The sequence below is a fragment of the Myxocyprinus asiaticus genome, chromosome 2 (assembly GCF_019703515.2).
Source record: "Myxocyprinus asiaticus isolate MX2 ecotype Aquarium Trade chromosome 2, UBuf_Myxa_2, whole genome shotgun sequence".
NCBI classification, from domain to species: Eukaryota; Metazoa; Chordata; class Actinopteri; order Cypriniformes; family Catostomidae; genus Myxocyprinus; species Myxocyprinus asiaticus.
In genome coordinates, this window is record NC_059345.1 from 39,914,367 (window position 1) to 40,165,547 (window position 251,181).

The window sequence follows — 251,181 nt, forward strand, 5'->3', positions numbered from 1 at the left end:
TATAGTAGATAACCATCATTTTGAGGTGTTTTTTTATGCAGAATGTATTAGTTACAGTATAAAAAGCTGCACTCTGGGAAGGAGAAAGACATCAGCTGTAAATGAAAGGTCAGAAGTGAATCAGCAGGGTCAGAGACAGGCAGAATAGAGAGTGTTAGCAACACTATCTCTGTATGAATGTGATTATGTGCAAATATGTGCACTACCCTGTGGGAATACATGTTTACAAACTGAAATAAAACTGACAGTGTTTAGATTGCAGCATAATATGATACTGCAATATTCCAAGTATCTTGCTTAGGGCATGTACAAAGCTGTCATCTCCCTGTCTGTTTCTCATTGTCTTTCTCATACATGTGTACACAATTTTTTCTTTTGTCTTTTATCACTCTTTTTTTTTCATAGCACTCCCCGCTGGTGCGTTCAAATATTCAAATGTCCATCCCTTTATTGAACAAAATTTTTAAGAGTGCTTGTCTTAAATATGGACCTTCCAGAATGATGTTTTACCCAAAAAAACCTCCCTGGTGATGACTAACACACTGACTCATCACTGTACACACATGGGGAACTGGCCAAAGGATGTATAAATCAGAGGAGAATGTTCTTTCCGTTTTACAGATTGATAGTCTGTTTTTAAACAAGTGATGCAATTTTATTCCTACCATTTGAAGATTATGATATTATACCATTTTTACATTATTATGCTACGTATACACCGTATAATATTAGAGTACAATATTATAAAGAGCAATACAGTATAATACAATACAATTACATAAAATGCCATTCACTAAAATGCTACAACAATCCATTTTATTGTATACAGCAATGCTGATAATATGTAGTATATCGTGCAGGTGTGATTCTACATCAACAGATACATCTCCTGAGGATTTGTTGATGGGATCTTTTGTGAGTGACTGATCTGATTAAAAAAAGATTATAAAGAGATGACAAGCTTTCCTAAAACTCTGGTAATGAAACTCAAGTCATATTACTTTAAAATCTAATACTGTCGTTCTAAACCTCTAATAATTTCCCTTGTACTCTCTCTCGTCTCTCTCTCTCTCTCTCTCTCTCTCTCTCTCTCTCTCTCTCTCTCTCTCTCTCTCTTTGCATATTCCTTATCGTTTCATGCTTGAATGTTCATTCATCAGATTTGCTCCGGCTGTTGTCATAGTATCGCTGGCTCTTCTTACACTCGACTGCTTTGTAGACTACGTAAGTACGTTACCATTTAGCAGCTACGATCACGACATTGTGAGTCAGGTATGGTCAGTGTGTCACATGCCTCTAGACGTCATGGAAACACTGATGATCACTGCAGTGTACATCTGTGAGATGTCTTAATGTCTGTTTCTATACTACACTCTGCCTCACTTTATCTTTGTCATTCTCTTTTACTTTGCTGGTCTTCTTTTGTTGTTGCAGGTGACTGTTCTGCAGCATCTCTGACATCATCAGTACAAACAAGAGCCCATGTTCTTTAATGTAAGATGAGTGTGGTTGTCATGGATACAGTAGCTGGATAGTCTGTCATGGATTTTGAACATGGCTCAGAATCACCTCAGAGACAACAGCACAACTATGAAGGTTTCATTAACTTTGACTTCGTCCTGTAATGTGACACTGCTTTTGCCAAAGGATTCAGCATCCACTCAAATGACAGTCTTTCACTAAATGGAAGCCATAAAACATAAAACAGAGATGATATTGCCTTTATATTAGTTGTTGGGAGTCATTATATAAGTCCTTTTGTACTATAAATCTTCACTTTCACCTTCACATTCTTCTTTTTTTGTTTTTTGGTGATTCACATTCTTCATGCCAATCATGGGCATGGAGGAGAATTTATATATATATATATATATATATAAGACTTAAATATTGATCTGTTTCTCACCCACACCTATCATATCGCTTCAGAAGATATAGATTAAACCACTGGAGACTTATGGATTACTTTTATGCTGACTTTATGTGCTTTTTTGAGCTTTAATTTTGGTACCCATTCACTAGCATTCTATGGACCTACAGAGCAGAGACAATCCTCTAAAAATCTTTGTTTGTGTTCTGCAGAAGAAAGAAAGTCATACACATGAGGGTGATTAAGTGATGAGAGAATTATCATTTTTTGGGTGAATTTCCCTGGAAAATTCTGCCATCATTTACTCACCCTCATGTTATTCCAATCAGGTATGATTTCTTTCCTCTGTGGAACACAAAAAGAGATGTTTGGCAGAATGTTCACCTCAGTGTCCATTCACTTGCATTGCATCTTTTTCCATACAATGATAGTGAATGGTGACTGGGGCTAACATTTCGGCTTAACATCTCCTTTTGTTTTCCAGAAAAAAAACAAAAAAACAAAGGCAGAAAGGTTTGGAACAATATGAGGGTAAGTAAATGATGACAGAATGCTCATATTTGGGTGAACTATCCCTTTAACAGGACTGAGTCAAGTGCTTTCATTTCTTCAATGTTACCTCTTTGCTTTTTTTAAACAATTAAGCAATGTCTTTATCCTCTTATATTTGCTTGTTAAAGTTTGTGAACCAAAACATGTTTTTCGATTGTTATGATCTTTGTCTGCCCTGGCTAGGTTAGAGGACATTTCCACCTATCTTTTTCAGTGATCCACTCACACCCACTGAAATACTGAAATGCATTGATGACTATCGGTCCTGCTTGTTTCAGCAAGAAAGACTGGGTTTCACAGGCCTGCTTTGTCAGAGAGCTCAGAGCTGTGATAGGCAGTACAGAATGATTGTTCTTGGAGGCCGCTTGCTGATTGTATGTCCTGACCTTCCTGTCTTCAGTACCCAGACTGAGTTATCCAGTTTCATTGAGTATATGGAAACTCCTTCACCTGTGGCTATGATGTTCCCTCACATACAGCAAAGAACAGAGAAAGAAAGAGTGACTGAAAGATTGTAGATCTGCACTGCTGTTATTTAAAACGCAAACTTGCAAAAGTAAATGTGAAGGATACATATATACATAAGACTCATATAAAAATAAAAAAATAAAAAAATAAAACATTTGTATGACTGAAAACAATTCTCAACTGGTTCTCAACTGGTTTTGCTTCAAAACCCATATGTTATATTGGACATCAAGTGGCCACACAATACTATCTGCTTAATATAGTCTGGGTCATATTTTTTCTTTTACTTTGTGTAGTTTTGTTCATGGTTTTTCAGGATGAGGGTATGACACACTATCTGTCCGTTTTGACGTCTGCCTTATTTGCTAGCTTTTACTAAGTTATGAATACGTTGAATTTTGTAGAGATTCATTGGACACATGACCTTTGACATCAACAACAATAGATATGTGAAGCGTTTTCTCCTCCCTTTAAAAGTTAAATAGCCCATTTATTTTTCCATCCTAACTGCACACAATAATATGGTTAGTTTCATTTCATTATTATCATTTGGCAGACCTACAACCCATTTTTGGGTGATCCACTAGTTGAGAACAAGTGGTTTAGAACACAACACAGATGCATGCAGTTGTACCTTACTTCGGTCTGGAGTTAGTGTCCAAGGAGAGCTTGATGTGTTGCAGCTATAATACTTTTGGGTGTCCACATTGCAGTCATCCTGAGAAGTTTTGGATACCTGCATTTGAGTCATGAGTTTCACCTGCTAATCGCTCTTTTATGCTGCCTTCATGTGCTATTGGAATTATCCTACTTCCAACTTCTGAAGTAGTAATTACGAGTATGTTGCATTCAAGTGCTTTGTTGTCGAAAAAAAAGATGTTCATTCATATATATTTCTTGAGGAACTTTTATTTTGACACCATAAAAAATATTACTCAGCTTGCTGACGATAATGGAATTTTGGTCAAATACAAGCTACTTTTACGGTGTGAAAATGTACAACATGCATCAAATGATTGCTGATATACATAAATGAATATGACCAAAAGGGCAAGCGCTAACAATTAGCTGTGTTTAGAAAAATGAATAAAACCTGTCATTCACTACAGAAACCATACTCTCCTCCACCATGTTTAAAGTTAAGGACTCCTCCCATCTTGGAAACTCGAGTATCCAAATTATCTCAGAGTTTCCCACTCATAATTATGACTTGAGGGGTCGTTCATGTGCAGCTTATGAACGATAGCACGTGAAGGCAGCATTAGTCCTCTCCACTGATGAGCCTTTTTATGGACAGTTGATTTTTATGTCTTGTTCATTCACATGACTGTGAGACTGTGCAATGCTCAGGGTGATGCTGACAGGTGCATAGAGTGCTGGCCCTCTCCCATAACAATGAAATCAAATCTCTCACAAACCCATACAGTAATGCTATAATCACATCCCACTCAGAATGTTATAGTCTGCAAGTATGGAGTAAAGGCTCAATGGTGATAATCTCTGCTCTGTTCTCTCTACGACTTGCACTGCAGTGTCACCCATGCCCTCTGGATAGCAGTACGAGTGAGTGTCAATGGCTGTGCATGATTAGTGGAGAATATAAACAATGGTGGGAGTGGAGATAATGAATGAATAAGATGAAGCTGTGGGAACGGAGAGCAGAGATGTCATTCGCTGATGCTAATGTCAACCCCTTTCATCAGCACATCTCCTTACAGCTCTGCAGACCAGCAAACAAGCACACACTCATAACCTTACACCCTCCTCCACATAAGCATTAGCAGGTCAGTGAGTGTACCTCTCAGTCATCTAATTGTTTAATTATGAGACCAAAAAGTCTGATTGGATTTTACATTGACTGTTAATCTTTTATTTCCTGTCCCAGGTATTTGCTGGTGTCCCTCAGTTGTATTACAGTTAATTCATCATGAACACTGTGCTTTTTACCTGATTGTAGCATTCCTTGATGGTCTAAATCTTGATAGAGCCTTTGTGATGCACATGTATCAAAGCAACCTCTTTCTAAAGGGGTCATGAAATGCTTTTTTTATTTGATAGTTTTATTTTCTTTCCTGAGGTCCACTGATAATGTTAGAAAAGTTTTTTGCACCAAAACAGTCATAATTTAGTAATATATGATCATTTTGCACCCTGTTTCTGGCCCTCTGTCTGAAATGCTCGGTTTTGGCGTAAGCACCTCCTTAAAACTTCAACGTAAATGGCCACTGTTAAGATTAGCTAACATCGTGCAGCCCGTCGAACAGAACCATTTTTGAAACTCAATCGGAAGAAAATGAATAAGAACCAAAACATTATAAAACTAAATGTCAGGGTTTACACATAAACACATCCAACACATTGCATCCGAATATATTTAATTGTTCATCTCCAGCACAACTGTTAACACTCACACCCTGTCTACATCGGATGCGAGAGTCGCGTCAAAAGCAATAGAACCAATTATAATTAATGATGCCTACCATGGTAGCTTCCGTAGCGGTGCATTGCATAAACAGTAAACAGATGTCCTATTCCATTTTGCAATGCATGCGGTGGCGCTACTACTGCCAACAACACAAAAACACGTTTTAGAAAGTTTGTGTCGACATGCCCAGTGTAAACATGTGTGACATATGAAATATTCATGAATGAAACGGTTTACTCATGTTTTTTTGCAACCGTGTCCAAGTGTTTTTAACTGCCCCATCCTTCAATAACAGTTCCTTTGCAAAGCTTAAATCATATTTTGACTGGTATGATATGAGCTGAACATACAATCCACTCTAAAATACGCTGAAGACACATCCACATCCAGTTTCCAGTATCATTCCATCATGCTTTCATACACCAACAACTAAAAATAGTGCAGGTGGTTGAAAGAACACGTCCATGATGCATTCTCCTCTTCAGATATGTAACTTGACACTGCGTCTTTTAAAAGCGGCCAAGATATGTATCAAGCTATCAAAGCCATTCGTCTAGTGCAGGGGTCGGCAACCTTTTTGACATGGATTTTTTATTGTCAGTGGCTGTGCCAAAAATATTTGCATGCCAAAAACATGCAAATGTATGTGATTTTCCCCTTGTGAAAATGTTTCTATTTTGCATTTTTCTAATTTAATTGTTTATTTTTCATTACAAATTATATTAAACAGTTTGAGTGAAAATTTTGGGCAAAACCCGATGATTATGATATAATCATGATCCTGCATGTGAATTTTCAGAGCATCTTAAGTGCTTTAATGAAAGAAAACCTGTCCTTTTGTGTTATGAGTTAACACAGTTAATGTCACAAATTTGCTTATTTGATGACTGATCACGAAATTGTGTGGAATCTTAAATATTTCTTATATTATGTCACTGTAATAATTTAATCACTAGCACGCAAGCAACAGCGAGAGAGGAGCAGGCTATATTATTTATATGACGTTTTTCGCACCTGCATTCCAATCTACATCTTGATGTAATCCTTCCTCATGATCACGCAGCGTGTTTTCATCAGATGAATGGGAGGCTAAACACTATTAAAGTGTGACGAGATTCGTCACGTAAATGTCCATAGTTTAAGGAGGGTGTACCTGTATGCTGGATTGGAAATCTCAAGGATTAATAGTGGTGTTTTTCTTATTACATCACGTGTTGCTCTGAAAGCAAAAAGAAACAAATGAAACACAGAATGTAGGCTGTCATCCACGCAGTCTGACCGAAGCAAAGCGGGCGCGTTTATTTGTGCGATTAACTAAAAGTGAAGCGCTACCTGCTCGTGATGTGCAAATGGATTGCATGCGCTGCACAAGTCCGTTGAGTATACTGCACATACTATATGTATGCTGTCATCCTGCAGTATACTGTCTCGTTACATTTTAACTTTATGTTTAGCCTCCCATTCAGCTCATAAAAACACGCTGCGTGATCATGAGGAAGGATTACATCAAGATGTAGATTGGAATACAGGTGCAGAATTTATATAAATAAAATAGTCTACTCTTCTCTCGCCATTGCTGGCATGCCAGTGATTACCCCTCCACGTGCCAATGCTGGCACGTGTGCCATAGGTTGTCGACCCCTGGTCTAGTGCATGTTTGTATAGAAAAACATTAAGATGTCCTGTGTAAGTCCACTTTGGATGAATCTCCAATGACAGGCCCATCTTTCTCCTCTTCACCTGTGTGACTGACTGAGCACCAGTGGTGGGCCAAAGGTGCAATGATGAAAAATAGGCATTGCATATGCAGATGTATTTGATCCTTGTGACATCACAAGTTCCACGAATTCCAAATGAGCCGTTTTTGCAGCTTGGTTTAAATAAATGCTCTTTTTCTATTAAGGAGAAAGTTTTCAGTTCTGAAACTTACAGTATGTTGTTATAGTACAATGGCCTATTATATGTCAAAAGATCAAGGGAAACTTCATTCCTCATGTTATGACCCCTTTAAGTATTTAATTTCAAGTCTAGAAGTCGTCTCAAACATAGTGCTCATTGGAATGGTACGTCATGGACCTTTGTACCTGTACATTAAGCATACATGCTGTATTTTGTGAAGACAATGTAAAACATTTCCATTCTGCTGTCAAACAACTGAATTTATCTTTCTTGTTTTACTTTCCTTACAGCACAGGTGTCTCTGTCACAGAGCTAAGCACTCAGTTGTAATTCCATAATCAGACACCCTGTGGAGGCATATGAGAGCAGGACAGAAACTTTAGGTCAACATGAAACTCCATTTGCAACCCCTTTTTACTCACATAAGCCGTGTCCCAAACGACACAATATACACTATGCACCTACAAAATACACTATGCACTCAGCCATGTAGTGCATGAATTTTCAAAGTGTAGTTTCATCCCAAATGGAACACTTAACAGTTTTAACTACACGGAAGCATTCGCCGTTTAACAGCTGATGGAAGTGACGTTTCAAGCGCACGTGATGTGTTGCTGCTAGCTTTAGCGTGTTAGCCAACCTCAGTTCAACACTTGGATCTTAAACAATGTACATATTCACACAGCTTGGGGTGATGGTAAAGCATTCAACTCACATTTGTATGGTGCTGTATCCACTGAAGCCTCGCTAGCTGTTACATTATTGACAACTGTTTTGTCAGACCAGCAGCACAGCTAGGTAACTCCACCCCTTCTGCTAACTACGGCAAGCCGCATGCACTGAGTGCATGAAGTGTCCAACATTCCACACTCCATTTTGACAGTTGAAAAAGTGCATCATCCGGGTACTTAAAGTACACTTCTTTTTGCTGCATTTTCAGTGTAAACATACTACTCGCACTACTTACACTTCAAAATGGCATAGAATAGTGCAGAAGTGTGCGGTTTGATGCACCTATAATATGATGTATTTCCGAGTTAAACAGGATATTCATTGAGAAGACACGAGTCGACACACACACACAGCTCCGTGTGTGTCTCTCTCTCTCTCTCTCTCTCTCTCTCTCTCTCTCTCTCTCTCTCGCATCCCTGGCTCCTCCTTTTATCTCTCTCCCACTGATTGGGCATCTCAGCACCGGGCGTGCAACCTCTCTACATGTTGTTCTGCTAATTCTCACAAGATTCGCATTTGCTTCTACTGAGGTTGAGGTACGGGTAGGTTTAGGAGTAGGGGTAGGGGTAGGGGTAGGTTAGGACTAGGGGTTAATGCTGCCTTCACGTGATATTTACGGAATTATCATAAATACGAGTTTCCCACTCTTAAGTTGCACATGAACGACCCCTCAGGTCTTAATTACGACAAGGAAACTCTGAGATCATTTTGATACTCGAGTTTCCGAGATGGGAGGAGTCGTAAACTTTCAACTTGGCAGAGGAGAGTGCGGTTTCTGTGGTGAATGACAGGTCTTATTAATTTTTCTAAACACAGCTAATTATTAACGCTTGCAGTTTTGGCCATATTCATTTATGTATGTTAGCAGCCATTTGATGCATTTTGTACATTTTTACAAATAGTTTGTATTTGACCAAAATTCCATTATTTTCAGCATGCTAACTGAGTAATTTGTATTATGTTGTTAAAATAAAACTCAAAATATGTATGAATGAACCTGATGGCGTCCATGTTTCCTGTTCTTTCCGACAATAAAGCTTGAACGTGACGTACTCATAATTACCACTTCAGAAGTGGGAAGTAGGATAATTCCGATAGCACATGAAGGCAGCATAAGCCCTAGGTATACTTCCATTTTTACAAGAACGCTCAGCGTTTGCGTACAGTCGAACGCAAGCCAATCAATGTAGTGTATACTCCATATAACTGAGCGCATACATAGGTGGCTGGTGCATGTGTGCTACGACTGCTAGACACCGGACTTTCTCTTCAGGAGTTTAGATGCATAAAGATGTCTTTAAATTCCTTAGATTGGTGTTAAACAAATGCAGGTATCTCCAGACCTCCTCACACACGAATTCCTGATGTACACATTCACTTTTGTTGTTTTTACATTCATCTCCTGATGTTATCGGCAATTACATCTTCTTCTGGCACTTCTTCGTGACAGCAATGGCTCAAAATGTAAGTGTTACCACCTTGTCGACCAACTAATTAGTTCAAATAACTCCAGGCGCATGCACATTCTGGAGTTAGGGTTAGGTTTAGGATTAGTGGTAAGGTTAACAATCTACTACTGATGTAATTAAATTCAGGTACTTTAAATGTAAGTACAATGTAACAACACATATGTACACAATAAGTACACTATATCAAATGCTTAAGCACATAGTAGTTAATTACACCTATTATAAAGTGGGTTTGCGCAAGATATATTCTGTATCAAACTTCAGATAATCATACAGGGAATTCAGCATTGAAATATGTTGTTGGCTATATTAAATGCATGGGGCAGTTTTACTGTTATTGTGATGGCTTCCCAACCAAATTCTAATTCTTGTAAAGTCAGTTTGTATGTGACGTTTGTGACAGTTATTGTACATAATATCTATCAAATACAGCGAGTATTACAGTATGGCTAAAAGCTTGATCAGAGAGGCGTGTGTGGGGATGAGGAGTTGGAATTTGCAGACCATGTGGAGACACAGGGCAGTAAGTAAAATGAAACCTCATGGCTGCATTGTTTTATGGCGTTTTTCCAGCATGTCACTTTCCACATGTTGTTTATGAGTTGTGTGTGTTTATATTACACAGAGGGAGGATGGAAGCACAGCTTCACATGACCATAAAACCATACGGACAGGAGAGCTGACCAGGTGTGAGGGTTACGACTACAACGTGAGAGAGAGAGAGAAAGAGAGAGAGAGAGAAAACTCTCAAGTGTTTACAGCCTGTTTGACGTCAGAGAGCAATTCTTAATCTGTAGAAAAGAGGATGCTGTTCATCAATTATTTTGTATTTATTTATTTATTTTTTGGAGGACTATCCCATTCATACTTTTATGTTGATTGGCTACCCATTGAAATGAGGTCTCAAAGTGGCAGGCTGCTTGGAGGTTACAGGGATCACACATTGAGGGATTCTTCCACTGAAAGCTCTGTCAGAATTAAGGTATAGAGTAAATTTCTCCTGAACAGTATTCAACCTGACTAAAACTGTATTCCTGCGTATGTTTAATATCAGCCAGCAGGCTGTGTCCAAAACCTAACCAGCATAGATGTACTGTACAGTATGCTTTACTGCAATGTCTATTTTTAATTTAATGACCTTTTAAAAAAAAAAAAAAAAAAGAAAATTATGATTACATTTCTAACTAAAAACAAGCATTGCAGTCATTATAAAGTTGTTGGGTTATGTCTACAGCTATTTAATTTGTTCTAAGTCACTAGATATGACATTATTGTGCCTTGGAAGCCTTTCTAAAACAATTTTCCTTAGGACGTACCTTCATACTGAAATGCCGTCAGATTATTGACTAGAATCTCTGATTGAAATGCTGACTCAGGGGCGTAGCAGTCATTTTAAAAGTGGTGGGGACACATTTGTCAGTAGGTGGCTCGCACAGACCCAACACTTACAATGCAGTATTAATATTTTACAGTATATATTAATATATAAGTATGATATAAGTATTATGTTAATATATAAGTATTATTTAATTGCATTTGTAGTATTTTAAAGATTCAAATATTGCAAATTAATTGCAAAATTTAGCTAAATTAGCTGCAAATATAAAGGGAATCTTGTGGAGCACTTGCTTCTGTTTCACACATGACAATAAAAGACTGAGCACAAGCTGGTCCTGAATAAATTATTTAATCAGTTACAATAATGACAATTGTGCATGTGCACAATTAAATTTTTTCTCTGTGCTTGTGTACAGTGGGATTTAAATGTATCCAAGTGGCTCGAGTGTTTTGACTATGTTCACCAAAATTCGTTCAGATCCATTTAATGATTCAGTGACCATTTCTGGTGATGCTAGAAGGTGGTGACAAATGAGTGTCTTGTGTGAACTGAGTTAGTCACTGAATCAACGATCTTAAAACAAATTTAACCCTTTAACATTTTTATGTTTACAGACCTACAAAGAGAATTAAGAAAAGGTTTTATGAATTATAAGAACAAAGCAAATCTATAATTTCCCTACAGTTTCTGAGCTGCTGATCATAACTTTTATCCAAAGGCAACAATAATAGTCTTATAATAATTATAATGACTTTCAATAACATCCACATGTTTTCATGTATAAAAATGAGTGTCTACATATTTGTTGACTTCAGTAAAATGTTCTAAGAACACAGCAGATCTATCTTTTTTCCTACAGCTTATCGACTGCACACCAACATAGAGGTAAAAAACAGGAGCCGATATTAAAAATAGCTTCACATATTTAACACAGATCTAGTAATCTGCTTAACTTGGCAAAAACAACCGATCAAACTTTTACCTCACAATCAAAATGTAAAAAGAATAATTTAAGGAAGACTCATGTGCTGATATAAACTCCACTACAATGTGTGCTTAAAAGAAGGATTGTCCTTTGTTTTTTCTGCAGTGCATTTCACGTAATGCTGCCAATCAAGAAAGATATGCCGATAATTAACTCTCGTTTGTGTGTATCCTCATCTCTAGATTATTAATTTAGATCAACATCAGTGCCGATAAAAAACATGGATAAATTAGGATTGTTGAAAGCAACTCTGTAGAAATGCCGCGTTGATTTGACTGTCTGACTGATGGTCTATTACATAAGGTTGTTTCATGAAACTCACCTGTTATTGGCTGGATGTTCGCTCAATCAGCAAAAAAGTAACAAAGCACAAAGAATACTGTATACAAATCCAACATTTGGACTCAGTATGGGTTTAGCTTGAAAAAGGACAAAATCACCTTTTTAAAGAGTGTTGCTACGCCCTTGTGCTGACTCATCATAAGCATCAGTAACATTAACAGCCGTTCTGGATGTATGGTCACAACATTTGATGACATACTACTCTTAAGTGTCTGTATTCATTACTTTCTCATCTGAATAACATTTGAAACAACTCAATAATTATTTGATTCTGTCACTATCACTTTATATGGTTTTACCTCTGTGTAGCTGGATGATACAGGCTCACAGATTTTTTTTTTCTTCTCAAATTCTTATGATCACCAACAATCCATAATATAGTGGTTAAGGCTCTGGATTGCAATTATAATGACACAGGTACAATCCCAGGTAGGAGAAACTGTAAACATACTAACAGAACCACCATTATGCCCTCCAGCAAGCCTCAACTGTACATAGATGGATTTGTAATTGCATTATGTTATGTCCTTTTAATTACTGTTGTACAGCACAGTGGTCAACCAGTGTTGTTTTTATTGTGTTTTATAAATAAATTGTATAAAATGATTAATTGATTGATCAACTTGGTACATGAGGACCATATGTAAAATCAACCTTAACAGCCATCTGTAATTCACAATAGTCTATCTCCAACTTCTCTTTTTTGTAACACAACTAAAAACTGATTGGAGTTATGGTTGCATAACACATAACAACACACACCATATATAGACTATGTAATCTGGAGAAGGTATTATGTGAATTGAAAAATTACACCTTTCACTTGAGATAGAAATTCCTCCACTAAAGAAAAGGCTTAAAAAAAGAAGAAAAAAAAAACAGAAAAAAAAAACAGGACACCTAGAAAGAAAGAGAAAGGGGGAGAAAAGACAGGAAAGAGTGCTGTAACAGTACCTGAGATAAAGTTACTGGTGAAAAAAGGTCTGCCAATGAGGAAAGAATTTCTCAGTATTAGGTTTCATTCCTATAAACTGTATGCACTCACGTGAACCTAGCACACTTGATGTGAAATGATTATGAATTATGATTCTTATTATTCCATAGACAAATGTAACTAATCTGAAAGAGGAAAGCAGGGAACCAAATGTGTGTGTGTGTGTGTGTGTGTGTGTGTGTGTGTGTGTGGGCAGGTTTGGGTGGTTTACGAGGAAATTATTTTAGGTTACAAACTGGTAATTACAAGGGTATTATGCTATAAATGTGGTTTATGAGGATATTTCTAGTGTCCCCATAATTCAAATCACTTAAAAAACATACTAAACGATAATTTTTTGAAAATGTATAAATGCAGAACTTTTTTTGTGATGGTTAGGTTTAGGGGATAGAATCTATAGTTCATACAGTATAAAAATCATTATGTCTATGGAGAGTCCTCATAATGATAGCCACACCAACATGTGGGTGTGTGTGTGTGTCTGTGTGTGTGTGTGTGTGTGTGTGTGTGTGTGTGTGTGTGTGTGTGTGTGTCATATCCCTTTACTGAACTGATGTATTGCAATCACATAACTGGAAAGTTGTCCAAAGAGGCAGAGAAAAGATGCTATTCAAGATAATTAAAAACAGGTCACTGTTTGGTTACTGGCAATGACAAACTTCATATTTGTATTTCTTGAAACTCTATTTTATATTTATTTTTAAAACACTGATAAACCATGTTAATTTTCATCACACCACTGATAGCTCCCAGCAAACAGATAACAAATAATACGAATGTTTTAGAGCTACTAAGCTAAAATCTACTACTAGCAATTTAATGAGCAAACTATCTAGCTAATTTCCCCCTAAATGACTTTAAATAGCTTTATCAAATGACTAAATCACATCATTTGTGATAGAAGCAAGAGATTGGCAAGCACTAGCTTTTAGTTGCGTGTGTAAGTTTACAAGCAAACGTTACCAAATCTGTACAGAAGAAGCGGTAAAACGGGATATCAATTAACAATAATTTTAACTCAGTTCTATTTCAAATTGCTACTCATTTACAGTGGCAGTCCATGATGGAATTTTCCAGGGAGGCAAATGGTTATAAATCAGTATTGAAAGATCAAACCAATAAAAGATTGCAGTGGGTCTAAATATCATGTTTTGTTATATGTGTTTGCTGGTAATTATGCTCCTGTACACAGATGAGCTCCTTTCTCGGACATCTTAAAACAGTCTTGATAGCTACTGTTGTGTTATAATCACTAACTGAATACTTGTCAATACAACAAATGAACAGAACATATGATGCAGCGCCAGTTACAGACTACGATCAATGCAAACATTTATAAATGAATGGAGAAGTAACATCTACTTCTAATACAGTACAGTATGTGTAGATGGACTCATTGCGTCGAATTTACATAGGATCCTGTCGTTCAGTCTTTCACATAATTTTAGATCTTCCAATAACTTTTATTCCATCGATATTTTGGCATATTTTAAACGTTTCTCTTCACCAGTCGCGTCAACCACAAGCAGGCTTGATGACGCATTAATGTAATACTAAAAGATAATTGGCTTGAACGGTTGCTTCTAATAATGATTGATTATAATGCGGAAGTAGGCAACTTTCATGTATTTTTGTATGCTGCATCATTTGAATATCCATTTTGATTGTTCAGCTTACTAATGACAGGAGGCTTCATGCCGTCAGCCTCCTCTGGCATTAATACCGTGATTCATACAGTAATTTAAACTTAATTGGTTACCTCAAATGAAAGAAAAAAAATGCCTATATTTCCATTAAAGGCATCTGAGTTGTGTATGTTAGTAGGTAAATTGATTAAAACAACTCTTAATTTTACCACATTTGTTGCTATGTTATTTTTTTATAAATTTCTGAGGAGGCTCAGCCTCCTCTACCTCCTCTGACGAGTCACCTCTGGTCATATACAGCCTCTACAAGTCAGTTAGTAACATTAATTATCATCTTTGCACATGAGGTTCTATTGTGGGGAAGGGGGAGGAGAGAGTATGGGCACAGCTGGGTGAAGGTATTTCCCAGAAAGGTATATGGTTCACTGTCTTGGTTTACAGGTTTGGGGAGTAACAGAATACATGTAACAGGATTACGTATTTAAAATACAAAATATAACTAAATGTATTCCACTACAGTTACAATTTAAATCATTGGTAATTAGAATACAGTTACATTCAAAAAGTATTTTGATTACTGAAGAGATTACTTTGCATTTTATTGTCATTTGTTTCATTTAATATTTAGTCCTTTCAGATGGAAAATATTTATACATATAAATGATGCGATCCAAACTGCATTTGAACAGAGGTGAAACACTTTCTTATGATGTGTTACATTCATATGAGCAGACAGAGAAGTAAGTTTGAAGTAAGTTTGGAGCAGAAGAAATAGAAATAAACCTTGTGTAAATTGTCAGCTTTACACTAAGCTAAAATGCTATTTCTAGCCATTTTACATGGCACGATCATATTTTTTTATCAAGAAAATTCATGTTGGATCATAATTTCTTTTTTTCTAGTAAGACCTTTGATATTAGGGCAAACATCGTATTCTTGATGATACATTTTGTATTGTTTTCTTGTAAAAATATCTAAAAATCCATAAAACAAGATCAATTTGATTGATCTTATTTTAGAAACAACACTGCATAAGATATTTGGGTTTTTCAGAGAATATATTTTTAACGTGTATTTTGTCTTACTGTACTGACAGAGTTTTAATAGTCAAAACAAGTGAAAAAATCTACCAGTGCTGAAGAAGTAATCCAAAGTATTTAGAATACGTTACTGACCTTGAGTAATCTAACGGAATATGTTACAAATTACATTTTACAGCATGTATTCTGTAATCTGTAGTGGAATACATTTTAAAAGTAACATTCCCAACCCTGTTGATTTATAAGGAATATTTTACTGGGGCACAGCAGAACACTGGGGCTCGTGCCCCAGTAAAAGGGGTTATGTAACACCCCTGGTGCAAACCACAAAAGTTTTTAAATTCAAGTTTAATTGGTGACTGGTTTATACTGTAAACCAACTATGTAGTTAGTTTCGACTAACCCTCTGTACTTTATAATGCAGGGCAAGGACACCTGACGGTGACAACAAACATCACACTGTCTCCAAGATCCAGTATCACCCTTTTAATACATTAGTATCAGATATACCTAACTTACTGTAGCCTTTAATAGATTTTTATTTTTTTATTTTAAATTTTTTTTTTTTTATAGTTGGTGATATTTTCAAGACAGCCTCATTATCAAAAGAGTCTAAACTGAGGCCCCCAAAACTGCATGGGACATGTACAGCAAACAGATTTGCTTTTAATAGTCAGTCAGCACCCAGATATTATCTCTGCTACAGTTCACATTTTAGATTGTTATTGATGACTTTTCTTACAACAGAGTCAAGATTTTCACATGTATTACTATAAAACAAAATCAAGTAAGCATTTATTCGAGTACATTTCGGCTCCATTTAAATCTCTCCATTTACTGTAAATCGTGTTTCATTAATGAGTATTTTAGGAGTTTTGTGATCATGAAACTTTTTATTATTAGCTTGAAATGGGCACAGGACACTGGATACAGGTTTGCGTATTGGACAGCCAAGGTTGTGCTGTTATGAATCCAGTCTTTCATGTGCGTCAACGTTCAACAGCGGTCACAAATCAATGCACTGTCTCTTTAAATGAAGAGAAAGGTGGGCGTAACTGGGTTGCGCTGAGAGCGAAAGTGGGGCGGGGATAACATGAATATGTATTAGACTTGTTTCCCCTTAGAGACTCATCGCAGATGAATGATACAGATTTGGAAGAACCACGCACGGCTCTTTCGCTTTAATCACTTCCAGTTGATCCGACACTTCCACAGTAAGTGTAAATGGAAAGAAACCCTCAGTGGATGAATGTGACTTCACAGTGCAAACGAGCGCGCGTCGCTTAAGCCACAAATATTACCGGTCGCGATTTTTCTTTCAATTGGATTTCAACAGTAAATTTTGCAACTTGTCTCAACGTTGAGATATTGTAATTATTTTTAAAGACTTTACTAATTCAAAGACGATATGGACACCATATTGGACAACTTCGCTTCGGACAAACTTTTTCCCAATTCCAACCTGTTGGACCTGGAGGATCTGAATGAGAGCGATTTCTTATCCAATGTGGTACGTCAAAGCTCTTAAGCATCTTCCATCATTTTGATCAACAACTATATTCAATATTCAGAACCTGTTTTTATTAGCTGGATGTCTTAATAATTGCAATAGTATTTTTCCTGTCTTCATATTTTGTCTTTTATATCATACTACCTCAAGGAGCTAAGAAATGTATTATTAGTTATGATTATTACATTATAGCCTATATTATTTTATATCCCATCGTTCGTTTCATCAACAATCATAGCTAACATTGCCAGACTGACCATGAAGTGTGACATCAGACAGGAACTTTTATTCAGGCTTCACTGTTTTGCATAATATTAAGTTTGTTTAATTCAATGCTTATTTCTCACACGTGTCTCAGTGTTTATTTCTCACACGTGTCTGGCATATTGTGCTGCAAATTAAACCTAAACAAGGTCAGGAGTTGTCAAGCTGTGAAGTTTGCCCAGCTGCACACAGATAGGGGCACTGGTAAAAAACCCCAGTTGTTTATCAAACCACGCCCACATAAACGCCTCCATCCTGTTGCACCAAGCCACGCCCATATATAGCTTTCAAACCACTCCCACAGATCGCTTCATCCTGTTTCTCGTGTCCGGCCACACAAGGTAAAGTTAGAGAGTATCCCTGTCTATAAAACTGAATAATGTCACTGGATACTTCAGATACACACACTGATATAAAATGTTTCACAACTGACAAGTTTACCTGGCACAGTAAAGTAATAGACTGAGAAAGCGAATTCAGTTTAGAACATATAGTAGCTATAACGTTATGTTTACATGCTAAAACCAAGAAGAATCAACTGATTTAGGTGATATTTATTTGTTATTAGCCGGAGGTTATGATATAATATCTTAATGTGAGCCAATATGCCTGTATGAGTTATCTGGGGTCAAACTGTAAAGCATCTTTATACCCACTCAAAGAAATATTACGAAAACAGTTAAAACATCAAAAGTTGGCCAAGAGTACAAGTTAGGTTTCTCTGCTATTGCAAGTAGATGAGTGCAAGAATTGTCTTCAACAAATAATCAACAGAAATGTTCAACAAAAAATTGAAACAGCATTTTGTAATGTGCAATGCTCTGTGATTATTTGCAGACTTGAATTAGGTCAGTAGGAAAGTAGAACTGTATAATAGGCCAGGTTTTAATTGTAGATGTGATTCAGTTAAGGCTAGCATAGTGTTCCATGTGCATGTCATCTATTAGGAGCCCAGGACAATTCTGCAGTTTCCACAGTGATTCAGTTACTCCTAAAATGTCTCGAGCTGACACACATTCACGCTGAGGCTCTTTAAATCCTTTGCGAGAGAGAGAGAGAGAGAGAGAGAGAGCACATGCAAATATTATGAGGACCAGGCAAGATACAGTTTTGACCTTTATTTTAACAGGGAAGGTGCAGCATCATCTTTTCTACAGTCTAAAGGGGGATGGGCAGACAGGCCAGGTATATGGCAGTGTCTCATAAGTCTAAATACTATGCTCTGAAACTCAATGTGGTATCTCTATAAGAAAATATATCATGTATTATCCCAGCCGTATGGCTGCACTGCCCTTTTTTTGCTTGTCATTTGAAATTATGACACACCTGTGGAGAGAAAAACAGACAGATAAATGAGTCAAGTCATTTTTATTTGTAAAGTGCTTTTCACAACACACATCATTTCAAAGCAGCTTTACAGAAAATTATGCTTTAACAGAAAAAGCTGTAATATAGTAATGTCTTCGAGTCATAATAGTGTGGTTTAATAAAAAAAAAAAAATTGCGCCTTAAAATAAATAATAAAAATAATTATATTTATATTTATATTTACACCCCCAGTGAGCAAGCTTAAGGTGACTGTGGCAAGGAACACAAAACTGTATAAGATAATGGCTAATGGAGAAAAATAACCTTGGGGGAAAGCAGGCTCACTGTGGAGGCCAGTTCCTCTCTGGCTAAACAGCATGAATATAATGCCAATATTAGTTATTTATGTGTAGTACAAGTCAGGGTCTATCTATTATATATGATATAAGATAGATAGATAGACAGACAGACAGACAGACAGATAGACAGATAGATAGATCATTTATAGTGACATCTGACTTCAATAACCTTCAAGCTAATATTTTTCTGGCTATGGATATCTAATGAATACATGTCTGTCTGCTTGTAATACTTGCTTTTGTGCCTGTCTATCTGTTTCTTTGCTGGTCTGTCTGTTGGTGAGGGTATTTAACAGGTAGTATTCCATCCAGATGTCCCTAACTGAGTAACAGCTGTGCTCCAGTTCGCCCTGTAAGGACCTGACTGAGGAGAGAGTGATGATGGAAAAAAGAGAGAGAGGCTTGTGAGTGAAGGAGGCTTATTCACAGCCCCTGATAGCTGTCTGTGTAGTATGTGCGCACAAGCGTATGCATGCCACTGTGCTCCTGTGTTGGTGTGTGAATGGAGGTCTGTGAAAGACCACTCCAGACCCTCCATGGTCCCCGCTTTACTGGCCCTTGAAGGCTCAGTGAATGACTGCCTTGTACCCTCAGAGAGGAAGCTGCTCACGCTTCTCCTGGGTTACACACACACACTCTGACCTCAGGGACAAATAATAGTGTGTATCTGTTCATTCACCCTGCCATTATATTTATAAACGTTGGTGGTTCACTCCACCACTATAGATCTGAGATATATTTATAACCCGGAATTCTTTCACACTGTGACTCTCTCTCTGTGCGCACTTCTGTGTGTTTAAATCCAGACTTTAGTATAATTGCATGGCTTGTGCTGAAGGGTGGAAATCAGTACACTCTACTGTGTGTTAAAGCTAAGATCACAGAGAGGATAACCACACCACAACAGTACTAAAAACTCAGGCTTCAATTATTGAAATGCTGTATTTCCATAGTACATTATATAGGAAATGCTGCTTTTGTTGTGTTTCTCTCTCTGTCTGTGGATTCATAGAGTTGTTTTTATACTGCTATTTTTTTTAATTTTTTAATTATGTTTTTTTTTTTTTGTCTGTAAACTGAGAATGGCTTTGGTGACAGAGAGAATGATTCACTGTGTTAATCTCATAAATAGGCTGCTGCAATCTGTCTTTTTCGGGCTCATAAAGAAAAGGCATTTGTTAATATAGAAAAAGTAATTGCTGACAAAAAGCCATTAACACATATCTTCTGGAGTATGTGAAAGACATTTGATCTCATCACACTCTAAAAGTGGTCATAACAATTGAAAATAAGTTACAGAAGTTTTAACTCCATAAAGAAAGGCTACCTAGAATGTCTATTCAGTGAAATTGAATCACAATTATTCATAGTATGTCATTCTTTTATGGATTATAGTGACATACTGACTCTTAGCGTAATCTTATCAGTGACGCAGAGTATGTCATTTCACTCAAATATCATCAGTAAATCTATGCAAAAAAATCAGTGTGGAAGTTTGTCAATGACGAAACAAACACATTTACCTGTCAGACATCATTAACCTGTTCTTTCACCTTCTAAACAGGAAAGATGAAGAGAAAACTGAATAGCAGGGGTGGACTAAAGCTTTTCCTCAGCCTTTGTTCTGACTAGAAGAAGATGACTCAGATTAAAGGCCGTAGGAGGACATTGCATGTCTAAACTCTGCTAAAGCAGAGGAGATGATAACTAAAGGTTTGGCAGGTTCCACCTGTCCTAAAGTCTCTTTTTGCTTTGCTGGTAGTTCTTGTAATTCTTGTAAACTCTAAACCTGAAGGGATTGGCAGCATGAACACCATACTGTATGTAATACCTGAATCAAAACATGATGTATTTAATGCATTTAGAAGATGGGTGGTTCTTGCAATCTTCAGTACTGATCTGAGATCAATAAGGCTATTTCTACTGTGATGTGTAAGATCTGACTGAATTCATGAATTATGGTCTTAGATTAGTGAATAGAGGCAACTTCTACCAAAAGTCTGGAAAGGGAGAGGGGGTTAGGGAGTTATTTCTTGACATTGTTGTTATTTGGAGTTGGGGGAAGGTGAGGAGCATCTGGAAGGGAGATGCAGAAGTAAGAGCAATACATTCCTCCAGAATTTTCTCTTAGGTGTATTGAATGCTTCTGATGGAACTTGTGCCCATAAAAAAGAAAGAAAAAAAGTGAGAAGGAAAAGGAGGAAGAAGTGTTAAAGAGAGGTTGCGTAATCTTCAGAATGATTCAGCCAACGAGAAAAATAATAGTGATACAGCTCTAACTGTCACTCTCGAAATTCTCGTCATTTGTCGGCTACAATTTAGATGACTGTTAAGAATGAAGAAATCATCAAGCACTCTCGGTGTGATACAGAATTGAGACCACAAAAGTTCAACTCATGATCTCTTAGTTAGCAGCTCCATAAATTATCCCACATCTCTGTAGGTCCTCACAATGCAAGTGAATGGGTAACAACATTTTGAAGATCCAAAAGCACATAAAGGCACCATAAAAGTAATCCATAATGCTCCAGTGGTTAAATCAATATCTTACGAAGCAACATCATAGGTGTGGATGAGAAACAGATCAATATTTAAGTATTTTTTTTACTATAAATTCTCCTCCATGCCCAGTAGGTGGCGATATGCACAAAGAATGAGAATCGCCAAAAACAAAAGAAGAAGAATGTATAAGTGAAAGTAAAAGTGGACATTTATAGTAAAAAGGACTTAAATATTGATCTGTTTCTTACCCACACTTATCATATAGCTTCTGAATATATGGCTTTATCCACTGTAGTTATATGGATTACTTTTATGCTGACTTTATGTGCTATTGGATCAAAATTTTTGCTACCCATTCACTTGCATTTTGAGGACCTACAGAGCTGAGACATTCTTCTAAAAATCTTTGTTTGTGTTCAGCAGAAGAAAGAAAGTCATAAACATCTGGAATGTCATGAGGGTGAGTAAATAATGAGAGAATTAACATTTTGGGGTGAACTGTTACTTGAAATGTGATGTGATTCTTTGCCTTACATTTCTTATCCGTTCTGCATGGCAGAACTTTGAAAAGAGTGATTCAGGTACGTTGAGTGGAAGTTGAACGAAAGGCCTTACTAAATGAGAAATAGGGAAGGGCTCTGTGGGCAGCGGTATTACGCAGCACTGCTTTACTCTGTAAAGGTTAAGTATGTCTGCTGTTGTCATAACTTTTGCTTTGGGTTTTACACCTGTTCACATGAGAACCAAAAATAGACAGAATAGAAAGTTCACTAAGTCTGCGGTTAGGTGTGTTCGTAAATATGTGAGCATGCTTTTAAGCAAATACAAAATAACTAAATCAGCAGTTAGCACATTGTGACCTCAGGGTGTGTTAACTTGGGTCCTGTCAAACCAGATCTTTTCCTTTTTCAAATTGCTAGATGTTTTGCATAGTATTGTAGCATTTGTAAAAATAAATTATAGACTAGCATGGGCTAAAGCAATTGTTAGTTGATAATAGTGGGCACTGACTGTTTTCACCCCAGCTTAAAGTACACACACCTGCCCTGTTATTGAAACATAATCTAATTGAAATAACCTCACAAACAATAAAATAGCCCTCTAGACACATGTTAGTGCTCAGTGATGTACCTGTGTTTTGGGGACAGTCAGAAAGGTGAAATTGAAGTGATTTCACATACTTAATGGGTCTGGCCAGAAATTAAGAGTTTAAAATACCTCAGATTTATTATTCTTCATTCCTGTAGGTTTTAGCATGAGTTGAGTGACATGTCAGAACTCCTCCTGTTCTCTAGGCTATCTCAGTATCTATCTCTGTCACCTTAGGGGAGAGCAGAACATTGGATATTTTAAAGTGTCAGCCCACCGCTCTGTTCAATGACCCTTTGAACTGTAGTAGGTTTAACCTCCATAGTGAGGACACATATTGGCACTTTTCCACTACACGTTATGGTTAGACTCGACTCGACTCTGCTCGCTTTACTTTTCTGAGCTTGCTTTTCCACTGCAGTTTAGTGCCGCCTCAACGTGGGTGGGATTATTGGCTGATCGTCATAGTTGCGCCGCTTCTACTGCCGTGACATCATCTTAAACACGACACAAACATTACTGACCATAAACAATAACACGACCGCTAGCTGTAAGCTACTAGCTCATCATGCTGAATAAAGCAGTTGTTGCATGGTGATTTTACACAAGTGTAACAGATAAATTGGCCTGGTTGTTTTAGAAGCAAGCTTTCCAGTAGCTGATCAACTAAATAAAGTGAAGCTTTCAAGCAGAATATAGAATTAACGTAAAAAAACGTACCATCCTCTATTGTGGACTCCAACAACGCCGAGTCCAGGGCACTCTCCCTCCCATTGCTCGCCGGTCTATTGCCATAGATAGTGTCCATTTGGTCGAACCACTTCCACTTTCTTCTGTTTGAACCACTCCAGCTGTTGTGGTCCTTGATGGTTCTGTAGTCACTTTTAAGTTTTTTTAACTTTCCCCTACACTGTTGGTAGGTCCGGTGGTAGCCGTGTGCGGCCAAAAGCTGAGACACTTCCTGAAAGACTTTTTCGTTTCGCGTTGTTTCATTTGTCGCTAACGAGAGGAACATCTGCACCTCGTTTATTGACCATGGCATGGTTTTGCGCACAGCCATTTCTTTTTACAATTCGAAAGTCGCGTGAACAAATTATATTGCTGTCGCTGTTGCTAACTTTAAAACTAGCTGGTTGATGTCCAGTGTCGCAAATCCAGTGACGCTGGTAGTGATGATTCTCTCTGACAAATCAGTGATCTGCAGGGTTTTGACGTCACATTTAGTATCGGCTCGGCTCGCTTGGAACCTCGACTGAGGTGGTACTAAAAAAAGCATCAGGTACCAGGTACTGTCCACAGTGGAAACCCCCAATAGACAGGGCCGTAGCTAGTGGTGTGAAAGGTGGTAATGATTCTATGGGTCCACAGGTCCAAAGGGGCCCATAACAAATTCTAAACTGTATTTTTTAATAGGAAATGGGCCCAGAGCAATATAGAGTCAGGGGGCCCAGAATACCTTGCACGGCCCTGCACAGAGAGTTCTGTTTCAGTTTATAGAAACAAACTGCAAACTACCATCATGATGGGAAGAACATTCCAAGATATCTAGTTTAGTATGACCCTCTCTTCATTTCATTGTGAACATTTCCAGCAGTGGTTGGGTAATGGTCAGGGCAATTTCTGTCTTATATCTAGCACATTCATCTTGCTTTTGGTCAAATGTGTTACAGCGACTCAGATGTTGGCCTGAATATCTGCCAAAAGCTTGATCAAACAGGAAAGTCTGAGCTGGAACACATTATTTTACAAAGAAAGACAAGAGTTTTGAGAAAATTCTTAACTGTATCTGCACTCTTGGGGTGTGCTGAGATGTGTGTTTTCACTCTTAACCTTAACAAAGAGCATGCATGACATGTCCTTAACATGTGATATACAAAAAGGGGACTTTGATGTTCCAACTTTTAAACTGAATTACCATGTTCTTAACCATCTTAACCTGTGAGCCCTGCAGAAACATATGTCTACTCACTCTTAACTCTGTCTCACCCCTTATCCTCTGAGTAAACATGTCAGGTGGGTGTCAGTGTTTGCAAGAACATGTCGTCTGCTTTCCTTTTACTCAAGGTCCCTAACTCAGAGATCTCCCATTGTTTTCCCATGCTCCCTCTCTAATGAGGTTCAAAGACCTGGATGATTATGTTAATTACATAATGACTTCCAGGAATATTTCAAATCTGGCGTATGGTAGAGATGTTAGTATTGAGAGTTAATGATGTTAATTATCACTCCAGTGGATAATATGTTTAATTCCTATCACAACTATGTCTGTTGCATTTGTTCCTTTCATGTGTAAAATTACATTTACCGAGAACTTTATTAAGAACACTATGGTGCTAATAAAGTGCCTGACGTGGTCTTCTGCTGTTGTAGCCCATCCGCCTCAAGGTTTGACACGTTGTGCATTCTGAGATGCTATTCTGCTCACTACAATTGTACAGAGGGGATATTTGAGTTCCCGTAGCCTTTCTGTCAGCTCGAACCAGTCTGGTATTCTCCGTTGACCTCTCTCATCAACAGTGTGTTTCCATCCGCAGAACTGCTGCTCACTGGATGTTTTTTGTTTTTGGCACCATTCTGAATAAACTCTAGAGACTGTTGTGTGTAAAATCCCAGGAGATCAGCAGTTACAGAAATACTCAAACCAGCCCATCTGGCACCAACAATCATGCCACAGTTGAAATCAAATTTGTTCCCCATTCTGATGGTTGATGTGAACATTAACTGAAGCTCCTGACCCATATCTGAATGCTTTTATGCATTGCACTGCTACCATACGATTGGCTGATTAGATAATCGCATGAATAAGTAGGTGTACAGGTTTTCCTAATGAAGTGCTCAGTGAGTGTATGTTTGATTACGTTCAAATTCAATGATTATTTTCATGATACGTTATACAGGAATGCATTATAAGAGAATCAACGTTTCTCTCGTCTCCTTTTCTTTCTTTCCCCCTCCCTTACTGTGGACAGATAGAGACAGACTAGACTCTGTATAGGATACTCTTCTGCTCAGGGATGCGTGTTTCCACAGGCTGTTTTGACTGACAAAATTACAGAGTGCAGAGCAATCTGAAACAGGGGGATGGGGAACACATCTGGGAGACCCCCAACCCCTCCCAAAGTGCAATATAGCATCAAATAGAGGGGAGTTAAGGGGATTCCTTGATCCCAAGGAAGGATTCCCTTTCAGTCACATACTGATCCACTTCCATATAAGTTAAAGTTGGCCTCACTGTCTTTTAGTTTCTTTTTCACCCAGTCATGAAAATACAGTTCAAACTTGTCTCTTTCTTGCTCTGTGCCACCCACTATTTCTCATCAAGAAGAGCTCGCCTGGTTTTGTGGCCCACAGCGGCTCCTGTCTAGAGGTGGGGCTGAAGCCCAAGTGCCTCCTGTGGTCATGGCCAAAACTTAAGAAAGATCTGGAACTAGAATTTAGAAACCAGCAACATAGGAAAGAGAGAGGGGGAAGGGAACTAAGAGTTGTATTTGGAAAGCTAGAATGGGACAGAGAGAAGGAGAAGAAGGTGGTAAGAGAATGACAAAGAAAGAAAGAAAGAAAGAAAGGAAGGAAAAAAGAGATAGGGTGGGAGAAAAGGAGAGAAGGAATAGTTGAGCACAGGTTTAGATGAGAGAGCAGGGTCTCTAATGTGAAATATAAAAAGCCTTTTCAGTACTTAATTCAGAAAGTTCCTAAAGGGCTCTGTGCTGTATACATAGACAACGACAGAGAATTTCCAATAGCAAAAAAAAAAAAAAAAAAATAGATACTCCTAGACAGAAAATAGATTAATTGAAGAACTAATTGAGACTTTCATTTAAGTCTCCTCCTCCTCCTGAAAAAAATAATCCATCAATCTCATGTGTGTCCTCAGAAGATATCTCAACAATGTCTCACATTGCACTCTCATTTTCCAAGTTACCAAAGTCTGCAATCAAAAAGATTTCAGCATTTAATTTAATTTAATTTAATTATATCCAGCTGATTTTATAGTTATACACTTAATTTATCAAGAAATGTCACATTTGTTTCTATTTTTATTTCTCCTATGGAATTTTAGAATAAATATCTGAGACAAAGTTGATACATAATTGAATTCTTGATTAAGTCTCCTGAGTGATTAAAGAGCAACCTCTGGATTGTCCTGATCTCCAGACTGGTGGCTCAGACCCTGGTGTCTGTCTGGTGGTAAGCATGCAAGTTACAGACTGCAGCTGTGAGCTTGACGGCATGCCTGTAATGCCTGTAAATCCCTCACCTGTGAACACCTGCAGAGGCCTGGCTCTCTCACCCACGCTTCTGGCTCATCACGCATGCTGAGCTGATCATAATGAGCGTTAGTTCATAACTTTCCTCCCTGACCCGTCTCAGATCTCTCATCGCTGCCAGCTGGAAGCTGAATCTAAGAATATTAATTGGCTTTAAAGTGCAGATGTGCTAGTTTGTAGAAAATATGGCTTAAAATGCATCCTCACTCTATACTCACACATGAAAGAAGCTGTCCCTCATATTTAGGGCAGGAAAGCCAGATTCAGTGCAGATGGGTTATTATTTCATGTTTGGAAGCTCAAGGGAAAGCTCCAAATATTTAGATATCTAAATACGATTTATCAAATCATGCTGTGGTTGAAACTGATTCATAATTCACATGAGGGAAACAAGATTTTAATTGCACTACACACTTACTAGTGTAAACACTAAATATCTGCAGAATTCAGCTTCAGTTCAAGAATGTCTACCCCTCTTTTTTCTCTCTGACTCAGTTTCGCCACTACCACTTGGAGAAATAATATCCTCGTTGTGACTTATTGTTCTCAGAAAAAACTCTCCTTCTCAGCAAGAGGCACATATTCCCAAACATTCTGGATTTGGTTGTATTTCCAATTCCACTGCTGCTGAATGACAAGCCGCTCCATGCACACCCTGTACTCCAGCGCCAATATGAGAAGCCCTCTCCTCATTTGCATACTGCACTCCGATTGGCTGGAGCGCAGCTGGAGGTCTGGAATAAGGGAATGGAATGCAATGAGTTGAGCAAGCATGCAGTTCACCAGCCTGTTCACCCAACCAGCATTACTTTTAAAAAAAAGATACAATGAAAAAATAGGGCTTTGCTCAGCCTGTGCACAGATGCATTATACTGCTGCAGCTGTGGTTTCTTTACAACCAGATAGGAGGAGCATAAAAGTGACAAACCGGAGATATTTTAAGTGACAGGTTTTGCAAGAAAAATGCCCTATTGCATTGTAAAAAAATAAGCTCAGAGAGTTTAAAGGAATAGTTTACCCAAAAATAAAAATTAAACATTTAATTTACTCACCCTCATGTTGTTCTGAACCTGTATTACTCCATGAGATGTTAGGCAGAATAAAGCCTCAGTCATCATTCACTTTCATTGTATGGGGGAAAAAAAGGATGCAATGGAAGTGAATGGAGGCTGTCAGTCCTTAACATTCTGTCTAACATGTGCCATGGAAGAAAGTTATACAGGGTGAGTAAATCTTTTTGGGTGAGCTATCCCTTTAACCATTTAAATAACATATACAGTATTTCCTTTTTCAAGTTACAAAAGGTGTATGAACGATTTCTGATTGCCCTTCTTTTCTTGGATATCTGAGCTCATTGAGAGCATAGCATAGGAGGAAATTCCTATGTTAGTGTGTGTGTGTTTGCTTCTTGTGTAATTGACTATTGAAATTGTACAGTTGGGGGATGGCTTCAAATGATTAAATGCAGAAATAAGACTCTCTCTTCCTTGTTCTGCTCAGTACAACTTAGATAAAATCATTCTGTGAATGATATTACACAAGATAGTTGCACGGCAACTAAAGGCACAGACAGATGTCACTGAAGAGGGCTGAAGAAGCCCCAGCTTCCTAGATAAGAGTGACACAAAAGATATGTGCTGTGTACTGTGCTTCTACTTCACATTTGAAGTGTATGGTTGACATACAGTATGAAGGGTGTAAGAGTTAAGAGTCTCTTAAATGTCCCTGAGAGGTCTGTTGTTGATAGGACTGTTCAAGCTCAATGTTTGTCAGTAAGGTTGCTTGAAGACCTGCCTCTTACCACTGATCTGTTTTGCCATGTTGGATGGCTTAATTGAGCCACTTTCAATAGATATTTGAGTGGGTTTCTCCAGTCTTACAGGAGCTCATGCATTTTGCCTTTATATATGAGGAAAATAAATATGGTTTAATAAATGTGCTTTTTATTAAAAACGAAGTGGAATTTCAGAACTCTTGCATCAGCATCCCAGCATTGCATCATTACCAATAGCCATGGATGATCAGACAGAGATGGCATAACAAACTCTTAACTGATACAAAACAGGAAAAAGCTTTATAGAGAGATAAAGCCATTAAGAAAAACACTCTGACTGTCTGCTCAGATAACAGAAGTATACATAGACCAGGCAGTTGAACACATTAATACAGGTTTTAACAGATAAGACCTTCATAAGGTCTTGTCGTAATAGGGATCAGTTGTGTTTGCTTTTTGCCTTAGGCTACTGTATCATCATTTTTTTTAGATGTGATTAATTGTTCACTACTACTAAAACTCATTATGTGAAATATCACCTTCAGTACGGATTAATCAGGTCCGTCAACATATCCGCCAGAAGCATTTCAGAGCAAGAACATTTAATGAACATCAAAGTTTCAGGGTGGGACTGTTTATATTTCACGCCCAACGGTGGCGATTAGTTTGGCCCTGACGGCATGAGTGCTGCGTCCTTTCACAAACCCCATCATCAGGGTGTTCCCAGGATGTCATTAAACAAACAATATGTATAACTGCCAGTTCAAGCTTTACCTCCTGCTCCTCTTTTGCTTTAGCTTCCATATGGTGAGCAGTGTTGGGGGAAGCTACTTTAGCTATTCATAATGTAGCTAAACTACATTAAAGCTATTTAAATAAGAAAATATTTTTATACACTGTATATATATATATATATATATATAAAACAATAAGATTAGATTATTAATTGATGATATTGAAATATATCTATGATATATCTTTAATTAAGGTGACAGCAAATGAAAAGTTTCAATTTATACTCGGTGTAAAAACACCGTTTTTTATAATACCGAGTTGAAATATATTGATAAACGTCATCAATTAACTATATATTTTGCTTAAAAAAAGACGACATACTTCAGGCAAAGTCCCTTTAAGGCTGCATAGGGGCTCAAGTGAATTAGTGAGTCATTTATGTGAACAGGTTCATTTACATGAACCGTCAGAATGAACCAACTCACTAATGTAAATCATTGGGATTTAAAATTAATGAATTCCCAAAGCTACCATTTACTGTAAGTGAATCATTTATTTAAACTGGTTCATTTACATAAACTGTCCAAAATATTCGATTCACTTAAATGATCTGGATTTACCAGCGCCACAAATGAGAGGACTTTAGGTAGCGGGTTTGTTTATTCATTCGGCTCTATTCTTGCTTTCACAATACAATGTGATAAATTTAGCATTTTGTGATGATAAACTGGCAATCGTTGACAAATGTAGCTTGTTACTGAATATAGCTGAGCTACTGTAATGCTACTGAAAAACGTAGTTAAGGTAGTAGCGTCACTGCTTTTAGTTAGTTATTCCCCAACACTGATGGTGAGCAAAAAGTTTAACCAGACATCACAATACATGAAGCCATGCATTTCTGAGCAACAGTGCTTCTTTCTTTCCAAATTTTCATTCTTTCTTTTCAAATCTTTATATTTAAGATTCTGTTTGGTAGACTGGGGAGAGCCAGAGTAAACATGCACAATGACCTGGCTTTCATGGTCTTTAATTCACAGAAGTAAGTCACACAATGGTCAGGGGTTTGTGTGGGAACTCACACAGGTGGAAAGAGTGTGAAAACCTGTGGCACAGCAATGGTTGATATGGTTTATGTGTGCACGTGTGATATGTGCATATTGTAGCAGCTTGTTCATATGCTCACTGCTTTACAGGTGTGCCATTCACACACTGTCCCCGCTCACCAGGATGTAAACATTATCAGGTCCTCACACACCTTCGTCACACCCCTCCTCAGCAAACACACATTCACACATAGCACCATGCAGACAGGTATGTGTGTGTACTCACATGCACATGCAATCTTACAAATAAATGCACTTATGCGTAAAAGAATGCATATCTGGCTTTGTTGATGTCTCTTTCTTTCTTCCACACATGCCTTGCGAGCTAAATGACAGGAGGAATTTTACCAGTGTTCCTTTAAAGAGCAGCTATATTTAAACCATATCTCCAAACAATATTTTGTCTGTGGGTTTAAAAAAGTGGTGTCATGAATTCATCCACCAAATGATTTACTTCTCTTTGCATAAAAGCATACAGTATGTTAATGTAGTTATAGAATGCTTTGGTTGTGTACTGGGTGCACATGCGCAGGAGAGGGTTGTTCAGTAAAAGCAAGTTCCTCGCATCAGGCCAGTCTTCTGTGTTTCTTTAAGATCTACATAAGATCGTAACAGTTAAAGCCTTTTAAAAATGTCTTGTGGTCTCTCCCTACAGCACTTCTCAGAGCAGATGGAGGACTTCTCCAATGACCTTTTCAACAGCTTTTTCGATGATCATCTGTTGGCGGAGAGGAACCCATTGTTGGATATGGATCTAGACCCTCCAACCCCTGACATCCATGCTGATCACAGCTACTCTCTCAACGGGGACTCTGCCCCACAGAGCCCCTCCATGCCCATCAAATCAGACGACGACGCAGGTTAGCAAACAGCATAGTGTTTTTTACTACTTTACCCATCCCTGTTTAGACACCACGGCTGGATCAAAATATCGATTTTGAAGAATCACAATATCGATTCTTAAAATCACAAGATCAATATTTTACTTTTACTTTAAAGTTGACTTCAGTTTTGGTTGTGTTGATTATAATTCCTGTTAAATAAATAGCAGTTGAACTGCATAGTTTGGGCCCTGTTGTTAATATTTGAAATTAATATTTTCATAATGTACAAAGGTAGAAGTTTCCCTGTATAAATGGTGACATTTTTTCAGATGTAAGCAAAATGGACATTATAACTTGAATGAAATTAAACTGTATCAAAATTGGAATCAAATCGAGAGCTTGTGAATCAGAAAGGAATAAAATCAGGAAATCCATATCGATACCTGCTAGACACCCCTCACTCTTTTCCATTCACACAGAAAATTGCCTACCTAATTGATCATATACTCAATTTCTTCAACATCAAGTAGAGATTTTAGCGGAGTCCTGCATTGTTCAAATGGTCAACTATCAACAGCTTTATTTTTCTATGAAGTCTCTCTCCTTCTTATCTCACCCATGCAGTACAGGGTTCCTTGATGCAGCTCTTGCCAAGAGCTCAGTCTACCAAAGGAAACTGGGAATTCCAGGAAGACAGCCAACACGCACACTCGCTCACTAATTCTGTCTCTCTCTCTTTCTCACACACACCATGTTTCATGCCAGGGAACTGTAGTCATCCATAAAATAAAATAAAAAAGGGATCTGGCTTCCAGCTTCAGATGGAGAATTGGTAGAGAAATGGGGGGGGGGGGGGCTGTCTCAGAGTGTTGCATCATCCTGAACTTGAGTTGACTATGTAAGGAATGTGTGTGCAGACTAAGAGTGAAGCTTCTTTCCAGTGAGGCTTTAAATCCACAAAGCCTTAAAGTAGTTTGAAGGGGCTCTAGGATTTCTTGAGCCTTTTAGCCAGAATGCTCTGAGCACCCAAATGCGTTGAGGATCCAAAATAAAGGCTAAAATCCTGCACCATTCTGCAATTTAATATAAGGAGTTTTTCTTAACATGATAATGTTACTGTTTTGTTCTGTGTACCTTTTAGTGAGAGGGTTAAGATGACCACAGTGAGTTCAGGTGTTGCAGCAGTGTGTTATGTCCCCTCTGACCATAAACCTGCCCCTGTCTGTGGTATAAAGACTGTGAGCAACTTTAGCAGGCAGTAAAAGTGAGCACTGGCTGATTCACTGCTTTGTGTCCTGTTGCTCTGCAGTAACTTTGAACCTGCTAATGAGCATCACACTTCCGTCTCTGCCGGCCAGGTGTCGCCCCACTATGATATACCTGCTGTCCCTCAGACATCAAAGTCTTAGAGTGCCCTATGGGCATGACCTAATGGAGATTAGCTTCTTTAGAGAATAAGGAGGGTCTTGGGAGATTTACATGTAGAATTAAAATAACTTTTGCCCAACTAATTAAGTAATAACAGCTCTAAACTACACTTTAGCTACCTCAAGGAGAACCACTGATACTGAAGGTCAGTATCATTGCTGCTGTCATTTGTTAAAGGATTCAAATATTTAGGACTAAATTTAGGACTAGTTCACACAAAAATGAAAAAGTATTGCCAATTTCAAAACAATGGCAGTTGATAGGGACTCACTTTAAACCTAAAAAAAGTGTCTCAATTGTCATATTGCAAGTTTTCTGAAGGCACAAAAAGGTTTTTTCAGGAAACAACACAAAATGTAAGTAATGGAGTATAATGCATGAGTTGCATGTGCTACTTTTATTACACTTTTGGGTGATTCTTTTTAGCTTAAAAGTGAGTAACTATTAAATGTCCCATTAAGTTTAGTTAGGAAACTCTACATGGCGCAGGCCGATGTTCAGGTTCAATTCCCGACACGCCTTTATATAAACCAATCAGGGAATTACACTGTAAAGGGGTTAAAAGGGAATGGAGGAGGCGAGAACCAGCTTAACAATATAAATAGTTTAATGATAAACTTAAACAAAAACACACAAACATAAACACATACAGTGCAGCTGCCCATAGTTCTCTCTCGAACTGCCATCTCCGGTCACCTTTATCCCTCACTCGCCTCATCAGGCTGATTGGGGTCCGGGCGTGTGTCATTCCGGCCTGGCCCCGCCCTCCTCCGCGCTACACTCCTCCCTGCATTGCCTCAGGCTGAGGAGCCCCAGGGAGCATCATCCCCGCCTTCTTCGACCTGGGAGGAGACAGAAAAAAAAAGAAGAAAAAAAAGGCGAGGGAAAGGCCAACACGGAGCGACAGCGAGAGAGAGAGAGGAGAGAGAGAAAAGAGAAACTCACTCACTGGTTATCTGATGCATCGTCGCGTTTTCCTTGATCACTCCTTCACCCTCTCAGGTGGATGACAGCCGCTTCTCCCTGGGCGGACCGGAGTCAAACCTCCGACCCCCAGCAGACAGAACGCCCCCTCTGTGTTTCTGCTAGCCCGTGGGGACACTCCTCCACCCCTGGCAGCGGCCCTAAAGCTCCAGGTGGTCAGGGAGTCGATTCCCTCCTCCCCTCGCAGATGGCGGTCTTCTCTTGACCCCTCCATGTTTCTGCCGGCTGGCAGGGTACTCCTCCGCCCCTGGCAGCGGCTCCATCGCTCCAGGCGGTCGGGGAGTCCAGTCCCTCCTCGCCTCGCGGACAGCAGCCGTTCCCCGCGTCTGGGTGGTCAGGCTACTCCGTCCCCCAGCGGATGGCAGTGTCGAGGACTCTACAACGGGCATCCCTCCTCCCTCCCGGGTTTTGGCACCAATGTAAAGGGGTTAAAAGGGAAAGGAGGAGGCAAGAACCGGCTTGACAATATAAATAAAGTTTAATGATAAACTTAAACAAAAACACACATACATAAACACATACAGGGCAGCTACCCATAGTTCTCTCTTGAACTGCCGTCTCCGGTCGCCTTTATCCCTCGCTCGCCTCATCAGGCTGATTGGGGTCTGGGCGTGCGTCATTCCGGCCTGGCCCCGCCCTCCTCCATGCTACATACACCCTTCTGTCAAAACGCATAAAAACAGTACTCTTCAATTCAAGTTCAGCAGTGCAGTCTTGCATACCTCTCACCCTCCTCCTCCCCAGCTGCACAGGTCTAAATCTGCTTTACGTAGAAAGAGTTAAGTGATTTTGTTCAGCAGCATGTCTCTCGTCTCAGATGCAGCAGGTTTCAACAGTAGAAGCATATTAACTAATGTCAAGCACTGCGTTAAGCAGATCTAGTCCGCCAAGACCAAACCTACTCAGTGTCATTAACTGAGTAGGTTAAATCTTTTATAAACTACTCTGAGAGTTGTCCTAACTGAACTGGCATTGGATTGGCGAACTGGACATCCGTATAAAATTACTCCTTTTGTGTTCCACAAAATAAAGAAAGTCATATGGGTTTGGAAGAAATAAGGGTAAAGAAATAATGACAGATTTTAAATTTTTGGATCAATTATTTCTTTAAAATGTTTATAATGGCTTGTGTTTCTTTTGTGTATAGACTTGTTATATTTCGACAAAAAGATTGAAAGGGAGAAACAGAGATGACTCCTTTGATATATCAGACCCTGTGAAAGAGTACATATAATTTGGTCTTATCAGGTTTGAGAAAGCTGTATAGTAGGCTGATCCCTTTTTTACAATAGAGAATGTGCGTAAGAGCATGTTTGTTTTATTGCATGCTGGTGAAGGAGAGACTCTTATGGTCTAATCTGCTGTATTGAGTTGATGGTTTGTGCCTTTACACAGAGGTTCCCCACTGGCAGAGAGCTTAAAAGTATCAAATCCAGCCCTCTCCTCCAAACAGCAGAACTCCTAAAAAGCTTTGCTCTTCTGCTGTAATCAGACTCCTGCTGATATCCTTCCACAACAGACCACTAACATGAAAAACCTACCATCCTCCTTTACAAGGCCACATAATGTTTTATCGATCCTGTGGTGGAGCCTGCAAATAAATGCTACGGAGGGCAACATGATAATGAGGGCTCCCTTTATACGCAATACTTTTCTCCTCTTTGAAGCGTCCAGGCATGTAAAGCTGTTCTCTAGCCACCCCAACTGCCCCCACCAATCTCTTACCTGGCTTTTGTGTTAACTGTATAAAGAGAAGCTGGTTTGCATTAACCTTCAGGTCATAAACTGAGTTTGTAGATCTCACTTGCATCATAACAGCATCTGTATGAAACTCACTTCATGGAGTCTGTAGTGTGAAGTTTGTCACTTTCAAGAAAGATTTGCTTGTTGATTAAAATGTGCCCCATCACAATCCTGCATGAAATGTTAAGACCCATTTGGGCCAGAAGGCTTTGATTCTGGTTTTGAAAACAGCACACAGATCCATACAATCTGCAATCTAAATCCATAACAATCCCATTAATTGCCATTAATTAATACATTTAATTATCTCACCTGTTCATTCGTATGACTCTGGCATATTTTTGTAATGTGTATTTTTGGAGATTTTAGTTGATTTTATCACCTCAAGTTCAAGCATTCCTATAATTTACTGAAGATACAGTGGCCCCAAAGACAAACTATTAAGACACTTAAAAATGCATGCATGTCATTGCATTAGATAAAACAAAGTGGCCTTTATTCTGCAGCAAGATATCTCAAGCACACTTTACAAAAAGAACATACATTCTACAAAAAGAAGTTTGTTAGGTTTGAAATGATAAATTAAAAGATAAACGGTTAAAAATGAAGACAAAAAGTATTTGGATACTTTCTGGCTGCCAAATGTTAGTTAGTTTGTCCATATTAATGTGATTAACTACACCTGTTTTTATTACACTAGAACACCTGTGTGAACTTCAGGGGAACTAAAAATGAGACCAGTTCAAAGTCATTGCCAAAATAGTTCAGAAAAATTAGGTCTAGCAGCATTTGTTTGCAGCTGTATTGTACCAAGTCCCACTACAAATAATAATAATTGAAAAATCATATATATTACACTCTCAGCCCTTTTCTTGTGTTTGCTGTTTGTTTAAGATTGTTATTTCTCTCCCCAGACTTGGAGGGGATGTGGTCGTTCAGTCAGAATCTCACAGCCATTCTAGTGAAACAGGAGCCAAGCCGGATGTCTGAGATCAGCCCAGATACAGCACCTCCTCTGGTCAACACCAGCACCTGCTCACAGCCCCTCACTCTTGCCCCCCCACCACAGAGGAACCACACAGGGGAGAAGGTGAGAGCAGATTACAGCAGCACCGCACACTTTTTCTGTGTGTACATTGGTTGATTCTTAGTGGTCCTCATACTACTAACAATATGGAGGTCATACATATGTTTTAGAGGAAAGCTCAGCGTTCATGGAAAACCTGGAAATATCAGTGTATTTTAAAATTGTGATTTCCAGGGCTGAAAAAGTCATGTAAATGAATAAAATCATACAAAGACAGGGTAAAGTTATGGAAACTTCTTTAGTGAATGTAAATGTTTCTAGTTATGCTCTATTCAAAAACGCTTTTTCATTGTTTTGATAATGCTCCTTGTGAGTGTTAAGCTTGTGTTAGAAATCTCAGAAAGTTTTTTAGGAGTCTTTTAGGAGACATTTACTCTTTATTAATAAAGCTGATGTATTTTTTTTAAATTCAAATTATTTCTCATATCCTAGATTAATATGCAGTCAACTACAAATAAGCTATTTCTATGTTGATTTAGCCTAAAAGTGTAACAATGTCACTGTGGCACTATCAAAACACTTCTCTGTTTGTTTGAGGGGTCCTGTCCAGCCCAACACAGCAACATTGTCTCAACCAATGATGTGAGATTGGGGCGGGACTGTCTGTCTGCACAATCAGTGGAAGATGGGGGGAGCTTTCTGTAATCTGTTTGAAAACAGTGATTATTCTTGCAATTCTTTTTGGCGATGGTAGTGCTAAAGAAATTGCACACTTCAGATTTAAAGGAATAGTTCACCCAAAAATTAAAGTTCCCTCATCATTTACTCACCCTCATGCCATCCCAGGTGTGTATGACTTTATTTCTTTTGGAGAACACAAACGAAGATTGATAGAAGAATATCTCAGCTCTGTAGGTCCATACAGTTGCACGTGTATGGTGACCACAATTTTGAAGCTCCAAAAAGCACATAAAGGCAGCATAAAAGTGATCCATAAGACTCCAATGGTTAAATCCATGTCTTTTGAAGTTATCTAATAGATTTTGGGTGAGCACAGAACGAAATATAACTCCTGTTTCACTGTGCATCTTGCTATTGCAGTTTCAAGGCATGATCATGATTTCAAGCTTGATTACACTTCCTAGTGCTTGAGATGGTGCTATAGGAATTGTGTAATCGAGCTTGAAAAAGAGACTGCTGATGTCAAGATTTATAGTAAAACAGGAGTTATATGTTTATCTTTTCTCATCCAAAACTGATTGGATCACTTCAGAAGACATGGATTAAACCACTGGAATCTTATGGATTACTTTTATGTTGCCTTTGTGTTTTTTGGAGCTTCAGCATTTTGGTCACCATTCACTTGCACTGTATAGACATACAGAGCTGAGAAATTCTTTTTAAAATTTTCATTCGTGTTCAGCAGAAGAAAGAAATTCATAAACATCTGGGATGGCATGAGGGTGAGTACTTGATGAGAGCATTTCCATTTTGGGGTGAACTAACCCTTGAAGTATAATTGGTTCAATCTATTAATTTCATGGATCGGTTCATAAAAATGAAATATCTGCCCCTGCAATCACTATAAAATAATTTTTAAAAATCTTTACTTTGTAATCACGATTTACAAAACAACTGGAAAAATTCTGTAAAAGCCATGGAAATGAGATGAAACCCTGAAAGCTTTGTTTTAAATCAACCAGGGAAATCTTGCTTCATTACTGTATATCCATTATGGAAATGCTATCCACAATACAGCTGTTTTGACAGAATATCAATGGATGCATGTGAAACTCAAACTGAAACTGGATGCACAATGAACCTTGCACACACTGTGGACCAGAGGGACCATTGTATTAGTATGACAATGAAACACACACACACACACACACACACACACACACACACAGACACATATGCTTCCTTTGCTCTTTTGCTCAACTGGCAGTTTGCTACACTTCTCTGCCCAGTGAGCATGTTCACAGTATGAGTGTGTGTGTGTGAAGAGTTGAACTCGCTGAAGCATGGGGATCAGCTCCAGCAGCATCAGTGTTGAGTTGAGAGTAGATTAGTTGTGTGTGGCTGCTGAGTTCTCTCGGATCTGGCAGCAAATCCACTTTGAGTATTAGAGCCATGGAAATGCTCTCCTCTCTCTGACTTCACTCTAAAACAGGCCAGATTTTCCGCCAGCTTCCATAAACTCTGCCCTCTCCAGGGAGCAGGTCTGCGGCAGCTGTTTGCTGTTTGAAGATACTTCTCACCAAAATAAGCAAGCACACAGAACAAGCACTTGAATGTTCTGTGCTCAAAATTAGCAACAGAGCTCTGTCAAGAAGGCTAGATGAAATAATATTCCGAATCGACATGCCCTTTATTTAAGAAGAGCAGCGAGACACACATGGCGTAAAGCTGTTCTGAAGTCCCACTGGGATCTGCCAGACTGTCAGTGCAGCTGCACTGGACAGCATCCTCACAGTCAGATCATGTGCAACAGGAAGAGCAGCTCTCACCAGATAAACATAAACCATATATAACATACCATTATGAACTGACACACCATAATAACTATAATTCATGGTCTGCATATATTACATAATCCTCAAGCAATACTTTGGAACCTCTTGAGGCCACCTCGGAACCTTAAAGGAGCCAGACAGTTAAGAGTCCAACTTAGTATTCCAACTACAACATTGTATGACCTGATTTTGCTATAGTTTAGTTTTAATGAAGCTTGACTAGCAGGGGAGGAAAGTACATTTTATTAGCTATTTGAAAGATGTGTGCATAGGCACTTTGGAAAGATTCTATTTTTATGGATCTGTTTTTTATTGTAATATTCAATATGAACACACACACACATACAGGCATAGGGAAACATTCATAATACAGCGACCCTTGATAAGTCACAGTGAAGGGTCTTGACCTTACAGCATTGTAAGCAACAACATATGGACTAACAACCTTTCAGCCAATGATGTACATCTACTTAAGCAATATCACATGATCAAAAGTGGCTGATATTCAGTACAACAGCATGATTGCAAGTGAAATACTGTTTTTATATAACAAGAGGTTTATATCGAGTAGCTTACATTTGAGAAAAAATATATCAATTTATTTTGTCTAGTTCTAACGAAAATAGTTCCAAACAAAACTAAAGCAAAATCAACTGTTGCACGTCGTCAAGCATAGCACATACTGATAGTCGGTTGGTATCACAGACAAATGGAGTTGAACAAATAGTAAAGCGTCCAAGTGCTTTTATACTAAATTTCAATTCTTTTAGAATGGAAAGAACGGACCTCACATTGTATAATATTGTTTAGTGCTACCATATACAGTATATGTGTTATTCAGATGGTAGTGTGAAGGCCTCTACCAGCTCAAGTTCATGGGGAATACATCCGCTGACTCTGAATAAGTGAAGTGTACAGCAGCCCCTCTGATCTGAGGCTCATGCCACCTCTCTCTGTGCATGATTGTTGGTCGCTGGCCAGACTGCGTGTGGTTAGCAGGCAGGTAGCCTTTGCTCTGTCAGTGTAAACAGTTTGAGTCTGCCTTCAGCTGTGTTTACTGTCTCAGACATCCAGCATGGAGCACATTTATTCCAGTTCCCTAAAACAGTTCAATACCATCACATATCATCAAATACTAAAGAGCAAAGCAGCCAAATTTCATCAAAGACTCTTGTATAAAGCCAAATATTGTCTCTGTGCTGCATATTCCTCCAGCCTGCATAGTGGATTCACATACAGGATGCTTCTTTCAAACATCCTCCAGTGTATAAGCATCTGTTGTGTGGTTTATGTTAATGGTTGTTTTGGTGTGTGTTTGTTTTTATTGTTTTAGGGCTCCAAAAGTCTGAGCACAAACTCTGTTCCTGCCATTAAAGCAGAACCCATAGAGGTGAACCAGTTCCTCAGTGTTCCTACAGGTAGGTGTGAAATCTCTCCTACCAAGTTAAAGGGATAGTTCACTCAAAATTGAAAATTCTCTCATCATTTACTCACCCTAATGCCATCCCACATGTGCATGACTTTCTTTCTTCTGCTGAACACAAATGAAGATTTTTAGAAGAATTCAACTCTGTAGGTCCATGCGCACAGTGCAAGTAAATGGGTACCAAAATTCTGAAGCTCCAGAAGCACACGAAGGCAGCATAAAAGTAATCCATAAGACTTAAGTTGTTAAATCCATGTCTTCAGAAGCGATATGATAGGTATGGGTGAGAAACAGATCAATATTTAAGTCCTTTTTTACTATACATCTGCACTTTCACTTTCACACTCTTCTTCTTTTGTTTTTGGCGATTTGTATTTTTCGTGCATATCGCCAACTACTGGGCAGGGAGAAGAATTTATCATAAAAAACATTAATTTTTGGGTGAACTATGCCTTTAAACTCAATCAACAGCATTTGTGGCATAATTTTGATTACCACAAAAAATAATTTTGACTCGTCCCTCCTTTCCTCAAAAATCTAAGTTACAGTGAGGCACTTACAATGGAAGTGAATGAGCCAATTTCTTGAGGATTTAAAGGCAGAAATGTGAAGCATAACATCTTATAAAAGCACTTCCATTAATTGTTCAGTTGACACTCGTGTATTATTTAAGACGTAAAGTTGTTTAAATCAACTTTTTGGCCAGGTTTACAGAGTTACTGTTCATCGTCATGGCAACAAATGTTTTAAATTGGATGTAATTCATAATGTCACGCATATTGTTTACATCTTGTGGCTATACTTTTGAAACAGTGAGTATTTTAACATTTACAGATTGGCCCCCATTCATTTCCATTGTAAGTGATTTACTGTCGATTGAGAATATTACTTTCAGTCTAAACGGTCACCTGTATGGAGTGATTTATTCAGTCGGAGTGCCACTAACACACAGTCAGCAATTTGCCAATCACATGTTGTATGCATAATAAAAATAAAAGCAGTTTTTCGGCGATGTGATGCAGCTGTTGGCTCACAGGGATACAGGTTTGAATCTGGCCTGAACCATGTCCCGATTCCATTTCATCTCTCTCTCTCTCTGTCTCTCTCTTTCAACTTTCATGTCATTCTCTACTCTCTTATAAATTTAATGCAAAAAATCCCATGACTAAAATTTTTACAGCATTTAGTCTCCACAATGGCTTGCAGTTCTTCCACCCCTGTTTAAAGATGTCAAAACTAAGCAAATTAGCTCTCTTTTATCCTGCTCTCCTGCTCTAAGGTCAGTTCAGTTCAGGGTTATAAATACTGTAATGGTGTGTTCCTTTTCCAGAGGAAATGAGGCTTAGTATGAGTATTTCTTTTTATAACTTTTGCATGCATTTGACAATCTCTGAGATCTCAACTTTAGTCCATTCTGAAAGGCCTAATGATGAAAACAATCTCTGAGAGTCGCTTTTTAATCCATGAGTTTCAGTATGAATATTCTTTAAATATCGCAGTAATTTTTTACATTATTTTTAGGAGCTGTTGTTTTTAGATTATTCTGACATGACAAGGATGTTTCTTTTGTTCTTAGCATGCAATTACCACATCCTACATGTTTATATACTGTATGCTTGTGCACTATAAAAAAAATGATTGATTAACATGTCTGAATAAACCTGAATACAATAGGTTACTCCAACTAAAGGGATCTCAAGGGTTAGATATTAGTAAATAAGTATAAATAGATATTTATTGTAACAATTGCAGGTTACACCTGTACCACTTTTTGTATGCACGTCTGAATTAGTGTTTTTTTTTGTGTGTGTGTGTGTGTGTGTTTTTGTGTCCACATTAGCGTTTGGTCGAAGGTCAGACCCATTGCTTGAGTCAGGTCTAAAGCTGACAGTTTAACTGAATCCAGTACTGTGTACCCACACATCGCTAGTATTTAATGCAAACAGTAATGTGTGAAGCTGGTGGTGTTAGCCAAATTTCTATAATCTGGGCTCGTAACGGTAAATTTGCAGGTTCAAGTTGGGGTAACAGAAGAATTGGAAAATCATTAAGATCAAAATCTTACTTTGATTTCATCATTGTGTTGCTGAGAAAGGCATGTAACCCAAAGTTGCTCCAGAGTAACTGGGTGGGTAAACAGTCCCCTCTGTTTACTGTACTTCACTTTGGATGAAAATGCATCTGCTGATGGCAAGAAACCTGTAACACCTGCAAGCCTGATGTGTGCATTGTCTGTCTGGCAGTATGACGTCCTCTCATCCTGCTCATCCAGAAAAAAAAAAAAACTGAATTAAAGTAGTGTTGTGTGTATGTTGGGTCCTGGCCAAACCAAACACATGATCAATTCCAAAACCCGCCAGGCTTAGCAGCTTTGTGCATGTGTGTGTTCAATGTCCAAAACCATACTCAAAGGATCAGGCCTTATTGGTGTTTCCTGATGACACGTGAATGGATGGAAAACAGAAGAGTGGTTGACTTTCTCTCACTCAGGAACTTCTCTGATTCTCACTTTAGCTTGGTGTCGCTTAAAGATTCATTGGCCATTTTAACACTGACTGTTTTGGTGAGTTTGTATGTGTCTGAGTATACCATTCACTAGTCTGGCATATGCCAGATATTCAGTTTATTGACAAGCAGGCATATTTTCAGGTATTGTGCTGTTTGGAATTAAAACTGATCATTAAGAGTTCAGCTGTTAATGCCAGTGGCAAACAAGAGTCACTGATGTTTCAGGTGCTTCAAGATTATTTCTTTCTACCCCAACAGAAGAGCACCTGCGGTTACCGCCCACTCCCCCCAGTAGCCATGGCAGTGACAGCGATGGATCCCAGAGCCCACATTCGCTGCCACCATTAAGCCCTGCACGCCTGCAGAGCCCACATTCACTGCCTCCCTCCAGTCCTGCCCGGCTACAGGCCCGCACCTCCGCAGCAATCTCCTCGTCCCCTCTCCTCACCGCCCCACATGTGAGCCACACACAATACATTACACATTATACATCAGTCATTTGTAAATGTGACGCAGAATGCTCATTATGTATAATATAAATGGAAATATCGTTACTTGGAATACAAATGCCTAAAACATGCAAACATCTACACATTTGTGTTTTTATGCAGAAGTTGCAGGGAACATCAGGCCCTTTGATGCTGACAGAGGAAGAGAAGAGAACTTTGATCGCTGAGGGATATCCCGTCCCCAGCAAACTACCCCTCACCAAAACTGAGGAGAAAGCCCTCAAACGAGTGCGTCGGAAAATCAAAAACAAGGTATTGCTCATGACAACACAGTAATAAAGGAACAGCGTACCCAAAAAATATATAGCTCACATAGAAAATTCGGTCATTATTTGTTCACTGTCATGTTGTTCCAAAGCCAAATTACTTTCTTTCTTCTGCAGAATACTAAAATAAAAACATTTAATGAATATCCCTGTCCATCTTCTCAGTACGATGGCAGTTGATAGTGACTCACTTTAAAGCTTATGAAGCACCCAGAAGAATCATAAAAGTATGTGTGCCTCATGCATCATATTCCAAGTCTTCTGAAGGGATACAATATGTTTTGGTGAAAAACAACATGAAATGTAGGTCAATTTTAGTGAAATCTTGACATCAGTTGCACGTTCATGAACTTGCAATGTATTTGTACAATGAGAATGCAAGTTCTCGCATAAACACTATCAACGGCCATTGAATTAAGTAGATGGACTGGGATATTCATTACATTTTTCCTTTTGTGCTCTGCATAAGACAGAAAGTAATATGGGTTTGAACCAAAGGTTGCGCTAGAAAAAATCTTTATCCATCTCTCTGACGGACTGAGTTGTAAAATTTCCACCATGATCTAATTTTATTCATCATACATTTTTATTTTATATGTACTAAGGCTACATTCAGTGGCATAGCATCCATTATAATGGCATATACTGTACATTATATGCAGTGGATAGGTCTATTTAAGAGATTTTTTGACTGTCAATCAGCCGCTTCGCATACATGCACAAGTTCATTGAACTATTTAGTGTGCCTGATATCAACATAAATTGTCATAGATAAGAAGCACACACATCTCTGAAGCTGAGTTACAGGTACTCCACTAAAATAACTGAATATTCTGCTCTAAACGTAATGTTTGCCCGTAGATTAAATGTAAGTATTATCAGCAATAACAAAGCACTTTCTTTTTGATATTGTGCTTTTTTGCACTTTATTACCATGCATTAACACACGGACGTAATGATTAATGTATGCAGTCATGAAATCTCAGTCTCTCTCCCTGAAATCCGAACACAACTGATCAAAAGAGACGCATATTACCTGGTGTTAATGGGGATGGTGCCTGTAAATACACATCTTAACACATCTTAATACCAGGGAATAAACAGGACACACAGACACAGCAGGAGTGTGTGTGAGAGAGTGAAGTCAAAACTGATGCACTAGGTTAAAATTATTCTCTTGTTCTTTTTAATCTGTCAGAATGATGGTCAGCATTTGGAATTATCTGTCAATGTTTAAAAAATCGGTAAATGATGGAGAACTTTTGGTTAACGCAACCCCTGGTTTGAACCACATGAGGTTGAGTAAATTATAACAAAATAACAATTTTTGGATGAACTATTCCTTTAATATCGAGTCATATCATCATATTCTCAATCTTCTCATGGACTAATTTTTTCATAGATCTCAGCACAGGAGAGTCGCAGGAAGAAGAAGGAATACGTGGAGTGTTTGGAGAAAAGGTAATTCCACTCTATTCATTTGCTCTGTACCTCTCCTACTCTTTCTCATCTTTTCTCTTTTCTTCTCTATTTCTTCAAGTGTTTGTCTAGCTTCCACTTGCATGGCTGTCTTCTGTCTGTCTCTCATCATTCTCACTTTCTGTTTGACCTCCTCTCCTTTAATTCTCTTTTCTCTCTCACCCCAGCACACAATCTTCCTGCAAAATACTCAATATCCTTCATGCTGTTTTATAGGATTTGTTGTGTGAATGTGGCCAATGGCTGTAGTCCATGCACTCATTGGGGTGTGAGGATGTATGTATGTGTGTGCATTTGCATGAGTCATTTTCCCTTCTGTGCTGCTGTTAGGATATCAGGGTTTGGATAGTGAGCTGGAGAGACTGGACTTACACTGGACACACTCATACACACTTTTTCCACAATCTTGCTGTCATTACTGTAAAGGAAGTCATGTGCATTTGATTTTATGATGTTAGATCAGAGCTCAAGGGTCATAAAGTTAACAAGGGAAACAAGTTTATTTATGTCTTTCAGTCTGTCATTGTGACAGTGTGGTAGAATAACACTCTCTTTCTGTCTCCTCTACAGAGTGGAGAACTATACTTCGGAGAACAATGAATTGTGGAAAAAAGTTGAGACACTCGAGAATGCCAACAGGTGAGATACCATATGTGTGCATGCGTTTAATAACAGTGAACATTTTATAGAGGGATTTTAAATGTAATTGTAACCGTGTTGCGGTAGGTGCATGCAGCAGCCTCTTCGTAGTCGGTCCAGATGCTCACAGGTCTTAACCTTCCCTTCCAATCATATAGAGCAGCACCTTTTCATTCACTCCTGGGTGGCCTAGTAAGAACATGGGCACTGTCAACAGGGTGCTTTCTGTTCCTACTGTTTGGAGAAACAGAAAGAGAGAACGCCCGAGGGGGGACTGGGTGTTATCAAAGTCAGCTCTTTTCTTGTGGGTTAAATGTAAAACCTTATTGAAGTGCTTCCTCTGTATATGAATAAACAGATTGCCTTGCCTTTACAGGCATTATCATTTGCTCAATAATTCAGCTTGTGTCAAAAGCCTCTAGACAGAGAGATTGCTCTTGTAACATCATTGACGTTTCTCTGTATTTTCTTTCCATGTCAAAAGTTGGGTTGTTTGTAATGCCATTCTGAAAAAATCACCGGTACAGTTAGACACTTACAATGGAAGTAAATGGGGCCAGTCTATATACATTCAAATACAAAAGTAGTTTCAAAAGTAGAGCCACAAGATGTAAATATTGTCTGTGTCTGAAACCAGGAAAATGCTGCCTCCGGAAGCTGTATACAGAGGCAGCAAGTGACCAAGGCACGTCCGAATCCAAATGTTCTCGTTACATTCGGTCTACTGAGATATCTTCATCCGATAGATTTTTAAGGCAGAAGTGATGTATCCTTCGCTGCCTATCTAATCCCAGAATCCTGTGCGTGCGGTTACACAGCGTTTGAACTAAAGAAAGAAAATGGCGGCCAAAGAGCTAGTTTGAAGTTGCTGGGTTTTTTTTTTCCTTCACTTCTTCCAACTTTTGATTCCATTTCTAGTGTGAAAGTAGTATTGTAGTTATTAAATATATACTTGGTTATCACCAAAACTCTCTTGATTTTGTTCTAGATTATTAGATCTTTGTGGTTTGGTTGGACTTAATGAATTCTGGTATCCTAGCAACGATGTGACGTAGTGCTGCCTGGGAAGCCTGTCCGAAAACAGTTTCCAGAGGTACCTTTGTACGCAAACGCTATCTGTTAAGTCATTGACTGATAGGTCAGCGAGGCAACATGGAAGATACCTTTGGTTTAGGATGCAGCCATTGTACCACTTTAACATGATTTAGTGTGATAAAATCAGGGATTTACTGGCATTACTACGTCACGACAACAGAGTTGTAATATTGGAAAACACTCATATTTATTAACATGAATAATATTCATGTTTTGTGGCTATACTTTTGAAACAGTGTCTTTTTTTTTGTTTTTTTTTTCAATTTGGAATGCCCAGTTCCCAGTGTGCTCTAAGTCCTCGTGGTGGTGTAGGATGAATCTCAGCTGCCTCCACGTCTGAGACAGTCAATCCGCACATCACGTGGCTTGTTGAGCACGTTACCGCGGATATATAGCATGTGTGGAGGCTTCACGCCATCCACTGTGGCATCCACGCACAACTCACCACGCACCCCACCGAGAGCGAACCACATTATAGCGATCACGAGGAAGTTACCCCATGTGACTCTACCCTCCCTAGCAACCGGGCCAATTTGGTTGCTTAGGAGACCCGGCTGGAGTCACTCAGCACGCCCTGGGATTCGAACTAGTGAACTCCAGGGGTGGTAGCCAGCATCTTTACCTCTGAGCTACCCAGGCCCCCAACAGTGTCTATTTTAATGTTTATGGACTAGCCACTTTCACTTCCATTGTAAGTGCCACGATTTTTGCTTTTTTATTTTTAAAATAAAATAGGGTTAGGGTTACATTCCTTTAAGCTAGCCTAGTGGAACACCAACATACCAGCATCCCATGCCAGAGACCAGTATACAAAATATATCATACCTTGGTGACAAGCAGTGCTGCTCCTTTCAACAGGGATCTCTTTCTCTTTCTGTTTCTCTATCATTTGGGGCTACTGTAGCTTTTTTGTAGCAATGCACAAGCCATCAGTGCTCTATGTGAGTGTGTTAGCAGGAGAGAGACAGGGGAGTCTCAGTATGTGTGTATAAGTGTTGAGTAATGTAATCTGAGTTTTTTAAAGGATTGGCTCAGGCCCCTTATTAACAACACTCTTTAACTACCACACAGCACGGTGCCTGCCTGCCCTTCATTACAGGATAAAGAGTGTGTGTGTGTTGGCTCTCTGCTGATTCTTGTTAGCATTGAACCCTCAGAGTCAGCTAGGAGAATTCAAAGAGACAGCAGGGGGAAGTTTGTGTTTGTGTGTTGTGTGGTGGGTGGGTTGTATATTAATCTGGAGAAACCCACTGGTTATATAATCAAAGTGAGAGGATTACTTCTATTTCAGTAGGACGGTAGAATATCTCTACTGCTAAGAGCATTCTTGTATAACTAGACTATTCAGCAGCACTCAATATGAGTAATTCTGCACTTTGTGTCTGTGAGAACTGATATACAAGTTTCTTTTGGGGTGGCCTAGTGATTAAAGTTCTGGGCTGATAACCAAAAGGTTGCACGATTGAACCCCGTAATGTTTGATCCATGACTTATCACCACTGTGCCTTTGGGTAAGTCATTTAACCCTAGGTTGGTGCAGGGGGATTGTCCATGTTATTAAGCGTGCTATAAGTCGCTTTGGATAAAAGTGTCTGCGAAATGACAGTTAATAACTGGTCTTGTTTATTGTTTTGCAACATGTTGCAATGGCTCTCTCTAGTGGTGGAAGTAGCTCTCACGCCTAATGGCATTCACATCAAAACAATTTGAAGCCTTCTTGTTGTGGCACAGTGGTCTCACCACAGACTCTGCTGTGGAAAAGAGTAGCCTAGTTATGACCAAATCAATGTCAATTACAAGCTGAATGTTACTCAAAGGTAAAATTCTACTAGTGGCTCTCTGTATTATGTGACTTTACATCTTAGTCTTAGCTCGTCCACTAGAGGGAGCTCTATGACCCTTTATATGATTACTAAATTCTGTCTCATTAGATGCATAGGCACAGTTAGTGGGAAATACTGGCATACTTTTTACTGTATACTGAATTGCACATTTTAAAGAATATAATATAGTATGTACTTAATGATAAACACTTCTAATAGACTATGCTATATTGTTGTCGTGACTTCACTATGTTCGTTGTATGTTTAATTTAGTGAGTGGCATCCAGTTATCATCTCTGAAATACATTTATTTGACATTTTGGCAGTCCAATTTAATAATGAGTCAAGAAGGAGATGTTCAAAATCACATTTGCTTTTGTTTCCAGTTCATGTGTCGCACTGAAAATGAAAGGCCAAAAGTCAAGTGCATTCATTGTGGAATACATTATCACATTAAAGGGATAGTTCACCCCCCAGAAAATTTAATCCTGTCATCATTTGCTCAACTTTATGTAGCTTCAAATGTATGACTAACGTTCTTCTGTTGAACACAAAAGGAGATTTTGGGCAGAATGTCAGCCTCAGTCACCATTCACTTTCATTGTATGCAACAACAACAGAAAAAAAGATGCAATAAAAGTGAATGGTGACTGCGGCTGACATTCTCTCTTGCATTTTCCTTTTGTAATCAATGGAAGAAATAAAATAATGTAGGTTTGGAACAACATAAGGGTGAATAAATGCTGACAAAGTTTTCGTTTTTTCATGTGAACTATCACTTAAACTAAAGACATTATATATAATTTTTCTTTTGCGATGTGTGTCACCTGTAGGTCTCTGCTCCAACAGTTGCAAAGACTGCAAGCTCTAGTGAGCGGGAAAGTGCCTCGATCCTGCAAGATCGCCTCCACGCAGACCGGAACCTGCCTCATGGTATGTACTGTTCATACATATACTGACACAGACACAAGAGTTCAGTCTCTCTCATGCATACACACTGGTTCCAGTACACACATACAAACAAACAAACAAACAAACATATTTCTTATGTTTATTCCCCCCCAAACAAACCAGAGTGCTGTGTTGTCTTAATAAAAATATTTAGTATTTTTTAGTCTGTTTAGCTTAGTCTGACATGCTTTTGCATGTAGATGCTGGTCAGTGCTGCTCTAACAGGTGTTGTAAAAGTAGGCTTGCAGTGGGGCGGAGTACTCACCGTGTGTGTGGTTCCTCCTCCTGGCCAGGTGGTGGTGCTGTGTTTTGTGTTGGTGCTGGGCTCGCTCACTCCCTGCCTGCCAGAGCTCTCCCTCTACTCTTCCTCCTTATCTTCATCATCCTCACACACGGTGAAGTCCGCACCGCTGCCCTCAGGTGACCTCTACACCACCAGTCAGGGTATGTTTAATCCCTGCCCCTAATATATGAAACAAACTCAAGCATTACTGTGTAGCGCACATGACATGTAAAGTATATTATTACATTTCTCTGCATATGAGCAAAGATGTTTTTATTTATAGGTTCAAATAAAGGCATTATAAAAATACAAAAAATTGTGTTACATGATGCTATTGACTTGAGGTGATATGATGACTTTTGGACATTCATTCATAGATTGCAGTTCAAAAAGTCCACTTGTGAAAATGCATCTATTTTGCATTTTTCAATCTAATACAGTTTTTTATTATTACAAATTACATTATCAGCATAGAAAATGGAGTAAGAAGTTAAAAACCTAACATGAATTTCAGAATTCCTAAGTATCTCTTTTCCTGTAATTACAGCATGCACTCAAACAGGCATGAGCTTTTCAATGGAAACAAAGAAACCTGACCTTTCATACAAAAGAGTTAACATGGTCAATGTCACATATTTGCTTATTGGATTAGTGACCTAGAAGTAGTGGTGAATCTTGAATATTTCTTATTCATCTTACATCATGTTTCTTTGTTTTAACTTTTCCAAAATCCTACAATTAGATTTTGAATCCCAGATTTTCAATGTTGACTCAGACAGAATGGCTCTTTATATATATATATATATATATATATATATTAGTTCTGGGTAATTTAACACGTTGATTTCTGTGATTTAATAGGTAACTGTTTAATGCTTAAAAAAAAATAAAAATGCAATAAATTCAGTATCTGTTTTTTTTTTTTTTTTTTTTTTTTTCACTTTCTGAAACTTCACTTATGTTTTTCCCCACTTCCTCTGGCTAAAATTGGAATATATACATTTCCAGGAAAAATACACTTGACTCGACTGCACATCCCAGCACAGAAACAGATTGTGTGGAGCAGTGCGTGCTTATTCATTGCTCGATATGCAGGTCCGGTGCATAATAAACACGGGAGCAAATTAACTGTACAGAGAATGGAGACTTCACCCGCAGGTGGTGAGCCAGGTGTGGGAGAGATACGGGCAAGTTGCTGTATCTCTTCGCATCACCCGAAAACGCTTACTTACTGTCATTGGAACTAGTATCAATAGCAAAACCGAGCGATAGAGACTGAACGTCAGCCAGAGAAAATAATAGTTTTGATATTTTAAACTTCAGCAAATTGAACTTAAGGATTCAATTTGTTTTATATCTGTATGTATAGTGTCTAATAATGTATTGGTAATATACTTTTAAGTCAATAAGTCTTGATAAAATTTAAAGTCCACTGGAAAATGGCAGATTTTGCCCAATGTCCACCAATTTTCTGGCATGTAAACATATAATTGTATCAAAGATTTATAACTGTAAATATGTGTCTTAATAAGTCTTTCCACAAAAAAAAAGACAAAAAAAAAAAAGAAAATTTTAACATGTACATATTTAAATGAATAAAAATGATGACTAACAGATTTCTTCTTAGTTCTTTGAGACAAAGAATGAAGTAAATATATTTATGATTATATTTTAATGTTTGTATTTGATGTGCCTTGTACCACGATTAATCACGGAATCACAGAAAACTACGATTAATTTGTAAAAAATAAATTCACAGCCTATATATATATATATATATATATATATTAGTAAAATATCTAGGCAGATAATAGCACTGCTTTTGATAGCACTTATTTTAGTTCACAAGAGAATGAAAGAGTGAGAGCCCATCTATCAACAGTAGTAAGTGGATCTGCACTGGTTATTAATGGAGCTCCTGGGCTGTCTGTGTCCATTCTCACCCTCAGATTACTTTCAGACATCTCAGAAAGTCTTAGATTGAAATCATTACTTCCCTTTGAGCTAATTTTACAATCCTCTTTCAACCTTACAGCATACACAGACACGCACTAACACACACAGAACCGTGTCTCATTCGGCTCTATCAAAGCAGTGCTTGAAAGGGGCTTCAAATGCCTCATCCATTTTCACAAGGGCCCTACATACTCGGTCCATGGCTGATAGCGACTGGGTTGCTGTAGTAACCATAGATCATGGAAACTTTAATACATGTTGGTCCAATTAAGAAAAAGAGTTGCTCTGTCTTTCTCCCTTAAACACACAGACACAGTCACATACTGTACACTCCTTCTGAGTCAGAAACACAGTTTTCTTCATCTCACAGCTCACAAGCTCAGAGACACATGAAGAATAAGCAAATTGATCTTGATGTAGTTTGACATTAGTAAATGGTTTAACTCTCTTCTCTGTATGCATATTTGTGTAGTCCGCTCCCGCAGCCTGCTCTTCTATGACGAGGATGCCCCAGTGGAGGACGGCCACGGGGGCGTGCTGAGTGTGGAGAGGATGGAGGGGGTGCCACGACATTATGTACAGAACCTAAAAGACCGTGAGCAGGACCATTCTGCTGTCGTGAACAGGTACTTGAGCCAAGCCCAACCAGAGCCCATAGGCTACAGTAACACGTCCGCGGCCCCCCTCCATCCCCCGGAACCAAACTACCACTCAAGGTGAGACACACACAGACAGCACTTCTTATTCGGTCAGATATGTTTAATCTGTGGCATGCTAATAATTTTGAACTGAATTTTTGTCTCTCAGAAAGTGGGATCCTGAGGCTGGAGCAGAATATTTCTGACCCCTCCACTGACCTTTGATGACCCTGCACTACTCGTTGACCCATATCGTTACAGATCCTGAGTCTTCTGACCCCATCATAAAGAACCAACAAGTTTCATGACCATGGTCGAACCCACCTGAAATACATTCCTATGACGTTCACCCACGGAACTGTGTAAACAGAGAACTGTGAGAAAACAAAACATATTTATCCATTTATCCATCATATATAAAATGGCTGCTGAAACGCCTTTTGACCAGCAAGCACTGAGTTTGAAAGACTAGAGAGGGAAAAAGTGGGCGGTTGTGGGCGCTGCTCTGATTACATGGATGTGAGCCTGCAGCTCTTCATTATGCGGGATGGGGGAAGGAAAGTTCATGAGTGTTTGTTTTGATTTTCCTAGAATGCCATGAGACTGTCCATTTAGAACATATCTTTACTTAAACCCCAAAGAGCTTATTTTCTTTTAATGACTCTCTTTTTAATCTCTGAATGTTTTCCAGCAGGTGTAATCACAGGTGCCTGGTGTACTTTACGGTTTTAAGCTTTCTTTAACAGGATTTTCTTCCTTTGCCATCTTGGCTTTTTTCTTAATAAGTTTAAACTGGATTGCACTTGTTTTGCACTTGGAAAACTAATTGATTTAAGTGCCTTCACATTCTTTTTCATGTAGTCATATTTATGAGACAGCATATTTCCTCTCTTACATCTATTTTTCTCTGCTTACTTTTATTGACAGCTGATTAAGGCTTTATGTTATTATTATTATTATTATTATTATTATTATTAACTTTTGAAAGGCAGAGGCTTTTGTACTGAATTAAAATTGTGTCCATAATATATTTCTAGTATTTGCAGCATCTAAAAATAGCATATTTATTTTATGCACAAAAAAAGTATGATAGTTGTTTTGTCTGTTTTTTTTTTTTTAAATGAAAGATGATGTAGTTTACATGATCTTGTTGTCATAACTGTTAAACAGTTTTTTTCTTCTTTTATCTTTATTTCTGTGTACAGAAAGTCTTGTATATAAAGAGAAAATGAACAGGGACCATCAAATCCTATACATGTCTAGCCATGTTCAATCAGATCTGAATAATTCTGTCAAAATGTATCTTTTCAATGAATCCAAAATATTGGCTATAATGAATTGAAGGAAAGCTTCAGAATATAGATTGAATGAAAACACCAACAAACGGTTATCACATATTGAAAAAGTAAACTTATTTGAAATGATTAATATTATTTAGAGCAAATACTTTTGTCTGATAATGGAATACATCTTTTTGATGTTTATTAAGACTGTCTATAATGTTTACCTGAGAGAACTGTTTGACCACTGTAAAATTCACCACATGAATACTGGAGTTGATTTTACAGTTTTGTATTTGTAATGTTTAAAAAAGAAAAGGAAAGGGAAAAAAATGATGTTGGTGTTTAGTAACAACTTAATCATGACTAAATATGTTCATTTTGTTCTAAATAATTTTTCTTGATGTCCTCTGTCACTTCAGTCCAATGTTTTTATTATTATTATTGTACAGCTTGAGATAACCACTGATAATCAAAATGTTTTAATACTTAAGTCAAGTTTTTTTTAGTTTTTTTATGAAACTTGTGGCTGTCATAAAGGAATCTGTGACAGTCAGTTTTATGAAGGTACCCTTTGGTATCTCTGCCATAACACAATGGAAAACTGTGTGATTGCTTAAAGAACTAAATACTGTCTTATGTTCAACGTGAAACTAAAATCAGTGCAGTTTTAAAGAGCTTTACATTTTGAATCACCCTTTATCGTGGCCTCTGCTACTGTGAGGATTTTGTTGAGATTTGAATGTCTCACCCATTGATATAGTCCTCATGTGTAATAATATTGAACTGCAAAAATGTTATGTGTTTATTTGAATGTTTCAAAGAGGCTAAATGGAAATCTTACGCCTTCATTGCACATACTGAGTATACAAATCTAGTCTTAAACCTGTATGACAGAGTGTATACTTCAAATGTAATTGTTGCCTTTTTGCCCTTTGTAAATATGATTAATGTTAAATGTTGACTGTAAATATGGAGGACGTATTTTTATATTTCCAATGCATTTTGGTATGCACCTTGCAGTTTGGGGGCATGTGGTTTTATTTTTATCTGTGTATGGATATTGCTCCTATGCTTTGTATCTATGCTCTGAGCTCCTCTTCTTTCTTGCTGTTTCTGTCTGTTCTAAAGTAGAGTTAGAATGAGGCAAAATAAAAATTTTTGCAGATGCAACCCACTGTCTCCGTGTTCTTTTTGTCACCTTGATGCATTAAACAATTTTAAATTATTATTATTATTATTTGACTCAAAATTATGGTGGGTGTGGAGGGTTTGACAGGGCCAGCAAAATCACCATCACTGATTTTGTCTGAAGCGTGCATTGTGTGTTCAAGTTAAGACCACTAGATGTCAGCACTCTACCTGTCCCGTACCACATGCAACAGGTCGTTATGTGATTATTATTCTTTTATTTCACTGGATAACATAGCAGCTGTTAAGGCATCATGGTTAGGCTTATTATTACGCTATGGTATTAAAAAATTACAACATATTTTGCTGCTTGACAGATGTCAATTTATACATCTTTAATATATATATATATATATATATATAGTGCATGAACACACTTCCGGTCAAAGGTTTTGAAACACTTACTCATTCTTTATTATAATTTTTTTCTTCACATTTTAGAATAATAGTAAAGTCATCAAAACTCTGGAATAACATAAAAGGAACTATGGGAATTATGTTGTGACTAAACAAAATCCAAAATAAATCAAAACTGTTATATTTTAGCATCTTCAAAGTACTCACCCTTTGCCTAGAATTTGCAGACATGTACTCTTGACATTTTCTCAAACAACTTCTTGAGGTATCACCCTGGGATGATTTTAAACAGTATTGAAGGAGTTCCCATCTCTGTTGGGCACTTATTGGCTGCTTTTCTTTATTATTTGGTCCAAGTTATCAATTTCAAAAACTTTATTTTAATTAAATGTTAGTTTTATAATGAAATAAATTAATATGGTGGCTTACAAAACTAATTTCAAACATTTAAGTATACGCCTTCAGATCAAAAAAATTTTAAGATCATAAGAAACATTTTAATCAAGTGTTTCAAAACTTTTGACCAGTAGTGTATATATATACACAGGTGCATCTCAATAAATTAGAATGTCGTGAAAAAGTTCATTTATTTCAGTAATTCAACTCAAATTGTGAAACTCGTGTATTAAATAAATTCAATGCACACAGACTGAAGTAGTTTAAGTCTTTGGTTCTTTTTATTGTGATGATTTTGGCTCACATTTAACAAAAACCCACCAATTCACTCTCTCAAAAAATTAGAATACATCATAAGACCAATAAAAAAACATTTTTAGTGAATTGTTGGCCTTCTGGAAAGTATGTTCATTTACTGTATATGTACTCAATACTTGGTAGGGGCTCCTTTTGCTTTAATTACTGCCTCAATTCGGCGTGGCATGGAGGTGATCAGTTTGTGGCACTGCTGAGGTGGTATGGAAGCCCAGGTTTCTTTGACAGTGGCCTTCAGCTCATCTGCATTTTTTGGTCTCTTGTTTCTCATTTTCCTCTTGACAATACCCCATAGATTCTCTATGGGGTTCAGGTCTGGTGAGTTTACTGGCCAGTCAAGCACACCAACACCATGGTCATTTAACCAACTTTTGGTGCTTTTGGCAGTGTGGGCAGGTGCCAAATCCTGCTGGAAAATGAAATCAGCATCTTTAAAAAGCTGGTCAGCAGAAGGAAGCATGAAGTGCTCCAAAATTTCTTGGTAAACGGGTGCAGTGACTTTGCTTTTCAAAAAACACAATGGACCAACACCAGCAGATGACATTGCACCCCAAATCATCACAGACTGTGGAAACTTAACACTGGACTTCAAGCAACTTGGGCTATGAGCTTCTCCACCCTTCCTCCAGACTCTAGGACCTTGGTTTCCAAATGAAATACAAAACTTGCTCTCATCTGAAAAGAGGACTTTGGACCACTGGGCAACAGTCCAGTTCTTCTCCTCCTTAGCCCAGGTAAGACGCCTCTGACGTTGTCTGTGGTTCAGAAGTGGCTTAACAAGAGAAATACAACAACTGTAGCCAAATTCCTTGACATGTCTGTGTGTGGTGGCTCTTGATGCCTTGACCCCAGCCTCAGTCCATTCCTTGTGAAGTTCACCCAAATTCTTGAATCGATTTTGCTTGACAATCATAAGGCTGCAGTTCTCTCAGTTGGTTGTGCATGTTTTTCTTCCACACTTTTTCCTTCCACTCAACTTTCTGTTAACATGCTTGGATACATCACTCTGTGAACAGCCAGCTTCTTTGGCAATGAATGTTTGTGGCTTACCCTCCTTGTGAAGGGTGTCAGTGATTGTCTTCTGGACAACTGTCAGATCAGCAGTCTTCCCCATGATTGTGTAGCCTAGTGAACCAAACTGAGAGACCATTTTGAAGGCTCAGGAAACCTTTGCAGGTGTTTTGAGTTGATTAGCTGATTGGCATGTCAAAATATTCTAATTTTATGAGATAGTGAATTGGTGGGTTTTTGTTAAATGTGAGCCAAAATCATCACAATTAAAAGAACCAAAGACTTAAACTACTTCAGTCTGTGTGCATTGAATTTATTTAATACACGAGTTTCACAATTTGAGTTGAATTACTGAAATAAATGAACTTTTCCACAACATTCTAATTTATTGAGATGCACCTGTATATATATATATATATATACACAGTTAGATTTGAATGATCTTTATTGCCAAGTTTGCTTACACATACAAGGAATTTGTCTTGGTGACAGGAGCTTCCAGTACACAACAATACAAAACAGCAACAAGACTTTTAAAAAATAATTAAAATTGAATAAAAAATAGATAAATATTGAAAAGAAAAAAGTATATATAGAATACACAATAGACAATATATATATATATATATATATATATATATATATATATATATATATATATATATATATACAGTTAGATTTTAAAATATAATTTTGATGTTATGTTTGAAAGGGAATTTACCAATTTCAGGGAATTACAAGCACACAATTACAAGTGCAATACTAATATGCTGTTCACTCAAAAAATGTTATTAGCCTTACTTAATTTAAATTTGTTCATTTAGATTGTCATTTTCATAATTTAGTTAAATTAGACCAAATCAATGTTCTATTGTAGTTTTTATCTCAACCTTATTAGGTTAGTTAAATTTCGCTTAATAATGTTTATTTTAATGCATTTTCTTATGTTAGTCCAACTTAATTTATTTGTATTAATCATTAGTGTATGTCACATAAACAAGTGTAAGGGCAGTGAAACTGTTCCACTGTCAATCTGATAGCAATAGCTTATGGAGCTAAGCAGCACTGAAATCAAACATCACTTGAATGTGAAAATCCATCCTCAACCTAACCACAAGCACCAATCTTTACCACAGTGGTAACCCCCAAAACAGCCTAACAGACTATCTTTTTTAAAAACCAATATAACAGAACATCAAATATGAACAAATCTCCTCCTATTCTCATATTCTCAGTCTCATCCCCTGCCCAGTTTCATCAATGCTACAAAATGTATTTATTTAGTCCCAGCTCAAATGGATTAAGTAAACTTATTTAATTGGAAAGAACGCAATTAGATCAAATTGTGACTAAATGTTTTAGAATGATGTTGCTGTAGTTCATTTTAATTAAGTAAATGAACAACCTGCAGAAATTCTTTTTTTGAGTGCAGTGTATTGTATAGTGTGTGTCTGAGTACATTAGACAAAACTGAACACATTTCAGTTCAAACTTGTACGTCAAGTAGATAATGAGATAATGAGTAGCAACAGCATGAGCCATTTGATGACAATATAGTGAGGTGTAGCAAAAAAAAAAAAATATATAAAAAATTTACATTTAGACATTAATTATAATGTTATTTTCAGAATAAGTGTTACATAAAACTGTTTTGAAGATGCAAAAGTAAACACTTGACCCGATAAGATTTAGAGTGTCCAGTTCTGTCAGGGATCTTGAATCATTAAACACAGTGTGGTATGAAAGTCCACAGTGTTTTGGCCTTATTAGAGAACTACACAATTCAAAATGTACAGCAATATTTCATTTCACATTGTACTGTATTAAAAATAAAAATCCAAATGATATTGCTTTCACCAACTTGTGCATTATTCTATTTCGCTTTGATTATTATGAGAAACAAATTCTTCCCCTCATGGTTCACACACTTTGGACATTTTGCTCTGTGATTTCTATAATGATTCCAATTGATGATTTTCGGCCTCATCCAGTAATCAGTGCTCTGACAGCAGACCTGCACACACAGTCTGACTTAATATCATTGACTAAAAATGGCAAAACCATACTTAACTCACTTTGTATGTGCAGTTAAACTGTGCTCTTTGGAGAAAGAAAAGGTATACTCTTTGTCTTGACAATAACATTTGCTAGATAAATGAAGTAATGTCCTTTCTTTGCTCATAAAACATGAGTTATTTTGTACTGCAGAAGAACATTATTTTAAGGAAAACAGTTCTCATAAAGGTTGTGAAAAGGTACAGCGAGAGAGAAAGAGAAAGAGAAAGAGAGAGGAGGAAAAGAACAAAGGATTACATGTTGTTGGCTGTCTTCCTTCCACACAAATATCCATAGTTCTCCACACCAGTGCGTAGGTTTGTGCGCACCTGTTATTGTTGCTCTATTTTTATTCCAGAAAAGCTGACTCTTTTACCTGTAATACTTTTTTAACTGATTGTAGCATGAAAACTGATAACTCATCTATACAGTTAATTAAGGCTTTACAATGATTTATTAAAATAACTGCATCTCCAGCAAGAAAAAATACATCCACAATATACTCAGTAGTGTCACTCAAGGTTGTACACTAGGTTACTGTTATTCCTATTATACAGTGCTTATCACTGAGTTTTACTTATATGACAATCAGAGGCTATTTCAGCCTGACTTCTTCGTTTTCTTAAGCTCTTGTTACGTGGGATGTATTCTGAAAGAATTGGTGTTGAGTTTTCAGTATAAATTTACTTTAATTGAGTTTAGTGTCATTGTGACAACTTAACCCATATACTGTGACAACATGCTATTGACCTACAGGTGTTTTACCTGAGCAACTTTGTTCAATAGATTTTTTTGAAGGCAAGACTTTAAGGTATGTGCCTAGACTGAAATGGACCTTCAAAACAACAACTGTTTATATTTTATTGGCATATTTGGAATGGTTTATGAAACTTAAAAATCACAAAGTCAGAATCTTTAAATCCAACCTAAGTCTTGTGTCTCTTAAAGGGATAGTTTACCCAAAACTGAAAATTCTTAAGATTACAGTGGTTAAATCTATGTCTTCAGAAGCAATATAATTGGTGTAGGTGAGAAACAGATCAAAATTTAAATCCTTTTTTACTATAAATCTCAGCTTTCTCTTTAAAGTGAAAGTGGGGATTTATAGTACAAAAAAAAAAAAAAAAAAGGAAAGAAATATTGGTCTGTTGAAGACATAGATTAAACCACTGGAGTCACATGGATTACATTTATGTTGCCGTTGTGTGATTTTTGGAGCTTCAGAGTTCTGGTCACCATTCACTTGCACTCTATGGACCTACAGAGCTGAAATATTCTTCTATAAATCTTTGTTTGTGTTCAGCAGAAGAAAAAAAGTCACGCAGTGTGAGTAAATGATGAGAGAATTTTCATTTTTGGGTGAACTTTCCCTATAAACGCAGAGCAACCGCATTCTTACTGTGTTTCATTCCATGTGTTTCTATGAAGGTGATTTATTTTACACAAGCTGTTAAATAAGTTCTTAATGGAAAATTACCTTCCTGGCATTGCAACCAGTGATCTGTGAAATCCTTAAAAGACTCTGTATTATTAACTAATATTAGAATACTGCATAACTGCTACCTAAAACAAAATAACATTACTTTTTGCTGTTGTATTGAATTGAGTTTTATATCACAAGGCTTTCAAATGCACACACACACACAAATAGAAAAAGAAAAAAACAATTTACAAAGATAAACATTTTTTTTCCACAAACAGAACTACATATACACACTTATACAAATATTATTGCTCTTATGTGCCCCAAAATGTAGACCTGCAACAAATGAAGAGTGTGACAGTGTTATTGACACAATGCTGTTTAACATTGACACTTGCAGAGTAAAAGTAACTGGATTGTTTCACCCCCAGCAGCCTGGTCCTTGTTTCCTTGTTTGTAGGTTTGCTGTGATGATCTGTGCCAGTCAGAGCCAGTGTAGGATTAGTGGTGTGACAAGAGAGAGAGAGAGAGAGAGAGAGAGAGAGAGAGAGAGAGAAAACAGTCTCTGTTTTGATTGGCTGATTCTGCAGCGGTAGTGAATATGGGAGGGGCTTCTGGGCATTCTTTCTTATGATTGCTTGATTCTACTGTAGTAGTACAGGGGGGCGGGGTCTCTTGCCACAGTCAGCTGTGTGTCTCGGTGGTCGTCCACAAATTCAGGAGAAACTGAAGGTAATGTAAAAAAATACCGCAAACTGCCCCTAAACAATCATTCCGCTTCGTGACCTCTCCGAAAGCACATATATCAACGTAACTGCTGCTGTACCTCTCAGAGTTACACTTTCTCACCGTTATTAACGGTCGTTTTGTAGTTGAACATGGCAGAGGCATCAGACTCGTCCGTTGACGCTTCGTCTCGCGCGGCGCATAGCTCCGCAGACTCACTGACCATGCTCGTGATGCCGCCGACCTTGGAGGACGTGGTGGAGGAGGAGGACGTGTTCCTGTGTGAAACCGGACACACCGGAGCAACTTTAAAGCAGCAGGAGTGTCCGGGGAACGGGACAGAGAGACTTGCAGTGACGAGAGAGGTACTGTCTACTGATATCCAGGCGGAGAGCAGCGACTTCTTACACCTCACGATCCGGAAGCAGGTGTCCTACAGGTAAATTCCACTCAAAATAAACAACTAGATTAGTAAAAATGAAGTAACGATAAACTTCTAACCCAATTCAACTCCCATCTGTGTGTTAATTGATCGGCCTGACCTTGACAATTGACTGTCACATTTGAATAATTTTTCCGGTTACAGTTGCAACTTGTTGCATGTCGACGTTTTCTAAAGACATATCTGCAAGCAAAAGTTCTCTCTCTCTCTCTCTCTCTCTCTCTATCTCTCTCTCTCTCTCTCTCTCTCCGTTTAACTTTATGCGATATCAAATGGCATACACATCAAAAGTGGGATGAAACAGCGCTATTCGCGGACCGCTCTCGAGAGGAATTTGAATTCGCCACAGAATTCTCTGGTGCAGTGACTTTTCACAGAGTTCACCTTTATCAGGAATTCATTATTATAATATAACTGTATTGACTGTAGTAATTTAGGCAGAAATATGTTCATAATAAATATTATATTACTACTATAGCTCTATTAAATTTAGAATAGGCTACATTAGGGAAGAGGAATTATTATTTTAAAAATGTTTTACTTATAGTTTTAAATGTGTTTAGGATACTGTTTTTCTTTACAAAAACGCCAAAGTTTGTTTTATAGAAATCATATTACATTTTACCATGATAGTAACGATCCATGCTTGATTTTACCTGAGGTTACCATGGTGCTGTTACAAATAAATACCACTGTTTAGACAAAGCTAATTTTCCTTCTGTGTAAAATCTGTTCTCTTTTAATGCAAAAAAATAAAAAATAAAAATAAATTATTGTTTATTGATATAGATTATTTCCTTATGCACTTTATTAGACAGTTAAAGTAGTCAGTTTTAATATTTCAAAATTGAATTAGCCTTATTCAGGGTTTATTACACTAACCAGCAGCAGATAAAGAGCTACTGCCAAAAAGAGACTTGACTTGGACTTCTGACCAAAGACTTGAGACTTGACTTGGACTTCTGACCAAAGACTTGAGACTTGACTTGGACTTCTGACCAAAGACTTGAGACTTGACTTGGACTTCTGACCAAAGACTTGAGACTTGACTTGGACTTCTGACCAAAGACTTGAGACTTGACTTGGACTTCTGAACAAAGACTTGAGACTTGACTTGGACTTCTGACCAAAGACTTGAGACTTGACTTGGACTTCTGACCAAAGACTTGAGACTTGACTTGGACTTCTGACCAAAGACTTGAGACTTGACTTGGACTTCTGACCAAAGACTTGAGACTTGACTTGGGCTTGGACCTCAGGGACTTGTGAACATGTCTGCCACATTCTTAAACTAACAACTCAGCCAAACCAAGTAGAATTAAGCCTTATTCAGCATGTTTATGTAATTCACCTGTATCTGTGGAATTTCCTCATTAAGTATGTATTAGGAGTGTGCACAAAATTGTAATATTGAAACAAGCGAGTGGTATGGTTTTGTTTTTGTTTGTACATATACCTTCTACTTGTGGCTCATTGTGCAGGTAGTTTGGTGGTGTAAGTCTATGAGAAACTGGTGACCAGTCATTGTTCAGCAGGCTGTGGTGATCTGTGGCTCACCGGTCATCAGGGTCAGCTTGTCATTACTGTAAATTGAATTATTATGGGTTCAGATGCCACAATCATCTTTCACATCATCAATGTCATTAGTGCAGCTGAAGGGGTCTTGAGTGAGTATAATCAGAGATTATTTAGCAGAGACGGGCCACTTCTATTAAAATGAATGAGAGAAATTGGAACGGTCAAACAAGAAGCTCTGAGCGCCCAATGGACAACAGATGTAGAAAATCTGCTTTTAGATACAATCATTACCTGTCAATCAACTCTAGAACGCACATGCGGATTAGCTATACAAGCCGGGGAAATTGCGTTTTTATTTTATTTATTTATTTATTTATTTATTTTTCACCCAATTTGGAATGCCCAATTCCCAGTGCGCTTTTAAGTCCTCGTGGTCGCGTAGTGATTCGCCTCAATCCAGGTGGCGGAGGACGAATCCCAGTTGCCTCCATGTCTGAAACCATCAACCCGCACATCTTATCACTTGGCTTGTTGAGCGCGTTGCCATGGAGGCATAGTGTGTGTGGAGGCTTCACGCCATCCACCGCGGCATCTGCGCTCAACTCACCACGCGCCCCACCGAGAACGAACCACATTATAGTGACCACGAGAAGGTTACCCCATGTGACTCTACCCTCCCTAGCAACCGGGCCAATTTGGTAGCTTAGGAGACCTGGCTGGAGTCACTCAGCACGCCCTGGGATTCGAACTAGCGAGCTAGCGAACTCCACTGAGCTACCCAGGCCCCGACGGAAATTGCGTTTTTAACGTAATATGAGGTAAAGAATCACAATTTATGATTCCAGTATTGTCAGATTTTATTGCTGATTTGAAATATGTTCTTTGATCATAATCTTGACCAACTGTTTTTTTAGATTTTGATCTTTCTCCATTCAAGTAGATAGGAGCTGCACTGGCATGACTGAAAATAGCCTCCTGAGAGTAGGGCTGCACCTAACGATTATTTTTTTAACCGATTATTAATTATTACTTGATTAATATAACAATTAATTAACCCAAAATAAAATATACAAAACTTGTCTCAATAATATTTCAATATTTTATTAAATCATCTTCTCTTAAACACAAACAAATGTACAAGAAACAAACTGTACACTGCAGGGCATTATTCTGCAACATAAAACAGTGTTACTATGAATGCAGACTTTAATACAGTGAAAAAGACACTCTATTAGCATAACATAAATATATATAAATAAATAAACATTTCCAACTTTCTTTTGAATGTCCATGTACTAAAATAAAATATTTGATGCCATGAGTGTACCTTCATTTACTATTACTATTATTTTGAATGGCCATGGAAAATAAAGCAATGTGATAACAATTTTACCTGGCCAAAAAGTAGTCCGTTAATGTACCTGATGAACTTTCACCTTTTGCTGACCCTTTATGCTTCTCAGAGCTAATGTGTGCTTCTAAATCACTTGCACCTTTATTAGCAACTGACACATAAGTGCCAGCTTCACATGTCATACATTCTGCTTCCCACGGATCTCGACCTGGACGAAAGCATGGGAATGTTTTGTGCAGATCTTCTGTAAATTTGCACTTTCGTTTGGCCATTGTTTCCACTCAGCTGTCATTTGCTGCTGCTGTCAAGCAACTGTTTGATGCCGAACACAACAGCGCTGCAACAGTTCGCGGAGAGATTGACAGGCAGGAATTTGGCCAATAGTTGCTGCAAGCCTCTTATAATCGACCAATTGGTGTGCGAGAATGCAGGACTTATAAAGAGGGGTTAAAGCAATGCAAATATGCGCGTACACACAATGAAGTATTAGACCAGATGCACATCATAATGCAATTAAAGCCAAATCCCGGACATTTTCGCAAATTTAGAAATCCCCTCCGGACACTTTTTTAAGGTCCGAAAAAGAGGACGTATGGTCACCCTACGTTAGCAGCGGTGCAGAAATTACTTTTAACATGGGGGCGATGAGGAAACATTTAGAAAATCAGTTTAAAGTGATTACTGCTAACAGAAACACGTGTTGTAATTCTAATATGTCATGCTTGGGTGGGGACAAAAAGTAAACAGGACTTACGGTGCTGCCTTGCTGCCGTCTTGACAAAGTGCTCCGTGATGCTTTCGCTTCAAGTATTTATACATGGTGGTTGTACTGCTGTGATAAGCCATTTCCAATTTGCATAGCTTACACAGCACCACATTGTTGGGTCTCTGGCTGAAATATTCCCACGCTTTAGATGACCGTAGGTGAGTTTTTTTTAGCTGCAGCTTGTTCTTCGGGGTAATCCATACTTAAACCGGACGCTGCTATTTTAATTACTCCATTGCGACGCGCCGACGCATGTTATGCAAATCGACGTATTTCTGTAATCGATTACGTCGATGAATCGTCCCAGCCCTACCTGAGAGCATTCCAAAAATGGTCGACGGTGGACTGACTTGCTAGAAAGACTTTGGTATAATGCATCATCAGTGACATCAGCCATGTGTTTTTGTACAAATGCCACATCTAACCAGTTAGCACTATGTGTGTTTTTGATCAGCTAAAGTTAGGTGTGTGTGTGTTGGTTGTGTTTACACAGTTTAGGAGTTTGTTGGAGTGCATGCTTGGCAATGTTTGTTTACAGGCCTGTTATTCACGTAGGGACAATTATATGTGGGCAATAAAAGTGTGAGTTTTTTTATGTGGCCAACCACTAAACTTGTTGAATGGTGACTGAAAATAGTCATATGCTCATGTTGAACTAACCTCCATTATACAATCCAGAAGCTAATGCAATCAAATAATGGTATGGAGGCAAAGTGTAATAAATTATTCAACTCTAGTTGTGCAACTCGTTTTTGTGTTTGATATAGGTTGCACCAGCTAAATGCAGATAAGGTTTTATGACCTTTTACTTCTCTGCTCTGAGATTAGTCATTTCCACAAACTAAGAAATTTCCATGTCGCAAAAACAAGGTAACGTTGGGAAGTGTTACTGAAATTCTTGGCCTTTCATGGTCTGAAAAAGAGGAAGTACAAGATTTAATCAAGTGCCATATTAAAGCTGCATAGAGCCTTGAGGTCTGTCGCTTTTTCTTAGGTATTGTAAGTGGATCTTAGAGAAATAATACAGTAGATTTGCTCTCCTCTCTTGCTCTAATCTCAGATGAAACCAGCACCAGCTGTGCCGATTTTGTAATAACATTCAGGGTTTTTATTCTACACAGTGTAAAGTGATGTGACCGCATATGTGTGTAAAAGTGAATGTGTTTTGTGTGTCTGCTAGTGGACGGGTTCTTCTTTGCTCTGAGTGCGTTATGTAAGAGGATATGGGACATTAGTGTGGAATCATAGGTGTTTTTACAGTGTAAATATGAGTTAACCAGAGACGGAGCCAATGCCTCTCTGACCCTGACGCTTGGTCGGACACACTTTAACAGGTAGGTTAAAACCTAGAGGACACACACACACAAACACAACATCCAACACCAGCACCACTGAGTCAGATAGATAGAGATAGATAGACAGAGAAAGAGGGAAGAGAGGGAGAATCAATGCATGGTGTTGGAGTGAGAAAGAGGATCACCACCAAAATAGTAGATAACAGGCGGAAACATAATAGCAACCAATCTGTCCCTGTAGCTGTCCTCCTCAGTGCTGTTGTTGTGACCTCAGTAATGTGTTTGGGGCAGTCAGCCATGGATCATCATCATTCTAGCACTGAAAAGAGTGGGAGTCATTTAGCAAAAGAATAATTAAATATGCGGACAGCTGTCTACTCCCACATTATTAACAAAGCATAAACAATGCAATATGTGGTCATCTAGTCAAACTGAGTTTTTTTTTGTTTCACTGTTGTTATGTTTTGAGCTTTATTCTTTGTTGTTAATGTCTTTCATGATGTTACTGTAGGACTGGAAGGATCGGTTTGCATCTTGTCAATTTGATCCGATCTCAGTACTTCTGCAGTCATGACAGTGTCAGACATGACTGTACAGTTTATATTTTTGCCCTAATACCACAATTTGAAAGATTTCAAAAGAATCACAAATATGATATTTGTTATACATCTAATACAAACTAAACCCAAAGTCTATTTTATGCGCTGATCACTGCTGCTGTAAGCCACAAATAGCTAAAAACTTTATATATTTGCTTTTAGTTTTCTAAAAAATGAGAGCTTGCTTGGGTGAATAATCCAATGTTATATCTCAGATGTCCAGAACAAAATATGCAGTCCAGCAGGAAAAGCATGCTAAACAAAAAATTGGATATTTGTTATCGAATATTGATGATAAAATGTAATACATCTTCGTCAGGCTCTCAGCTTTGTAATGATACATAGATTGAGCTTCTAGTCCACTCAGAAGCCGAGATATTCGATGAAACAACAAGGGTGGTGCATGAACTGAAAATGAGGCTGAATGTCTATGGTTGAGCACATATTTGAGGGCTAAAATGCATTAAAACGCCACCTACATTTCAGATCGGCATTTTGTGATGGAAGGTTTTAGAGGAAAAAAATATTTTTTCTAGTGCTTGCTTCCATCTAGTGGAATAAAATAAGACTTGTTGGAGGGAGATGGAGTGAACAGAACCAGAATTACATGCTTACAAAGTTAGGACAACAACGATAAAAAAAAATATATATTCATAAAATTGTAAAAATGTACAATATTATTTATGAATAATTGGAGTCTTTTTTTTAATTTGGGGGTATTTCTGAAAACAATTTGATCAATTTTCGGCAATTAGTCCACAGTATGTGTAAATGGTGAGTTTTTAAATCTGACTGTGAAAAATTGCAGGCGGCAGCCCAAAAATGCCCCAGAGTTGAAGAGCTAAACACATCCCCTATGTATGTTTGTTTATTATATATTTTGCTTGTTATAGGTTTTCAATTCACTACTTTACCTCAGTTCAAACATATTCTGTCTGGAGGATCTCATCTTCTATTTAAGCTTATAATAACCATTCCCTGGTTGTCAGTCAAACAGAAATACATTGTGACACCCTTCAGCATTCTGTGTGAGTACATGCATTTTTTTCTGGTATAGAACTGATTTGATTTTGTGACATAAGTATGTGACAACATAAACATGAATCATGTCTTAATATCTTCAGATCAAGTCACTGAATGTATGGCTGCCAGTGCTAACAATGATTCAGAATAATTACTGCTTCTCTAATATTACTGCTCTCATAGGAATGTTTTGTGTAGCTGACAATTAAATGCAAGTCCCAGATCATGCGTGTGACAGAGGCACATGATGGGCCTGTGCACAGGGACAGTCTTGTTGAGCCCAGCTCACTCTGCAGTGGGAAGAGGAAAAACCCCAGCAGGCTTGTTGTGTTCTTACCATCAAACCACTAACACCCCTATAGCAGCAGGCTTACCCTTCAGGATGTGGTGGCATCTTCAAGAAAACAGACTAAATAAAATGTAGTGTCAAAAATACATGTAATGCAGACATTCGTGTCCCCTCCCCTTATAATTAGAAAACAAGTTCAATCTAATCACATACTGTCTTTAAATTGAGCTTAATCTTAAAATGAGCTGTTACACTAAAAACTAATCTTGCAAGTTTAATATATGATCATTAATCTTCCCCCAGTGGTCTGAATATACAGTACACTATATCATGCTATTTGCTAGCTGTACTACTATACCTGTATGCTGTTCTTCAGCTACATTTGTCATGCAGCTAAATGTGAGTCTGCAAGGGTCCTTGCAGGTGTATTGATAGTTTCCTTCTCTTTAGGCTATCTAGCTTGTAATAATTTACCTAATAACAAAAAAAAAAAAAGAATGTTGGCAAAGGTTGTGACATAGCCAGGCATACCTGTCGAGAAGAACCTCTGTCTTTGGTTCTCTTACTATCCTTAACATTTTAAAGGCAAAGTCAATGTTTATTCATGTTGTATGTTCTCTGTAACATTGGGAAAGCCTTCAGATTTTGGTCCTAGGATTTAGTCATAGTGAAGAGACTTTTCCTGTTTTCTTACAGTGGCTTCCATTGTTTGGAAAACTAGCCAAGTCACCACTAAAATGCTTATTTTACAGTAGGTTGTCCTGCCCCAAATTCATTCTGTTGGTTGAACCAGATGTTGATAATATATTTCAGATCAAAGTTTTAAAAGCAACGCCGTGTTTTCACTCTTTGTGTAGTCAACCTATGAATATCTTATTTTAAGCTGTTTCTGCACAATAACCTGTGACAGAAAAAAGTCTTTTAATGATAAATAGAAAGTTGAAATATGTAATAAAAAAAATTTCAATTGGTTGCTAAGGGAAAAACCAGCATATCTGTTTTTCAGAAAAAGCATATTTACAATAAATAAACGTTCTAGCACACATTGTATTTAATCTTATATGTCAGGTTATTTGTATTTTCTGAGGTCTGGTTGGGTCAAACGCAGGGAGTCTCATGTGTTATCCGCTATATAGATTTACACAGATGGCTAATCCAGCACTGGATTACCACCACATACTTATCACCACAACACACATATGGACACACAGAACATCACATCATAATTGGGCTGCAACTAACAATTATTTTGATAATCGATTAATCTAACGATTATTAGAATGATTATTTGACTATTCTGCGATTATTGCAATGATTAATCATTAGCTCTTAAACGATTATTCAGCTTATGCCCAACTTAAAAGGCTGTATTAAATGTGCATACTAACAATAAAGAGGACACAATCATCTTTAAAAATATCTGTAAATGACATTCACTGAATTAAAGGGAAAAATACTTTTTATTAAGTTCAATTCAGTAAAGAAATCCACTGCAAACAATCCTATTATCATCAAGTGTTTCTGTCTTGTTTTCCATTTAAAAGTTCTTGTTTTAAGGATTTTTAGATACATTTACTTGAGAAGCAACATATAAGATATTTAGACTTGCTTTAAGAGAATGTATCTTAAATATAAGTGTATTTTGTATAGAAGTGTCTTATATAATAATCTGTTCTCTAAAAACAAGTCTAAATATATTATATGCTGCTTCTCAGGTGAATGCATCTTTTTTTTAAAGGATTTAGTTATTTTTAAATATTTGTATTTTTAATATTATATTCAACATTCTCAGATAACAATTTTTTATTCTGCAGTATAGCTGCTAAAGAAAATGTATGTTGTTTAAAGGAGTTTTAAATATTTATACTGAAAAACAAGCCAAAACAAAAACAAATCAAAAACATATTTTGTTGCAGTGTATAATGGGGCAAAGACTACCCTCTCTCACCTTTCTGTTCACTTCAATCCATCTTTAACTCACAAAAAAACAAACTCTCGCTTATTAATACAGTTGCGTTTTGTAAATTTTCACGATAATAATATTATGATTTAATAAGTCACGAGCCATCACGTTATAATCTAACTGCAGCAAGGGATAAGCGTTCCCGTGAAAGAGTGTGCATCAGCCTGGTACAGTTTCATTCTCTCTCCCTTAGATCGGGACATTCGCGTAACTCATAGAAGAGGCGCTGACCGCACAGAGAAATGCCAGTTTCGGAGTTTGTAGTTATTTACATGATCTGCTTCCGTATTATTTGAACTTTAATTAAGCTATAACGCATTAAATATAACTGCATTAAAGAAGTAATGCTGGGGTGTTTCCTTTAAAGACGCTCGACACGCAAGTTTCGCTTCAGCGGAGCTGCAGCACCAGCTTCACTTATTCCAAAATGAGGGTGCTTCTGTATTTACTTATTTTGCATTTTTGCATTATAATTCCCTCATACTTTGCGATCTACATCACCTGAAGCTGTTTGAAAGTGGCGTGAGAATGGGAAACACTACAGTGTGTCTAATGATTCAGACTAGAGCCTGACCGATATGGTATTTCTGAGACCGATACCGATTACCGATATGGTGGCTGATATATTTAATTTTTGAGCTGGAATGAAAACAGACCTTTTCTATGTGGATTTTTCACCGATTTTGCACCGATATGACTATGCAAAGGTACTCAAAAGGCTGCTTTCTTAAACAAATATTTTTTATCAAAGAATTTTTGACATTATTATTATAATACATTGTCTGAGAATGTAAAGAATAAATAAAAATACAATAAATATCTAAATAAACATCAGTACTGTATGTTCAGTATTAGTCAGTTGCTGACCATTTAAATAAAGAATAATAAAAATACAATAAATAGCTAAATTAAAATCGGTACTGTATGTTTAGTATCAGTCAGTGGCTGACCATTAAAATAAAGAATAAATTCAAATAAAATAAATGGCCAAATAAACATCAGTACTGTTTAGTATCAGTCAAATGCTGACTACATTAATACTGCTGAGTCAAGATAAACAGCGGCAGCATTGTTACACTGTATTCTGCTATACAAGTTCAGGGGAAACTTTCAATGGTGGAAAACCAGACTTTTAAATATTACATTTTCTAAATGCAATGATTGGAATTGTTCGGTTGAATGGGTTACCAAACTGCGAATCCTGAACAAAACAGTTTGGTGAATCCATGTTTTCACATTAGCTTCCACTCAGCTGACAACAATGAAAGTAGCTACATGGTTAGCTAGTTAGCTATAAGCTCGTTGTCACGGAGAGTAAAAGATGGACTTTATTTACTTTCCAGCATTGCGTCTCACCAACTAGGTAACAATGTAGCGTGAAATCAACACTCGAGACACAATCCACCACCGCACCATTGTCTGCAGAGCTGCAAAAATATGCTTTGACATACTAGCTGGCTAACATAGCAAACAGATGTGATAAACATGAGTGACATGGTTGTGAGGGACAGGGTTAATGCTATATTAGTAATATTGAAAAGGGAAAATGATGGGGGTCATTGTTTATTAACTTTCCAATATGTATTTCACAAACTAGTAAGCAACTTACTGAGAAGACACCACTTAACTCCACACTGCTGCAAGAGCCACCGTCAGCTCAGCTCTGTAAACAATGGAGGCGGAGCGCGCTCTGCTGGACAAACTACACTATGACACAAATTCAAGCATTGTTTTCTACATTATATGTTCTGAAAAAAGTTTTCATATCTGCGTATATCAGTAAACATATACGCCGCCATCGGCCGACTGATAAATCGGTCGGGCACTAGTTCAGACCTTGTTTTTGAGATGTGCACAGATGCTGAGCAGTTCTGTCTTAATACAGATGACACACCTCCAGCTGGTCCTTTATGAAATCACACATGGCCCATTGAAACATACTAATGACATTAAAGCCATCAGATCAACAGTACACGAATTATGAATTATAGGCTTTGTAGTCTACCAGGCCTGATTAAGATGGAGATAGTGATAAGGTTCAAGAAGATTCACTCATGTCTATATCAGATTTGTCTTTAACCCTCTGGGGTCTGAGGGTGTTTTGGGCCCTGGAGAAGTTTTGACATGCCTTAACATTTGTGCTTTTTTCAGTTGCTTAAAAACATTAATGGCTAAAGTCTCATAACACTGTATTCAGCACAAACTGGGCTACAATAATATGTGAGCAACATTTATGTACATGTTTGTATTTTTGAGAAATTAACATTTATGCATGGTTTTTGAAAAAACAAACAAAAAAGTCACTGAAATAAGGCCATATAACACATACTAAACATTTGTTCACAAGACTTTTGAGAACTGGATCTTGTAGCCTAGAGTCTTTGCTACAGAAATGATGTGAAAACAATATAGTCATTTAACTTTTGTAATTTACTTTTAGTGTTAGAAAGGCCATATGCGAGGAACTTGTTGAAAAAAAAAAAGTAAAAAAGAGACATTTCTATTGACTGCTAGTCATGACAACAGGCCCCACCAGTGCAAAAATTGTCATAACGTCAAAATGTAAAACCACTGTAAATTTTTTACACTAAACTAAACTAAGCACTTTATAGCTCAGACAAATAATTTGTCCTTTTCCCCCCAAAATACAGATGTTAGGTTAAAATGTACATGAAAGTACAAGGAAAAGTGTGTATTTTAGGTGCTGTGACGAGTCAGCATTTCTCAGTGTTTTTAAAGATCTCAATCACCTTTCAACTTTTTTCTAGAAGTGCAAATAAACTATTGTCTTAGTTAATATGAGGTTGTGGAAAAAACAAGTATAATAATAATATACTGTACATGTACATATAGCTATTCAAGATCATAAAATATTGTTTAAAATAGATGAAGAAAGTGTCACACAGCAGGACACTGATGACAATGCTTAAAATTTCATGGCAACTACTCACATAACTGTGTAAATGTTTATTTTAAAACAAATTTGGCCAGAATATGTACATATATAAATATAAACAAATATAAATATATGTAAAAACATACCTCTTAAAGTGTAGATATTTTCACTCTATGTGAGTTTGTTGCATCTTTATATCTGCAGTGTTTTAATTCCTTCCCCAGATTATTCTTGAAAAAAAGTGAAAAGCCCTATGCTTTGACAATTGCAGTTTCTGCTATGCTTTAAACAAAGACTGAAATAGCCACAAAGTAATATTGTTCTTGTCTTATTTTCTGCATTTTTATCTGGCATGAGCATTATTCAGCAAGCCACACTTCTGCTCCCATTAATGCTTGGCGGTATGAATAAATTATTCAAATGACTATATACTGAACACAGCTTTACTGTTTGCCGATTTTATTTATACTGCTGTTATTGTATTTGTTGTAACTTGCAGTTACAATTTTGTGATTATTCAGAGCTTATCTTATCCTTAATATATTATTTATGGTTGTCACCATAAGTGTGATATATATATATATATCAAATAATGAGTTCCATGTTAATATTAATGTTAATGTGCTCATACGGATATGAGCTCCAATGCGTAAGTAATTTCAAAATAAAAGCCATTACATTTTTTCAAAATAAAAGCCATTGTATTGGCTTACCTTTCAGAGTCTGTTGAATTTTTACTTTGTTAAGGGGTCCGTGCATGCATGTTGGAGCCCAGAGTGGCTGCCTATATGGTCTGTGGGATGGGCCGGTACTTGTGCAGCAGAGGGCCGGCCCAAATTACCCAGCGGCCCACCGGGAAAATTCCTGGTACTCCTGATGGCCAGTCTGCCTCTGAGTTAGTTTGATAACCCAACAGCATGTAAGATCAGGTAAACTCCTTAAACGTGTTTGTTTATCAGGTAAAAGTCTAAACTGTTTAAGCGAAAACCGATAGATTTTTGTCCATTAATTTCGCTCTGTGTGTAAACAACATTATCGGTCTTATGGTGGTTCACTCAGTGTGCATGTCTGTTTGTATTTTTATGTCAAAAACAGAAAAACACATATAATTTTAAATCTTGCATTGTTGGGATTTTAGAATTACCTGTTTTTTATAGTTATTATCAGCATATTGATGTGCATATAAACGCACTCACTGTTACTCCATACTCGCTTGTTTGAACACTCATCAATATGATTGATGCATTTTAATGAGCTCCCTCACTCATTCTTCAACTCGAGTTTCAAGTCAGTGTCCACCAAAAACATCAGTTTTCAGTGCTGGTCTGAAATCAAATGGATTCAATCCTGCTCCTAAAGGGCCACCTTCCTGCAGAGTTTAGTTCCATCCATGCTCTTACACATCTGCCTGTAATTGTCAAGTAATCCTGACTGCCTTGATAGTCTGAGCTATGTTCGGAATAGCATATTATCATACTACTACTACTGTTTTTGCAGTATGCATGACTGGAGGAAAGGAACAAGAGAGCAATACACAGAAGCATCCTAAAAAATTATTTTGTGTTGAAACACCTGACACACACTTAGTTTCTCCTCTCCCTTCACATCCGTCACATTTTATTTTTGTTGTTTAAACATTAATATTAACCATTAAATTCTCATACTTCAACAGTGTATCTTGCTTTATTATCCATTTAAGCTTGGATGGGCCTGCCCTACAAATTTTTTTTTTTAATCAAAATATTAATAACTACCGTCTTGACCAACACAAAATACTGTATGTATTGGTTGAAAGCTTAGAAGCTCTACTTTACAGTGCATTTAGGCATTATAACCAAAACTGAACAAGTGCTTTGAAATTTGCAGACAAATCAGAAGTGTTCCGTTTTGATAATTTATGAAAAATTTTGTACTGTACATATTATTGTAATCTGTAAAAACATCAAACTCATCATATATTCATAAGTCATATGTTGTTGAAAAGCTCTTTTCAACTTCACAACGAGATTGTGCCAAGTACATGACACAGACTCAACAGAATAGAACTAAATGAGATCTTGTTACTCATGTCTGCATACTTTGGAGAGAGAGCATACCTTTAGTCATATTTGTATTTGCTTGTGTAATTAGTTCTTATGTACACAACATTTTACTCAGTTACAGGTGACATGATTGGGAACAAGACAAAAGCAGTTTTTCTGAGCTACCTTATTTACACCCTGAGATATACAGTATAATGTCAAATCAGAGAAATAAAAATAAAAAAGTTTCTTAGGTTGAGAGTCTCATAATTGATCATAATATGTATCATTACAAAAATGTAAAAGTTTTCTTTAAAATAATACCAAACAACTGATCCTCTTTAAGGAGTTATAAGCCTTTAATTTTGGGGATGCCAGTGAAACAGGAAATCTTTAAAAACATCTTCAGAGCTTAAAAGGTTAAATTAAAGATGCAAAGTAATAAGGTTGTAACAACAATGAGTGGAATGTTTGTTGATGCAAAATTCATGTTATTTAACATACTATTATTAAAAAAACAGTAGCAATGTACAGTGTATACTGAACAGTTTACAGTATTCCATTCCGATCACAGCCCTTATTTAAAAAAAAAAACAAACAAAAAAAAACATCAGCTTGCTCCTCAACACGCTTTGTTGATATTTCTGTAAGTTGATGAGTTGTTGATGCTGGATTTAATTTACACACAGCAGTATATTCTAGAATTGAAATTTATTCTAGACTTTTTGTACCATTGATCTTCTCAGAACTTAATCAGCACTGGGGATTTAGTTTTTTGGTTTCTCAGGAACCAGAACACGCAAGCCTGGGGCTCATTAAAGGCAGATAATGACCAAGGTTTGCCTGTACTGCTGGCAGTAAGAGGCTCTAAGTGGAATGAAAATATGTTCTTCCACAGAATAGCCCACTGCTTAGTAGTGAGATACATGAAAGGTCAGGTCATAAAGAGGAATGATGCGGTAATATAATTGTAATGACTGGGAGGACAGGTTATTGCAGTGAAAGGAAGATGGCTCTCGTTAGAAACAAGAACATGTTTTGTGAAATAGAGCATTTAGATCAATTTTGACTGAATTTTTATTGTAGGCAACATAACTGTTCCTATTTAATTAACCGTGTTCCTGTCTCTCTTCCTGCTGACTTTGAGAGTTCTTTTCCACCACCACCAGTGTGTTTCTAACAGAGTGTCTACATGCATGAACAGTACAATTACTGACATCGAAATGTCACTTGCCATAGAGACTGCTACATCCTTGAAAGAGGAGGAAGTACATAGTCTTGCGTATCCAGACCTTTGACTAAATGGCAGAAGGTCTGCAGCCGGTTGCAAGAAACCCTGTAATTTAGGAAAACGTAATGGCCATGAACCACCCACTTAAACCGTCTGACCAATAAACTGGTGTGTTTGGTTTGTATGGGCAATCTCCATGAATGGCTGTACAGAAAAAAGTAGTGGAAAGTGTGTGTATACTTAGTGATCAGAATTTTTGAAAAATGTTAAGTACAGAGAATTTCACAGATATGATTTAGAAAACAAAGTGGAATATACAGTATATACATCACTGAAAGGAGACAACAGGACTTATAATGATACAATCTCAAATGTAGAGCCTTGACTGATTCAGTGGCAGGCTCTATTTACTGTAGCTGAAGTGACAGACATCCTTTTGCTTATGAAACTAAAATGTAGCTCAGTATGGGGCTCTATCCAGGCCATACTGGAGATTTGCCTGTGTGTCTAGACTTATTCAGGCATAAATGCCAAGTCACACGCAGTGAACTGAGCACTTTCTTTTAGACATAGAAGTTCATAGAAGCTATAACAGGTCTTTTTGTTCATGTTTAGGGATAGTCTACTGGCTCTAATAGAAGGTACTACCAAATAACCAAAATAAAATGTTGCCCTTCTGAGGCTACAGTAAATCCTGTAGGTTAGTCTGCTGCTAACATCATCATAAGAACCACTGAAGTGATTGAGAGGAGGTTACCCACAACTGACTCACCTACAATGAGACTTGACAACATAATCTCATGAGAATTCATCACAATACTATGAGTTGGCAATTCGTACTAATTCATATGACTTAATTTGTACGAAAACGTACGACTTATACATCAACCAATCACATACGCTTTACGAACACTCGTTCAAAACCCAGAAGTGTTGCTTTATTTCAAATTACACATCAGGGCTTTTAACATTTAATGTCACAGTTATGTTTATGCTCTGGGTAGGGTAAGGTGTTATGCTCTATGTTTAGGTTTAGGGATGGGGTTTGGGTTAGGAGTTAAAGTTACTAAAACCCAGTTTTGAATTAACACAGAACAAACACCAGATCTGGAACTACAAGGACACAAGGGAAGCATCTCTCATTGGTTGGTTTATAACTCCCAGCGATTTCGTACTAATTAACTCCTACGAATTGGTATGGATTCCCCACCTTGTACTGTTGTGATGAATTATCATGAGATCAGATTGGACATGACCATTTAATTTCTGCCATGGCTTGAATGTGTGATATTGTAAATATCTGACAATATCAGACAGTGTTTCCTGCTCTAATCAGCGGCAAGATACAAAGTGACCAGTTATCAAATGATTCTTATAAGTAGGTTTTTTTTAAAGAGTCGGTTAAAAAAACTTACAATAGTTTCAAACTCATGAATTATTAGTTTGAATCAGTGTAATGTCTCATTCATTGACTGAATTGGTCAGAGTGGTTCATAACTTATTCTCTGAACCACAATTCATTACTTTCTTCAGTGCAATGCTCACAACGTATGAAGAGCTGTTATGGTCTTATGAGGACCTGGGTTTGAATCCCGTCTGGGTTATGCCCCAAAACCCCATCCCCCTTCTCTACCTCCAATTTCCTGTCTGAAAAAGGCAATAAATAATAAAGAAAAGTCGGTAACCCAGGAAATATCCCTACCTCTTTTATACTCTTAAATCCCTCTCTTACACACTCACATCTGTCTGATCTGTCCTCATTTTGTCTTTCAGCTTCATAATCTAGCCACTGTAACCTTAGAGTGCAAGATCGGCAACATTTTTATTCTCACCATGTGAGTGTTCTGTTGAATTTTTTTTCTTTTTCTAGCAGATAAGTAAATCAGGCATGTGTATTCAGCATTACTTCATGGTAACTGAGCTGTGCTGCCCCTGTCTAAAGGAGAGGACAAATAAGCACATATTCCATTTTCAGATTTTTAGTGATGACTATTTCAGACATCAGATTAGTGATCATGGTACTGTGATCATCTCTGACAGTCATCTACTGTATGTGTGTGGGTTGCTCCAGAGGATAATGCTCTTGTTATGTACAGTAAAGAAGTGGGCGTTTGCTAATTGAGTCTTTCTCTCTTTTTCTTTAGTCCTCCCCCTTCTTTCTATCCCTTCTTCCATCTTTCCATAACTCTCTTTCTCTCTCCGACCACCTCCCTCCTCCTCTCTCTGTATCTCAGAGGAAATATGTGCAGACTGGCAGCAGGTCATTCTATTTATTTTCTGTTGACAGAGATATAAATAAGAAATGCTATATACGTATACTGTGCATTTATATATATATATATATATATATATATATATATATATATATATATATATATATATATATATATATACAGGTGCATCTCAATAAATTAGAATGTCGTGGAAAAGTTCATTTATTTCAGTAATTCAACTCAAATTGTGAAACTCGTGTATTAAATAAATTCAATGCACATAGACTGAAGTAGTTTAAGTCTTTGGTTCTTTTAATTGTGATGATTTTGGCTCACATTTAACAAAAACCCACCAATTCACTATCTCAAAAAATTTGAATATTTTGACATGCCAATCAGCTAATCAACTCAAAACACCTGCAAAGGTTTCCTGAGCCTTCAAAATGGTCTCTCAGTTTGGTTCACTAGGCTACACAATCATGGGGAAGACTGCTGATCTGACAGTTGTCCAGAAGACAATCATTGACACTCTTCACAAGGAGGGTAAGCCACAAACATTCATTGCCAAAGAAGCTGGCTGTTCACAGAGTGCTGTATCCAAGCATGTTAACGGAAAGTTGAGTGGAAGGCAAAAGTGTGGAAGAAAAAGATGCACAACCAACTGAGAGAACTGCAGCCTTATGATTGTCAAGCAAAATCGATTCAAGAATTTGGGTGAACTTCACAAGGAATGGACTGAGGCTGGGGTCAAGGCATCAAGAGCCACCACACACAGACGTCTCAAGGAATTTGGCTACAGTTGTCGTATTCCTCTTGTTAAGCCACTCCTGAACCACAGACAACGTCAGAGGCGTCTTACCTGGGCTAAGGAGAAGAAGAACTGGACTGTTGCCCAGTGGTCCAAAGTCCTCTTTTCAGATGAGAGCAAGTTTTGTATTTCATTTGGAAACCAAGTTCCTAGAGTCTGGAGGAAGGGTGGAGAAGCTCATAGCCCAAGTTGCTTGAAGTCCACTGTTAAGTTTCCACAGTCTGTGATGATTTGGGGTGCAATGTCATCTGCTGGTGTTGGTCCATTGTGTTTTTTGAAAACCAAAGTCACTGCACCTGTTTACCAAGAAATTCTGGAGCACTTCATGCTTCCTTCTGCTGACCAGCTTTTTAAAGATGCTGATTTCATTTTCCAGCAGGATTTGGCACCTGCCCACACTGCCAAAACACCAAAAGTTGGTTAAATGACCATGGTGTTGGTGTGCTTGACTGGCCAGCAAACTCACCAGACCTGAACCCCATAGAGAATCTATGGGGTATTGTCAAGAGGAAAATGAGAAACAAGAGACCAAAAAATGCAGATGAGCTGAAGGCCACTGTCAAAGAAACCTGGGCTTCCATACCACCTCAGCAGTGTCACAAACTGATCACCTCCATGCCACGCCGAATTGAGGCAGTAATTAAAGCAAAAGGAGCCCCTACCAAGTATTGAGTACATATACAGTAAATGAACATACTTTCCAGAAGGCCAACAATTCACTAAAAATGTTTTTTTTTTATTGGTCTTATGATGTATTCTAATTTTTTGAGATAGTGAATTGGTGGGTTTTTGTTAAATGTGAGCCAAAATCATCACAATTAAAAGAACCAAAGACTTAAACTACTTCAGTCTGTGTGCATTGAATTTATTTAATACACGAGTTTCACAATTTGAGTTGAATTACTGAAATAAATGAACTTTTCCACGACATTCTAATTTATTGAGATGCACCTGTATATATATACACATACAGTACATGCATATAATATCATTCAATGCAATTTTTGCTGTTCACGCTGTCATCCAAAAAACTGTTTCACATGTGAGGGGGAAAAAAAACAGATTTGGGCCACATGCAACTGTGGTGTAAAAATAGCCAATTAGCAATTTAGCATTATAATGTTCAGTTCTGGACATAAGTGTTTGGACATAAAATATCAGAATCCTCTCTGCACTGTTTTATTAACAGTTAGACAAACACACACATTCCACTTTTATAGACACTACACCACTTTTTAGTTTTTGATATTAGATACCCTAAACATATTAATAACATGATCTTGTAGGTTCATGTGTGTACATGAGTGAGCAAGAGGTTCTCAGCTGTTCTAAAGGGTGTAATAGCTGTAGATTGGAGTGTATTGTGAGTGAGTCACTGTGCCCTGCAGATGCTGGTTTATTAGGAGCTCTCCCACAGTCTGAGCCATCATACAAAACACCTCTGCTTTCCTCTTCTTTGGGAATGTGAGTTTGCTTCCTTAAGTTTTGAAATTACATGGTTTTAAGTGAGAGAGGCAATAATCATGTGTTAAAGTAAATGATCGAGTTCAGATAGGAATCTCACAGCGCCAATTGTGGCAAATTGAGTCCTGTTCATTAGTTTATTCATAGGGTGCTTTCACACTAGCACTTTTGATGCGCACCCTAGTTTGAATGACGTCAAAGTTCGGTTAGTTTGGGTGGTGTTTTCCGAACTCGGGTGCGTACCCACGAACCGCAGCCGAGTCCGTTTGATAAGGTGGTCTGAACCCTTATTGATGAAGTATAATTTGTGTCTTTGCAGGCTCCCGATCGCAATTATTATGGTATAATGCATTTCTCATACCTGCTTGTGTCCAAATAAATCACCTTCAGAGAGCAGCTCACATTCTTCACATCTTTTGCAATGCATCCGCGGGCTCGCGACAGACAAACACTAATATTCTTCACATCATTGCACATTCAGTGCATCCATGGCAGACAAACGTAATTGTCGTTTTGTGCATGTTTTGGTGGTAAATCCAAAGAGATGGTAAATCAGTCTTCTTGAGTTGTTGCCTAGTTACAGTAGTAAACAGCTGCTGTTTGTACTCACGTTGATGATGTAATCGGACTGCGGTTCGGACCCAAAAAATATGATGTGAACAGAGACCAGCAGGGACAGGGGGAGGGGGGAGGAAACAAACTCTGGTTCGGTCCAAGCAATCGAACCAAGTGTGAAAGCACCCTTAAGGGATCAGTGAGATGCTCTTGAGAGAGTGAGAGAGATAGTATCTGTTTAGATGTTGTCAGAAGGCTGGAACAAAGGTGATCACACACACATGCAGGTTTGTTACTGAAAGGACATCACTCTGTGACTGACACATGAGAGGCTTTGACTGAGTGTGGGAAAGCAATTCATTATTCAAGCCTTTTCTGTACAACACAGATTAAAGACACCACTCTGCGTGTGTGTGCGAGAGATATTTGAGAAAATATTAGTAAGCTGAGTGAGGAGAGGGTACACACAGCATGACACACACTGCATGTCCAGTGTTCTACACAGAATTTTATTGGCAAGAGTATAATTACATTTGTTCCAGTGTGTTCCCACTATATGATTCTCCGTAATTCAGTAGGTCATGTTTTATTAGACAATTTCACATGGTTTCTTTGTTAGGCAACCCGTACCCCTGTGTCATGTCGTCATGACGATGCTGCAAACAAGCCAATAAGAGCCACTCACAAAAGGCCTTTACTCTGTTTTCTAATTAATTGATGCCTGTAGCTGATAAGCGGTCACTACAGTGACAGACGGCATGGTAACATTGGCCTTGATCTCTCTCTCTCTCTCTCAAGCAGGAGTTCATGCACTGGAACACGATGTCCAACACACTGCAATGGAAGATGCAGCACACACTGGCACATCATCACACACATAAACACTGAAAGGGCAGCAGAGTGATGGAGAACTAAGTACTGTTTTCTTGATATGTAACAGGAGAAAGTGTGTGATATTGTGCTGTTGGGCTGAGATGCTCTATATGTGAAGGTTCAAGATGAGTGAGCAAAACATCACTGAACCTCGGAGGGCCTTTCTATGTGTCAGTGGAGTATCTTTGTGAGTTTGTAGGATTTTAGTGTAGAGAGAGAGGGATGGAGTGGGATGGAAATGGAGCTACAGAATGGCAGAGCTTTTGCCAGAACAGAAGAGTAAAATCTCCCTCTAGTGGAGAGAAGGAAGCAGGAATTTAAAGGGCTTTTCTGTACTTTAATTAAACCACTTTAATGTTGAGTTGTAGAGTTATATGCATTTAAACAAACAGGTGTTTTACACCATGCATTAAAGTAGTTTCTAGACACAAAAAGTGTTGGCATGTCTGCATGGTATTTATTTGGTTAAGGGATGTGTATGTGAGGATGATTGGTTGCATTATATTATTCTAAACCAGTTTCTGCTGAAAGTGTGAATTCACACATAGAACAGTTGTACTGCTTTAAGACACTAATTATAACATGAAACACAAGAAATTAAAGGGTTTATCTCATGACTATAGATGCATCCCAAACTGCACCTTCTGACTATTCTACGTAATTTTGAAGTGTAAGGATTGTGAGTAGTATGTTAACACTGAAAATGCAACAAAAAGAAGTGTACTATGAGTACCTGGATGATGTACTTCTTCTTCAACCATCAAAACGGATGCTGCATCCCAATTCACCTACTTATACTATGCGCTTAAAGTGTGCACTGTTTTTGAAATGGAAAAGTGTCTACTTTTTAGTGTGTATCAAAGTGTGCAAGTATTGGGACATATTATCACATTAAATTGCCCCTTGAAGCAAAATCCCTTCTGTTGCATTTTTAGGTGTTTCCTGTCATCGGATACCGATCTGTCAATCATCCTGTAACAGTTATCTTGACCTGCACGTTCCTCATTTAATTTTTACTATCATTCATTTAACATTCTTCATTGCATTTCATTTGTGATACCCTACAATGCTTCCTGCCTTATTGGAGAAGAAACAGCGCATCGTTGAAGATCTGTTGCAGGTTGTTTCGTGTGGAGAGCTGCTGATGTTTTGATGATGCACGTAGTAAAGTGTAGTTTAATGCAAATCAAACTTGTCTCATGTTCTATCATTATCTCTTTTCAATGTATGATATTTACAATGTGTTTTCAGATAAAATATAACACTGATAACAGTTACATTATGTTTTATCATCAGCTAAAGTGAACATCTTGGATTATCTTCTTAACTTGAGTGTAATACCAAGTCTGAAAGACAGAACACTTAAATGATTCTGCTGGATCACTTTATTGTTTTTATTTTTCCTTTGGAAAATTGGCAGTGTTACAACAGTCTCTTGAAAGAGAATCTGACTTTTGCTATATTATTGTTACAATAAATAACAAAAATACAATGAGAACAGATAATTGTGTTCATTTGGTTCATTTTCTGTTTGTGAAAATACAGATTTTAATCAATATGATGCTGACACTTTTCCTTAGATTATTTGCCGAAAAAGAAGCTCTTAAGAATACACGAGCATCCACAATAAGCAGAACAAATACAGTAAATGGACATAAAAGAATGCATGATGACAAAATTAGGATTATTAATCATTCAAACCCTTTTCTGATCAATGTAAATGGGCCGATCAGCGTCTTTGTCCGATAGAGAGAACAAAGTAGTTTCTCTTCACAGTGTTCAACCAAACTTGCGTAATATTTAATGCTGTTTTATTTTGTAAAAACATGACGAAGAGATGATGCGCCGTTGGCCTCACCGCCATGTTTGTTGTTTTTCAAGTATGACAGTTATAGTTCTGAAGTGAACGGTCAAAGTCCTCTTCCATCGAGCAAGGGATTGTGGGCAATATTAGCTGAAAGAGTGTTTATGGATCCACACTTCAGAATTTTGTACGAAATAGTAGACCATCCAGGCAACTTTGGGACACTCATTTCCACATACTATGATTTGGTACACCTTAATTTTCATCTCAGGTGCTGTTCAGGGTGGATAGAGTCCAGATTGGGACACAGGGGGAGTGTGGAATGTCTGACAGTTCATGCACTCAGCACTTGCAGCTACCCATATGTAGCGGAAGGGGCGGAGTTACCTTCATGTGGTGCTGGTCTAACAAAACAGTTGTAAATAATGGAGAATGTAGCAACTAGCGAAACTTCTGTCAGCACCTTAGAAATGTGAGTTGAATGCTTTACCATCACCCCACGCTGTGTGAATATGTACGTTGTTTGAGATACAAGAGTTGAACTGAGGTTGACTAAAGCACTAAACCTAGCGGCAACACATTGTATGCATTTGAAATGTCACTTCCGTTAATGTTAAGTGTTACATTTGGGAAGATACTACACTTCAAAAATATATACACTACATGTTTGAGTACATAGTGTATTCTGTAAGTGCATAGTGTATATTGTGTCATTTTGGACACCGCTAAGATAATGCCAATATACCAAATAGAATTGGAAATTGGAATAAATTTTTTTCTGCATAATTTATATATATATATATATATATATATATATATATATATATATATATATATATATATATATATATAAATGTCCTCAAATCACCCTCTACAGGCCATGTGTTTGATACCTCTGTACTTGAGTGTGAAGCCAAGCCTTGTTTTCTCACTTTTGCTCAGGTGACACAATCAGTAGCCCCTACAACTATAAACTATAACAGATGTTCTCCAGAGAGAGAATGAGAGGATAAAAAATAGAAATGTGCTATTAACAAAGTACTAGGAAGTGACGATAATGATCCATCTTGTAAACACATTAATTGTATGGCTTATTTTTTTTTTTTACTACAAAATAAATACACAAACATGCCAAAATGGGGCCTCACCACAATTTTAAAAAATGCCAGGGGGTGTGGGCATGGTCATATCAGCACCTATCAGAATACCAGTCCACCTCACCGCATATCAGAATCAGAATGAATCAGAATCAAAATGAGCTTTATTGCCAATTATGCTTACACATACAAGGAATTTGTCTTGGTGACAGGAGTGTAGGTTCTACTGTTTGTTTAGATCAGTGTTACTATCAGAAATAATTAATAATTATTACTTTAGTTATTAATTAATATTTAAATTAAATAATAGAATCTAACTCATTAAAGCCTCATACGGGGCACCAGTAAATGTAGTGCGCTACGTTCAGGAGCGGGTTTGGTTATTAGCAATAATTAATAATTATCAAAGATAATTATCAATTATTAAAATCAATAGAACATTGATTTGAATCAATGTTAGCTCTTTTAATCCTTCACATCAACAATCAAAGATAACCATCAAATTCAATAGAATATTCATTATTATCAAAGATAATCATTAATTATTAAAATCAATGGAACATTGATTAGAATTAACACTAGCTTATTGATCCTTCAAATTCAACAAAATCAATAGAATATTAATAAGGATTAATATCACCGGGGCACCACCCTGGAATCAGGGACTAATAACCAGACAGTATACAGTCTCAATATTAGATTGTTCTCTTAAGAAAATCGACATTCAAAAGGAAACAATGAAGGCTTGAATCTGAGCACTGACATCCCCTGCCAGTATTTGACACAGGTGTATGCAAAACAAACCAAAACACTTCTCTTTGAAATATAACAAATTTTATTTATGCAATAATATCAATTCATAATCAATACAATGCAGTCAATAAACTTCCGACTTACAACTACAAACTAAACAGTGACATGATTAAATATGGTAACCAAAATAAGCCTATAACACATGAGAGGAAGGTAGGTGTGTGTGTGTGTGTGTGTGTGTGTGTGTGTGTGTGAATGGGTGTGTGTGTGCATAAGGTGTGATGTGCACAAAATGGCAGACGTGACTCTTGTGGAGAGTACGTCACGTGAGATTTCCGGCCAGAGAATATGGCTGCGAATGAGGGCGGAGAGAAGCCAGTTAATGGCGTCTGCCCGTTTATCGTGTGTCTCCGCTTGTACGATAACTTAGGGACAAAGCTAAGCTTTATCACAAAGTTATCAACTAGCCAAAAGTGTGTGCGAGAATGTTTGTGAGGGGTCGCGTTGTGTGGTTAGTACGAGAGAGAGAGAATAAAGTGGCAGCACCAAAGCCGGTTTCGCGATCGTGGGAGAGAAAGCATCTGTAAGTTTATCACTCAGAGACAAGGTGGACGGCTCGTAAACTGTCCCGCGGTCTTTGGTTCTTTAATGGATAAACTCAGTGTGCCGGTCTCACCCGAGATGGCGGAAACACACAACAGTCCAATGTGGTTGGACTACAACACAGCAGATCTCATTCGTGATAACAGTACATTACAGTAATACCTTGAGTATTATTAGCAGCAATGAGCGGACTCTGCGGTCCGTAAACTGTACAAGCAATAACCTTGATACACAAGAATAACACACTATAATATTCTATCTCTGCCCAGACATAAACCTCTTACTTGAATCGCATGAGGACGCAGGTAGAATGTGTGTTCATCTGTCCTAACTCCGACTCGGTTCCTCGAGGCTCGGGTGATGACGGAAGGCCGTTTCCTCGCTCTGTCGGTGGGCGGTACGGCTGCTGATTCTCGGCGGGCTGATGGAGAAATCAGCGATGTCAACTTATTTGAAGAGGGAAGAGAAATCTTTTGCTCTTCACTTCTGCAGGCAAACGGATGATGATGCGGATTGCTTGGCGGTCTCCTTCGGATCTGTTAGAGTGTTCAGTGGAACACAGAGTAATCTTAACTCATCCAGCAAGATATCAAGTCGGATGTTACATATACATACACACACACATACACATATGTAGTGCAAATCTAAATACAAATCAGTTATGTACAGTGCAAGGGAATGTAATGGCAAAAGAGGTAGGATGTGTTGGATAATATAAAAAGACTAAGCTGTGTATTGCACATTAATTATTGCTCAAAGGGGCAGTTTTAACTGTTCATGAGATGGATAGCCTGGGGGAAAAAACTGTTCCTGTGCCTGACGGTTCTGGTGCTCAGAGCTCTGAAGCGTCGGCCAGAAGGCAACAGTTCCAAAAGGTAGTGGGCAGAGTGAGTGGGGTCCAGAGTGATTTTTCCAGCCTTTTTCCTCACTCTGGAAGTGTATAGTTCTTGAAGGGAGGGCAGGGGGCAACCAATAATCCTCTCAGCAATCCGAACTGTCCTTTGTAGTCTTCTGATGTCTGATTTCGTAGCTGAACCCAACCAGACAGTTATTGAAGTGCAGAGGACAGACTCAATGACCGCTGAGTAGAACTGTATCAGCAGCGCCTGTGGCAGGTTGAACTTCCTCAACTGGCGAAGGAAGTACAACCTCTGCTGGGCCTTTTTCACAGTGGAGTCAATGTGGGTCTCACACTTCAGGTCCTGTGAGATGGTAGTGCCCAGGAACCTGAATGACTCAACTGCTGCCACAGTGCTGTTTAGAATGGTGAGGGGGGACAGTGTTGGGGTGTTCTCTATCACCTCCACTGTTTTGAGCGTGTTCAGCTCCAGGTTGTTTTGACTGCACCAGACAGCCAGCTGTTTAACCTCCCTTCTGTATGCATCACCATCACTCTATCAGCATCACAGAGAAGCGGTGCAGTCTTGAACATCCGTGGCCCGGAATCACCTCAATCAAGCGCTGCTTGAGAGTTTGAAGTGCTCGTCTTATGAGGCTCTCTGGACGGTCCTTAGATGGTTCAGGTCATATCTAGAAGGGAGGGGTTACTACGTGAATATAGGCAACTATGAATCTGAGTGGACATCCTCGATGTGTGGAGTCCCACAAGGCTCAGTTCTTGCACCACTCCTGTTCAACCTGTATATGCTGCCACAAGGCCAAATGATGAAAAAGAACCAAATTTTGTACCATAGCTATGCAGGCAACACCCAGATCTACCTAGCCCTATCACCAAATGACTACAGCTTCATAGACTCTCTGTGCCTGTGCATTGACGAAGTTAACAGTTGATATGCCGAAACTTCCTTCAGTTAAACAAAGAAATTCCCAAGGTGAACACATACCTTGACTTCAGGGGTCTAAAGACAAAAAATCAAGTAAGGAATCTTGGTCATTTTGGAGTCAGACCTTAGTTTCAGTAGTCAAATCAAAGCAATAACTAAATCAGCCTACTATCATCTCAAAAATATAGCGAGAATTAGATGTTTTGTATCTAGTCAAGACGTAGACAAACTTGTTCATGCATTCATCACCTGCAGGTGGATTACTGCAAAGGACTCCTCGCCGGCCTTCCCAAAATGACCATTAGACACCTGCAGCTCATTCAGAATGCCGCTGACAGGATTCTGACCTGAACTAAAAAATCAGAGCATATTTCTCCAGTCCTCAGGTCTTTACACTGTCTTCCAGTTAATTTAGAAATGATTTTAAACTACTATTACTAGTTTATAAATCACTCAATGGCCTAGGACCTAAATACATGCAGATATGCTTGTTAAATATAAACCTAACAAACCTCATCATTAGGATCAAGTCAGTTAGAAATACCAAGGTGAGACAGCATTTAGCTATTATGCCACCCGCAGCTGGAACCAGCTTCCACAGGAGATTAGATGTGCTCCAACAGTTGCCACAATTAAATCCAGACTGAAAACACTTCTGTTTAGCTGTACGTTTACTGACTGAACACTGTGCTGCACTCACTGATTGCATGGCATCATTTTATTTCTGTATTCTTTTCCTTTTTATTCATTTTAATAATTTTTACTTTTTTATTATTTTATTACTTTTTATTCTTATTTCTTGTTCTTAACTGGTTTAAAAAACATTTTATGTATCTTGTATTTTCTTTATAATTTTTATGTAAAGCACTTTGAATTGCCATTGTGTATGAAATATGCTATATAAATAAACTTGCTTTGCCTTTCCTATGAGGCTGTCACATGGTGTCATGAAAATGTTTAAACCTGTGAGATGAAAAGAGTGCAACAAATCCTTAAATTTCCTTCTAAAATTCAAATGAATAGATACTTACATTCTCTTCTATCATTAGGAAAACATACATCTGTTAACATCTCAGGAAATGTTTAATGTTTCGTTGCCCTTTAAGGTGCTGCTAGGGTTTATATATATATATATATATATATATATATATATATATATATATATATATATATATATATATATAAATTGTATTGATTTTTATTTTTATTTTTATTTTTATTTATTTTTATTTATTTGTTATGGAGAAAATGTTCCTTCTCCCTGAAAGATATCACTGAAATAACTGTCCTGAGATATTTCACCAGTCTCCGTAATAGTACTAGAACGTGTAAACAGCAATCAAAACAAAAAGACTTTGATGTGCTTTCTGCCTGTCAATCATTTTGCACATTTTCAGTGTAGTAGTTGAAGTAGATCATTCAGGTATAAAGGGATAGTTCACCCAAAAATGAAAATTCTCTCATCATTTACTCACCTTAATGCCATCCCAGATGTGTATGACTTTCTTCTGCTGAACACAAACAAAGATTTTTAGAAAAATATCTCCACTCTGTAGGTCCATACAATGCAAGTGAATGGTGGCCAGAACGTGGACGGTCCAAAAAGCATATAAATGCAGCATAAAAGTAATCCATAAGACTCCAGTGGTTAAATTCATATTTACACTAAAAAATGCTGGGTTATTTTGTCTCCCAACCGCTGGGTTGAGACTGTTGGGTAAGAAAGCTGGGTTGATTTGACCCAATTTGGGTTGTTTTTAACCCAGCATTTTTTAGAGTGTACAGAAGCCATATGATAGGTGTGGGTGAGAAACAGATGAATATTTAAGTCCTTTTTTATTATAAAGTTTCACTTTCACATTCTTTTTTTGTTTTTGGCGATTTGCATTCTTTGTGCATATTGCCCTACTGGGCAGAGAGTAGAATTAAAATATTGATTCTCACTCACATTTATCCTGTTGCTTCAGATGACATGGATTTAACAATTGGAATGGTATGGATTACTTTTATGCTGCCTTTATATGCTTTTTGGACCACCACCACCCTTGAATTGCATGGACCTACAGAGCTGAGATATTCTTCTAAAAATCTTAATTTGTGTTCAGCAGAAGAAAGAAACTGAGGGTGAGTAAATGATGAGAGAATTTTAATTTTTTGGTGAAATATTTTTTTAATGTTCTATACAAATTCATCAGTTGTCAGCTAAGAGCACTGTTGCAACTGTTGTGTTTGACAACTTTGAGAAGATGCACTGCGGTGACGGTCTCATTGCTATCTTTGAAGTGTGGTGTTTTGGAAAGAGGGGGCATGTCTAATTCAACAGCTCAGTCTCGTGGAAGTTCCAGAGCGACTAAAATAGCTTACTGCACCTTTAAGATGCAATGCACATAGTGAGAGACGCTCATAAAACAGCAAGACACGATGAAACAGCCAAAGATGTCCATCAGACACGTCTAAATACAGTAGGTCAACAATTTAAAAATAGTACAGACAGAACTCACTCCAATTTCCCGTTCAACCCCTAGTACTCAAGATAACTCAAGAAGAAAATGAAAGACAGACAGACTGACAGTGGTGATGCTTTATAAAATGTTATCTTAAGCGTTGTATTTGTGGCTGTAATAGTGTGAGTTTGTGTTTGCATGTGTGTGGCTATAACAGAGAAGTATGTGACAAAGGAAGTTATTTATTGTATGTTCTTCATTTTTACTTACTGTGGCTGCTTATTTTTAAAAATATTTTACATAAAAAAATAAAAGATCAAGATCATCAGTACCTTTCCTCTGGAAGATTCGGGGAGATCTCCCTGTGTGCATTTGTGTCTTTGGGGCTCTCCTATTCTAAGTTCTAAAATAGTTTCCCAAAGGACTCCTGTTCTCAGTTTGTGTGTCTGCGGTGCAGTCAGCCTGTTTCTCATGTTCCATTTGAGGCAGTTTCTTTTACCAGAGCAACGCTTTTTATTTTCTCATTTCTTATCTCTCTCTCTCTCTGTCTCTTTTTCTCTCACACTCAACACAACACAGATATTACACACATAAAAGGAAGTGTCATAACAGGAAGTAGGTGTTGGGGAATAAAGATTTAGCTCAGAGAAGCTCAGACAGTAAGGGTCAGTGGCTCTCTAGCTGTGTTTGAGAGTGTGTGTGTGTGTGTGTGTGTGTGTGTGTGTGTGTGTGAGAGTGTGTGTGTCTGAAAGCAAGCATGCAGATGTTTGAGGGTTATATCTGGCACGCCTGAGAGAGAGAGACGGACAGAGAGATGTGGGCTCATAGAGGTAAATGGGTTCTGCCCCCCACTCCTCCCCATCAACCTGAGCAGAGGTAAGAAAGACTAACTCATGCTGCTAGAGCCAGCTCATTTAGCTGTAAGAATAATGCTCTAAACTTGGGTCAGCAGCATGAAGACATCACAATATCAATGCCAGACCTGTAGCTGAGTGCAAGATCTGCCAGTGAGAACATTGTCTGTAAGGTAAAGTGTTATAGCGTGAATATGTGAGCTATGTTAATGTGTATGAGAGTTAGCAGTCACACTGATTGTGGCTGATAAGTTCTGCCAGGACAAGCAGAACTTATTACTAAATATTAGCCATCTCGCCCAGTTTGCCTAGCTTCTGCTAAGGCTTGTAGGATTTCAGTTTGATTGGTTAGTTGTCTTGTGTTTTGGATATATTTAGGCCAGACACAGTTAACTACCAAATTAGGGATGTTTACGAGTAATCGTTCTGCACCATTTGAATATTAAAAACTCTACTCGAATATTGCAAATAAATTTTCATTTCCACATTTGCCTGCCGTGACCAGAGCTGAATTATGCTGTTCCCTCTGAATCTCTCACCACATTTTGCAGTTACAATTAAGTCCACTGGGGGCACTGTGGATGTGTGTGCTGTTTAGTGATGGGAGGTCTGATTCCTTTCTGCGAACAGGTTCTTTCGGACAGTATATTTCATTAAATCAGTTCAAAAAGATGATTCAACAGTTCTTTTACGTCATCACGTAATGACATCACTAATATGTAATGCTATCAACCCGGGGTCATGAAACACATGCTCTAACACATTCAAATAAAGTCATATGTAAGCGCATATTGCTGATTATAAAATTTTATTCGGTTAAGGTATAATAATAAGGGTGTTTATTTTCATCAGTTACTGTTGACTCGAGAAATGTTGTGAGTCCAACCAGGGTGTTCAGTCCGATTTGTGAACTCGTTGGAGCGGTTCTAGGATCATATTATTGGCTCATTTTGAGTCAGAGTATCAGGCACGTCCGAGGTACAAGTTAAGATGGAGTAACTTGTGGATCAGTGTTGACTCGAGACGCGAACTGTTTCAAACAATTCAGTCCGGTTTGGTGAACTGGTTCAACTCATTCACTGAAAAGAACCAGTTCAAATGAACGATTCGTTCACGAACCAGACATCACTAGTGTTGTTGATGTGTTGGATGAGAGAAGAAGATATGATGGCGTCTGTTCTTGCAAGCAAACCCAATTGTGGCAATACTTGTAATATTTTGATTCTGAATTATGCTCTATTGATATTCAGTTGTTGTTGGAGTCATGTATAACAGCAGACAAGTATCTGCTTTTATCGTGAAAAAAATGCGAAGATGTATTTGAAGCTTACCAGACCTGGATGTGTGTATGTGCATTTTACCACTTCTTCTGAGAAATAACATGTGAAATGATAAAAATGTGATAGCATGTAGACAGTAGACTCAAAGTTTATATATGTGCTTGACCCTAATGCCATCAGTATTTGTTTCTATGTAAGCTCCTGGTGAGTGAAAAATTGTTTTTTGTTTTTTATTCCATTTTTATTAATGCATATTGTTATCTTATTTTGAAACCGTTCGTGGTAATGTTTTGAATAAAACAAAATATACATTTTACGTACGGTACGTGTGATACTTGTTTTTAACTCACATTTTATTTAGTAATTGATTACTCGTTTTTTGTGGGTTAGAGTACTCGACTACAAAATTACTCAAAAATGCCCATCCCTACACCAAATCTGCATAAGAAAACTATCTGCGACCACCAACTCTTATCTCAGAATATCATCACACAAGTGTGATTTAAGGGTTATTAAGAAGGGGCTCATGTGCAGTATAGCCTAATAATAGTACCATTTATAATTTTTGCTGTGGGAACGTCTCTGTTAATGTGCTGCGGTATTTTTAGTGCTGGAACTGAACTGTTCTGATACTTGTGCACATGCTTGTTATTCAAACTGGCATACAGAACACCAAATACAATCATTCTGGAGCAATATGCTGGAAAAAGCCCTGCTCAAAGGCACAGTATGGTGATAGGACCAGATTCAATTCTCAGATTTCAGGGGTTACACACTATTGGGTTCAAACCTGCAATGTTTGTTTTACCAGTTCAGCACCCTAAAATGTCATCATTTACTCACCCTAATCATGTCTCTCCAGGTTTGACGTCAATGATGAGACATGCGAAACAATGATGGCAAACTAGCCACAATGCATCATGACAAGCCATATTTGACATGAACACAAGCATGCATGAGATTTGAGGAATATTCCAGTCACTCTAACCACATTGTTCAAAGGGTCAGAACACCACCCTGTTTCAGCACAGTTGAGCTCTCGCCACATTTTTAAAAGATGCATTCAAGATGGGTGTGATTAGCAGTGGAGTGAGGGGAGAAGGGGGAATGAACCCAACAACTGTCTGATCCAGTCACTCAGTTTTATTTTAATAATGCAGTTAACAGCTTCAAAGATTCTCACAATTGCCTGTAACAGAATGCACAAATAAATTATACACTATTTTACAAGCTCAGAATACATTACTCACACTGGTCATTTATATCTGTAATTTAATATGTAAATAAATGCCAAGGCATGTACTCTGTATCAAAAATATGTTAATGTTTTTTTAAAACTTTTAATAACTTTTGAGACTTATTTCAAGACGATGATTTACAAATATAAGTGCTTAGATCGGTTAACACACTTACATTAGGGATGGATGTATGGATGGATGCAGTGTTGCCAAACTCCTCACTCTGAAAATCTCCAGGACCACCGTCAAATGTCTCTATTTTTCACAAAAATTCACCAAATATGAAAACACACTATAGCCTATAAAGGTCTACATATGTGTATATTTAAAAAAAGCACCACTATATATATGTATATTGTAAAAACAAAACAATAATAATAATGATAATATATTAGTAAAAAATAAAATGTGTGCTTACCTTATCTAAAACAGGCCAGAAAGATCTTCAATGGGATCATCTTTCTCCTCATATGATGCCATTATCCCAAATTTCTGAATTACATCACGTGGAAGACTGTAATTCCAACAGGTTTTGCAGCAAGCCAAAAGTCCATATCTTACGTGAAGGATGGAGTTCACAGTCCCAAGAGCTTGATGATTCCTGAGTTTGTTTTTTACAATATTTAACTGACTGAAAACTCTCTCCACATCTGCATTACTGTATGGGAGTGTTAGCATCGTAACAGCTAGGTTACAGAGCTCTTTAAAGGGATTCTCATCTGCTGCGTCTCTGTACAAATTTACTTCAGCCCACAATTTCTCTGTATTGTCCACATTTTGCCAATGTACTTTAGAGAAGGTTTTGCCATCGTCTCTCAATTTTCCCGATTTCCTCTGGAGAGGTCACAAATGCTTTAGCCAACTCAACAATTGGAAGTTTTGAGTGAGTCAGAGCATGACGAGCAGATAGTGTGTTGACTTTATTTAATATTGCAAAATTCTCCAGTAAGCTGTGTTTTATTTCTTCATGAAGGAGTACTGTGAATTTTTTGCAGCTCTCTCTGATTGCAGTTTCTGCGGCTTCTGGCACCGTCTCTTCTCTGATTGCTCTTTCCACCTCGTATCCGAGTCAAGGTTGAGAATCCAGATATGGTGTAATGTCCTCTGTTTCTTGTACTACTCTGAAGTGAGTTTTCAATTCCAGCCGCTGTTGTAGTATTTTCTGAACAGCTGGTTCCACGGTTATCCATCTTGTTGCACATGCCTTTACAATTTTCAGTGGCTCTTCACCATCATTAATGGCACCATACACAGCTTTGTATGTAAGTTGCCCTGAGGCACTATGAGCAAACCAGTTATATGTTTCTCTGACTAAGAAGTCCAAACATTTCGGCAATGACTTCTCGTAAGCGCGAGACACAGCTAGAACTAGACTGTGACACGCGCATCGCACTAACACCAAATGGGGAATTCCTTGCTTCAATTTTGCATACACACCGTTATTTATTCCAGTCATTACTGATGCATTATCAGTTCCTAGCCCTGGCATACTCTTGATATCAAGGCCCAGAGAGGACAGGCAAGATTTCAGTGAGTTAACTATTTCATCTGCTGTGAAGTTTTCTAGCTCCACTGCTTCCAAGAAATGGCTAATAATGCAGTTTTGAGACAAACTGAAGTAGCGGATCACAATGCCCAGAATTTTTGATACAGAAATGTCGTTTGACTCGTCTATTAAAAGACTGAAGGGTCCTTCTCCAAGGTCTGCGACAGGTTCACTGATAAAGTGGGGGGCAATCCATGATCCATGTTCAGTAATGTAAAGGGCTAAAGTACAATCAGTTTCAGCAACAGACAGATTTCTAGGTGATGCAAACGAATCCATATGCACCTGCCTCTAATCGGATAAAGGCCTTGCACTTGCAATGAGCTTGGTGGTCAATGCATGTTTATTTAGATCTGACTTCTTAGCACAAAGTATGACTTTGCAATATTTGCAAAAAAAATTTTGTCGCATTTCTTTAATCTTTAAATACAGGTTCTTTTAACCAGCTGTCTGTGAAATGCTCCTCATACTTTTTCTCTGCAATTTTGATGATGATGCTTGATGAAATGTCAGGCCTACTGTGCGCACTGCGCAGATGTATGGCCTGATTGAGCGAGAACGTGAGGTCACGGCAGGGTGTGGCTACCCAGTGTGTGTTTGTTTGTTAATCACCAAAAAAATAAAAAAATTGCCAAATATATTTAAACATAGCCAAAATAGCTCCTTGTTGCAAAATTTTAAGAAAAGTTGCAGCAACAATGAGAAAGTTACTAAATTTGTTGACAAAATCCCCAAATTGACAACACTGGATGGATGGATCATGAATGGATGGATGGAAAGTCTTTTTTGCCTGGGATAATCAATGTAAACCGCATCTCAAAGAGTCCCAGTCAGAGACAGTCCAACTCACTGCATATCTCAAAACACGGACGTTAATAAATGCTTGCTGCTTGAACATTTAAAAGGTGTTGCCTTGGACTGAAAGCCTGTCCTGTCCCTCTGTCTGCAGCGCGGGGGGGATTCGCGTCACATACTATCAACTCTCTCAACTGACTGAGGCGCTTGAGAGTTTAAAGCGCTAGTCATGTGCATGACTACAACACCTGCGGTGCTCGCTTGTCAAAGGGTAAAGGCCACACCTTCTCATGAATAATATCGAGAACATTGTGACATAGAGGCGCTGTAATTCAATGGAAAGCTTAACCCTGTCTGAACTGTGACGTTGACTCGATATTAATTTCAAACTCGGAAGATGAAAATAGCCAGAAAAATACCAAAATTAACCATTTTCCTCTTGAAATGAAAAATAACGAATGTTGACATTCTCTTCCCTTGTGTACAAGACATATATACCTTTTAACATCTCAGAAAATGTGTTTCATGACCTTTTAAAGCTGAAGTGTGTAATTTCTGTCACCAAATTGAATTGCAAAAATAATCACTGGTTTTAAACAGATTCCAGAAAACTCCCTTCTTTCATTAGTTTTACAAACAGGTAGTGCTACCCAATTGATCGAGCCAATGTTGCTGTGTCAGGCCAGAAATTGTTCAAATGTTTTGATAGAGCCACAGTGTTTACCTTTTAGGTGAGCAACAGTGTTAAACTTTTAGGTGAAATCAATTATGGCTGGATATTTAGCTGGGATATGAGAAAGAATTTAAAAATAAAAAATAACCACACATCAGCTTTAATAAATAGTAAAAAATAATGTAAGAATACACAGTCTGATACACCAAACTCCGGTTACTCCAAACTGGTTTACTCAAGAAGGGGGTTGGGCAAACTCCAAAAGGGGGCGATACTTCCACACACGGTTAGGGTTAGGGAAAGGGTTAGGCTGGGGGCTCTGTATATCTTTGCTGGTGGTTTGGAGCTCCCACCCCTTTTTGGAGCTCGGCCTGCAGCTATATCCATCTCCCAGATTTGCAAAACTTTTCAAGTGGAAATACTGAGGCCTGCAGATGTGCAGTTGCTCAATGTAGCCACAAGGTGGAGATCTAGTCTAGAGATGCACAAAGTAATTTTCCAGATTTCATCACAAATTGTTTATTTTGGATTCAAGCCTATACATGTGAGAAGGGATATTTGATGCTTTAATGAAGATGCTTTACTAGAGCATGTCCCTGCTGAGTTGCCACAGTGAAAGTGAGTAAGGACTGATTGGCAGTGTAAATTCCACCCTGCTGTTTGTGCATTAGATTCAGGCTGAATCCAGGTTACAGTGGATCCTACTTGTGACACCTACACAGTTATATTTCCACTTCATGTTCAGCTGTCCTATTTTCACCTCCTCTCTCCCTTCCCCTCTCTCTCTTATCTCTCTTACACACACCCACAAATAAACTAAAACTGTAACCCCAATATGTCATACACAGATTAAGTGAGGTAGAGATGAGTGCAATTATAGATCAGACAAAAGTGTTTTGAAATGATGAGCTGTGTGTAATAGCATTTACACTGTACTTGCTTATGTAACACACACACACACACACACACACTGCTAACAGAAGAATAGCAGGAAACAATAGCTGGTTTGTGGTCCAACCGTAATTGTGTACGACTCAAATGTAAGTGACATCATTTCCTTCCTTCACAGGAAGTCAGTAGTGAGTATGAACAGGAAGTAGAAGATAGGAGTCATATAGTGCTGTCTTTCTTATTCAGTGTTTACATGTTTTCAGTACACACATTCACACACATACCCACAGAGAGAGAGAGAGAGAGAGAGAGAGAGAGAGAGAGAGACTTTCTTTCTTTGCTCTCACCTAATGAGAGAGGCAGGAGCAAAGCTTTCAGTGTGTGTGTGTATGTGTGTGTGTGTTGAATGTAGGGTTGGAACGGTATGAGATTTTCACGGTACGATAACCGTCTCAGAAAATATCACATTTTCACAGTATCACGGTATACGGTATTACACAGTTATTATTATCAGTTACAATGACCCTTAAAGGAGTGAAAACAGTGTTTTTTTGGTTGAACAAACACTTTATTATAATTGAAACCATTTTTTTTTTTTTTTTTATGGAAGTATGTGTAAAAAAAGACTCCCTTTTGAAAATAAATAGAATAAATAAGAAAGCTAACAATTATAATAATAAACCGAATTATAAACATGATAAAAAAATAGCATGTAACTATAACATGTTATATAACTAAAGCATGTTAGCATAGCATGTTAAATTAACTACTAAATAAAAAATAACATCAGCTGTGTGAGCTTTTAAAGTAATGTCCTATGATTATTAACAATTAACATATACTGTAGGTGTGCGACAGCGCAGCCAGACTACTCCTGTCTGTACCTTTTAACTCAGTGGTTCTCAACTGGTTTTGCTTCGGGACCCAGATTTTACATTGGAAATCAAGTGGCGACCCACCATAGTAAAAACGTAACCTGTATTTAATGTATCCTGGGTCGCATTTCCTTTTCTGTTGCATAGTTTTGTTCATGGTTTTCAAGTATAAGGGCATGCATCAAGTGACATTATTTTTGTTGTTGATGTAAACAACAAAAGCAACAGGAAGTTTTCTCTTCCCCATTTTATAAATTGAAGAGCATATTTACTTATATGAGCCCATTATTATCCCGTTTGTTTCCTAATTTCAAACATGATTCAAACAGAACATATATATTACACAGGAGGAAAGGCTCCTCATTACCATGGTTAGGTCAGTGTAACTATTCTTAAATAATAGTAATAATAATAATAATAATAACAAATTATAGTATTTATGAAATAATAAATACTTGCTGAAACACATCTTAAACTAGAAAAGTCTCACTAGAATTGAAATTGGTCACATCAGTTTTGAGGTCTGTGCTCCGCAATATCGAGGGAAGCCCGGTTGTTGCACGCACGTGCCAGAGATCAGAGCAGATCATTAGCGCGAGCTGGTTCCGTTACACTTGTGCGAAAGTGCAGATGAGAAGCCTTTAGCTGATTGTGAGATTATCATTAAATCTGCCTCGGCAGTCTTAAATAGGCTATCACTTGGATGGCCACCGAAATATCTTCAATGGGAGAACCATGGCATTGTTCTTTCCCTGCTGTAAACTACCCAGTCCGAATAGACCTGTGACCCACCAGTTGAGAAACACTGCTTTAATTCACACACACACTCACTTATGTCAGACCCCCTCGCCTCGATTATCTCTGACGTTTTCTCCACTGCATGTGTGTGTGGGGCAAGTTGAGGAGTCTGACAGGCAGATGAGGAGGAAAGGAGATGAGCATGCGCAGGTGAGATTCTCCATCCGGTTGCATTTTTTTTCTCAATACCGTAGATAAGCAAATGTACATGGTATGATAACTGTCAATTTTCATACCGTGGTATACCATGAAACTGCTATACAGCTGCAACCCTAGTTGTATGTGTGTGTACTGCGTGGTGAAAAATATGACAGTTTATTGTAGGTTTGCAGTGAATCTTTATGTAACTGTGTAGAAGAAAAATGGAAAAAACACTCAACACACCTACTACAGATGTTAAGAGCCATCCACCATAAACACATTTTCACACACATATACACAGATGTGACAGAAATCAATACCAACTGAGAAAGACCTGAGGCTCTCTGTCTTTTTTCTCTGCCTTCTTTTTCTTCTTATGCCTATGCTTTCTATCTTTTTCTCAGTGTCAAACGGCATTTATCTATTTCCATAATATCTTCCTCCTACCCACTGTCCTGTTACGAATGTTCTCACACAGCCAGCCACAGACACACCCACACACACACACACTCATTTTGTGCTGTTATATATCTACAGGTTGGATGCATTTTAGGTGGCTCATCTGTGTGTCATTTTTCCAATTCACTTATATATACAGTACTGTGCAAAAGTCTTTACGATTATACGATGATTCACAAAAGCATTTGTCTTAAAATGGTTATTTATATCTTCAGCTTTAGTGTGTCAATAGGAAATGTACATTTTAGACTTCCAAACATTATTTTAACAAATAGAAAAGATTAGAATAAAAGAACAGGGAGCCCTGCAACAGATGGCATGGCCTCCACAAAAACCCCCACTGAACATCGTGTCAGTCTGAGATTACATAAAGGGACAGAAGCAATTGAGACAGCCTAAATAGATAGAAGAACTGTGGCGAATTCTCCAAGAAGCTTGGAACATCCTATCTGCCAACAACCATGAAAAACTGTGTCCAGGTGTACCTAGGAGAACTGGCAAAGGTGGTCACACCGAATATTGATTTAGCTTTTTTATGTTTACTGGACATTGTATGATGTTAATTGATAAATGAAGACAATTTATGGAATCATTTTTGAAGAAATCCTCACTATGCAACATTTTTCACAAGTGCCTAAAACTTTTGCACAGTACTGTATATTGCTGACCTTGGGTAAAAAAGTTTTTACCAGCCAGTTCTGCAGAGATTATGATCAAACAACACTAAAAATCAGTAAAGTGATATGTGAAAAACTAGACGAAATAATACCGTTCTGACTGCTCTTTCTCCTTGTTTCTCTTATTTTCTACAATTCCTCTTGTGCTTCTCTCAGAGAGAAAAAGAGTGAGCAAAAAGCAGTCAGGCATCTGAAAGGGCAGCTACATTTGAGGTCCTACGAATGAGTCTCTTCTGAGTTTGACACTTCCTGGTGTGGCACAATGTCTCCGAGTACAGCCGGCAGCTAGTGTGTGTGTGTGTGTGTGTGTGTGTGTGTGTGTGTGTATGCGCGTGCACAGGCGCCTATGTAAATGTGAGTGACAGTCACAGTGAGAGGAGACCAGGAGACAGACGCTTTAACAGAGACCCTCACCAGATAGAAAGAAGAGGGTGGTGAGAGTGAGATGAAGTGAGATAGAAGTAGAGTGAGAAAGACATGAAGATAGGACTGGAGAAATGAAATGCTCTTTGGTTTATGACTCTGCTTAGACCAGTACTGTAAGAACACTGAACTTCCTGAGAAATAGAGAGCAAGAGAGAGGGAAGGAAGTAGAGGGGGAGAGGAATGTGGGGGTTTTGTTATCGGATTAAGTGTCTTGAAGACAGAATGGGAAGCGGATCACACCTGGAAGTCTACAAGGATCTGGAGGACTGATCGCTGTTTGTGTAATCCTCCCTCTCTTTTCGAGGAGCGGAGAGCAGGATGCTGCTTCGACTCTTCTCTTTGTGCATAGTTTTTTTTCTTATCATGAGGACTCTCTGACTGTATGAGTTTGTGATTGGTTACCATTGTTTGAGTGACGGCCAAGACTCCCGATGGAGCAGGAGTTAGTTGCAGGTCTGTGTGAAAGGGAAGAGGTCATAACCTCTCTAGCCTCCACATCTGCTTCTTCATCGAACTCTGACCTCCCCTCCACCCCACTGCCGGAGGGTGAGAGAGCCACGGTGGGTCGCAGACACAGCAGCAGGACTTTTAAAGGGTTACGGCTGTTTGGAAGGAGGTGAGTCAGACACACACCTGATGAGTTGAGCTCTGTGAATTTCAAGTGCACGTGTTTGTGTATGTGTATGTGTAGGTATAGGTAGAAAAAAAATGTGTGTTTGAGACATTGTGGAGTGAGTGTATGTGTGTGTGTTTTACTCCGCTCTGTGTCATGTTTCCATTGAGTGTTTCCATCTCAAACCTGAGCCCTGTACTGTTTGCAATAACAACACATCATGTCCGTAACACCATGCGTTTAATGCTCTGTGACAGTTTGCCTTTGAGTGTGTGTTTGTGTATTATAAAGCTACAGTATGAATGTAAGTTAGGCCATGGTGGGGTTTTTTATAGAGAGAGGTTCATTCATATAATGGTTGAATTACAGACCCTATTTTATGACTTTAATTTTGACACTGACTCAGTAGGGTTTGTGTTTCTGTTTGTAGTAATTCAAATTAACTTTATGTAAAAACAATAGAAGAGTATGGGATGTCCTCATTTAGATGGCTATAAAAACATTAGTATGTGAGTGACTCCTACCTAAGGACACATGTTGTCCCAAACCCTAAAGAAATCAGAGGTGTGACTCTCCTATTTATACTACTCATTAGTCACCCTCTCTATTGGTCATCTGCTCTCTTCCTCTCCATCAAACGCTTTCAAAGAGCAAATAACACATGAAAACATAATAGACTGCTAGCTGACTGAGAGAGAGATGGAGAAACCCATCCCATCCAACAAACTTAGTGTATGTCTTTCAAGTAAGGGATAATCCAGTGTTTCCCAACCACTGTGCTAGTATGCCGTGAAAGATTGTCAGGTGTGCCGTGGAAAATTATAAAATTCCACAAAATAAATAAATGCATGAAAAAAAATTATATTAATAATTTCAGGGGTCCAAACTCCTCACCTTTCGGAGAAATTCGCCATTTTGAAACCATAATTGGTCACTTTTGTGACCGTGAAGACCAATGATTAATGTGCAAAAGTGACTATTTATACGCGTTAAGGGTCTTTCACATGATTCGCGTCAGCGCTGCAGAATACATTGAAGTCTATGAAGTGACGCCACTTTACACCAAAGTGTTTTTCACACACATTTTTACGTCACCAATAATGTCTTTGGGAGTACTAAGCAACAAGAAATATTTAAAAACTGTCCAAATTTACGAAGAGACATTGAATGTCTCAATTTCTTTTAATTAAATATTACCTTATCGTTTACGAATATCAGTGACCCCAGTTATTGAACAAATTTAAATTCACCAAGAAAACGTTTAGACCTAAACATAAACAAGTCCTTTTATTACTTTCTTCTATCAAAGCAACTGCAAGCTTTTTTTCTCTCTTCCAAATACATGTTTTCAATGTTTATTGTGCACACCTCCCACTTTTTTACATGGCAAACTCGTAAAATCACCCCTCTATGACGCTTTCTGCAACTCTTGTCATGTGGAGGGCAATGCGCCGCTTGACGCTGGTGTTGAACGGAGTGTTGACGCCTCGACTGAACTCATGTGAAATGCGCTTTACAATGACGAAAGAACATTATTGAAACTTAAAATGATTATTATTTGTCTATTATTGTGGTCTTTTCTGATAAAAGCCATGCTCAGCTGTTTAAATAGGCTACAGAGGAAAATGATACTGTAGATCTGCTGTGTGTTTATAATTCTTATACTGAAGTCAGTAGATTTGTAGCCATGCAAGTTTTCTAAAACTAAAGTCTCTTGGTAGATTTCGGTCACGAATGACTCAAAATGATTCACTGACTCACTCATAGCACATAAGACGCTCATTTGTCGTCACCTAGTGACATTTCCAGAAGGGGTCACTGAACTAATCAGTTAATAAAATTGAACAAATTTGTGAAACAGAAGCAAGCCTCACCAAAATACTCTTTATTTTGCAGATAATTCTGCACATTTGTAAACTTGAATCACTAAAATAGCTGGAATTGGTGCTTTTAGCTTATTCTTTAATCCCCAGAAAAAATGTTTGTGGACCAGTGGTTGTCTTTGCCTTTTTCGCCCCTCATGAGTTTGCATCCCTGTAATTTGTTGTGGCATTGCAAGAACAAATCTACAAATTAGAAAAGAAGCAAATTTGTTGTTTTTTTTATTACCCATTTAGCGCTCTTGCCACCTGTGACCTCACGCAGCGTAGCCTACCTATGTGACTTGTTTGTTTTTGTTTTTTTTGCATAGCCGAATTTCAAACATTACAAGTAAACACGCTACTAAGACGGACAGAATACATGGACAAGTTCTTGAAAAGGAAAGATATTGACAATGGTTAGCCTATGTGGGATAGTGGTGTGCAGTAGAATTTTTTAGTTGTAAAAAGTGTGCTGTGGCAGAAAAAAGGTTGAGAAACACTGGAATAATTTACTGTCAGCCAGTCATTATCACAAAATGTACATGGTCTTGTGTCACCCCTGAAGTGGTTTATTTTGCAATAAAGACTGAAAATCCAGAGTTCTGAAAGGTGTTTAAATTGTGAAAATGACCGTCTGTTAGGGTTGCTCCGATATCAAACTTTTGCCGTTGGCATGATACCAGCCCTGGTAACTCGATATCAATACTTAGGCAACAAATAAATAGCCTCAGATTACTGATGAAATTACACAGAAACGGACTTGATTAAAAGAACTGCACAAAGTTTTGTTGTTACAAAACTCTGTGCTTTCCATTTTTTCTGGATTCCATGTTTAATGTTTTATAATAAAAACATTCATCAAAGCAGTGTTTAAACAAATTAATTCATAAAACTTTAATCAAATGAAAATAAATTGAAAAAACAATTTTGTTTTTGTCAAATAAAATGCTGCACAACAAAGCTTCACAGTATAAATGAAAACATTAATGAAAAGGCTGCAATATTCAGGAAACTTGCTTTTGTGATATTGCTTAGACATAATAATAAAATGTAATAATAATAATAATAATAATAAAATATTATTATAATAAAATTATTATTGTAAATAATGATAGTAGTAATAATAAACCCAATTATTATTAAATTGTTATTAGTAGTGTTATTGCTATTAATTTATATATTACATTTTTCATTACAGTAATCCATTTTTTCTGCTACAATGTCTTTAATTTCATGCATCCAGTTAAACATAGCTTTTATTTTGGCTGAACTTTTATATTAAGGGACCTTTAAGATTTTGACAGTAGTTTTTAATAAGCTCCACTTTTCAAATGAAATGCTGAAATACTCACGAGCTGAAATCTCACTGGAAAAGGAATTTATGTAAATAATCACAGATGCACAAACACTAAACACACTGCACTGAGCATCACGCACGATCTGTGTGTGTGTGTGAAGTATGACCCGACAGAGCAAAGTGGCACCTCTCGTTCATTCTGAAATGTGTGCAGCGCATGCAGACTGTGTATTATTTAATAAAATGACATTCTTCTGCTGTTCAGTGATCACACTTAGCCATAACGAGATTCAAATTTTATTAATTTACAAATTGTCATTAATTTCATCAAAAATATCCTGTAAAATTTAGCGAATAGCACTATAATGTAGTATGGTACCGAAATTAGCATCAAGATGATATTGTATCATTTTAGAATTTTTGGTATTGTGATATGTCATTAGTACCGGTATATCGCACAACCCTACCGTCTGACCATTGTTGTTCAGAACTGGTTCGATTCTTTACAAAATACCAGAATTGAATGATCTTTGTGACTTTCAGTTCTGTTAACGGTTCCCCTGTGTGAATTTCCGCCGATGCAGCTGGAACAACGTACTGAATACTCTGACAGTGTTTCCAGCAGCGCATTTCTGCAGCAGTGCTGCCCTCTACTGGGTCAAAAGCGTAAAACACACAAACAAATAACTCTTATGAGCCGGCTCAGTTGAATCAACAGCATGAAACAGAGAGCGCTTCTGGTATGGTCCGATTCTCGACAGAACGATTTAGATGAGACGATCCTTTTTAATCTAAAGTGAGAAACATATAGCTCTTCCGGTCTAGTCCGGTATAGTATTAATCTTACACTGGTGTGCAAGTGATGAATATCCAACTCGAAATTAAATAAGAACTGTTGAAGTCTTACAAGCTTGAAGTACAACATTAGACAACAGAACACAGTCTAAACTGTCTCTGGAACTGTTACTTATGTCATGTGAGACTTTAATCAAGCAGTGCAGTTACTGACTGGTTGTTCATATGACAATGTTTCATTAAAGTTTTGTAATACAAGGAATTTTACATTTTAAAAAAATGAATTAAATATGCCATCACATTTCTTATTTGTTTAAATACAGTCCAGATATAGCCTAGTTAGGATCAATTATTGGATTGGATAATGTACAGTATATGTCTCTAAAAATCAGCAAACACACCTTATAGTTGTATTAAATTAATTTCTGATTTGTTATATCTGCTCTGTGGAAATCTTAAAGGATCTAGAGGACAGTAAATCCAATAAGAATTGCATTTCTCATTTTCAAATAATTCTTCCTCAAAAGTACAAAAGAACTACTGGAATCGTTACTGGAAACGTTAAGGAACTGGAATCGTTAAGAGGAATTGGAATCGGAAACGTTATATTCCTAACTAATCCCATCCCTACTTCTGATTGCTCATTATCCCACTTATTACAAGACTACTTGCCAAATACATAAATAAATGGGCATGAAGTAATGAGTTGAGTTTTATTATCTTACTTGTAGAGACAGCAGTGATACGAGAAGTAGGAAAGATGACACGCATCCCTGATCGCTGGATGGAAGCGATTGACCAATCAGAATCAAGTATTCCAGAGAGTCTTGTAATAAACAATCACAGGATAAAGATGATGATATAAAACATAACTAATCATTCAACCCTTCTGTGATTTCTGGAGGTCATCAGTGATGTCATTGAGTGTAGCAGAATGGGAGGAGCTGCTGGCAGTTTTGTTACACTGTTAATGCCAACTCTGTGAGGTTTGACTGAAGCCCTTCCAGCATGACAACATTTTTATCTCCTCTATTTTCTCAGCTCTGCATGTGGTCACACTGATGAGACAGCTCCTGCTGTGTACCTTTGTGAGTGAGTGAGCCTGTTGAGCTTATTAATTGATGCATGAAGATGATCAGAGATGTGAGAAGAGGATTGTCAGTCAGACTGAATTATTAACTGTCACTGGTTGAGCTCTGTTTCTGTGTGGGATCTGTTACTTCTCAGACAGAGTACAGGAATAATTAAGACTAAAGCCACCAGTGTGTGTGTGTGTGTGTGTGTGTGTGTGTGTGTGGGTGTGGGTGTGTGTGTGTGTGTGTGTGGGCAGGTTTGGGTGGTTTACGAGGCCTTTTATTTTAGGTTACAAACTGGTAATTACAAGGGTATTATGCTATAAATGTGGTTTATGAGGACATTTCTAGTGTCCCCATAATTAAAATAACTTAAAACATACTAAACAATGTTTTTTTTTTTTTTTTAATGTATAAATGCAGAATGTTTTTTGTGAGGGTTAGGTTTAGGTTTAGGGTTAGGGTTAGGGGATAGAATCTATAGTTCATACAGTATAAAAAACATGTCTGTGGAGAGCCCTCAAATGGATAGCCGCACCAACATGTGGGTGTGTGTGGGTGTGTGTGTGTGTGTGAAATTAGTGTGTATGTCTTTACCACATGGTGTGTGAGGTTACTCTGCAGAAATGTTAAATCAGTTTTAAAATTGTGGTTTTAATTTTTTTAACCACCTCTGCACACACATGCATGCATACACGCACACACACACACACCTGAGTATCTGTCATGCTGTCTGTTTACATTTCCTTGCCTTTGTAAACAATCCCAGACAGGATTAGTTATGGAACCCCTCCTTCTGTTTGTTTGGTTTATTTTACTCTTTTATTGAATTCTCAGTTGTGTTTACATCTAGAGCCTCTGTGACATCAGAGATGACGTTAAACACCAATGATAGGGAAAGAGATAGAGTTGGGCTCTCTCAGGAATGTGGAATTGCTGTAGGGTTGGTGTGTGTATGTGAATATTTTAACATCAGTATAGTTTTGAGGGTAAACAGGTATTATGATCATTCTCTGCAGTAAAATACCTTTTCTGTCACCATGGTAACATGTGTCAGTCTGGCAGAACTCAGCGGAGATGCATTTATCATGTCAGACACCAGCTATCTGGGTCATCTGTACACACATACACACACAGGGGTCCACATATAACCCCATGATGAATGACAAGTTAGGCATGTGATGGGAATTTTTGACAGCTGACTCGTGTGTGTGTGTGTGTGTTTAACGAAGGGTGCCGGGGAATTTCTACCTGTCTGATTTGATGTCTTCTGATGTCTTGATGTCGTACTGTCTTCTCTTACATTACAAATGAACACACTGTTTTCTTTTAGTGTTTGTGTGAATGTGTTAAAGCTATTGAGTGTGGATGAAAGAGAGAAAGAGAGATGGGCAAAGAAAGACAGATAGTTTTCATATGTATGCATGTATGTGTGTTTGTCAGGGTCGTAAGAGCAGATTTCCTTCATCCAGTTAGCATGCTGCTATGCTGTAAAATGGATTTACCAGCTCATCTGACATAAGGTCAGATTTACTGCTCCTGTAGTAATGCTCCAGCTTTGGGTTTATGTAAAGGAGTAGATCCCAGATCAGTACACAAACGTGCCTCTAGTGTTTTGTCCACAGTGCCTGCTGACTCTTCATGCTTAGAGGAAGCTCTGAATGATGGTTGGTAAAGATGTTTACTAGAGCCTGACTGATATGGGATTTTTGAGACAATACCGATTTTAGAGAGGGAAAATTCACAGAGTACCGATATGGTGGCTGATATAGCTAATTTTTGAAAACAGACCTTTTCTATGTGGATTTTTCACTGATTTTGCACCGATATGACTATGCAAAGGTACTTAGAAGGCTGCTTTCTTAAACAAATATTTTATCAGAGAATATTTGACATTATTATTATACATTGTCAACAAATTCTAGAAATGAACACTGAGAAAATAAAGAATAAATAAAAATACAATAAATAGCTTAATAAACATCAGTACTGTTAGTATAAGTCAATTGCTGACCACTTAAAGAATAAATAAAATAAGTACAATAAAAATCAGCACTGTATGTTTAGTATCAGTCAATTGCTGACCATTTAAATAAAAAATAAATAAAAATACAATAAATAGCTAAATAAACATCAGTACTGTTTAGTATCAGTCAAATGCTGACCATTAAAATAAAGAATAAATAAAAATACAATAAATAGCTAACTAAACATCAGTACTGTTCAGTCAATGGCTGACCATTAAAATAAAGAATAAATTAAAATAAAATAAATAGCTAACTAAACATCAGTACTGTTTAGTATCAGTCAATGGCTGACCATTTAAATAAAGAATAAATTAAAATAAAATAAATAGCTAAATAAACATCAGGGGCCGGTTGCACCAGCTATACGTACGTTACAACTTAGTCTAGTTGTGGCGTAAATGGGCACTAAGGCACAATTTATGCTCTATTAAGTATTTGAGTGTTGCACCATTAAACTTAGGTAGGACGTTACCCTACGTATAAACTAAATATATATGGCAGCCTCCGACCAGGAGTAACTGATGGAATAAAAAAGCAGACTCATTTAATGACATCAATGAGCTCATGTTTTGGTTGACAGGCTTCAGTCCTTTCGACATATATGATGATTTTGGCATTTACACTCGTTTACATATACGAGAGAAAAAAACGTACTTTTAAGCAGCTCTTCAGCATGAAATCGTTCAAACGGTGCTGTTTTTAGGGTGCGTCGCCCGGTGTCAAGTTTCAACACATTCAAAATATATATATATATATATATATATATATATATATATATATATATATATATATATAAATATGATATTAAAATGAATAAATGTCTATTTTTCCAGCCTGTTGGATTAGTATTTATCATCCCTCAATTTTTTTAGATACAGTTCCTATATATTATTATTTACACAGGGCAAATATACTATTTATTAAATCTACTTTTATTACGTATCCTATTTTAATGTCTGACTTTTAAATATTACATTTTATAAATTACACGACTGGAATTGTTCGGTTGAAGGGGTACCAAACTGTGAATCCTGAACATAACAGTTTGATGACATTAGCTTTCACTCAGCTGACAACAATGAAAGTAGCTACGTGGTTAGCTAGTTAGCTATAAGCTCGTTGTCACGGAGAGTAAAAGATAGACCAGCATTGTGTCTCACCAACTAGGTAACAGCGATAGCGTGAAATCAACACTCAACAGACACAATCCACCACCGCACCGTTGTCTGCTGAGCTGCAAAAAGATGCTCTGATGTTTACCTTTCAATCTGCTACATTACTGACTGCACTGACAAACTATAGCTGGCTAACAGCAAACAGACATGAGTGACATGGTTGTCAGGGTCAGGGTTAACGTTATATTAGTTATATAAAATGATGGGGTCATTTTTTTATTAACTTTCCAGTATGTATTTCACAAACTAGTTAGCAATTTAACGAGAGGAGATCTCCTCTACTCCGCACCGTTTAACTCCGCCCTGTCTGCAGAGCCACCGTCAGCTCAGAGTCAGCTCTGTAAACAATGGGGTCGGAGCGCGCTCTGCTCCGCTATGACACCAATTCTAAAGCATTGTTTTCTGCATTATATGTTCTGAAAAAATGTTTTCATATTGGTGCATATCTGTAAAATATACGCCGATACCGATATATTGGTGAAATGCTAATATCGGCTGACCGATATATTGGTCGGGCACCAATATTTACATGCATTAAAATTTAAAGAACATGCCTACTTCAAATGCAAACATTAAATGACTCACACACACACACACATGCACACACACACACACACTCTGAGGATTAAGCTCTTTTCTGTATTTTTTCTGTATTTGTGAATGTGTATGTGCCTCTGCTTGAGTCTGAACTCATGTGTCCACACCATTCTGACTTGTCTTGTGTTAATTTTGTATTATAAATGTACTCGAATGTGTTGATTTTGTGTTTTGTTATTATGTTGCAGTGTGTTTAGTCTTGCTTAAGTGCAGGAGCATCAACCTTCCAAACACAATTAACCAGTAAAACCCTTAGGCAGAGTGAAGTGAGTTGTCTTCTACCAGTGTAATCAATTAAATCTCTCTCTCTCCCTCCCTCCCTCCTGAGTTGTGTTGGTTAAAGACCCTCAATAGAGACAGAGAGCCGAGATGATGACATTTGGAATTTGAAGTCTATGTGTGAGTTTACAGCACTGAGGCCTAAATAATTTTAAAATGAGAAAGGGAAGATATACGTTTATTATCTAATGATACAGTATGTTATCTATGCAGCTGTGGTGTCAAAAAGACATGGCTTAATTTGTGCCAGAACAAGTTGGATCTGGCAACTATTGTAGTTGATCCTCCACCTCATATGTTTCTAAAAGAATATTACCTGTACATGTTTCATGAAAAATCAAGTATAGTAATAATATTATCCCTTTAAAAAAGTGTAAGACAAAAATCAGTGTCACCTTTTTTAAAAACCATTTATAGTTTTTATAGTCTCACTTCTTATCACTGAGTCAAATGCGTGCACATAAGCAGTCAGTTTGTTGTGTTCTTTGTAGTCCATCTCACCAGTGTTTTTGGAGGAGAGAATATTGCTTGCTATCAAATAATTATATTTACCCTTGTGTAACCCAAGTGCAAGATATTAGGAAACTCACCACCCTCATAGTGTTGCTGTCAATGCTACACCCAATTTATAGTATATATACATATAAAGAACTTGATTGCCTCTACCATAATCGTTTTGCTTCTTGCAGTTTAAACAGCTTAAAGGACTAGTTCACCAAAAAATAAAAAAATTCTGTCATTATTTCTGTTATCCACTGACTGATAAGGTCCTATACCCATATGACGTTCACAGTGACACATTAGTGTTATTGACGTGTCACCTATTGGATTTCAGTACTGTTTATGTACTTTACTAATGATTTGATTTGAATTGAGGGTAAATGATGACTTAAATTACGATATGTTCATACAAAGTGAGCGTATGTCTTTAGAATACTTGGAATATGATGCACAAGTCACACAAACACTTTTAAATAGGCATATCATAAAATATAGATGATTGATCGACACGTTATTTTATTGATAGATTTTTGAAGCACCGATATATTAACATTAGCCGACATTTAAATTAGTAGCTTCATTTGCGTGCTTTCCAATTCACTCAGATGGCCTTGTTTAATGTAGTCTGGCTTAATAGCATTGGGGGACTACGAGAGGGTGATATAACATTTACTGAGAAGCGGACAAGGGACATGTCTCACAACACAGGACGCATTGATGCGGTGCAGGTGGCAGTCCACAGTTGTGAATCTAGTTACCATACACACAAAAGTTATGAAGGTTTTTGTGATTGTTCAAGAATGAACAAAGTGACACTGATGCGTTTGCAGGTTACTGTATGAAACTGGTGTAATTGTGCAAACTGAATGATTATAAATTATTATGCAATTTCTCTTTATGTAGCTTTGAATAGGTTTCATTCAAGCTATCAAACTACAAAAAGACATACTTGTAACTGAAAATACATTGTGAATGCTATATGAATGTTACATACTGTTTACACAATATTTCATCATGTGATGGCTAGAGTAAATAATATTTGTCCTTTGATAATGATTTGGATCAAATTTAATGGAAAACTATGGGAGTTGAGCTCTATGGCACTGCAGAATTTTGAGCAGCCTCCGAAGATGGCGAGTGGTGGCAGTAGTGTGTGGTGTACCTTTCGAATTTTAGAACGCGCCATGTCATCCGCCAGATGAGTCTGGTGTGCGACCCCCTTTAATTTACCCTGCCACTCACACTTTACCAAAATTGTGTTGAGAAATATGTCTTCAAAATTCAAAATCAATCTTGAGTTCACTTTAAACTGCGGCGACGCGGTGGCACTTAAATACGCGCCAGAGACTGAGTGAGATGCTAGAAACATATGGTCAGACACGCATATACTAAAGCCAAGTGCACACTACAAAACTGATTGCAGACTGGATGTATCAACCACATGACCATCGTCCCTGACTGAAATTATGATTCTGAAATTCATTCACATACTCAAGTACATAGCAATGGGAGAGTTTATTCCTGATAACATGTCAACAAACAGAATGAAAGACAGGCTCGTGCCCATTATTGCACCAATTTGCACAGAAATGGCTGTTTCTCGCTCGTTGGAACGGTGCTCATACGAGATGCTTGACTGATTTTTCTTTTCTTTTTTTTCTTTTCTCCCCAATTTGGAATGCCCAGTTCCCAATGTGCTCTAAGTCCTTGTGGTGGCATAGTGACTCGCCTCAGTCTGGGTGGCGGAGGACGAATCTCAGTTGCCTCCGCGTCTAAGAACGTCAGTCCGCGCATCTTATCGCATGGCTTATTGAGCACGAGGTTTTACACTATTCTCCGCGGCATCCACGCATAACTAACCACACATTATAGCGACCACGAGGACGTTACCTCATGTGACTCTACCCTCCCTAGCAACTGGGCCAATTTGGTTGCTTAGGAGACCTGGCTGGAGTCACTCAACATGCCCTGGATTCAAACTCATGACTCCAGGGGTGGTAGTCAGCGTCTTTACTCGCTGCTTGATTGATTTCTTAAGCAGCAACCCTGCTGTCACTTTACTATCATCTGTGGTGTGGAGAGGAGAAGCTGACATCTGCACTCTCACATAAGCAGATATCTCATGTAGCCATCTTGGACCAGCAACCGATAGTTGTGGTTATAGTTATAGGCTAGGGATCAATTAATTCTAAATTAATATGTAATTCAATACTATTTCATACTGATTGTGTGTATTGATAAAAATAAATTGGAGGACAAGATGTATCGAGAATCGTTTTGTAATCTAATTGTTACCCTTTGAATCATAATCGAAACGTGAGGTCAGAGAGGATTCACAACTCTTACTGCCATTGTATTGAATTCAGCCAACAGGACGTTGATTAAATTATTTTGTTTTGTGTTCCGCAGAAGAAAGAAAATAATGTATGTTTGGAATGTGAGGGTGAGTAAATAACGACAGAATTTTCATTTTTGAACGAAATATTCTTGTAAAAGCAATGTAGTTTTGAAGTGTCGTATGGGTGTTGCACTCTTTTTGATTTATGTTCCATGATACCGCAAGCGACTTCCCCTCCCAAAACCTGCCGGATCCATCACCAGTCCTTTTCCGGGACCTCATCATTTACAAATTAACCACTGCAATCAGGTGATTTGTGTGTACAATACCAATACCAGAGAGACAGAGAGGGATGAATAATTGAGGACTGTGAAACAGATCAATCAGAATTGTTTTTGCTCATCTATCTTCCTGTGCACATCTGCAGGGCCTCACTTTAACTTGTATGTGAGATGAGAAAGGAGGTGAGGAGGCAGGATTGACAGAAAGTGCACTTTAAGTCATTTGTGGCATTAAAGCTACAGACTGTTGTGTTTGAGTTTGTTAGTCAGCACATTTAATTGCTCATCTGTTATGTATAGATGTTGTAGCAGAAGAATTGCTGTAAGCTTGAAGCAGGCTTCAGATTGAAGGAGAAAATGTGGGGGGAAAAGTAAAGAGACAGAAAAAGACTGTAGATATGACATTGTAGTGGTCAGTTTGGAACAGATGATTGTAATCTGACCTTTCTCCTCTCAGTCTGCTGTTCTTTCTGTCTCTGAGCTTCACTGAATGACGGCCCATTCAGAATCACAGCAGAATCAGTAGAACTGAACATTCATCTGTCAGCACCTCACGACCCGACTCTCTGCCAACTGCCCTACTTTAGACTGAGAGAGAGAGAGAGGCTGAGACTATGAAGGAGAGAGGAGGAAGGGTTTTGTCAGTTTGAGTCAGTGTGTGTGTGCGCGAATGTGTGTTTTATGTCTATTAATAGCCATATTGCAAATATGTGTCAGTGTTTTTTGTGAGTGTGTGTGCTAGCTAAACAGATTTGTGTCCCTGATATGTGGTACAGCAGTTAGATGTCAAGTGTGTGAACACAGACACACACACCGTTGCAGTGGTGTGTCTGTTCTTCAATAGCATAAGGAGAGTAATGGAGTGAAATGAATGAAGGAAGACTGTTGTAAAGAGCAGAGTTTTCTTCTCTCAGTGTCTAACACGAATGCAGTTTGATATCACAGGCATACTGCTCACATACAGTAGGCCATGTTGTAAAGAGTGGTACTGTTAACATGAAGACCTGTGCACAGATCCTTTGCAATTGGTCCCTATCAAAATGCCTTAAAGTGAAGTGTTACCCATAGTCAGGATTCAGCTTTTCACCTCACCTGTTCAGTGGCTGGTTAACTGAAAATATTTTAGTCTGTCTAAGTGAAACACCACTTTTCTCACAAAAACATTAAAGGGGTCATGACATATAATTTTATTATCTTCCCTGAAGTCCACTTATAATGTTAGTAAAGTTTTTTTCCACCCAAAAAGTCATAATTTTGTAATAAATAACTTTACCCTGTCTCTGGGCCTCTGTCTGAAACGCTCGGTTTTGGCCTCAGTGTCTCCTTTAAACTTATGTAAATGCCCACTTTTATGATTGGCTAACATCGTGCAGCCCCTCAAATGCAGCCATATTTGAAACTCAATTAGAAGAGAATGAACAAGCTCCACGACATTATAAAACTACATTTCAGGATTTACTCATAACACACATTCAACACGTTGCATCTTGATATATTAAACTGTTCACTCAAGCACAGGAGCACCGTAAACTATAAAACAGTCATGACATTTGAAATATTCATGAATGAAATTGTTTACTTTTGGTTTTGCGATTGGGTTCAACAGTGTTTTTAACTGCCCCATCCTTCTATAACAATTCCTTTGCAAAGCTTGTATAATACTGTGACTGTTTCACAAGCAAGCCACGATGATATGAGCCGAAAACACATACAGTCCACGCTGAAATTTTCTAAATATGCAAACGTAATATAATCCATGGTAATGTTGGGTTCTTCAACTGGCTTCAACAGGCCAAAGCAGAGACGCTGGTCTTCAAAGGTGCAGTGTGATCTTTCATAATCCGTGTTTGTTTTCACACAGAATGGCATGTGTTTCACCCAGTCAGTGGCAGCAGCAAAATGAGACACAAAATGTTTACAAAATACTAACAATTAAAAATAGCACAGATGGGTACAAAAACGGTACAGACAGTGCAGCTGAATGCAACAGAATGGGGGTTTCCTTTTCATTTTAGTTATAACTTGATAATACATCTTTTAAAAGTGGTGTGAGAGACATGATAACGGTCAAAGCCATTCGTCTAGTGCATGTTTATGTCGAAAAACATTTCAGTTCAGATTAAGCTGTCCTGTGTAAATCCACCTTGGATGAATCTCCCATAACAGGCCCATCTCTGTCCTCTTCACCTGTGTGACTGACTGAGCATCAGTGGGCGGGCCAAGGGTGCAATGACAAAAAGTAGACGTTGATGTCTTGCTGAAGAGGCAGTTATATGCAGATGTATTTGGTAATTGTGACGGTAAAAGTTCCACAAATTCCAAATGAGACGTTTTTGCAGCTTGGTTTAAATAAATGTTCTTTTTCTAATAAAGAGGAAGTTTTCAGTTCTGAAACTTACAGTATGTTTTTATAGAACATTGACTTCTTATTTGTCAAAAGATCAAGGAAAATTTGATTTAATATGAGCTCTTTAAGATCCATTGTGATTTTGTTCCTCATATTTTCATTTGAAATGTGTCACCACATTTAATTTTACATTTAATCATTAAGTAGACACTTTTATCAAATGCAACTTACAAATGAGGAATAGAACAAGCTAAATTTGTCATTTGTCATATTTTTTTCAGTAGACAGTCTCTTGGATTGGATTTCTTTACGTTCATGTCAGGTTAAAAAGTAAACCGCTAGACTAGCATTCTTGCATTGTGATTTAGACTATACCATGCCAGATTTATACCTAAAAAACAGACCAAAGCCATTTTGTTTTGTCATTTGGCTCTTGGCGAATGTTAATTTTGGACCTGGCCTTGCTGCAGGTGAGCTCTGAGATTGGCCCCATGCTCTGACGCCTCTACCCAAGATAACAGTGATAACATGCAAAGGAGCCTATTCATAGGTTTAATTAGTAAAGCAGGAACTGAAATTCCTATAAAACTACTATTCCACCTCCACTGCTAGAACATGACATAGTGCTCCTCTGTCAAAATCATTTAATTGTATGCAAAAATCCAACACTTTCTAATATGTTCGGTGATATACTGATAATAGAATAATGCAAGATGTCTGAAGGATTTTTGTAGTATCACCTTAGTTGTCATACTGATGCATCTCAAGCACCTACTAAACATTTTATCTACTGTATACTGTACTGAAACACTCTCAAACATATACAAAAATGAAACTTCTGATCTCATTTTTGGTGTTGTATTAGCAGAGTGGTGTGTTTTGTGTTCATGTGAGAGAGTGGGTGAGAGAGGGTGTGTGTGTGTGTGTGTGTGTGTGTGTGTGTGTGTGTGTGTGTTAGTGAATGGAACTGAGATTAGATGGTTGAGTACACATCTGCTTGTTACTCTTGACACTACCAGTCAAAAGTTTGGATACGCGTCACTGGCATTTTATATATAACGTTTAAGTTAGTTTGTAGACAATTGTAAATTGTCCCTACACAAAAACTGTAATTTCATTTTAATATATTTTATAAATGAATTAGTTGGACCGGAGAGTGGAGGAAAAGCAGCCTACAGGTGCCCAGCATATATGGGAACTCCTTCAAGACTGTTGGGAAAGCCTCATGAAGTTGGCTGAAAGAATGCCACGAGTGTGCAAAGCTGTTATCAAGGCACAGGATTTTTTACTTTGTAGAAGCCAATATCTACAACTGGAAATAATAAAAAACTAAAGTAATAATAAAAAAAAAAAAACAAGTAGGTGTGTTCAAAATTTGGACTTACAAACTAATGTCTTTGTGTGTTGTGTCTGAACACACTTGTGTAAGTAAGCAGAGGGTAAAAGTAGAAAAGGAGGTCTCAACATATCTGTTGAAATGTCTGACAGGTATGTGTAAGAATAAACTCCTCTCACTGATGTGTGAATAAACATCAGTGCCATAGAATAGGAAATACTTGAAAAACATCTGGCCTTATTAACAGTGGTCGACCAATATATCGCAGAGGCCGATAAATCGGCCGGCATTCTAACTTTTTTCATTATCGGCATCGGGCGATAAATTTTCCCGTTTGCCCGATTTTTTTTTTTTAATTTTTATTATTTACTTTTTTTTTTTCTCTCTTGAGGGTGCCGAAAATCGCCTGCTTGCATGTGAAGTGACTGAGACATGTAAACAACCAGTCATGTTTTGTTTTGTTATTACGTGCCATCGCATTACTACAATAACAGACCGGTGTGCAATAGTGTCATTTAAACGGTCCGCATATCAGAGCTGCGGCAGACGCATTTGAGCTCATAATGTTAAAGTGCTCGCCTGTTTCATTCACCCTCTCTCTCCTCAACAGTTCTCTGTAACTTATCTGTCTTGTCTAATTAGTAAAAGGCAAATATCAATAAAAATAATATCATATATACCGTCTGCAAATATGCGCATATCTCGTTTAAACAGATGTAATAAACCAACCTCACACAACTTCAGCAGATCCAGCGTCCTGTGGAGTGCTCATTTATTTACCTCTAAAGCACGTATTCTAACAGTAAACTTTTCTAATGATAAAAGGCAAATATCAATAAAACTTGTATTATATACCATTTGCAAATATGCAGATATCTTGTTTAAACAGATGTCATTCCCGAACCTCTCGAAAATCCAACGTTTTCTTCCCGTCGAGCGCTCATCTAATATCTTCCTCTGAAGCGTGTATTCCATCAGCCAGAATCAAAAACTTCAGGATCAGGATCAAAAGTTCCTCTCATTCACAAATCATGATAGTCACTCTGTAACAATCCAAGTAGGCGATCCAGGCTGTTTAAACTGTCAGGAGATTGAGACTCGCGCCGGATCCACACGACTGCTTGAGTACAACTTCAAGGCTGCTTCCGAAACCAGGAAAATGCTGCCTCCAGAAGCTGTATATGGAGGTACGATGAAAATAAGGCGCCTTTCAAACTGTTCGGAGACCAGTTTCCTTAAGAGTTCCGTTCATTCAAAACAGATGTCAGTTAAGCCATTAACTGTGTAGGCAACAAGGTATCAAGTCAGCTGCTTATGTTTTCGGATACAGCCCAAGGTAAAAGCGCGTCACGTGCTATAAAGTAAATGTCATATTCACTATGCACTGTATGTACAATTGGTTTGATTCTATATTTTTTTACTAAATGCGAACGTGGACATGCCATCCATGGTTGCTGGACTACTGTGTGTACTGTTATTTCCTTCTTCCTAATATATTAACAAGTTCTTCATGTGCAAATAAATTACTAAAATTTTATGACTAAACAGAAATCTGAAGAAACTGCTATCTACAATTTAAAATACAATATTATTTTTTAAGTTTTGTGTGAAATTTAGTAAATATAGTGCTAAATAAGAGTTTATTTTTTTGGCCATTTTATGTTTGTTATTTACTATGTTAAATTGTGTGATATATTGGCATTGTATCGGCCTATCGGCCACCCTGCTCTCTGGATATCGGCATCAGCATCGGCCGTTAAAAAACCCATACCGGTTGACCACTACTTACTAATATAAGATTGTACTAGTTGATCTGCACTCGGCAGAGGTACACTCAGTTGCGGGGACGCTCATCCCTTGAGTGCGCGCGCTTAATGTGTTATAGCTTTATTAAAGTTCAAATAATAAGGAAACTGGCATTTCTCTGTGTGGTCAGCGCCTCTTCTATGAGTTGCGCGAAGTGTCCCGATCTAAGGGGGAGAGATTGAAACTGCACTCGGCAGAGGTACACTCAGTTGCGGGGACGATCATCCCTTGAGTGCTCAATGCAGCTAGATTATAACGCGATGGCAACTTATTGAATCATAATATATGTCACTGTGCATTTCTTATTGTCTTACAGATCTTGAATAGAAGTATATTTTGTCTTTACTGGACTCACAGATGTATAACCAAGTGAAAAAATACACTGATATTCAAAATACATTCTCTTAAAGCAAGTCTAAATATCTTATATGTTGCTGCTCAAGTAAATGTATCTTGTTTTAAGGATTTTTAGACAATTTTAAATGGAAAAGACAAAAACACATGATAACAATAGGATGTTTTTGTAGTGACATTTTTACTGAATTAAACTTAATAAAAATTATTTTCCCCCCTTTAATTCAGTAAATGTCATTTAGAGGTATTTTTAAAAGATGGTTTTGTCCTCTTTATTGTTAGCAAGCAAGTTTAATACAATCTTTTAAGTCGGGGCACAAGCTGAATAATCGGTTTAGAGCTAATGATTAATCGTTGCAATAATTGCCTGAATAGTCGAATAATCGTTCTAATAATCATTAGTTTAGTCGATTATCAAAATAATCGTTAGTTGCAGCCCTGTTTCCCACAGAGAGTAACAGCCATCTGTGACTGAAACAACCTTTGGTCCTATACCCCATTAGCGCACACACACACACACACACACACACAAACACAATAGCCTCGGAATTTTGGCAGCTAGACCAAAATGTATCTGCATTTTTTACTATCGGGCCAATAGCCGCAGCATTGCCCTAAAACCCACCGCCCTTTCATAAGCAGGAGGGAAGCTCAAGCTGAGTTATTATGTTACCTAGTTATCTTGAATATTGAGTTTATATCATTTTTTAAAAATAAGCTAGCTAGCCAGTTAAGTTAGCATTGACAACTCACCAACTGTAACTGCCATGGTGTCCCTAGTGGTCTCTCCACTAACAGTGGGATGATGTCCCAGCCACCGTCCATGATCTAGAACCATGGAAAGCTCTTTCTTTGGGCACAGCTTTGTTCATTGTGCATTTTAACAGATTTGTACTGTGTCCGCAATTTTTTTTATTTTTCCCGAACCTCTACCATTGTGCACTGGATACGCAACCTGGCAAGTTCGGCGAAACTCCGTCTTTGGCATTGACCCTGCCTCACTCTCCAGTTGGCCTTGTTTGGCCCAAGGGTAATCAGCGGTCCGAGAAAGCCCCGAAGCGGCATGATGAAGCCCCAGAAGTGACAGTGGGAATGCAACTGGCTGGCACGCATGCCCTTTTTTGGCCCAACTGTGGAAACGCAGTTAAAGTGAAATAGGCCCATTGTCACAAATACCAGAAATAATCTGATTCTCCAGGGCTCAAACTCTTGAATGTCTTTGAAATGTGTATATGTAGCTGTATGTGTGTCTCATATCTCATTATTGTCACTATTGGATTTCTATTTAGACGCTTCAGTGGAAGCAATGATACTGTCAGAACTGTGAATGCTTATCCTGCTCTTGACAGGTGCATTTGTCTTAGGTGTGTTTTTCAAAAGCAATGAGAAAATTAGACATTTCTGTTGAAAATTAAATAGATAACAGTGATAACATTTTTTTTAGTAGTTTTGTCCATGTTTAAATTCTCATCTCAAGGTGCTGGCTATAGAGCAAATTATCTGGCCATTAAAGTGTTGGCCTATTTGTAAGATGATTGTCTTGATTGATGTGACCTGACTGTATCAGGGTAGTCAATATGTGTCACATCCTCTGAAGTGTGGGTGCTGTTAATCAGACCTCTGAGAGGAACTTTTTGCTGAAAAATCTGATTGGCTACCAGCTATCACAACTGTCACAGTTAGAGTCAGCTGAGCCGTTGTGATTGCTTATTTTAAGAGACATGAAAGATGCTGCTCAGTTTCATTGTCTCTAGAGTCTATAACCCCTTTCACACATGCAACTTGGTAAATTACAGGAAAATTGTTGGGTTGCCTGTACTTGTAAATATTCCAAATGTTCTGTTCAAACATACCATCAGTAAGGAAATTTATAGGTAATGATACAAGTTACTTTGCATTAAGGAAAATTGCCAGAACAAAATGTACCAGTATTTTCAAAAGGGTTGTGTTCACACATGACCTCTAAACTGGAAATTGTACATAATTTTCTGGAAAAGTCTGTATATGTGAATGTGACTTCTATCTACGTAGATTGTGCCAGTGCACAGTAGACTGATGTGTGACTAAAGAGGTAAATGAGAGGTGTGTTTGCAAGCTGTTGAAGTTTGTTAGGGGGGTGTATCTGTTGTCATGCATACATTCAGGCAGTGTGGAGACTCAGACGGATGGATTTCTATTATGCAACATAATGTTCTGGGGTTCCAGTACAGGTCACACATACTGTTTGTCAGGTTTCTCTTTTGAAGTTGTTGTAAGTACTATGCTAGACTGCTTCTGAGTATGTGTGTACATGTAGGCGTGTTTGTTTATGTGTGTTTGTTGCATGTTGAAGCAACAAAGGAGACTGTAATGTCCTTACTACACGTAGGTGTAAGTCACATAATAAAAGCAATTCAGTCATGACAGCTCTCTGGAAAAATTTAGCATTTTAATATGGGTATGACATAGGGTTGCACATTTAATCGAAATAAAATCGTGTGAGGAAAACTTGTGTGATTATTAAACCACAAAGGGCTGCAATTTAATTAAATAGATAAATAGTCTGCTTGCTTCCAAGTTAATGCGTGCTGCTCTGTCCTGTCTGTATTGTGTTAGTGCATTATTACAGTGTTTTCCGAGCGGTTCTGTGCTCCACAACTCCATGTCGTGCTCAAAGTAACAGATGTGCTGCGAGTTCGGTTCCATTTGATTAAGTGTGCTGATGCTACATGTTAATACACAAATACAAATAGTACACCCCATGGCACCGGGTATTTGTAGACAGAGGATGAGAAGACCTTAATAGGTGGAGCACATTATACAAATGTTGTAATTTCTGCTACACAGGAACTCCTTATGCAGTTGTCCGCATAAACTCATTGGTTTAACTGGATCGCATAGCAATGCCCCATGCAAGTTAAGGTTTTGTTGCAAAAATGTATTACTATTGTATAATAATTGTAATAATAAATATAGCCGCAAGCAACTATTGTCGGAGGCCAAGCACATATGGCGAGATGACCAAAACAAACACCTGAGTAGTGATGGGGATTTGGGATCATCCTTCCAAGTTAGGTGTCTCCACAACTTACCGTAAAGATGGAGTAAGTCATTTTAATCCAATACACTTTTTGTCAAATTCCGTGAATCTCTTCACAGTCCGCTAGCTGTCCATTCTGTGTGTGCGCTGAAAGAAATTCTGGTGTTTGTACACAGCCCTGACTCTGTAAATGGGAAAATAAACAAATTGATTCAGACCAATCCACACAACACTATTGCGCGTGCATGAATTTGGGGGGTGGAGCTTCTGAAGGAGCACTGAAGGGAGAGGTGTGTTTGTTTGGCTGTTGAATTCAAATATCAACAGTCTTTCTCAGAAATTGCTTACTCCACCTTTAAGTCATAAGCGCAAAGTCAGTGGGCATGGCCATGAAGTTTTGGTATTTTTGTGCCAGAAAGTGCTAAGTGTAGGCGCAAGTGGGTTTGGTGAAATTGCGGGCGCAAGGCACTAATCGGGTTCTTCGGAGGTTCTTCTCCGGTACCGTCACCGTAATATTATACAGTCCATTCCCTGTCCAGCAACAGCAATATAAACAAAGACAGCACATTTATAAGTACTTAGTAGTGTAAATGGACTGTATGCAATGAAATGGAAGAATAGAAATATGGATTTACATCATTTTGTACATTAAATGCATCCTTCTTAAATGGGACACACTCCTTTTATATGCACGGAAAATGTGGTTCATATGAATGTAGGTTTTGTCAAATTACAGAGAATGTAAGTATGAATCATTTTCATCTACTGACACACAAATCATGGCTAGTAAACAGTGATTGAATTGGCACACACTTCACTTCTACTGGGCGACATTGAAAGTAAATTCATGTAATGAAACAAAAAAAAATTAAACCAAAAATATTTTTAAATTCAAATTACACTTCAAACGAAAGAAAATATAATCAAAATAACGAAGTGGTCAAAAAATCATACTAAATCCAAACATTTTACTCACTCCAACTTCTTCTGGGCCATTTTGCAGTGACTTAAAAATCACTTTATGATAGGTGGAAAATTACTAGTCAAAATGAAATCATAAATACAATTGTAAATATACAAGAATAATAATACATATTAGAGGTCGACCAATAGTGAATTTTACCGATACTGATAAATAAGTTGGGCAGTACCTGCTGATAACCGAATAATCAGCCGATAGTTTTTAAAACTGATACTGAATGAAAAAATAAAAAAAAACTAAACCATGACATCTAGAAAGTTTAACACAAATCTCATAATTTTTTGTTTCAACAAACGGCTTCAACAGCGATGGTCAAGGACATTATTTGATGTTCTGTTCTTTCAGAATTTGGACAGTAACTTTATTACCACCTGCTAGTGAAATCTGCAAATGCAGGAACTGAATTTGACTTTGTGCTGAGTTAAGAAGTGGTATTGAAACATCTTAGCGCAACAACCAAATTCTTAGGAAAATAGCAAATTGCGCTTTGCACCACTTAATTTACATACAATACACCCACAGTTTGCATGTCTACATCCACAGTAGCGCAAAAACTCCCACTCATGCCCACTTGTGCTTTGCGCTGGCACGAAAATTGCACTTAGAATAAGCGCTCTCATGAAAATTGGATAAGAAGTTGCGCACGGTCATTGCGACGAAAATAGAGCCCATCAGCTGCCATTGTATTTTTAAAAAACAGACCGGAATATTATTTTTTTTTCTTTTGTGTTCCACAAAAGAAAGCCATATAAGTTTATAATGACATAAGGGCATTATTACAGAATTTTTTTTGGGGGGGGGGGCTAAACTATCCCTTTAATAGGCTATTCCAACTGCATTACATTTCAAAGGTACTAGTGGAAAGAGACAGAATGTTGGCTAAAAGTCCATAAATGTATCTCTCAGATAGGGCTTCACAATTAATCAAATAAATAATTGAGATTACAATTACATCAGCCACAATTAATTTTTTTAATTTTCTATTTAACTTATGTTTTTGCAGTGGTTGATCATTTTAACCAATCATAAGCCCATTTCACACATGCAACCAGGTAAATTACAGGAAAATCATTGGGTTGCCTGGTAAATGAACCACATGTGCTGTTCACACATACCATCAAAATGGACATTTATAGGTACTAATAGTACAACTTCTTATTAAGGGAAATTGCCAGAGCTTAATTTACCAATATTTTCAAAAGGGTCGTGTTCACACATGACCTCTAACCTGAAAATTGCAGTACATTTTCTGGAAAACGCTGTTTGTGTGTAAGGGGCTATATACACTATATGGCCAAAAGTTTGTGGACACCCCCTTCTAATTAACAAATTTGGTTACTCCATTAAATCCAGTAAAGAAAAAATCTTAATGTTTCTTTATGTAATGGCTTGGGCTTTGTGTGCTTCCAAATTTGTGGCAACTGTTTGGGGATAGCCCTGTTCCATGACAATGCCCCTGTGAACAAAGTGAGGTCCATAAAGAAATGGTTTTCTATGTCTGGCATGGAAGAGATTGACTGGCCTGCACAAAGCCCAGACCTGAACCCCACTGATCACTTTTAGGGTGAGCTGGAACAGCAACTGTAAGTCAGGCCCCATCAACCAACATCAGTTCCTGACCTCACTGATAGCCTTGTGTCAGAATGAGAGCAAATTCCTGCAGCCATGTTACTACATACAGTATTGTGGAAAGCCTTCCCAAAAGAGTGGAAGCTGTTATTACAGCAAAGGGGGAAATTGATGCCTAAGGTTTTGAAATTGAAGGTTCATCAAGCACATAGTGTCCACAAACTTTTGGCCATATAGTGTACATGTCCATTGCTCGCTCCTGTGTATGATTTATTCAAAATTTTAATAACAGCTTTGTTTTTTTTTTTATGCCTCTGAGAGGACCAATGTAAAGTTGACAGTTTAGGTAATTACTCTTGATTTATTGATGTATAAAATAGCAATAAAATCATTCAGGAACACAGTTCTCAGCTTGTTTTGGATGTGTAGCCAACATAAACAATACGGCATGCAGATAAACCACCCCAAATAAGTATTTTAATGTACATTTTATTAATCAGAATTATTTGCAATCACAATATCAAGGGAAATAATCAACAGTTATGATTTTTTGTCATAATCGTGCATACTCCCAGTGTTGCTGGATATGGTGCTTACTGCTTGTTCTCAGGATATTTTCCTAGTACTACTGCTGCCATCTAATGGAGAACAGGCATACATGCTGGTATATGGTAACCTACAGGGTATATGTTGCATTTGCTTTTGAGGAACCATCGAGTCCAGTAATGATCATACTGAGAGAATTTGGATTTCTTTGTCTGAGGTGTGTGCACAGAAACAGAATGGCTAAGGTGGACAGGCCATGTTTCTTATGGAGGACGAAACCTGCAAAAATAATAAATAAATACACAAATAAATACATAAATAAATAACTCTGCATGTTCATGCATAAATGTATATATAAATAAATATTCAGGAGATATACAAATAAACAAATAAATGCACCTATCAATGCAAATATAATACAATATAAAACATAAATAAATGGTTGGGGAAATGCAAAATTGAAAGTTGATCTTTATTCCACATTTCTATATTTCTTTAATCATTCATTTATTTCTGTATGCTGTTCCGTATATATTTATTTTTCCTCCACGTTAAATGCTAATGAGAGAATGTCAACAGCTGTTCAGGCATCACACTCAAACTATCGATATCAGGTGCAAGAGTTTTTGGTGGGAGTTTGCAGTTTCACCATGGTGAAGAGATGCTTGATAGCAGAGTTGCTTCGCGAGGCAGCGAATCATTTGGAGAATCATAAAAGCAAGATCCTTTGCTTAACTTTTATTTATGAATGATTGTGAAAATTTGGTGATGTCCTTATTAATGTAATAGTATAGTGAAGCACTTTTACAATGATCAGCCAGTAGTGTCATAAAGTCCACCTACTGATGTGTGATTGACATCCTCTCATTAGCATGTTGCACGAAGAAAAAATAAATACGGATCTACATACAGAAATAAATGAATGATTAAAAATATATATATAATTAAAATTGTACATTTCCTTTAACATTTTTGCATTTCCCCAATCGTTTTATATTTTATTATTTTGCATTAATGGGTGCATTTATTTATTTATGAATTTATTTAATTATTTATTTGTATATCTCCTCGCACATTAAACTATTAATATATTTATTTATGCACAAATATATGGATTTAATTATTTACATATGTATTTGTGTAATTTTTTTATTTTGCAATTTGAGTACTAAATGTTAATCAAGTCAGTTCATGTGTTCAAATGTATTTATCTGCATGGTATTCACTGGGCAGTAAGTTTTGAGTTCTGAAAGCTACACAGTTTTCATAGTACAATGCATTATTTTATCTCAAAAGATCAAGGAAATTGGATTATTTTTAATATGTCCACTTTTTAAATCTTTCTGATCTGTCAGGGAGTGCATGACACATTCGTGTCTTGCACATGTAATGACAGCTGATCGCCAGCAGATGCCCCCCTCTCCCAATATCTGCATTAAACTGTCACGCATTGGTGCATGAAGGAGGAAAATGGCTGTTTAGATGGCATATGAAGATTGGGCTATCAGCGGATATGACTGACAGCTGGCCTTAGGTGGTAGCTATGATGATTGTCAAGTAATGATGTGTTGTAACACCCAGACAGAAGCAGCGACAGTTGCCGTGGGAGACAGTTAAGTGATGTCTGAGTTGTCACAATCAGCTCACATACAACATGTAGCTTCAATACACTTTTAGACTTTGCTTGTTTTCTCGGTTTGCATGGTGACTCATACTCACTCTTATTTCTCCCACTCCTCCACTCGAGATGGAGCTCTAAATATCACCATGCCTGGTTCATGAAATGCTAATTTAAAACCATTCTGTTTTGATCTCCTTTGCCTCTGAGTTTAAAGATCATCCAATCTTCTGCCACCATCTCGGAGTAGTATCCATTAAGCAGTACAACATTATCATTAGCAGCCAGAGAGACTCTAAGCAGCACCTTTACCATTTAAGGCAGAAGCACACATCATAGTTCATGTGACAGCATTTTGATGAAGCATCTGCATAGAATAGACACTGTGTGTGTGCACATGCATATAGGCAGAGGCAGGGTGAGAAAGTGTCTGTGTGGGTTAAGGTTTGGGGGAAAAGGAAGTGTACAGTATGTGTGTGAGTGGCTGTTCACATGCTGTGTTTTACAATAAACGTTTTCTTGTTCGTACTATGGTTTTCTGATGCCAGATCTCTCATAATTTGTAGCAAGCTTAACCTTTCTTTCTTTCTTTCTTTCTTTCTTTCTTGATCAATTTTAATTTTCTGTCTCTTCTGCTTGTATGTTTTTGGAAACAGAAACTGTGAAACTGAGAGCGTGGTTGTGTATATGCATACGTGTTTGTGTGTGTGTTAGATGCAGTAAATGGCTCCATCTGAGATAGATCTATTAGTCATCATAGTACAAAAAAACTGCTGCGGTCCAACCACACAGGGAGCATTCAGCGTTCTGACACACACGCCCAGACACTGCTTGCAGCAGTGGTATCACACACACTGATCAAAGTGACTGTTGCCATCTGAGTCACATCAGAGTCAAAAGAGACCAGCATATAAGCATACATTTACTCATATGCAACCTTTCTCCCAGCAAAAACACACACATATACACATACGAGTGGCTGGAGGATGTTTGTGGTTGATGTCCTCCCCTTAGGAAACTGTTTGTGTGTAATAGAGTAACCTTGCTCGTGGGCTGGTGTTGGAGTTGTGAGTTTTAAGCTTGCTCAGGAGAGGGCTCTTGAACTGATAGTGTGTTTTAAAGCTGAAGTGTGCCATTTCTACACCACTAACATCACCAAACGCCGTAACTGCAAAAATAATCACTGTTTTCACAGTTAATCACTGTCTAGTACATTATTACTTGATTAATGTGGCAAGTTGCAATGTTGCTACATAACTCTGACAAAGAATTGTTATTCTGAATGTATTTACAAATGTAACTGATTACTGATGACTTATTATTGCTGTTGCAGATGTTTTATAAAAAACATTGGGCTGATAATGTGTTTAAAGCTGAAGTGTGTAATTTTTCCACCACTAACATCACAACACGCAGGAATTGCAAAAATGATTACTGGATTACTGGAACAGATTCCAGAAAACTTTACCTGTCTTCCATTGTTTGTGCAAACAGATAGACCTGCTCCAAAGTCACACCATTCATCGAGCCTATGTTCAATGTTGTCAACAAACATTGTTGATGTTGGACTGAATGGGCCACTCAAACAAACTACCACAAAAACCACATTTCATTTGAGGTTTAAAATGCTGTCCTGCTGCGTCCCAGATGGCAGCAATGCACCACCTCTTACCAGTCAATCACCCGCCGAGCAAAAGTTTAAACTTACGTGCAGAATTAAAAGGAAATAACCGTCCGATCGGAAAAATGTAAAAGCAATTACATACCCATGAATGAGAACTTCACGGCTCTTCCTCAGTGTGTCTGTCTGATATCAACATGCAGGATGACACGATGACAAGCACACACATCTGAAGCTGAATTAACACAGGTACTCCACTGAAACAACCGATAATTCTGTTCGAAATGTTGCGTTTGTGCTTAGATGAAATCTTGGCTGCATCTGGAAGAAACAGCACACCGGTTTTGTTCGCGCTTTCTGACTTCTTTGCAGTTTATTATTATTCAGTAACACACTGATATAGTGATTGATATGTCGTCATGAAATCATACACGCTCTCCTCAAAATCCCAACACTGTAATGAAAGAACGAATGGACGTACACCGCAACAACATTTGTGTTTACTTGACAATGGAACTACCGCCCATATTTCTCGCTAAGCATCACGGGACGCGAGAAAAAGGTGGATATAGCGAGTTTCTCTTACTGCCCCCTGGAGAAAACAGGTGGTACTCCATGCTTGAATTCCTTGGTAGGAATATGCCTCATTATGGTATGGGGGCATGATTAAATGCGTAAATTTTTTAATACATTATTTTTTATATAATTAATTGCACAGAATTAATGCGTTAAATTGAAAGCCCTAATTTACAAGTGACGTATGGATTGTGTGAATCTCAGTCAAACCAAACCTTTACTCTCAACAGCCAGTGGAAGGATCTCAGTGCTAAACTTCTTTGTCGCTATACTATTCAACCACTGGTGAGTGAAATCTGAAAAAAATACCAGCCAGTTACTAATCACAGACATAAGTCATGTTCACATATACAGACTTTTCTAGAAAATTACGTACACTTTCCAGTTTAGAGGTCATGTGTGAACACAACCCTTTTGAAAATACTGGTACATTTTGTTCTGGCAATTTTCATTAATGCAAAATAACTTGTATCATTACCTATAAATTTCCTTATTGATGGTATGTGTGAACAGCATTTGGTACATTTACCAGTAAAGGCAATCCAACGATTTTCCTGATAGTGTGACATTTGGTCGCATATGCAAGTGATTTACTCGTATTGTAGATGGTTTCCACTTAGAGTAAAAGATTGATCTTGGGATTTAAGAATCAATATCGAGATCGTTCAAACTAAATTCTTTATTTTTGCCCAGTCCTAATCAGAGGAACACTTTTTAGATGAAATGGCTTTCTTATAGTTTTCTCTGGATATTAAGCATGAATACGTGACTTTTAATGTCAAAACAATTACACTCAGCAGCTTTAAAATGCATTATGAAGCAGCTCAAAAACACACCACACACAGCATCAAATCCCCCAAACTGACAGATACTGTACAGTTACATTCACATTAATATGGAGCTGAATTCATTTATTAAGATATTTATGTTTTTGTTTGTTTGTTTGTACATATGTGCACATATGGTATGTTTGTATATGTGTATGTTAATGCAGAGTATGTGTTCAAGTTCTTACTGATAGTTCCTATATACTGTAGATCGTAAGTCATATAAAAAGTCAGTGTATTCAAGCAAGGTGTTTGCATCAGAGGAACCATGCTTCATCAGTAAAATAATTCTACTGTCTATGATCCCTCCTTCTCTCTCTTTCTGTCTTGCTCTTTCTCCTGCTCTCTTTTGACCCTCCCACTCTCACAGGGCAGACTGCCTGCTCACTCTTTCCCTTTCCCCAGTCAACCATCTCTCTTTCTCAGTCTCTCTCTCTCTCTCTCTCACACCAACTAAAAGTTTTCTGTGTAGGAAAGGAGAAGACATCTGGATGATTTTCACTACTCTATCAGGTTGTACATTTCTATGACTATTCTCTCCTGAGAGTGTAAGGTTGTGTTTTAGCTTATTTGGGGAGTTGTTTGTCATTAGTAGAGTGCAGTGCTGTATCCTGAGACTCTTTGATTTGTGGTAACGGTGTGAGAGTGAAGCATGTGAGGTGTATTAGATGAGTCTGGCAATTCTCATCTTGGACTGGCAAAACAACTGCAGCTTAGGTTACAGTGACTGATATGTTGTCTGATTCTGTTATCAACTGTTGCTGTAGCATAACAGGATTGTTACATTGCTTTGCAGTGTGTAGTTTAATGCACCCAATGCTGGAATCTGTATTATATGTGTTGGTGACAGAGAGGAGAAACATACAAGCCGGTGCTGTTAACAGAACTCTTTCCATGGAGCTCTAAAAATGGAGCACTCTCAGTACACATACGCTTTGTGTGTGAACAGTTTTGTGTAGATGTTAATAAGACCACAGCATGAAAATAAGGGTAAAGCAAGCAAATGATTAAGCTACTGTGTTTATGGGCCACTGACTGTGTGTGAGTGTGCAACTGACACAGACAGTAAGTTGTACCATGCTGACAAAGAGATAGCGCAGATATTTTCATGCAGCTTCACATTATAAGCTTCTTATTGCAGTATAGATATTTTTATAAAACGGATAGTTCCAGTTCTGGAGGCTGATTGGTCAACTGACGTGCTTTATTCATTATAAAACACAGCTATGACCTCTTCACCAAGCTACTATTTGTATCACTGTGCAGCACCCATAGCTGACCGTTATTATTTGTTGTATAGCAACATTTTCTTCACTGTTTACTGTCAGGAAATATATCTTCTAACAGAAGAATGGCACTTAAGGATTTTACTTAAAAAAATAGCTTTTAAATAAACATTTGTGCCCTTGATATTTCTATTACTTCCCAAATTCTGACTTCAACTGTATGTGTTAGACTTTTTATAAAAGCTATAAAGCACTCGAGGGTGTGCCATATTGTGAATATAGTCACTGCTGAATGGGTCGCGTCATGCCTAACAACGCACTTGATCTGGGACTGGGCGATAAAATGATATAGATATTTTTAGTAAAAAAATCAAATAATTCGATATCGATGATAAACTTTTGAGTAATTTTCAGTATTTAGCCTATGTTCTACATATAGACGATCGAATCAGGTACGTGTCGCTAAAAACGCAAGCAGTTCAACGAAGTTATACACATAACTAGATAACTGAATCTCAGTCAAGAAATCAGCTGATTAGGAAGTTTTAGCAGGCAGCCTTGCTGTCATGGAAACTAGCAATGAGGTTCAGTAGCCACTAGCTAGCAGCTAGCTAAACGGCTAATTTAATATCTTTGCGTACCGAACAAGACAGCACTGACAATACAAAACAGCTATCGACTGAATACAACAACAACTCTGACATCAACACCATTGCTGTTTATTTATATACTATTTAGTTTTTTATGATCCATAGTGCATTACAGTCAAGAAAGTGTTTCTTCTTCTTGTGATGTTTATTGGCAGTTGGCAATCTAGCTTATGGTGCATTATAGCCACCTACTGAGCTGGAATTTGGAGCGTCACTATGTCTTTCAGTGGACTCAAACATCAGCTGAAGAGGATGAAATTGGCTAAATGTAATAAAAAAGAAATCACACACCTTATGTAGGATTAAATCCTAAACTGTGTATACTTTAAAGGTAGCTTACCCTCTGGAATATACTTGTAAGCAAACAAGTTATGTTTAATTCATTCTTGAGGTCAAACAAACATGTGGAATGCAGCTCCGCCCCCTTTAATGGTATTAAAAGTATATTGTGATCATTTTTTTGGGTTATATCACCCAGCCCTAACTTGATCTGTGACAATATTCACAATTAGCACTACCTCTAGTACCTTATTACTTAATTGATGTGGCAAGTTGCAGTGTTGCTTGGCAAGTGTAAACAGCCTACAGTCAGGCTAATGATTAGGCTAATATTTCTGTGGGGAAGAATTGCTTATATTTTTATTAATAAATGTAACTGATTACTGATTATTGCTTTTGCAGCTGTTTCAAGGCTGTGCCTTACAGAGGTTTTACCATACAGTGAATTTTAGGCACTCCTAAAGGGTACAGCTGTGAACACACACAGCTGAGCATTTACCGGTGGAAAGTTCTCCTAATGAGTTATAGGAAATGAGAGCAGACTAAATAAATGCTCCACAGAGTGACAGCATGGGAAGTAATATGAGAGAAAATCAGAAGCTCAGACAGTGTTAGGAACAGGGTCCGAAATTAACTTTTAAACCCACCAGCCAAGGTGCTGCATGGAAGATGAAAACTTTATTTGCCAGTCCGATTTCTTACTGGCCATTAAAAAAAAAAAAAAAAAAAAAAAAAACAATACTGTAAGCATGTTTAAAAGTAAAGTGCTTTTTAAAAGATTTGTATTGTTTTATTATTTGTGAAATATTTAATTGCCAGATAGATTGCCTTTTCAGTACTTGCTGATATTGATACCTGTTTTTTTGTTTTATTTTTTTCTGAAATCCATATCAACAGTTTATTTCAATTTTATCATCAAAATTGTGTCTTAATAATTGAGTTTAAAACTTCATAAAATGAAAATATAACAATTAATTTTCAACATAATATTGTATTATTTTTATCAAATGAAGTGCGTTTATACAGAACCTCACAGCACAATCCAAAATACGACATTGGAGTTATTTTTGTCAAATAAAAGTGCTGCATAACAGAGCATCACAGTTGTGAGATAATGCTTGAATACTATACAATTACTATTGATTATTATTATTATTTTTAGTAGTAGTAGTATTACAGTGAATATTACTTAACTATACAGTAGTGATATATTTCTGTCGTACTTTTTTCCATTTAATTTGAGCTTTTGATTTGAAGCCCTTTCCGTTTTTGTGTGTTTTAACGGAGGTTTCCCCTCCGGAAAAGCCAGTCGCTACGTGACTCAAAGTGATTATTAAACTGCAAATGTCTGCTGTTTAAATAAATGAATATATAGTCTGTATGAAGTCAATTAGCTCTCTGCTCGCGGTCATCTGCTACAAACTGAGCACGCGAGTGTGAGACCAAGGAGCTTGTAAGAGCAGCAGGCGTCAGCACAACACCGGCTCCACACATTCACAGGTGATACATTTGAAGAGCACACAGTACATGCAAAGTTTATATACGTTTATCTCATTAAATGTCTGTCTTTGTGGTTTAATAAACAAAATAGGAGATAACACAGTTTTAATTTGTGCGCTGAATGTTTACAGAATGACATTCATGTCAGATTGTATCAGATCATTTTTACAGTCACGACTACAAGTACATGAGCACAGTATCCCTACTGCTAACTGAGACTTTTGATTAGTAGCAGGACTAGCTAATGAGAGCCATTCTATGTAAAGACCTGCAACCTTTCTGACTGAAGACCTACAGAACCCCCTTGATGACAAAATTGGAACATGTTACATTATTTTACAAGCTGACACAAACTGACAAAAAAGCGCCCGCCAGAGTGGCGTATGACACTGCGAAATTCACCAGCCAAATAGAAAATTTGCCCGCACTTGGCGAGTGTTAATATCATACCCTGGTTAGGAATGAGACATGATGTGACAGCAACACTTTGCTGAGGCATGCTGTGTATGTACAAAAACAAAGGACACAAAAGTAGAGTTACATGACTGATATACATTGTTTAAAATTTTCACTTTCCTAATTTGCCCAATGTCTCTCTCTCTCTCTCTCTCTCTCTCTCTCTCTCTCTCTCTCTCTCTCTCTCTCTCTCTCTCTCTCTCCCTCTCTTTTGCTCTGTGTGTGTGTGTGTGTGTGTGTGTGTGTGTGTGTTTGAGTGTTTTTGAACACATTATAACTGTTCACATCTCTTGTAACATTAATTGGATTTTGACAAACCAAACCTTAATCAAAACACATCCAGGATTTAAGAAATTTCATAAGATGTTGATCATATCACATTTTGCATTTAGAATGATTCATTTTAAGCAGATACATTTATTCAAATTAACCCAGTCAAATCAAAATCAAATCTGAGGAAAAATTAGAAACACAAGCGATTAATCAGACAGTAAGTAGCCACAATATTAGCATTGCCCCAATACAACATTTTCAGATCCTTTACTTCAGTAATATTGTATACATTCTCCTTCTTTCCCTGAGGAAGGTGTTAAGTATTTTTCTTTATTGATGTCTCTGCTCATAACATCCATATTGTGTCTCAGGTTTGATAAAGAGATTAAATTGCTTGTTAATTGCTGAGCGATTGCTTGTGTGCTACCGCATATGTTTACAGAATTTGAGCAATGACTGAAATTTAAATTAAGTCTACTAATTCAATACAATACAATACTAATACATGGTTTTGGGGTAGTAAAATACTGACTATCTCATTATGGTTTAATTCATGGTCTTTTCACCCTGGCAGTTTAGTCAGAACCAGGGACTACCTGTAGGAGGTGATCTGAGTTCGGTTGCAATGGAACTGTGGTACGGTTCGCATCAGTGAGAACGCAACCTTTACTAAAGTCTGCACTTGTTCAGGAAGTAAAATACAGTTGTGCTAAAAAGTTTGCATACCCTTGGAGAATTGGTAATATATGTACCATTTTTAAAGAAAACATGAGTGAGCAGGCAAAACACATTTCTTTTATTTCTTATGGGATTCATATTCAACTGTAGGTTATAACAGAATGGCACAATCATAAAACAAAACATGACAACAAAGAAAAAAATGAAATGACCCCTGTTCAAAAGTCTGCATACCCTTAGTTCTTAATACTGTGTATTGCCCCCTTTAGCATCAATGACAGCGTGCAGTCTTTTGTAATAGTTGTCTATGAGGCCCCAAATTCTTGCAGGTGGTATAGCTGCCCATTTGTCTTGGCAAAATGCCTCCAGGTCATGCAAAGTCTTTGGTCACCTTGCATGAACCGTGCGTTTGAGATCTCCCCAGAGTGGCTCGATGATATTAAGGTCAGGAGACTGTGATGGCCACTCCAGAACCTTCACCTTTTTCTGCTGTAACCACTGGAGGGTCAACTTGGCCTTGTGCTTAGGGTCATTGTCCTGCTGGAAAGTCCAAGAGCGTCCCATGCGCAGCTTTCGTGCAGAAGAATGCAAATTGTCTGCCAGTATTTCTGATAACATGCTGCATTCATCTTGCCATCAATTTTCACAAGATTCCCCGTGACTTTAGAGCTCACCCCCACCCCCAAAACATCAGTGAGCCACCACCATGCTTCACAGTGGGGATGGTATTCTTTTCACTATAGGCCTTGTTGACCCCTCTCCAAACATAGCGCTAATGGTTGTGACCATAAAGCTCTATTTTGGTCTCGTTGCTCCAAATTACAGTGTGCCAGAAGCTGTGAGGCATGTCAGGGTATTGTCGGGCATATTGTAACCAGGCTTTTTTGTGGCATTGGCGCAGTAAAGGCTTCTTTCTGGCAACTCGACCATGCAGCTCATTTGTTCAAGTATCGTCATATTGTGCTCCTTGAAACAACCATACCGTCTTTTTCCAGAGCAGCCTGTGTTTCTCCTGAGGTTACCTGTGGGTTTTTCTTTGTATCCCGAACAATTTTTCTGGCAGTTGTGGCTGAAATCTTTCTTGGTCTACCTGACCTTGGCTTGGTATCAAGAGATCCCCGAATTTTCCACTTCTTAATAAGTGATTGAACAGTACTGACTGGCATTTTCAAGGCTTTGGATATCTTTTTATATCCTTTTCCATCTTTATAAAGTTCCATTACCTTGTTACGCAGGTCTTCTGACAGTTCTTTTCTGCTCCCCATGGCTCAGTATCTAGCCTGCTCAGTGCATCCACGTCAGAGCTAACAAACTCATTGACTATTAATACACAGACACTAATTGCAATTTAAAAAGCCACAGGTGTGGGAAATTAACCTTTAATTGCCATTTAAACCTGTGTGTGTCACCTTGTTTGTCTGTAACAAGGCCAAACATTCAAGGGATTGTAAACTTTTGATCAGGGCCATTTAGGTGATTTCTGTTATCATTATGATTTAAAAAGGAGTCAAAAAAAACTATGTGATGATAAATGGCTTCATATGATCACTATCCTTAAATAAAAGATTGTATGATCAGTCATATTTTCAAAATCAATGCCAAAATTTCACACTTTCTGCCAGGGTATGCAAACTTTTGAGCACAACTGTAACTAGCGCACGCGGTTTTCGCGATTTAAGCGTGACGACATCATAAGTTGCATGAAAACACACACAAGTGTACCATGAGTGGCAGGGGAACTTAAGCACAGCTGCAAATGCATAGCTTGCATCTGTCTTCTTTAAAAAAAGACCAGTTGGGAGCTGCAGATAGTTGCCTTCTCCTGGACATGCACATCTGCTGAATTACGGCATGCGACGTACAGAGGCTCAAGCGTCGTTCATTCTGGTATGTGTAATAGCGCAAAATAAATAAAAAAGCACACGAATATAGCGACCCAAGTTGTGTTCTCCATCATGTGCACTGTGCAGAAAGTTGTACCCGGGTTCGACAGAATCATAAGTGAGTCTAAAACCAGACCAATGCTGTGGAGGGTGCCGTGAACAATCACACTTGGATTCAGTCTGCAGCAAACAGGCTCAATATGAAAACCACCTCAAAGAGACCTACTTTACAATTACAAAAAAACATTCCCCTTGAGCAATCTGGGGTTAAATATCTTGCTCAAGGGAACAATGGTGATGGCTTAAGAACTAAAATTTTGCAACCTTTCTTTGGGCTGGTGACCGAAATGTTGCAAGATTAAACTTTTAACTATTCCTCCCTTATACAGTTTCAATCATCTGGACATTTTCTCAATTTTCCATTTCCATAAATCAGGCTGGATGTGGATGACTACAGCATTTGTACTATGAAAATCATTCCTCACCTTTTAAGATATAGTGTCAGAAAGAGAAAATGAAGTGCTGTAAGATTAAAGTAATCTTTGCTCAGATTCAGTTGTAACCTACAAGCACCACTGCAGTGTTCGTAACTGCTGAGGTAAAAGAGAAGAGGTCACGTTTGACTCATCCACACAGAAACACAGTGAATTGGGGTTTCAATTAATCCTGTTGCACTGAAATTCACAAAGGGATTTCAGCAAAGGGACACAGAAGCCTTTAAGCATGCGCATGGGCTATTATTATGGTGCATACTTCACAGAGATGAAGAGACAAAGGCAAGGTCAGAGTTTCACATGTTTTAATGGCCTGCAACAACAAGGCAGATGACAGTCAAAGCACTAGAGACCAACTGCTGTGGATGTATGAAACCACTGACAGCTAAGACCAACAGCTAAGACCTAAACTAGGTGTTGATCTCATTAGTGCGGCTCTGTTTACTGAGGTCTCATTTGACTTTGCTTTACCCTCACAAAAAGACTGTGTATTTGTTTGTGTGTGTCAGTGTGTAGCCATCAGTCATCTTCAGTTTCTAACTTGAGTCCTTCAACCTCTCAACCAAGGCCTCCTCTTCTCTCCTCTTCTTGATTATAGCACTGTTTCTCTAAAGTACAGGTATCCCATTATCGGATGTGTGCTGAGAGGTATGACCTTTCAACATTAGCACAGTTGATCTGTTCCACTATGTATACTTGAGACACAGAGGCATGTCATATCCAGAAATTGCCTCTGTGCCCTTATGTAAATATTTACTCAAGCAGAAACAATTCTCTCTCACTCTCTTTTTTTTCTTCCTTTCTCTCACCCTCTCTCTTGCTGTTGGTGTCTTTCTCTCTCTCTCTGCCTGTGGGATGTCTGAGGGGAACTATGGGAAAATGTAGGGATTTGATAATGGGTAAAGACATTTAGATAGGGATGCACCACCGATGTATAGACCAACAATATTTAGCATGTCAAATATGCATAATATGAATTTGTAATGTCCTGTAATAATATGTAAAATGTGTGTTCTGTTGTTTAGAACTGCAAAAATAGAAGTGGAAAAATGTTTTAGTGCAAAATTGAAATGAAATTTTATGAAAATGGCTTTCTAATGTTTTCCTGAGCAAAAATGTGTGCAGTGCCAGAAAAAGATATTAAAATGACCGACAGGATGTATTTTGACCAAGATAAGCATTTGTTATTTAATTCAAAGTCATCCCTTTATTACTCCTTTTATATTATCCTTTGTTAGCCATATTATATCCATCATGTGCTTTCAAAGTAAAAAATTTTTGCAATAGAGGGTTTTAACATTGAAAAATAAACACATGATGATCTAATGTTTATATAATTTCTTGTCCATTCAATAAAACCCACTGCACTATATTATGTTAAAAAAGCACAAACAAAATGTTAATTCATATTTGGCATGCTTATTCACGCTCTAATGCAGAAGGAGGAATCACAAAGTCACAGCCACCTGTTGATACCACATCTCTATAATACTCTCACACACATTTATTTCTGTTCATATTGTTATTCTTATCTCTCTCTCAATTCAATTCAAATTAGCTTTATTGGCATGACCGTATACAATGTACAATGTTGCCAAAGCACTGAGTAATAAACATATTACAAACATAAAAAACATGTATATACAATAAATAATTAATAATTATAATAAAGTAAAATACAAACAAATGACAAAGTAAAATACAGAGAGCAATGACAAAGGGAAGAAAAGGGGAAATTAAAATAGCAGTTTCAGCAGAACTCTCATATCATGAGGTGTCAGCCTCTCTTCCTCATATGATGACAGGAGGACACATACTGCGCTGCCAGCTGAACACACTCTATTTTCTCTCCCATAAGATACAAGAGTTTGTCTAAATCATTGATGTCCTGGAATTCAGGTAGAATATGAGCTATTTGTGTAAAGTAAGTGTTTCTAATTGTCTCATATTTACTGCAGTGATTGAGGAAGTGCAGCTCGTCCTCCACGACTCCTTGAGTGCAGTGTGAACACAGTCTTTCCTCTCTGGGCCTCCAGCTCTGCCTGTGTCGGCCCGTCTCTACTGACAGACTGTGCACACTCAGAATTTAAATAATTATTTTCTTATACTATAATATGTCCTACAGGCTTTGTCAGTCAGATCTTTTATTGCCAAATCAAATTGTCCTGAAGCAGAGATTGTAAGTCCCAAATAATTATAGCAGTTGGCTATATGATGGATTGTTCCCCCAATTGTAAAAATATATTTATTGTTCATAATGCTACTTTTTTTTTTTTTCTTCTTCTTCTGAAAAATCATGACTTTGGACTTCTCCGTGTTTATTGGTAAGGCCCAATCACTGCTATATTTTTCTAAAATCAAGAGGATTTCATGTAGTCTCTCTTCATTAGGTGACAATGTCTCTCTCTCAGAAAAGCAAATTCCAAAAACAATTAATACTCTACTGACACTAAGGGTTACATGTGTGCGTGTGTTTGTGTGAGGTGGAGACCACTCGCTGCAGACAGTGTAAGTGCTTCCTCTTTCCCATGGTCTGGGGCACAGCCCAAGAGGGATCAGCTCTGTCATGATCTCACACACATCACACAAATTCCCAAATGGCGAGCAGAATAGTTCAGCTGCACACAGAGAGTTCAGTCGGACAGACACGCATGCACTCACACACAGTGGACCTCAACTTACAAAAGGTTGCAAAGCAGACTGTTGGAATCAGTTTTCACTAATGTGTGTGTGTGTTTGTGTGTTTGAAAATCCTGTCACACTGCAGGTACTGTATAGGCTTTTGTTCCTCTTAATTGGTTAGATTTATCATTAAAAACAGTTATGACACTGTGGTCCTAATCAGTAGAGGTTTTAACCACTACACAAACCACGCAGTTACGTGGGGTCCCGGACGTCGGAGGGTCCCCGCCCTGGTAGAAAAACCACTTGAGGGGTGACATGTCGTTCTGGGTACACTCACGAATAAGCTGTTGTCAGCGCTCTTAGAGCAGTTCACGTTAGAGATAGGCTGGGTTCGGGTCAGTTTTTCAAGTAGGACTTTGGGTTCAGGTTTGTAATTTATGAAAAAATATACAGGACTTCTGAACTTGTTTCACCCATGAGTTAGGGGCCGTTCACACCAAAGCATTTTTGCGTGTGTCTGCTCTGATTTTCCATTGTTTTTCTAGGTAAACATGCGCTGGATGAACGTCCTTGACTGCTGCATCGTGTCTCGATGTTTCTTCAGTGTCTCACGCAGGACCGGCATATTTTTTGATAATGTGTCAAGTTAAAAATAACTTCAGGTCTCTAAAACACACATCGAAACATTTGCATCTAGACTGTTTTTAGCGCAGGTGTCACAAAGATTTAACATTTTGAACAAGTTCAGGTTGCAAAGAGGTGACTGTTACAATGTTTGACATTATTCCAGATTGTTCTGCATCAAGCAAAGTTTCAGCGCTTGATAAACGGCAATGTTTTTTCCACCTTCTGCTCTAGTGTGCTGAGGGGTTGCCGTGCATTGTTGCCTACAATGCTTACAAAAAATAAAGCCTTTTGCAACATAGTGAAAAATACAGTGCAGCGTCAGAATATAAGCTCCAGGTGAAAGTAAAGTAAATAAGACAGGAAAATATTACAATTGTATACAACAAATCATCAAAAAAAGAATAATAATACTGTATTGTCATATACATATTGCATATGACAAATTGGACAACAATAAATAATTGATGAATATTAATAAATACCAACTACATTCCAAAATCTTAGTGAGTGAAGTAGTAGGTTTTGCACACACTGTTCATAAAAAAAAAGTGTTTTGTAAAAATATATGTAGGTAAATATAGCTTTTTTTAATCACTGTATTGTCGAAAAAACTGGAAAACATGCATTAATTATCTTGAACTAGAATTTTATTTCATTAAACATTTTAATTATACTTGGCTACAACAGCTGATAGGATAAATTTAAAATTATTATTTAAAATCAATTTTATATAATTTTTTAAGTAACATTTTCAAAATGGGGCCCCGGGTTTGTCGGTTGCTTGGGGCCTCAGAAATTGTAAAGCCGCCCCTGGTCCTAATAAAGTGCCTGACGTGGTCTTCTACTGTTGTAGCCCATCCGCCTCAAGGTTCGATGTGTTGTGCATTCTGAGATGCTATTCTGCTCACTACAATTGTACAGAGGGGTTATAGGAGTCACTGTAGCCTTTCTGTCAGCTCGAACCAGTCTGGCCATTCACCGTTGACCTTTCTCATCAACAAGGTGTTTCTGTCCGCAGAACTGATGTTCACTGGATGTTTTTTGTTTTTGTCACCTTTCTGAGTAAATTCTAGACACTATTGTGTGTAAAAATCCCAGGAGATCAGCAGTTACAGAAATACTCAAACAGCCCATCTGGCACCAACAATCATGCCATGGTCAAAATCACTGAGATCACATTTTTCCCCATTCTGATGGTTGATGTGAACATTAACTGAAACTCCTGACCCATGTCTGCATGTTTTTATGCATTTCACTGCTGCCACACGATTGGCTGATTAGATAATCGCATGAATAAGTAGGTGTATAGGCGTTCCTAATAAAGTGCTCAGTGAGTGTAGGTAGTTATAGCTAGATTGCTAGTTCTCACACATGGAAGTTGTAACAAGGGCTGTATATCTCAGTAACATTTAGATTTTGAGTCAAAAGTCCTGTTGCACATATCTGTGTTTTCTCTTACTGAGATTTTGTATGTTGGTTTCAGACACCTAGTTCAAAACCTTCCGATATTAGTAGAAAAAAAAAGTTACTTTTTACTATCATCATATTTTTGTAATAGCTCTAGAGTAAACAAGCAAACCATAATCAAAGGTGAAAGTCAACTATATTATGAGAGCAGATTTTTACCGAAAGGTTTAAATGTGTTCTTAGGAGTAATATTTACTGAAGTAAAAAGTGTGACTGCAAATTTCCAATATACAGTATGTTTGTCTGTATATGTGACCTGCTCCATCATTTTGAGTTATTCAAACTTAGAAACACTTTTTGAGTTTGCTGCACTAAGTTAAAAGAAAATCTGTCTTATGATATTATGTTTCTATTCCAAATCGTTGCAGAGATATAATCACTTAAATATGACATAAACTCTTTTTTGCAAAAACATTTTTGATATGATTTTCAGATATATTTTGACATAATTAGAAGATTTTGCACTATGCAGCACTATGCAGTGTACACGTTTGAATTAACTAACCTGTTCTAGCCAGCTAGCTACAGCGATTTGTCACACCACATTAAAGAGCGTCACAACAATATTTATTGTTTAAATTTTGTGATAACATTGACAGTTTAAAACCTGAGACTTTTGAAAAAAAAAAAAAAACATTATAGTAAAATATTTATGTAATTATACAGATAAGATATACATGAAGATGATTGATAAGAGCCATTCATTTTAATATTAACATTAATATTCAGAACCCTTGTTTTACTTCATATTGAACAATAAAATAATGTCCATGTTCAAACATTGAGGTCCTGGGGAAAATTGAGAATATAAAACTGTACATTTTGTGTCCACTAGTTTTCCTGGAATGACACCCATGATTTTTTTTTCTTCTGTTTTAGATCGAAATAAAATCACCTATTTGTATAGCCTTTCAGAGAGACGCTGGTTTAAAACTGATTCTTACATGATAACCAGACTTGTGTGTGTGTGTGTGTGTGTGTGTGTTAGTGAGGTTGAGAGAGATGAGTGTTTGCATTGCAATTCAGTCTGTAAAATATAGCTCCAATTGCTATGGGCATCATATGTTGACACATATTGAGGAATATCTCTCTATACATTTAGATTGTTACCACTGAGCTGACAGCACTACAGATGTAGACTTTGTCCTGACATCAGAGTTTGTTGAGTTCACTTGCAACAGTGTGTCATTCACAGCAAACAAACTCATGCAAATAAGTGGTGGTCTTTGCATCTCTTATAAGGCTCTTCTCAGCTGATCAACAATACTGCCCTGTTAAAACCAGCATATGCAAATCAACATCACACTCAGAAACAACACCAGCATCACTTCATAGGACTGATCAACGCATGTGTGTGTACTTTTTCTTTGTGATACTCTTGACTATTTACTCTGTTGCATTTTGATATTACTGTAGGTTATGCTAATGTACTGTTTGAGTTAGATGTAGGGCTTTACTGGTTGTTTAGATCAGTGTTACTATCAGAAATAATTAATAATTATTTCTGTAGTTATTAATCAATATTTAAATTAATTAATTGAATCTAACTCATTAAAACCTCATATGGGACTCCAGTAAATGTAGTGTGCTACGTTTAGGAGCAAGTTTGGTTATTAGCAATAATTAATAATTATCAAAAATAATTATTAATTATTAAAATTAATAGAACATTGATGAGAATCAATGTTAGCTTTTTTTAATCTTTTAAATCAACAGTTATCAAAGATAATCGTTAATTGTTAACGTCGATGAAACATTAATTAAAATTAACACTAGCTTATTGATCATTCAAATTCAATCAAAGATAATTATCAATTATCAAAAATCAATAGAATATTAATAAGGATTAACATTGACGGGGCACCACCCTGAAATCAGGGACTAATAACCGAATATTAAAACAGTCTCAATGTTAGATTGTTTTCTTAGGAAAATCGACATCCGAAGAATATCGATTTTCGGGAAAAAAAAACAATGAATGAAGGTTTGAATCCGAGCACTGACATCCCGTCAGCACGACACAGGCATATGCAAAACAAACCAAAACACTTCTCTTTGTAATATAAACAAAGTTTATTTATGCAGTAATATCAATTAATAATTAATACAATGCAGTCAATAAACTTCCGACTTACAACTACAAACTAAACAGTGACATGATTAGATATGGAAATAAAATAATCCTATAACACACAAGGTGTGTGTGTGTCAGTGTGGTTAGTGAGAGAGAGAGAGAGAGAGATTAAGTGACAGACCGAAAGCTGATTTCGCGATAGCTGGAGATAAAACAGCCGTGTTCATCACTCAGAGACGCGGTTTTACGAGCGGGGCTCGTAAAAGTCCCTTGTTATTTAACTCTTTAATGGATGAACTCAGTTGCTGTCTCACCCGCGATGGCGAAAATGCACAACAGTCCAATTTGGTTGGACCACAATACAGCAAAACAAATTCGTGATAATTAATACCCCGAGTATTAATAATGAGCGGACATGGCGGTCCGTAAACTGTACAAGCAAAATCCTTGAAACACAAGAATAACACACTATAATATTCTATCTCTGCCCAGACGTAACCTCTTACTTGAATCGCATGAGGACACAGGTAGAATGTGTTTTCCTCCGTCCTTTAACTTTGACCCGGTTCCTTGAGGCTCGTGTGATGACGAGAGGTCGTTTCCTCGCGCTGTCGGCGGGCGGTACGGCTGTTGGTTGTCGGCGGCCGGTACGGCTTTTGATTCTCAGAGGGCGGTACGACTGTTGATTCTCGGCGGGCTGGCGGAGAACTCAGAAATGTCGACTTGATTGAAGATGGAAGAGAAATCTTTAATCTCTTCACTTCTGTAGGCCAACGGATGAAGATGCGAATTGCTCGGCGGTCTCCTTCGGATCCGTTAGAGTGTTCGGTTGAACACAGAGTAATCTCAACTCGTCCAGCGAGATGGAGATTGTATGGCTACAGTTTCAAGTCGGACATTACTTCCTTATGCCACGAGGCTGCACCGGAGAGCAGCAAAAAGCTACGTCCGTATTCGGTGAACGAAGTCGCTGGAAGCCACTTTGGAAGCATTTCAGAATTATTTGAAGTCCTGATGATGTCATGTTCGAGGGACGTTCTGTTGTGTGCCTCATCCAATAGGAGTTGAGTGCTTGATCCTTTAGAGGGCAGGGCTTCATGGATTTGTAGTCTGTTTTGGACTCCCTTTGTTTGATTTTGGCGCGATTTTTATCAGTAAGATTTACGACTTAGAAGGTGGGGGCTTGAGGAATGTTTTTGACTGTTAGGCCTGCCTTTGTCTTCTATCTGAATACATGAGGCCCAACATAGATCATCTTTCATCAGTATTATTCAACACATTTTAGATGCAGCAGGAAGCTTTTCTAGTAACTCTTAGCATAATGGAAGGAGGATCATTTATATCCTGTGGCATAATGTTGGTTACCACAAAAATTTATTTTAACTTGCCACCCCTGTTCTTAAAAAAAAAAAAAAAAAAAAATCTGGGTTACAGTGAGGCACTTACAATGGAAGTGAATGGGGCCAATTTTTGGAGGGTTTAAAGGCAGAAATGTGAAGCTTATAATTTGATAAAAGCTCATATTAATTCTTCTGTTAAAACTCATGTATTATTTGAGCTCTAAAGTTGTTTAAATTGTCATTTTTACAGTCCTTTTTTTCTCCCAAATTTGGAATGCCCAATTCCCAATGTGCTTTTGAAGTCCTCGTGGTCGTGTAGTGATTCGCCTCAGTCTGGGTGGTGGAGGATGAATCCCAGTTGCCTCCGCATCTGAGACCATCAACCCGCGCATCTTATCACATGGCTTGTTGAGCGCGTTGCCACGGAGACATAGCGTGTGTGGAGGCTTCACCCCATCCACTGCGGCAACCACGCTCAACTCACCATGCGCCCCACCAAGAACGAACCACATTATAGCAACCACAAGGAGGTTACCCCATGTGACTCTACCCTCCCTAGCAACTGGGCCAATTTGGTTGCTTAGGAGACCTGGCTGGAGTCACTCAGCACACCCTGGGATTCGAATTAGCGAACTCCAGGGATGGTAGCTTGCGTATTTTACCACTGAGCTACCCAGGCCCCCTTTTACAGTCCTTTTAAGGTTTATTGACATCACATCGTCATGGCAACAAAGTTGTAAAATTGGTTATAACTTTACACAGAAAAGGTTAGTAAGTGATTTTACCACACTGAAATCATGTTAACACACATAATGTTTATGTCTTGTTGCTATACTTTTGAAATAGTATTTTAACGTTTACAGATCGGCCCCCATTCACTTCCATAGTAAGTGCCTCACTGTAAATTGTTGCTTTTTTTAAAGAAAAGGAGGGTCAAGTCAAAATAAATTTTTGTGGTAATCAATATTATGCCACAAATGCAGTCAATTGAGCTTAATGTTTATTGAACCCGAAATATTCCTTTAAAGGTGCGGGTTGTAAGATTCAGAAACCCTTGTTATTAATGACACCTGTGGCTGTTAAGTGAACTACAGCCAGCTACTTGTCGCCCGTGCACACACTCCATAGGGATGCGAGCGAGCATCGGCCAAAACAATGACGTAACGTACAAAGAGACCACATGATTCACTGACATCATGCTGACAGATGAGGTACCAATTAAAATTACACAGTTATGATTGTTTTACTACAAACTTTGAGACTGTATATTATATTTGACTCTCCAGTGCTGGAACAGGGCTAAAACAAAGTGTAGATATAGGTCTGACTATGCGAGACTGTAGTTTGAAGTAATCACTTTTCTTTGCATGATACATTGACTGCATTTATACGATAGCCTATGTCGGCGTTAGCAGTTTGATTTGCATCAAATTAAGTAAACTACACATTTTCTATGTCTTTATGTATGTATAAAGTTTTGCTGAATAAGTGTTCAATGTGAAGTTTCTATTTAAAGTAACCTTTCGAGCAGCCTTAACCTTTAACTCTGTGACCACAGCAGTTTATCAAACAAAACTAACCCACCCACACGCCATCTATTTTCCTGTCTCACTCTCTCACTCTCAGATAGGGCTTTAATCTTGGCATGGTATAAGCAGAAGCTTTACTGGATTACACAGACACAAAATCCTGCTCCTTAAGACATGATTATCACCTGGTGCAGTTTCGTGTGTGTGTGTGTGTGTGTATTTGTGTTTTGTTTGGATAACGCACAACCTAAAAATGCTTCACCAGGCAAAGTGACAGACGATATAGAGATATTTTTGAGATGCGCAAGAATGCAACATCTTTTTTTACTGTATGAAAGTCACTTTCAGAACAGAAAATATGTTTCCATTTTGTCACACAGTTTGTTTCAGTGATGTCATGGCGCACACATGTGACATTGCTATAGACAGGTTATTCAATTATTTGTCTTTTAGGCCCCCTGTAAGCATTGCAAAGGTGACTGTGGCAAGAAACACAATACTCCATAAGATATTATTTAAAGGAATAGTTCACCCCAAAATTTTAATTCTCATATAATTTGCTCAACCTCATACCATCCCAGATGTGTATGTATTTCTTTCTTCTGCTGAACACAAATGAAGATTTTTTGAAGAAAATCTCAGCTATGTAGGTCCATACAATGCAAGTGAATGGTGACCAGAACTTTAAAGCTCAAAACACAAAGAGAGTCGTAGTAAAAGTAATCCATACGACTGTTAATTTATTAATGTCTTCTAAAGTGATACGATCACTTTGGGTGAGAAACGGATCAATATGTAAGTAATTTTCACTATGATTGTTTACTTCTGGTCACTTTGCAATGTGCATTCATGAGAGGACAGAGTTTGCGCAGCCTCTCGTGTGAAGTAAGCGCCTTTGGCATTTTCAAATGAAAGCAAAACCAATGAAACATGTTGTAACGGGGTTCGGGAAAGGAGGAGGTGGGAACCGGATCAACACTCAACAAAACTTTAATTATAACATAACATCAAACTGGAACATAATAACAGATGTCGACCACGAACACACACACAGCTCCTCTTATCTCTCTCCCGCAGATTGGGCTATTCAGATCCAGGTGTGCACCCTCACGGCCTGGCCATGCCTTCCTCCTTTTCACTTATCCCCACTGCCCGATTCAGGCTGGGGAAAGCTCCGGACTGACTTACTACCCCCCTGGAGGGGAGGAATTGCCCCTTCAGCCATGTCCTCGCCGGCTGGTTTTCCCCGCCTCCTGGCTAGGATGAGGGGAGGGGAAAAGAGGGCGGGAGAGAGAGAGAAAACAAAAAACTCCGGTTCCCGACCACGCCGCCATTCGGTCCTCGGCCAGCTGGGCAGCGGTCCTCTGCGATGCTGATGTTCAGTGGGGGGCTCTGTTGGGGCAATGCCATCTCTTGCAGAGTGTCCTGTTTTTCTATTCTAATCTTTTCTATTTGTAAAAGTAATGTTTGGGAGTCTAAAATGTATTTTTCCTATTGACACACTAAAGCTGAAGATACAAATAACCATCTTAAGACAAATGTTTTTGTGAAGCATCTTATGTGCCTAAAACTTTTGCACAGTACTGTATGTGTGTATATATACAGTGTGTGTGTGTGTGTGTGTATGTATATATATATATATATATATATATATATATATATATATATATATATATATATATATATATATTTGCCAAACGTTTGCCAAACATATATGCACAAAAGTATTGGGACACCTACAGGAGATTTTATGACATCCCATTCTAAATCCATAGGCATTAATATCGAGTTGGTCCCCCCTTTGCAGCTATAACAGCTTCCACTCTTCTGGGAAGGCTTTCTACAAGATTTTGGAGTGTGTCTGTTGGAATTTTTGCTCATTCTTTTAGAAGAGCATTTGTGAGGTCAGACACTGATGTTGGACTAGAGGGCCTGGCTCGCAATCTCAGTTCTAGTTCATCCCAAAGGTGTTCGATAGGGTTGAAGTCAGGGCTCTGTGCGGGCCAGTCAAGTTCTTCCACACCAAACTCATCCAACCATGCCTTTATGGACCTTGCTTTGTGCACTGGGGCACAGTCATGCTGGAACAGAAAAGGGCCTTCCCCAAACTGTTTCCACAAAGTTGGAAGCATCGAATTTTCCAAAATGTCTTGGTAAGCTGAGGCATTAACATTTCCCTTCAGTGGAACTAAGGGGCCTAGGCCAACCCCAGAAAAACAACCCCACAGCATTATCCCTCCTCCACCAAACATTACAGTTGGCACAATGCAGTCAGGCAGGAAACGTTCCCCTGGCAGTCGCCAAACCCAGACTCGTCCATCAGACTGCCAGATAGTGAAGTGTGATTTGTCACTCCACAGAACACGTTTCCACTGCTCCAAAGTCCAGTGGCGGCATGCTTTACACCACTCCATCCGACGCTTGGCATTGTGCTTGGTGATGTAAGGCTTGCATACTGCTGCTCGACCATGGAAACCCATGCCATGAAGCTCCCGGCACACAGTTTTTGTGCTGATGTTAATGCCAGAGGAGGTTTGGAACTCTGCAGCTATTGAGCCAGCAGAGCGTTGGCGACTGTTACGCACTATGCTCTTTAGATCTCGGCGACCCCGCTCTGTAACGTTATGTGGTCTGCCACTTTGTGGCTGAGTTGCTGTGGTTCCTAAACGCTTCCACTTTGCAATAATACTACATAAAGTTGATCGTGGAATATCTAGGAGGGAAGAAATTTCATGAACTGACTTGTTGCAACGGTGGCATCCTATTACAGTACCACGCTCGAATTCAGTGAGCTCTTTAGAATGACCCATTCTTTCACAAATGTTTGTAAAGGCAGACTGCATGGCTAGGTGCTTGATTTTATACACCTGTGGCAATGGAACTGAATGAAACACCTGAATTCAATGATTAAGAGATGTTACCCAATACTTTTGTCCATATAGTGTATTTTATTATCATTTAATGTAAGAACTTTGACTCGTTGATGGATATTATTTAATAAAAGTGAATGTTCGTCACTGACTGTAAACCTCCCTGCCCTGGGCGCTGACATGTTTGCGTGATGTAACACACACCTGCATCTCGACAAAATGGGAGATGAAGATTTCCGCTTGATTTTCCAAGTTAGATGTCCGACATAGTGTCATTCCAATGCACTTTCCCCAGTAGAAAGTTGGAAATTCAGACTCTCCGAGTTGAATAGAACGCTTCATGAATCAAAGCAACAACAATACGGAGCATTGCGGCTTTCCCCACTGGAGCGAACACTTGGGTAGACACAAACACACCAGGTGTGTGACAGTGGACTCAACATGCTGCGAGTGTTTCAAACAGCTAGACAGAGCGCAGCTAAATGGAACAGATTGTAGCATCTTCAAAACTGAACTTCAACTTAACACGCATAATAAAAACACAATGGTTATGGTGTCTCCTGTTAAGCCAAACGCGATTTGAAAATAGATGATTGTTGCGCAGTAACTAAGATTACTACGGTAACCTGAAGGAAGAACAGACAGATGCGCGTTATGCACATACTTTTATTGAGTTGGGCAGCAAATTTTCACATAATGACAAAATATGATGCATTATATTTTGATTCTGCAATCTTTTGTACATTTTGCAACAGATTATTTTATAACAGCCTATAATAATGAATAGACGATACACTGGAACAACAAGACATAATGCAGCAGCCAAAGACGTTTGTCAGACATGTTATTATATATACAGTTATGTACATGTCAATGCCCCTCGAGTACTCGACAAGTGTTCAAGTAGTTAGTCGAGTGCTCGAGTAGACACAATGACCAAAATGCCCATCCCTAATATATATACACTACCGGTCAAAAGTTTTGAAACACTTGACTGAAATGTTTCTCATGATCTTAAAAATCTTTTGATCTGAAGGCGTATGCTTAAATGTTTGAAATTAGTTTTGTAGACAAAAATATAGTTGTGCTACCATATTAATTTATTTCATTATAAAACTAAAATTTAATAAAAAAAATTTAAAAAAAGTTTTTTAAATTGATGACTTGGACCAAATAATAAAGAAAAGCAGCCAATAAGTGCCCAACAGAGATGGGAAATCCTTCAATACTGTTTAAAAAGCATCCCAGGGTGATACCTCAAGAAGTTGGTTGAAAAAATGTCAAGAGTACATGTCTACAAATACTAGTGAAAGGGTGACTACTTTGAAGATGCTAGAATATAACACAGCAATGATTTATTTTGGATTTTGTTTAGTCACAACATAATTCCCATAGTTTCATTTATGTTATTCCATAGTTTTGATGACTTTACTATTATTCTAAAATGTGAAGAAAAAAATTATAATAAATAATGAGAAAGTGTTTCAAAACTTTTGACCGGTTGTGTGTGTGTGTGTGTGTGTGTGTATATATATATATATATATATATATATATATATATATATATATATATATATATATACATATATATATATACATACAGTGGTGTGAAAAAGTGTTTGCCCCCTTCCTGATTTCTTATTTGTTTTGCATGTTTGTCACACTTAAATGTTTCAGATCATCAAACAAGTTTAAATATTAGTCAAAGATAACACAAGTAAACACAAAATGCAGTTTTTAAATGAAGGTTATTATTATTAAGGGAAAACAAAATCCAAACCTACATGGCCCTGTGTGAAAAAGTGTTTGCCCCACCTGTTAAAACATAACTTAACTGTGGTTTATCACACCTGAGTTCAATTTCCCTAGCCACACCCAGGCCTGATTACTGCCACACCTGTTCTCAATCAAGAAATCACTTAAATAGGACCTGCCTGACAAAGTGAAGTAGACCAAAAGATCTTCAAAAGCTAGACATCATGCCGAGATCCAAAGAAATTCAGGAACAAATGAGAAAGAAAGTATTTGAGATCTATCAGTCTGGAAAAGGTTATAAAGCCATTTCTAAAGCTCTGGGACTCCAGAGAACCACAGTGAGAGCCATTATCCACAAATGGTGAAAACATGGAACAGTGGTGAACCTTCCCAGGAGTGGCCGGCCGACCAAAATTACCCCAAGAGCGCAGCGACGACTCATCCAAGAGGTCACAAAAGACCCCACAACAACATCCAATGAACTGCAGGCCTCACTCGCCTCAGTTAAGGTCAGTGTTCATGACTCCACCATAAGAAAGAGACTGGGCAAAAATGGCCTGCATGGCAGAGTTCCAAGACGAAAACCACTGCTGAGCAAAAAGAACATTAAGGCTCATCTCATTTTTGCCAGAAAACATCTTGATGATCCCCAAGACTTTTAGGAAAATACTCTGTGGACTGACGAGACAAAAGTTGAAGTTTTTGGAAGGTGTGTCCCCCATTACATCTGGCGTAAAAGTAACACCGCATTTCAGAAAAAGAACATCATACCAACAGTAAAATATGGTGGTGGTAGTGTGATGGTCTGGGGCTGTTTTGCTGCTTCAGGACCTGGAAGACTTGCTGTGATAAATGGAACCATGAATTCTGCTGTCTACCAAAAAATCCTGAAGGAGAATGTCCGGCCATCTGTTCGTGACCTCAAGCTGAAGCGAACTTGGGTTCTGCAGCAGGACAATGATCCAAAACACACCAGCAAGTCCACCTCTGAATGGCTGAAGAAAAACAAAATGAAGACTTTGGAGTGGCCTGACCTGAATCCTATTGAGATGCTGTGGCATGACCTTAAAAAGGCAGTTCATGCTCAAACCCTCCAATGTGGCTGAATTACAACAATTCTGCAAAGATGAGTGGGCCAAAAATCCTCCACAGCGCTGTAAAAGACTCATTGCAAGTTATCGCAAACGCTTGATTGCAGTTGTTGCTGCTAAGGGTGGCCCAACCAGTTATTAGGTTTAGGGGGCAATCACTTTTTCACACAGGGCCATGTAGGTTTGGATTTTGTTTTCCCTTAATAATAACAACCTTCATTTAAAAACTGCATTTTGTGTTTACTTGTGTTATCTTTGACTAATATTTAAACTTGTTTGATGATCTGAAACATTTAAGTGTGACAAACATGCAAAAAAATAAGAAATCAGGAAGGGGGCAAACACTTTTTCACACCACTGTGTATGTGCCCTTTGTGCACTCTCAGATTTAATCTGTTTGAATTTATAGATCGTCATTTTGTGGAGATAATTTAGTGCTTAAAAGACATTGTACTTCATTATGTCCTGAAATTTACAGATGATACGCAATTACATATTCTTAGTGCCCTTGCATCGAAATTTGGGGAATTGGCACACCAGTTGTCTTTTGGATGGGACCTTTTTCCTTGTAACTTTCTTTAGTTCTCCTTGAGAGAGAACTGTCAAACAGCTGACATTTTTAAGCTCAGAGACAATTTAAGAGAGAACTTTACTTGACAGCCCTCTGTCTCTCTAATGGGGCTTTTCCACTGCGGTACAGCTCAACTCGACTCACTTTTTGGGGGTTTTCCACTGTGGATAGTACTTGGTACTTTTTTTAGTACCACCTCGGTCGAAGTTCCAAGCGAACCAAGCTGATACTAAATGTGATGTAAAAACCCTGCAGATCACTGAATGGTCAGAGAGAATCGTCACTACCAGCGTTACTGGATTTGCGACACGGGACATCAACCCGCTAGTTTTAGAGTTAGCAACAGTGATATCAGTATCATTTGTTCACGTGACTTTCGAATTGTAAAAAAGTTAACAGAGTGACTTGAATGGAAATGATCTATACAGAGAAAATTAACTTTATAGAGTCTGTAGACAATGCCTTGAGAACCATTTGATACTTCTTTGAGTCTAAATCGATTTACAATCGGGTTACCCAAAGTATCAAAATAATACACCAGCACTTTCAGCAAAAGACTGGAGATGTACTTGTGTGTCGTTGCGTTTCCTTGCGTTGCTTGGTTCTTTGGCTCTTTGTTGAAATTTCTGGTTGTTCCATCGATGTTTTTGAGCTCTGTTAAGAGTGTGGATGTCTGTTACTGGGATGAAGAGGCGGGGCTTTGTTGCGAGGCCTTCTGCAAGGGAGACTCGCGACTCCTGTCACATGTGTGTGTCGTAGCGCAGAGAAGAGAGGGGCTTCCTCTGAGCTTTACTACGAGCCTTTCTGGACTTCTACATTGCACGGAACTTTGTTAACATCTACGTTCTCTACATAAACAGGCAAGCATTCACATTGTAAATATGAAAAACTTTCATGAATATTCAATGTGCAAGTAACGAAACATGGATATACCTGATTAAAACTCATAATGTTTAATTCTTTGGTTTTACAACATGGATAATACATTACATGTTATGAGAAACATGATTGTCAGGGTGTATTATCAGGTTAAACCTTGAAAGAGAGTTCTAGGCACTTTGGCAGATTATGGACAGGATAAGATTACAGTAAAGTAAATTTTGCGATTGTGTCAGAGGTTATAGATTCAAATGCTGTTTGCAGGAAATGATCACAATGCCTTGTGATCTGATGAGTCTAGTTTAAGCAAATTGGTTTATATTGAAGGACAAAAGGAGAGTGTCTTAGCTTTTACTGGAGTTTCCAGGGAGTGTGTTCTCTGTCTTTTATTGCCCGTCACCTCTGCCCTTAAAGTGGTGGGGGTCTTCTTTAGAAGAGTAGTCTTTAAGTCATGTGAATAATTATTAACATGAGTGTTTTCGGTATGTGCTGTCATGGACAAGTCTCCCTTGTTCATTGACAGTGTTATTGACCAGATGCGAGCTTCAGTTAGTCTCCTCGGCGCCTAGCAGAGCAGGGTCCTTAAGATGTTGAGGAATTTTGGTTTAAAAGGTTGCGTTTTCCTGGACCCCCCTCCCTTGTTTTGTGACAGTTACATTTTAGGCAGAAGTACACCTTCTCATTTAGCTGGGCCATGCCAGATTTTAGGGTGCCATTTTGGCAGTCTCTTAGTTTTATGGCTTTTAGGAATTTCCGGTGTGGATTGCAGGGCCTCTGTATTATTTTCCTAATAATTTTCCTGCCTTCAGTCACTACAGCATTTATAATTCTGAAAACCAGTCTCTGTTTGGCTACTTGTTCCACTTACTCTTTGTGTGTGTGTTTGTCTATTTCAAATGATAATACAAATTTGCACAGGGCTGCTGAATTTATGACAGAAATTTAAAGTTTTCCACATGTTACTTTACAATTACGTAGAGTTACAACTTCATAGCTTGATACTAAATTAGAAAAGATCAGCATAAGATCATTGGCAGAAATGGTTATAAGAGGAAAATTGACTATTTTTTTACTTTAAAAAATTATAGCTCACAAAGCAAATAACCAGGAAGTGTAAGTATGCGAAATAGGCATATTCATGCAAGAATTATGAGAGCTTATGGGTTCTTGCTGATTTGGTCCATTTCAGTGAGCATGGTGGTTGATGGTTATAACTTTTTAATCTTAGGTATATTGTTTTAATGGAGCTAATCATTGCTTTTTTGTCCTCTGATGCTTTTTTTTATCTCTATTTCTCTCTCTTAATCTCTCTTAAAGGTGATTTGCTCACACATACAAAAAAACATCTTAAAGACTTAATATTTGTTAGTATTCAAGCTAACATTCAGGCCATATCTAAAAATTAAATGGGTCACACTAAATCATTGAAAGCGATCGTTGTGTTGCACAAGTTTGTTTTATTGTTCTTTTAACAGTGATACAGGTAAGTCAAATGGTGCAAAAGATCACTAATCCAATTAGTAAAGGCTGGCGGAAATCTATCTTTCCATTCGAACAGTATGAGACGTCTGGCCAGAAGCGTAGCGAATGCCATTATTATCTTAAAGCTGTTATCTGTTCCCAGATCTAGCTCCAGCACTCCAAAAATTGCAGTAATTGGAGATGGCTCAATTGGTAAAAAAAAATATCAAAATTGATTCCCAAAAGCTTGCAAGTTTAGAGCATGACCAAAACATATGTCCAAGACTGGCTGGCTCTAATTTGCTCTGTCACATACACTACCGGTCAAAAGTTTTGAAACACTTATTCTTTATTATAATTTTTTTCTTCACATTTTAGAATAATAGTAAGTCATCAAAACTCTGGAATAACATAAATGGAACTATGGGAATTATGTTGTGACTAAACAAAATCCAAAATAAATCAAAACTGTGTTATATTTTAGCATCTTCAGAGTAGTCACCCTTTGCCTAGAATTTGCAGACATCAATTTCAAAAACTGTTTTTTTTTTATTATTATTATTACATTTTAGTTTTAAAATGAAATAAATTAATATGGTGGCACAATTATATTTTTGTCTACAAAACTAATTTCAAACATTTAAGCATACGCCTTCAGATCAAAAGATTTTTAAGATCATGAGAAACATTTCAATCAAGTATTACAAAACTTTTGACCGGTAGCGTATAGGGTCAATATGTGGTGTGAAAATAGCTAATTTCATTTTTGACCAGCGCAATCGATGGACAACTTTGAATTGAATGACAGTATGATGCTTGCAAATAGTGGAGGAGTGTATCCTATCTAAAACCACTTGCCAGATTTCTTCTGATATTTGTAATTTGAGTTCGTCTTCCCATTGTTTTTTTTTAATAGATTCAAAGGGTTTAAATCTTCTAAGTTAAGTAAGGCATACACCCTACCAATAATCTTTTTTAGTATTTGGGTTAAGTTCCAGATTTAGGTGGAAGGAACGGGAAACTTTTTGAACATGAAGAAAGGAAATTGCGAAGCTGGTGATATCTGAAGAAATGCGAATTAGGTATGTTGAACTCTGCTCTTAGTTGTTCAATAGAGGTAAAACCATCAACCATATACATGTCTTGTAATGTAGTAAACCCGTTGGCAACCCATGTTTTGAAAGCATCATCAGTACAGGATGGAATAAACATGTTATTTTTTATTATGGGGGCATGTATTGAAAGATCCATTAATATTAGATTGAATAATTCAAATAATAGGTTGAATTGCTATTGGATTAGCAGTGTATTTGGACACTGGTTCTGAAAAGGGTCTTTTAGAGCAGAGAAGTGATTTTATTGAAACAGTTTTACAGGATGCAACCTCTGTCAACAGCCATTTAGGACTAACCTGTTCCCTTGGAGAGACCATCCAATACATCATGGCTCTTATATTAGAAGCCCAATAATAATACTGAAAATTGGGGAGGGACATACCACCATGAGATCGATGTCGCTGTGTGAATTTGATGAGATCAATATCGCTGTGTGAATTTGTCAAGATTTAGGAAAAAAGTTTTGGTTAAAAAGATAGGGAGACAATGAAACAAGTAAATAAACTTGGGCAAGACATTCATTTTAATAATGTTAACTCTGCCTCCAAGTGACAATGGAAGCAAGTTCCAGGGTTCAGAATCTTTCTTCAGATCCATAAGAAATGGAGAAATATTGGCAGTTTAAAGATCTTTGAACTTGAGGGTGTAACACTTTTACCAAGTTACCAAAATTTTTTAGTGTTTACTTTAAAGGGGAACGAGGCAAACAAATTTGCTTGAGACATAAAATTTACAGGCATGATCTCACTCTTTTGTACATTTATTTTAAATCCAGAAATCTAATAGTTTTAGTAATTTTGGGAGGCTAGTAGGAGGATCAGAAATATATATAAGCATGTCATCAGCATATAAAGATACCTTATGCTCGATATCTCCTCTATATATACATTTGATGTTGGCCTCATCTCGTAATGCAATTGCCAGAGGCTCAATTGCCAGGGTGAACAGCAAAGGAGATAAGGGACAAACCAGTCTAGTACCCCTTTGTAGTAAGAAATAAGGAGATATATTATTATTTGTACGGACTGCTGCTGAAGGAGAGAAATATATTGTTTTAATCCACAGAATAATTCTTGGACCAAAGCCAAATTGCTCTAGTGCATGAAAAAGGTAATCCCACTCCACACGATCAAAGGCTTTCTCAGCATCCAAGGATATCACTATCTCAGGAGTATCGCGTGGAGTGGGATCATAAAGGACATTAAAAAGTCGACAAATGTTGACACTTGTGGACACTGGTTCTGAAAAGGGTATTTTAGAGCAGAGAAGTGATTTCATTGAAACAGGGATACAGGATGCAACCTCTGTCAACAGCCATTTAGGACTAACCTGTTCCCTTGGAGAGATGATCCAATACAGCATGGCTCTTAAATTAGAAGCCCAATAATAATACTGAAAATTGGGGAAGGACATACCACCATGAGATCGATGTCACTGTAAGATACTTTTCCGCATTCGCGAGGTTTTATTATTCTAGATAAAGCTAGATGTGAATTTGTCAAATGCAATTGCCAGAGGCTTAATTGCCAGGGCGAACAGCAAAGGAGATAAGGGACAACTCTTTCTAGTACCCCTTTGTAGTAAGAAATAAGGAGATATATTATTATTTGTATGGACTGCTGCTGAAGGAGAGAAATATATTGTATTAATCCACAGAATAAATCTTGGACCAAAGCCAAATTGCTCTAGTGCATGAAAAATCCCACTCCACGCGATCAAAGGCTTTCTCAGCATCCAAGGATATCACTATCTCAGGAGTATCACATGTAGTGGGATCATAAAGGACATTAAAGAGTTGACAGATGTTGAAAAATGATTGCTGATTTTTTATAAACCCCATCTGATCATCAGATATTACAGATGGTAAAATGATTTCTAATCTACAAGCCAACATTTTAGCCAGTAATTTGCTGTCTGCATTTATGAGTGATATGGGCCACAATCAAGGGGATTTTTATCCTTTTTTTAAATAAGAGATATGACTGCCTGCCACATCGTCTGGGGCAGTGACCCAGAGGAAAATGATTGTACAAATACTGATAATAAAGTAGGAGCTAGGTTTCCTGTAAACTTCTTAGAAAATTCACATGGAAAGCCATCAGGCCCAGGGGCTTTACAATTTTGCATAGATTTCACTGTAGCACTAAACTCCTCAATAGAGAATGGTTCCTCCTAAAATGCCTGCCATTCCCTCTTCAACTTTGGGTATGTTTATATTACTAAAAAAATATTCAAACAGAGACATCCTAAGTGATTCTGAGGTATATAAATCAGAGTAAAAATTCTGAAAGCATTTATTAATCCGAGAGTGGCTCACCTGTTTGACACCCGAGCTGTCATTTATTTCGGGAATGGACTGACACGTAGTTTTCTGCCATAACTGATATGCAAGGATTTTCCCAGTTTTGTCACCAAATTCATATGATTTGTGCTGTGTTTTATTCATAAGGTTTTCAATTCACTTAGTGGATAGAAGATTGAATTCTGTTTGAAAGATGAGTCTTTTCCTAAAAAGCTCCGGTGTCGGAGAACAGGACAGCGTTGCATCCAAGTGTAGAATATCACTAGTAAGTTTCTCTAGACAGGCTACTTGAGTTCTCTTCAAGTTAGTATTGTATGAAATAAGCTGCCCTCTTAAATAAGCTTTCATTGACTCTCATACCACAGAAGAAGGCATACCTGGGGTCTGATTATGTTCTAGAAAGACAGAAATTTCTTTTGATATAAAATTAACAAAATTTTCTTCAGAAAGCAAAAGAGTGTTCAAACGCCATGGACAGTACTCAGTATACGAGTTCGGGAGATGTAGTGTCATTAATAAGGGGGCATGATCAGAAATAACTATGGCATGATAGTCACAATCACTGATCAATGAGAGGAAATGTTTATCTATAAAAAATAATCTATCAGCTAATAAGTTTTGTGAATGGGTGGAAAAAAGAGTAACTTCTAGAGGTAGGATTGCGAAATCGCCAGGTGTCCGATACCCAATATGTATCTAAGAAGAGTTCAGTTGAGTTAGATGATTTAGTTGGGATCGCAGTAGTGGGCGAGCTGCGATCTAACAGAGGAGATAACACACAGTTCATGTCCCCGCCCAGAATTAGGTGATGTGTATCCTTATCTGGAAGATTGAAAATGTTTGTCATCCCAATTTGGCACATACACTGGCTAGGATGACAGGTGTATTATACAATCTACCCACTGCTATGACATATTGGCCTGCAGAATCTGCGTCTAGCACTGACAATACAAAAGGAACATTTTTGTTTATTAGAATTGCTGTGCCCCTTGACTTGGCACTCAAATTAGAATGATAAATTTGACCTACCCAACCCCCTTTCAGTCTGAAATGATCAAATGGCCGTAAATGGGTTTCCTGAAGAAGCGTGATCCCAACTTTGAGTTGACACAGATGTGAAAGTACCTTCCTGCATTTGACAGGGTGGTTTAATGATTTTACATTCCAACTTGCAAATGTTATTTGGCAACCTGTTGAGCTAACAAAACTCTGTGTATTAGCCATGTCTTGATTTGTTTTAACTTATTTGCATTGTGTATTTGAACCTCCAAAATTATAGAAATAATAACAAACCCTCCAAAAACTCATAGATCCAACAAAAACAGTCATATAGAATACAGCAAACTCCTGATGCACTAAATTTCCCACTCTCATCACCTGTTGAACTATGGTGAACAACAACCCCATGACGAACACATCACACATCAAAGTGCTTTTTAAAGGGGAACCCTAGTCTTACAGGTTACTCCGCTGAAAACATAACCAAATTAAAAAGGCACTCTTGCAAATATGCTGTCATAAATCTGGCTGAAATTATATCAGCAGTCATGTTAAATGTCTCTTATTATCTCAACAATCTTAGTTCTCTTTCTCACCCATAGTATACAGGGCTCGACAATAAGGACTGCCCGATGGCCCGGGGCCAGTGAGAGAAAGATTCGGGCCAGTTGCTAGAACTGTCACTTGCCCGATTAGGCCAGTGCTGCATTTATAACATTAGTGCAAGAAAACAACAAGTGAGAGAGCACAAAAATTACACTGAACGAACATAGTATTCTAACCGATGAGCAAGCGTGATTCTATTTAGCTCGCAAAGATGAGCAAGCGCATTATATACTGGAGGCGCTAAGGCAGAGTCGTGTGCAGACACCGAGTGCACTCTCCTAGCACTATCCTCGCTCTTTTCCAAGTGTCTTAGCAGCAGCTATTACCAATGTGTTGAAAATAGAAGGGAAAAAAACACTTAATGAATTTCGCAGCGGTTGCACATCTTGCGCAACATTTTAAGTATCCCCGCACATTCTGTGTTCACAGTGCGTGAAATCCCCACAATTTTCGTTTTTACATGTTTGTGAAAAGCAGGAATCCACACATTACAACACAAGAAATCAACAGTTTCTTTCTATAGGACTGAAAATCCATGTCTCTCCGTGCATATGTCTCATCATCATCTCTCTCCGTGCAGCATAGTCTGTTTAACATGCATGTGCTCTTGTAAAGGGACAGAGCGCTAGTTTTATTCCCACTGTAAAAAAAAACCACATTTTCTCTCATTAATTCGCCTTTAGAGATGAAGCGCCAAATGAGACGTAATAAACTTTGTTAAACCCCAGTTATACACGTGTCTGGAAATCACAAGCTGCTCAATATCCAAAATGTAAGTATAGATTTAATTAGGTTTGTTTCAAAATGTAAACATTAATTCGACATAATAATAGCATTTGATGATTTATGTCCCTGCAAATTACTAGTCTATCTGTCCTATTGTTCAATTATTAGTCTATCATATTAAAAGAAGCAAAATCACTATGGCTATTGTGCTGTTTTTATCAGAGCAGAGGGTGAAGATGAATATTCAAAACAGTCTACTTCATATCATCCTCATGAAACACCAGTTACATTTCTCATTTCTGGACCGTACAGGTATTTTTGTTTTTGTGCTTTGTGCATCAGTCTGTGTTGGTCTTTAGGTTGTCTGATTTCATGTTATATACAGTACACATTGTTAATTCACAGATTAGACCTAATTTCTCCCTAATGCATTTTACACGTCACAACCGATTTGGTTGCAAGTCTTTTCTCAGGGATTCATATGTTTATTACATTCAGAGAATAATCACATCTTTAACTCAGTGATTAAATCTTTGGTCCTGTGTGTGAATACACTACACATGGCCAAAAGTTGCATGACAGCATGACTAAACGGGTGACCGAAAACACATCATCTCCTCCACAGATCTCTTCACTTAAAAACTCATGTGTAAATGGCAGTATGGCTGAGGTTAATATGATGTATTTATGAATTTATATTTGTAAAGTGCTTATATTGGATTACATAAGGCATAAATCATATCTTGCTAATTATAAATGTGATTCAATTTTGTGGGACATTACCTTAAAAACATAATATATGTAAATAATATTTATCTTCGGACACATTTTTAAAGCCATGATGGTAAAAACAGCTATTTATCATTTTTGTGTTGGGGCCAGTGAAAATTTTGGTAGGGCCAGTAAAAATCTGAAGCACTGGCCCGACCGGGCCAGTAGAAAAAATCCTTAGCGTTGAGCCATGGTATAGTAAGAATTGTGCCAAGTATACAGTCATGTCCAGTTAGTTATACATCATTAAACCTGTCCATCACTGCTCGATGCAATAGCTGACTTCATGTATGCCATTGCCTCTGTCGAATCCATGAACTCTTTTTCGATCTCTGAATATTCTTGTTCCTTTGTACTGCAGAGAACCGATCTCCCTGGCCCGGCGAAGTAAGTGCATGCAGTCTTGATAATAGTGCACTTTATCCACTATTACTCAAGGTTTGCCACCAGATTTTCTCACCTGAAGACCGCAATGCAACCTGTCAATCAGCACTTTTCTATCCATGTTTAGAACTTCCTTCAGCAATTTTGAAACAAACGCTGAAGAACTCATGCCCGGTCCTTCCGATACATTTAGAATACGAAAGTTAGATTGCCTCAATCGCCCCTCCATATTCGTGCATTTTTCCTGTATATTGGCAATCTCTGATTCCATCTTGTTGATCATCTTTTGCAGGCCTGTCGATTTATCTGAGCAAGCTGAGAGGCCCTGCTCCACCTCTCTCACCATCTATTTTGTAGATTCCAACTCCGATCTAAGCAATTCAATACCGCCAACCACCTCAGTTTTGACAGCCTGCAGTTTGGACTTTATATCTTTGAATTCTCCAGCGAGTGTAGTGTAAATCTCTGACCGCAAGAATGAAACAATGTCTGCCTTCAGCGAGGTGATGAATTCAGCCTGTTCGTTCACCATATTTGCCTGTTTGCTTGACTTTGAATCCTCGCGTCTGGACATGTCCACGCTCTTTCCTTGTTAGGCATATTGACGCAGTCTTCTAGCCATTTATGTCCACAAAAAATAAAGTTATTCAGTGACAAAACAGAGACAGCATTTATATGCAAAATATGCACTTTATAACTTACATTTCAGCAGAGCTCACCAAAATGCTGCCAACTCCATTGCTTGCTCACTAGCGATTTCCCCCCCCCCCCCCATGTTATTTTTAAAGGGAATTTTTTTTCCCCTATTTTTTTCTTCCTGTTTCAAAATCAATGCTGAATGAAACAACCTGGTCTCATAGAGAAAACATGACTCTTTATATATATTTTTGCAAAACTTGTTATACGTGTCTCCAGCACTAGAGGTGCTACAACAACTGTGTGTTTTGTTCAGTTTCAGTCATATCATGACTTCAGTGGCTGATTATGACTTAATAAACACATATTTTTCTCTCTATTACTCAGACCCTGCCATGTTATGATATCGAGACACTTTTACTCTAACGCATCTTTTGAAAAATTATACATTTTAACACTTGTATTACAGACCCACCTACATATATACACTTATTCCAATATGATTAGCTTGCGTGGTAGCGAACCTCATAGAGCGTTGTACTTTGGACTCAAAACCACACAAGAACTCAAACTGACATGTAACACGACAGAGTCATATAAGCGACACAAAATGACGTGGTTTCTTCTGAAAATGTGCTTTTCATTTCGCTTCTGCATTTTAAAACACTATTGGTTAAGGTTAGGTGTTGGTTAAAGGTAAGGATGTCTGTTTTGTTAAACTCCCATTTCTTTTTTCTGACACTATTGGTTAAGTTTAGGGTAAAGTTTTAGGTCGGGGAGGTACGGTAAGCCTCCATCTAAAATTCACCTTAAAAACCTCATCTGATTGCAACCTCATTTTGTTTGGTTTTGGTGCCCCCTGCTGGACATTTCACTTGAAAAGTGCAGCCAAATGTGTTTTAAAGCACGTAATTTCAGTTTCCCAAAAACGTTGCAGTGCTCACGTAAAATTTGTTGTGACTAGGCTGGAATGAAAGTCACTGGATGTGACTAGGGGTGTGCCAAACTTTCGGCCACTGGCTAAAAAAAGGTAAATTAAGCAGTTACTTTAAGAGATCAGTTAACAAAGACAAGACACTTTTTTCATTGAGAAAAAGCAGTGTGCACCTTGGATAAGATCCAGGTTTGTAATATTTATATAAACTGCAACAATGTGAAAGATGATATTTTGAGGGAAAATATGTTGCATTAACAGCTGATGAGGTACACCACACACCCACTGTGATATGTCTGATGAGAACGACTGCAACTGGCAGACATCAGAGGTGCAGTTCTGTGTGTTCTTTTAGAAGAAAGCATGGTCTATAAATGCTTTGCAGGGTGCAGAAACAGGCACAATCAGAGATTTATATATTTCAGATCTATTAGCTGTATGGGAAGGCAAGCTTACTGACTGGGAAGGTGTTGCAGATTTTTGTTTAATGGTGAAGGCCTACAGTGTATGTACTCTGAAGGGGAAAGAGGACTCTCTGTTTCATGTAACGATTCCCCTGTCTGATTAAATTTGTGACCGGTGTCAAAATACATACGTGCAGCAATGATCCCTTGGTGTTGTCAGGTAGCTAACTCTAGTGATATTATTTGTGTTTGTGTGACTCAGAGCCAAAAAAATTATGTACCATCGTGTGCTCTCTGCTCTCAGTTTGTGTTATTTAAATTAATCTCATGCTCTTTAGTTTTAATAAGTCAAGTTTCCAGTTACCTGTAGGTCTAAGAACTTCACCATACATGAGTCACAAAAACTCAATTGCCAGCCTCTCTCGACTTCTCTCTCTGCTGCTTTCAGCCCACAGATTGCCAAGCCCTATCACAGCACGCAACATGAGTTGGTGTTGAGTTTCTTAGTGTTGTCTTTTCCTGTTATATCAGCCTTCGCTTGTGTACATGGTTAAAGTTTTTCCTTTTTCAGGGTCCTTGTGGCAAGTGGACACTCCTCTCTGCAGTTCAAGGGGCCAACCTTTTATAACGTGCCCTCTTCTCTTTCTTTCATTCTCTCCCTCTCTCTGTTTCTCTGTTGGATTAGAGTGGAGTGGGTATAGCACTGTGATCAAAAAGGGGAGTTTGACAGGAGATGAAATACCCACTCTTTAAATAAGACCTGTGACACTTCTAAACAGGGTATTTGGGATAGATAGACTAGTAATTTGCAGGGACATAAATCATCAAAATATATTAAAAACAATAGTTTTTTTACTTTTATATTTTCGGTCAGTAAGTTTTTGTAGCTGCATGTAAAATAGAATGGAAAATTGTAGTCTTTTAAAAGAAAACACTGAGGGGGAAAAAACAAACAGTGGACAGAAATGTTTTACCTAAAAAACGTGGAAAGGATTTGCACATGGTTCATCTGCTTTGAAATTCTTATGTGTACTATATTTTGTAGTTCACTAGTACTCAGAGTAGATGAGTATTTAAAAATTACAATGGGAAGTGTGACCAAAAAACATGAGTAGGGGGAACCGGGGTTGGTTGGCAACACTTTTTATTCTTTGTTGAATATCTTTGGTGGAACAAATGTAAAGAGACCCTGACCAGGTGCAAATGAAAGTTTAAGTTCATAGGTAAAACACAAATCCATGGTAATGGTCTAAGCCATTCATGTAGTGCATGTTTAAGTCCACTTTGGATTAATCTCCCATGGCAGGGCCATCTCTCTCCTCTTCACCTGTGCGACTGACTGAGCACCAGTGGGCGGGGCCAAGAGTGCAATGACGAAAAATGAGGCAGGTATATGCAGATGTATTTGGTCCTTGTGACATCACAAGTTCCACGAATTCCAAGCAAGCCTTTTTTGCAGCTTGGTTTAAATACATGCTCTTTTTCTATAAAGGAGGAAGTTTTCAGTTCTGAAACTTGCAGTATGTTTTTATAGTACAATATAGTTAAATGTCAAAAGATCAAGGAAAATTGTATTCCTCATGTCATGACCCCTTTAAAACAAGTTTTAAGAGAGAATCAACACACAGAAAAACAAACTATAGCGTATTTTAAACCAGGACAAAAGAACTCAACACGTTTGTAAATAGAGTGTATGAAGGTTAGAAATTGTTATCTAATCCTTTTCTTTTTTTTTTTTTTTTTTGGTACCCAATGTGCTAGCCAAATGACCAATACAAAAAGCAATGTGTCAACCAACCTCTTTTTGTAAATTATATTATCCAGCTAGCATGGTTTATCACACAGTTACAAGTTATTGCAAGTTTGTGATAATTGGATTTGACAGGAGTCTGCAGTTCTTTTGCAAGTGAACAGTCAAGTCAGGTCCCCATACTTAAAGACCAGGCCAGACCACTTAAAGGAAGACAAATTGTAAATTTACTGACCTTTGTCAACTCTTGTATACTGACCTCTGCTGACCTTAGCACTAAGAAATAATGAGAGAAACTGAAGAAAACATTTCATTACCATTTTATCTTTATCTCCATTGAAATTACAAATGTTTAAGAGATTAGGGGTGTGTTCACACTTGGCAGGTTTGGTTAGATTAAAATGAACTCTGGTGCGATTGCTCTGGTAGTGCAGTTCATTTGAACAAGTGTGAACACTGCCATCCGATCCTTGGTGCGCACCAAACAAGCGGGCAGAGACTCCCTGAATAGTGGGTCTCGGTCCGCTTCCAAATGAACTCTGGTGATGTTCGACTTATATATGAACGCAGCATGGACCAAAGACATCTAAACGGACCAGTAACAGGATGTGATGTCACAAGATGCGACCCTAAAAATCAGAGGGCAAACATGGAGCAATGAGGAGGTAAAGTTCCTTATTAACATTTGGTTTGATGAGAATATTTCCAGTATACTGGAAAAAACGCACAAAAATGCTCAAGTGTTCAAAATGTTCAGTGATAGGTTAAGGGAAAGTGGGTCCAACGAGTACATTTAGCCCAGCAGCCATCATTGTTTTGGATGTTCGGCAAGTTCGGTCGCAAAATATACATCATAAAAGCTGTCCAATCAGGTTGTGACCTTATCCTAATGCCTTTTGTTGTCTATCTTTAGGTTCGGTGTTAAAAATGCCAGTGTGAACGCTAAGCGAACCAGAACTAAATATATCATTTTATTTTTTTATCCGGACCAAGAGAACCAAGAGAACCGAACTACAAGTGTGAACACACCCTAAATGACTTGTATCACAAATCAATTTCTCCACTGCTGTAATTGGCAATCATTCTAAAATCATTGTTGCTAATCTCGTAAACACTGTCAAAATTGAATAAAATTCGAATCTGTTAAATTAGAGAGATATTGAATTGTAATGCTTTTATTGTTCAGTTTTTAAAGAAAGGGAAATCTGAATAAGCCTGTGAAGGCTAAAAATATCAAAAGTACCTTTAACATTTATTAAATATTTGAAATGATTATAGGAGTATATCACAGACTTTTGTGGCTGAGTCATCATCAATATATGCCATGCATAATTACTGTGTGCCATGGCAACTTTTTTTAAAACTGTCAAAATATGTCCAATATTTAACATATTATATTTAGTACCACCAGTATAGTATTCTTTCTCTTGAAGATTAAGTCATGATTTCATGCATTATTAAAGACTCTACTAGAACTAATTTCATCCACCAGGAAAACACATGGATGTCACTTTGAAAATCAAGTTTCAAAATTAGAAAACATTAAGATCAATGATAAAAAAATAAAAAAATTTACTGTCTTAAATCTAAAATCTTGTTTCAAAATTGACTCGTACAATGTCATGGTTGTATTCGTGGTCTGTTTATGGAAAATACATATTTACAGAATGCATTTTTCTGCTCTTATCGTTTATTTATATTACAGTATAATGTATCATTCATGTTGTGTATTTATGAAACAAAGTTACTCAGTGGTGACCTTTAGCCATGTGGGAATCTGATAACAGGCCTATGAGCTCACATGACTTACAGTATGAAAGATTACGTTTTTGAAAACGTGATCATATCAACATTCTTTGCTTGAAGAAACACACACAAATTCCACATTTCCGGAGTTGTTTAGATGTTATAGTGCTCCATTTGTCTGTGTCTCTATATTTGATTACAAAAAAAAAGGTTTAGCATCAGAATTCTTTTCAAAAGCACGTTTAGATTCCTGTGTCATTAATATTATCTGTTGACCTGAGAGATTATACAGTACATTGTCAACTGTTATATATTGAAATGTTGCACAAAACATGTAATTATTCTTTCTTCTAATATCTTTCTTGAATGTGGTTTATTCGAAGATAGTGTGGGTGTTAATTTGGGCTGGGCGAAATGACCAAAATCTTATATCACGATATGAGTAATTTTATATGATGATAACATTACCACGTTACAGTAAAAACAATTCTGTGAAAAAAATTTTTTTTTACAGTGCTGTGCAAAGGTTTTAGGCACTTGTGGAAAATTTTGCATAGTGAGGATGTCTTCAAAAATAATGACATAAATAGTTTTCATTTATCACTTAAAGTCCAGTAAACATAAAAATGCTAAATCAGTATTCGGTGTGACCACCTTTGCCTTTAAAACAGCACCAATTCTCCTAGGTACACCTGGACACAGTTTTCTTGGTTGTTGGCAGATAGGATGTTCCAACCTTCATGGCAAATTTGCCACAGTCCTTCTATCTATTTCGGCTGTCTAAATTGCTTCTGTCTCTCTATGTAATCTCAGACTGACTCGATGTTCAGTGGGGGGCTCTGTGGGGGCAAAGACATCTCTTGCAGGACTCCCTGTTCTTCTATTCTAATCTTTTCTATTTGCAAAAGTAATGTTTGGGAGTCTTAACATTTATATTTACTATTGACACACTAAAGCTGAAGATATAAATAACCATCTTAAGACAAATGCTTTTGTGAAACATCTTATGTGCCTAAGACTTTTGCACAGTACTGTATATTTTAAATAACCATATTGTGACACCTGTTTTGGGACAATCCAGTCAGTAATATAAATTATAATTGAAAATTACTTTCTCTTATATAATTTTCTTTATTTGGAACTTTACCAACATAGAGTAAAATAAAAAAAATAAAAACATTTAACTTGATTTAAATAACTTAGCATAATGCTAAATTTCGCATTATGCCACATTTCAGTCTGATATGTTGTTGACCAATATTATTATTATTGTAAAATTTCCTCAAGAAACTTCTCAAAACATTTCAACAAAGAAAATAATACATAAATAAAAAAAATATCCAATGAAAAGAAACACCTCCTGCAGGAAATATCCAAAATTATTTAAACACTTCTTGCAGAAAATAAATATCAAATAAATATAAACACTTCTTGCAAGTTTTTTTATTGTTGACAGAATTAATGAGGAGCACATCTTTTGGCTTTCATAATATTCTTTTTGTTTCATTATGAGATGGTAAAATAAATTGCTTTTATTACCATGATTGATTATCATCATGCGACAAAATTTGCTGATTAAATGTTTTTGCTCTGTGTCGGCTTTTGTGAACCCACATCACAGATGAGCATGTCAGATGAGAAGCATATTTAGCGCTTATGAAGTGCCAAACATGAGATGAACATTATTGAATTTAATTTGGCGGCCCGAAATTTGATAGATGTGCCCACATCGTGCACATGGATATTTACTAGAGTTGTCAGAATTAACGAGTTTAATGCATTAATTTTTCTTAATCATGATTAATGCATTTACCATTAATACAGCATAAACCAGCATAAACACTGATTGGAAGGGCGGAACCTTTGTAATGTGTCCATGAGGAGTCATTTCACTGACGCACACAAACACAACAGCGCTTCTGTGTCAGTGATAAAATGAGAGTGAAAAGACCTCTTAACGCTATTTGTTGTACAAAACAAGCCTAAATGGAACTTGTGATAGTATTTTTCAGCCTATGTAAGGTGCATTTTAATTACCACAGAAGCACATCAAGTTTTAACTATCACCAAAACGCATGTGGAGTTCAAAGCGGCACTTGATGCTGGCGCTGACACCCTGATGCGAACCATGAACATGGCTGCACACTTGCTGTAACAAAGTGGATAGCCACAGTCTACCGGCTGATTAATATTGTGGAGGATGAGAGTTTAAGAGATTTAATGTCTGTTGCAATGAAAATGCAACCTATGGGGACTAGTTCTTTCAGTTAGTCAAACTTCTACTTAGACTTTGGGAAATATTTAATTTTACTTGAACTGGAGCAATTTTAGTGCATTTCGATCATTTTACTGTGGAAGGCTTTGTTTGGAAATTGTTAATAAAGCATTGTATTATAACATATTGATTTTTTTTTTCTTTCCTAAGATGGAATTTTGACAGGAAAATAATTACATGTAGTGTCAAATATATAGTTCAGCACTTTCAAAATCTGCGATTAACTACAAAAAATTGTGATTAATCACGATTAAAAATTTTAATCGACTGACAGCAGTAATATTTACATATTGCGATACACATGATATAGCAAAATGTTTGTCGATTGACACTTTATATCTTCATGAAATATATCATCATATCACCCAGCCCTAGTGTTAAAGAATGGTAAAGTCTATGTGCTAAACTTTTTATCTGAATATGTATTGAATATAATACTTAATTACAAGCATTAAAGCCCTGCAGGATTTCTGAATTTAGATTTTGTTTAAATGTTTATATTTGTTTAAATATTCAGCTACTCTATCTCTGGTTATTCAGTGTGTGTTGATATCAGGCATGTGTTTGATCTACCATGTGTGTGGGTGTTTAGGGACCAGTCAAAGTGTTTTGTAGTTTAAATGTCAAATAATCACATATGCTGTTCAAATGAGATGGTGGTTTAACTGTAGGTAAGTATACACTCTCTCTCTCTCTCTCTCTCTCTCTCTCTCTCTCTCTCTCTCTCTCTCTCTCTCTCTCTCTCTCTCTCTCTCTCTCTCTTTTTCTCTCTCTCTTTCTCTCTCTCTTTCTCTCTCTCTCTCTCCAACTTCTCAGTATTGCTCTCCCAGAGATAACAGTATTACTGTAGACTGTAGTAAGTCATTCTTCTGTGTTCTTAATGTCTGTCCTTTTATTATTTTAAGAGCCACATTATTCAGTAAACAAGTCTGCGTATTTTCTTCATGCAAGGGGGGTTTGTGTTAGTATGTGTGAGTGTTGAATGGGCTCCAAGTTTTTAAGGGTGATCGAGGTTTAAGGGCACTGTTTTAAGTCTTTCTGTGGGATCAGAGAGTGGAGATGACTACTATTGTATAAATATCGTCGTCAGACAAACTTTCCAGGTAATGTTACCTGAGTTCAGTCTGGTAGATCAGGACCACGTTATACTCCTGGACTGATTGCAGATCATGTGTCACCCAGTTACGTAGCATTATCTGAATAAAGGAGGTTTCACTTGCTTGTTTAGATTCAATGAGGTACAGTACAGATTTAAATGAATAGTGCAGATGGTTTCCTTCTGTCTCATCTGAGCAGCTAAATAAGTCAAACAGGTGAGGAGAATAGAGCTAAAAGGGGCTGAAAGGAGTTAATTAAGGTCAAATAGAAGTGACTGGAGTTTAATTGCATTGATTAAAGCTGATTGGAGTGTAAAACTCCCATCATGTTTATTGTGCCTAAAAAGATGTCAAAGGAACAGCACTGCATTCGTGGAGAGAGTCAGACCAAATTTGTTCATGTATGTTGTACCGTGTGTATAGTGTGTGCTGACTGACTCGCTCTTGCACCCACAGTGCCCTCTCCTCACTGAGTCCAATGGATACATTTTTTGGCTTGCGGTTCCGACGGAAGGCCTGTGAGCCAGTCAGGCACAGACGCAGGCGCTCCAGCATGTCGGTTCCTGCGAGTAAAGCATGCCGGCGCTCCAGCGTGGGCCTGCCCTCGGCTGGTCTAGCTCAGAGACGCAGGTCCAGTGCTCAGCTGCACGGAGGCCTTCAAACCAGCCACATGCAGGCTGAGCTCTTACAGTGCAGAAGGGGACACTTTGCCAGGAGGAAGTCAAGTGGTACGACAGCTTGTCTGACCCCCCGGTTTTCTATCCGACGAAGACAGGCCGCCAAACACCGAAGCATTCATGCCCAGCTGCTGGGGCCATCACTGCTCCTGGCTAGCGTGGTGCAGATGAGTGAAGATCATGAAACAGATGACAAGAATGTAGAAGAATACTCCTCTATCTCCGATAGCGACTGCAGCCAGGAGGAGCAAGAGTCAGCAGAGATGGACTTGGAGTCTGATAAGCGTTTGACATGGTTGGCTGAGGGTATATTGGCGGGGGAAAGCATTCAGCCCCGCCCCCTGATCCGTGCACCGTGTTGCCTACGGCGAAACTCCTCACACCTACTTCCTGCTGAGGCAGTTTACCGAAGCCCAGCCTCTTATGGGCTGTACGGATGTTACCGTAGGACAAGTCAGGTACAGGGACTGTCTACTGTGAGTGGAGTGTGGGCAGGGAAGCGAGATTCAGTTGCCAGAGGACCGGTTGCACTGTACAGGAAGAGCTCCCCCTGTTGGCCAGATCTCACTCTTACACAGACACTGCAGGGAACTTTCTACAACCCTCAGACAGACACATGGAGTGGGTTCCTCTCGTATGTAGAGCCCTAACTACAGCTGTATGTATGTGTTTGTGTGTGTGATGGAGGTGCTTGGGATTTTTTTCACAGAAAGCTGTTTTTAAAATCTGGCTTTGTTATTGTGGAAGTGTGCATGTACTTATGTACGGTATGTGTCTCTCTTTTCAATTTTGATTCTACATATAATAATAAAAAGACAGCAATTTTTTTTTAGAAGTAATATACTGTGTGTGTGTGTGTATGTATGTATGTATGTATATAATTATTTAATTTTTATTTTTTATTTTTTTATTGATTATGACTATATAATTTAATGTATAATGTAACTGAGCTTAGTACTAGCTTTACATCATGCACTGCAACAGTACAGTATGTGCACTATATTTGTCACTGGTTAGGTGTTCTTAAAGTTTTGCTATTTTTTCTACTTGACAGTTAGCTATCTAAGTACTTATCTTGTATCGTTAGTTCCCTGCTAATGCCATTTCACACTTGCATATACTTTCTTTTGAGCTGTCAAAAACTTAAATGTGCATGCAAGAAATAGGACTGGTGGAGTTTGAGAGCAGTGAGATTATTCATTGCCATGAGTGCTTTCTCTCTTTCCCTCTTTTTTCTTTCTTTCTCCTTCATTTTTTTTAAAACTGTAATAGCTTCTCCATCCATCCCTCTTTGATGCTTTTTACAGTTGCCCATGTGACGCACACTCATAAACATGATGATTTTAATGTTTAGTTTGTTCCAGACAGACTTACTTAATCTGCATATGTATTTCCTTCTGTATGTGTATGTTTCTGGGCTGTACATTGAGTTTCTGTTTATACATTTTTTGCATGGTGTTGTTTTAGAGAACCTGTCCTTTATGTGTTTGTTTGTAGGAAGGCCATTGCCAAGTCTGGTCTCCAGCACCTCTCATCCCAGCCCAGTGCTTCAGTGGTGGCCAAGGGGGATACAGATAGAGAAATCCGCAGCACTGTGGATTGGAGTGTGAGTAACATAAACACAAGTAATCCAGAGTTCAAATCTCCATTGATTTGCACTGTTGATAATTAAACACGAGTTTCCCCTCTTATGATATATGTATTGATAAAAATTCTACTTTACATTTAGTTAGATACTTTGTGTTTATGTGAGGACAGGAATCGGCTCTGTATGGAGAGCACATCTGGTTTGAGACTAATGTCTCAGGGGACTTCTGTTACGTCGGAGAACAGCACTGTTACGCCAAGACCCTGGTGAGTGAGTGGGTTTGTGTTTAAAGGAATGTGTTTCGGGTGATCTGATCACATGTGGTCAGGCGAGACACATCACTGTTTACACCTGGTCGATTAAATGCGTCTCCTGTGACCACTTGTGTTCAGATTTGCAGGGGAGGGTCTCTGATTTCATAACGACATACATCCATCACTATGTCAGTTTGTTACTAACCGGCGTGCTGTTTATCTCAGATACAGTTGGAATTAAATCTAAGTACAAATGCAACATTTCGAGCAAAATTACTCGTTGTTTTAGTAGAGTTACCTGTATTAACCCGAGCTTCAGATGTGTGTGATTGTCATTTGTGTCACTGCATGTTGAAATCAGACACACTGAAGAAGATCCACGAAGTTCCTTTGCTTGTGTATGTATTTGCTTTTTCAAATTTACAGATCGGATGGTTATTTCCTTTTAAAGCCGCTTGTAACTGGCAATATTTGAACTCTTGTTTTAGCGGTTGATTGGCAGGTGAGAGGTGGTGATTCGCTGCTGTCTGGGACCCATTCAGGACAGATTAGCGTTTGCACCTCAAATACAATGTGGTCACATGCGTATTGTGGTTTTTATGATCCAATCACAAAACATTTTGCACTTTGTTTACACCTGTATTTAGCTCTGTCCAATTGTGATCAGATCACCTGAACTGCATCTTAATACAAGTTGAAAAGGGGGTCTTTATAAAAGCATTACAGATGGCAATGAAAGAGTAAAACAGCAGAAAGAAAGAGATGTGGAATGAGAGATTAAAAAATGAGTGAACAGAGGTGAGTAAAGATGGACAGAATAGAGGGACGAAGGTGGATTATGTGACAGATCAGAAAACATGTACCCGAGAGAAGAAAGCATTGGATATATAGAGAATCAGGAAGAGGGCGAGAAAGAGGATAGAAATCTCTCACCTTGCATCAAAGCTTACCTCTGCCCCCTGGAGGCTAGGGAACAGAATATACTGAATAGTTTGTGGACTTTCAAAGTTTAAAATCTTTTTGTAACCAATTAATTTGAGTCTGCTTTGTCCAGAAGGTGTATTTATCTTGCCTAAACTGGGCTCTGTGTCAAGACTGTAAAGGAAGTTCTTCTTCATTAAGTGGAGAGTCTAAATCATGTTTTCTCTTCCTCCTCCCTTTTCCTGTTTTCTTATCACAGCAAAAGTCTGTTGCTCGAAAAAAATGTGCCGCTTGCAAGATCATAGTTCACTCCATCTGCATCGAACAGCTGGAGAAGGTGAGTGTCGTTGCCAATGGCAACCTAAAGCTAGAGACATGATCTGACACTGCATCACAAACCATACATGTTCCTCCCTTCAGTTATTGGACTGGAAAGCTCCGCCTCAGGGGGAGGGGCTTGATGAGCTGCCTCTCAAAGACCCATCATTCAGAGTGAGAAACCCTCTAGCTTTCTCTCAGACTCGGCTGGGGCTAATGGATCACTCACACATTCTGATCTTAGCAGAGATTGATGACTGTCTGGCATGATCAAACTTTAACATATGCAGCCAAATAACAAAGCCCTGTTAACATCTTGAGCCACTTAGTGCTCAGTCTGTCCAGCCTATGATGATGATGCCCTTTATCTCTGTTTGATAACCAGATTTATAATTTTGTAGTTTAAAATGTAGATAAAACCAAACGCAGGGCTTAAATGTTACGGGTTTAACCTAATAATGAGGAAAGATTTTCTTGCCAGACACATTCTTTCTCTCACCAGTATCAAATCACTCTCATTTTGATTGGGCTATTATTTAAGTGATTTTTTTTTTTTTACATCTGGGTGGAGTTTTAGTTTTCCTCCTTGATGCACAGATTGCATATGTGCTGAATTTTGAATCTGGATGGTGTCCTAGACAGTTTATGTCAGGTATATGGGGCTGATTGTGGTGGAATGATGTTTGATCAGGGATGATTTTATTCATACAGTAATTCACACTAACCAGGCTAACAATTTCTAAGAAGAACTAGCACAACTAGAAGACGGACTGTAGGCAAATAGTACTTTTTGTTTGGCAGGATTCTCTCAATCCAGTTCAGTTCTGTCCTCATTGTTTCTTTCTCCAAATACGGTGCTCAATGGGAAATCTCCAAATCTGAAAATGTTTTCTTGGGAGCAATCAAACATTAAGTGTTTCTTCTTTTTGGTAAGCTATGTTTCATTTGAAGGTAAATGCTGATTAGCATTGTTGAAAATATGGTATTGTGTTTCAGATAAACTTTAGATGTAAACCGTCTTTCAGGGAGTCAGGATCTCGGAACATCCGGGAAGTAAGTTTCTTTCTTTTCTCTCCTTCTTGCTCTTTTTCTCTTTCCTCCACCCTTTCTTGTTTTAATTTCTTAATCTTTACTGTCACCCATTCTACCTTATTTTCCTAATCTGTAAAACGGATTTACTTACAAACCATTCAGAGTTCAAAATAAATAGCCAACAGCAGTGCTCTGACAGTCACTGTTACTTCTAAGTTTGATTTCCATATACTAAGCTGTTCATTTTACTTTTTTAAAGTTCAATTTTTGCTCTATTCAAAAATCTGAATGAGCCTCAGTTGATGCTGTTTGCTTGATTCTACTTTTATGTATTCTTGTTTCTTTCACATCCTTACCTTCTGTTTTCCTTTTACACTTTCCTTAAATCACTCTCACTCTTCTCCACATCCCACCATCGCTCTTTTCCTCCATGTCCTGCTCCTCTTTTTGCCCTCTGTCTTCCTGTCTCTCATCATGCCTTGATGGGTTAGTGCGCCTGGCGGCGCAGAGCTTTCAGAGGTCGCCATGCTCTTGAGCGAATGAGAGGTGCTGCAGCTCAATGTAGTGCACACACCTCTATTACACAGGTATCAGAAGCACACATTTACTTATTTATCTTAATGAGGAGTGTTTTTATATAAATGTTATAATAATTACTATAGACTCATCCAAAAAATTTAACCCTACCCCTAAAAAAACGTTTTTGCATTTTTAGAATTTATATATATATATATATATATATATATATATATATATATATATATATATATATATATATATATATATACACACTATATACACTACCGGTCAAAACTTTTGAAACACTTGACTGAAATGTTTCTCATGATCTTAAAAATCTTTTGATCTGAAGGCGTATGCTTAAATGTTTGAAATTATTTGGTAGACAAAAATATAATTGTGCCACCATATTAATTTATTTCATTATAAAACAAAAATGTTATTAAAAATTTTTTTTTTTTAAAATTGATGACTTGGACCAAATAATAAAGAAAAGCAGCCAATAAGTGCCCAACAGAGATGGGAACTCCTTCAATACTGTTTTAAAAGCATCCCAGGGTGATACCTCAAGAAGTTGATTGAGAAACTGTCAAGAGTACATGTCTGCAAATTCTAGGGAAAGGGTGACTACTTTGAAGTGTACATAATTATTAGGCAACTAAATTACAAAAAGAATTTCTCCCAACTCAATTGTTTATTCTCAATTTTTTAAGCGCAACAAATAAGTAACACAAAATGACAATTAAATAACATTTTTGGCCTTTCAGAAATATTCAGTGACCAATATAGCCACCCTTCTTTTCAATAACTGCCATGAGCCTTCCATCCATGGAGTCTGTCAGTTTCTTGATCTGTTCACAATCAATTTTCGCTGAAGCAGCAACCACAGCCTCCCAAATGCTATTCATAGAGGTGTATTGTCTTCCCTCACTGTAAATCTCACATTTGAGAAGGGCCCACAAGTTCTCAATAGGATTTAAGTCAGGTGAGGAAGGGGGCCAAGTCATTATTTGGACATCTTTGAGGCCTTTATGGCTAGCCAAGCAGTGGAGTACTTGGATGCATGTGATGGAGCATTGTCCATTGTACTTCTTCCTGTACCACTGCTTGAAGAAAGTACTTTCCAGAAACTGGCAGTAGGTTTGAGAGTTGAGTTTCAGTCCATCTTCAACTCAAAAAGGTCCAACTACCTCATCCTTAATGATAGCAGCACACACCAGTACCCCTCCTCCATCTTGCTGGTGCCTGACTCGAAGTGGTGCCCTGTGTCCATTAGTGATCCAGCCACGGGCCCATCCATCTGGTCCATCAAGGGTCACTCTCATTTCATCTGTCCATAAAACCTTTGAAAAAACTGTCTTCAGTTACTTCTTTGCCCAATCTTGACGCTTCAACTTGTGAATCTTATTCAGTGGTGGTCGTGTTTCAGCCTTCTTGACCTCGGCCATGTCTCTGAGCACATGACACCTTGTACTTCTGGACACTCCAGGTAGGTTGCAGTTCTGGAATATGGTGGCACTGGAGGATAATGGAATCCTGGTAGCTTCACGTTTAATTATTCTCAAGTCTTTTGCAGTTAATTTGCGCCTTTTCTTCACCATGCGTTTTTTGCGCCCCAGTTGACTATTCACAACAAAACGTTTGATTGTCCGGTGGTCACGCATCAATAGTTTAGCTATTTCAAGAGTGTTGCATCCATCTGAAAGGCATTTAAAAAATTTTTACTTTTCAGTGCCAGTTAAATCTCTTTTTTGGCCCATTTTACCTGAAGTAATGAAGCTGCCTAATAATTATGCACACCTTGCTATAAGGTGTTAGTCACTTTCGCCACACCCTCTCTCATTACACAAATACTGTATATATCACCTGAATATGATTGAATCCAATAAGCTTTCACGTTTATATGGTTTGGAATTGGAAAATTTGCATGGAAATAATGATTAGATCAGAATACTCACTTGCCTAATAATTGTGCACGCAGTTTAATAGTGCTGTCAGTCGATTACATTTATTAATCGCGATTAATTGCAGATTTGGAAAGAGCTGAAATTTTACACTATACTTCTATTCCTGTCAAAATGCATTAGGAAAGAAAACAAAACAGTATGTAACAATATAATGCTTTATTAACATTTTCCAAACAAAGCCTTCCACAGTAGTAAAATAGCACCAATTCAAGTAACATTAAACATTTACCAAATTCAAAGTGGGAGTTTGACTAATTGAAAGAACTTGTACCCTCATAGGTTGCATATTCATTGCAATGCAATCCGCCTTGTTACAGCAATTGTGAAGCAGCATTCATGATTCGCGTCAGGGTGTCAGCGCCGCTTTGAACTACATACTTTGAAAAGTACTTGCAGACAAAAATGTCTCATTCTGTGATTTTGTTATAGTTAAGACTCGGCATGCTTTTGTGGTAATTAAAATGCATCTTACTTAGGCTGAAAAATACTTGATTTCCCATCTGGGCTTATTTTGTACAGCAAATAGCATCAAGCCTCCTTTCTAAATAATTTCACTGGCATGGCTGTTGTGTGTGTTTGTGGTGTGTGCGTCAGTATAATGATTCCATGCGGACACATCGCAATGGTTCCGCCTTTCTAACCACTGTTTAATGCTGGTTTATGCTGTATTAACAGTAAATGATTTAATCGCAATGAACAAAAATGAACACGTTAAACCTTTAAAATTAATTGCACGTGTTAACGCATTAATTTTGTCAGCTGTAATATATACACCGATCAGCCACAACATTAAATCCACCTGCCTAATATTGTGTAGGTCCCTTTCGTGCTGCCAAAACAGTGCCAACCTGCATCTCAGAACATTCTGAGATGCTGTTCTTCTCACCACAATTATACAGAGCGGTTATCTGAGTTACCATAGACTTTGTCAATTCGAACCATTCTTGCCATTCCCTGTTGACCTCTCTCATCAACAAGGCGTTTCCATCTGCAGAACTGTCCCTCACTGGATGTTTTTTGTTTTTGGCACCATTCTGAGTAAATTCTAGAGACTGTTGTGCGTGAAAATCTCAGGAGATCAGCAGTTACAGAAATACTCAAACCAGCCCGTCTGGCACCAACAATCATCCATGCGATTATCTAATCAGCCAATCATGTGGCAGCAGTGCAGTGCATAAAATCTTGCAGATATGGGTCAGGAGCTTTAGTTAATGTTCACATCAACTATCAGAATGGGGAAAAATTTTATCTCAGTGATTTGGACCATGGCATGATTGTTGGTGCCAGATGGGTTGGTTTGAGTATTTCTGTAACTGCTGATCTGTTGGGATTTTCACACACAACAGTCTCTAGAATTTACTCAGAATGGTGCCAAAAACATCCAGTGAGCAGCAGTTCTGTGGACGGAAACGCCTTGTTGATGAGAGAAGTCAACAGAGAATGGCCAGACTGGTTTTAACTGACAAAGTCTACAGTAACTCAGATAACCGCTCTGTACAATTGTGGTGAGAAGTATAGCATCTCAGAATGTGATTCTGAGATGTGGGTTGGCGCTGTTTTGGCGGCACGAGGGGGACCTACACAATATTAGGCAGATGGTTTTAATGTTGTGGTTGATTGGTGTGTATATATATATATATATATATATATATATATATATATATATATATATATATATATATATATATATATATAAACACACACACACACACAGTATGAATCTTTTTTCCTAATGATGGCATGGAGGTTTTGTCTTGCACTTAAAACACACCACTCTAGAAGTGTTCTTTTCTCTGTTTTCTGGTCCCTGTTCTACTGTCTACTCCTGTTTGTCTCTCAAACCATCCCTGCTCCATCTCCCAAACATATGCCAAATGCTGCTAAACTGTTTTTGGGCTTATCACAGACTGCAATATTCTATGAATGGGAGAGCTATATAAAATATTGTATCTTATTCTTATGGCAGCCTGCAATAGTGCGACACCACTGGGTCCATCGGAGAAGACAAGAGGGCAAATGCAAACAGTGTGGAAAGGTGGGTATAATGGGCCTCAAAAAGAGTGTTTAGAGATAAAACATTATAAATATTACTTGTATCACATTACGAAAGGCTAATGGCTGAATTCTAAAGCTTACAAAGTACGTATGTCTGCCTGCAGGGGTTTCAGCAGAAGTTTGCCTTTCACAGTAAAGAGATTGTAGCCATTAGCTGCTCCTGGTGCAAACAAGCAGTAAGTCTCACAGCCTCTATGTGTTAGTGTGTTAGTCAGTATTGTACAGCATGTAAATTTGTGTGTCTGTGTGTAACCGCTCTATCTCTCTCTCTCTCTGTCTGTGAACAGTATCATAATAAGGTGGCATGCTTTATGCTTCAGCAAATAGAAGAACCATGTTCATTAGGAGCACATGCCGCCGTTATAGTACCTCCTACCTGGATCATACGGGTTCGCCGACCTCAGGTATATTCACACTACACCCTGTTACTTCTCTAGCTTTGTAGCAGTATGCAGTAATGCTTGATTTCTTCACATTTTATGGGAAATATCAACAAGCTGTGTTTTATATAAAAATTAAATTGGGTGTGTCTGTAAATTATTGATCAGTGCTGTCAGCATCTATGGATGAATTAAATGCTAAATGCCAGATGTGCTCAACCTTATTCAGGCCAATACAAGCAGTAAGATATTATGGTAACAAAAGTGAAACATTTCATTTCTTTCCCCAAAAAACTGCATCATAGTTTTACTTGCTTTCTCAAAACTATTTAAGAAATGTTCTGCACTGCTATACTATACTATGCTTAGAAATGTTTTTGTCTGTCCTTGAATTTTCAATCATGCAGAATTTTTAATACATACTGGATGAAAAGCTGCTCTGAGCACAAAATTTGAATAAATAAAAAGTTTAAAATCAGGCAGCTGTTCTGTGTTCAACTGCTCAGAAAGAAAGAAAAATGAGTTCAGCCACTGGTAGCATTCCCATGTGTTTTAAATCAATTTTATTGAGGAGCGGCTCTGTAAAAATTTTGTTTTGCTGTTTTTCAATCTTAGTCATCACTAAAGTCAAGCAAAAAGAAGAAACGGACGTCCTTCAAACGCAAATCCAGCAAAAAGGGAGCAGAGGTATGAGTAAAAAAAAAAAAAAGCAATGATCTTTGTGGTTCCACAGGATGACACCTGCTTTAGTGTGCATACTTTATCTTCACCCCAACACACTCTCTCTCTCTCTTTGTTTACAGGAGGCTCGATGGAAGCCCTTTATTGTGAGGCCTATTCCTTCTCAGCTCATGAAGCCACTGCTGGTGTTTGTAAACCCAAAGAGTGGAGGAAACCAGGTCTGATGATAATAATGATGGTGATGCTATCAGATCAGTCTGACTGTGTGAAGGTGACGTGTATGAAGTGCGCTGGTTTCAATCACAGTGTGTTCCTCCTCCTCTTTCTCTCTCTATCTTAGGGAGCTAAAATCATTCAGTCCTTCCTGTGGTATCTAAACCCTCGGCAGGTCTTTGATCTCAGTCAGGGGGGTCCTCAGGAGGGGTCAGTACCTGCATTTGGAAGCCTTTAAAAGAACAATAGTAAACTCTGCTGTCAGTATGGCATTTTTATATTTACATACAGTATGTATATGTTTATGGGTCTTTTTTAGGTTGGAGATGTATCGCAAAGTACACAACTTGCGAATCCTGGCCTGTGGTGGGGATGGCACGGTTAGTGTGTGTATATATGTGTATATAACAATAATCTGCGAAGAAATAGAGATAGAAATGTAGACGTTAGGTGAGGTGAGCATATGTAATAATTATAAAGCCCTCCAGCAGGGGGCAGCCCTGCATTCTTATCTACCTGCCTGTGAGCTGAGCAAGAGATGATTCTCCTGAGTCTGATTCTTCTGAGGAGTTTTCTGACATGAAATGATGATGTGTGTGTGTCCTGATTTTCCCTATAATGTCACGTCTCTGTAATCCGTCTGTGTGAGTAATTAAGAGCATTAAAGTGTGAATCTAACCACAGTCATACTTCACACCATGACTTTGATCCATGAGGGAAAAGTTCAGGAATAATGCCATAAGCCCAACGGAAATAAGGAGTCTAAATCCACCCATCCCATCACTCCGACGATGACCCGCTGAGCAGCTGAATTGCACTTTTCTGCAGTTTTGAGGAAAATGCTCTACAGATTCATATTCTCTCATGTTTTTGTGAGGTTCTCTGTACTCTCTGCACTGTATTGGATGTGATTTTACAAAACAAGTTATCTATCTCTTTAACTAGTTTGTTCTTTAGGTATTACTCTCTCTCTGTCACATGAACAAACATTCATGTTAAATGATGCTTTGTCTCAGGTGGGCTGGATCTTGTCCACTCTTGATCAGCTGCAGCTTAATCCTTCGCCTGCTGTGGCAGTACTTCCTCTGGGCACAGGAAATGACCTTGCTAGAACGCTAAACTGGGGTGGGGTGAGTGAAATTTCTGTCAAGAAAGATAGATATGCAAATACAGGCACATTTACCCCAAACACCCATGAGAACAGTTTTACCAAGCTATGTTTTTAGCCAGTCTGTTTTTGACTCCGTTTTCAGTTTCCTAACATCAGCGTTTTCCAAAGTATATGGTTATGAAGAGCATTTTCGAAAGTCTCTGTTTTCGGAGGAAAACGCTGTTCTAATGTTGATGAGAGGCATAAACGTAGCAAAATCAATGCATTTTGAAACTAAAAACATGTTGGATGTAATGCTATGCTATGGATACTCAATGTATCCATAGCATAGTTTGCTGATATGGTTTTTTTATACAACCAAACATACTAAGTTTGTGTGTGTGTGTGTGTGTGTGTGTGTGTGTGTGTGTGTGTGTGTGTGTGTGTGTGTAGGGTTACACAGATGAACCTCTGAGTAAAATTCTGTCTCACGTTGAGGATGGAAACATTGTTCAGCTGGATCGATGGAATCTCATTGTGAAGCCCAACCCAGATGCGGGCCCAGAAGAAAGAGACGAGCAGGTGACGGACAAGGTAAAAGCTCTGGACCCCTCCACTCTCCTTGTGCTTTGCTGTTTTACACACAGTCAAAAGCAGCTGTTTCGTCTGGATCAGCAGCTGAAGTGTGATAATCAGATTTATCTCTGTTCCACAGCTTCCCCTAGATGTCTTCAATAATTATTTCAGCCTTGGTTTTGATGCTCACGTGACTCTAGAGTTCCACGAGTCTCGAGGTTGGTGCAAAGGCATTATTCTATTATTTTACAAAATGTGACTGTATATTAGACTTTACAGTAAAATCTTGTGTGCATGTTTGTTGCTTCTGTCTTGAAAGGTTCTTTCTGGGTACTGTATGTCTGATAAGAATAAGTGCTCATTGAGATTAATTAGGTCTCTCTCTCTCCTCAGAGGCCAACCCTGAGAAATTTAACAGCCGATTCAGAAACAAAATGTTCTATGCAGGGGTAAATGAGAAACACACATTCTCATGCTCAAATGGCCATGTTCTCAGATGATTTAATGATTTTATTTAATATTTCCAATCTCCTGTTTTAATTGAAACATAATAATGTCAATGGAATGGCAGTAATGATGATAATTATGATGATATGCATAATGAATTTTCTTTTTAATACAGACAGCGTTTTCTGATTTCTTGATGGGCAGTTCCAAAGACCTGGCCAAACACATCAAAGTGGTGGTATGTACTGAGTTTATTTAAACAAAGACCTTTTTGTGCAGAGCAAGAGAGAAAATGGAATTCATGCATGGAAATCTGTGTGTTTTGAAATGCTAATCAAGACGCTTTGGATTTAGGTCTCTGAAGTATTTTCATGTTTGTTTATGCATTTCTTCCTCTTGGGCGTTAAGCACCGAGAGATCAAGTGTCTACTGCAGAGTTGAAACTTTTTCCTGCTGACTGTTTTATTTTTCTAGAAGCTTAATGTGATAGTTTACCCAAAACTGAAAAGTCTCTCATTATTTACTCATGCCATCCCAGATGTGTTTGACTTACTTTTTTCTGCTGAACACAAACGAAGATTTTTAGAAAAATATCTAAACTCTCTAGGTCCATACAATGCAAGTGAATGGTGGCCAGAACTTTGAAGGTCCAAAAAGCTTATAAAGCCAGCATAAAAGTAATCCATATGACTACAGGGGTTAAATCCATATCTTCAGAAGCGATATGATACGTGCGGGTGAGAAGCAGATTGATATTTAAGCCCTTTTTTTTTTCTTTTTTTTTTACTATAAATCTTTTCTTTTTGTTTTTGGCGATTCACATTCTTTGTGAATATAGTAAAAATTGACTTAAATATTGATCTGTTTCTCACCCACACCTATCATATCGCTTCTGAAGATATGGATTTTACCACTGGAGTCAAATGGATTACTTTTATTTAGCCTTTATGTGCTTTTTGGAGCTTTAACGTTTTGGCCACCATTCACTTGCATTGTATGGACCTACAGAGCAGAGATATTCTTCTAAAAATCTTTGTTTGTGTTCTGCAGAAGAAAGTAAGTCAAACACATCTGGGATGGCATGAGGATGATTAAACAATAAGAGAATTTTCATTTTTGGGTGAACTATCCCTTTTAAATTTCAAATTTTGATTTGTACTGCTTTTCTATCTCTGTTGTTCTCTATAGTGTGATGGGACAGATTTGACCTCTAAGGTCCAGGATTTAAAGCTGCAGTGCTTGGTCTTCCTCAATATCCCCAGGTAACACACAGACACTATCCACCTGTAATATTGATATATTCTTATATCTCTCCCTTTCTCTAGGTTTCCTCCTTTTTCTGTCAAGAAAACTTTTTCTTAGAACTTCTCAATTTGTTACTCTGCTCCAGATATGTCTGTGTAAAATGTTTGTATGTTTGTGTTTTAATGTTTATTGCAGGTATTGTGCAGGCACTATGCCATGGGGCAATCCAAGTGAGCATCATGACTTTGAGCCTCAGCGTCATGACGATGGCTGCATTGAGGTCATTGGATTCACGATGACATCACTGGTATGTCTTACCACATTTCATAAAAATTAAGTGACCTAACATCAGGAATAGGTCTTTTAGTGTGAAATTGGTGAATTTAAACTATTCTTATTGTTTCTGTAGGCCACACTGCAGGTTGGAGGTCACGGTGAGAGGTTAAATCAGTGTCGTGAAGTCACACTTACCACCTTTAAGTCGATCCCAATGCAGGTGGATGGAGAACCTTGCAAACTAGCACCATCTGTCATTCACATCTCTCTTCGAAACCAAGCCAACATGGTGCAGAAAACCAAGAGACACACATCTATACCACTGCTCAATGAGTAAGTGCAACATGCACACATTTGTGAGAACACACTCATTCTTAAGGCCTGTTCACACCAATTTGTGATGATTTTGCAAGACGAATTTCCAACAAAAGATCTATTCACACAGAGAATGTAAAAAATGAAACGAAAAAATCTTTCACCCCCTGTACAGTAGGTGGTGCTGTTGCTGTTCAACAAACATTTACACCAATCTCCTGCGATGCCCAGCTATCAATGCTAGAGATTAATATATTAAACGTGGTTATTTACCTAGTTTGGCATAACTGTTTCTTTATGTTCTTTCCATGGTGTTGACGCATCTTGAGAAGTATATAATCTGTGTATTTTTATGCGAATGTTAAGAGTAAAGAGTGCTGTTACATATTTATTTGCACATGTAATTTGCTATGAGTATATTCCAGACGGACTCCCGAACAATATTCTCTTTTTATAATGTCTGGATTAATGCCTGGATAATATAATACAAGGTACAGCATTATAAATACAATTTGAATGATGTTCATTAAGAATAATAGGTATAGTTTAATATATGATGCATAATATTAAAAACAATATAAAAGAAAACACTGTCTCACAGTCTTTGATTTATTTAAATTCTGGCAAAAGTTTGTTATATTATCTTTAAAATAAAAATAGCAGTTTGGTTCTGTGATCATTTTGTCTACGGAAAAACATTGCATGCAACAGATCTTCTTATGGGAGATTTTACTATCTCCCTTAGAGATTAGTGCAAACGAATTGCCGAACCTCGCTGCTATTTTTAATGTCATGAGAATGTAACAGGCACAGTGATATAATGTACATTAAGACAGCATCATAAGCAGATTTTCAAAAACAGACCGGGTTTTGCAGTACAAAGGGTTCATGAACTGCAACTATTTATAAGTATATAATTTTCGTGGGTGTGTATCAGCGCACTGGATTGAGCAGCTGCAGCGACTCTGGAAAAATGTTGTTGGTCAGTTAGTTTTCATCGCAGTCAGAAGAAAAAAAAAATCTGACCACTCTCCGTAAAAACCTTCGGATTGTCGCCAGACAATTTTTCGGACCAGTTTGAATAGTGCCATAGGAATCCATTGTTTCTGTTCAAAAGCTCATTTGGAACTAACAATTGCACCAAAAAAAAATTATTTGGTGTGAACAGGCCTTCAGTTGAAAATTCTTTTATCTCAATAATATACTCACCCATATTTTATGTCAAACTTATTTGACTTTCTTCAGTGGAACACAAAAGGATATGTTGGGCAGAATGTTAACCTCAGTCACCATTCACTTTCATTGTATGGAAAAAAGATGCAATGACTGTGAATAGTGACTGAGGCTAACATTCTGCCTAACATCTTCTTTTGTGTTCCACTAAAGAAAAAACAGTAATTTGAGTTTGGAAAAAGCTGAGGGTGAGTAAATTACGACAGAATATTCATTATCTGGGTGAACAATTCTTTTAGGAAGAATGTCATATAGCAATTTCTGAATGTCCTTTAAAGTGCATGAAGGCTCTTTAAAAAGGCAACTGCACCAAATTTCCACACACCAACAAATGTCTATGTGGGCGCTTTAGTGGGAGCGGATCTTTAATAAATAGTCAGAGTGAGCCGAAAATTCAACTCCACCAGTTTCCTGTCTCTCTCTATTGAGCTATTACTAAAAGTGAGAAGTTTAGTGTGATTTATAAGCTCTCTCTGTCTTATTGCTTTTCTCTGACACTCTAAAAGTGAATAAATTGCCCTCATAAAAGCCTACTAAGGACAGAGGATCTTGCTTTAGTCCCGCTAAATTAGATAATCTAATTAGATAATCTAATTTAGCTCTCTCTGAGGTTTTGTTAATTTCACACCTGGCTGATTCTGCGGGGGAAAGCACTGTATCGACGGCAGATAGGCCCATAATGAAACCCCTGTTAAAATGCAAAATTACAGGAGTGGAGACCGATTTAATGAGTGTTGTGACAGCAGCACTATTTAGTGAAGTGGGAGTCAAGGGCAGAATACTGTACCTAAACAAGATGGCAAACTCAATATTACACACTGCAGTTATTGAAAGCTTCAGTCTGTGAGATGTTTGTGCCATAGATCCTGTTTGAATATATATGTACAGTATGTGTTTTTCTAACTGGATTTTCTTTTTCTTCTGTCCAGTTGTCAGCAGCCGTTTCCAGAAAGATTACGGATCAGAGTGAGTCGCATCAGCATGCACGATTATGAAGCTCTGCACTATGACAAAGAGAAGCTCAAAGAAGCTTGTGAGTATCAAATACACACACATAGAACATCACACTCACACAATTGCTGTCCAGAAAATACAGTGGTAATTCCTGGCGTCCTGTGACAGATCTCAAGGTTTTGAGTGTGTAAATGTAAGCTGCACTTCTGTTTCCCAGCACTAGGTGTCATTACAACACTGCAGTCAATGATTGTAGTCTCTTCTGCACCAGTTCAATGGGTCTTTGAGAAAAATTCAGATTTAAAAATAATTTCAGAAATAGATTTAGCTTTATGTTATAACACAGAGTATTTTATAAAGAATCCATCTAACATGGGATGTTAACATGGGATCACATTTCTGCTAATTCCAGTCAGGTTTTGTGACAAGATTAACTGTTTCTCAAAAATTATGGTCTCTACTTTCTGGTTCAGAAGAGGTGTGTATATAAAAGTGAGGGAGATAAAGGTGAAAACATGGAAATATTAGATTTTGGTGTTCATACAGTTGTTCTGTACTCTCTCCTCTGATACAAAAAAATAACACGCATTCCTGCATCCCCTCTGCTTGCTGCTGTCAGCCCCTTTTCACTGTTCTGAGGAGCTTTGACAATACCAACTGAACAGAGAGAGCGAGAAAGCAAACCTGAATAGAATTTGGGAACGACTGTTCAGATGTTGCTAAGCAACCCAACGTTCCACAATGGAAGAGACCTCTCCCATCTTTCTGTTTTCTCTCTCTGCTCATTTCTTTATGCTTTCCCTGTTGTGCTTTCTCTCTCTCTTTCTCTCTTCCTTCCCACCTTTCCAGAGAAACTTGCCATCCTCTAGAGAAAGCTCATTTAATTCAGAAATATTGCCCTGCCTCTCTGTGAGACTCTATGTCACTAGACACAGTAGGGCATGTCTACCACTCTTTCAGCTTTGAAACATACTGTATCTTCATCACGTCAAGCCTGGTTGGGATTGTCACACTGAAATGAAACAGTGCATAGTTGTTACAGTTGTGATTAGGGTTGCCCACCATCCTGTGTTTTATGGAATTATCTGTATTTAATGGAACAAAAATCTCACACATAAACTACTGACAATGTTTCACAAACCAAGAGAAATGGACCTGAAACACACACCTTTCGCATGAGTTGTGTGATATATTGCCTGTCGCATTATTAAACTGATGCCACATTTAACAGAAGCGGCCGGGGGGAAAGATCAGTGACAATTGGCACACGTTTTCTGTCAGAAGCAGGAGAATTTTGTCAAACATATAGCATTCGAATGCATGATAATTGTTTCTCAGTATTGTGATTCCAAGTGTCAATGTTCGTCCTGGAAGAGAGATTCTACTAAATGACGGTGAGAAAAACTGCAGTACTTTTAGTTCAAAAGTACAGTACATATTTATTTAAAATGGTTAGTGTGACTTTCTTACATTTCCATTGTGATAAACACTCTTAACTGCCAAAACAACAACACTGTAATCCAAGGAGGAATACACTATTCTCATGCTAAAGGGATAGTTCACCCAAAATTGAAAATACTCAGTGACTGTTGATCTCCTGTGCACATTCATGAGACTGCACGAGAGCAACAGAATACACAGCCCCTGCTGACGAGATGGGGCGTTCAAGCAAAACTCAATTTGTTTATCTAAAAACAGGTTTGCTACAGTGATTGTAACAACAGAACACAACACAGCTGCACACATACCAGAGAACAGAACTAACTAAACATGTCTGAAGAGTTTGAAGTTGAAGAAAAGATGCATTTCTATGCCCAACCTTATTTGTTTGAACTGGAGTACTGCCAAAATCAAGTTATTTTTAACCGGCAAGTGAGATACTGGCTTCAGTATCCTGTTATGACAGATTTTGGACCATTGCCAGTTCATAGCGGACGGGACTCGCGGAGCGATGCCGCAAATAGAAACCAAGAGATAGACAGAATGTCCCGTCGCTCGTCGCAGCTTGTTAGGACAAAAACTCTGATTAACATATAACATATAAATATACCTTTTATCGCGTGTGTCTGCTGTCTTTGACTACAAACTCTTCAGATGTGTTTTGAAAGTTTGGTTCTCTGGTTTGTGTGCAGCGGTGTTGTGTTTTCTGTTGTTCTGTCCAGTTGAAGCGAAACAAAGTGGTTTCTCGCTTGAAGGCCCAATCTCGTGAGTGGGTACAGCATAACTACTGCTCTCGGGCAGTCTCATGACCATGCGGAGGACAGCAACATCAGTGAGCATTTTCACTAAATAATTTGATTTTGGTTTCTATCTCACTAAACCTTATTGTATGCCTTCAGAACAAGGCACGAGTCGCATACGATAATTTATTATATCAACACAGGGGTGAGTAAACAATGACTGAATGTTCATTTTAAGCATTTTCTCTCCAATTAAAATTCATTATAATGCATGGTTGCTCAAAACAGTTCTAAGACTTGTACTAAGACAAGTGTATTTTGTTAGTGATATATACTATTTTTAACACATTAGTGATGTACTGTACTGTCTACAAACTGATGAGCCCAATTTTAAATGGAAAGACGGTTTGTAAATCTTTATAAACCAAAAAGGCTTAAACTTAATTATGGGGACTGAAACACTTGACAGAAAAATACTGTTTTTCTCAGTTGATTGCAGCTTCTTTCTTTCGGCAAAAGTAGTGTTTATTAAAAGTGAAGATTGATAGAAATTTGGTTCTTTCTGGTTGTTGCATTAAAGCGGTTATCTTTTTAAGCATATTAGGGTCCGTTCACACCAAACATGTTTTTCTATTGTTTTCCTATGTAAACAAGTATTATGTGGACCTCTTTAACCGTTGTGCAACGTTTGACGCAAGAGCCCTTCTGGAAAAAATTTCCCGTATTTAGAGCTGGAATGTCCCTTATTTGGCTGGTAGAAAGTTGGCAACCGTAGTTGTGATCTCAGTATGGGATTCATCCATGCTTTTACCCTTTGCCTCAAAAGTAACTGGGACACTAGGATGTGCATATACACAGGGCTCAAATTGAGGGGGGATGCGAGGGGATGGCACCCCTCTTGTTGCAAGAAATACCAAAAAGCATCCCCCTTGTAAAACCACTATCCCTCTTACCATCCTCTTTGGAATAATTGTGTCATGTATTACTTGGAACTAATCGTGCAAGTAAAATATAACATTTTCTACATTTGATAAATAACAGCGATTTGCCAGTCAGAATTATATTTCGGCATGTGTAAGGTTTCCAGATTTGTACAGGTGAAATCCCCCAATCAGATCTGAACACTTGTACAGTTTGGAAATATTCTGCCAGGGTGATGCTTTAGTAACATAATCTGGCAACCTTGATCGTGCAAGCTTTCTCTACACTTGAAAAGACGCTGGTTTTCTGAAAACACTGGCAGGTGTGTTGGAGTTTAGCGATGGTTGACATGTCCTTCCTAGTGTTCACATGAAAGTTACGCCACTGAAGGTAATGTTTTAAAAGTTTTGCGCACTTTCAGAAATGGCAAAGAGAACAGTTCAAGGAAATCTTTTGTCTTTCTTTAAAAAAAAGGAGAACAGAATGTAAGATATTGTTTACAGTTACAACGTGTACATGTTTTTAAATCAAACAGTTTTCAGGGTTTCGCCCATAAAACACTTTTGTGTTATAGCACTGTTTAAGCATGTTTTACAGAAACGTCATAACGAGTTCATCATAAAATACAATTACAGTGGGTAACAGGTGCATATTATGGCCATGTGTCCTAAGGGTCAATGAAGTGATGCTCATTTTTGTCCAAATCTATTAAATTAAAAATACATTTAAAAAATGCAATTCACACAAACTTGAATATACCTCTTCTATGATGAGCATATTTTTGTATTTTGTAGTTTAAAGTCATATTGATATTTTTTCTGGGGCTTACAGTAAAACAAATGTCATGTGGTGTCCAGAGACAGTAAAAAAAGTCACAGTCTCATTAAAAGCTGAAATTCCTGAAAAAAGAAATGTTGGCATGACTAGTGCAGAATAATCTTTTATTATTATTTATTATTAAAAAAATCAATTAAGTGAATCAATTGTTTGAAAATATGAGTCATATTTTAAAATGCATTTTGTCCACCAATTCAAAGTTGTGGTGTAACTAACATGTAGGTAGGTATTTTGTTTATGCTGACCATAAAAACCATAAAACCGAGTGGAAACCTTTAGACCCTCAAGATTGAGTTTGACATTTTAAAAAACATCTGATAAACCTGGACAACACAATCTCCCTTGAATTTTTTTTACAAATCAACCACTGCATACACAGTACATGAAAGGACACATGTACCCTCAGCAACCACTGCACAATCATCATATTTCATCATATTCTTTTCCTCTTAATGACAGCACATTCTACACAATGCCTGCAGGGATATAGAGTTTTGTGTAGACTAAATTGCCACATCCTCCCCATCACGTCCTATTACTGTCTGACCTCGTTTCATAAAAAATCTGAGAACTAGTTTGAATGAGCTTGATTGGGTCTGAGTAAGCACTTGTTGGACATGACACATACAACTGACATTAATCATATTCATCAACCTGTGTATAGGCATATGCACAAAGACAGTGATTAATTAGGCAAAATGACCATAGTTTCTTTCTTTCTTTCTTTTGCTTTCTTTCTTCACCCATCTCTCTTCCTCTCTCTTCTTTTATTTTTACTCCATCCACTGCTGATCAGTATCTCCAGAGAAAAAAATGTGGGCCAAGTTTTTCACAATGCACCGCAGCCTGTTACTGTGAGAGTGATTGAATGATTCTGTTTCTTCATTCCATCTTTCTTTTTAACTCCAATTTTTGTCTCTCTTCATCCTTATCTCAGCGATCCCACTGGGTCTCATCGTTGTCCCAGGAGACAGTGATCTGGAAACCTGCCGAGCTCACATTGAGAGACTACAGGAGGTAAAAATTGAGGGGGTGGGTCTAACAGATGGACTGGGGTATGAATTGAAAGATTAGACATTTAAAGGACAGGAAAAGAGAGAGGAGGAGAGAAGTGTTGTAGTTTGATTAATGATGGGAAAAGTCAGTCACAGTGAGAATCTAATAACAGAGAGGTTTTGCTAAGTGCAACACAGATAGTATGGAATATAGACCATGTCATCTCATACTATCTTCATTGCATTCTTTTCCTTTAGGGAACAGTGGTTATATAAAGAATTTCACTTTCAGCTATGAAACTAAATGGTTCCCCAATCAGTCAAAGCCTTTATCTAGAGAAATATGCAAATTATGGCTTGTTTTGTTGGCATATGGAAGGCAAGAGCAGAAGACTTTATCTTAAAATCTCACATACTTACAGACACACACACTGCTCTCAGCAGTCTTTAATGAAAGACCCTAGGCGGTAAAGTTGTGTGACAACTGGTGTGATTAGAGTCTCTTTGAAAGAACTGGGTATTCTTTATTCTCAAACTCAAATTCAAATGCTCACTTTAATTCAGTCAGTCAGCAGATGATGACTATGTGCAACAGCATCTGCTATGAAGGTGACAATACAGGTGTGAGAGATCTGATTTGATGGGTAGAGTGTCTGATGTAATGGAATTTGTGTGTGTATCTAATGGAATGGGGTCTCCTGCAGGACTTTGTGTCGTGTCACCCATCTCTACAGCGGCTGGTGCTCCAGGTGGGTAAGACACTGGAGAGAGGTGAGGCAGGCACACCTGGAGCACTTTCAGGAACAAGACTGTAAATACAGCCTGGACACTTGTACCAAGACCTATCAGAATTTGATGGAAATTCCTTTGATGCAAACCTTGAAAACTAGATACACTAAAGCAGCACATTTATGTTTTCTTAAAGTAGGCCCTGAGAGAGAAATGTTTACTGTGAGAGTGCGTAAATCCCCATAGAGATAAAATAAGCAAGACAGTTTATTTTCAGATAGTCCTTAACATCATCCCTGAAGCAAAGTATCCCAGAATTCATCCTAAATCTCATCTCTTCCATCGTCCTGAGTGAGATAAGTGCGCTCTAGCGCCTCCTAGACACTAATCTGTTTGTAGACATAAAGAGAACCCTCATTAGTACATCATTCCCTCATGACAGATGTTATGTCTGAAACTTCTAAAAGGCACAAAATACAGTATGAGTTTGGTAAGCTAAATCCACCAGCTCAGCCCATCATTCCCCAGATTTTTCCCATGGGCCCTAAGTGCTCCCGTGTGCTTTCTGTGAATGGATTCTGTCGTTCTTGTGTTAGCCTCTGTTAAGAATGGCAGCTTTATAGTGATGGTGCATGCAGGTGTTTGATTTTCATTTTGTGTTTGTGGATTTTGTGAGTATAGTCTTTGTAGTGTGTACATTGTGTTTAGATGTGGGGTTGTTTGACTCAGTTGCATGACTTTCATGGCAAGTTATGTACAGTTAATGTTCAAATGGCAGTTTGAAGCTTTATGGAAAGAGATGTAACAAGAAGTGATGACAGGTATGTGTGTGTGTATGCTGAAAATAGTGAAGTTCCGCACTGTTCAGATGCTGTTTGTCTGTTCTGAGTTACATAAGATGGCACTAATCATGACTCCTCTCCTCTTTTCTGTCGCCCTTTTCCCATCTCCTACCCCATGTTTTCCTCCCGTCTCATTCTCAGGAAGGTGATGGGACCAAACCTAAGGCTTTGTCGTCACAGAGGCTGTCGCCAAAATGGTGCTTTCTTGACTGTGAGTATTCTTTTCACTGCAGTTCAGAGGATGAGAGCTGTGCGGCCTGCTACTGTACAGCACAGAACAAGTCATGCCATGATGTTCCTTCAGGATAAAGCTGTAAATTTAACCCATGTGAATAAAACTGCAGAGAGTAAAGGTCAGAGACTCAAAACCATGAGTCAGGCCCACAAAATGCTTTCTCAAGTGCCACAGTCAACTACAGTCATGAATGAGCACAAGAGCTGCAGAGAAAAAGGGAGGAGCTGTTTTCAGCATATTAACTGCATGTCCTTCATGATGAACTCTAAATGTGTGTGTGCTCCACCTGGTCACACCTGCAGATCAGCACCCGGTCAAAAACTTTATGAAAGAGCTCCCTGATCATACTGTGCATGCAAGCACACAATCACACATGTGCCTGCCTATACACACACACACACCTTTCTATCTTGATTTGCATCTGCCATTGAGCTCACAGGATCCATCAACTCTTTGGAAACATAATTTATGTCTGGTTTTTTATGTCCATTAATTGCTAAGGCAAAATTTAAATTTTACATTTAGTTTTTTATTTTTATTTTTTATTAAATTTTCTTACTTGATTTCAGTTAAAGGTGCACTCAGTAACACAACAGTAATATTGTTGATTATGTTTGCTGACACCTAGCAGCGTAGATGTGGCATCATGCAAGAGCTAACTTTTTCAGTTACAGATAACATTGTAGAAATGTGCTTTTCGAAGTCAGCCATAATTAATTTATTCTACAAGTGAAAACAGAGAAAGGTGGTTTTTGCGATAATACTATTACGTTTTTTCTGTTTAAAAGTTTAGCAATTAGCAGAAAAAAATCACTGAGTGCATCTTTAACAAAAATGTACAAAAACATGTACAAAATGTAAAAAAAAATAAGATAGCAACATTTGCACTGTACCCTGCTTTGAACTCACTTCACCTTACAGTTAACCATACATTCCACCCCACTTACCCCTTATTGGTATACTAGTATGTGTGAGTGTCAGGAGAAAAAGAGATGTGAACAGTTTTGTTGCCTTGTAGTATTCTGCTGTTTGATCAGTGTGAAGTTGTGAGAATCCATCAGGAACAAGAGTGTCGCTATACAGTATTTATTCTTTCATTCTTGATGGAATGGATGCAATGAATAATATGTTCATTGCTTAGTAATATCAATATACTTTTATATAGTGTCAGATTGATAACATCCAATTTAAAGAAAAATGATGGTAATGTGTTCAAAGAGTCCTTTCAGATGACTCGTGTCAACATTCCCTAATGCACTGAAATCTATGGAGCAGTCTTATGCATATCTACTGTGCGTAGACAAATCAAGTTGTAAAACAAAGTTAAAGGTGTATCATGAAATTTATAAAATGATATTCATATTATTTTCGTTAGATGGTCTATGCAAATTAATAAATGGTAAATTGCCCTTCTAAGATGCTGTCTGCATCACTTTTCATGTGGAGGTCAAAGCTGTGCATGATGCTTGGGTTTAAAGGTGCATTTAAGCCCTTTCGCGAATCTTGAAAAGTGAAAGGACCTTCAGACTTCCTTTGACAGCATCTCCAGACACTGGGTGTCATTCATCATTACACAGATTCTCCATGAGTCACATTCACATACTACCTAAACTGCTACACATCAAAATGACACAACATCTCAGTAGAGATTAATCATATCTCAGTACTTCCATCTTTCCACCCTTTACTGTATATCATCACTCCATTCCAGTCCCTCCTTCTGCTCCTCCCACTGGCTCAGAGCAAAACTCATCTTCTCATTCCAAGACTAAAGAGATTCTGAGGGCTTTATTACCAGAGCTGAGAGCTGCAACACGAGACAGAACTTTTTAGAGTAATTATGACAGCACTTTTGATCTCGGCCCAGTGTTATGAAGTTGCTGTCGAACTGATTACAAGTTCATGTTTGATTGTCAATGCCTCCGAGCAGCACTTCGGGGCAGCATACAGCCAGGGCGTGGGGGAACCATGTGCACACATTGTATGTGCTGTTACTGTTATTTACTGGGATGAGGACAAGCTGTTGGAAGTTTGTGCATGTGTGCACTGTATACACTTCCCACAACACTTCATTCACTCTCTCTCTCTGTGAAATTAATTGCTTTGGTGAGATGGGAGATTTGTGGATCTCTGTCTTTTTTCCTGCTCATTAAGAACAGCATGAGGGGAGTGTTGTGTGTGTATCATACACGAACACAAATCCATTGAAATTTTTGGTTCAAATACCTGGATTGACCCTTTTTGGTTCATTCCGGTCATCTTAATGATATCTGTTGCAGTCAACCCTGAATGTCATGGGTTTCCTTAAAAAGAAAATTGTGTTATTTACTCACATGCATGTTGTTCCAAGCCTGTTTGATTTTCTTTCCTTTATGGAACACAAAAGATGTTAGTCAGAATGTTAGTAAAGTCACCATTCACTTCTAATGGATACTTTAGAAGCAAATGGTGTCTTTACTAACTATTCTAACTTGACTAAGATATTAAAGGAGACCTATTATTGCCCTTTTTACAAGATGTAATATAAGTCTCAGGTGTCCCCAGAATGTGTCTGTGAAGTTTCAGCTCAAAATACCCCACGGATCATTTGTTATACCATGTTGTAAATGCCTCTTTTTTTGATGGAATCAAAAACACGCTGTTTTCATGTGTGTCTCTTTAAATGCAACTGAGCTGCTGCTCCCCACCCCCTATTATTATGCAGACAGTAAGCGTAAAAATAACGACATAGCTCTGGTCTCCGTGAATACAATCAGAGACAATGGTAGCTGACAGTAAGCGTTTTCGGGTTAAAAATTAAAGATATTGACATAGCTCTGTTCTTCGTGAAAACAATCAGAGACAATGATTCTTTAGCTGCATTAGCCATGGAATCAGCTAACAAGCACATTCGGAAAGGCGATTTGCAAACATTCACAAAATATAAAGTGCGATACTTGCATCTTCAGGATATAAAGCTGGAACACGAACAGTTGGTACTGATCCATGCTTGAGAATCTAATTTTTTGAAAATCCTGCTTTTATATTGACCCTCATTCACAAAGCAGTCCGTTGTAAAATGATTTGCACAAACATGCATGAATTTTGGTATGTTTTGGGGCACATTTGCTTCAAAAACAATACTTGTCCACTGCGTCTTCAGTGGCTCTGATGCCGGGAATACATGAAGACTCTTATGTTCACTTTTACAGCCAACAACAGAACACTTATGATGCTTACGAATCTGAGACATTATTCTTCTCACCGTAGCTGCTCCAGTGCAGAAAAAAATTGCGGACTATGTGTAGATCACTCGGGAGGATCTATGATAATAGGGTGGAGTCTGTCACAAGTCGTGGGCGAGGCTTGCTCTAACGTGACATCACGTTAGAGCAGAAACGAAAACCAATCACTTTGAGACACTGTTTTAGATTAAAAGAAATATAAGAAAGAGGAGTGGGTGGACTTTTAACATTGTAGGGTGGTTGTGTACACACACTGCCAACTCACATTTATGTTCAAACACCATGTAATATGTGAATTTTGCATAATAGGTCCCCTTTAACATTCTGCCTAACATCTCCTTTTATGTTCCACAGAAGAAAGAAAGTCATACAGGTTTGAGGTTTATAACAGTATGAAGGTAAGTAAATGATGGCAGAATTAAAAATGTTGGGTGAACTATCCCTTTAAGTGTCCAATTTGTGTCCAGTTTGAACTTCCATTTGGAGTTGTTGTACCTACTCAGAGGTCTGATTTGGATTGTATTTTATGTCTTGTATTTACAGCTACAACAGCAGATCGATTCTACAGGATTGATCGAGCTCAAGTGAGTCCTTCATACTAGTCTTTTATTAAATAGCTGCAATTTAGTTTTGAGGATCCACACACACCATTCATATTTATTTGATATCTGTGTTTATTGTCTTCTCAGGAGCATCTTAACTATGTGACTGAGATTTCTCAGGATGAGTTGTTTGTTTTGGACCCAGAGCTGGTTGTCACAGAGACAGTCAGCACGTCACCAGGCATGCCAGACCTAGTGGACTCCTCTGGAGACATCCCGTCCGTTCCACGCGAATTCACCTTCCACTCATCCTCCTCTTCTCCACAGAACTCGCCTGGACCCAGGTGAGACACCATAATCACCACGTGCACAAACATCTGTAGCTGTACATATGCATCCAGTGCCATTGTTTAAGCTAATCTTTGTCTTGTCATTATAATGATGCTTTTGATAAATTAGTTATTCTACAAACATTTTAAACCAGGAGACTTGTTTGTTGTTAGCAGCAGATAATAACTCATATTACTGTTAATGAGACAGCAGCGTCTGCTTTGGAATATCAGCCATCAGGGAGCTATAGAGCTTTAAGCCATCTGGTGGCACTGTGGTTCTCACAGCTTTGTACAAGCTAGATTAACAACTTTAATTCCACTGTACTGAGAACTGTAAGATTAACATTCACCTAGGGCATTTATAGTTGTAGCTTCTGGAATGCTTTTTATATGAGTTTGTGCAAATGTGTGGGCAAGTTCATACATGAATGTATTTGCATGTTTGGGAATGAAAATGTGAAATTGGATGTGTGGGTGTATGTGTGTGTAGCAGGATAACTATGTGGTTCAGAGTGAATAAAACAAGAGCGTTTCCTTCAGCGCAGAGCTTGATCCGATCCTCTATTTATAGCTATATACAGTCTGCAGCTTATCTTTGGAGGGGGTTAGAGAGCTAGAAACAGGGAAACCGAACACAGTTATTTAGCTTCTCTAAATTTTATAAGTGAAATGTTATGTGTACTTAAGAGTGTTTGTAAATTTTTTATTAGTAATTATTTAATATTTGGTGTATGATGGATATAAGTAGCTGTTGAAGCTCACAACAATCATTATTCCAAAAGTACATGTCCATCAGCAGCTCCTTTAAATGCAGTGCAGATATTCCTCTCCATTCCTCTCTTCTCCTCTCATTATTATACTTATTACTCCTCTGCTCTACTTATTAATCCTCTCCTCTCTTTATAATTATCCTTATTGTCAACCTTATTAATCCTCTCCTCTCCTTTTTGCTCCTCTCCCCTCCCGTCCTATCATGTCCTCTCCTTATTATTATCCTTATTACTCCTCTCTCTCCCCTCCCTTCATATAATTTCCTCTCCTTATTACTCCTGTCTGCTCCCCTCCCTTCATATCATTTCCTCTCCTTATTACTCCTCTCTCTCCCCTCCCTTCATATCATTTCCTCTCCTTATTACTCCTGTCCTCTCCTTATTATTATCCTTTAGGGCTGCAACTAACGATTATTTTGAATATCGACTAATGTATCAATTATTAGAATGATTATTCTTCTATTCTGTGATTATTACAAGTATTAATCATTAGCTCTTAAACGACTATTCAGATTGTGCCCCGACTTAAAAGGTTGTATTAAACGTGCTTGCTAACAATACAGAGGACAAAATCATCCTTTAAAAATACCTCTAAATGAAAAAATAAAATAAAATAAATAATTTAATTAGGTAAAATATTCACTGCAAAAAATCCTATTGTTGTCAAGTGTTTTTGTCTTGTTTAAAACAAGATACATTTACTTGAGAAGCAACATATAAGATATATAGACTTGCTTTAAGAGAATGTATCTTAAATATAAGTGTATTTTTTCACTTTGTTATACTTCTGCAAGTGCAGTAAAGACAAAATTTACTTTTATTCAAGATCTATTCTCTAAAAGCAAGTGTAAATGTCTTATATGCTGCTTCTCAGGTGAATGCATCTTTTTTTAAAGGATTTTTAGATATTTTAAAATATTTTTTATATTCAACATTATCAGATAACAATTTTTTATTCTGCAGTATAGCTTTTAAAGTAAATGTACGTTGTTTTAAATGAGTTTTAGATATTATTTTTGGAAAACAAGCCAAAACAAAAACAAATCAAAAACATATTTTGTTGCAGTGTATAATGGGGTGAAGACTACCCTCTCTGACCTTTTTATTCACTTCAATCCATCTTTAACTCACAAAAAAAAAAAAAACCTCTCCCTTATTATTAAAGCTGCAGATTGCCAATTTTCTTTACAATAAGAAATGCACAGTGACATATATTATGATTCAGTAAGTCACGAGCCATCACGTTATAATCTAGCTGCAGCAAGTACGCGTGCTCGAGGGACGAGCATCCCCGCGACAGAGTGTGCATCAGCCGGGTGTAGATTCAGTCTCTCCCCCTTAGATCGGGACACTTTGCGCAACTCATAGAAGAGGTGCTGACCGCACAGAGAAATGCCAGTTTCGGAGTCTGTTGTTATTTACATGACACACAAGTTTTGCACACCTCCTCGTTTAGTCCTTGTCATGTTGAATGTCTGCACCTGTCCCTCGTGTGTTTATCTATATATTGTGCCTTCTTCCTCTTGTGTTTGTCGAATCATTTTGTTTGTCAGTTAGTTTGTTCCTGTTCCAGTCTTGTTCCTGTTCCCGGTTGGTCCTTGTTATTATTTTTATTCTCGTTTATGTTTAATTTGTTTTCTCTCCCCCGTGAGAGTTTTGCATTTGCCTGTTTGTTTTTCTTTTGTGTAATAAAATCATTGATTTTACTCATTCCTGCGTTTGGGTCCTCCTTCCTGCTTACGTACCGTGACAGAACGATTCAACCACTAATGGACCCAGCAGGAATTAGTTTTTTTTTTTTTTTTTTTTCGGTTCGCCAAAGAGCTGCCAAAACTGAAAAGATCTTTGGTCTCCGTCAGGGGAACCAGCCGGTGAGGGAGTATTCGCTGGAATTTCAAGCGCTGGCCTCGGGTTTGGGCTTCAACCAGGAATGCCTCATTGATCTCTTTGTGGTTGAGCCCATCAAGTCTTGTGTTCCTGTTGGGGGTGAAGAGGGGAGTCTTACCGAGACCATAAAATTGGTGGGATTATTTTATCTCAGCCTGTGTCTCGGAAGGCTCTCTCTCTTCATCCAGCCCAAGGACAGTGATGCCCCCTCACTGACGCTGCCAGCACTCAAGGCCACGGAGGCTGTTCCCTTGTTGCTGCAAGCGTTCCCGGCCATGGAGGCCATTCCCCAGTCGCTGCCAGCGTTCCCAGCCATGGAGGCCTTTTCCCAGTCGCTGCCAGTGCTCCCGATCTCAGCAGTCACTACACAGCCTGTCCAGGTCCCCGTGGTCATTGAGTCTGTCCAGTTTCCTGAGGCTGACATCGAGCCTGTCCTGTTGTCTCTGGCCGTCGACAAGCCTGTCCTGTTCCCTGAGGCCATTGATGAGCCTGTCCTGTTCCCTGTGGCCGTCGACGAGCCTGTCCAGTTCACTGTAGACATTAAGTCTGTCCAGTTCTCTGATGCTGTCGATGAGCCTGTCCAGTTCACTGTAGTCATTAAGTCTGTCCAGTTCTCTGATGCTGTCAACGAGCCTGTCCTGTTCCCTGTGGCCATCGATGAGTCCGTCCAGTTCCCTAAGGCTGTCGATGAGCCTGTCCCGTTCCCAGTGGCTGTCGACAAGTCCGTCCAGTTCCCCTTTGTCGTCGATGAGTCTGTCCATTTCCCTGAGGCTGTCGACGAGCCTGTCCAGTTCTCAGTGGCTGTCGAGAAGTCTGTCCATTTCCCTGAGGCTGTCGACGAGCCTGTCCATTTCCCTGTGGCCGTCGACAAGTCTCTCCAGTCCCCTGTGACCGTCGATGATCCTTTCCAGCCCCTGGTGACCTTCAACGAGCCTGTTCAGTCCCCTCTGATTGTCCACTGTCCGGTCCAGTCCCTAGCGGCTGTCGACCAGCCCTTTGTTCAGTCCAGTGTCCAGCACCCATCAGACAACAGCTACCAGTCTATTACTCATCCCAGTTACCAGCACCCATCAGACACCAGTGACCAGTCTGTTGCTCAGTCCAGTGGCCAACACCCATCAGACACCAGCTACCAGTCTGTTACGCAGCCCAGTAACTAGCTGTCATCGGACACAGCTACCATTCTGTTGCTCAACCCACTAGCCAGCACCCATCAGACACCAGCTACCAGTTTGTCGCTCAGCCCAGTAGCCAGAACCCATCAGACACCAGTCACCAGTCTGTTGCTCAGCCTAGTAACCAGCACCTGTCAGACACCAGCCACCAGTCTGTTGTTCAGCCCTGTAAGGTCCCTGCCCAGTCTGACCAGCACTCTGCGGTCACCACTCAGTCTGACCCAGTCCTGTCCCCTACGAATACCGACCAGTCTGTCCAGTCATCTGTGGCCACTACTGACATTACAAGCTGCTCAGCAGCTCGGACTTTGCCTTGGTCTCCGGGTTCCCCTCCGGTTCGGCCCTGGCCTCCCGGTCCATCCAGACCTCCGAGTCCTTCTCCGGCTCCGCCCTGGCCTCCCGGTCCATCTATGCCTCTGGATCCTTCTCTGGCTCCGCCATGGCCTTCTGATTCACCTGCAACCTGGCCCAGACCACTCCCCTGGTCTCCTCCACCCAGCCTACCTGGACTGTCATCTGTCCCTCGGCCTGGCCTGTCTAGTTTGGATGCCAGGTGGCATCTGTTTAGTGGGGTACTGTCATGACCTCGGTCTGACAGCCCTCTCCTTCTTGTTATCTGTTGATTTCTGTTTTGTGTTTGAGCGCATGAATCTGTTGTGTTTTTTGTCTGCCATGCACTCTTCTGACCCAGCCAGCTTGTTTTCTCTTGCCACACCTCCTCGTTTAGTTCTTGTCATGTTGATTGTCTGCACTTGTCCCTCATGTGTCTTCATCTATATAATGTGCCTTCTCCCTCTTGTGTTTGTCAAATCGTTTTGTTTTTCAGTCCATCTGTTCCTTTTCCAGTCTTGTTCCTGTTCCCAGTCGGTCCTTGTTTTTATTTTTATTCTTAATGGCATGTCTAGAAGACAAAGTGTTTTCTAGACACATATATATATATATATATATATATATACTGTATATATAATCTGTAGCACTGTATGTTTTGGATGCAATTTTTGGCAACTTTTCTGTAGTTGGTTTGTTTTCAGTCACATGCACATGGCTGCTGATGTGTTTCACAGGGATCATTACATCTCTTAACTCCCTTAGGGAAGAAGTAACGATCTTTTGCTGAGCCAACATTGAACATGCTTTTGTTCAATTCAGAATCACACAGAATCACTCATGAAAGGAATATTAAATTAATAAAATGATGTAATTAGCCTTTGTGTTGTTCTTTGTGTGGAGTTAAGTGCTGAGTTTGCCAGTGTGAGCTGTGGGTGAACAGAGTGGCAACATTGTCTTTTTGAGTGTCAAGAAATGTTGGGTTGCTCTCTCGCTCTCTCTCTCTCGCTCTCACTGTCTCTTGTCTCTGTAATGTTTTTCCACCGGTTATGCTTTTGCACCAAATAAGCTCAGACTGCTACAGGGTGATACATGCACTAGTGGAGATCAAAGGATAGTATCTCTCTCTTTCTTTTACTCTCTTTCACATACTATTTTGTAACAGAAACAACATGCATCTAACGCTTTTGGAAGTGTTTGTGTCAACCAAACTGTAATGTGTAATATGTGAGGCCAGAAACATATTCTATGCAAATTCATGGTCAACGCATTGGAAGTATTTGGTCCTGTTGTACATACTTGCTCTGCATTGCTGTGGTGGTAAAAAATCGCAGTCCTCAAGGGGGCTTGAGTGCCATTAAACTGGATGTGTTATTATTCAGGTAGACTTCAACTAACTTGCTCAGCAAGATTCTCTTCAAACCTGACAAGCCTTATAAGACAGTTTACACCAGTACCTGCCATGGTGACCATTGTGGCAATGCTGAGAATGCAGTGTTTACTTTTAAATTGCTGTTTGACACATTTCAGAGTGCAGAATTTTTGTTTAATATTTTAGGCTTTGATAGTTGCTGATACAATGACTGACCTTTGCTGAAGGAGCTCAGTCCCATTTTAGTGATATAGTCAAATATTCCCCTTGATAATGTCTCTCTCTCTCTCTCTCTCTCTCTCTCTCTCTCTTTCTCTCTTTTCTCTGCCTCTCTCCTTGTTTCTTCAGGATTGAGGAGCTCCAAAGGAAGCGTGTTTCCAGTGACAGTTCTGTGGCACAAGCTCTTGCACACAGTGACTCACTCAGATCAGCCAAACCAGCTCTCAGCAGGTAAGAGAAACAGATAGAACATTTACTGTATACTTTTCCAGAACACATATCTGAAACTCCAGCTAGGAGAAAAAAGCATGCTTCCACAATATATATATATTAGGGGTGTAACGGTACAGATATTCGTCCCGAACCATCACGGTACTGACGTCACGGTTTGGTGCGTGCAGTCAGACAAAGAATACATCTGAGTCAGTCACAGGCGATCCACACTCCAATCCAAAAGGGGTGCTCGCGGTAGTGCAATGCTGTATGCTAAACGCCACAACAGGAAAAAGAGCAGAAGAAGAAGAGACCATCTATGCACCAACCGAAAACAAGAATGGCTTCTAATGCACAAGTTTTATTTTTCATGATTCTATTTATTTTGTACTTTTATATCACACGAGATGCTTTTTCAGTTTTGTAGCTGATTGTGACCAAATACTTTTTGCTTTTTATCAACCCTACAAAAAAATATGGCCTATGCAAGAGTGCATTCTGTTTACTGCTTAGTGCTTAATACACTAAAGGAGGCCGTCATTGTATATCTTGGCACAGCATTTGGACATGTTATTTCTAATAAAGTAAAATAAATAATTTACAAAATTATTCATAGATGTTATCCTGTAAATGCAGCCATTAGTGGATATATTCATACTGTTTGTGATAAATGTACTTTTTGTAAAACATCATTTGAAGATATTGAACATTTGTTTTTTATTGCCCTTTAAAATAGGGCAAGACAAAAACTCTTAATTTAGAACCTTATTTTACTTTGTTTTCAAAACCCATATTTTTCTGATAAACAAAATGACATTATTAATCTTTTAATTATTTTGGCAAAGTTTTATATTCATAAGACAAAAAATTTTTTTTTGACATATATGTTCATTTTATGTTTTAGTTGTTGTTGTTATTCTCTGTTTCACATATTCTGAACTGTACCACAATGCCTTATATTTGCCTTGTACTTTTTGCATTGTACTTGTCTGTAATTGAACTAAATAAAAAATAATAAAAAACAATAAAGGAGGCTGTACTGTACCAACTACCTCAGGGGGTACTAAATGCCACTAGGTGGAAACAAACTGTAATTTGTATACTGTCTGTTCAAAATAAATGAAAAGAAACCTAGCATTTTGGATTTGTTGCTTTTTCCTGTTGTACTGAACTCGTATCAAACCGTGACCCCAAAACCGAGGTACGTACCAAACCGTGACTTCTGTGTACCGTTACACCCTAATACTATATATATATATATATATATATATATATATATATATATATATATATATATATATATATATATATATATATATACACACTACCGTTCAAAAGTTTAGGGTCACTTACTCATTCTTTATTTTTTTTAATTTTTTTCTCATTTTAGAATAATAGTAAAGTCATCACAACTATGGAATAATAGAAATGGAAATATGGGAATTATGTTGTGACTAAAAAAATCCCAAATAAATCAAAACTGTGTTATATTTTAGCATCTTCAAAGTGGCCACACCTTGCCTAGATTCTGCAGACATGTACTCTTGACATTTTCTCAACCAACTTCTTGAGGTTTCACCCTGGGATGCTTTTGAAATAGTATTGAAGTTCCTTTCTATGTTGGCACTTAGTGGCTGCTTTTCTTAATTATTCGGTCCAAGTCATCCATTTAAAAAACAAAAAAAATGTTAATAACATTTTAGTTTTGTAATTAAATAAATTAAAATGGTGGCACAATTATATTTTTGTCTACAAAACTAACTTCAAACATTTAAGCATACGCCTTCAGATCAAAAGGTTTTTAAGATCATGAGAAACATTTCAGTCAAGTGACCCCAAACTTTTGAACGGTAGTGTGTGTGTATATATACATATATATATATATATATATATATATATATATATGTGTGTGTGTGTGTGTGTGTATGTATGTATGTATATATATATATATATATATATATATATATATATATATATATATATATATATATATATGCAGTTGTGCTCAAAAGTTTGCATACCCTTGGAGAATTAGTAATATATGTACCATTTTTAAAGAAAACATGAGCAGGCAAACACATTTATTTTATTTCTTATGTGATTCATATTCAACTGTAGGTTATAACAGAATGGCACAATCATAAAACAAAACATGGCAACAAAGAAAAAAATGAAATGACCCCTGTTCAAAAGTCTGCATACCCTTAGTTCTTAATACTGTGTATTGCCCCCTTTAGCATCAGTGACAGCATGCAGTCTTTTGTAATAGTTATCTATGAGGCCCCAAATTCTTGCAGGTGGTATAGCTGCCCATTCGTCTTGGCAAAATGCCTCCAGGTCATGCAAAGTCTTTGGTCGTCTTGCATGAACCGCACGTTTGAGATCTCCCCAGAGTGGCTCGATGATATTAAGGTCACGAGACTGTGATGGCCACTCCAGAACCTTCACCTTTTTCTGCTGTAACCACTGGAGGGTCAACTTGGCCTTGTGCTTAGGGTCATTGTCGTGCTGGAAAGTCCAAGAGCGTCCCATGCGCAGCTTTCGTGCAGAAGAATGCAAATTGTCTGCCAGTATTTTCTGTTAACATGCAGCATTCATCTTGCCATCAATTTTCACAAGATTCCCTGTGCCTGTAGAGCTCACACACCCCCAAAACATCAGTGAGCCACCACCATGCTTCACAGTGGGGATGGTATTCTTTTCACTGTAGGCCTTGTTGACCCCTCTCCAAACATAGCGCTTATGGTTGTGACCATAAAGCTCTATTTTGGTGTCGTCACTCCAAATTACAGTGTGCCAGAAGTTGTGAGGCGTGTCAAGGTGTTATCGGGTATATTGTAACCAGGCTTTTTTGTGGCATTGGTACAGTAAAGGCTTCTTTCTGGCAACTCGACCATGCAGCTCATTTTTGTTCAAGTTTTTGTTTTGTTTGTGCTCCTTGAAACAACCACACCATCTTTTTCCAGAGCAGCCTGTATTTCTCCTGAGGTTACCTGTGGGTTTTTCTTTGTATCCCAAACAATTCTTCTGGCAGTTGTGGCTGAAATCTTTCTTGGTCTACCTGACCTTGGCTTGGTATCAAGAGATCCCCGAATTTTCCACTTCTTAATAAGTGATTGAACAGTACTGACTGGCATTTTCAAGGCTTTTTATATCCTTTTCCATCTTTATAAAGTTCCATTACCTTGTTACGCAGGTCTTTTGACAGTTCTTTTCTGCTCCCCATGGCTCAGTATCTAGTCTGCTCAGTGCATCCACGTGAGAGCTAACAAACTCATTGACTATTTATACAATGATATAAAGCCACAGGTGTGGGAAATTAACCTTTAATTGCCATTTAAACCTGTGTGTGTCACCTTGTTTGTCTGTAACAAGGCCAAACATTCAAGGGTATGTAAACTTTTGATCAGGGCCATTTGGGTGATTTCTGTTATCATTATGATTTAAAAAGGAGCCAAACAACTATGTGATAATAAATGGCTTCATATGATCACTATCCTTAAATAAAAGACAGTTTTTTTTGCATGATCAGCAATATTTTCAAAATCAATGCCAAAATTTCACAATTTCTGCCAGGGTGTGCAAACTTTTGAGCACAACTGTATATACTGTATATATTTCTTTAAGAGTTCTTGCTCTTTATGATTAAATTTGTATGGCCCAAAGCAGAATAATGAGTTCTGTGATGGCTGTGAGAAATGCTGATCTGTAAATCTTGAGTTGCTTTGTGAGAAAGTTCTCTCAAACTCATCTTTGTTACAGAAAAAAAAAAAAAAAACTCCTCTCCCTTCTCTTTTTTTTTCTTACTAATTGTGACCATGAACTGGGTTTGATGGGATGGGCAATAGACCGTATACTTTGCGATGGTAGAATTGTCTCCACAATGCGTAAACTACTTTGGTAGATACATTTGTTCGGCAATCAGTGGGCAGAAGTCTTTAATGTTATATACATGTAAGAGTGACAAAAAAACATGGAGCAATGCAAAAATACAAAGAGTGATGTCTTAAACAAGTGAAAATGAGAAAGAACTTATTATTAAGGGGTGTAGCAGAGCACTGTCGCAGCTTGCTGCATCAATATAGAATTCATCTAATGTGCTGTCAAAGGTGTGTGTACAGTTTTACTGTTTTGAGTCTTGTTTTGAACTCATGTATAACATAATATGAAGCAGTTTGCACACTTATGCCAGACTCATTGTTTATTTGTAATGAATAATCATATCTTTTGATTTGCGTCTGTCAAGTTCCAAATGAAAGGAGAATATCAAGATGAAGTACCTTTTGTTTGTCAACTATTTAATTGATTCCCCTATATATTTTTAAATGTGCTTGTGTCTGTGTTTGTGTGTGTGCAACTTTGGCTGTGGCCAGCAGGCATTTTTTAAGACTGTTGGTGTGTGACAGGTATGACATCTCATTTACTGTGCAGAAATATGTTTGCTTTGCACCCTGACCCTGTGTGTGTGTGTGTGTGTGTGTGTGTGTGTGTGTGTGTGTGTGTGTGTGAGAGAGAGAGAGAGAGAGGTGTCCTAAAGGTAAAATTTCAGTTTAGGGAAAAAAGCTATCCGTGATCACCAGATTTTTAAATCAATGATGTCCACAAGAGAGCGTGATGGATAAATCTAAATAAAATACAGAACATGTTAACTAAAGTGCATTCCATTTTCAACTAAAGTACATAAAATTATAAAATCAAATGATTTAGCCAGTCTCAAATCTAAAGTTAAAATGTAAAATTATAATAGAAAAGTTTCAATAGACAATTTTATGTTTGCAGAACATACAGTGTTTTTCAATAATTACAGTTGTATGTGCAGTTGTAATATTCCCAGATACAGTAGTAGTGGTATTTGGTTGAATTTGGTTGGGAAGCGGTATTTGCAGCTCAGACTCTGCCTCACTGCAGTAATCGCATGTATCTGAGCCCAGTGTTTTAATAGAGGCTTTTCACTCAGGATGCCTCACCAAGCGCAAAAGAATGAAACGGAGCACGGGTATCTTGAGATGCTCTTGAAATTGAACTACTTTCCTGACACAGCATTTAAAAACATATTGCTTATGCAGAAAAATGCTAATAAAAGAGCAAGATTCAATGGCCAAAGACCTTCACTTTAGTCATTGTCAATGCCTGGCACACATATGAGATTCAATTTGACCAATATTCAAATTTTGAATTTTAATTTGACTGCCTTAAAGTGAACCAACTATTAGAAACAGATAAAAATGTAGCAAAACTGCTGATCATGAAATGTTACAGATGTGACCCTGCACTCTGACCCCAGCCTAGGTGGGATATGTGAAAAAAAAAAAGAATTTCACTGTATATGTGCAAATGTATAATGTGTGATAAATAAATAAAATTATTAATTATAATTATTAATTATTACAGTAGCTTTCACTGCACAGAAGACAGCAGGGATATTACTGCCTGACTGCTTTCAAGACAGATACCACAATCACAGATCTCTCTGGTGTGAAATCAGCTTTGTAAAGCCAAAGCTCTCCTGTGCTCACATGCTCTTGTGTGTTCCTAAATGATGGGCTCTTTGGATCCTATTAAGTTCTTTAAGGGTCAGTGATGGCTCAGATCTATAAAAAGGGAACTTTTGTTAAAAGAAACCGCAATGTCGGTGGTGTGTTATGTAACATTTGTGTTGGTAATGAACCGGTCTGATCCAGTGTGGTCAGAGCCACAACCCTGCCTGAAGGGAGGAATAATTGCTACAGTCCTGAGATAATAACACCACTACTGTTTTTTCACAGTTAAGTTTGTCTGTTATATTACATCACATGCACTTGCTAGATGCTCTATAAGGCCAGACCCTTAAAATGTCATGGAAGCCAATGGGACACCCTGCCAATTCAAACTATCCTTTTCCCCTTGTTTATTTTGTGTGTCACAAAATGTAAAAATATTTTTTTTTATTGTTTATGGTTATGTCTTCATCATTTGTATCTTATTTTCCCATTTATATTTATTTTTAATTTAATTTTGTCTTTTGTTGTTGTTGTTTTGTTTGTTGTTTTGAAGGGCAGGGGGTGTTCATCGCTCAAACACAACAGCAGCAGATTTCAAACCTACCAGCAGGTGAGACAAAGCAGTACTCCACTTTGTTTCTATGTTTCTCCCCTCTCTGTACTTTTTAACGTTCTCTCTTCTCGGAGCTGCTATAGATATTAGTGTTAGAAGTGTTCAAAGAGCAGCTCTACCCTATTAGTCCCAGAGGGGATTGTTACTGGGGCCAGTTGCTCTTCCTAACGTGGACCATGAGTAAGTGTCATTGCTGCAATGAGGAAATGAACTCCAGCACAGCAGGACCACACCATTTCTGTTGCTGATTATTATTTTTGCTAGCCTGTTCTGTTCCTTATTAATCCCAAGCTGTCTTTCCTGACTCAACTTCAGAGGATAGAACCAGCACAGGCTCAAACACACACACACACACACACACTCAAACTGGCAAAGTTTTACTAAAACAGGGTAGTAATTAAGCCTTTGTTGGACTGGTCAGGTCTGGTCGGGTCTAATCTAGTCTGTGCTGGCCCTGTCTAGTCAGTTCTAGTCATGTTAGGCATGAGTTACTTCTTGTTCTGTCTTGTCGACATTTGTCTGGTGTGATGTCTGTCATCCTGTTCTCTGACAGCTGTTTGCTGGAAGACAATTTGTTCCTGCAAAGAGATTCCAGACAGGTCTAGCATGCTTAGACAGTCACAGAGATGGCCTGAAACCTGACCATTCTGTTATGTATCACTTTCAGATGAATATGGAGCAAGTTGCTCCACTTTTGCACGTGATATTTCAGTGCAAATACCTGCACCTGCAATCTAGTTTAAGAAGGCGAATTCAGCGCTTGAATAGCACTGTGTCTTCAGTATTTAAATTAAGTAATTGTGATTCCTTTCCATGCAAACATGCATCCTTTATGTGTATCAGAAATTAGGCTCGCTATAGATTAAGCTTTATTCACAAAACTCCATGCTATTTGCACACTGCGATTAATGTTGTGCTATTAATGCATGAGGAAAACAGCTGAATAACTGAATTTATTCAAAACAAATATTTGTTACATTTTCTATCAATCATGGCAGTAGAAAATCAAATAATGATTAAATGATGGAGAAGAGTGCTACAATCTTGCATATATCCAGATGTGTGGTGTAGTCAAGTGCACTTTCTGCACTTCTGATTTTGTGGGCACATTTGCGCTGTTGCCTGATCTACATATATCCTTCAGTAAATTGGGTGCTAAACCAGTGCAGACAGTGCACACAAATAAACAGCACTTTAACCAGCCACAGTTCCTTCTTAGAGAATTAGAGAGCTTATCTATACCTCAAATCAGCCTAAGATTTTGACAAGTTTGATTAAACCATCAGCTTCATGCCCAGGGACATTGATTGGCTTTCTGTTGTTGTTTGATTTTGAATGGAAGCCGTAATTAATTAATGTGGGTTTTATGTCATGTTTTTCTGTTATACATAAATGAGGGATTTGTGTTGTCTTCTGAAATGTAATTATAGCCCTACCCAGGAGGAGAACACAGACTTGAGACTGATTCACATCTGCTACTCAAAGCAAATAACAACACGAGAGAGATTAGCACTGTGTTTCCTGCACAGGCTAAGCAGACCATCTTTAATGTGGTGTCTGTGGCTGGTAAATTGGAGGGAGCATGTACAAGGTTATATTGATGAAAAGAAACAAACTAGAACAGATACACAAGTGCAGCGAGGGCAGTTTAATTATATATATATATATATATATATATATATATATATATATATATATATATATATATATATTTTTTTTTTTTTTTTAATGGCTAGTTTTTATTTCGTTTTAGTATAGTTTAGTTTTTTATTTGTATTTATTTTTTTCATTTGTTACAACACAAAATATTGTCTGTAACATTTTACACTTTGTTTACAATAAGTTTGTATTTGTTAACATCAGATAAATATATTAGTTAACGTGAACTAACAATGAACAACACTTACAGCACTTATTAATCTTGGTTAATGTTAATTCCAACATATACTAGTAGATTTTAAACATTAAAAGTTAATACATGGTTACTGTTAACATTACGTAATGCATTGTTAACTTACCTGTACATGAACTAGAATGAACAACTGGAGATTTATAAATTCACATTGACCAAGATTAATAAATGTTATTAAATGTATTGTTCTTTGTTAGTTCATGGTGCATTGTTAACAAGTACAACATTATTTTAAAGTGTTAGCCTACAATATCACATTATCTGCCTGTGATGAAACAGAAACTTGCTTTTTATTTGTCAAATTAACATCATATATACAGATGAACTGTGGTTGGTTGTTTTACATGTCAATCAGACAGTTGTTCACCGGTTCTTACACAGAGTAATCAAGATTGAGAGATTATTTAAATAATATTATCAAACATAGATTGAACATATGAAAATTGAATCATTTTCTCTATGAATCTATTTAGTTTTTGTTCGTATTGTTGTGCACATTTATAGTTTGTTTATTTATATATTTCAAACTACTGTTTGTTTTTTATTTTAGGTAATGAAAATGTTTTTTCACTGCTAGTTTTCATTTTAGTAATCGGTTTCATTAACAATTATAACCTTGGTGTGCGTGTATGTTTTAAGCAGTGTTAAAGAATGTCTGTAATTATAGCTTTGGTTACATACCAAGGAAAGGTTCAGGCATGTTTCAGGCTGGAGGAATAAACTGCTACCAGCCTAAATGGTTGCATATGTATTTAGCTCTCATGATAGAGAAAGGTCTGAGTGACATCATCAAATCTTTCCTCATCATGCACTGTAATGTGAGTCTCTCAGAGATGCCTGGCCCTAATAAAGCTGCAAGAAATACAGCTTTTTTTATTCTGAGGGGTAGTTGGTTATTTCTCAGCTAAATGGATATGGCAAAAGATAAAAATAGGTCTTTACTACTTCAATAAGAGTAACTCAGTGATGTGACCTTATGTGAGGTGGTCCTGAAATTGTATTTGATTTGAAAATGTGTTTTCTCACCCCATTAAGATGATGTTACTGTGGTACTACTGTGTAACTCCAGTCACGTAGGCAAAGATCTAATCAGAAATGTCTCTAATGTGCATTACCCAGACATTTCCCATGGCTGACCAGAGGTAGCGCATCAGTGTATTTGGAAATTATTTGGCATGACAGAGATAGCTATATGGGAAGATAAATTATGATTGATTGAGATGGTTTTTGATAGCTGAGAGTTGCAGCTTGTGGTTTCAGGGGTTTGAAATCCACTTACCTAAGCAAACTTCATTAGCTTTGCTGCTGAGGTTCAGCCTCCAGGCAGAAAAGACATGCAAACATTACAGAAAAGGTGTGTGTGTGTGTCTGTGTGTGTGAGTGTGTGTGTGAGAGAGAGAGTGTGTGTTGGGAAGACATGTCAGAATCAGTCCAGATTTATGAGTCTGTGAACTGCTTTTAATTATAAGACACACTCAGATTCCTGAGCGAGGCATTTGTGACTGGCACTAGCTCGCAAACACACACACACACACGTTGTTGCAGCTATAATTATGAGGACTCTCTATAGAAATAATGATTTTTATACTGTACAAACTATAGATTCTATCCCCTAACCATCACAAAAAACGTTCTGCATTTTTACATTTTCAATAAAACATCATTTAGTGGTTTTTTTTTTTTAAGTGATTTAAATAATGGGGACACTAGAAATGTCCTCATAAACCACATTTATAGCATAATACCCTTATAATTACCAGTTTGTGACCCAAAAAAAAGTCCTAGTAAACCACACAAACCTGCCACCCCCCCCCCCCCAACACACACACATACACACACTCATAAATTAATCAAGATGAAACAGTGTGTTGGTGACATTGGCTCAAGTGTTAGTGAACCCCTTTACCTTTCCCTCCCTCTCTCTCTCTGTCTCACTCAATATGAGCCAATGTTTAAGGTGAAACAGGTTTGTTGCTCTTCAGTTGAACATGATCTGACCCATCTGACCCCTGACCCCTGCACACGAGGAGCACAGAGCTCTGGGAAAGGACTGTACTTCATTATTATTTACCAAAAAATATCTGCTTTACTGTTAAAGGGATAGTTCACACAAAAATAAAAAATGCTATCATCATTTACTCAACCTCATTCCTTCCCAGATGTGTATGACTTTCTTTCTTCTGCTAAACACAAATGAAGATTTTTAGAAGAATATCTCAGCTCTGTAGGTCCATACAATGCAAGTGAATGGTGACCAGATCTTTGAAGCTCCATGCACTTGAGCTGGCATGGACTCCACAGGTTGCGCAAAATCTGATGTTTTCTGGCATGATTTGAGAATGTTCCAAAGTGCATCTTGCGGGTTTCAATAGAAACAAGTAGATCTGACCTTTCATTCCAAGGAGTTAACTTGGTCAATGTCACATATTTGCTTATTTGATTTGTTTATTGTTGATCATTTTCATTCAAGTAAGTGGTTTCTTTCACATTTCGAAAAATCTGAAAACTCTGTTTATTACCAGGTTTAAATTAGAATTTGAATCCCAGATTTTCAATGTGAACCCCACTGTATCTCCTAGCAGCGAGTTTTTGGCAGAGTAACTCATCGGAATCATGCTTTTCTTTGCAAAGTTAAGAATTGATTCCCATGTGCTCCACCTGTCTCCCTTTCTTAATGTCCCAGTCTTCCTAGTGTAGGTTGGGTGACACACACTAATATCTGTCACCACACTCCAGCTCTTTGATCAAATATTCATTCAGGTGAGAGCACACAGAAGATGCTCCAGGCAGATGGAGGCATGGCAGGGGAAGAGAATGAGAGGAGGTGTGGTGTCAGCATTGCCATCATAGTCAGCATCATACATACTGTACAGACATAAAGGCAGCACTGACAATGACATTAATAGAGTTTGGGCTTCCTCCTCATTAATTTCATGCTGTGAGAGGGGAATATCATGAAGCTCATTAGATGCATTATTACAAATTCATAATGTGCTATTGCTGAACTAATCTCTGAGATAGAATAAATGTAGTATGTTGGGATTGGCAAAAAAAAAAGTGTTTTAGCCAGAGATGCTGTGTTTATAGTATAGTCAGGTTACCAGGTACCCTGCCAAACTTAACGAACAGTCACTAACATAATCAATTGAATACCCACTGCTGCGGTTATCTTGTAAACCTCATCTTGTTACCTCAGCCCTTTCAGTCCGAGACAAAGATCATTGGGAAATCCTGAACAATAAGGAAAAGCACTTGGAGAACATGAATGTTAAGATGAATGGGTTTACAATGTGTGCATTAAGAATTTTAGGATTAGAAACATGCTTTGTTGAGGTCTTCCTACAGATTTGTGTATGATGATTTGAATTGTATCACTCATTCAAAGGTTTATGTTTCACAACTCTTTTTTTTTTTCCTTGCACATATACAGTGCCCTCCATACTGTAAATATTTAGACAGTGAGACACTTTTCTTACTTTTTGCTCTGTACGCCACCACAATGGATTTGAAATGAAGCGGTGATTTATACACAGACCCCCCATTTTCAGGGGCTCGAAAGTAAGTGGACAAACTATCATAATCATAAATAAAATGATAATTTTTGATACTTGGTTGAAAATCCTGTGCAATGACTGTCTGAAGTCTGGAACCTGCTGACATCACCAAATTCTGGGTTTCCTCCATAGTGATGCTTTTGCAGGCCTTAACTAGAGCTATCTTAAGTTGCTGCTTGGTTGTGGGATTTCTGCTTTCAGTTTTATCTTCAGCAAGTGAAATGCATGGTTAATTAGGTTGAGGTGAGGTGACGGACTCAGCCATTGAAGAATATTCCACTTTTTTGCCTAAAAATCTCTTAGGTTGCTTTCACAGTATGATTTGGTCACTGTCCTTCAGTAATGTGAAGTGTCATATTCTCAGTTTTGGCTGAATCTGAGCAGATGGTATAGCACTAAAAACTTCAGAATGAATCCTTCCCTTCTCCTTACTCTTCTCTTCCCATATTTCTGGTACCGCACAGGTTCATCTTAGTTTCATCTGTCCAAAGAAAAGTGTTCCAAAACTTGGCAGGCTTTTTAAATGCTTTCTGTCAGTCTGTTTTGGCCTTCCTATCCTTGAGGCTTACCAGTGTTTTTGCACCTTGTGGTAAACCCTCTGTATTTACTTTCATGAAGTCTTCTCTTGATTGTAGACTTTGACAATGATACACCTACCTCCTAGAGTGTGTTCTTGACTTGCCTTCATGTTGTAAAGTGGGTCTATGTATAACATACCAAATCCATTGTGGTGGCATACAGAGACAAAATTATGAAAAATGTGTCTCACTGTCCAATTACTGGACATTGGACATTACAAGACAGGGAACACTGCACATAAGACACAGCCACCTAGATGAACACTAAATGTGATAAACAGAAACAAAGTAAAACAAAACAACAATGGGGAAATGGAAAATAATATATGATGACACTAAACAAACTTGCACTAAAACAATAAATATTTCAACATAGAGGAACATAAAGCTCCAGTCTTTCTATTTTGTTTCTTAAAATATTTCAAACTCTGAAAAGTTTTCACAGAATCACAAAAAAATTTACATGTGTGAATATGATATTTACCCACAGTTTCACATCTCTTACAGGTTTGAGAAGAGCACCCTGAGTGATGCAAACTCTGGTAAGGAATTTAAGTAGTGCTCTAGTTGCACTTTCACCTCTTCACATTTATGAACACAGCAAGTGACTAATTTTAGTTTTTCTTTTTCTGTATGAGAAAGTGTTAAAGATAGTCTTGAGATGTGGATGAATCTCAAGTCTCTGATCCTCTGCTAGAGCGAGATCAGGGCCACTGTATATACCAGAGGAGCAGCTCTTTAGAGAAACTGAGCTCAGTGAATCATTACTTTTCATAGAAGGTGGAAGCTGAGTGTTAAACCCTCCTTGGACTTTGTTCGTCTTCCTTTTTAATGAACTGCCACCTGTCAGGAGAGGGCATGTGCCAAGGCGGCTGTGTTTTTCCATTCTTTTAGCACTGGCATGGGAGGAAGAGAGAGAAAAGAAAAGGGCCATCAAACAGTCTATAAGGTGCAGCGAGGCAGAGCAGGTTATCATCACTCACATTGATCTACATTAGAATTTAGTGCTAGCTCCAAAGCTTCCTGGCATGAGCAGAGAAGGAACACATTTCCAAAACCTGATTTGGCCCTGAGCGTGCTTTCTCATGAAAAAAGGCTCTTCAACTCCAGAAAGCCGAAGAGTTCTGAGAGCAGGATTGGAGCGGGCATATCTTTAGATACAGATGTAGATTTAGCGTTACAGTGTACGCTCTGCCACGCATGTTAGCCCAATATCCCAGCTGTGTGTTTTCATATTTAACCTCTCGAGGTTTATGAAGGAATGCGCAAGATTGCAGGATTAGGAAGGCAAATCTACAAAGGGCATTGCAAAGCTTTGAACACAGATTTAGCATATTAAGACTGAACCTTCAGAGCCAGCATCAGCTAATGTGATTAACACACGTAATTAAAATCAAAACTGTATTTCATTTTTAACTGTCTGCTCCCAAAGTGTTAAATAAACAGAACATCATCTTGTGTGACTCTGAATAACTGAATATTAAACAAATATGCATAAGTAATTTGTGCATGCAGGCAGTTTTTGAGGTTATTTGTTGTCATAAGGGTACTGCATTGTTTGCTCATTATCTGAAAATTATTGGTATCACAGCTTTACAAATTTTCTTACCTATAATTCCACTTTTGTTTTTGTTTTTTGCCGCTGTCCTTTTCTGCATATGGCGGTGCCGTTTTACGGCCCATTCAGCAAACGTGGTGGCCTGTTTCAGTTTATTGCCGCCCGATCAGCCGGTCCACCAGGAAAAGTCCTGGTTCTCCCTATGGCCAGTCTGCCCCTGGCTGTGATATCAGCAAAAACTTAATTAAAATAGGAAAAATCGGAAACACTTCACAATAACATTCTATTTGTTAACATTAGTCAAGTATTAAGTATCATGAACTAACGATGAACATTGTTTTTACAGCATATATTAATCTCGAGTAATTTATCAGTATAGTATTATTCATTGTTTATGTAGTTCAGATGGCATTAAAAGTGGTATACATTAGCATTGGTTCATGTAAAAAATTTACGGATACTGTATGTAGAAATCAACATTAACCAAGATAAATAAATGCTTTAAAAGTATTGTTCATAGATAGTTCCTTATTAACTATTGTGTTAACTAATGTGTGTTAAAAAATATACTAGATTCTCCTTTAACAGTGTATAGTGTATATCTTTTGTTTGTTTAGAAATATCAGCAGACACTCTAATTGATTGTGTGAAGAAGAAGGACCACCAGAAGGTGAGAGCATTATTGAAATTATCGTTGTCATGATAGCAAAATTTCAGTAGTCGATCCCAGTACCTGTAAAATTTCATGATTCTCTATACCAATTTTGATACTACAGCAAAAATGAATAATGTGCTACTGAACACAGTTTTTGAGCCTATTTGAAAAAATTTCCATTTTACTTTTTTGTTTATTATTATGTTTTGAAGTTTAAATTAACTTAAGTATCAAAATGGTTTCTAATCAAATTAATTCATAAAACTTTCATAAAATGAAATTAGAACAATTGGTTTACAACATGCCATTGTGTTTTGTTTTTATAAAATAAGTGCTTCTGTGAAGATCCTCATAGCATAATCTTAAACACAACATTGGTCTTATTTTTGGGTCAAATAAAGTGCTGCACAACAGATCATCACAGTACAAATGAAAACATTTATAAAAACTTTTATTCAGTACAACAGTATTCTTGCTTTTGAGATATTGCTTAAGCATTATTATTATTATTATTATTATTATTATTATTATTATTGTGACTGTACATTTTAGTGAATATTACATTTTACTATACAGTAACATATTTCTACTGCAAGTTGATTCGGGCTTTTATTTTGACATGAAGGCTTTTCAGTTTGTTTGTATTTTTGATAGTAGCTTCACATCTCCGGATAAGCAGTTGTTTAAATGGTAATTATTGAAGTGCAAAATGCTGCAGTTTATTTATATAAACATAGTCTGCAGGCACTACACACTTCACAGTGAATAAGCGCTCTGCTCTGTCATCTATTACAACATGCACAGCGTGCTTGATGCTCTTAATGCGTTGAGTTTAGCATATGAGCGACTCCACACATTCACTGTAAAGTGCACAGCACATAGAGACAGTATATTTAATTACATTTCAGCTTTTTGCGGTTTAATAGTCACACTAGGACCTATCACAATTTTAATTAGATTAATTGTCATAAATTCTTTCCCAATTATGTCAAATTTGTGTGTGAACATTTAAAAGCAGTCGTGTCAGTCGATTTTATTTTAGTATCAACTTGGTATCAAAGTACAGGTACTTTTGACACCTCTAATTTGAATATAATAAACACATAAATACAACAACCTCTTGTTTTCTCCGTCTAGATTTAATTAATTTAAATTTCGTTTTTTGCCAAAGGAGCTGTTTCTTACCAAAATGCTTTCAAGAACTTTTGGACATTGTTTGAGCAGAGAGCTAATAATGCAAGCAAGTCGGAAGCTGTGCTAGCTCTATAAGTAGCAAGAGAGTGAATTGTGTGCTTTTAGTTAAACGCTCAGGCAGCCTAAAGGATATTCTGTCCTCTCTAACACAGCACTGACCTCACCATTAAATGTCAAGTATCTTGCAGAGCGGAGGCGGATCCATATAAATGATCCTGCATGTTCTCTTGAACTTTTATTCGTTCCTGGTTTCTATGGTGATCAAAAAGGCTTACTCCAGAATGACAATCTCCTACACCCAGCTCCAGGCCCATTCCTAGACATTATGCTTCAGTACAGAGAAGAGAGAGGGGACATTTCACACATTGAGGATGTTTGGCATGTTGCTATGGGCTGTGATGTACACAGCTTTCATTACTTCAACTTCATAAAGTATCTGCTTTAAATTAAACTTCTCACAGCACCTTACAACTGCACCATGGAACAATAAACAGTCAATTCTGACATTTAAACTGGCTTGAAAGATGTAGAGCATACAGGTAGACAGGTATGTCTGTAATCAGCAGATTATGTTACACAAAGATTCATCTGTCTGCTGTGTAAGGAGTGTTTCCTCTTTCCTCTCAGCGCAATCATCATCCTGTAATCTCTCATCCACATGAGTCTGAAACCTGGTGAATAAAAAAACCTGTGTGATGATACAAGTGTGTCTAGACTCACTGGACTTTGTGACAATACCAGTCCTTGTTTTTATGCCAAACTCTGGTGAATGAAAGAATCTTGGCAAGTTTTTCACAGATTTTGGCCTTGATCACATCGAAGGGTCCTTACAACCTATTGAGACTGCCTCCGGCACATTTGCTATCAGACGCCAGCCAAACTTGAGCTTTTCTCCTTACCTCAGCTGAGCCCATCACTGGATTTCGTTTAAATAACTATGTGGAAAGCTTTGCTTTTATTGGCACTTTTCAGTAAATCATCAGAATAGCATGTGGCTTCCTATAATGATATTGTTGCACTCTTTGGTTTGCCTTTGGTTGGGAAGTGTTTCTATTGGTTCTTGTGTGTTTAACTGTCAGCTTTTCTCTGTAGTTGAAGGAGCTGCATAAGAAGGGGGCAAACCTGTGTGTGCAGGACTCTGTGGGCCACACCCTACTGCACTACGCTGTGGAAGTGGGCAGCAAGGAGATTGTCAGATACATCATTGATAATGGTAAAATAAACACATATACCATCTCTGAAACATCTCTGAAACACTGCTAGTTTTGGCTTGATGTTTTTGTCTTTGCAGTTTTTCTGCCTGTATGTCTCTTGTTATTTTAGTAGAAAGTGCAATAAAAAAAACAACTGCTTGGAGTAGAGTAGATCTTTGAAAGAATAAAGTAAAACTCTCACTGTCAGCAGTGTCTATCACAATCTTTAAAGACAAAGTACTGTACATGTGCATGATTTTCTGTTTTTTTCAATGTATATGCTTTTCAAACACAGTTGTTCACTGTGCTTTTGTGTTAATACTGTGTGTTTGTGTGTATGGGGGGGTAGTGAAGCAGGTCATCTCTTTCTCCCATGCAAGTTTTTTACCACTCTTCATTAAGCATCACACCATGGCCTCAGGGCAGTGCGATTGCAAAGTTTGATTTTTATGGGGGGTTTTTTTCACTCCGCAGCACCCGCCGATATCCTGGATGTAACCGAGAGAGAAAGGTGAGGACTGTTCTATCATTTTGAATGCACTTACACACTGATTTCATGTGTTATTTTTATCTGTCGATGACAGTACAGTTCAAGCTTTTGTTTTATGGTATTGTAGCCAGGACTGGCTCTCTCAAAAGCCCAAGCTATTTCAGGACTTATGTGTTTAATTTTTATCTCTTCTGTTAGACAGCCTGTTTATTCCTTGTCTTGTGTTTTTCTTCTGTCCTATCTTTTGATCTTTCTCTTCCTGTTTGCTGTCTGTCTCTTTCAGCGGAGAGACAGTGTTGCACAAAGCAGCTTCGTTGTGTCATAGGACCATCTGTCATTACCTGGTGGAGGCGGGGGCATCGCTCATGAAGACGGATTTACAGGTGAGATGGACAACTGAAGAAGACAATTCCACACATATACACATGTTTGGACGGTTAAAGTTTTAAAGAGGTTACCTTACTGGAACTATGGCCCAATATGAGGCCAACATGGCCAGGTCAATGGCCACATTTTTACTTGGTATTAAGATGCGTTTTGAGCAATCCATTTGTAACGGGGCAATGCAACAGACAAGTGTAAATGGGGTCCAAAACATTTTTAGATTTGTTCACGTCAACCACATTAAGAGGTGGTCTTATGTGGTTGAAAAGCACTAGTAACCTCCAGGGTATGAAATTAACTTTTTTGCCCACCAGCCACAGTGGCTGGTGAATGCCCAGTTTTGCCACATGGATTTTTTACCAGTCACTTAGATTTTTCAGACACTTTTAATATAATTTTTAATACAATGTTATTTTGTAATATAACATATAATATTATTATTATTATCAAAGAGTAGACAAGCACAGAAGAGACACTTCTTGTTCAAGCATCATTTCTGAGGCTGTACTGAATTATGACACGCATGACAATTCACCTAATGTTGTTGTATGTCATTTGCTATGTATAGTAACATATACAGCCACAAATATTTGAAACTAAGCAATGTCAAAATAAAGTGTACCTGCAGAGTTGAGAACTCTATGCATACACGTGTTCTGTGAAAAGCACTCATGAACTGCATAGTGCCACTGAACATCTGTGCACACAGCGAGTCAGACATTTCATCTGTTCTTCAAAATATAATCAAGTGTGTTTCTTCAAAAGGGCGTCTTTGTGTCTAATGGCATTTTTTGTCATATGTCACTCCGAGATGTCTTGAAGGTCGCCCGCCACAGTGGCGTGTAGATGAGCAAAAATACCCACCTCTGCACAAGAAATACCCACATTTGGCGGGTTGGTGGGTGTTAATTTCAAACCCTGGTGACCACATTGAGCTCGTAGTGAAAAAGTTAATCAAACGCTGTGCTAAAACAAAGTCCCTTTCAACGCAAGTCATTCCATTCGGCAGTCATCTTGGGAACGCTCCTGCCCAGCTATTGTCTATGGATACAAGTGGCATGGAAGTACAGCTCCTATCTACTTGAATTGGGAAAGACCGAAATCTCCAAAACGGTTGTTCAAGATTACAATCAAAGAACATATTTCAAATCAGTAGTAAAATATGACAACAGTGGTATCATAAATTGTGCTGCTTCAGCTCAGATCATGCTAAAAAAATGCTATTTTCCTGCAGAAATACAGTGATGTAGAGATTGATGTATGTCATCATGAAATAAGAGAATTTTACATTGAAATTCGAACACAAATGATCAAAAGGAATGCATAATATGACCAGATTAGTGGTTGCATAGACTAGTCGACTATAACTAATGTAGTCGACATTGTCAGCCTGAAGTCTACCAGTCGCTTTCCACATGATTTACAAAACATGTCTGTAGGAAATACAGTGGATGGCAGATTTCAGAAACGTAGGATGGCAAGGGAAGACTCATTCATATTAACGAGCAAAGCTCTACCTGATTTGGTAGGGTTAGATTTAGGGGTTGGGTTATAGTTTCTCTGACCAATCAGGTAGCGATTCCTGATGAATATAACTGAAATGCCCAATCAGATATCACTTTACTCATGAATATAAATTAGTCTTCCCCTGCCATCCTACGTTCCCGAAACTTGCCAACAGCTGTGGAGGCAACAGAAATACTAGTGCTATGTATAATCATTTAAAAAGACACCCATTGGATTTTCAACATGATCAGCACAACTTTGTGGGTTTGGACATCTGACCTGGTTGCTGTTCGATCCTTCAAGAACGCGATTCGATGACAATTAGAAAGTTGATTCAAGTTGGAGTTTGATGACATGAAGCAGTGTATCCCTATCCTGCATGCTAGATTCCGTGTCTGCCCATAATCATCTGTACAAGCGGCTTCAAGAGGAGGGGGAACCACCATCAGCAGCGTGTAGTCCAGGCTACACTAAAATATGTTCAGAGAATGTAGTGGAAAGGATGACATCACAACTAGTCGTATTCGACTCGACTAATGGGCTCGACTAATTGACAGTTAAAAATCAGTTGTCGTGCAACCCCTAGAAGAGTTGTAAAAGTTGATGCATCTCACCTGTCCAACTTGTGAGTGGATCACCCAAAACGCATCTTAATACCAGGTGTACAGCAGGCCTATGAGAAGCAGTCTGTTCAGCTCCCCTTTCACCATGGTTCCTGACATAAAGCTGAAAAAAGAAATACACATCCTTTCAGAAGTCAGAAGATTATTCATTCTTTGTATAAGATATGGGAATTTTGGAAGGAATAATTGTGGTGAGCCCTGAATGCAGATTGATGCCAAACCAGCTCACTGTCGACGTTTGTGGCTTTTGGATCTTTCTCATTTTGGCTGCAGCCTCCAGCTGGTCTTCATCCATGAACTTTTCTGTACTCAACTGCTCTGTGAATCAGTGCTGACTAAGACCTACACATGAAACAAGGAGCCATTCTTCCCTCCCTCTCCCCTGTTCACTTCCCCTCCACATCACCTCCACAGAGCCAGCCAAGACACTCAAACACTCCTGCAAACCTTCTGATTGGTGTACCACAAAATTACACACAGCTGCAGACACACTAGACTTGAATTACCTCCTCTCTTCTTTTCAGAAGAAACATCCTTTTATAAACTACTTTTAGAAGAGATCTGTAAGGGAATGATTAAGGGAATGATTTCCATAAAGCACATTTGTGGTTATAACTCAGAACTACTGTGCTTTCTCTTTCTCTGTAGTTTTGTCGCTTTGCATCACTGGGCCTAAATGTAATATTCTACTCCAAGCCTCACAGCAGTCCAACAGATCTTAACCAACTCCCATAGGTTAAATGTGTGAGACAGCACTGATGCAGTCTCCTTTGTGACAATGGGCTCTAGCCTGTCATTATCAGTGGACTCCAGTCTTGTTGAGGAAGACGAAATGTTTAAAGTCACCTGTCTGACACAGTCTGAGAGCAGACAGAGAGAGAGAGAGATTCTCTTTGTGAAGGATATCTGCCCATTTTTATCTGCCTTCTATTAATGAGTCTGACTGACATGATCTAAACAGGACCTGTATCATTTTCCTGGACTGTGGTCTGATCTGTTTAACAGCCCTGCTTCATCAGCACTTTTCTACTCTTTTCCGCTCTGTTTCCATCAGTCCCAAGGAACCTCTGCTTAATCCTCTGTTTCGTGCAATCCAGAATAATTTAATATCATCCAGGATAGAGTGACTCATCCTTCATTGCCCTGTGATAAACTTTCTATTTTTTACACTCTATCCATCTGTCTTTGCCTGTAGATAATAAGCATTCTCACAGTCCTTTTTAATTTTGTTTTCTTTTTTCCATTCCCTTGAGACTTGTATGAGGATGAATGCTGGTATTTGGAAGCGCTGTAAAACAGTCGTTATATTTCTGCTTACCGCACAACTTGCCCTCCTGTGTTACTGTACTCATCTCTCTCAGTTCATCATTGCTAAAATTGTCCATTGTGCAAGCTGCAGGACTCTGCTTTTAACAGGTTTCCAGAACTGGCTTTGTTTTTATGCTCATCTGAAAGGCTGGACATAGAGGGATGCAATACTGCACTGTAAGTTGCACAGTATGAAAAGGTGCTGGTGCCCTGTCGTACTGTATTTTCCCAAACAAAATCAGCTTCATCAGCTTCACCAGTCCAGCAACAATGAAAGCGCCTGGCAGGCAGTCTGATTGCTCCAAGCTACAGTATGTCCGACAGGAACAGTCCAGATCTTTCTCTCAGACTCCCTGCACTAGGCCTGCCTACAATTAACAACAATTACTGTTGAGCAATGCTGGCACCAGCAATGTGGAAAAAGAGAGGAGTTTTCAGAGAGAACATGTTTACCATTAGAGGCTCAGTCTGCTCTTTGATTTCCCTCCTCCATTGTTCATGAAGAATCTGAAGACTATCCCTAATAAAGGCCTGTGTGCATCCATAGGTGTTTTCTGTGCACTTTGCTTTAATCCGCAGAGCTTGTATTTGCAATTGTGTTTGTTCTTGTTGTTGGAATTGTGGCCCATCCATAACTGCAATTGAATTTGAACTACTGGTACTATTGTACTCTGTTCTGTGTGGCATGGTTTCTGTATCATAAAAAAAAAAAGAAAGTCGTCGTCTATGAGAAGTCTGATTAATGCAGAGAGTATCAGTCAACTGGAGTCCCAATTGAAAAGATTGTGGCTTAATTGGTAACACTTTACAATGAGGTTGTAGTGTTTGAAGAATATTTCTACTCTTTTCCGCTCTGCAAATGGCACTACCCGGACCATTTATCAACACGGCTCAATGGATAGAGCACCATGAACGCAAAGCAGGTGCGTTAACTTACGGACCGCGCAGATCATTATCAACAGCGCTAGACGCTACCTGGATCAATTATCAACACAGCATGGAAAGAGGTGTGCGAGCACAGGGCAGATGCATTTACTCAAGGACTGGTCTTAATCCCACAGCACAGACTATTTTAAATGTAATTGCGAAATCTGATGCAAAACCCCCCAAAAATGCAGTACAGAAATGTCTGTTGCAAAACTCTTATGTGTCAGTGATAAAACTAGTTTAAAACAAACAGCCCCCACATTCTAAACAGCACTGACAAAGAAAACAAGAGAAAACATAAATTAGAAGACTTTTCAATCCTCACGTCACAACACTTACAAACATTTACCATTGATTTACTGTAGAAACACTTAAGTGTATTAACTATGGTATTTGTGGCAGAAAAAGTTTTTAAATGTATATAGACTGCTGTTTTTCATTACAAAAATCCCATAGCTTTTATATAGAAAACACAGGACCCTATTTTAAGCGTGCAAGCACTAGGCGCAGCGCAATGCCTTAACTCATAAGCACAAAGTCAATGGTCATGGCCATGAAGTGTTGGTATTTTCATGTAAGCGTGCACTAAAGCCCCGTTCACACCACAGATGGCATGCCGCTAGACTTTGCGATCTGTGTCGCTGGTGGCCGTTTCTACTGCTCCCACTGCTCTAACGTTATTGGTGGACTGCACAACTGGCCATAGTAGCGTTTGAAATGCTGTTTAAAGATGATACTGCAGATAAAACTAAGACATCATACTAATTTGACAAGGAATAAGTTATTTTACCTGTGACAATGCACATTCTGCAGGGGAGGGCTTTTTATATAACCTGCAGCACTGCTTGATGCATTCTATCATTAAGCAAGACGAATGTTATATTAATATATAAATCAAACTAACTCAAAATGCCGACTTGGTTTTCCATGCATCATTTTATTAGGCCATTACTACACTGGCAGCCAAAAGTTTGGAATAATGTACAGATTTTGCTGTTTCAGAAGGAAATTGGTACTTTAATTCACCAAAGTGGCATTCAACTGATCACAAAGTATAGTCAGGACATTACTGATGTAAAAAACAGCACCATCACTATTTGAAAAAAGTCATTTTTGATTAAATCTAGACAGGCCCCATTTCCAGCAGCCATCACTCCAACACCTTATCCTTGAGTAATCATGCTAAATTGCTAATTTGGTTCTAGAAAATCATGTGCCATTATATCAAACACTGCTGAAAGCTATTTGGTTCATTAAATGAAGCTTAACATTGTCTTTGTGTTTGTTTTTGAGTTGCCACAGTATGCAATAGACTGACATGTCTTTTAAGGTCAATATTAGGTCAAAAATTGCAAAAAAGAAACAGCTTTCTATAGAAAATCATCAATCAATCATTGTTTTGAGGAATGAAGGCTATGCAATGCATGAAATTGCCAAAAAACTGAAAATTTCATACAAAGGTGTACACTACAGTCTTCAAAGACAAAGGACAACTGGCTCTAACAAGGACAGAAAGAGATGTGGAAGGCCAGATGTACAACTAAACAAGAGGATAAGTACATCAGAGTCTCTAGTTTGAGAAATAGATGCCTCACATGTCCTCAGCTGACAGCTTCATTGAATTCTACCTGCTCAACACCAGTTTCATGTTCAACAGTAAAGGTGCAGGCCTTATGGGAAGAATTGCAAAGAAAAAGCCACTTTTGAAACAGAAAAACAAAAAGAAAATGTTAGAGTGGGCAAAGAAACACAGACATTGGACAACAGATAACTGGAAAAGAGTGTTATGGATCTTAACCCCATTGAGCTTTTGTGGGATCAGCTAGACTGTAAGGTGCGTGAGAAGTGCCCGACAAGACAGCCACATCTATGGCAAGTGCTACAGGAAGCGTGGGGTGAAATATCTGGACAAACTGACAGCTAGAATGCCAAGGATCTGCAAAGCTGTCATTGCTGCACGTGGAGGATGTTTTGATGAGAAGTAGTTTAAGATCAAATTGTAATAGTAATTTTTCATGTTATTAATGTCCTGACTATACATTGTGATCAGTTGAATGCCACTTTGGTGAATAAAAGTACCAATTTCTTTCCATAAGAGCAAAATCTGTAATTATTCCAAACTTTTGGCCACCAGTGTATGTATGTGGTTACAGACAAATAATATAGAACAGTGAAATTGCTCACAGAAACTTTTAACTTCTCCTCTGTCTTGCCTGCACTCAAGTCGACTCCAGTATCTCACCCTCACCCTCCCTGGAGACAGATGACGTAAGCTCCTCTGTCTTTACTCTTATTGGTAGTCGCTCGTCATTTGCATAAAGTTGAAATGTTCTCAACTTGTCGCAACTTCAGCTCGTGTCGCCGGAAGTCACTGCACTTTAATAGGATCGTGTCGCTTCGTCACGAAATCGTACATGCAAGGCGCTAATCCGGTCAACGGAGGTTCATCACCGGCACCGTCTCCGTCCTGTTATACAGTCCATTCCCTGTCAAGCACTAGCGATACAAAACAAAGACAGTACATTCATAAGAAGTTGGTAGTGTAAATTGAATGAATGCAATGAATTGGAAGAATAAAATATGGATTTACATTATTCTGTGCATCCTTGTTAAATGGGACACGCTCCTTTTATACACATGGAAATATGGTTGAGGAGATGCATGTAGGCTCCGTTAAATTACAGAGAATGTAAGTATTATTAATCATTTTCATCTACTGACACACAGATCATGGCTAGTATTAACAGTGATTGTATCTGCACGCACTTCACTTCTACCGGTCGACAATGATTTATTTATTTTTTTATTCATTTATTGAAACACGAAAAAATTCAACCAAAAATATTTCTAAATTCAAATTACACTTCAAATTAAACAAAAATATAATCAAAATAACGAAGTGGTCAAAAAAACATACCAAATCAAAACATTTTACTCTCTTCTTCCACCGGCCCCTTTTGCAGTGACTTAAACATAACAGTAAAAATAATAATAATAAAAAATAAACCATGACCTCTACAAAATGTTACACAAATCTCATAAAGTTTTGGTTCAACAAACAGCTTCAACAGCAATCGTCAAGGACATTATTTGATGTTCTGTAGCCTTTCAGAATTTGAGTTACGTTTTTGCACTGAGTTAAGAGGTGGTATTGAAACGTCATAGCGCAACGACCAAATTCTCAGGATAATAGCAAATTTCACTTTGCGGCACTTCATTTACATACAATACACCCACAGTTTGTGTGCCTACACCCTCAGTTGCGCAAACACTCCCACCCACACCCATTTGCGCTTTGCTGTGGCACGAATTTAGTGTCAAATTACAGAATTTACCCCAATCGTTAGCCTGTGTTAATCATGACAACAATGTATACATTCTTGAAAGCCAATTTATTGTATTTGAAGCATTACTCGCACTTTTATGGATTGGTCTTAATTGCGTATCTGCACAGATCTGATGCTACAAACACATCTGCGTCATGATACTTCCAGGAGTGCCAACACAAATATCTCGTGTCACCCACCTGTCATCGACAAGTGCATGGAGAACAAATGTATGGCCACTCTTTGTGATTAATCACGGTAGCCATCATTTATTTATTAAAGTTGCTTTTCCACATCATTCAAAATAATAGACGGCAGTCGTGGAATTAGCCCACAACACAAAAAACATCATTTCTGTGCACAAAGATGTTTTAAATTAAATATAAATACACAATACTAGAAGAAAAGCTTCAGTATAGAACACTAACATAGAGCCCAGTTCTATAAAATTATTGTTTAGCTAACTTTTGAAAAAATGCCGGCAAAAAAATAAAATAAATTGCCAAATGAAAAAAGCATTCAATTAAAAAATTAATTACCAAATGAAAAAATAATTGTTAGGCCTATATACTTGCCTTTTCTTTACACAATCTTAAATTAGTCTTACCCTGTTTTGTAGATGAAAAAAGTGACTGAATGACATTCTCAGAATGTTCTGCACTTTTTTTAAGACAATAAACTATCAGAACTATTTGTCCAATGCTGAGTTTACTTTCAGAAAACTAGATTTTGAACATTTCAAAACTTTTAAATATTAGAAATATAACCCTCTTTACCTCGGTTCGCGTTTGCTGAGCTTATTCAGAAAATGTAAATTGCATTATGACGCTAAAATTAATTTTAGATGAGGGATTAGGGACATTTGGAAGGTGAAAGGTATACAATTAGCGATATACACACATTTCTGTATGGAAACGGCTTAAGGGCAGATTTCTTTTGCGATAAACCAAAACTTATGCAACAGTGTTTGTTTAAGCATGGCATCATTGTTTAAGCATGGCGATTTTTATCGATAAAAGGCCATTTTAATGGAAACATAGAAGACGGCAAATTTCGCAAACTATTTTTTTAACGCATTTTCACTTTGTCGAAGACAAAACAGCGTGAAAAGTGGATGGAAACTAGGTTAGGACTATGGATATTATGGAAGAACTATGTTACATTTTCATAATTATTATGGACCAAGCAAGCAGTTTTCCATCAGTGTAAAATCTGTTCTCTTGAAATGCTCTCTGATTGTAGGAAAATGTAAGTTGTTTTGTTTGCCTTGAGAAATGCCGTGAGATGGCTGTAGTTTAATCAGTAGGAGCCTGGTGAAAGGAATCTGTAAAGGAGAACTTAGTCACACACACTGACAGAATATTTCAGTTTGGCCCTATACAAATTAGGTTAATTTTTTCCCACAGATGTTACTGTTAATATCATTATTTACACCTGCATCCCAACCTTAAAATCAATGCTTTAATGTCAAATGTGCATCTCAATGCACAAAACATGCACAATTATTGGTAATTGCATGGGTGCTACCAAAGCAGATGCTGATGCCACATTTTCAACCGACCCTTTGAGGGCACACGTAATACTGATGTTGGCTAGGCTGAAATTGAGTTTGACACCCCCGTTTTAAGCTATTTCTCCTCCGACACACGTTAATATGGGTCCGGCGTTGCGGTTTTGGGAAACACTCCGTTGTATTCGTTAACATTAGTTAACGCAATAGTTAACATGAACAGAACTTTTATAGCATTTATTAATCCTGGTTAATGTTAATTTGTACAAATACAAATTTTTTTTTTTTTTACATCAAAAGTTAAGATTAGTATACATTAACATTAGTTAATACAATACGAACTAACATGAACAAACAGTGAACAGTGTTTTGATAAATTTACTATATTCAACATTAATAAATGCTGTAAACATTATTGCTCATTGTTAATGTTAATGAAAGTGTGAAGTACTTAATTATAAATTGTCAACCTAAACCTTTCAAGCATTTTGCTTCAGTTCCAACAACCATAACTGCCTATCAAGACTTTAAGTGACATTTATCTATGTTTCTTATTTAATCCAGTACAGTCATATTTTGTTGTTGTTATTTTTAGACTCAACATATCTCTTCATTTCCAGGGGGATACTCCAAAGCATCGTGCCGAGAAGGCGAAGGATGCAGAACTTGCGGCATATCTTGAGAATCGTCAGCACTACCAAATGATCCAGCGTGAAGACCAGGAGACTGCAGTTTGACTTCTCACCTCTCACCCCTCACCTCAGCTGGTGTCTTTATCTTGTGCCAAAATAACAGTAACCAAACATGTATTCACCCATAGCAGGTCACCTGGACTGCAGAAGGGGTTGATACATTCACAGAGAGGGGAGATGGTCGCACACTTACAGTAACTGTCTCTGAAGAGGTCTCTAGCTTTGAGCATCATTCTCTGAATGACCTGTTGGGCTTAATGTTTTTTAATTTCATTGCACTGCCAAAACTTCTTTAGAGTTTGTATGTATGTTTGTATGTATGTAACAGAATGCATTTCCCTCCACATTAATGCACTCATCAAGTTTATTGCTTTTCTAGTATGACAATGCTGAATGTTAGATGATTGCAAATGAGGGTTTAGAAAATGAAGGGCTGAATGTTAACCTGTGGGTGAGGACAAACATTCACTGTCTGTAAGTTTAGCTCAAGCAGTCACTGTAGCCCTGACCCTTTATTATTGCTCATGTATGGCTGTGCTCAAATACGATAGACTGGTTTGTGGTCCAGAACATGACTGTAGGTCAACTTTTGGTGTTTAACCTGAAACAACATTTCAGTTAGCTGACTAATTTAATTTTTAATTAAATGAGATGAAATTTACAATGTAACTCATTATATTATCCCTGCACTCAAAGTGTTTTCTTTCAGCGATGGTTCAAGGAAAGGAGTGTTTAGTGGGGTGTTCGTTTAAAGTATCAGAACTATTTAGATATTTTTCAGGTGTGTTGTTGAAAGGATTTTGCATTTTCATAGATTTCTGTGCTGTTTCTAATAAGAATATTCGGTACTGTAAATGTATGCGAGTAGCTTTCTGTTCAAGAGGCATTTGCACTGTAGCTTTGATTGCCTTCTTTACTCTCTACTCTGGATTTATAATTGATGTACTAAACTATAGCTACTTTCCTACCATATTTTTAAGTAAATAGATGTTTATATGGTTTGTAGCTATAGCAGTTGTGTTGTCATGTTTGTATTATAAAACTCTGTAAATTAGATTTTTGTTTATTCGAGATTATAACAGATTTTTCGCTCCTTTGATGATTCAGCTCATTTTTCTTAACTATTTGTGATAAACCAAAACACTTTATATAAGAGTTAGTTTATTATTGCTTTTTTTTTCATTGCTGATGACTTGATAGAGATTTAAGATTTCAGGATACTATTTATTCTCTAAATGTATCAATTCAAATTAATTTGGCCTTGAAATGACACATATTTAATAATTAAAATGACTTAAGTGATAACATTTCAATTATTTGCATCACAGAATGAAATTCTTGTTTGTCCAGAGACTTTTGCTACTTTAATGTGATGTGACTTATTGATTTGACAGTTCTTTACAATAAATGTCATTATATGTATGCAGACTTAATACATTTGTGAATTACCACCCTTCATTAGCTGTACAGGGTGCCCCAAAAAAAACAGGGCCACTATGTTTTATTGCTCATATCTTAAACATAAAGGCGTTTTCATTTTTGGCGTACTTCTAAGAATTTTTGTAAACAACAAAATGATGTCACTGTGATGTCATCATGAGCAACAACTTGCTACAAATAAATAATTAAGTAAATTGTTTGGCCCCCATAAAAAGGGGCAACATGACGAAAGAGAAGCACCTAAGTTTGCTGCCATTGAAAACTTAACTAAATGATTTGCTTTTTTAATTATTTGTAGCAAGTTTTTGCTTTCAATGACGTAATTTTGTTGTTTACAAAAAGTAGAAGTATGTAAAAAATCGTGCAAACACCTTTTTGCATTTTTAAGATATGAGCAATAAAACATATTGGCCCCGTTTTTTTTTTTTTTTTTGGGGGGGGGGGGGGGGGGGACACTATGTATATTGTCAGAAATGCATTTTCATCTCTCAGTTATGCTTGCTTAACTAGAAAATTTGAGTTTAAACATCTTTCCATCCAGCACCCTCACCCTGACGGCTGTGTGACAGGAACCCTGATGAATGGCATCGTAATGCTGTGAACCCATAATCACTTCATCTCTTACAATAAACATATGTGAGATGTCTTAATGACCACATTTTAAATTATGAAAGACTTTTAGGACCATTTTGCACTTTTTAAATAAGGAAAATTGGGCTTGTCGTTCATATAATTTGTGTAAAAGGTACATAAAATGTGCTGAATAATCATTCCATTTTTATATTTTAATAATATTCCAGCTGAAACCTCAGCATAAAGGCTGGTTGTGCAATGTCTTGCTTTTGAGGATTAGTGTTACAGAATTGTGGCTGAGAGTGACTTGGAGATGAAAACTACAGGAAAGGAAATGCTGTTTTACATAGTTTAGACAGTCTTTAGTCTCCTACGTCCACAGATACATTCTGGACAAATGACACTAGCAGACTGACTGAAAATTTAACAGTGATCTTTAAGCCAGTGGCACTTTCTATTCAATAATTCCAGCTTTATTCATTTGTGCAGGAATTCTGAGCGTTTCATTTTACTATTTGAGATAAACAGCCTATAGGAACTTTGTCTCTCACTCTCTCACAGTGATTGGAGGGATTAAGAGGCAGTTTTGCACATTTTGAGGCTTTCCATTGCCGTCACAAATGGTATTGTCACCAAAAGCAGATTTTATTGGGTGTGATATACAGTGCATCTGGAAAGTATTCACAGTGCTTCACTTTTTCCACATTTTGTTATGTTACAGCCTTATTCCAAAATGGATTGAATTCATTATTTTCCTCAATTCTACAAACAATACCCCATAATGACAACGTGAAAGAAGTTTGTTTGAAATCTTTGCAAATTTATAACAAATAATAAAAATCACATGTACATAAGTATTCACAGCCTTTGCTCAATACTTTGTTGAAGCACCTTTGGCAACAATTACAGCCTCAAGTCTTTGCGAGTATGATGCTACAAGCTTGGCACACATATTTTTGGGCAGTTTCTTCCATTCTTCTTTGCAGGACCCAGAGCGCTCTGGAGCAGGTTTTCATCAAGGATGTCTCTGTACATTGCTTCATTCATCTTTCCCTCAATCCTGACTAGTCTCCCAGTTCCTGCCACTGAAAAACATCCTCACAGCATGATGCTGCCACCACCATGCTTCACTGTAGGGATGGTATTGGCCAGGTGATGAGCGGTGCCTGGTTTCCTCCAGACATGACGCTTGCCATTCAGGCCAAAGAGTTCAATCTTTGTTTCTCATGGTCTGAGAGTCCTTCAGGTGCCTTTTGGCAAACACCAGGCGGGCTGTCATGTGCCTTTTACTGAGGAGTGGCTTCCGTCTGGCTACTCTACCATACAGGCCTGATTGGTGGAGTGCTGCAGAGATGGTTGTTCTTCTGGAAGGTTCTCCTCTCTCCACAGAGAAATGCTGGAGCTCTGTCAGAGTGACCATCGGGTTCTTGGTCACCTCCCTGACTAAGGCCCTTCTCCCCCGATCGCTCAGTTTGGCCCGGCGGCCAGCTCTAGGAAGAGTCCTGGTGGTTCCAAACTTCTTCCATTTACGGATGATGGAGGCCACTGTGCTCATTTGGACCTTCAGATCTGTGCCTCGATACAATCCTGTCTCGGAGGTCTACAGACAATTCCTTGGACTTCATTGCTTGGTTTGTCCTCTGACATGCACTGTTAACTGTGGGACCTTATATAAACAGGTGTGTGCCTTTCCAAATCATGTCCAATCAACTGAATTTACCACAGGTGGACTCCAATCAAGTTGTAGAAACATCTCAAGGATGAACAGTGGAAACAGGATGCACCTGAGCTCAATTTTGAGTGTCATGGCAAAGGCTGTGAATACTTTTGTACATGTGATTTTTTTTTCGTTTTTTTATTTTTAATAAATTTGCGAAGATTTCAAACAAACTTCTTTCACGTTGTCATTATGGGGTATTGTTTGTAGAATTTTGAGGAAAATAATTAATTTAATCAATTTTGGAATAAGGCTGTAACATAACAAAATGTGGAAAAAGTGAAGCGCTGTGAATACTTTCCGGATGCACTGTAACTGATTTCATTTGGATTTTTATTTTCTCTCTTTTTTTTATTATTATTATCTAATTTCTTATTTAAAAGTGCTAAATACACCACGAAATTCTTTAAAAATGTATCTAATTGATTTGGAAATTTTTTACATAGGTATTTTATTGTTATACAGTATATTGAATCCTTCAAAATTAAACTGCCTTAAATTTCTTCAGTAAGTACAAGTGTTAATATGTCTACCGTTCACTTAAATCTAATTTAAGTGCTCATTTTCAGTTGATGAATGCATGACAGATTAATTAGCAATATGTCTTTGTTGACTGGCAATATTTAGTTTACTGCAGTGTTACTGCGTTAAATCACTCAGTGAAAGCAATCTGCAGCTATTAACTCAGTGATGGTGATATTTATATTGCCAGTTGTTATTTACTACTGTAGACTTGCTTTTAACATATCATTATAATACCTCTAAGGGCAAGTGTGATCCAATTGCATAATGCATATGGCCCTGCATAAGCAATTGAACTGTACAAAGAGTTATTTATTCTGTTTTTTTAGTCTTTATCACCCTGATTTTAATTATATGGAGGTTGTGAGTGGTAAATCATATTGAACTTAAGTCTCCTTTACTGTGATGAAGTTCATTTTTGTCCAGCCATCAAATCATTAGTTCTGTCCTGTGTTTAATCAAAAATCCATTACCATTAACAAATTGTCTGCAGGCATTATTTTTTGCATTTCTCTGATACCGCTGCTGTTATACTTTATCTAATAGAGATACTAGTAAGTATATTCATTTTTTATTATCTCATACATCAAAATTATCTATCTATCTATCTATCTATCTATCTATATATATATATATATATAGTTTTTTTTTGTTTGTTTGTTTGTTTGTTTGTTTTACTTTCTATTTCTTAAGAAATAAGATTTACCAATCTCCTTACTTTTACTTGCAAAACGGCAAAACAATGTAATATGTATGTATTTTGAATTTCTGAATGTGTTTTGTACCTGTATATTTTCTCACTCATTTAAGCTCTTAAACCTTTAGCTATCGTTGAGATGCATGAAAGCAGAACTGAGAGGAATAACTGCGTCTTATTGATTTGCAGGGAAAAATGTTCTGACATTAGCATTCATTTGTGTCAAGTTCAAGTATTGTTTTGAGTTGCAGTCCAATTCAAGGCTAGAATTTATTAGTTTTTGATGAGGAGAAATCAGAAAGCATGAATTCCAGTGCATTATACAGTGCATTTGGTTTTAAGAAATGTTTTATGAATCTTTTGTTCTGTAATAAAATAGAGCCCTTATGTAGATTTGGGCACACAATTAGTCAGTATTGATCTCTTTGTTAGCTTTAATGAACCTATTCTGTTATTGTCTGGTTCACAACACAATAAAGCATACTGAACAGTTCTTTCAACAGCCAGATCATTTGTTGCTTATCTTAAGAGACTAGAAACCTTGGATAGTCTTTGTCCATTATCTAGCTATGCCTATAAACTCTTTTATAAATTATTTTTTTTAAATTAAAAGAATTTTGTGGCTCAATTAATTTCAGAATTAACCAGTCAGTTGTCAGTAGTACAAGTCAGTATTGTGTTCTGTTTGGTATTTTTGTATTATATCATTTCAACCACCTACAAAGAGCTACTTGTCTTGTTAAAAAACTAAACTTCTCAAGCTATATGCACCACAACACTGGTGTGGATTTCCTATCTTTACAGTTCACTATTCACTGCAAACAATTGAAGTAACTGTGCTATCAGACAGTCGTTCTTACTTCAATAAAGTCAAAATTGCAATATATTATGTAGGGCTTTACTGGTTGTTTAGATCACTGTTACTATCAGAAATAATTGATAATTATTTCTTTAGTTATTAATTAATATTTAAATTAATTAATTGAATCTAACTCATTAAAACCTCATATGGGGCTCCAGTAAATGTAGTGCGCTACGTTTAGGGGCGGGTTTGGTTATTAGCAATAATTAATAATTATCAAAGATAATTATCAGTTATTAAAATCAATAGAACATTGATGAGAATCAATGTTAGCTTTTTTAATCCTTTAAATCAACAATTATCAAAGATAATCGTTAATTGTTAACACTGATGAAACATTAATTAAAATTAACACTAGCTTATTGATCCTCAAATTCAACAATCATCAAAGATAATTATCAAAAATCAATAGAATATTAATAAGGATTAACATTGATGGGGCACCACCCTGGAATTAGGGACTAATAACCAGATAGTATAACAGTCTCAATATTAGATTGTTTTCTTAGGAAAATCGACATCCAAAGAATATCGATTTTCGGGGAAAAAAACAATGAATGAAGGCTTGAATCCGAGCACTGACATCCCATTAGCATGACACAGGTGTATGCAAAACAAACCAAAACACTTCTCTTTGTAATATAAACAAAGTTTATTTATGCAGTAATATCAGTTAATTAATACAATGCAGTCAATAAACTTCCGACTTACAACTACAAACTAAACAGTGATATGATTAGATATGGAAAACAAAATAATCCTAGAACACATGGGGGTGTGTGTGTGTGTGTTTGTATGTGTGTAAGGAGAAGCGCACAAAATGGCGGGCGTGACTCTCGTGGAGAGTATGTCACGTGAGACTTCCGGCCAGGGAATATGGCCGCAAATGTGGGCGGAGAGAAACCAGTCAATGGTAGCTTAGGGACAAAGCTGAGCTTTATCACGAAGCTATCTACTAGCCAAAAGTGTGTGCGAGAATGTTTGTGAGGGGTCGCGTGTGTGTGTGGTTAGTACGAGAGAGAGAGAATTAAGTGACGTCCCCAAAGCCGATTTCGCGATCGTGGGAGAGAAAGCAGCTGTTAGTTTATCACTCAGAGACACGGTGGACGGCTCGTAAACCATCCCGCGGTCTTTGATTCTTTAATGGATAAACTCAGTTTGCCGGTCTCACCCACGATGGTGGAAATGCACAACAGCCCAATGTGGTTGGACTACAATACAGCAAATCAAATTCGTGATAATTAATACCCTGAGTATTAATAATGAGCGGACATGGCGGTCCGTAAACTGTACAAGCAATAACCTTGATACACAAGAATAACACACTATAATATTCTATCTCTGCCCAGACGTAAACCTCTTACTTGAATCGCATGAGGATGCAGAATGTGTGTTCATCCGTCCTTTAACTCAGACTCGGTTCCTCGAGGCTCGGGTGATGGCGGGAGGCCGTTTCCTCGCTCTGTCGGCAGGCGGTACGGCTGCTGATTCTCGGCGGGCTGGCGGAGAAATCAGCAACTTAGACTTGATTGAAGATGGAAGAGAAATCTTTTCTCTCTTCACTTCTGCAGGCAAACGGATGAAGATACGGATTGCTCGGCGGTCTCCTTCGGATCCGTTAGAGTGTTCGGTGGAACACAGAGTAATCTCAACTCGTCCAGCGAGATGGAGATTGTATGGCCACAGTTTCAAGTCGGATGTTACTTCCTTGTGCCACGAGGCTGCACCTGAGAGCAGTGATGAGCTGCGTCTACACACGGCGAGCAAAGTTGCTGGAAGCAAATCCCGGAAGCATTTCAGAGGCATTTCTACTCCTGATGATGTCATGGTTGAGGTGCGTTCTGTCGTGTGCCTCATCCAATAGGAGTTGAGAATTTGATCCTTTAGTGAGCAAGGCTTCATTGGATTTGTAGTCTGTTTTGGACTCCCTTTGTTTGATTTTGGTGCGGTTTTTATAAGTAAGATTTATGACCTGGTATGTGGGGACCTGAGTTAGGTTTTACGACTGTGTTAGGCCTGCCTTTGTCTTCTTGCTGAATACATGAGGCCCAACAATTACACTATATTATGCATTTGAAACTGTTTCACATAGTAGATATCTAGAGATGTATGCAAAGTCCCAAGCACACAAACATGTCCAGATCTCCCTCAAAAAAGGCTTTTGTGTCTGGAACAACTTAATTTTAAATTGAATCATCCCTGTAATATATTGTCAGCATTTTTATCAGACTCTGATACTGAGTTTTCTTTTGTCTCTGCAGGCGTGAGTTGCTGGCACAGAGATGAGAGGCAGGTATTCAGTGAAGAGGAATTCAATTCCAAAGTCTCTGGCTGTAGGCAGTGAGAGAGGCGTTGTATTAGTCATTGAATTATCACCCAATAATTCTAATGATGTGCACTATCAATGCTAAAAAACAAAACAAAAAATGTAACTGTTGGTTTAACTTAATTCAATTGTGGACATTGGTTCAACACAATGAAAATTAATTTCTTTGATATGAAAATTAAATATAGGTTCTTCTCAAATAATTTGTGTAGCAAAAACTTAAATGAAAAGTGTAGTGGAAAACCTAAATGAATTGAGTTAACCTAACTTAAACTTGATCTTTTCTATTAACAGACACAGTGGCTCAGTGGGTAGCACTGTTGCTTCACAGCAAGAAGGTCCTGGGTCGAGTACTGTTCGAAGCCTTTCTGTGTGGAGTTTGCATGTTCTCCCTGTGTTTGGGTTTCCTCCGGGTGCTCTGGTTTCCCCCACAGTGCAAAAAACATGCAGGTTAAATGAACTGAAAATTCTAAATTGCCCATTGTGTGAATGTGTATGTCGGTGTGTCTTAGCCCTGTTTCCCTGCCTTTGGCCTGAGATAGCTGGGATCTACCCACAATCCTACATAGGACAAGAGGCTATAGAAGATGGATTGATGTTCTAATAACTCCATTGAACCTTGCTGCTTGTTAGCTAGCAACAAACACTTTAGCATTTAATATATATCTTTTTGTACTGTGTAACAAGTGCTGCTGAGAGTTTACAGATCCTCAATCAGCCATTATACTGATGATTCCTCAGTATTTGCTTCATGAGAAATATAAAATACAAACTCATCTTTTAATAGTAACTTACCCAACCGCGACCTAACCATTAGCTCCACTCTTCTCCAAAATGGTAATCTCCAAAAAAAAAAAATTCAACATGACAGACACTCCTCTAAATCCCAACATAACAGAACATTAAACACAAACAAGTATCCTATACTTGTGCAATGCAATTATGTTCTCATGTCAGACATAAATGTATTAAATTGATCTCAAATGTTCTGGTTTTGTATTTTCAATAGAGCTTTCCCTTGAGATGAGAAATGTTCTTTGTTCAGTACTTTAGATAGTAATAACTCTTTGCCAATCTTGATTTCTCTTTGTGTTGAAAATATGAAATTTCATTCATTCATTCATTCATTCACTCACGACCATGGAGGTCAGTTCCCCAGTCGCTGCCCATACTCACGACGACGGAGATCAATTCCCAGTGATTAATGGCACCGCCTTCAGAGTCTTCCACGGCACCGCCCCTCTGACCTCTCCTGGCTCCGCCTACCTTGGCTCCGCCCCTCTGGCCTCTCCTGGCTCCGCCTGCCTTGGCTCCGCTCCTCTGGCCTCTCCTGGCCCTGCCTGCCTTGGCTCCGCCCCTCTGGCCTCCCTCGGCTCCGCCTGCCTTCGAGCCTCTCTCGGCTCCGCCCTCACACCCTGAAACTCCACCTCCTACGGTTCAGCCTGCTCCGCCACTATCTCCACCTCCTGAGTCTCAAATCCCTGATCCTCCTGTGGCTCTGCCTGCTCCACCTCCGGTTCCTCAAGACCCCATTCCGGGTCCTCCTCCTGAGTGTCCAGTTTTTGATCCTCCAGCAGCTCCACTTCCTGACTCTCAAACTCCAGCTCTTCCTGTGGCTCTGCCCACTTTTCATCCTGAGACTCCTCCTCGGACTGCTCTGCCCACTCTGTCTCCAGACCCATCCCCAGCTCCGCCATTGGGATCTCAAGTCCCTACTCCTGCTGCTCCACCTCTGGATCCACCTATGGCTCCGCCCCCTAAGTTTCCACCTCCTGCAGCCAAACCACCGGACCCCATTCCCTTCCTAGTGCTGCCTCCCAAACCTCCTGACCCGGTCCCCATTCTGTGGCCGCCTCCCAGGCCTCCTGACCCAGTCCCCACTCTGTGGCCGCCTCCCAGGCCTCCCAATCCTACCCCTGCCCTGTGGCCATCTCCCAGGCATCCTGATCATCCCCAGACTCCTTTTCTGCTGTCCTTATCTGCATATCGCTGCCCCCTTCCGCATATCGCGGCGCCGTTTTGTGGCGCGTTCTGCATAATGCGGCAGCCCATGTGGCCCCATTTCGCGGCCAGCCCACCGGGAAAAGTCCTGGTTCTCCCAATGGCCAATCCACCACTGATGCATGTTCTTCCGTGGCCATCGCAATGAAGCAGCTGTTTGCCTCGAGAGCAGAGTGTGACAGTAGGAGGTGCTCCTGACTCAAGTGAGTCATGAGAGAAAACCGAGAACTTGCATCTACACCATTTCTCACTCTAAACAAACAGTTGTCTGTATCACTTTATGTCAGGAAAATTCACTATTTCTTTTGTCAGAAATTAAAACTAGTAATCTTGAAAAATTATTATTATTTTTTTATGTAACTGTAATCTGATTACGACATTTTAATGTAATTATAACAGATTACAGTTACCTAATGTTTGTATCCTGATTACCTAATGCCATTACAAGTAATCCCAAACCTGGTGCTCTGTAGAAAGCTATTACTTTATATTTTCTTCTTAAAAAAAAAACATTTATTTTAACACAAACACTTCACTGGAAAGATTTTAGGTAACACTTTACCAGGGGTGTAGCATTGATTTTAAAAGTGGGGGGATACAGCTGTCAGTAGGTGGCTCGCACAGACCCAACACTTACAGTGCAGTATTAATATTTTACAGTATATATTAATATATAAGTATGATATAAGTATTATATTAGTATATATGTATTATCTACTTTTAATATTTGTAGTATTTTAAAGATTCAAGTATTGCAACATAATTGCAAAATTTTGCTAAATTAGCTGCAAAAATAAAGGGCATTTTGTGGAGCACTTGCTTCTGTTTCACACATGACAATAAAAGACTGAGCACAAGCTGGTCCTGAATAAATTATATAATCAGTTACAATTGTATTTTTTACTCTGTGGTTGTGCATTGTGGGATTTAAATGTATCCAAGTGGCTCGAGTGTTTTGACTATGTTCACCAAAATTCGTTCAGATCCATTTAATGATTCAGTGACCATTTCTGGTGATGCTAGAAGGTGGTGACAGATGAGTGTCTTGTGTGAACTGAGTTAGTCACTGAATCAACGATCAAAAGAAAATTTTAATCCTTTAAAATTTTTGTTTACAGACCTACAAAGAGACTTACGTAAAGGTTTCATGAATTACGTGGACGTGTTACGTGGACTGTGTAGATATCACATGGGGTCACCTACGGGGAACCAGCACCTGTGGAGCACCTACCCCAGTACAGGGCCTAATTAGCACACGTATTGGGCCGGCAGCGAGTTTCTCCGCAAACTCGTCTGCCACAGGGCTAAGGAGGAAAGTCATCCAGGGATCACAGCTTGTGAACAAGACTGGGGGTCAAAAGCACACGTCTTCACCTCAAGGAAGGGGAAAGGTGCTATACGCAAGCGGTACACCCGACCAGCTGTCCCGGAACTTACCTGCTCGTACCTGACAATACACGGGACGAAACCGGCTCAACCCGGACATTGTAGAACCTCGCAAAGGTGTTGGGTGTTGCCCAGCCTGCTGCTCTGCAGATGTCTGCCAAAGAGGCGCCACTGGTCAGGGCCCAGGAGGCCGCTACACCTGAGCATGATATGCCATCATGATGGCGTCAATGACCCAGTGGGCGATCCTCTGTTTGGAGAGAGCGCTTCCTTTCCGCTGTCCGCCAAAGCAGACAAAGAGCTGCTCGGAGCTTCTAAAGCTCTGCATGCGGTCCAAATAGATGAGTAAAGCACGCACCGGACACAGCAACGCCAAAGCTGGGTCTGTCTCCTCCTGGGGCAGCGCTTGCAGGTTCACCACCTGATCCCTAAAAGGGGTCGTGGGAACCTTGGGCACATAGCCCGGTCGGGGTCTCAGGATCACGTGAGAGTAACCCGAACCGAATTCCAGGCACAATTCGCTGACAGAGAATGCCTGCAGGTCCCCTACCCTCTTGATGGAAGTGAGCAGTCAGGAGGGCAGTCTTCAAAGAGAGTGCCTTAAGCTCGACTGACTCCAGGGGCTCCCCCGTAGACCCCAAAGGACTACAGAGAGATCCCACGAGGGGATGAGGCGCGGTCTGGAGGGATTCAACCTCCTAGCGCCTCTCAGGAACCTGATGATCAAGTCGTGCTTCCCCAAATACTTACTATCCACTGCATCGTGATGTGCTGAAATGGTGGTTACATACACCTTCAAGGTGGAGGGGGACAGCCGCCCCTCCAGCCTCTCCTGCAGGAAGGAAAGCACCAAGCCGACTGCGCATCTCTGGGGGTCTTCGCGTTGGGAAGAACACCACTAAGCAAACAGACGCCACTTCAAGGCATACAGGAGCTTCGTAGAGGGAGCCCTAGCCTGATAGATTGTGTCTACCACCACGGGTGGTAGGCCACTTAGGTCTTCTGCGTCCCGTCCAAAGGCCAGATGTGGAGATTCCAGAGGTCTGGTCGTGGGTGCCAGATGGTGCCCCGTCCATGAGAAAGAAGGTCTTTCCTCAGGGGAATTTGCCGGTGCGGGGGCTGTCGCGAGTAGCATGAGGTCCGAGAACCACATCTGGGTGGGCCAGTAGGGTGCTACTAAGACGACCTGCTCCTTGTCCTCCCTGACCTTGCACAGGGTCTGTGCAAGTAGGCTCACTGGGGGAAGTGCGTATTCGCGTTGTCCCGGGGGCCAGTTGTGTGCCAGCGCATCTACACCGAGGGGTGCCTTGGTCAGGGCGTACCAAAGCGGGCAGTGGGAGGATTCCCGGGAAGCAAACAGATCTACCTGTGCTTGACCAAATCGACTCCAAATCAGCTGGACCACCTGGGGGTGGAGTCTCCACTCTCCCCTGAGCGTAACCTGTCGTGACATCGCGTCTGCTGCGGTGTTGAGGTCACCCGGAATGTGAGTGGCTCGCAGCGACTTGAGGCGCAGCTTACTCCAGAGGAGGAGACGGCGGGCGAGTTGTGACATGCAACGGGAGCGTAGACCACCTTGACGGTTGATGTATGCTACCGTCGCCGTGTTGTCTGTCGGGACCAACACATGCTTGCCCTGGATCAACGGCCGGAACCTCCGCAGGGCGAGCAGTACTGCCAACAACTCGAGGCAGTTGATGTGCCAATGCAGCCAGTCCAGGAGTCGGTGGCTGTGTACCCGTTGCATACGGCGCCCCAGCCCATCTTGGAGGTGTCCATCATAACCACGACGTGCCTGGAGACCTGCTCTAGGGGAACCCCTGCCCGTAGAAATGCAAGGTCGGTCCAAGGGCTGAAGAGGCGGTGACAGATCAGCGTGACAACCACGTGATGTGTCCCACGGTGCCATGCCCATCTCGGGACTCGAGTCTGGAGCCAGTGCTGAAGCAGTCTCATATGCATCAACCCGAGCGGTGTGGCCACCGCTGAGGATGCCATATGCCCCAGGAGCCTCTGAAAAAGTTTCAGTGGAACCGCTGTCTGCTGTCTGAACACCTTCAGACAGTTCAGCACCGACTGTGCGTGCTCGTTCGTGAGGCGCGCCATCATCTAGACTGAGTCCAACTCCAAGCCGAGAAAAGAGATGCTCTGAACCGGGGAGAGCTTACTCTTTTCCCAGTTGACCTGAAGCCCCAGTCGGCTGAGGTGCATGAGCACCAGGTCCGTGCGCACACACAACACATCCCGAGATTGAGCTAGGATTAGCCAGTCGTCGAGATAATTGAGGATGCGGACACCCACTTCCCTTAGCAGGGCAAGGGCTGCCTCTGCGACCTTCGTGAAGACACAAGGGGAAAAGGACAGGCCGAAGGGGAGGACCTTGTACTAGTACGACCAGCCCTCGAAAGCAAACCGCAGGAAGGGTCTGTGTCAAGTTAAGACCAAGTCGTGGAAGTACGCATCCTTCAGGTCTACCTCCGTGAACCAATCTTGATGCCGGATGCTCGCTAAAATGCGTTTTTGCATCAACATCTTGGACGGGAGTCTGTGCGAGGCCCGGTTCAGTACCCGCAGGTCCAAGATTGGCCACAACTCACCGCCTTTCTTCGGTACGATGAAGTAGGTGCTGTAAAACCCCTTCTTCATCTCGGCCGGAGGGACAGGCTCTATCGCACCCTTCCATAGAAGGGTATCGATCTCCGCACGCAAGGTAGCGGCATTCTCGCCCTTCACCGAGGTTAACATGAACTAACAATTAACAATAATTTTACAGCATTTATTAATATTGGTTAATGTTAATTTCAACATAAAGATATACATTTTTAAAATCAAAAGTTTATTTTAACATTAGTTAATGCACTATGAACTAAAATGAACTAACAATGAACAATTGTATTTTTATCAACTAACATTGATAAAGATTAATAAATGCTCTAAAAATATATTGTTCATTGTTAGGTCATGATACCTAATGCATTAACTAATGTTAAATAATGGAACCTTATTTTAAAGTGTTACCAGTTCTTTTAAGGTATATGATAAAATCATTATAAAACACAATCTTGCATTTACATGAATAGATACAGCCTACTGTGAAAAGTAGTAACCTGATATTGTTACCTTAAGGAGCTATTTCTACCAGATCTAACCCTTAATATTAGTTTTGTTAGTGTAACCAAATGTAGTAAGGTTGATTCAGTGATGCTAAATAATATTTTTTACTTGAATAAAACATGTTCCCTTAGATTTCACCATATGAAGCTTGTTTTTAAGGTTTTTTCATTTCATTCATTTAAGCAGTTGTGCTCTGCTTGAAATGTTAAGTGTTTAGTAACACTTTATAAATGTACTTTCTTCTGCTTATCATTCTGTTATCAACAATATAAAAGTCTCATCTGCAGTGAGTCTGTGCTTGCTTCTGTAGTAAGAATTTTCCTCAACTTTGATAATTTGTGGCTTTCATTTTTGATCTGCTGTGTGTTGGTGTAAAATTGCTTGACTCTGTGACAAGTGTGCATTTGTACAGTAAGAGGAGAGTTTATGTGACCAAAATCAATGAGAATGGTTTTATCTGTAGTCAGTGTTCAGGTCACTGTATGTTGTTGTGTTCTGCTCTGGCTTGTTTTAGCCTGCAGAGAGTGTTTATCTGACTTCACCATTTGTCCTATTGAGCCGCTGTTTCCTGCCCTCAGGGGTCTATACTCACACTAACAGCTCACATCACAACTTTTTAGTAGTTAAATTTCTAGTATAAATATAATCACATACAAAATCTGACACTTCTATTGAACTTAAAAGTACTTTTATGATTCAACGTAAAGCTTTGTTGGCATTACACATATACAGTAGCATATTGTTTTGGATGTCAGGTTATTACAATGTGTTTCAATGTGCACAATCAAAAGACGCTTTGTATTCTCTGTTAAGGAGAGAAAATTCCAATTTGCTTTTTGTCCTTTAATGTTTGATCATTTTATTTGGTCTAATCGAGTTTCTATCCAGGGGAACTGCCAAAAGTGTTTTGGTTTGTGAACACAGACATCTCTGTCATCACTTGATAGGCAGAGGGTCAGAGTGTCACTTTTGCTTAGGTGAGAAAGCCAAAAACGCCTGTTTTTGCCATGTTATTATTAGTGGGTAAAGTCATACATTTAGCTCTGCATTACTTGGTATTTTTCCACTTTCAAGTCTTTGTTGATCTGTTGATTTCTTGGTTTGTGTGTTAATATCAGACATCATGTTCATGGAACACTATTGAATAGTGAATTCTATTACAGATTAATATTTTTTTTTTTTTTTAATTACATTTTTGGATGGCAATTTTAACATTACTTCAGATGGTACAGTGGGCCCTCATGCCTTTTTGTGCCTTGTTTCTTAAATCATTCACAGCTTCAGCAAAGTTTTCCCTGGATCTAATGTTAAAACCAAAGATCTAAGGACATGATATCTAATTTGAATTGTATTTATTTATTTATGTTGTGGCCACTTGAATAATATAAATATCTTACTATGCATTATAGCATGAATTTTTATCATATATGGAATATTTTTAAGGTTAACTAACAGATACATATATATATATATATATATATATATATATATATATATATATATATATATATATATATATATATATACACACACACACACACTGTATACCCTAAAGTTGTCATTACTGTAAAAATCAAGTTGTCTTAATTAAGTATTACTTGAAATGTCAATTTTGGACTCATAACTCAAATATATATAATTTAAATTCATTGAACTTATTTTTTTCTTAAAAATCTATAGACTTAAGATTTGAAGTGTTAATAACTCAAACTACTGAGTGCAAAATTGTGGCTATGGGGAATACCCACAATCCCTTGCTGCTTGAATTATGTTTCCTTGGTCAGAGGGAACAGATTGGGGAATTTAAATAATTGTTATTAAGAATTCATAGATGTTTTAGCTCTTTTGTTGTATTATTTATGCTTTATTACAAATAGTTGTTTGGTGTAATGTCACCATTAGGGTGATCTGTGTCTCTTTGGTCAAGTTGGACACTGGTCACACTATCTCAGTTCTCTTTGTGCATGTGCAGCTGAAGTGCATATATGCATTTCTGTAAAGAATTATTTAATAACTGACCTAGAATCAGTTATCATCTTTATTTGAGCTGTGCTGTTGTTTGATCTCAAATTGAATCAATTCAATTAAAATGTACAACAGTAGAAACAACAATATTTAAATTCAAATCTGAGTTCAGTCTACTTGCATGTAGTTAACTCAACTTAAATAGTTAAGTTCACTCTACTTGAAAACCAAGTTAATTGAACTTAAATACTCAAGTTTTGGGAGACCCCATTACTCAATGGAATTGAGGGAATGTGTTTACTCAATCAAATGAGTGCAATGAACTTATTAGGGTTTTCAGTGTGTGTGTGTATATATATATATATATATATAGATTGATTACAGAGTGAAATGGTTTTTAGGGCTTTGGATAAATAAATAGGTTGATCAAATTGTTCTTTAAGGCCTTAAAGATATTATCAAAATTATGACAGTCAAATCAAACATGTTTATAAGGTCTCATGTCTGTGCTTGTGGTCTGTTGACGTAGGCTGTGACGTGCCGGGTGGTTCATTTAGATGGGGTTCAGGGAGACTAAAGCAATGAAATTAGTTTGGGGAGAAACAAAGAGCCGGAGCGACACATAAAGGCGGATGCTGGGGAAGAGTTCACA

The 251,181-nt window shown here is 38.2% G+C and overlaps 3 protein-coding genes across 14 annotated transcripts in view; all 3 read left to right on the forward strand.

The window, feature by feature from the left end:
- Positions 1–16,909: 16,909 nt before the first annotated feature.
- Positions 16,910–55,214, forward strand: LOC127416727 (cyclic AMP-responsive element-binding protein 3-like protein 1). 2 transcript variants are annotated; one of them, XM_051656230.1, is made up of 12 exons: positions 16,910–17,271; positions 31,329–31,533; positions 36,567–36,742; positions 40,529–40,613; positions 43,388–43,587; positions 43,741–43,890; positions 45,307–45,365; positions 45,954–46,022; positions 49,774–49,873; positions 50,185–50,335; positions 52,603–52,846; positions 52,938–55,214. In XM_051656230.1, the coding sequence occupies exons 1-12, from the start codon at positions 17,170–17,172 to the stop codon at positions 52,972–52,974; spliced, it is 1,578 nt and encodes a 525-aa protein (XP_051512190.1). In that variant the 5' UTR covers positions 16,910–17,169; the 3' UTR covers positions 52,975–55,214. The 2 variants fall into 2 exon arrangements, with proteins under 2 accessions (XP_051512190.1, XP_051512198.1); XM_051656238.1 differs by having other exon boundaries at positions 50,185–50,311.
- A 6,361-nt stretch (positions 55,215–61,575) lies between these two features.
- LOC127416662 (diacylglycerol kinase zeta-like) lies at positions 61,576–235,348 on the forward strand. 11 transcript variants are annotated; one of them, XM_051656161.1, is made up of 35 exons: positions 91,978–92,193; positions 173,339–174,193; positions 175,057–175,165; positions 175,318–175,413; positions 176,582–176,659; positions 176,743–176,814; positions 177,637–177,693; positions 182,125–182,193; positions 182,318–182,389; positions 182,501–182,617; positions 183,209–183,280; positions 183,397–183,492; positions 183,615–183,697; positions 183,807–183,867; positions 184,504–184,617; positions 185,031–185,171; positions 185,293–185,371; positions 185,547–185,602; positions 185,776–185,838; positions 186,789–186,862; positions 187,041–187,152; positions 187,255–187,454; positions 189,599–189,702; positions 194,499–194,578; positions 196,269–196,338; positions 200,130–200,170; positions 200,276–200,472; positions 206,340–206,441; positions 212,457–212,513; positions 219,068–219,102; positions 220,736–220,788; positions 223,060–223,180; positions 223,635–223,671; positions 223,934–224,033; positions 233,855–235,348. In XM_051656161.1, exons 1-35 carry the CDS (start codon positions 92,132–92,134, stop codon positions 233,969–233,971), a joined length of 3,852 nt encoding a protein of 1,283 aa, XP_051512121.1. In that variant the 5' UTR covers positions 91,978–92,131; the 3' UTR covers positions 233,972–235,348. The 11 variants fall into 11 exon arrangements, 9 of the variants coding, with proteins under 9 accessions (XP_051512149.1, XP_051512164.1, XP_051512121.1 ...); XM_051656134.1 differs by lacking the exon at positions 91,978–92,193 and adding an exon at positions 101,787–102,586; XM_051656171.1 differs by lacking the exon at positions 91,978–92,193 and adding an exon at positions 131,785–131,922.
- A 15,733-nt stretch (positions 235,349–251,081) lies between these two features.
- LOC127416751 (midkine-B-like) overlaps positions 251,082–251,181 on the forward strand; it is a 17,394-nt gene continuing 17,294 nt past the window's right edge. The window contains exon 1 of the mRNA XM_051656291.1: positions 251,082–251,181. This exon is cut by the window's right edge and continues 55 nt beyond it. The gene's annotated coding sequence lies outside the window, so the exon portion shown is untranslated.

Excerpts from the sequence above, each read along its gene's own strand:
- LOC127416662 (XM_051656134.1), top strand. The coding sequence starts at position 102,402 with ATGGAGCAGGAGTTAGTTGCAGGTCTGTGTGAAAGGGAAGAGGTCATA. Across the intron at positions 176,815-177,636 it reads TCAAAGACCCATCATTCAGA|ATAAACTTTAGATGTAAACC; the intron begins GTGAGAAACCCT and ends ATTGTGTTTCAG. Across the intron at positions 200,473-206,339 it reads CAGAACTCGCCTGGACCCAG|GATTGAGGAGCTCCAAAGGA; the intron begins GTGAGACACCAT and ends TTGTTTCTTCAG.
- LOC127416727 (XM_051656230.1), top strand. The coding sequence starts at position 17,170 with ATGGACACCATATTGGACAACTTCGCTTCGGACAAACTTTTTCCCAAT. Across the intron at positions 17,272-31,328 it reads GCGATTTCTTATCCAATGTG|CACTTCTCAGAGCAGATGGA; the intron begins GTACGTCAAAGC and ends CTCTCCCTACAG. Across the intron at positions 49,874-50,184 it reads AGACCGGAACCTGCCTCATG|GTGGTGGTGCTGTGTTTTGT; the intron begins GTATGTACTGTT and ends CCTCCTGGCCAG.